Here is a 273,392-nt window from a genome sequence, read left to right on the forward strand (position 1 = left end):
CCAGGCGGCCCTTTCTCCTGTAGCCACGGTGGGGGAGTCGAGGCTACCCAGGGACTGCAGGGAGATGCACCTAGGACCCCGGCTCTGCCCCGAGGCATGGGAGCAGGAGCTGGGAAGCAACGTTGCCAGCCAAAATTTAGGGTCCCTTGTCAAGCCAGAGGGGAGGGACCGCGGACTCCCTACCACCACCTGCCTTTGGCCACCTCAGCAGCCACCTGTTCCCCATTCTCTTCCCCAAGGGCAGTGGCCGCAGTGTCCCAACCAGTCACCCAAACAGCCCAATGCCCCCTCCTCAGGTCTGGATAGAGACCTGCGACCTGAAAAACAAGCCGTCCCCTCCCACCACCTGGCCTTCCAGCATGAATACTGGTCTGTCCTCACCTGAGATAAACACAGTTGGACACCCCCCCCCCCCGCCACTGGGAAATGCACAACGGAAGGACACGGCTGTGGCGAGTCCCACAGGCAGCAGCGGCCAGGACGTCTCTCTGGGAGGAACGCGAGTGTCCAGCTGGCCCCTCTCCTGGAGCGTGAGAGTAACTCCCTGTCCCCTGTCTCTCTGTCTACTCCCAAGGTCACCCACGGTCCAGCCACCCAGAAAGGCCCGGAGACCTCCCCTACAGCTCCACGGGCCCCAGGTATCAGACCCCCACCTCCAGCTCCTCCCAAGGGAATCACCCCCAGCAAGAGGTGGCTTCCGTAGGGCATGGATAAGACACTCGGGGGGGCCCCCTGGGGTTTACAGAGGGACAACCAGCAGGGCCTTGAGGAGAGGTGGCAGAGTGGGGTGGGGTCTGGAGGGTGACGAGACTGCAAGACACAGGGCTCCTGGTCCTCCCTCATCCTGAGCAGGACAAAGTGGCCAGGTGGGAAAGATGGCATGTTGGGGGGATCATGCTCGGACTGGGGGGGATCCCTGGGTGACATCCTGGCTGTCCCAAAGGTGGTTGTAGGCCCAGGCCAGCAGAGGGCAGACCCGGAGCCACGGGCTGGGGCCCTGGGACACAGAAGGCTACAGACTCCAGGGACGGAGGGGGTCACCAGAGCATCTGGGGAGAGGAGAGGGGACTGGGATGTGTGTACAGACACACTGGAGGAAAACCCAGAGATGTGGGTCACAGAGCTGTGGAGGTGAACGGCCACCAGGGTCAGAGGTCAAGGGAGGTCACAGAAGTTACGGCCTGGAATGGGACTCGTGGGCCGCCATAAACCAGACTCTGCCCACTCCTGGACAGAGGCAGGTCCCCTCTGCCGTGAGATCCCTGGCCACGGCCCCCGCCCCAGCCGTCTCCAGGGCGACAGGATGGACACAGTCTTGGTAAGTGCACAAAACTGCATTGTGACCCCAAACTCCCTGAAGCTGGATTGTGTCCCCAGGTTTTACGTATTAGAAACAGCCCCCCTGTGACTGGTAAGAGGGTGGGAAATCCTGTTATGGTGATTGGAAGGTGGAGCCTGGAAAAGGTGATTGGGCTGCAGGACCCTGCAGGAGTGAATGGGTTAAAAACGGGGTCAGGGGCGTGGTTCTGAGCTTTAAAAGAAGAGGAGAGTCTGTCTGTCTCTCTGTGCTCTCTCTGTTTGCACCATCTTGCAATGTGAGACCCCTGGGTCACTGTCGCCACCACCAGATGGACTTTGGACTTCTCAGCCTCAGGAACTAGAAGCAGTAAATTTCATTTTCTTTATAAATCACCCAGTTTTGGGGGCTGGCCCGTGGCTCACTTGGGAGAGCGTGGTGCTGACAACACCAAGCCAAGGTTTAAGACCCCCTTACAGGTCATCTTTAAAAAAAATAAAATAACCCAGTTTCAAGTATTTTGTTATAAGTAACAGAAATGGACTAATACAGACAAGTATCACTGTGGCCGTGGGGGAGGGAGGCCAGGCCCAGGATCTGCAGGGTGGCCTGGGTCTGCCCACGCAGAGCCCTGTGGGTGCGGGGCTCCCTGTGCTCAGCCCAGCTGGGCCCTCAGCCCCAAGGTCCCCTGAGCATCGGGCAGCGCTGCACTCAGTGAGGCCAAAGACAGGTAAACGGCTGGAAGGATTCAGTAAAAGGCAATGTGGGGACCCAGCCTGGGAGGGAGTGGGGGCCCCGGACGTCCTGCTCGAGCCTGCCAGGCCAAAGGGGCAGCACTTTGCCACGTTGGTGGAGGGGCAGGCCACCGGGCTTCCCCTGCTGGGTGGGCAGCTGCCAGGTGGCTATGAGTAGGGTCCTCTAAGGCAGGGGCCTCTCTTGCCTCCACTCCCCCACCTCCTCACAGCCTGGGGTGTGCCCTGTGGGTGGGACAGAACTTTCTGGGAGCCCTGCAGACCCAGAGCCATCTGCCATTGCAGCCGGACTTGGAAGAGGCTCATGTAGGTGGGGACTTGGGAAGGGGTCTGGAAGGGCCCCTGGAAGGGACCGGGTGGCTGCGGGTGGAGCAGCTCTGACAGAGGCTGGCCACGGCAGGCTCACCCTGTCCCCGCAGCTGCCAGGTCTTCCCAGCGTCACCTGTGCAGGCGCAGGCTGGGGCTCTGCTGCCCGGCGGGGGCTCCTGGCTCCAGGCTGCGTGGGGAGGGGCTGAGCCCCGGGAAGGTGGGTGGGTTGCTTAGGTGTCCACTAGTACATATGAGCTGGATGAAGACTGTGGCTGAGGCCACGGCTTCCGTGCCCGGGTGTGGACAGCACCTTCCAGCACTGAGGTCCCTGAGCCGGGCAGAAGGAAACCCTCCTCTCTGCCTGGGGGCTGCAGGGCTGCAGGGGTGAGTCCTTCCTTCCCTTTTCCTGGGCTCAGAACCAAGGCCGGTTGGTCCTCGTCCCCTTCCTGGGTGTGGCCCAAGCCCCCTTCCTCTGCAGGCAGGGGGAGGCGGTGAGGACAGGTGGTTTAGATGCTCTGGGACAGGCAGGTGCTGGACCCTCGGGGCTTCCAGGCCCACAGATGACCAAGGCAGCGGCAGAGACAGCAGGCAGCCCCTGCCTATCTGAGGTCCACCTGGGCCTGCAAGGCCCCTCGGAGCGAGCCTCTGCCCAGGGCGCCCCATGGCAATAGCAGGCTGCAGCGTGCCAGCCACCATGTCCCCCTGCCTGCGGGGAGTGGGACGGAGGGGAGACCACCCCAAGCCCCAGACCTACCTCCAAGGCCTGGGGTGGGATGGGTGCCCCCTCCCCATCCCAGGCCTGGAGGGGTCTCTCCCGGGTCACTCACAGGAAGGTGTGAGCATAGGGTGTGAGGGCTGTGGCCTCCCTCGCCCCTAACCCCCAGGCTCCTCTGGAGGTGTCTCTGGACCCATCACGTTGCCACCTGAGTGGAGCTCCCCAGCCCCTGCCCTGCAGTCCCCAGCCCCTCTCTGGACCTCCCCTGTGCCCCCACCTGTAAGTCAACTCTTCCCTCATCCAGGGGCTTCCACTGGCGCCCAGAATGCACCCACACCTGGACCCTGGCCCCTGCATCCCCGGCCAGGCCTCAGAGTCCATCACCCTCTCCACTGCCTCCCCGCCCAGTCTCTGGGGCCCCCATTGTCCCTCCCAGCCTTGGGGGTAGGTAGGTTCTGACAGGCTCCGGGGACAGTTTGGGAGGCACAGCTTCATGGTCACCTGGTGGCGACAGGCCATGCTGGGCAGCCCCGGAGCTGCACAGGCAGGCAGAGGGTGGCTGGGGAGCCTCAGCGTCAGTGCCCTCAGTGAGGCCCTCCTCCCGTGCCCTCCAAGCCTGTGCTGGCCCAGCCCCGAGTCCTGACCTAGGGGAGCCCAGGCTCCATCTCAGAACCTCCAGCCAGCTGGGGAGAGAGCTTTCCTTAGACTTGCCAGAGGTAGGGAGCTGGGTGGGGCTGGGGGTGCCAGGTAGGGCTGCACCACCCTGGCCGATGCCGTGGCCACAGGCACATCCAGGACACTCAGTCCTGAACGGGGGCTCAGATCCAACAGCCTTGCCCCATCCCAGGCATCCTCAACGTGAGAAAAAAACCTAAGAGATCCACTTTCAGAAATAACTTATCTGAGGGTGTTTTGACTGATTCAAGCCCAACAGTTGTCTAATTGGTCCAGCCCATCCCCCGAGTGTCTCTGACCAGGTAAGTGTCCCCTGGAGATGGCGATCAGTTACCGGCACCCATTGTTTTCTTCATTCCCTGCTGTTTCTCCCTTCAGAGGGCTTAGCTGGGCCTTTTTCAAGGGCTTGTCCTGAGCCCCCAGACAAAGGAATTCCTTGCAAGGGGGTAGTAAATGTCAGCCATCGTGCAGGAAGATTGTGCACCCCGCAGTACGCAGCCAATGAGCAGGGAGGGACTTGTGTCCTAGGGAATAAACTGCTTGCTACAGCCCCTCTCCTGTGCCTGCCCGTCAGACACCGAACCCTGGCGAGGCTGTCATTAAAGTCTCTCTTCTCTGTGCCTCGCGTCTCCATGTCCATCCTTTGGCCTTGGACAGGTGAGGGCACTTCTCCCACCCAAGGACCAAGTTGTCCAGCTGCCTGAAACAGGCAGGGGACCCGGGCCTGTCCAGCCTGGGCTTGTCCACCGGGAAGAGGGGAGGACAGACTCCAGCCTTTGCCCCGGGAACCCAAGGTGCGGAGGCAGAGCCTGGAGCCTGGGTTTTCTTCTGGGGAGATGGGGGCTCCCCATCTGCAGGTGGGCACATCCTGGGGGGCGTGTCTGCACAGTGTCCTCGTCCCTTGTGCACAGTCCCACACGCCCACGCACACCTGTGCACACACACGTGGCTCGTGCCCACCTCCGCCCTGCTCTGCACAGACACCTGTGCGGGCTGCCTGGGTCTGTGATGAGTCTGGGGGCCCATGGGACTGGCAGGGCTGGGCAGGGGCTTCTAGAGCATCCTGGGCTGGTGACAGGGTGGTGCCCTGGGTCCATGTCCCTTAGCCCTTCCTGACCCCCCCCCAGCCCTTTCCCCTGGAGCCGGTGCTGGTCCCTCTCTCCCCTTCCTGCCCCCTCTCCCGAAGCTGCCCACCCGTCCCCGCCTTTGTGTCCCTTCCTTGCCTACTCCTGGGCTCTGCCCCCATCTCTCTCTTCCATCCTCCATCCCAACTCTCTCCCACGGATCAGACTGGTCCCTGCGTCCGGGCACCTGTTGAAGGACGAAGTGGCTCCTGCCCCAGACTGGCAGTGGGGGTGTCAGCTGGGGTCAGGGGCCTCCCTGCTTCCACTGCACCCCCATCCCCTGAAACAAGCCCCCATCCCCAAGTCTGCCGGGACCTGGACTCTGAGCGTCTTCATCTGCAAAGCCAGCACTTGCGGGTGAGGAAGAGGACTCGTCAGCTGGGCAGCGCCACAGACAAGCCACTCCGGCAAGACATTTGTTCCCTGCCATGGAGGGGGCTGGAGCCCAGGATCGAGGTGCCGGAGATGTGGTTTCTGGTGGGGCTCTCTGAGTCGTGCAGAATCTTGGCTGTCCCCCCAGTTAGCCTGCATCATTCACACCTGAATGCCCCCCTCAAACCCTCCCCAACTTCCTCAGGTCCAAGCTGGCCCCTGACCTGCGTCCTGCCCTTAGGGAAGCACGGGTGGCCTGGCTGAGGTCCAGCCGGCCAGAGCTGTCCCCCAGTCACTCAAGGAGGAGGGGCCTCTCAGACGCCACTGAGAGGGCTGGGATCAGCCCCTGACCCTGAAGCCCCCTTGCCAGGACTCAGCCAACACTGCCCACTGCACCCCGGGCTGTGCAGGGCACCCTGCCAGGGCTCCGTCCCCCAAGCACCTGAAGCTTTCTAGGAGGTGGGGACTGAGGCAGGCCCCAGGGTGCAGGCAAGGTGGTTATGTAGGGACCTAGACAAGGCCAGTTGCACTCTCCTGAGTGTGAGGTCTGGGGCTACCCCAGGGCCAGGTGTGATGTGGTGACTTGGGCCCCTGGTGGCAGCGGCAGGGCAAAGCCACACCCCAGCCAACTCATAGGGGCACGAAGGTCTCCATGACCCACAGTGGGCTGCTGTCCCCATTCCGTGTGGGCTTCTCTCGTCCCATAAGGACTCAGACCCCAGGGAAAGGGCGGTTTGTGTGGGCCTCTTGCTCAGCTCGCACAAGGACTGCACGCAGGCAGGCCAGGGCGAGGGTCTCCTAGACTCCCACCGCCCTCTGCCTGACGTCTGCCTGGCAGGCTGGGCCTTTTCCACCCTGGCATCCACCGTGCTGCTGCCCCCAGCTCTCTGCATGGTGCAGGGCTCGGTGCCCCATGCTCGGGGCAGGGTGGGGGTAGGGGCAGACTCAGCTTCTGTCAGCCGAGGGGAAGGTCCCTCCCAGCAGATTTCAGAGAGGATTCCTGCCACCCTGACCAGGGCGAGGCAGAGCCCTTCACGGGGAAGGAGCCAGGACCTGCTCCAATCACCACTGAAGTGTGGTGGCTGCCTGGATGGAAAAACCCAACTCCAGTTAATCCGCACAAACCTGAGAGATGAGATAACTTCCTGCAGCACAAAACAGCTTTCCCCAGCATTCCTCTGACACAGGCCCACGCCTCCGGCAGCGGGGAGACCTTTCAGAAGAAATGCACAAGAGACAGTGTATTGCAGAACAGAGGCCATGTGTGCACGTGTGATGTGCCTGCACACAGAGGTGGAGACAATGTTTGGACCTCCCTGGAAACAGCCAGGGAAACTGCAGCTCCCTAACCCACGGTGGCCGGGCCGAAACACCTCCTCTTCAAGCACCACGGCCCCAGCCCACTCCATCTTCCAGTTTGCCAAGAGGACACCAAGGGGTGACCCCCAGCATAGGCTTCTGGGGAGGAGCCCGGTCGGTCTGGGAGCCCCTGCCTACGCCCCGTCATCCTGGTGTGGCCATGGGGGTGGGAGCAGATCTGCCCTGCGGGGTGGTGGGCCTGCCCTAAGCCACAGGCTGGTTCAGAAAGGTGTGAACTGTGGCCAGGAAGGGTAGAGCAGGGGCTGGGAGGGTGGCCCTGATGACAAGTATCCCTGGGCAGCCTGTCTGGGAGGGGCCCGGGGACCATGGCTTAGCTCTTGGGGGGATGGCCAGATGGCTGGGAATGGCCCAGCTGTGGCTTTGGCTGTGTGTTTTCCTTGCTGGGTACCACCTTCCTGGTTCCCTGGCAAAGCCCCTGGGCAGGTTGAGCTATCCGGGGGCCCGGCCAGGGCACCTCCACCTCATGAGCCTTCTGCAGGCAGGGCTGAGAGCCCACCCAGGACAAAGGAAGGGGCACTATTCATGGGTAGAGAAGGCCCCGCCTGCTCAGAGGGTCCTATAGGGGTCGGTGCCTTGTGGGGGAAGGGTTGCTTTTCCCGGCCAAGGTTGGCCTGGCCTGGGAGCCTCCCCAGCCACTGTCCTCAGAGGTTGTGGCGTGCTAACCCTGCCTCACAGCCCCTCTCCTAGGGTTCCCTGGGGGCTGGGCTGCCTCTCCACACCTCCCCAAACTTTTCTCCCCTTTCCCAGCAGAGGGGTCTCAGACACACAGGAAGCCCTGGAGAGTGGGTGGGCAGAACGGGGACTCCCCCCCACCCGTCACACCTGCATCAGGGTGGCCCCAGGCAGCAAATGTGGTCTTGACCCCTGGACTGTCCTCCGAGGAGACCTGTGTCCTCCTGCTCTGTGTGTGTGTAGGGGCACATGGGTGACTCCTGGGGGAATCGAACAACGGGGCGTAAGTTTCCCATGAGGGGAAACTGGGAAAAGATGCTTCCCCAGGAGAAGAGGCAGCCAGGTGGACCCTGGAGGGAGGGCGGCAGGGGTGGGTAGTGGAAGCTTCTCCAGCGCAGCTGTGCCCCCAGGCCAGGCCCCGTGCTGAGCACGCAGTCCCCGTACCCCCCTTCCTCCTCCTCCAGAAGACGAGCAGAGTCAGCTCTGGGAACTGCAGCGGCTGGTGCTGGTCCAGATGGTGACAGGAGGGGGCTGCTTCTAGGCCGGGGTCACAGGCTGGGCAGGTTCAGGCTCTGGGCCCAATTCCCGTCCCTGCAGGGCCTGAGAGGGGATGGGAGGGGACTGGGCTTTCCACTTGAATCCCTAACAAGCCTGGCTTGTCCCTCCCCTCAGTGCAGCTCCTCCTGGTAGCCTCAGGGTCCTGGCCTGTGTGTCCCCTTCTCCCTGGCAAGCTGAGCCGAGCTGGTCAAGGGGTGTGAAGGGTGATGTTGGGCCGGCAGGCAGGTCCACGTGCGCCATCCGGGGACTTGCAGGAAGCCTTGTCCACCACGTGCCACGCAGCGACAGCCCATCTGCAGTCTCAGTGTCCCCTCTCCACAGGCCGGGCCCTGGAAGGTGGGCTGGCTCGTTCTGGAACATGAATACGGACATGAACGTGGAGCTGGCTCCCAGCCATCTAGATGACAGCTTTCAGCTGCGCTTCCGCCAGGGGACACAGCCCCTGAGTAGGAAAGACGTGCCTCTGCCTGGCAGTTTTGGGCTCTTTATAGCACTGACGGGACAAGCAGAAAAAGGGGATATTCTACCGGCCAGAGTGATCGATCCCAATTACCCAGGGGCACTTGGTGTCTGCTGCAGGAGGCGGGCTCCGCGTGGGAGCAGGGGACACTCGGGTGCCTCTCAGCACTTCCACGCCCATGTGTTGAGGTTAGCGGGAAACTCAGCAGCCAGGAAGGCGAAGGCCTGTGGGGGCTCAGGCCTCGGAGTTAAGGTTTGGGTGGCTGTGCCAGCTGGAAAACCCACCCAGCTGCGCTCAGCTGAAGGCAGGGAGCTGGGGGTGGGAGCCGGACGCACAGCTGCAGGCCGGCTGGCCCGGACCAAGGCAGGCAGGGGGTGGCAGCGGCCCGCGGCAGGCAGGGGGTGGCAGCGGCCCGCGGCAGGCAGGGGGGTGGCAGCGGCCCGCGGCAGGCAGGGGGTGGCAGTGGCCCGTGTGTGGCTCTGCCTCGCCCTCCCCTCCCTTCCTCCCGGGATTATCTTACACACGAGCGGTCAGAGATCTCCCTTTCGATTTCAGCTTTTGGGGACAGAATATTTAGAGGGACTGAACTTGAGATGTGACTATTACGGCCCAGTGAAGGGCACGATGACTCGGGGACGGGGCAGCTCCTCATTTGGGGAAAGGAGCGGAACCTTCCTCACGTGTGCGAGGGACACTGCTCCCCGTTGCCGCGCGTACGCTGGGACCTGGCACGTGTGTTGGACGTGCCTAAGGAGGCTGGGCCGGGGGCGCTGGGCCACCGAGGGGCGCTCTGTGACCTCTGGTTCTACGTCTGTCCTCTGCTGCCTTCAGTGATAAGGGCTAGACCCTGCGTCCTCTTAGCACCTGGTGTGATGCTGGCAGGGGACACTGTTCTTTTAGCAGTTGGCCTGGAGATGTCATCCTTGACTTATTAATGTGCCACATACATTGGCATTTTCATCGTCTCCCGGGCAGTGCATTTCTGTACAACGCATTAGTTCCACTTGTCCCTCTGAGCTTCTGCTGTTTTGTCACGTGCCCTGACTCCGAACAGGCTCCACTCCGGGCCAGCTGCGTGGCGTGGGTCTGTGCGACGGTGGCCTCCAGCCGTCACCCCCTTCCGACTTCAGACCCTCGGTCCGATCCTGTTCTCCTTCTGGCTGAGGAACATCCTTTAGCGTTTTTTATACCAAGTTTGTTGCTGATGAATTCCTTCCAGTTTTATTTGCCTGGAAAGGTTTCATTTGGTCTTTTTTTCTAAAACGTGACGTCTAGTGAGGTGTACTTGGCGCGGGACGAGGCGGGCAGGGTTGAAGCGCACGCTGTGACGCATTCCGACAGTGTAGACACGTGTAGGCACACCCGACCAGCAGGCCAGCGCCCTGGCCCGCACCCAGCTCTGCTGTCACTGCGGAGGGGTCGGCCTGTGCGCTGCTTTGAAAACGGAATCCTGTGCCGTGTAGCCTGTCACATCTGTTCTCGTACACAGACCCGGCCCTCCCGCCCCCGCCGCAGGCTGCTCTGAGGTCAAGGGACAGCAGTGTCCAGCCCCTGCCCAGGCCGCCCCACTGTGGATAAAGGCCTGCACCCCAAAGTGGGGCCTGGGGCCTAGAAAAGAGAGAGCTGGCTCTAACCGAACCCTCTGCCTCCCACCTGCTCAGCCGATCCGCAGCCAGACCCCTGGGGCTAAGCAGAGTGGCCGTCAGCAGAGTGCGCCCGGGGCAGCCGGGCAGCTTTGACAGGCCCCCCACCTACCTGTGCCTCAGTTTCATCATCTGGACCACCCAGGAGCCCACTGGGAGCCAGGAATGGACCTAATGGAGCAATTGTCTCTGGTCACCCCTGGGTCCCCTGTCCTGGGCCACATCCCACCTAACCCAGGTCCCCTGTACTGAGACACATCCCTCCTCACCTGGGTCCCCTGTCCCAGGGGCCACCTCCTGCCCTCACCCGGGTCCCTTGTCCTGGGCCACCTTCACCCGGGTCCCCTGTTCTAGGCCACCTCCTCTTCCCAGCCTGCTCACAACAGAATTTTTGTCATCCAGGCCATGCCCCTGGCCTCTTCAAGGTGAGGGGCTCCCACCCGTGACCTAGCCTGGAGCAGCGGCCTGTTAGGCAGGCCGGGGGTCCCAGTGCCCTGTCTAGGGGCTGATGCCCTCACCTCAAGTGGGTATCCCCTTCCCTCTTGCTCCCAGAACAGCCAGGCAGGGACGCAGCCCCGAAAGGTGGTCATTCCCCACAGCCCAGCGGAGACAAGGCCTCAGGTTCTGGTGTGGCTGCGCCAGGGACCCCGGGACCTGCTCCTTCTTTTATTTAATTGAGACAAAATTTATGTCACCATTTAAAAATGTATACTTCAGTGATTTTTAGTATATTCAGAGTTGTGCAACCCTGAGCACATCCCTTTAAGAACATTCCGTCACCCCAAAAGGGAACCCCTTACCCACCAGCAGTCACTCCCCTCCGCTCTGGACCTCCCTTTCTGGAGCTTTCACGAAAGTGCGACCGTGCAGCACGCAGTCCTCTGTGTCTGGCTTCTCCCGCTGAGCAGGAGGTTTGGGGGGCCACCCGCTCTTAGCGTGTCAGTGCCTCGTTCCCTTTTCTGGCCAAGTAATATTCAATGGTAGACATGGACCACGTGTTCTGATCTGCTCCTCCCAACCCTGTGTTGGGTTGCTCCATTCTCTTGCTGTTTGAATAAAGCTGTTATGAGCGTGGGTGTACAAGGCTTCTCCATGTTTGATCCCACACTGGTGGTCCCCAGAGGCCCACAAGTCCCCAGGACACTTCCCAGCCCCCCAGGCCCACACACTCACAGTAGAGATGTTCCAAAGTCAAACAAAAACAGAGACGGTGTATTTACAGAACAGAGCCTGTGTGGTGCATCTGTGTGTGTGTGTATCTGTGTGTATGTCTGTGCACGCATGTGTGTGCATGTGTCTGTGCATGCATGTGCATGCGTGTGCATGTGTGTACAAGCAGGAGAGTGCAGGCCTGGACAGAGGAAGCGGAGACAAAGTTTCAACCTCCCTCCCTCAGCCTGGCCAGCTGGGCAGCTTCCTCACCTGGAGGGGTGGGGCTGGCCTGTCCCTCCCAGCGGTTCTGCACCTGTCCAGGCCTCTCTGCCTACAGGCTGTCCCCATGGTGGCCTAAGCCCATGTTCCCTCCCTCTCCAGGCTCCCTTGGCCCCTCAGCAGCCCCTCCTGGCCCTGCTGCCTCTGGCCATCCAGACTTATCCCCACCATCAGTGGTCAAGGCCCCAGCAGGCTCAGATACAGACATGGAGTCCCAAAGGGTCCTGAGACCCTGCACCCAGACCTTAGGCCTGGCCAGGCTGTCCCTCGCTGGTGGGGGTGGGGCTGCTCTCCTTTGAACAATCCACCCAGGCGCCATGGAGGGCTTCTCTCCGCAGGCTGGTCAGCTCTGCCACCCTGATGCCCTGCCATGGACATGGCCACAGCCAGGCCAGGCAGGCAACCCTGGGTCAGAGTCCTGCCAGCAGAGGGTGCAGTCCGTGGCCCTACCCATGTCTGTCCCTGCCTGTCCCATACTGGCTGCACTTTCTTCTGCAGGGAGGACCTATTCGAGAGAAAGGGGGCCGAACCTGCTCCGGTGGGGTTGGGGCCCAAGCAGGGCATGACCTCAAGGGGTGGTCTTCCTGACTTTAGGTCAGAGCAAAGGTGGCCCAAGACAGGTGACCCAGGGGTCTTCATGCCTGGACAGGCTCAGGTGAAGCTGACCTGAGCAGCTGGGCACCCAGTGCAACCTCTGTGTCCTGGGCTTGGCTGGACCCCAACTCCTTGGTCCCAGGGTTTCTGGTTGTCAAAGGGCACAAAGGGGCTTCGGGGTCCACTGACTCATCCTGGGACATGCACCTGGCAGCAGCCCTGTCCCCGCTCTCTCTGGGCCCTGTGTGGGATGTTGTGGGGACAAGAGATGATATCCACACATCAGAGCCTGGTGTAGGTGCCAGCCACCATGGGAGCTGCTCAGGGTGATCCAGGGATGGGGGTCAAGAGGGCTGGCTAGGCCAGGACCCACAGGCCTTCGGTGGCAGGGGAAACATGGTCCTGACGGTCTGGAGGGACAGCGGCGTGCTTGGGCTGATCTGGAAGGTGGAGTGGACGGTCACGCAGGGGAAAGCTGTGGCAACACTCTGGTTAGGGGGGCTGGCTGTGCTGACTCTACATGGCTCTCTCTTGACTTTGGACCACGTCAAGCTTGGAGTGGCCTGACCCTCACGCTGAGTCGAGAACCCTGAACCTGCCCTGCCTGGTGCCAGCTCTGCATGGCCCCTCACAACCCTTCCCATCTCCTTCCCGAGGACTCGCATGGGGGGGGGGGGGTTCTCCAGGCAGGAAGGGATGGCACATGGAGGTGGGTGAGGGGAGAAGAGGGCGATCCTGGGCTCCTTCCAGTGCAGGGAAGGCCCCAGGGCTCGTGGCTGGAGAGAGCTGTATCACCCCGGGAAAGAAGGGGCAGGGGGAGGCTGGGGTCGCTGAGCCTGAGACAGAGAGGGCTGCATGGAGGGGCCACCTGACCCCGACGAGGGAGATAGACGTTTCCACAATGCATCTGGGGGAGCCAAATGGGCCCATAGGAACGCAGGGCTGCTCCTGCCAGGGCAATGGAGCAGACAGAGGGCAGTCAGGGCCCTGGATCCAGCCAGGCCTGAAGCCCGCCCTCCCCATGCTCTGCAGTTGTGGGAACTGGGAAGGAAAACAGCCCTGGTCAGCACCTCCTGTCTTCCCTGTCCAGAGGCTGGTGCTGGCCCCACAGCAGTGGCTGGCACAGAGGGGAGGGGATTTCCCCAGGCTTTGCACAGGGATAGCACCAGGATGGTAGAGGGTACAGCCTTGGCCCTGGGGCTTAGCGCCATGTGGTGCTAACCTTGGGCATCTTACTTTCTGCCTGTGTCTGTATGCCCTGTGGGGGAAGGATGCCCTGAGGCTGGCTGCCAAGAGGCCAGCCGGTCTTCCTGAAACTCGGTTTCCCCATCTGTGCAGAGGGACTGAAGAGGACTCCCCTAGCAGGGCTGTGCAGGGTTAAGAGGGAGAAGGTGGCCTGTGACGTCTCACTAACATTGTCAGGGGCAGGGTCAAGCTGAGCCTCTTCAGGCCCCTCCTCTCTTCTCAGCTGTCCTGTACAAGGATCCCATGTAGGGGCCGTTCTCTACCTCAGCCAGACATTAGGTGAGGGCTGCAAGGTGAGCCCTGCCCACAAGGAACACTGGGGGCCAGCAGGAGAGGCAAGGGGGAGAGGGGAGGCCACTGCTCTGGGACCCCTGTGTATAAACCACCTAGTAACTGGCCCACCCCAGGGCAGAGTAGGCCATCCTTGGCACATTCAGGAAGGACCAGCCAACCACAAGTTCCTTTGCCAAAAGGCAGAAGCACTTTCACTGCCAGCCTCCCCAGGGTCACCTCCAGCAAGATGCCAGGACACGACCCAGGACTTTTGACCCCTAGATCTATGTCCTCACCACCACACTGTTCAGAACTTCCCACATACACCCTCAGACCTAACACAACACACTGCCTTTAGCCTGAGCCTCCTCATCCAGGGTACAAGAGCAAAAAAGCTCCTGTATAAAAGAACACCATCCGTCCACCCACCCACCCATCCATACATCCGTCCACACATCCATCTACCCACTCACCCAACCATCTAACCATCCACCCATCCATCCATCCATCCGTCCACCAACCCATCCATCCATCCACCCATCCACACATCCATCTCCCCACCCACCAACCATCTAACCATCCACCCATCCATCCATCCATCCATCCACACATCCATCTACCCACTCACCCAACCATCTAACCATCCACCCATCCATCCATACATCTGTCCACCCACCCATCCATCCATCCACCCATCCACACATCCATCTCCCCACCCACCAACCATCTAACCATCCACCCATCCATCCATACATCCGTCCACCCACCCATCCATCCATCCACCCATCCACACATCCATCTCCCCACCCACCAACCATCTAACCATCCACCCATCCATCCATCCATCTGTCCACCCATCTATCCACCCATCCATCCATCTAACCACCACTCATCCATCCACCCACCCAAGCATTCAGCAGATAGGCGTTCGCAGCCTTCTCTGCGAGGCGCCATCTTGGAATCTGGGACAGAGTGGTGGAGGAAGCCCATCTGGCCTGCCCTTGTGGAGCCTGTGTGTTGGGGAGTCAGACACACAACAGAAAGTCGCACTGTGGCTGCAACAGGCACCACATGAGGTGTCATTTGAGTCTATAATGGGGGCCAATCTCATTGGGGTCATCGGGGGGTCTTCCAGTCTGTCTGCGGTCCCTGGCCCAGCCTCCCATCCCAGAATCTGCTTGGTTCCTGCACAACCTGCCCAGTGAAAGTGTGCGCGGACCATGGTCCATCACCCAGCGGGGTGCGGGGAAGGTCTGCCTTCAGCGGGGTTGCGGACAGGCCCCCACCCAGGGCCGCCTTCCTGAGCGGCAGGCTGTTCCAGGAGGGTGGAGGTTAAGCACCGAGGCGGGTCTCTCTGGCTGCTCCTTGCTCTCCAGTGAGGATGGAGGCCCGGGAGCCAGCTCCATGGCCGCCCTGAGCCGTGACCTGCTCCACCCTGCCTGGAGCATGGTGGGGGCTGAGATGGGCCAGATCTGGGAGGGCAGAGAAGCCGATTGCTGCTGCCGCCAAGCAGGGTGGACGTCACAGCGAAGCTGCCTTGCAGATGTGCACAGTCGGGGGGGGGCAGTGCTCAGGCTGGGGTTGGGCGTCAGGGGCCACGGCCTTGGACCTTCTGCAACTTTGTTTCTGAACAGTCTCCCTACACCTGGTGGGGACAGGTCTGGGGCTGCCTGTCCCCAGCCCCCCAGTCCCCTCATGTTCTGGAGCCCTGGCTAACCCAGCTGAGCTCGCATGTCCAGCCTGGCCAGCCACTCCCTGGACGCCGCAGGCTGAGTGCGTGAGGGTGTGGCCTGGCCCAGCTGCCCCCGTCCAGGCAGCCCTGGAGCTCTGGTGGAGGTGGGGTCCAAGGAGGAGGGACGGAGGGGCCTAGTCCTGGGAACAACCTTGAACATCCCACAGTGATGTGCAAAGACACTCACCCACACTGGGACACACTCACACACACTGACACACATACGCCAGAAAGAACTGGGGCAAGCTGCTGCCTGGGGGTTGGGGGACTGTCACAGGGATGCCCAGAGAAGGAGCTGTCATGGCCCTGTGGGGTCAATGGGCCCTCTTGCCTTGTGTCCATGCCCACCCCAAGGTCACAGTGGTCACACTTCAGGGTCCTGAGCGTTTATTCATGTGGAGAGCAGAGCAGGATGGAGCTAGAGGCAGGAGGCCGGCCCAGCGGAGGCAGGAGCCACTTCGTCCTTCAACAGGCGCCTGGACGCAGGGACCAGTCTGATCCATGGGAGAGAGTTGGGATGGAGGACGGAGGAGAGAGATGGGGGCAGAGCCCAGGAGTAGGCAAGGGAAGGACACAGAGGCGGGGATGGGTGGGCAGTGTTGGGAGAAGGGACAGGAAGGGGAGGGAGGGACCAGCAGTGGCTCCAGGGGAAGGGGCTGGGGGGGTCAGGAAGGGCTAAGGGACATGGACCCAGGGCACCGCCCTGTCACCAGCCCAGGATGCTCTAGAAGCCCCTGCCCAGCCCTGCCAGTCCCATGGGCCCCCAGACTCACCACAGACCCAGGCGCTGTGAACGTGCAGGTGAACGTGCAGGTGTGTGCACACGTGAGCGTGCATGTGTACGTGGGTGCATGCGTGTGAGCTTGCCCATATGTGTGTGCACACAAATGTGTGTGAGTGTGTCATAATGCACATAAGGAACAGAGGAAGCAACTGGAAATGCTCCTGGGGCAGGAGGGCTCCCTCCATGAGGACAGTGAGGTCTGGGACAGAGCCCAGCCCAGAAGCCCCTCGGCAGTTGGGCTGGGGCTCTCTGAGTGGCCAGGATGGGACTCCTGCCCAGGACAGGGGACCCGGGGGTGTGGAGGAGGCGGCCCAGGACAGGGGACCCAAGGGTGCGGAGGAGGTGGCATGTGGCGTGGGGAGAGGGCAGAGACCAAGGAGCCATGAGACCCTCCAGTTCTGGCTCAGGCTTAGCTCCGTGAGGAGGCACTTAGCCAGGACACACGGATCCTGCATCTCAGCTGTGCCCACTCCCCGCCACAGGATGACCTTGGGCTTGTGAGGCCGAGAGGAGGCGCCCACACTCCATCCAGGCCCCAGCCCATCCCCACGTCCCATTGTCCACTGCCCGTGAGCCCTATTACCAGTAAAATCCGGGAAGACGATGTTGTCCTCTGAGAGGCCCTGGGCTCTGCCCAGGCAGACGAACTTGTCCAGCGACCCGGGAGGGAGCTTCCAGTTTCTGCCTGAGGCCAGGAGCACAGAGCAGCTCTCAACACCTGGCCTGGGTGGGTGTGCCAGTAAGCAGCTGCCCCCCACAGTCACCCCAAGTTGGGGCAGGGAGGCGGGGTCTGGCCCCAGGCATAGGGAGCACCGGCCCCCTGCAGGGTCATGCATGAGGCCACCGGGCAAGGCAGGGGCTCACCCAGCAGGCTGACTCTGAGGACGGTCTGGCTGCCCGTGTGTCTGCGGGAGAGCAGCAGCGCATAGCTGGTGTAGTCGCTGTCTACCACCTGGACCTCCTCGCTGTCCACCCCAGTCCCTGAGGGGGCACAGGCGTCAGGTCCTTCCTGGCCAGCCCCCGCCCCCCCCCCCCACATGCATCTCACCCTTGCCCACGGTGAACTGTCCAGGCTGCGCTGCCGGTATCAGCATGTAAGACCAAGTGTTACAGCGCCGGCCCCTGTGGGAGGAGATGGCAGAGGTGGAAGGCTCCGGAAGCTGGCCCGGCCCACCCCAAAGTAGCCCCTAATGAGAATTCAGCCATTCATCTGGGGGGACCCATGCAGGAGCAGCCAGAGCCGTGAGCAGGGCCTGCTCCAGGCCCTGCAGATGAAGACCAGAGCCTTTGCCCCCACCCCAGGCTGGGAGGGGTGGTCCTCAGGCCTAGGCCCCTTCGGGCCACCCTGTGTCCCCCTGGGGGAGCCTCTACCCAGCCCACACCCCAACAATCCTCTTCAGCCTGGAACAGAACCCCAGATCCGCGTAGGTGTGTGGGACAGAAGGCCCTGGGCATTGCTGATCGTGGCAGGAGCTGAGCCAATGGCGCCGGAGAGGTGACAAGGTGCAGGGGCCAGGCAGGGGCGGCCATTGCAGAGCTGGCTCTGTTGCTCACTCACTAGAACTTAGCCCAGTCCCAGGGGATTCTCAGGGTGAATGTACTTTTCGTGAGAAGTGATAAAGGTTGGCGGGAGAGTAGGCTGCCAGGGGCTTCATGATCCAGCGGTATTTGTCCTGGACCCCGTTCCCCACCCAGTTAATAAACCTCCAGCCCCTAGCCGGGCAAGTGAGGTCCCCCAGGAACCTCAGCCCCCCTGGTAAGGGGGTGTAGGTGTGGCTATACCTGTGCAGGTGACTTCTGGAGCACTCGCCGGGCTCAGGGCAGAGGGCTGGGTGCAGCTCCCAGTCCTCTGAGGCTGGGCCGTCTCCCGCCCTGGGCTTCTAGGCACTACCCTGGTCTGTATGACAAAGCCCCCTTGCTTAAATGTCCTACAGATACTTCACGTTACTTGGAACCAAAGAGCCCTAACCAGAGGTTACCCGGCCCTGCCTTCCCCCTCAAGCAGGGCAGACGAGCCAGGAAGGCGGGGCCTACGGAGGGGTGAAAGGGTGAAGAAGCCTTTGCTGGCATCAGTGTTCTCCAAAGGGGGCTGCCCCGTCCTCCACAGGACTCCCTGGGCTGTCCCTCAAGGGCCACTTCTTCCCACCCAGGGAGGGGGCACTTAGTTCAGGCACGCCAATCAGAGCGCCCATCATCCTGGGTGCAGCGATTGGTACAGGAGGAGCACATGACCCAGGAAGAGTCTATCAGAGGCTACTTCCTGGCTGGCCTGGGTGCTCCCCTCTTCTTTGGGAACCTGAGAAGGCTATCAGTGTAGGGCTGCCTGCCACTGTGTCCCCACTGTGAGATGAGGACCTGCCTGAACAGAGATCAGGCTGGACAGGCAGGACTGAGAGGGAGAGGAAGATGGAACTCTGATCACAGTGTTTGAGCTCCTGGATCCAGCTGTACCTGAATTCCATCAGCCTTGACTTCCAGATCTGTGATCCAGTAAATGCCTCCCCTTTATTGTACACACCCTCCCCTTTATTGTACACACCCTCCCCTTTATTGTACACACCCCCCAAGCTGGGTTTGGTCACTGCAGCTAGAGTCGTTAAGCAGCCTGTGCTAGACTTGGCATTAGAGGGAGGACTTCAGGACATGGTACCACAGCCTATGGTGGGCCTGAGCTCGGGACAGCAGGGCAGACCACTCACCGGGTCATGGCGTTGGACACTTCCAAGTGGCCTTTGCTATTTAGCACAAAAGTTGTAATGAAGGGATTCAGCAGTGCCCTGTCCTCCTTCTTGAAGGCGTTGCCTGCCAGGCCGAGGACAAACCACTCCCCCTGGAACTGAAGGGCTGGTGATGGGTAGGGCCAGGACCAGGAGCCCCCTCCCACCCTGCCCTGGGCAGCCCCAAGCCAGGACTCCCTTACTAGGCAGAGGCTCCCTGGCTCAGCCGCACCAATCACGCTGGCTGGAGCCAGAGTCCACCGTGGATCTGGCAGGGACAGGGTGACCCTGGTCAGTGGCCAGTAGGCCTTCCTGAGCCCTGGTTTCCCCACATGTACAGATAGAGTGATTGGTAGGAGATACAGCAGAGAACAGGTGACCTGGGAAGGGCTCTGCCCAAGGTTCTGCCCAGGGGGCTCATCCAGGGGGTCCCTGGGCAGAGCAGGGCTGGCCTCCTTGCATTCAGATCTGGCCAGCTGCCTCCCGCTCCCTCGAAGGCCCCATACCTGGTCTTCATGGAAGCTCTGCATCTGGGGCAGGACTGGCGGGGGGCTCTGGACCTGCAGGACTTTCAGCAGGGTGAGCGACACCCACAGGGCACACCAAGGCCCCATGCCACAGCTCTTGCCCCAAAGGGACAGAGAGGAAAGAAGTGACTATTGCCACAGCCGAGTCAGAGACTCGCCTTTTTATGGACCCGCCTGGCAGGTGCCCCTCCGTAGTGGTGTGTCCCTCTGGCTCCCTCCTCAGGACTGGCAGGAGGAGAGGTGGGTGTGGCAGGAGGGCTCGGGGGAAGAGCTGGGCAGGGGAGGGGTGCGGAGTCTCCCTTCCGAGTGCCCCTGCCCAGCCCCACCCCAACCATCTCCCTGCCACAGAACGTCTTGTCCCAAGCAGGGAGCTTGACCTTTCCCAGTCCCAGTGGGATGGGGCTGGGCTGTGGCCAGGCTTCAGTGTCCTCACCGACAGAGCCCGGGCCTGCAGCCCCCACGCATCAGTGTGACCCAGCTGGCTGTCATGAGAGCGTGGGGTGGAGGCTGGGCCTGCAAAACATGCAGGGCACCAGATGAGGGTGGCTAAGCGGTGTTCCAAAGGGACCCTGTTCCCAGAGGGGAGGACAGGTGGTTGGGAAGGAGCCCCCAGTGTCAGGGGCACCCACACACTGGTAGTGCTCAAAAGAGGGCTGGCGGGGAGGGCATGGGCAGGCCTGGGGTTTCCACCGGCCCTGGTCCCCAGGGACAACAGAGTACCAGCCCCCTCCCTAATTCTTCTTCCTCCCCGCTCCCACGCCTACTGGCAGCTGAAGGGTGTGGGTGCTGGGTCCCATGTTAAGGGGCCGTGGAGGTCGTGGACAGGCAGCTCCAGCTCACCTTGTACCTGACCTGTGAGCTCCTGGCCCTGGGCCACCTCCTGCCCTCACCCTGTCCTGCTCACAAGGAACCTGGGCTCATCCCAGGTGTCCTGGGTCTCAAGTGTCCAGCCCCAGCCTGGCCACTCAGAAGGCCCCGGCTCCGCGGCCGAGGGGCTCCGGGCTGGGCTCGGTCCGGCCTCACCGTGCTCGTGGAGGGACAGCTTGCTGCGCCCACGTCATGAGCACGACCCGACCATCAGGAGCCTGGCCAGGCAGACAAGGTCGCCAATACTCTGCTCGGTCCCCAAGCCTCCCGAAGGGCCCTCCCCGCCCCCACGGACTCCCTGGCCAGCCCCGGCCGCGCACAGCCCGACAGCACAGGCCAGAGAAGCGTGTCCCGCAGGCGCGGGGACCCCGGCGGCAGCGGCTGGTGTGGCTCCTCCTGCCCCCGACGTGATTGGCGGAGGGTAGGCACGTGACCCCCCCCCCCCCGCGCCGCCCAATCAGGGCCCGCACGTGTGAGTCCCGGGCTGGGAGGGAAGCGCAGGGGCCACGTGCGGGAACAGCCGCTGCGAGGACAAGCGCGGCCCGGCGGCCACCTGCGGGCGGTCCTGGAGCTGACGCGGACGGTGCGCGCGGGGCCTGGCACTTGATCCCACGGAGAGGACGCGGTGAGGGGCCGGCGGCGGCGGCCAGGAAGCAGCACGCGGGCCGGCCCCTCCTCGTCCCCCGTGTCCCCGCCGTCCTGTCCCTGCCTTCCCTCCCTGTCCGCCCCCTGCATCGTCCCCACGGCCTTCACATCGTCCTCCCAGAACAGCCGCGACGAAGGCGGACCTGCGCCCGCCGCTTCCCTCCTTCCCAGAAACCCCGCGCCGGCCTCCGCTCGCTCCCCCGCCCCAGGGCTCTGCCCAGCGACGTTGTCGGGCGACGCGCCGCCCCCTGGGGGACGGGAGGGAGGAGTCGCCTTGTGCCACTGGCAGGTGCTGCCACGTGTCCGTGGGCGGGTCCGGGACAGCCCTGTCCCCAAGTCCCGACCCCTGCAGGGCTAGGCCAAGACTGCCAATTAAATGTTAGTTTTTATAAATTTTTAAAGCTATTTTTCTTCTAAGGTATTGAAAGTCACCTATTAGAATTAAAAGGCAAAATACAAATTATAAGAAATATTTTACATAAATGATTCACGTGGAGCTACCATTAGTTTAAACTTAACAAGATCTTATTAGGCGCTTTCGTGAAAATGAAACACAGTCCTGGCGTCCCTGTCCCCTGGTCTCTGTAAGGCCAGCAGGGTGCAGGCCGGCCCAGACCCGCAAGCCAGAGGTTTGGAGGCGAGGCCTGGGCCACTCTGCCGCTAGCTGGCACCTGTGGTCATCTGGGAGGGTCTTTGGTGTCACCAGCATAGGAACGAGTGTTATTCTCCGAGAACAGGGAGGAGTCCCTGAACCTGGCCCCTGCCTGACTCCTCCTGCCCCCGAGTGAGACCTTCCCTGTCTGTTCGGTGGACACGGGGCCAGGTGTGGAGGAGGCTGGGTCTCGGCGGTGTGGCCAGCTCAAGTGCCCAGCCCCAGGTGACACTGTGCCCCTGTGGTCGCTGTTGTTCAGGCCTCTGGGACATGAAGCTGTGTTTGGGGGGGAACAAAATCTCCTGTGCTTTCCTCCCTCCCAGGTCCTGGGAGCCACCCCCCTACACACCTTCCCCCTTCCCACCAGCCATATTTACCTGCCCCCCTGACACTCCAGCTGCCCAGGGACCCCAGGTGGCATGGCAGGTGAGCCACCTGCAGGACATGCCACCCCCTCAAGGGCAGCTGCTGCCTCCTCCTGGTAGCCACCTACCCCAGAGGGTGCCCCTCTGTCCTCCTGGTCTGGACTGGGCCCGCTAGCAAGGTGGGCAAGGCCAGGGGACCAGGGCCTCCTGACTCTGCTCTCCAGGGACCTGACCGTGGTCCCTCTTGCTCTGTGGCCTGCAGCCCACCTGGGGTGTCCTGGGTCCTTCTGCAGCCCAAGGGAAGGAGGCTGGGGGTGGAGGTAGGACCTACTCCAAGGCATCTCCTCCCACTACCCTCACCTCACTGTGGCCGGTCAGTGGCTGAGCCCTGGACTTCGAGCTGCCAGGGGCAGAGACCTGTCCACCCTGTGCCCGCAGGGCCTGGTGCACATAGCCCTTCAGAATTGCTCATCAAAGATAAGACAAACAAAAACTAAAAGTAAAAAAACCCAAACAAACAGAACCAGAAGTGCTCATCATATGAATGCCAAGGGGCCCAGAGCCCAGGGCCAAGCAGTGCCTGAGACAGGAGGAGTTCGGGGGCCAGTTCCAAGCCCGGCTCTGGCTGGACTGAAGCCCAGTTCCCTGACCCTCCAGCCCCAGCCTCCCCCAAATTCTCCTGAAAGGAGGACCACCCCCTTTTTGGTTCCTGAGGAGATGGTGGGGGTGGACGGGTGTGCAGCTAGTCCCCAGGCTGGGCAGTGCGTGCCAGGCTGGCTGGGCCTGTCCTGTGCCCTCAGGTGACTCACCCACACTGCACCAGCAGGCTCGGGGGAGGCTGAAATGGGCAGTGATGGGATAATGGCCTGGGGGAGAGAAGTTGGAGGCCCCCAGACCAGGGTGGCATGCGCTTGGGAGGAGCAGCCCTCCCAGTCACCAGACCTCACTACACAAGCGGAGAGCCCTAGGCCGGAGGGGTCGGGGTGGGAGGGTCTAAAGGTCTCACCTTTGGACCTGGGCCGCTCTGTGCCCAGGGTGGGTGGGTCCAGTGAGGACAAGGAGTCGGGGTCAGGTCTGACATCTAATGAGAGGCATCGCCCCCAGCCCCCAGCCGACTGAGCTCCCGAGTGGAGGGCAGCTTCCGTGGGCCGCGCCCACCAGCGGGGTCTTCTCGGGGGCGTGACTTCCCAGCAACAGGGCTGTTGTGGCCTCACCGCCTCGCCTCTGCAGCACAGAGGACACTCAGCAGGCGCGCCGCCCTGCCTGCTGCCCACGCACCGTCCGGGAAGTGGAGCCGCTCTGCCGTCTCGCAGAAACCTGAAGGCCAGGCAGGGTCAGAGGTGGCAGGGGCGTCAGCCAGGACGGGAAGCGGAGGCTGAGCCGGCGCCACGGGCGGCCGGGACCACTCACTGTACTTGGGGGAGACTAAGACCTGGTCCTCAGTCAGGTTGGCCCCCAGACATGCTGCTCAAACGCACTCGGGACTGAGTCGCTCACAGGGAGTGGATGGGCTGGGGACAGACAGGCTCCTGGGCTCCTGGGCTCCTGGCACCAGGTGGGGGTGAGGGACAAGGCCCACCGGCTGTCTGCCCCCTGCCCCCACACTGGCCTCCCTACAGTGGCTCCTCCCTGGGCCCCTGCTCAGCAGGAGAGTGAGGACAGAGAGAGTGTGTCCATCTGGGCTCGCGCAGCCCCACCCGGATGGCCCCTCGAGTGTGTACAGCCCAAGCTCCTGGCCACCATGCACCATAGAGCTTCACTGACAGCTGCCGTGCTTGCTCCAGGTACAGGATAGCAAAGCCCAGGTAGTCCGTCTCAGTGACAACCACGTGCACAGCCCCTTTGGCGCCTCGGGCTGGAGCAGAGCCATGGCAGCAGCTGCATCAGTCCCCTGCCCCCCGGCCCCCAGCCCTGTGCCTCCATGCTCTGTTGGCCTTGCCTCACCTTGGAGCAGGAAGTGGCCAGGGACCCCCGTGTCTCCATAGAGCTGGCGCACCTCCCAGCAGATCCCATCCTGTGAGATGGAGGATAGGAGGAGGCACAGCAGGTGTGGGGAACCCCAACCTGGGGTTCCCGGTATAGGCCACAGCAGGGGGAGATAAGAGCGCCAGGTCAGGGTTGGAGTTAGAGGACCAGGGGGAGGTTGGGAGGCTGGACAGGGGGCTGTTCTGGGATTCACAGCTTGCAGAAGGTACTGACAGCCATGGCTGCACCCTGGGGAGCCACATGCAGTGCCGTGACCCTGGCCTGGTGGCTCTGCTCCTGCAAGAAGTGGCAAGAGGAGCCCGTGGCCACGAGGAGCCACATCCCTGCAAACTGAGGCAAGCCATGGCAGGGACTCAAGGACACTGAGGGGATGGGGCAGCCTGTGCCCAATGTTGCACAGCTGGGAACTTCCTGGACCCATCTGCCCCCACCTATCCCCCAGCTTCTACATGCTGAGCATCTAAATTGGCCTTGGACGGCCAGCACCTCAGGTGGGGCCCTGGGTGGAGAGAGGGACCGGACCCCACCCACAACCAGGCACACCACCAGCACCAAGGACCATGCCAAAAACATCACCTCCATGTGGGTGGCCACCACAGCCACCACAGTAACCACAGCTGCCAGGAAAGTGGCTAGACATCACAACCACTGTGCAGATGGCCCACCAGCCACTGGAGTGCATTGACACAAGGAGAGTCACCAGCAGAGACCAAAGAAAAGAAGAGGATGTCTCTTTCCACAAAACCCATTCCAGAGTGACAGAAGAAGCATCTGCTCTATGGTAATATCAGGGGACCTGACCACACCTCTCAGCACTGGACAGATCATCTAGGCAACAAGTTAACAGAGTAACCATGATTCTTTCAGAAGGAGAGAAAAGATCTAGAGTTATCAGAGGGAGGGGGAAGAGACTGGACAAGGGGCATAAAGAATAAATACGATTTGTAACAATATATATGCTAATAATATTGATTTGATCAATATATGTCAACATTGAACCCCAAAAATATGTATAATCAATTATGATTCAATAAAAAAAAAAAAAAATAGAAAGAAAAAAATAAAATAAACTGGCCTTGGGCTGGATGGTGCTGATGGGGGACGGGGCCGAGGCGGCCTCTGAACCCTCCGACCCAGGGAGCCAACTGCCAGGAGCAAAGTCAAGAGGAGCGAGGGGCACAGCATGGAGCCTGCGGGGACAGTGGTAGTGGCAGGACGGGGGAGGCGAGGACAGCACTGCCGTGTCCTGCGTCGAGGTCCACTGTCCAGTGCAGAGCGCTGCCCAGGAGGCCCGCGTCCACCGCCGCCCCGGGCCCCCTAAGGTTCCTCATGAGCCGGCCTTGACCTGCACGTCCCTGCAGGGCGCTGGCACCGAGTCCTGTGTACAAAGTCCGAGATGACCTCTGGCTCCTTGTCCACGTCCACTGCACCCTGATTTCCACTGGCTGTCAGCGCTCAGCCCTTTGCGTGTTTATTTCCCTTAAACCGCCAAAGACTGGCCTTATCCCCATATCCAGAGGCACTGGGCTCGTGAAGCCAGTTGTTCAGGAACCAATAGCGGTGACCGGAGATTGGTCTCGAACCCGCGGCCCTAGAGCCTCGCCCGCAGCCCCTCCCACAGGCCCACCTGTCCGGCCACCGCCTCTTCCGGCCGCTAGGGGCGCTGTTCCGGGAGAGCCGAGCACGCGCAGGCGCACGAAGAAGCACTGCCCGGGCCGCCGGGGTCGAGGCGCAGGCGCACGAGCGGTCAACGCGGGCTGCACGACGCTCGGTCATCCCCGGACATCGATGCCTCGGCGCTCCTGGCGTCGGGCCTGGCGGACTCAACCATAGAGACGCGGGGGTGACGGCCGGGGCGGTAGCGCGGAAGCGGGTCCGGGCCGCGCAGCGGGCGGAGGCGGCCGCGGTGAGTGCGCGCGGCCCGGGGGCGTTCCGGCCTCGCCGTCGTCACCGGCCCGGTGCTGCACTGTCCCGCCTTGCCCCGCCCTGTCCCACCGTGTCTGGCCTTAACCGCCCGGTCCGGGCCCGCCCGCACCACTGGGCGAATGAATGAGCCCCCGAGCCCGTCCGGCTGGCCAGGTCCGGGCGGCCCCATCCCCATAAGGCCGTCTGCTGGACGGTGGCCGTGCTCGCCGGCTGCCTGCCCGGCAGGGCTTCCCTAGGGCCACAGGGCAGAGGCAAGGGCCGGCCGCCCTGAGCCTCCTCCCGGAAGGAACTGTCCGGTGTCGACAGGTTGGAAGCCTTGGGGTGGCAAGGTCAGAGACAGGGCAGCTCAGACCTGACTCACCAGCCCCGGCACCCAGATGTCTCCCTGGACCGGTGTGGGGCGTGGCCCAGGCCCTTTAGGGGAGAGGGTGGGTCTGGGGTCCAGAGGGGCTGTCCCCAACTCCACCTCAGGCCGGACCAGGCCCAGAGGTGCTGAGCAGTGCCTGCTGCCCACCCCAGCCAGTCCCTGGGGCTTGCAGGGGCACTCAGGCACATGGGGTTGCTGGAGCATGGCAGTCTGAGGCTCTTCCTGAAGCTGCTGGATCCCTGGTCTGGGGCAGTGCCAGCCCTGCCCTCCGCACACGCTCAGTCCAGTGGAATGCCCAGCAGGGGCGGTTGGTGAGGCTGGAGGAACGCCGGGGCCACCATGGCTCAAGCCCCAGGCCCCGTGTGCCTCTCCTCTGGGCTGGGGGCCAGGGGCACTCATCCTCCCTGGTCAGGCCTGGGCTCAGGGCAGCTGTCGGTGGGTTTTAGGGCCGCCTGGGCAGAATGCCACAATGGACGAAGGGGGCACACCCCTGCTCCCCGACAGCCTTGTCTACCAGATCTTCCTGAGCCTGGGCCCTGCTGATGTGCTGGCTGCTGGGCTGGTGTGCAGACAGTGGCAGGCTGTGTCCCGGGACGAGTTCCTATGGAGGGAGCAATTCTACCGCTACTACCAGGTGGCCCGTGATGTGCCCCGACACCCAGGTCAGTTGCTGTGCGTGGCCCGAAGCCTGCCTGGGCTATCCCCGTGTCATGTTCTGAGCCACGGCACCAGGCCCCTGCTGCCCAGCTCCGCTTAGGTGCCAGCCCAGTTGGGAGCCTGTCTTGTGGCCCTGAGTACCCTCCCTCACACTCACTGAGGACTGTTGGGACATAGCACGGGCCACGCTTCAGTGCAGGGCCTAGAGGGAAGGCCAAAGGGTGGACCTGGTCACTTGGGGGTTGGGAGGCTCAGCCCTTGGCTGAGGCCTAAGCCATGGCAAGCAGGTTGTAGCCATGGGTGGGCTGCAGCCCCAACTCCTAGTGGTCACACTGTCAGTGCTGGCCTTGACTGTGGGAAGGGAGGCTGGGGCCCAGCGGTGATGCTGCCTGCCCGCAGTGGCCACGTCCTGGTACGAGGAGTTCCGACGGCTCTATGACATGGTGCCCTGCGTGGAGGTGCAGACATTGCGGGAGCACACCGACCAGGTCCTGCACCTCAGCTTCTCCCACTCAGGCTACCAGTTTGCTTCCTGCTCCAAGGACTGCACCGTGAAGGTGAGGATGCGGAGGGGTCCGGCATGCCCCACCCCACCCCACCACAGCCCGAGCGGTGGGAAAAGAGGGTCAGACCAGAGGTGGGAGAGGCCCAGTGTCCTTGCATCTAGTGGAGAGGGCCAGGTCAGAAGAGGCACCTCACTGGACCTGGAAGCCTGGCCTGGACCACAGACCTGGGAGATCGGGAGGGCAGCCCTAACCACCAGCGAAGAGGAGAGGAGAGGGTCCTACATGAAGCTTTTTGTTCCAGAGCAGCCCCTGAGCACCAGCGTCCTGGTGTGGGGGTGTGGTGGGTGACAGATAGCTGGAAAGAGTCCCTGACGCAGGGCAGTTTCTGGGCACATGCTCAATGTAGACAGCCAGGAGAGGGGCCAGGACTTCCAGCCTGGGTCCTGGGGTGCCCTGGGTGGGCTGGGCTGAGCTGGCAGAGCCGAGCCTGATGGCTGCATGGTGTACCTGCTGCCCTGCGTGCAGATCTGGAACAACGATCTGACCATCTCGCTGCTGCACAGCGCGGACATGCGGCCCTACAACTGGAGCTACACCCAGTTCTCCCAGTTCAACCAGGATGACTCGCTGCTGTTGGCCTCAGGGGTGTTCCTAGGGCCACACAACTCTTCATCAGGCGAGATTGCTGTCATCAGCCTAGGTGAGCGTGGGTCTCGGGCTGGGCCGTCCCCCCAGCCCCCGGCCAGCAGCCTGCCCAGCCCTGGCCTCCCCCTAGACACCTTCGCTCTGCTGTCCCGTGTGCGCAACAAGCCCTACGACGTGTTCGGCTGCTGGCTCACAGAGACCAGCCTCATCTCGGGGAACCTGCACCGCATCGGAGACATCACCTCCTGCTCAGTGCTGTGGCTCAACAACGCCTTCCAGGTGCGGGCAGGGGTGGAGCAGGGCTCACAGGGGCCGCTGGCTGCCCCTCCATGGGCCTGGTGTCCAGTGGCTCATGCCTCACCCACAGGACGTGGAGTCTGAGAATGTTAACGTGGTGAAGCGGCTCTTCAAGATCCAGAACCTCAACGCCAGCACCATCCGCACAGTGATGGTGGCTGACTGCAGCCGCTTCGACAGCCCTGACCTCCTGCTGGATGCTGGTGACTCAGCCACGTCCCCCTGCCGTGTCTTTGACCTGGGCGGTGACAGTAGTGATGAGGTGGAACCAGCCCCTGCCCGCACAAAGGAGGGCCTGCGGCGCTTGCTAGACAGTGTGCTGGACGGGCGGGCACAGCCCCAGCTGTCTGAGCGTGCGCTGGAGACCCGGGTGGCTGAGCTGCTGGCCCAAGGCCACACCAAGCCCCCGGAGCGCAGTGCCGCCAGTGCCAGGAACAAGTACCTCATCTTTACCACCGGCTGCCTCACCTACTCGCCACACCAGATTGGTAACGGGCAGGGCAGGGCCTGGCTGGTGGGAGGGGACTGGCAACACCTACTACTGGTGCTGCTGGGACCCCTCCTCAGTCCCAGGAACCCTTGGGGGGAGGCCTGGGCAGGGATCCCAGGGGCTGGACAGCAAGCAAGTCCACAGGCAAAATTATTATTTTTTTTAAAAGATGACTGGTAGGGCTGAGCCCGTGGCGCACTCGGTAGAGTGCTGCACTGGGAGCGCGGCGCCGCGGGTTCGGATCCTATATAAGAATGACCAGTGCACTCACTGGCTGAGTGCCGGTCACGAAAAAACGACAAAAAAAAAAAAAAAAAAAGATGACTGGTAAGGGGATCTTAACTCTTGACTTGGTGTTGTCAGCACCACGCTCTCCCAAGTGAGCCACCGGCCATCCCTATATAGGGATCCGAACCCCTGGCCTTGGTGTTATCAGCACCGCACTCTCCCAAGTGAGCCACAGGCTGGCCCTCCACAGGCAAAATTTGAATTGTCCATCTGTTCTTGGAGGTGCTCTTGGTTGCATGGGGGCTGAGAGAAGAGTGTGAAAACACGCAGGGTGGGTCACTGGCCAGCGAGCAGCGGGTAGACCTCTCTGGCTCAGATCTGGTGCCTCACGGACCTTGGGAGCTCTCAGGCGTGGAGGTGCTCTTGGTGTTAGGGGAGCCTGGAGGTGACATCCCTCAGGCTCAGGGCTCTGAGTGGGGGCCCTAACCCTGGCCCTCCCTGCAGGCATCAAGCAGATCCTGCCGCACCAGATGACCACAGCAGGGCCTGTGCTGGGCGAGGGCCGAGGTTCTGACGCCTTCTTTGATGCGTTGGACCATGTCATTGACGTGCATGGACACATCATTGGCATGGGCCTATCGCCTGACAACAGGTGGGCTACTGGCAGTGTCCTGGGAGGGGGGCACGCTCAGGCGGCCATGTACCCAGTGGCATGCCCCTTGTCAGGTACCTGTACGTGAACAGCCGTGCCTGGCCCAGTGGCTCGGTGGTGGCTGACCCCATGCAGCCGCCACCCATCGCGGAGGAGATCGACCTGCTCGTGTTCGACCTCAAGACCATGCGGGAGGTGAAGCGGGCCCTGCGAGCACACCGCGCCTACACGCCCAATGATGAGTGCTTCTTCATCTTCCTCGATGTCAGCAGGGATTTTGTGGCCAGGTGCGGGCTCTGGGTGGGGTGGGGCCTGGGGCTGCAGCAGGTGGCAGTGGCTTCATCCCAGGTGCTGTCCTGCAGTGGGGCCGAGGACCGGCATGGCTACATCTGGGACCGCCACTACAACATCTGCCTGGCCAAGTTGCGGCACGAGGATGTGGTCAACTCGGTAGCCTTCAGCCCTCAGGAGCAGGAGCTCCTGCTGACAGCCAGCGACGATGCCACCATCAAGGCCTGGCGCTCACCGCGCACTGTGCGCATCCTTCAGGCCCCGCGCCTGCGCCCCCGCCCCTTTTCTTGGTTTGCCAGCCAGAGGCGCTGAGGGGCACTGGGTGGACTCAAGACACTAGGGCCCACTGAGGATGCCCCTGAGGTCATGTGGCTCTTTCCTGTGTGGGGAGAAGAGGCACTCACAGCAGTAATGCCTTAGGAAGGGGATGGACTGACCCCAACACGCTCGCACACACACACCTGCTCACACAGCTGTGACACTCAGCACTAGGGTGGCCAGTGCACCACAGACCCTACGTGGGCGGCCCGGCCAGTTTGGGGTGCATAGGACACTGGAGGTTCCTGCTTCTTGCCTGTCCCCAGGCTGGAGGCTCACAGCCTCAAGCTGGCCACAGGCTGGGCCACATGAGATGGTCAGCACCATATGCACCTTTTGTTGGTCCTGCGGGACTGGGTGGTTCCCACCTTTAGTAACTTGGTTTGTGCACCAGTGGCGCTCGGGAGGTGCAGGTCAGCCTGCCGTGGGCCCGAGTGTGCCACATGTCCACTCACCACCTGTTCAGGGCCCTGAATAAACAGCTGGCAACAGCCCATGGTTATCCAGTCTCTGTCTGAAGGGAGGAGGTGACAAGGCACAGCTGGCTGTGATGGCCTGGTGGTATCAACATTTTGGTCACCACCTGACAGGTGCTAGGAGCCTGAGACGGAAGCACTGGTACAAGTCTGTGTCCCCAACTATGATGCCACACTGCCCTGTCCGCCCTCCATGACCTCTGAGGAGACACCTGAGCACGTCTGCGGTGGGTGGGCAGATGTCCAGGGCCTGCTGGGGTGAGGTCTGGGGTGGAAAGGCTGTGTCCAGCTCCCAGTGCCATGGGAGCCCCGAGTGGCATCAGCCCATCCTTGAGGGAGTTCTCTGGCTGCTGGGTGGGGTTGGGGAGAGAAGAGGGAGTTGGGCAGAGCTCTGCAGGGCCCAGGCAGGTGAGGATGGGACTGGGGGCATCAAGGAGTGGCCCCAGCTGGACCCTCACAGGCTTTGCCCTGGCTGTACTGGCAGCTTGCCTGGCCTGCCCTGCTTACCTCTGGGGGTCCCAGGGTAGGGAGAGGGGAGAGTGGAGGTCTGGCAGGGTCAGCTGCCCAACAGGCTGGACTTGCACACTTGGCTGCACAGCAATCTGCTAAACTACCCTTGGCCCCACAAACACCAGCAATCAGCACACTAGAGAAAAAAGACATGGATGAGACTTGAGTAACAAGGTGAAAGACTCTCCAGGCCAGAACCAGCAGGCCAGCACAGGCTGCCCAGGTCCACCTGCTGGGGCAGGACCCTGAGCAAGGATGGAGAGTCGGGGAAACAGGGAACACAGGCTTGGAGGAGCCATTGCAGAGGGGCAAAGGGCCCACAGAAGCCACATGCAACCAAGGGTCCACCAGCATGGGCTGCTCCATCCAGAGGGACAGGGATCCCTGCAGCCACTGGAGTTAAATGATGAAACCACCAGATGTGAGCCAAACAGGAAAAAGGAACGGCAGCAGAGCTGTCTACACAGAATGAGCCTGAACTAAGAATCTGGAGCCCACAGGAAACCTCTTGACAGAAAGGAGACAACAAACTCAACAGATGCAAGCATGCTCTTGAGAAGCTGCAGGAAACCAGGCAACGTGCTGTGAAGGATGGAGGCCCGTCTCCTGCAAAGTCATCAGGAAGCTCACAGCGGCACTGCGAGCTGGAATGGCATGCCATGAGCAAGAGCAGGGAGAGGGAAATCTGTATGTAGAAAGGGAGCCAAGTATCCGCTGTGGACAGTAACAGGTAGAGTGGCTGAGATGAAGTTTCACACATGAGAAATGGTGGCAGTTACGGCTGGTGTGAAGAAAGGGACAGAAGATGGGATGGCGCAGACTGAGCATCGCACAGAGAAAGAAACGAGCAAGTGAATGAAGAGGCAGGAACCCTCAATCCCCATCTACAGGGGCTGGAGTAAAGAGAAAACGGCTGCACTGCTGAATTACAGAAAGACGAAAATCCTCACAAGAAGCGCGCGCAGTCTGGACAAGAAAAGGAACCACACACATCCAGATACATCAGCTGGCAAGGACAGGGAAACCCGATGCCATAGGGAGAGGTGCTGGTGCATGGTGAAGGTGGAGTGGGCGCAGGGCCCTGTCCCCCTGTCCCCCCGTCCCCCCAACAAGACTGCTACAAAACTTGGCACACAGCCCAGAGCAGCCACTGAGAACTCTGGAAAGGGTAGAGAAACAGTGTGTCAGGGGCGACAGCAGGACCCAGTCTCACAGGACCATGGCCAGGGTCCTGTGAACATGGGACCCAGAAAGAGCAGCCTCAGGAGCAGCCAAGGACAGGAAAGGAGACTCCTGAGGCTCAGAGAGTGTGTTAGTGCCCTGTGTGTTCCCTTCTCTCTGCTCTTCTGTCCCCCAGGCAACCCTGGTGGCAATGGGAGTGGTGGCTACGGGAAACTACCTTGCTGTTCAGAGCACGCCCATTACTTTTCTCCCTCTGCCCTCCTGCCGCATGGCCCCCAGACGTGGCCCAGTCTAGGAAGGGCATGACAAGCAAGTGACCAGAGCCCCAAATGTCGGGCTGAAGGAGCACTGGGCAGTCCCAGCAACCAGAACTAGAGGGGGCGCTGGGAAAGCAGCCCATAAAGTGGTTTATAAACACAGGCTCAGCGTAGAGTTGGAGGTGTGAGCTCCAAGAAATTTCAGACTTTTGATCCCATTCTTCTCTTCTGAGCCCTCATCAGAACCACCCTTAACACCCTTTATGCCAGTCTAGGTTTTCTATGGCCTCTTCCTCCAAATTCTCCCAGCCTATACCCATTACCCAGTTCCAAAGCTACTTCCACATTTTCAGGTATTGGTAATAGCAAGTACCCCACTCTTGGTACCAATTTTCTATCTGTAGCATCCTGATACCAAAACCAAATAAAGACAATACAAAAAGACAACTATAGACCAATATCCCTCATGAATATAGATGCAAAGTGCTCAACAAAAATATTACTAAAGCAAGTCCCACAATATATAAAAAGAACAGTACACCACGACCAATCGGGGTTTATTCCAGGAACGCAAGCCTGGTTCACCATTTGGAGATTATTCAATGTCAGCTGCCATATTAACAGTACAGAAAGAAAACAACACGAATGGAACACTCGAGGCAGATCAAGTATTTGACAAAACATCCAGTCATGCTAGAAATCATATAAACTAGCAGAAGGGAACCTGCTCAACCTGATAAAATGTACAGGCAACATCATACTTAATGGTGGAAGAGGACATGTTTTTCCCAAGACGAGGAAAAAGGCAAGAATGCCCACACCTGCCCTCCACCAGTCAGTCTCACACGGAAGTCTCAGCAACAGAGTGAGGCAAGCAGACTGGAGAATAGACTGTCCTACCCACAGATGACATTCTTGTGTGCACATAATATCCCCCAAAATCTACAAAAACAAACAAAACCAACCTCCTAGACCAAGTGAGTTTATCCAGGATATAGCATGTAAAAACAACACATACAAACCAACTGTGTTTCTAAAAACTAGAATTATACAATTGGAAATTAAAATAGAACAACCCCTCTTCCAGCTGCCTGGGGTCCTGAGACGGAACTGAGGGCAGGGCCACCCCACAACCTCACCAGCAAGATCTTAGAATGTACTTGTTAGCCACATGTGTTTCTTTGGGGTGTGTGACATCTGCTCATGTCCTTCACCAAATTTCTGCTTAGATTTTTCTAATTTCTTTTTGAGAGTTATTTTGACATTAAAATAAATAAATAAATAACAACACCTCTAAATAACAGCTCAAAAAAGAAAACACTGAGGCATAACCCGTCCAGAATGCGTACAGGATATGTATGTTGAATACGACAAAATGCCAATGATGAAAGAGATCAAAGACCTCAGCGGAGACATACCACATTCACAGACCGGAAGAGTCAACACAGATGAGTCTCCCTCTACACATTTAATGCAATTCCAGTCTAAATCCCAGCAGGACATTTTGTAGACATATACAAGCTGATTCTAAAATTTATATATACTGCAAAAGAACAAAAATAGCTAAAACAATTTTGAAAAATAAGAATAAAGTCTAAGGAATTACACCACCTGAGTTAATACTTACTATAAAGCATAATAAAACAGTGGTGTTGATAAAGAAATAAATACACAGATCAATGAAACATAATAGATCACACAAAATATGGCAAATTAACTTTTACAAAAGTACAAAAACAATTCAGTTGGAGAAAGGATCTTTCTCCAAAAGTGTAAAACCAAGTCAATGGAGAAAGGAGAGGCCATAAATCTATGCAACAGAATCACTTAAAAAATGGTGCTGGAGGGCCAGCCCGTGGCTCACTTGGGAGAGTGTGGTGCTGACAACACCAAGTCAAGAGTTCAGATCCCCTTACCGGTCATATTTAAAAAAAAAAAAAAAAAAAGAAGAACCTAAACCTAAACTTCATGCAAAAATTAACTCAAAATGGATTGATCATAGATCTAAATGGAAAATAGAAAACAATCAGAACTTCTAGAAGTCATAGGAGAAAGCTGTCATGATCTGGCTGTTAGGCAGAGAGTTCTCAGACAAGACACCAACAGCTGAATCCATGGAAGAAAAAGTTGATAAATAGGACTTCAGCTAAACTTAAAATTTTTTTTCTGAAAAAGACATTGTTAAGAGGATGAAAAGATAAGCTACAGACTGGGAGAAAATATTTGAAAACTACGTATCCAACAAGGAACTTGTATCCTAGAATATATGAATAACTCTCAAAACTCCACAATAAGAAAACATACAAGCCAATTTAAAAATGGGCAAAAGACACAGACATCCCACTAAAGAAGATACTCAACATCGTTAGACACTAGGGAGAAGCAAATTAAAACTAAGACTAGGAATCCCTGTACTGGCCAGCCACACACACAGAACAAAAACCATGACTACATACCACTACCCAGCTATTCCATGGCTACAATTTTAAAATGCTGACCACGCCAAGTATTTCCAAAAGTGGGAACAATCTAAATGTCCATTGACTGATGAATCCAAATTCAACATGTGGTTCTTCCATACAAGGGAGGAGTACTCATTCACAAAAAGGAATTCTGACCCATGCTACAATGGAGATGAACCTTGAAAATATCTGAAAGAAGCCAGACACCTAACACCACATATTATATGATTCTATTTGTAAGAATCTCCAGAATAGGCAAATCCACAGAAACAGAAAGTAGATTTGTCACTGTCAGGGGCTGAGGAAAGGTTTCCTTTGGGAGTGATGAAATTAACAGATCCACAACATAACCAGCGCCACTTTAGACAAGCCCAAGTACAAACTGGCACTGCCCACCCACCCCTCCCCTCGCCCTTCCCTTTACGAGAAGCCTCCTGACTTAAACAGAAGCCCCTTTTGCTTCTGCAAGGACGCAGTTCTCCACCCCAACCCACATTAGCATAATGCCCCTCCTTGATGGTATCCGCCAGCCCTTGGTGCACTATACAAGCTCTACCACCCTCACACCTGGTGCTGTCCCCCATTTTCAGGGCAGCCCCAGGCTGCCTGCCACTCAGCACAGCCCAGCAGATTTTCTCCTTTAATAAAGCTTGAACAGTACCCGGTGTCTTGGCTCACTTCCTTTTATTATGGTGCCAAAACCCAGGAAGGGTTTTGGCCGACGTTGTGGACGATCCCCTCTCTCTTCGGGTGATTGGCCCTCAGCCGCCCTTCCCAGACCTGCTGAAACTGGATGCCTCCAGGACTCTCTACTTTTGCCGTTTCAGACCAATGCATCCAACACCAGCCTCGATTCAGGGTGAGTCAGTGGGTCTGTCCTGCCTCCTTCTACGGTTCCCTCGACTACTCTCTCTATGGCTCAGGTCTCTACGAAGCCCAGGCGTCTGGCCGAGGGAACTCGTCTTGTGCCCCCAGCTACTGGAGGACACTCCTCTAGCCGGTTGGTGGCTTTTCTCTCGAAAAGAAGGTGGGCACCAAAGGGGACACCCTTTGCTGGCACGCTTCTTCTACCAGGACTGACTGCCCTTTCTCACCCTCTACACAGGATCCTCATGATCCAAACCTTCACGCTCTACGCCCTTGGGCTGTCTCCTAGCCAACTTCTTGGCCTCCAGGGTGACATTGAACCTAAACATCCCATCCCGTTTTCTACTGTACTCCATGCTCTACGCCTCTGGGCCGTTCTATGCCTCTGGACCATCTCCTGGCCAATTTCTGAGCCTCCAGGAAGACATTAAAACTCAAACACCTCATTACAATGGATCCCAGTGGCCACAAGATGGCACTCAATTTAGACACTCACCCAAATGGCCAAAGCTGTAGAGATTCCTTGTTCAGGCCTTCTCCTATCTCTGAAAGCCTTCTTCTCTCTGTCAAAACTGTCCTGTTTCTCAAATGCTCCTAGCTCATGCTCAGCCTCAGCCACTCAACCCCTCCCCTTCTCCCCCTTCTCAGGTAACAACCCCGCTTCAGCTCCAGCTTTTTATAACCCTTCCATGAAGTGGCTGGGACAGAAGGAATTGTCTGAGTCCATGTACAAGGAGCAAGTCTGGATGGCGGCTCAGGTACATGCTCAAAATAATAGGCGGCCTGTGGGAGCTGTTGCTGCTCCTTGCATGGACCCAAATTGGAACTACCAGGCTGGCCACAGGGATCGGGATCTCCAGGATAATATGATCACACACCTACTTCATGGCCTCCAAAAGGCTACTCACAAGTCAGTCAATTATGACAAGTTTAGAGAAATCACACAGAGATCCACTGAAAATCCCAGACAATTCCTAACCCACCTCTCTGAGGCTTCACATGAATACACATGTATAGACCCAAACTCCCCTGCAGCCATGGCCCTCTTACACTCTCATTTCATTACCCAATCAGCCCTTGATATTCGAAAAACTATAAAAGAGATCAGGCCAAATACCAGCTCCTGGCTAATGCCATCCAAGGCTCACATACTCCAAAGCTGGCTGCCTCTAGGGGCAAGCCACCTAGGAACTGCTTCAAATGCAGTCAACCAGGCCAGTCAGCATGGGCCTGTTGTAACCCATCCTCACTACAAACGGCCAGGTCACTGGGGGATTGACTGTGCCACTCACCAGAGAGGGAGTGGCCCAGTCCCCAACCTACAGCCTTTGGCTTCACGGCTATCCCTACTGGATTTTCTCGGCTTTGCCCAGGAGGAGGACTAACAATGCCCAGGGCCTGAGGCCCCCACAGAGATCACCATGCTTGAGCCCAGGGTAACTTGCCTCCTAGCAGGTAAGCCGATCTCTTTTGTCATTGATACAGGGGCCATTTACTTTACCCTTCCTGAATATGCAGAACCAACAACCCTGCCCTCTATCACAATAGTAGGGGTCATGGGATCAGAATACCACTCACGGATCACTCAACCCCTTTCCTGCACCCTACATCACATCCAATTCACACACAAATTCTTAATAATGCCTCAATGCCCAGCCCCCTTACTGGGATGGGACATCCTTTTCAAATTCACAGCTACTCTTACCCTAAACACTTTAACTCCAGCTATAATACTCCTGTTACAGGCTGCACCCAGACCTGGCCCCTGAGGCTTCCACCTTCCCCTCCCCCTTGGACAAGGTTAATCCCTGGTATGGGACACTTCTTCTCCCTCCATTTCTACGCACCATTCCCCTACCCTTGTTAAACTGCGAAACCCCTCTTTGTTCCCTGATGTCCCACAGTACCCCCTCGCTAACAAACACCTAATAGGCTTAAAACCCATCATACACAAACTCCTTTCTTCTCATCTCTCACAGCCTACCCATTCGCCTTTTAATACACCCATCCTTCCAGTTATAAAGCCTAATGGCTCATACCATTTAGTACAGGACTAATACTGGCACACACCGTTCCCAACAACTTACTTGGACAGCACTACCTCAGGGGTTTCGGGATAGCCCCCACTTTCCGGCCAGGCCTTAGCTCGAGACTTATCTGAACTTCCCCCACAATCTCTAGCACTTTAATACAATACGTGGATGATCTCCTCCTTTGTAGCCCCTCCTATGAGGATTCACAGGTCCACACTGTTGCCTCCTTAATTTCCTGGCCTCCAGGGGATATCGAATGTCCCCAAGCAAGGCCCAAATTTCTTCTCTTTCAGTTCAAGGGTCTAATTTCTGAACTCCCTACTCCTACCACGAAGGGTGAAATCTTTTCCCTCTTGGGGCTTGCAGGGTATCTTCACCTATGGATCCCTAACTTTGGCATTCTAGCAAAGCCACTTTATGGGGCAGCCAAAGGGGGTCCTGCCATTCCCTTAGATCCCACAAAGCCCATTCATTCTCCCTTCCAGTGATTAAAAGCCACTCTCCTCGCAGCCCCAGCTCTATCTCTCTCAAACCTATCTCATCCTTTTATCCTGTTTGTCACTGAAACCCAAGGATTGGCAGTCAGGGTTCTAGGACAAAAGGCAGGAGATATTTTCTCCCCAGTTACAAACCTCTCTAAACAATTAGATGCCACATCTCAAGAACAGGCCCCAGCTTATGGCCTTGGCAGCAGCCGCTCTTTTAGCATAAGAAAGCTCTAAACTAACTTTTAAACAACAAACAATCAAGACCCTCTAAGCCACAAGGCCATGTCAATTCTCTCCCTTTCCTGCCTACAACTTATCCACCTTACTTTCATTGAAAACTCCCAGTTCTCCTCTAAACCTTGCCCTCCCTTAAAATCCAGCCATTCTCCTCCCAAAATACTCATGACCCTTAGAACACAATCGCACAGAGGCTTCAGACCTCTTTCTCAGTCCCTTTCCACCCATCTCCCTGCATCCCATTATACGGTTCATAGATGGGAGCACAATTTCCATGCCCGCCCCCCCGGCAGGTTATGCCATAGTAAATCTAACACAAACTATCGAGGCTGCACAACTTCCAAAGGAGTTGCAGAGGACACCAAACCTCCAATGACCCCATAGCCCAGGGAAACAAACTGGCAGATCTAACTGCAAAACAGGCTGCCCAATCACCAGGCCCCCACTCTTCCTCTCCTGCTCAGGTCCTTCTCGTGGCTCCTAGACCCTTATCCCAATACGCACCCCAAGAAATACAACACCTCCAACACTTGAGGGCACAGAGAAAGGACAACTGGTATACTCTCTCTGGTCGCTATGTCCTCCCTACTACACAAGCTGAGCAAATCCTTTTAGATTTCCATAATTCAGTTCATATACGCTATGAATCCCTACTACTCCTTCTTCAGCCCTTATATTACTCTCCCCACAAAAAGACATGCTATCTTCTAATCTTAGCAGATACCTTTCCAGGTTGGATTGAGGCTTTTCCCTGCACTTCAGAGGATGCTACAACAGTAACGCATGCTTTCACCTCAGAAATCATCCCTCGTTTTGGCCTCCCCACCAGTCACTCACTCGCCTACGGGCTGCCCCCGCAAGCCCACAGGCCTCAGCCCCCTCGAACTTATGTACGGTAGGCCTTTCACTCTCACAGCTCTCCCTTGCAGCTCATCGCCTTTAGGCCAGTATCTCCCTACTCTTTCGCTCATTAGGGATCTTCTTAGGGAACAGGCCAACCTTCTATTACCTCATCCTTTCCCCACCACCCCCTCAGACTCTAAACTGAGCCCGGGACAGCAAGTGTCCTATTGCCTGCCCCCCAACACGATTTATTACATATTCGTTTGGCTCGTCCCTGACATCACCCTCCAAACAGATGGAGATGGAGGCGGGACTGGGACTAACTTTGGCCCCCCTCTCAGGAAGTGCCCCCCCCAGCTCCCATAGGGCACTAACTGTACCCTTTTAATTGGGGCAGGGGTCCTTCCTGCAACTGGAACTGGCATAGCGGACCCTGCTACTGCCTCTCAATTCTATCAAAAACTCTCAGAAGAACTAAGTATAGACAGCATCTCCCTCCAGTGACAAGTCACCTCACTCGCGACAGTCGCTTTACAGAACCGTCAGGCCCTTGACTTCCTTACAGCCGAGAAGGGAGACACCTGCCTCTTCTTGGGGGAGGAATGTTGTTATTATGTAAATGAGTCCGGGGTGATCCAAAACAACTTAAACCATTTCACTGAACCCTTGGGTACCCTGGCTTATGCCCCTACTAGGACCCCTAACTGTGCCTCATCCTGCTTTTTGGTCCCTCTTTTGGTGTTTGTCTAATCTCCTGCAGGAATGTATGCAGGCTTTCACTAACCAAAAGGTCACCAAATTGCTCCTGCGAGGAGGATATCAGCCCCTCAGAACCAGCGACCCTTCCCTGGAGGAATACAGCCTCCCCACACGAAACCAGTACCCCGCCACCTAACTGTTTTACCCGCCAACATAAATCTTCTATTTTTTTCCATATCTTCGCCCATTTCCAGCAGGAAGTAGCTTCAGAAGAATGAGACCTCCACCCTTTTCCCCTTTTTCCTATACTTAAAAGGCAGGAATAATAGATCTGCAGCATAACCAGCACCATCTTAGACAAGGCCAAGTACAAAATGACGCCGCCCACCCCCTCCCCTCCCCTCCCCCCTTCCCTTTACGAGAAGCCTCCTGACTTAAACAGAAGCCCCTTTGGCTTCTGCAAGGACGCAGTTCTCCACCCCGACCCACATTAGCATCATGCCCCGCCTTGACGGTATCCTCCAGCCCTTGGTGCACTACATAAGCTCTGCCACCCCACACCTAGTGCTGTCCCCTATTTTCAGAGCAGCCCTGGGCTGCCTGCCACTGAGCACAGCCCAGCAGATTTTCTTCCTTTAATAAAGCTTGAATGTTGGGCCAGCCCCGTGGTGCACTCAGGAGAGTGCGGTTCGGATCCTATATAGGGATGGCCGGTGCGCTCACCGCGGTGTGGACGACACCAAGCCAAGGGCTGCGATCCCCTTACAGGACACACACACACACACACACACACACACACACACAGACACACAGAGACACAGACACACACACACACACACACACACACACACACACAGAGACACAGACACACACACACACAGACACACACACAGACACACACACACAGAGACACACACACACACAGACACACACACACACACACACACACACACACACAATTAAGCTTGAACAGTACCTGGCATCTTGGCTCACTTTCTTTCAGAAATGTCCTAACATTTGATGATGATGGTGACTGGGTAAAAACTGGTAACTCAGCGGGCATGAGCAGGACTTGCCATCTCTGTGGGAGATCAGGTTCTCCTACAGAGCGTTCTGTTCCTCCAGAGGACTCAGAAGTGTCTTCACCTGGGGGCCAGTGCCCAGTTCCAAGTGCAGACTCCTGCCCCTTCTTCAGCCTGGAGCCCGACCCTGCACTTGCTGCGCTGGTGGTGGGGGGTAGTCTTGAGCTCTTCCACCAGTTCTCCAGACCTCCTTTCCCCAGGGGATGGGGGTGGGGGGAATAGACAGGGGACCACCCAGCTACACTGGACAGCAAAGAAGGACCTGGAAGGCAGTGCTCTGGCTTGTCTCTGAGCAGACCCACTTTCAGCTCCTAGCTCTCCCCACCAGGATGGGCTCAGAGGGTGACGCTCCTGTTCAGTTACCACACCCTGACCCACCTCCCACTTCCCAAAGGGATTCAAACTCTCTGTCTGCTGCTGCAGTCTTTGTCCCTGTGGGTGAGCACTTTTCCACACCTCTCATTTCACAGCTCCACTTCATTTTAAGGGAAAATAAATTACCTCAATAATCTACCTGCTTTAACCAGCAGTGACCTTAAGAAAAAAAAAAAGCCATGTGTAAACAAATTCCCAAATGTAGAAATCCACTATGTTAAAAACAAAACTTTAAACTATTACAAGAAAACACCACGACAGCATTCTTCAGCCTCAGGGAAGGTTAGGAGTCTTGAGTAGGTCAGGAAGAGCACCATTCATAAAGGACGAGATTATTCAACTGATTGTATCCAAATTTTAAATTTTGGCATTATCAGCAACATTAAAACAGTTCAAAGACACAGCCAAGGACTAGTATCCAGGAATATTAACAACTTTTAACCAGCAGGAAAACAAGACCAACAACCCAGTAGAACAACAGGCAAGTCACACAGGAGAAGTTCCAAACACACAACAAACCTGAAGATCTCCGACCCCCGTGGAGACATCAGGGAAGTTACAATGACACACCATCAGCAGACTGCAGACATCTGGTAGAGGCTGACCACACGAAATGCTGGCAGGGACTACAGGTGATGGGACTTTCTCTTAGTGCTGGTGGAGGCACTGGGGGCAGGCAGCTCCTCTACAGAGCCAAGTTGTCAACAGCTAAAACGGGGGACCTGTGAGCCACCAACTCTCCTCCCAGGTCAACAGGGGACAATTGAGAGTAGATGTGTGCCACTGTTGACAAAAACCAAATCTTGAAGACACAGATCTCAGTGGGAGAAAGACATATTCTCTAGTGGAGTACCACACAGCAGCCAAAATCCACAGCCTGGGTGTACCCCAGCATACTGAGGTTTTAAAAACAGCTTGAGTAAAAAAAATAGCTATCTGCAGATAATTCAGTATATGATTTCTGCACCTTTAAAAAATGCAATACCCTTGTTTGTGGATGCAGAAACATATAGAAACAAAACCTAAAAACCCAGGTAGACTAAGGCCACGGGTAGGATCCCTATATAGGGATGGCTGGCTGCTCACATGGGAGAGCGTGGTGCTGACAACACCAAATCAAGGGTTAAGATCCCCTTACCGGTCACCTTTTAAAACCAAACCAAACCTAGGTGGAACAGGAACAGAATTCATGGCGAGTTGCCCTGGAGAGCTGAGGAGGTGCCGGGCTGGGAAGGAACAGAGTGGGGTGAGCTCCCCTTGCTCCATTCCATGTTAACTAGAGTGCATGTAGACACAAAATGTGGACACTGTCAGCTCTGGTGCTGGAGTCATTATTCCCTGTGCTTCTCTATTGTGTTAACTTTCTAGAATACAGACGTGGACAAGGATGTCAAGGGAAAGTCAAACTTACAACAAACTCTAATAAAGGTGCCAGCAGCCCAGGCAGGCAGCCCATGACTCTGCCCTAAGCAGTTGTGCTCATGCCCAGCCCACACTCAGTCCTGAGGACACACCACCCGGTGACTGGTGAGGGCAGGACCCCTGGTCGCCCCCTGCACAGGGGGCAGCTTGTCCTCATGGCACAGGCTTGCTCTGAGCTCCCAGTGGGCTGGACCCAGGATGGGTAGAGACACAGGGCCCTGTGCTCATGGGAGCCCCTGGCAAGGCCTAAGAGGGCAAGAGCTGGACAGGGAAGAACATTCCAGAGGAAGGAATGCTGGGCATTGCCAAAGCCTGAGAGGGAGAGATGAGAGTGTTTAAGGAAAAGAGGCCCCCAGCTGGCTGGAGAGGCAGGCAAGGGCCAGGCATCCTGTGGGGAGGGGTCCATGGGAGGAGAAGCAGCCAGTAAGTCCCACAGAGGGTCACCACTGCCAAAGCTGAAAGCCACAAGGGCCGGCCCGTGGCTCACTCGGTAGAGTGCGGTGCTGATAACACCAAGGCCACGGGTTCGGATCCTATATAGGGATGGCCGGTTTGCTCACTGGCTGAGCGTGGTGCTGACACCACCAAGCCAAGGGTTGAGATCCCCTTACCGGTCATCTTTAAAAAAACAAACAAACAAACAAAAAAACAAACAAAGCTGAAAACCACAAGCCAAATGGAGCAAAAGAACACCAATCACCACAGAGATATGAACGGTTTAATAACGATTCCTCCTCAGCTTGACGGTGCAGCTGACAAGTCACCCAGTGGAGCTGTACTGTGTGCCCCGCACATCACACCATGTTTGAGGCAGAGACAGCAGGGACCAGCACCCTCTCCTGCCCGCTGACCTGGCCAAACTGGCACAGGCAGGAGCTCTGTCCAGATAAGCACCCAGGGGTCTAAGAACACTCCCTCCTCTCCAGGGACCAGAGGACAGAGCCCAGCTGCACTGGGTTCCTTGCTCGGTGGCTGCCTGGTCGGCCGGCAGTGACCCCTTCTCCTGCAGGAGCCCCCACCTGCTTTCTGCCTGCCACACTGGAGGGATGCAGGGCTGCCCACTGCACTCCTGCTACATGTGTGCTGCTCCAAAGCCCCTTGCTAACACGTGCTCCCCCTGAGAACACACACCCAGGGCCTCTCCCTTCAGTGTACAGAGAAGACTGTGAAGATGGTTCCCACTGGGAAGCACCTAAAGATCCATGGCCAGTCCCACGAGATCCATGGGCTGAGCCATCTCCCAGGCCTTCCATGCAGTCTCTGAAATCTGAGGACTGGCAGCCCCTGTGGTGTGACGGGGAACTTGGCTGTGCCCAAGCACAGACCCGCCTGCCTTTGTGTGTGAGGCCCCGGCCCTGGCCCAGCCCAGTGTGGTGGCTCCTCACAGAGCCAGCTAGAGCCCCGTCAGGTCCACAATGGCCTTGATGAAGATGGCATCGTCGCGCACATAGGAGTTCTTGGCCTCCATCTTGGAGACAGGACAGAACAGAGGGCAGCCGCTTGCGATGTTCATGTCATTCACCGGCCTCTGGAAAGAGGACGAGGTCACGTCAGGTCTGAAGGCATCAATCACGTGCTCCCGGTTGTTCTGGTCAAGCAGCATCAATGTCACCTGGGAGGAGAGCCCAGAGAGAGCACCTGGTCTGTGAGGCATCTGAGTATCCTGCACTGCAGCTCCCGAGAGTCAGACACCTAGAGAGCCCTTGGCAGGTGGCCACACACAGAGCCACCCTATGACCCAGGCCAGAGGGTGAGGCGGGGCTGAGGCCGCATAGCCGGCTGGCCTTGCTCCTACAGTGGCTCCTGTGCACGCAGCCACAGCGTGTGCAGCTCGTCCGGAGGTCTAGGCCTACTGTGGCATTTTCTGTCCCCTGACATCTGGGATCTTAGGCTAAAGCTTAGCATCTTGACTTGTATTGTTTTGTATTTTTTCTTAATACTATTTATTGACAAAGACATTTTCTTGCCAAAGAGATCGTGAAGCATGAACTACCCTCCCGTGAAGAAGAGCACTTTTCAGAGGGAAACCAAGACTGCCTGCCTCTGTGGGGCCGTGGACCTGGCACCACAGCGACAGCTGAGGGTCCCTGGTGCCTCCCTCCCCACCCCCCAATACCCCACCATCCACTGGCTGTGGGGGGCAGGGGCAGGGTGCCCGTCTGTTCTGGCGAATGAAAGGGACCATTATCATTCACCCTAGTCTCTGAATCTTCAATTCTTTAACCAGAAATGGTGTCTGGTTTTCAAAATACAGTGGAGCATCCCTAATCCAAAAATCCAAAATGCTCCAAAATCTGAAACTTTCTGAGCACCAACATGATGCTCAAAGGAAATGCTCACTGGAGTGTTTCTGATTTCAAATTTTCAGATTAGGGGTGCTCAACCAATTAAGTATTTGCAAATATTCCAAAATCTGAAAAAATCCAAAATTTGCAACACTTCTGATCCCAAGCATTTTGGTTAAGGAATATTCAGCCTGTACTAAGCTGCCCTGTAGATAGAGGGCTCTGTGTGTTCTTTCATCTGAAACACGCCCTCTGAGGCAGGGTCTTCAAAGCTGCTGGCCCTGGCGGGTCATGAGCCAGTTGCCCACATCGTGGCCAGCATTCAGAAACCCCGGAGCAGACTAGAACCCTCCAGGGTGCTCCACTCTAGTGCCAAAATACCTTGGGATGGCACGCCTGCTGCAGATGCCTGAATCTAGTGAGCCTCAGCTACCTATCCCAGACAGCCTTGCCACCTGCAGCTGCACTGACCCGAGAGGCTCCCAGGTGCTCCCCCAGAGAAGCCCACAGGGACAGCCTTTCGCACCTTCTGGTTGAAGGGCCACCGCAAGAGGGCGTCGTTCGGGCCTTTCATCACCACAAAGAAGAGAGACAGGTGTGTTCCTCGCCCAGTGCCATCGCCATTCAGGTAGATGCGCAGACACATCTTGTAGCCATACCTGCTCGTGTAGAAGGCTGGGGAGGAGGGGGAGGCGCCAGTGAGCTGACACCTGGGGAGGGCAGGGCAGGGCTCTTCCTACCTGATTGCCCGTCCCCAAGAAACAGAAACATTCAGGCTCTGGGAGCAAAAAGAGAGATTTCCTCTCAAACTATGCAGAGTTAGTTGCTAATGAAAACAAACTTATTAAAAATAATAATAATAAAACAAAACTAGTAATTAGAAACATTTTTTAAGAACCTTAAATGTAACCCCCAAACTGGTGATGCACGCAACAACTATGAACTTGAAGGGCAGGTGAAGTACTGTAGGGGAGCCCCCCACCCCAGCAGCTGGGGCTCTTGGCAAAGCTGCAAGGGGAGTCCATGCCCAGCAGGCACAGAAAGAGGCATCAGCTGCGGTGGAAATCCAGAACAGGCAGAGCTGACATCCCTCAGACCCAACAAGGTGCACAGGAAGGAATGACAGCCAGATGCAGCTGAGGCTGCTATGAGTCACACAACACAACAAAGTGTGCACAGCAAACCTGCAGACAGCAATCCTGGCGGATTTCACTGCATCAACATCAACTTTCATCCTGCCCACTTGTGGGAGTGGAGCCTCCACAGCAGGGCTCTGAGCACTGTGTCTAGAGCCCCCTTCTCATCTTCCCACAGCCTTGCCTAGTACTGGAGCCAAGCTCACCAGCAGCACCAAAGCAGACGTCTTAGACAGAGCCTCTTGCTCCAGCATGGCTCCCACAAAAACCGTCACTGAGGCAGCCTCCACCAATGCTGACCTTTCACCTGCTCTCACTGTGGGAACTCCCAAGAACCCTAATCATAGCAGGTACATTTCAGCTGAACAAAACGTCTGCAAAGGGAAGGACGCCTCCAGGTGAGAAAGGGTGGCGCCAGGCCCTGCAGGCTGCCTGGGGTGTTCCCTCGCATTTAGACCTAAAACAAACTTTCATTTTTATCATTTCAACTCAGAGAAGACAGAGTGTGTGATTTTTGTCCATTTCTGGCCCTTGCTGAAGGCACTGTCAGGATGGGCCACACAGGAAAGTGGCCCCTCCGTGGGAGGCATGGGAGCACTGCAACCCCCGGCACTCAGGGACTTGTACCAGCAGCGCCAAGTTAAATTCAAAGACCAGGAGTCTACAACATCTCAGCCTCACTCCTAAACCTGTGGTTTTAGTATTAGGTTCACCAAGTGAACATGAGAACAGATGGCACGCAACGGCACGTCCTGACCGATGGTGCTGCTAAGTCTGTGAAGCAAGCAACTGAGCAGCAAGACGAGCCTGACCAGGGACAAAGACGACCGCAGGAGCTCAGCAAGGCCATGCAGGAGGGGGACCACCTCTGGAAGCGCTGCAGAAGCAGCTGCAGTGGAGCACTGAAAGGCGAGGTCTGGCCGGGAATCTTTCCCTCGTCCCCTCTCTGGCATTGCCTTCCAGAGGCCCTGTGAGCTGGGGTGAAGAGAAGCCCCCCACAGGTCTCCTGTATGCAGCAGATGCCAAAACGGAACGGCGGAGGGTCAGACTAGCCCAGACCCCGACACCGACACCCTGAGCACCCATCTCCTGCCTAGCACCTGCCCTCCTCCTGTCCTCCACCAGCCTCCCCAGCCCCGCACTTGTCCTCTGCCTGTCCATGGCTGGGTCTCACCACAGTGAAGGGCTGTGTGCCCGGTGACAGGAGTACACTGAGAGCTGGTGCATGCGGGGCAGCCAGCCAGGCACCTAACAACTCCTGCCAGAGGGGGACACACCAGCTGTGCCTCAGCCTCCTGACTCCCCCTCAGAGAATAGTAAACGCTCCTGGTGTTAGCCAGGGACGCACGCAGCCCGGCCCTCGGAGTCCCTTCCATGTGGCCCCAGGTGAGGGGACCCCGGGCACCCAGCAGCACACCTGGGGAGAAGATGGCGGGTGTGCGGCCAGCCACGGCCTCCTGGCGCTTCCTGGCGAAGTCTGAGATCTTCCAGATGAAGACCCCATCATAGGTGGACGCCTCCATCTCGAGGACCTTCTGCTCAAGGGCAGCCACTGCCAGGTCCTTGAGGCCGATGCTCCTCTCCAGCTGCTGCACCTGCCAGGTGCCGAGACCCCTTCCCTCATATGGGAGTGAGGGACCTCCATCCCCATAAGACCCTCCAATTCCACCTGGGGGTTAGGGAGAGGCTGCACATCCACACAGGGCTCTGGGCCAGAAAGTGCACTCAGAAGCCGCACTGGCCGGGCACCTCCCCATCACTGACTCTGCCCTCCCAGCTCAGAGGAGCGGCCCAGCCCTCCCGCCTCCACAACCTCCTGGAGTTGGGTCCCTGAGAGAAATAAAGGAAGCCAAAGCCTAATGTAGAAACCATACTGGGCGGGGTTTGTGGATCAAGTTCTGCGCTGCCCAGCCTCTAAAGCTCCATGGCCCACTGTAACCTGCGGGGCGTGAACATCGCCCCCTACGCCTGCCTGCTGGGCACAGACCTTGTTGCTCAGGGCTTCGATCTTGTCTTGGTCCAACCGGTGCTGCCGGCCACAGGCCTCAGCAGTCATGGCCACCCTCTCCACCTCCCGGTTCAGGACACAGACGATGTTCTCGAAGGTGGCTGTCTTCCTCTCCAGGGTCTCACACCTCTGCAGGATCTCTTCGCTCACCTGGCCCTGTCCTCCTGGGAGGGGCATAGCCTGCAGGACAGAACTCAGCAGCAGAGCCAGGTGTTCCCGCAGCCACTGTGCCTCATGCTCCTGCTGATTCTCGCTCTCCACCTGCGGATATGGGGCAGGGGCTCAGCTGTGACAGGCAAGCCCATGGTGGCAGGGGCCTCGGCTGGACTGAGGGGACCCAGGGCCATGTGAGCACAGAACGCCCAGCACTGCTGGTGGTGGCTCGCGTCCAGGATTTTCCTCCTTCTCATTTACATGACAGCTAAAATGTGTCACTGTCTGAAAGTCAACTACGTTTCAAAAATGTAAACCTTCCTATGTTAACTTACTTGCTTTTATTTAAAATAAAAAGGAAGAAAACACCACTTTAAAAAAGTTGCCCACAGGGGGAGGTGGATCGACAGGGTGGAAGCTGAGCTTCCTCAAACACACCCACTTTGCAACTAAATAGTTTTCAAACTTCCACAACGAAATTTAAAAATGTTAAAGACATTCTCAAAAAAATTAAAAGTAAAAAGGAACAACGTGAACCTAGTTAGAGGCACAACCACCCAGAGAGCAGAGGGGCGCTGGGAAGAGAAGAACTAGACAAGAGGATGCTTCTCGGTCTTTCTTGGGGAGCTGCAGGGACTATGACGTTGTGGCTGAGCCTGGGGCACGTCTGCAAGCGTGGGGGAGACCCAGTAAGGGTCAATGAGGTCAGCACAAACCCTAGGCCTTCATTTGAGTGGGACGCATTGCCGTAAACTCACAATGTACTTTCTTATCTCTGACCACCGAAAAGGCCCATGGCAAGGACCATGGCAGTCGTAGTAAGTGCCCTGGGGCCCCAGCAGTGGTCTCTAAAACCACTTCCTTCAAAGAACTGGGCTCCCTGGGGATGGTGGATGCCACATCTGAGCAGGAAGTGGACCAGAACCACACCACAGAAAGCAGGAGACTGTCCAGCACAGATGGAGAAAAAGGAGGCAACGACTGGCCTTTTCACTGGCATTAGAAAAACAAAAAAGCCAAGCATTTAAGGTTATATATAATCAAGTCACCAAACAGGACCATCACCTTGGGCTGGCCAGTTAGCTCAGTTGGATACAGAGGGATCGTAACACCATGGTCAAAGGTTTGGATCCCCGTACCAATCAGCTACCAAAAAAACCAAACAAAAATAAAAACAAAGCAATAAACAAACATACACAGGGAAAAAAAAAAAGACCACCACCTCGACGGCCAACATTACACATGCTGTGAACTGTCCCTGTCTTCATGTCGCAGGCAGGTCAGACTGGCGGGATGCCCTGTCCCCAGCTGCCCAGGGGAGGGTCTGCACACTCTGCTTGCTTCCCTCCATCTACCACACACCCACCTTGGCCAGGGCTACCTCCAGCCCAGCAACACTCAAGGGGACACAACAGAGTCCTGATCACAAGGCTCCCATTGTGCAAGAAAAGATGGACAAGAAACAGACACGGGCATGTGGTGACAGGTGACAACAGAGCAGGCCAGGGCGGGGGGTCTATGCACGGGAATCTGGCAGTCATGCAGCTCTAGACAGGAGGTGACTGGGGGCAGTGACAGGGCAGAGGTGAGATCAGAGGCCACAAAGAGGACTCTGAATCACCGTCCAGGTGTGAAGACGGGAAGCCACAGAAGGATTTTAAGCAAGAAAGTGTCATGATCTGATTTCCATGTAAACACATCAGAGCAGGCAGCAGTGCACGGGAGAAGCTTATCAGGCACCCGCGGCCTGTGTCCAGGTGAGAGATGAGGGTGACGTGCAGGAGCAGTGACTGGAAGTGGGGGAGGTGTTGGTGGGGAACCAGGATCCATCTAAGGCAGGCAAGGTTCTCTGTCAGATTGGATGTGACGTGTGAGACACAGGCAAGGACCCAAATAACTGTCGGGTGCTGGGGGCTTTGGCTGGCACAACTGGGTCATGGTGGTGTCCTTTTGTGGGCGAGACAGGAGGATGGGGGCACAGGGACAGTGGGCAGACAAGTGGTCAAGGTGTGCCAGTCATGGTAAGTCTGAGACGTCCACTAGACATGCAGGGAGGTTTGAGGCAGCAGGTAGCTACACTCATTTGGGCATTCTCGGAGACAGGTGGTGGTCAAAGCCAGGGGCACTACCAGATTACCAAGAGGACAAGAGTGGACAGAGCTGCCTGGGGACTGGGCCTGGGACACCTGAGGGTGGGAGGAGGGGGTGCTGGGAAGGAGACCGAGGAGAGGCAGTCAGGGAGGCTGGAAGGAAACAGGGAGGAGCAGGGGGTGGAGACTGAGTGAGCAGCACGTTCAGGACGAGGGTACAGCCCACCCAGCGCCTAGCGAGCCTCCACGGCAGACCCTCAGACTCACCATCTCGGGGCAGCCGACGGCATGGAACCTGCAAGGGACCCGGCACTTGCCGCATGTCTTGACGTGGTCCTGAAACTAGAGGGACAGGTCAGGTCACAAGTGCCCCTTCAGCCCTGACCAGACCAGAACTTAGTCGAAGGGTCATCAGCTACACCCAGTGGCCTTTACATTCTCATGCTGAGTGAAACCTGACAACCCATGTCCAAAGTCACATGCACACGCACTCGCCACATGCTCTGCCGTGACTGAGGTGGGCTAGCACCGCAGGATGCCTGTGGACCCAGTTCATGTCTGTGGGGAAGTCTGCCACACAGAATGCAGCCCGCCTGCCGCCTCTTTCACAGTGCACAGGACCTGGGGGGTGGAGGCCCTGGGGTCGATTTCTGGAGTCAAAGCCCAGACAGGAATGAGGAGCCCTGTCCCTGGCTCAAGCCTTGCATGTGTTGTTGCTGGACAACACTGGTGGACCATGGGAGAGGCCCCACTGCACACAGACACTGTGCATACAACTAGGCAGCATATCGAATCAGGAAAGGAAAAGACTAGTGTTTTAACAATGGGTGTGAGGATGAGGAACAGCCGGATGAAGAAAGCTGATTGCAGCCCTTGCCTCTCCACCTCCCAGGCGATGTGGCAAGCGGGCCAGAACACCAGACGCTAGAATGACACCTGCACGTTCCAGAAGGAACCCCAGGATTCCCCCATGCCTGGAGTGGGGAGTGGTCCTAATGGTGACTCAACAGAAAAACTGTGAACAGGGCCCTCCAGAAACGAAGGAAAAAACTGAGAAACATCCTTACATAAAGCAAAACGACAGATGACTTCCGCTGTATCCCTATACATAGAGGGTTCCAAACATTTGGGAAAGGGATGGCCAACAACCCCACTGAGGAATGGGCGGGAGCCAGACAGATGCTCCCCAGCAGGAGAAATGCAAATGAACCTTCGGTAAAATAGAGTCAACCCCATTCACAATTTGAGAAATGCAAATTGAAACTGTCCCAGGCACTACTTCTCATATCCCACTGGCGAAAACCCAAGGTTAACACCCCCTCTGCTGGCAAGTCTGGAGACCCGCACGTCTCCCTGCCGAGGGGTATGGCAGAGCCCAAAGGGGACCCAGTGACACACGTCTCAGGACAAACCTTTTCTGCAGCTTTCACTTTGGTGCCATGCAACTACTTTACAGAATTAAAGGACTTTTTTTAAAAAAAGAGCAATCTTTGAAACTCAAAATTGAAATTTAACAGATGCAGCTTAATGGTCTACTGAAATGGTAGCTTGTCACAGCAAAACTACAAGTGACTTTAAAACACAGCAATTTGGTTGTACAGATTCTAAAAGCAAAAAGAACTAGATAGAAAATTACATCACACAATTAGTTACTACTCATATAGTTAGTGCTAATTTCAGTACTGTTATTATGAAGTTACTGACAGTTGATTATTATCATTACAATAATTAATACTATGAAGAGTCATTCTGCTATAGTAGAATAAAACAAAGTAGCAGGTTAATGTCATCAGGAACTAAGATTTTCTGCAGAAAAGATAAATATAAATACGGAAGTTGGGTAAAAATCCGAAATAGAAATAGTATGAATCCACGATGTATTTCCTCTTACAATAACATAAGGACCCCTGCAGTCGCTAAAGTATTTCCAGATGAAGCACTGGTTCTGGGAGGAAAGGAGGCAAGAAGGGAACAGAACCAGCACCAGCCCCTTGTTGTGGCCAGTTGTCACGGTGCTCTCGCACTCCATCCAGGCCTGGACATCTCCACTACAGAAGGCTCACAAAAAGGGGCCGAGAAACTGCCTGCTGCATGCTGCCATGGGGCGTTCCTGCCAAGGGGAGGGCGGTGCAGGGGCAAAGCACTGCTGGAGAATGAAAGGCGCTCCAGGCGCCACCACACTGCCCCACAGCCAGGGCCACAGAGACCGCAGCTGGGTGTCTGGCTGCCTCGAGTCTCAGTTTCCTCATCTGGCAAATGATTCCCCTAGGGTTCCTTTAAGGGCTGAAGAGGGATCACCCCTAGCAAATGCTAAATAATCTTTCCCTACAGTTATCATCGTCCTCATGAATGGACAGACACGTTATCAAAGACAGGGAACCAGGGAACGGTGGCCATCCACTGGCTTCTTAGCCGGTCCAGTGAGCCCACAGACCAGCATTCAAAGAACCAGCTCCCAACATGCAACATCCCACACCCAGCTCAGCCCTGCATGTGTCTAAAGAAATGGGGGTGAGAAGCCTGACCCAAGCCCCCCAGGCATGCTGAGGTTGGTAGAACGGCTCCCCCAAAAACATGTGGGGGAGGCGGCCTGAGATGATGAGACAGGACCAGAGTGAGGCTGCTCCAAGCAAACTCGCCATAGTGTTGACTCTGGAATTATGTAAATGTTTTACATAATCAAAGAACGAAAGTAAATCAAAAAGAAAAAAATCCCTAAACTTTAACAAAAAACCTGAAGCAAATGAACTAACTGGTATACAGTTAGTGACATAAACACACAGAAAAATTTATTCCAGCTGACCTCAGAACATAGTAGCTAGACCACTCATCTTTGGAAGTACGACATTCTTCCAAAGACAAAAAGAACTTCAAAGAAATCGTAAACTTTATTCAGTGGTCTTATTGTAAATAATATTACTATTTTGATTTTAAGCCTGCAATACGTACAGAATAAAGTAAGTTAACACAGTAATGTTGACAGGAGCCAAGATTCTCAGCATAGAAGAAATACAAATATAAAATTAAAAAAGAAATCCCTGAATGTTACACATAAACTAGAAATATCAGTGTGAACACATCCTTAGCTCTTTCCTCTGAAGAGGACTAGGAGCACCAACAGCCACAGGACACCTGGCACTGAGACCACAGTCCCTAAATATCACTCTCCAACAAGGGGCTGCAGCTCCAGGCCTGGATGGGAATGTCCAGAGGGGCAGGTGGCATCGGCTCTGGCAGCTCCAGAGGTGAGGGGTGTCTGGAAGGCCCCCTCAGGCTGCAGGTGAGGCCCGTAAACACCAAAATAAAGATGTAGTAGATTAAAACACACTCAGCTTTTGGTAGGGGGAGGGCGGGAACAAAGCCCACTGGACACCCCAGGCTGCCTGGGGAACCCGCCTTTCCCTCTGAAAATAGAAAACCACAGGGAAAGAATAAACTTGTGACCTCTCAGTACAAACCATCCCGGGACAACCCAAGAGCCGATGCAGATGAGGGCACGAGGCCAAGGACGCCCATGTGGAGCAGCTCCAGCATGGCCCAGCAGGGACAGCACCGGCAGCTGTGACCAGGCTTAGCCTCACAGCAGTGGGATGTCGAGCTGGTGTCCCGGCCTCCAAAGGTGGTGTAATGTCAGCCGCAGCCCCTCTTCCACATTCCCATCAAAAGACAGAGGTGAACCTCACATCGGGCTTCGAGAGCAAGCTCTAGCCTCCGGGGAAGGTCAAACGATACCCGAGGAAGCGCTCAGCCAAATCCACAGCGTGTGACACTTGACAGACCCTGTACTGGGGAGGAGAGACTCCCTGTCTGTCGGCCTTGCCCATCCCAGGATTCGAGCTGTGACCCTTATTTAAATGGAAACAAACCAAACAGGCCAATGGGCACATGCTTAGAAAGTGCCACACTGCCGCCAGGCACGGACCAACAACTGCAGACGTCAACCTGACCTCTGGCATGTGGGGCACGCACTGTATCCCTTCCTGTGGCTGCAGCCTCTCTGGGTGAGCCACCTTTGCCCTTTCCAGTCCAAGAAGGTCAGAGGGTGAGAAAATATGTTTCCACATTACCTCCCAACCTCCTTTCCCAAAGGTGTCATTGGAGCAGTTAACTCACCCCAGTGCAAGAAGCTACTTTCCTTACAGAATTAGGGATGTGAGGGAACAAGACCCTGTCCCAAGGCATCGATGCTCTATTGCTTTGGCAACAGACCCTCCACCCCAGATCACTTGCTGCAAATACCAAGCTTCAAGGGTAACACCAGCACTTATCCTAAGTGGCATTTGTAGAGCAACGACAACTTGAATGTTTAAGTGGCCTGTCCAAAAGTAAACAATGTATGTTGGAGGTTAAAGAAAAGGGTTCTAGGCTCAGCCACCTGGCCACTGGCATGCTCAGAAGAGTAGCCAACATGCCTGAACACATCATGCTATCTCGTGACCCTGAGACATGGAGGCTTTGGGCCACTGTCCCTTTGGGCACCAGGTCATACCTACCCCACACCATGTGGTATGGGACCCTCACCGCCAGCACTCAGGCCCTGTCCCCGTGGTCCTCAGAGGCATGAGGACACAACCTACCTTTTCCCGAGAGATCTTCTTCTTGCCACAGCCTTCACAAGTCAAGGGGAACTTGGGGCAGACTTCGTGGTGTGCCTTAAAGAGAAGCAGTCAGGAATGTTAGGTGTGGACGCCAACAATGGGCATGGGGCTGTGGGTGAGGAGGGGGTGCCCACAACGCTCAGTGGCCAGCACCCGCGGGGCCACAGAAACGCTCTGGTCACCTTCTGACCCTCCTGAGATGGCACTCAACCCTGGGTGGGATCCCGCAGGAGCTTCAGAGGTGTTTAACCTTTCTTCTTTGTTCTGCTAGCCTCCAGAGCAACACCAGAAAGACAAGGCCATCAGGGATGATTTGAAAAGAGTGCCACCAATTAGCAACCCTGGGAAGACTGTGTCCAGATGAGGATGGAGAACATCCGCTCTAGGTGGGAAGTGCCAGGCAGGCGGGACTTTCTAGCAGATGGACCGGGCTGGCCTCGCATGCGCCCATCGGGCATCCAGGACATCTCCAAGAGACCCCTGATGTGCTGCTGCGGTGGGCCTGAGCCAGGCCTGTCCACTTCATAGTTGTCAGGGAGAGGGGAGAGAGGAACACAGGACCAACCCTGGGCATGAGTCAGCAGAAGAGCAGGTGAGACTGGATGGACAGACACACGGCACAGCACAGAAGGATGTTCACGGGGGACTATAAGAGATGGAGGGGCTCCACAGACATTTCAGTGATGCATGAAGGACCCCATTTCGATCCTGATCCAAATAAATCACCACAGAAAACACTGAGGGGTCCAACCCCGTGGCGCACTCGGGAGAGTGCGGCACTGGGAGCACAGCGACGCTCCCACCGCGGGTTCAGATCCTATATAGGAATGGCCGGTGCGCTCACTGGCTGAGTACCGGTCACGAAAAAGAAAAAAAAAAAAGAAAAAAAAAAAAAGAAAACACTGAGGGACAATGGCGATCACGGACACAGCCAGCAGGTGACGGTGAGCAACGGCTGCTACGGCTCAGATGTGGTGCCACAGCTTGGGCCCTTTAGAGACACATTCTGAGCACCTCTGGGATGAGACGACAGTAAGTGAAGTCTGTTCAGTGGCAGTCAGGGGAGCATAGGCCTGCAGAGTGCCAGGGACCCGAGCATCACATGCCCTTCTCTACCTGGTGTGCCCGTGCTTTTCTGAAATGGAGCGCTTTCTACTGGCTTCATCAAGGACCTCCTACCCTCGTGGCTGCAAAGAAAGGGCTGAGGCCGTGGACACAAGCACAAAGGAGCCAGACCAGCCCTGACCGCGGGCACTGACTCTCCAGCTCAGCACCCTGACCCACACACCTTCATGTCTGCCCAGCAGCAGGGTGCCCGGCAGTGCCGGCAGCTCAGGCTTCTTTCCGGGCACTCGTGCTCTGAGTGGCGCTCCCTCTCACTGAGGCGGACCAGGCCTTTGCACGCAGGGCACTCAGTCAACATGAAGGGGCAGTGTCCTTCGTGGCAACTCTGGCAACAAGAGGAGAAGGTGTCAACAGGGAGCACAGGACACACTGGGCAGCCCCAGCATTGCCCCTTGACACCACAGCACATGCAGGGGTGGCTCCGTATCTGTGCGATGGCCCCTGTGTGCCGTCCTCCCCAACTGTCCTGGAGGCTGGACTCTGTGGCTCTCACAGATCAGAGGGTGGGAGGGAGAGGTTAGTGCATCCTTTTCTCTCCCCTCACAGATGCCAAAGCACACTGTCCCCTCCCTGCCCAGATGAGCCAAGGGGACGCTCTGCTGCAGCTGGTCTCAGATGGTGCCATATCACCCAGGCCCCCCTCCCCCCGCATTCTCCCTGTGAAACCGCTGGGTGCACAGTCCCTGCCCGGGGCTGGAGGGTCCCCACCACACACATCAGCTCCTGATGGGAAAAGCAGGTCATGCACATTCTCTGAAGACCAAAAGCACAGTGTAGTCAGTGCTAGGACGTGATCCTGCCAATCCCGGCCCTGTCGTCATTGCAGGTGGGAAGTGTGGAGAGGCAGAGGAAGCCCACAGGACACAACAGAGGACAGTGCAGAGCAGCCACAGCTGCCTCCAGCACCAGGAACCCTGGGCCTGGTCATCCAGAAAAGGCTTGAGGCACCACAAGCCCAGCCAGGCCAGGGTGTCGGTGCCCAGGCCTGCAGCAGGATGTGCATTTGAAAAGATCTATGCTGTGAGGAATTTGGGCCAAGGAGGCCAGAGCGGGCGGCAAACAGATCACTCAGGAGCCCACTCGCTTGCTCCACACACGGAGAGCTGCCCACAAGCAAGGCAGAGCCATGAACCACGCGGACAAGCACTGTTCCTCACAGCTGACAATCTGGTGGCCGCTGAGGCAGGAAGGCCCCATCCGGTGAACTAGGAGAGACAGGCAGGAGAGACAAGTGGATCTGCGGACCAAAGGAGCGTGCTGCTCACAACAACAGGGAGATGTCAGGAATGAGCCCCAGGCCACGGGACAGGTGAGGTCAGTCCCTGGGGTCTCTGACCAGCCTTGGCAGGGACCAGGGAGGAGCAGCAAGAGAACTGAAGCAAGTCTTTTGAGAGAAGCTTGCTATGAAGAGGAACAGGAAAGGGGAGTGGTGGTCAGAGGAACATGGAGCTGAAGGTGGTTTGTTGGGTTAGTTTTTGTAATTGTGACACACACACACCTTGCCAGCTTAACCATCTCTAAGTGGTCAAGCTACATCAAGCACAGTCCACTGTCTGTGACCATCACCATCATCATCTCCAGAACTTTCTCATCTTCCCCAACTGAAACCCTGTCCCCATCCCCTCCCCCAACCCCTGCACCCACCACTCTACTTCCTGTCTCTGTATCTGACTCCTCTCGGGACCTCGTAGGAATGGAATCCTGCTGTTTGTCTTTCCTTGCCTGGCTGATCTCACTGAGCATAATGTTTAGTTTTGAGATGGGAAATCTAGAGCACATTTTGTGTGCCAACAGACACAGCCCGGAGAAAAGAGACCCCTGACAGGAGCGGAGGAAGACGTACTGCGAGGGGCCGAGGTGGTCCACAGCAGGAGACTGAGAGGCTGACTGCAGCAGCTCCATGAAGATGGGGACAGCAGCTCAGTATCCCCCAATGGCCCTGGGGAAAGGTCACTATGGGTATATGAGGGACCGTCTTTCAAGCTCTGGGAAGGGGGCGGGTCTCTGGACAAGGGAAAGCCGTTGTCTTTAGGGCTCACAGGACACACCCGTTTTCTTGGGGATGGGCTCAGTAGGCATTTGAGCTGCAGTCTAAGCATCAGTGCTCTCCACAGCTGGGACAGCTCAGGGGTCACCAGGAACAACTATGTCAAGCCAAAGGGGCGGGACCTCAGGGCTCCCAGCCAGTGCAGACACATTCTCTCTCTGCATGGTCCAGTGGCTGCGAGAATGCACACCAACATGCTCCCAGGGTCTGTCCACTCAGGAGCAAGTGGGATGCAGAGGGTGAATTCCTGAGTGGCCTTATGGAGACTTAAGAGGTGCTGTCCAAGCGGCATCCACACCTCCCAGATGAGCTCCCTGCCATGCCCCCAACCTCATGCCTGAGCCTAGAGGGGACTCCACTGAGTGGCCAACATGGGGCAGATGAGGTGATTGGGAGCAGCAGCATGCCCGCCAGAAGCAGCACAGGGTTCCCAACAAGACTCCCTGTTGACATCACAGAGGCCTCCCAGATACTGCCATGTGTTCCTGGCATTAAAGGGCAGTATCCCAGGCCAGCCACTCAGGAAGGACCAGGACCTGCAACTGCTGCACAAAGCCTCTTGATGCTGTTGCAGGAGATGGGAGACCCTGCTCCCGACAGTGTGGGCACCCAGGCCGACTTCCATTCAACCTTCCCAGGGAACATTCCCTCTAAACCTTCCACAGTCATGGCAGCCTTTCAAAGGCACCCACACAGGGCACCTGGGCCAGCCCTCCAAGACCTCTCCAACTCTGAGCCTGAGCATAACCTGCTCACGGAACCAACCTCCTGAACCCCGACATCACCTGGGACTCGCTACCCACCAATGGGCAGGCGTCTGCCCCTCGGCCTCACTGAGCATGTCATAAACAATCATCAAACTGAACCATGGAGGAGCCTAAGAAACTATAGCGGTTTATAAAACATAGAAACTAAAGCATAAATAGTTTAATTTAACTAAAAGACTGTTCTTTAAAGTGTAATGAAATACTCACGGGTAAAATGACACGATGCTTTGCATTTGCCTTAAAATAATCCAGAAGAGGAAAAATATGAGGGCAGGAAGTGTAGCTGAAACAAAACCACACATGCATCGCTGCTGCAGGTGGTGGGGCACACAGAGCATCACACTGACCTTAGCTCTCAGCCTACACCACTAGCTGCTCAAACTTGCTGTACATTTGAAATTTCAGTAACAGGGCTGGCCTGTGGCTCACTCGGGAGAGTGTGGTGCTGACAACACCAAGGCCACGGGTTCGGATCCCTATATAGGGATGGCCTGTTAGCTCACTTGGGAGGGCGTGGTGCTGACAACACCAAGACAATGGTTAAGATCCGCTTACCGGTCATCTTTAAAAAAAAAAAAGAAAAAAGAAAGAAATTTCAATAATAAAACCTTTCTCTTGCATTTGTTCTTGAAGTTCCAAGTAGAACCCAGAGTTATGCAGTGGCAGACACATCTGCGCTACTGCCTTATATAACCAGAACAAAGCTCAAGCTTCTCCCCACCCCAGCAGACACTTTTCAGAAAAATCAATATTTATTCAACCAGAATTCGAGCTAAATATTTTAAGCAAATACAGATGCTCCTCAACTCATGATGGGCTTACATCCCAATAAAGCTATCATAGTTGAAAATATCATAAGTCAAAAATGCATTCAATACCTGTAACCTACTGAACATTGTAGCTTAGCCTGGCCTTCCTTAAATATGCTGAGAACTCTTACCTTCACACTTGTGCAAAACCATCTCACACAGAGCCCACTTTAAAGTGCTGAACATCTCATGTAACTGACTGACTACTGTACTAAAAGTGACGAACAGGAAAGTCGTCTGGGTGCTCGAATATGGTTTCTGCTGAATGAACCTTGCTCTCACTCCACCATGAAGTGGGAAAATCCTAAGCTGAACCATCGTAAGTCGGGACAGTCTGTACAGTCGTTGTGCCTCTGAATTTCACTAGAATGTGCAATGAATCCAAGCCCGCATGACTGTTCCTGATCTTTCATTTGCTCATGTGTGCTAACCTGTCTCCTCTCTGGCAAGCCTCCCACCCAGGGGCCCTCCACTAAGCACCTGTGGCTGCCAGTAACATGGATTCAGCTTTACTGTCAGCACTTAGTGGGTGCTCCATAAACATTTTAACTGAACTGGAGCTTTAAACTCATTCAGTTATTAGAAGCAAAGGCATCATTGCAAAGGAAAAACGTATTCAAAGACTAAACAGGATTTTCTCCCGTTTTCCCACACTTTTCAAATAACTCAGACTATCAAGGAAAAAAAGCTTCAGTTCAGTATCAGTTTGCACAGTAACACCCCAACAGGCAGCAAGCTCTGAGCAACCCAGGAGCAAACGGCTGCTGCCTCCTGTGATGAGAGTCAAGGCTACCCTACGCAGAGGTGGCTCCACGTTATGTAGAGGAATTGATCTCTGTCCCCGCCTGTGACATTTACAGCCAGCGAGAGGTCTTATCAACAAAATCAAAGGCCACAGCTGAGCTGTCCCAGAGCAGTCCCACCCCTTCCACATGACCAAACCCGACTCCTCTCAGGGACTTTCCGGAGATCTCAAAGGGTGCAGCCAGGGACTTTCCACCCTGCATGCCTGCAGGGCCGCCTGGCGCCCAAGCCCATGGGCTGGCTGCAGTCTCTGGCCCTCAGCCAGAGGCCCACACAGTCGCCAACCTTGAGTACCACAGGCCTGAAGGCATCAGAGATCCCAAAGGAAACGGTAGCCCAGAGCTGGGGACTGTTATTCCACCTGTCTTCCAGGGGGTCTCTCAGTCCCCTCAAAGAGTAGCCCGGCACTCCCACTCCAAGCCCACATTGCCCCCTGCAACCACCGGGCACCTCCACCCTCCCAGGAAGAGACCCAAGTCATCTCCTCGGGGGGCCAACTCCCCCCCACACCTGGGGCCCCTCCTCTTTAGCAGTGGACAATAACCAGCTGCAGGCCTCTCTGGCTGAGGAGGATGCGGGGTGCACATCACCCGCCAAAGCCACAAGTGCAGCTTGGCCCCAGGAGCCTGGAAAGTTTCACACCGCACAGTCAGAGGTAACCAAGAGGAGGAAAGTATGGCCAGGCACCCAGTGTAGGGAGCAAGAGAAACCCACCAGGAATTCAGGATCCCATTTCCAAACCTGTTAGGCAATTTCCCAGGGTCTGACTCAGAGACCCTGCCAGCCCACTGCCTGGGCAGGGAGGCTTCTCTGTGGGCCTTGGCAGCCCTGTGCTGGGAGCCACCCCATGCAGAAGAAAGCCAGAGTTCTGAGCAAATAGTCCTTTACAGCATCACAACCCAATACTGGTCTGGATGGCACCATGGCACCGCCTGCTTTGAGATCCCAATCTACTGCTCTGTGCCAACCAAACAAGGACCCCCACCCCTCCCAGGCCCCTGGCAACCACCATCCTACTTTCTGTCTGTATGGATTTGACTGCTCTAGGGTCCCCATATAAGTGAAACCACACAGGACCTGTCCACCCGTGTCTGGCTTTTTCCACTTACATAACATCTTCAAGGTTCATCCACGCTGCGGCATGTGTCAGAATTCCCATGCTTTTTAAGGCTGAATAATATTCCATTGTGTGAATGGACCACTCTGTGTTCACCCATCATCCACGGGTGGATGTGAGCTGTTTCTACCTTTGGCTGTCGTGAACAGTGTTGCTGCCATGAGCAAACCTATACAGGTGCCTGTCTGAGACACAGCTTTTTAAAGGGCGTTTATTATGATGTGGAAGAAGACTCTGCGTAACTGGGTGAGCTGCAGCGGCTCAGACTAGTGCTTGCACCTCTCAGCCTCTAAGCTGCAGGTTTAGTTGACATATGCCTAACAGTGACGGGAGGGCCACAGTGAAATCCCAACGCGCCTCCGCAGGACCCCAAGCCCACCTTGCCTGGCACAGAGAGACAAGGCACGATGAATCAGGCGCCAGCCACTGCCTCTGTCACTGGCCAGAGCCCTTCTGTGCCCACTAGCTGTGTGATTTCCAGTGTCAACACAATCTAAAGTAAGAAATCCCTCGCGGCCACATGAGACACAACAGAGGATCCCACCGAACTTGAAAGACACAGTTTCCAATGCAGAACTGATCTGTCCTTCGTGACCGGGAAATGCCGCTGCCGAGGCAAACATACTCGCTCAGGGCTACATGGTGCTAGGTCCTCACACACATGGGCGCCTCCAATCTGCACTGCTACCCCACAATGGCGAGGGTACTGCACCCCCACTGACAAGGAAACTGAGGCACAGAAAGGGTAAGTATCTCCCCCAAGGTCACATAACCCAGACTCCATGGTGCGGGTCTGAGTTTCTAAATGGACATATTCTAAGCAGCAGCTACATCTCCTCCTCCACAGACAATAGACAGGCTTCAGTCACAGTAAGAATAAGGTGCAGGCTCAAGTCATAACTGCTCTGGGCCGACCCTGTGGCGCACTGGGAGAGTGTGGCGCTGGGAGCGCAGCGACGCTCCTGCCACGGGTTCGGATCCCATACAGGAATGGCCGGTGTGCTCACTGGCTGAGTACCGGTCACAAAAAAGACCAAAAAAAAAAAAAAAAAAAAAAAGTCATAACTGCTCTGGGAGAGTGGAATACTGACTGCTGGTGCTTCAGCCACCAAGCCACACGCAGGTTCCAAGGAGCAGCCCATGCCAGCACGGGGGCACCGTCTTTACCTCATATTCTTTCAGGGTCCCCTTCCAGGTACACCCATCATTGGGACAGACGGCCGGCAGGCTCTCCACCTCCCTCCGGGCAGCATTATCTGGGAAAGCCTGGGGAGAGGAACAGCCCTCCAGTTAAACCTCCTCCCAGCCACCCCAGTGCTTGTAAGGTGCAATCGATGATGAGCACGTGGCCATTCATCCAAACCAACACCATGTCACCTTCCTGGGCCGGCCCTAGAAGCAGAGGATGACTCTCTGAGGACTAACTCACCTCTCAACACCAACCTTTCTAAACCCTAAACGTCACCGAGTCTGCTAAGGGGCAATTTCTAGCTTCTGAAATTTCATTCTGCCATCAGTGTTAAAGGAAATTCCAAAACATTTTGTGTTCGCTTTGACATTTTTAGCTTCAAAGCATTTTACTTACCGAACTGCTTTCTAAAATAGAAATGCCTTCTTCATATATCCCCTCGTGCACACAGGCGGCACAATTCTGAGGCCCGGAGCTAGGGGAAAAGGGAAAAAAAAATCCCATTGTGAAACCTCCCGCAAAGAATAAGCAAACACCTTCTGCCTTGGTCTAGAACCACAACCGCACGCCTCAATTTCTTCAAATTCTCTACCTTTAATGAGAACAAGCATATATTAAAGATTTAAAATAGATGGGAAGATTCGAATCCTAAAATGGGTATCTAAGGCTTGAACCTCTGAGGCCAAGTCATCCCTCCCATCTGTGAACAAGGTGCTCTTGCTGAAGAGCTCACCACCCAAAGACAAATGCTCCAACACACAGGGACTTTCCCAGTCTCCCTACAGGACCAGCCTGCAATGGCATGCAGGGAGCCTCGTGCCTCTCAAACCAGACGCTGACCAACCCGTCACCACACAGGGAGGAGGCTCATCTTGATTATCTAGAGCAGCCACAAATGTCACTTTAAACTTTCTAGTACTCATGTTAGAAACAGTGAAAACAGGTGAGATCAATTTTAACAACATATTGTATTTAACCTATATCCAAAGTACTACTTTGACATGTGATCAATACTTTTAAATTACTAATTTTACATTCTTTGCACCAAGCCTCCAAAATCCAGGGAGTATTTATACCTGAAGCACATCTCATCTGGACTGAGTTCGCCAGGAGCCACCAGGCTGGACATGGTAGGGCTAGAGCCAGCACCTCCTCCCTGTCCCCCAATCCCCAGCCCACTGGCCATGCACACCTGAGGATGCTGGTCAGGCAAAAGGAGCAGTACCGGTGGCCACACTGGGCCTGGAAGGGCCTCCGAAGAACGTTCCTGCAGGCAGAGCACAGGTACTTGGCCTCCAGCTTGGTCCCCAGGAGGGTCTTGGAGAAGCCAGGCTGCAGCAGGTCTAGGGAGCCAGGGGGGGTCACGCCAGCTGCAGCCATGAGAGCCGGGACCCCCACGAACTGCGAAGCCCTAAGGAAGAACACAGATGATGTCATGCCTCCATTCCAGAAGACTTGGCAATGGGGATCACCAGCAGGCAGGCGGTGGGGACCCGGGTTACCAACTGACCTGTGGTCAAGAATATGAGAAGCAGAATTTCAGAGCTTTGGGGAGATGTGGAGACAATCTGGTCCAATCTTCTACTACGAACGTGAAAACTACGGCTCAGTGAGCACGACAGCCGCCTGCCAGGCCTCAGCAAGCCCCCACCAGGGTGCCTTACTCAGACCAGCCCCCTCCCAGCATCACCCGCCACACCTGCCTCCCCCACCCCCACATCCTTCTTCCTTTTCTATTAACAGTGGCTCTGCCGCAGCCTGAGGCTTCTCCACCAGGCTCCCACTCTGCTGGCAGGGAGGAGGCCACAGCGGGCCTCCTGGGAGGTGAACTCCAGGCGGCAGTGGGGCACATACCCTGGACCACAGGGCAGGAAGGAGAGGGGCCTGGCATCTAGCGAGATCCCAGGAGGCAGGGAGGCAGCCTCGGATGGACTAGAGGGCATGGGCAGTGTATGTGGGCAGCAGGGAGCAGCCTCCCAAGAGTTCTCTCTCCAGAGCAAAACCTCAGGGTCACATTGCATTTAAACAAGAAATTACCTCTCAGAACCATTCCAACATTTTAATGACAAACGTGAGGGCTGGCCCGTGGCTCAATTGGGAGAGTGTGGTGCTGATAACACCAGGGCCAAGGGTTCAGATCTCTGAATAGGGATGGCCAGTGTGCTCACTTGGGAAAGCGTGGTGCTGACAACACCAAGTCAAGGGTTAAGATCCCCTTACCGGTCATCTTTTAAAAACATTAAAAATAAATAAAATAAAATAAATGACAAACGTGTTTTCTTCCTTTTCTCCAGTAATGACAGCAGACGCTGACTGCTCAGTCCCTGGACACCAGCCCTAAGACGGGCCTTGCTGTCCTGTTCCAGCCTGACCAATGCCACCACACAGGACTGCAAGGGCTGCCCAAATCGCCAGTGTGTCCTGGGTACTGGAAGCCTTGGGTCACTCACATCCTGGCATAAGCAGGACCCCAACCAGCAGTCAGAGCAGTGGTGGGGAGACTGTGGCCACAGTGGAGAGGAGAGGCCCTGACACAGCGGCGTGGGTCACCTGAGAAAGTGGCTGACCTCTCACAGCAGGCCCAACAACTGGCAAGTCTTGGGTTGGCCCAGGAAGCCAAGATGCTGCTGAGGCCCCTCCCTCCTCCCCCCCACCCGCCTCTGCCCCAGATACTCTCCCAGAAAGAGGTCCTGCCCATCTCAGGACCACCTGCTGCTCGCCAAGGATGAGCCAAACCCAGGAGGCTTCCTGAATCTCTCCTTGCCCAGGCACCGGCCCATCCTGCCTGTCCTGTCATCCACACTGCCAGCACCGGACCCGTAGCTTCTCCCTTACATGCAGATGGGACGGGCACTCCTCACAGGGGGCCCCTAGAGCCTTCTGCGCACTCAGAAGAAAGCCCAGCCACAGGTCCCACCTGGCCTTGTCCCCCACCATTCTCACTGTGACCCCTGACCCCACTGCTTTCCTTTGCTTCCTGAACAAACTGAACCTAGGTGCCTCTCCTCTGCCTGGAATGCCTGGTCTCCAGATGTCCCTTCCTGCAAATATTCTTGTGTCTGCCCTACTGTGTGCACACTCAGGTCTGCTCCTGGTCAGCAAGTGACCCAGGCACCAATTTAATAAAGTGCCTGGATAAACACCAACACAGACTTTCAAAACAAATTAGCTGATTATAAAAATGGCTATTTGACTTATAAGCAGTTCCACCATGAAACTCCTTTGAATGCATCTTAATTTTAATGACACATATTTAAAATGATCCACACTACACACCATGCATTAGAGACAGCTGTCACATGCCATCTCTGTCCATTCAACAAATGTTTCTGGACCCCCAAACAGCAGTGTGACTGGTTCCCCCCAGCCCTTGACCACCCTGGGGGTGGGAGAATCCAGGAGTGACAGGCTCCCATCTGGGACAAAGCCCAACAGCCTTCAGAGACTTCCATCCAGTCCTTGAATAGAAGAACTTGATGCCCCAGGACGACCATCCTTAACTGCTTTGGGAAACACCCCAAAGAGCACCCCCCACCACCACCCCGCTCACTGAAACACATTCTTCTCCCTGAGTAGCACTCTGACCCCACAGATCCTTGGGCAGCATCCTCTCAGAAGCAGTACACCGACTCCCAAGCAGTTAAGCTAGGAAAGGAGGATCTTCCAGAAGAGGAAGAGGGTCTCTGCAGGCCAGCAACAGCATCGAGAGGCTGTTCTCACTGCCCCACCTCGGGGCTGACACGTGAGAAAGTGTGACAGGACTGTGTCGCTGTCTTCTACCTGCCATGCAAAGCTAGCATGCACCACACTGTCAATCACTGCCTCTCAACTTGTAATTCCATGAGACCATGCACTCGCATGGCACTTCAGCATTCACAAAGCGTTTTTATAATCTCATTTACTCCTCCAGCCATCCAACAGAGGGATGCTGGAGGTTGGTATGCCCAAGGTCACTTGGTGGCGGCGGCACAGTGGGGGGCCTCTGTCTCTCCCTCTGTCCCTGTCAAAGGACACGCTCCCCTGGCACTGTGGGTGGGCCTGCTCCCACTGGCACAGACTGAACAACGTCCCAAGAGCTCACAGATGCGCTAACGGCGCCCACAGGTGGACCAGGTGGACCGAGGCAGGAGCTGCTCACCCTGCGCTGGCCAGGACCACACCACACCCTCGGCCCATGTTTCTCAACGCTGTGATATGATTCACTAAATACGGGTACATACCTAAAGCAAAAGGTTCACCAAACTGGACTCACTCTTCACGAAAGCCATTCTGAGTTCCCCATTTTCTTTTTTCTGATCAGAAGCTACTAAGTTGACTTCGTGAACCACTAATGGTTTAAAAAGCACTGCTCTAAGCCACTTTAGACAGAGAAATTTTTTACTTTTAAATATCACTAATAAAACCAAAAGCCAAATTCCTCAAGTCAGAACCTTACTTTATGTTTGTTATAAGACGTTAAGTAAAACAGAATATAAAACGTACAGAACTTGATGATTGCGACCATGTTGCAGGCAGACAGGGCAAGAAGTAAGATAGTGAGGATCACTGTGCTAAGGCAGGAGGACTTGGGGGGTCTTCCTCTTTTCTCACCATGTCCTCAAGGAGTTCCCTGTGGTGTCCTTCACATGAGGCTTTCTTCTTTTCATGGTGACATTCTTCCTAAACACTGCAGGGACTTGCTGGAGAAACACTTTTTGGCCTGACTGGAACACACTTTCTGTGGTAGATTAAACTCATTTTATTAATCCATCTATTTTTACTCCTGTCAGACACAAAAGAACCACAAAAATGGTCTTTTTTCCTTTGAATGAAAAAAAAGGGGGAAAGCCACAACGCTCATCAAGGCCTCACCCCTGGTGTTGGTCCTGCCCCAAGGGCGCTGTTCGCTGCTCTCTTGGTGTCACCCTGTCCTGAAGCGGTGGGAACGATGGATCATGATTCCTGTTCTAAACATGAAGGAGCAATCACAGAATCTGAGCAGTTGATCCAGCATCAATGCAAAAGGCTTCTGAGGTCCCATCTGACCCTGACACCCACGCAGCACTCTGGAGTCCCTAATGCTTAAGGGATTCCTTAAACGCTTGATTTAAATCTCATTAATAAATATATTTTAAGAACTGTAATGAAAACCGTCATGAAGACTCAAAAGTGCTATACGAAAACTCAATACAATCAAACCCATCAACCCGTCAAACCCTCTGACACAATACTCCAATTTGTTCAAACTTTAATACAAGACTTCTGCAGGGCCTGGCATCTACCAGACCCTCCTCTGGCTTAGACTTGGGAGCTCTCAGTGGCTTGCTGAAGGCTACTCATCTAAAATCACACAAGGCACCAGAGAAGCAGGAGGGACTCCCTCAATTGACCACCATTGTTACCTGCACCAAACACGTACACAAAGACCAGTGCACGGGACAGATAGCTCGGGCTGCTCCCGTCTTTTATACTTGTGATAAGACATGTGGGCGGTCAGATATCCTCAGTGATTTAACCTGGAAATGGCATGCAGTGCTGGTCCTCTCAGGATTCCAGATCAGTTTTACCTTCAAAATCCCAGCCGTATCAGGTAAGTTGGTTAAAAACAAATACAGTGTCCATTTGCAGTGACTTACCTAAGTGTGCAAGCATTCTCATACAGGCAGTCCTGACCTTAGACTGAACTTTCTCCCAAAAATATGTTCCAGGCATGAATGTACTAACTTCATTCAATAAACTTACATTTTCTTAAAAGGCGCTTCTACCAGATACAGTGTTTACAGAATGATTCCAGTTACACGAGCTCACGGATAGGAAAAGTGGATCTACAGCAATGTGAGTTGGAACAGCAATTACCTCTGGGGTCCAGTGTTGCCTGCAAGGGACATGAGGGGGCCTTCTGGGACGCTGGAAACAGCACAGACAAAAATACATCTAGATGTACACTTAGCACTTGTGCACAAAAACAAAAAATGAAGTTTCTATTCCCAAAGAGCTAAAAAAGATGGTGAAATCCCTCATTATGGTATACCCATACATAGTTCTCCAAAATAATCCAGTCCCATAATATTCAAAATGGCAAACAGAAACCTCAAGAACAGGTTTTGATATTAAAGACCTCTCCCCCGAGAGAATGCGGGACATCTGCTGCCAGCTGCCACGTTGCCCACCTCCCCTTGCCACTCACTCCCTCTTAAGCCCAGCTCCAGCCTGGGTACCACTGTCCTGGGAGAGAGCAGGAGGACCTAGACAAAAGGCAGTAGCCCACAAGAACTCACAGAGACCTTGCTGAGCTGGAGTCACATAGCAGCAGCAATCCAAAGTTCTGAATCTGGTGTGTGAACTCAGTTTAGTGGCACTGGTGAACAGCTCTTGAAAGGGTGAATTGTACTGGGATGAAAATCAAATGCTTCCCACACCATGACACGAAATCAGACACCCGTGCAACCTGGCCGCTGCAGGGGTCGCTTCACCACCCTGCAAACGCATGGATTCAACCCAGGGCCTCACTCTTCCCACAGTCAGACTCCGAGATGCCCCAATTCCTGGAGATTCAAACTCTCCATATTCATGTTTCTACAAATAGCCCACTACTCTGTTTATTCCAAAGAGCTCACTTTGCTGCACCCAGTTCTAAGACACATATACAATAAGCCCATTTAAGTAATATTCAAGAACTTTAATCTGCACGCAGGCATGAGTATGACGCCCCCCCAAGTACTAGGAATCCACTTCAAAATTGTAATTTTACACTTAAGCCCATCTCTTTTTCAGGCCCTAACCCTAACCGTAACATAATACCAAATAAAAGCCTGGTACGTACTTAATCACCTAACAATTATCTATACAAAAATATGGAAAGCAAATGTAGGGCTGGCCGGTTGGCTCAGTGAGTTAAGGCAAGGTGCTGATAACACACGGTCAAGGGTTTGATCCCTGCACCAGCTAGCCGCCAAAAAAAGAAAGAAAAGCAAATGCTGCGGAAGACCTTCCTAATTGCGCACTTGTTAGTTGATATGTAGTCATGCAGTCAATAGTTTCTCTTATTAAAAACCAGGGCTATCAATAGGGAGGGGCCAATTAAATCACAATGCTGTAATTCTGCCCCCTCAAGATCACATGGCTACGTGGCAGGGTCTGTTCTCAGTCCTCATCTCCCGTGACCCAGATGACCACCCCCTCCCTCCAAACCGTCTTCACTGGCTGTCCTGCTCCTTCAGCCCTTCTCCCTGACCTCTGAGATTGGAGTGTCAGGGCTCAGTGCTCTTCTCTACCGACTCTCACCCCCCGGACCCCAACACTTTAAATATCATCCAAACCTGACAACTCCAAATAGAGGGCTCCAGCCCTGGTCGTGCCCTGGACTCCAGACTTGGAGATCTGTCTGCCTCCCGTGAGCTCGACAGGTGTTCGCTCCCCACCTGCAGCCGCCCAGTCCAAGTTCTGGGAGACGTTCTGAGTCCTCTTGTTCTCACACACGCACCTCTAACGCATTAGGAAATCCATGCATGCATGGCTCTACCTAAACATCCAGAATCTGACCACGCTGCTACTGCCAGGCCTAGGCCACCATCCACTGTGACCCAAGTTACTGTAGTGGCCCCCCTACAGCCATCTCAGCCCTCCCAGTCCCCCAACTCTCCTCTCAGCAGCCAGAGGGACCTTAAACACGACTCAGATTGAGTCTCTCCTCCACATAAAATCCCTAATGGCTTCCCAGCTTCTCAGCATAAAAGCCCAAATCCCACAGTGGCCAGCTCAGTCTGCTCCACCCCCAACTCCACCTGTCCTCCCCCACCCCTGGCTGACATGGCTGCAGGCCTGCTTCCACCACACCCCATGGGTCTGGACTGTGTCATCCCCAGACCCCTGCTCCAGTACCACAGCCGCCTAACATGCTGTATGTCCTGCTTTGTTACTTTGGCAATGTCGGCCCGTCAGGAGGCAGAGGGGTCCCGAATGCAGCCAGGACACTACTGTGAGAGCCACGAGCCTTTCCAGAGCGAGAAAAGACCTAGGAAATAGAGTTCTTAGGTTGGATATTCAAGGAATAGTGAGTTGTGTGGTGTGCAAACTCTACTGCAATAAAGGCGTTTAGAAAAGGCAAAACCCCAACTAGTGTGGGTGGGATGGTGCCTCCACCTGAACACAGTCGCACTGACTTGCTGAACACACCACCCTGGCCGGGAAGTCGCGCCACCCCGCACCCCGCCCAGGTGACTTCCAGCTCGTGAGAGGCACCTTCGAGCCGACCACGAGCCCGCGACCCCGCTCGTGCCGAGCCTCTCGGGCCCTCCCTGAGCAGATGCACGGGTCCCCGAGCGCAGGGACGGCCCACGACCCCGTCCTCGCCCTTGCCTCGGGCGGAACGTCCACCGCGGGAACGACCCCGACGAGCGCACGCCAAGCACGTGCAGCCGCTCCCCAGGCCCCGACCCAGCGCCGCAGCACGAGCCCCGCCCGCCCGAGGGGGGCGTTCGCGAACTTTCCTGCGCCGCCCGCTCCGACTGTTTCCGGCTCCGAGAAATCCCCTCAGGCCCGCGGCGGCCCCGCCCCGGCCCCCGCCCCGGCCCCGCTCAGCCCGCTGCGTTCCTGAGCGGCGTTCCCCGGACCCGGCCCAGACCCCCGCCCCGAACCCCAGCCGCGACCCCGCAGCCGCCTCACCCAACGGTCGCCGTGCGCCCGGAACTGAGCGCCCGCCCAGCCGCCCCCGCCGCCGGCCCGCCCCGAGCCCGCCCCGAACCCGCCCGGGAGCGACAGCCTACCGCAGCGCGCAGGGGGCCGCAGCGGGCGCCGATTGGCCGGATCCGTCCCGCCGCGGGCCCGCCCTCCTGACGGACTGACGCGACAGCCTATCGGGAGCGCTCAGGGAGCCGCAGCGGGCGCCAATTGGCCGATGCTGCCGCGACGAGGGTATTTAAGTGTCCCCTGCTTTCTTTTCCTGGCAGAACAGGTCGGGGCGCCGGGGTGGTTGTGTGTACGCGGTCGTGCTGCGGGGTCCGCGCGATGCGGGGGTGCGCGATGCCTGGCTGTGTGCTGTCCCCGCCTGCGTGCCCCGAGACCGCCGAGGCCCTCGCTTCCCGCTCCCGGGCGGGGACCCCTGCTGCGAGCCGGGAATGAGACCCCGAAGCCCAGGCCGGGTTGGGGCTGCCCCTCCAGCTCCCACAGACGGGAGCGTCGCCAGGGCGGGGAGGGCGGAGCCTGCGGGCAGTCCTGGCCAAAGCCGCACGGGCCGGGTCCCCGCTCGGTGGCCTGGCAGGACGGCCGACACCTTCCCGCCCCCGCCTCTATTTGGGTTGCATGTATGAGAAAAAGTACCCCAAACCCGGCACACTTAAAGGGTAATTAAGGGGCATGGGTCCCCTTTTGGAGTGATAGAATATTCTGCAACTAGGCAGTGGTGATTGCTGCCCGACATTGCGGACACAACAAATGCCACTGGGTTGTACACTTTAAAATGGTCTAATGGCGAATTTTATGTTTTGTGAGTTTTACCACCAAACGAAGAATGCACAGTCTCTGGCCTCGACACGTGGGAACGCGGAACAGGCAAGTGGAAACAGGACATGAGGCAGCGGTGGTTTGGGGCAGAAAAGAGGGGCAGCCGTGGGAGGGCTGCGTGTCTGTCCCACTACTCCTACCAAGGGTGCAGCCAGAGGCGAGTCTCGTGTGTCTGCTGAGAGACCAGCAGCTATGACGGATTCCCTCGTGGGCACAGGCTTTGCCAGACTTGCAAGCATCATCTCGTCCCCTTCCGTGAGGTGGGAACTGTTCTCTCCACTTTGCAAAAAAGGAAACAGGTTTGGAGAGGTAAGGTCGTGTGGCACTTGGAACCTCCACCCCAGGGGGTCACCTGAAGCAACCGGAACTGCCCAAGGATGGAACACACTGAGAGAGTGCAGACTCTGAAATTACATCGCATTCGCAGGCCATGCTACATGCATCATTGCTTGGTTCGGAGTCAATTCTCCTACCTGAAACCCACATTCCTGGGATGGACAGCAAAGCCTTCCTGCCTCCGACAGAATTCACGTGGGGACCAGGTTCCCTTCACTTCGTCGAGGCTGAGTTTGCCACCAGCAGCTGTGGAAACATTCCAAGTCACCACCTGCAGGCTCAATGAGGTTTCATTGAGCCTAATAACTAACTGAGCTCTCAGGTGTAAGGAGGTATCTCCACTGGCTGCATCTGGGAAGCCCGAAGCTGTGCAGAGAATCCAGCAGCCCCCTGGGGAGGGAAGGGCTCACCCGCCGCAGAGCACGGGCTTCCTTCTCCAGAAGTGTCCTGCCTCGCTAGTGCAGGATGGTGGCAGTGCAGGGGGCTGGGCTCCGGGCCACCTCAGCCCTGCCCCACGTCCAGAAAAGATTTCCCAAGCAAGACAAACGCCCATATCCCTTGATGGCCAGCACCGACAGGGACTAACAGCACTGCTGCTGGGCCAAGCTCCAAGTCCTCACACCAGTGCTTCTGGGTTGAACACGCCTTACCTCATTTTAGACCTTCCTGCTTTCAGAGGATTTTTGCATGCACACCTTTTTAAAATTTTTGATTCTGTCGACAGGCCTGGGAGGCATGCAGAGTTGAGAAAACAGAGAGAGAGAGGCTCGGAAGTGTGCCCTGAGTGGGAAGTGCCCAGCCCCACCCACCAGCTCTGAAGCAGGTGACACCTCAGTCCCGGGGACTTGCCCCACTCGCTAGTGCAGAAACGAGTGACTCACTTTGTCGGGCAGCTCAGGGGATTCCCACATAGGTTCCTTCCTGCCAAAGAGAAAGCAAAAGTCACCCTGCCAAGGCAGCCACTGAGGGCAGGGGCAGGGGACGTCCCCTCTCAGGAGGGGCCCACAACTTCCTCCCACTTCCTGAGGGCTGGGATCAGGGCAGCTCAGGCCTGGACATGAGGACATGTGGACGCATTTCCTGTCAGCCCCAGGCTCCAAGGCACCAAAGAGACAGCCGCGGTCCTGGGCCTGAGGGTGCTGGTGGCCCTGGAGAGAGCTGTGGACCTGACCAGGCGTCAGACACTGTGGTGGACGCCAGCTGCTCACCGACTGCGCTGGGGGAGGCCCGACGGCTGCCCATGGGCCTGAGGGGCGAGGCTGCCAGGGCCTCCCATTCTGCTGGAAGGCAAGCAGTTTCCCCCCACCTCTGACAGCCTGACACCTGTCACTGCTCTCTCTGCTTTTTCCCTTCTTGTGTTGGTCCTCTGAGCATAGAGCCCTGTGGACAGTTCTGAATACTAGTGACTGCTCAGCTTCCCACAGGTGTGGCTGGTTCCCTTGGAGGCCCACACCTCACATCCATCACTCACTCAGGCCTTGCCAGGACAGGGACTGGCTTGCACACAGGGCCAGCAGGCAGGTAGGTTGACCTTGGCCCCCACTCAGGACCCTGGACGTGGAACACCTTCTGTGTGCCTGGTGCTGTCCCCAGGGGGCAGGTCCCCCTCACAGGGGTCACAGTCCAGTTGCCCACTTGAAGAGCTTGCCCTGAGGTCAGCCCTGTGCTGTGGCTCCTGGAAGAAGCCGATTTTTCGCTCGCTCTGCAGCCATCTGATGAACATTTCCAAAGAGGTCAGCGCCTGCTCCAGGCTGGGATTCCCTGTGCGAGTGACAGTGCCAGTGGGGGTGGAGGACAGGGGAGTGGGCTTCACCTCGGGCCAGCGCACAGCCCACCACAGCCCACGACGGTGCAGGGAGGCGGCAGGTCTGAGGTCCCTCCTCGGCAGCTCCTGGAGGTCTTCCCCCAGGGACACCCCTAATGAAAGGGGAAAGAGGTGGGGTGGTGATGTTAAGTGACTGCCTCCAGAGGCCAGGCGGCGTGGTGGCACAGGAGGAGGGAGGCATCAGCAAAGGCCACTCCTAGAGGGTCAGCCCAGAGCCAGCCCCAGCGGGAAGACCCTTTGGAAGTGGGAGCCCAGCCACATGTGCGGGTTGGTGCGTGGTGCATGAGCAAAGGTGGGAAGAATGGGCTGCCCGCCTGTTGGCATTTCCCGTGGGCCTGGGGAAGGTGTGCAAGAGGGGGTGGCAGGAGAGGAGCAGGGCGCCCCCCACGATGCCCCTCATGCTGTGTAAGCCCTGATGGCGGGACCGCTGCAGAGACATTTGTGTCAAGGGTTTGGGTCCCCGTACCAGCCAGCTGCCAAAAACAAAACAAAAACATTTGTGCTTTAAGGAACACAGGGTCACTTTAGAGGCTCTGGAAAACACCAAGAAGAAAGTACCAAGAAGAAAGATCGCCCCAAATTCCCCCACCTGGAGACAAGCTCTGCCAGCACTCAAGCTTCTGATCTGCTGTAACTTTCCCCCTTTCAGACAGCTTCAGTACACAAATGTCACCCCACACACCAGAGCCACAGCCAACGAAAGCCTCACATGCAGAAAGCTGAGGGGCTGCCCTGGCCTGCCCACCTCCACTTGCTTGGGGCAGCGTGGCCCCAGGGCCTTTGCAGCAGCCAGTCCTTCCCAGGTCTTAGGGTCTCAGCACGAAGAGGGACTCTGTCCTGGTGGCCCTAGCTTGAGTGGGCTTCTCTTCCCCACACCCATTATCCCTAAGAGATGCATCAGAAGCCTTCGTGTGCTGTGAGCCCTTGAGGGCAGCGGCACCTTTGGCCTCACTCAGGGCTCAGTTCCTCGTCCTTGTTGGATGGGTGGAGGCATGGGTGCAGAGCAGGTGACTGGACAGACTTCTGTCCTGGGGACACGTTTGGTAGCCCAAGTGGCAAGTCGGCGCACACCACCTGCTGGCCAGAGCTGGATCTACCGCCAGACTCTCAGGCCTTCGAGAGATGGAAGGCGTGACACACACCCCCCCCCCCCCCCCCGTTCTGCCCACTTCCCCGAACCTCATCTGCACAAACATGCCACTGAAAAAACAGCAGGTAACATAAAATAAATTTTACAGCACCAAAATGAAAAAAGTGATGGACTAAAACTTTTATCCCCTTAACATACTTTTCGAAAAACAAGGGGGGAGAGGTACTTATACCAACATACTGGTTTTTTGCACAAATGAATAATAACATTCTAGGTCAATTTCTGCTTTTGAGTTTTAATGTCTGCAAATTTCATGGCTTTTTCAAAACTGGCCTTTTGCTCACCGTCATGCTCAATAGACAGCACAGCCATGTTTATCCGTCTGTCTTTCCTCAGAGTTGATTAGAGAGCACTTGTTATTAACCTGAATTTTGAAAATTGTCTTTCACTTTAAGCCACTGATACACCATGTTAGGAAGAACCTCAAACACAGGATATGATGTTTGATGGAGACTCTCAAAACCTCCACATAAGAGAACACTCTAGAAATTGCAATTCTGTCCATGTCTTTCTTTCTTTGAGGCTGATCCTAGTGGCCTTCAGACATCTCTGCAGTTGAAAAAAATGTAAATTCAAATGAAAACTCCAAGTGGCCACACAGACTGATGACTGAGACAACTCAAGCACAGGTTAACACAGGAACTGGAGCACAGAGTTCCACCAGGGCTGGAAGTACAAACGGCTCCCAAATTTTAGGAACTTCCTCTAGAAACAAAGTGTGGAGCTGGTCGCCACATAGAATACAATGCCTACTAAACGATGGGTATTTAAAGTGTATAAAGTGAAGCTTACATGAACGTCAAAACTCAGTCACTGCGGCAATTGTTAGCACTTAAGGCAACAAAAGATACTTTCATGGAGAAGTATTTTATCACAGACATTATTTAGGATTCCTAGCACGCAGTAACAATGGAAAGCAAATGAACTTTTAGTGAATTTTGTCTCTTAAAATTTATCCCTTGGGCCTGCCCTCTGGGTTGCAGGATAGGGTGGCACGTTGCACTGGCACCATACAAACCCAAGGGCCCAGGCACCCATGCTGGCAGGGCTGCCTGGAGGGGCTGAACAGTCCAGGTCTGGCCAGAAGTCTGTATAAGGAGCAGCTGGACCCCCAGAGCCCCTCCTCAGCCAGCACAGTAAGGCGACTTTCCCGTGCTTGCTCCTACAGCAGGCAGCAGGTAACGAATCCAGGGGCTCTCCAGCCTCGGGACAGCAGGCTCTGTTCTTCTCCCCTGTGGCTCCCACAAGGCCAGCAGCCAGGCTAAGCAGGAGACAGTGGGTAGGGTACATGTTGCTTTTTAGGACCCTAGAAGAAATGGCTCTGTCCCACCTGATCACCCTGCGGAGGAGCCAACACGAAAATCCTGCCAGGCACACAAGGCTGCCAGCTGCTCCCTTGCCTGCTCTCTGCAATGTGACAGATAGCCAAGGATCACCAAAATACAGGAAGGGACGTTTGCAGGTGCTGGGCAACAGGCAACGTAAAGCTGAGAATCTGAGAGAAGGGAGATGTACTCCCTGGCTGACCTACACCTCTCTGGCTTTCTGCTTGGGAACAACCTCTTTTATTTTATTTTATTTATTTAGTGGCTGGCTGGTACTGGGATCCGAGCCCTTGACCGTGGTGCTGAAAGGTGGCACTCTAACCAACTTAGCCAACCAGCCAGCACAACCTCCTAACCTTGGCACAGAGAGGTGGACACCAAGCTGAGCAAGGTAGCCCTTCTGCACCGAGGAGTCAGAACCAAGAGTTCAGGCAGTGTGAGCAGCTGGAATTGGCAGGACAGGATGGTCAAGAGGAAGAGCTGCACAGAGAGGTCCGGAACTCCCTGTGGGGGTCTCTGTGGGTCCTCAGCTGAGCATCTGACTGCGCACAACAGGGCAGGACTCTGTGAAGTCCAGCACAGAGCAGCTGCTACAGAGCTGAGAGAGATATGAAGATACTAGAGGCTGATAGTGCTGGGAGATGTTGGAATTCCTCCTACCCACAATGAGAGTCACTGTTAACACTCGGGCACTCAGCCGAGTCTACAGAAAAGTCAGGAATAAGGATCAAGCCTTAGGTTATGGCCTACTCTGGATCTACCCTAACAAGGTTTAAACAAAGCCTTAACAGGATCATGGAGAACCATCAGTGAATGAACTGCCTGCCGGAATAAAACTCAAAACTCCACAAAGAAAGACATTTTAATCCAGACTCCATACAATGTGCCTTTCTCTATGTCCGGCATAAATTTACTACATGTGAAAAGCAGCAGGAAAACATGTTCTATAATCAAGGAATAAAGCCATCCATAGAAAGGACCATGAGTTGACCCAGATGGTAGATTTAGAAGACCAGGACTTTAATGCAGCTGTTATAAATATGTTCAAGGACTTAAAATACAACATAGTTGTAATGAATAAACAGATTAGGAATCAGCAGAGAAGTGGGAACTATGGAAATGAAATGGAAATTTTATTATTGAAAAGTATAAAAGATACAATATCTGAAATAAAAACTTCTCTGTTTGGGCTTAATATCATATTGGAGATGGCAGGAAAAAAAAGATCAGTAATCCTGAAGAAAGAGCCATAGAAAGTATCCAATTTGGAGAGAATAAAGATTGAAAAAAGAACTGTGGGACATATCACCCAGAATCACATTGGCGTCCCAGAAGAAGAAAAAAGAGAAAATGGGACAGAAAAAAAAATACACATATAAATACTAGTAAAACTTCCCTAATGTGATGGAAAACTTTATACAAATCACAGAAGATCAGTGAAGCTAAGATAAATACGAAAAAAAGTATACTTGGGCATATCATAAGAAAAGTGAAGACCAAGAGAAGATCTTGAAAGCAGCCAGAGGACATGTCCCATAACCTGCAGGGGATAAGAATCCAAATGGATATGAGAGATAGCTGTCGGAAACAATGAGAAGACGATGGTGTGACACTTATAAAATAGTACGTCCTTATTATCAAGTGTAAAATAGAGACACTTTCAGTTAAATGAAAGATGAAACAATTCATTTACAGCCGATGGTACTACAAAATACTAAAGAAAACTATTCAGGCTGAAGGCAAGTGATGCCACAGAGAAATTCAGACCCACAGACACGAATGAACAGCCATCTCTTTGTTTTTCAGAAAGCTTTGGAATTGTCTTTTTTCTTCTCTATGCATGAAGATAAATGGATAACTCTGGTAGACTGCTTACCTCAAACAGTGTAGACAGAGGATTCATTAAAATGACAGTGGTGTGGCGTCTCTGAAGAGATATGAACTGTTCACTGGACCTCCTACAGCTGGCTCTCCGTGCCAGTAGCTGCGGCTTCACCTGGGAGCACTCTTCTTTGGGTCCTGAATAAACTGGAGGAACCCCAGAGCCAGGAGGGAATGTGCACGGGTGACCCCAGAGAGGGAATGGGTTGGTGGTGGGGGCAACCTCACTAAGACACCTGCCTACATACGTGCCCTGATGGTAGGGAGTGCCAAGGATGGTGCAACAGACACCTTTGTAGCAACAGGCCTGGACTCCTGATCCAGAGCCAGATGGCTGTGCCGATGGATAGCTGCACAGATGACACCAGGTCTAGACGCTGCCTCCCCCAGCCCAAGCCAGTCAGAGCAGGTACACTATGGAGCTGCTCAGCTTCATTTGCAGGATCCTTGCCACGCCTCTGGGAAGAGTCTTCCCAGTGGTTTCATGCAGTCAAGTGTTGATTAAATTCACCAAGTAGGCTATTTTAACTGGAATCTGTTAAGACCTCCACCTTCTTCCAGGCGGACTCCACCATCTCACTCTCCCTGAGATCCAGCCGCACTGGAGTGACTAGGGGAAGCTGAGTTGAGATGCAGTTAGCCAGGATTTATGGGATATTCTTATGCAGTTCAGTCATCTTGCTGGCTGCCCTGGAGCAGAAATATCCTTAGGCTGCTGACTACCCATCGCACAATGCTGGGCACTGGCAGTCAGCAGGGAGTGAAAGACAAACAGGGTTTATATGTTCTGAGCCAGCAATGCGTCTGTGCAAAACTGCAAGCAGAGGACTTAGTTCCCCCAATGCCTGGGTAGAATGAAATTTGTCCCCTCTGAGGAATGTATTCGATAGCACGGCATACACAATTTAATTCTCCATAAATCTTCTCTTTTTGGATGGTGATTGAATTTATCAAAATTCTTAAACAATGAGCTCATCTGTGCAAAGCCCAGTGTCAATGCTAAAAATTAGATACAAATTGGATCAAACACGGAAGAGAAATGTCTAAATTATCTATTTTTCCTATAAGGCAATTCTGCAAAATCGTGATGAGGCAATTAAATAGAATGGAGCCGAAAACAGCAGCAAAAGCATTAAAGAGGTGCATCAGTTAATACATACAATCGTTATTTTTCTGAATTTTGTGATGCTTCTGGAATTTTTTTTTTTTTTTTTTTTTGGCGGCTGGCTGGTATGGGGATCTGAAGGCATTTTTTAAAAATTTATAATTTAGTGACTTTTTTCTCATTACACAAAATTATTGTAAAATGAATAAAATATTACATAATTATTGTAAAATAACTTTATACATTACACAAAATGGGAGGGGGGGCTTCAAAAAGTACATGGAAAGATCTTACTATCTTTTAGTTCTGTTTTTTCACAAACTTTTCGAAATACCCTGGTATAAATTACACAAAAATTCATTTCTGTAACTAACATTGCTTTCCAAGTCTTGCATTCTTTTCTTAAAGAGACCCCCCTCCCCGCGAGCTGCACGTTCCGGGCTCCACACAACCTGCCCCCAGCATCTCCCACGGCATGAGCGCGGCTGCAGAGCAGGAGGGCTGCCAATGCGTGCAGGGTGGCAGCGCGCAGAGGGGCACGGAACCCGCGCGGCCGCACGTCCCTCCTCTCCCGGCACGACACCCGCGCCCTACCCCCGTGGGCGACCCACCCCGTCCCCAAAGGTGCGGCCAGGAGGGCCGCGGGCCCACCGCCTGGGAGGACGCCGGCCCCAGGTGTGCCCAGAGGCCGCGGGGAGCAGGACTCGGCCTCCGTCCTCCCAGGCCCTCCCCTCCCGCGGCCCCTCCCCCCGCGGCCCCCTCAGCCCCGCGCCCCCTCCCCCCACGTGTCCCCCCCCCCCCCCCCGGCGCCACCTCCCCTCCCGCGTCCCCGTCGCCCCGTGCCCCCTCCTCCCCGCGCCTCCTTCAGCCCCACGCCCCCCAGCGGCTGCGGCGACTCTCCCGCGGCCTGGGCCCCGACGTCGCCCTCCGCACGCCGCCCGCCCGCGGCCCCGGCGCTTCCTCAGTCCAGCCGGGCGCGGATTGGCCGCGAGCCGCGGGAAGGGCCCGCCTCCCGAGCCGCCGGCCAATGGGAGCCGGAGGAGGGGCGGAGGCTCAGGGGCCGGAAGCGGGGAGGCGACGAGGGGACGTCGCGTCGTCGCGCCGGGTCTCGAGCAGCTGCAGCGGAGCTGCCGTGCGGACGCCCGCCCCCGCCCGCCCAGCCATGGCCGAGAGCGACTGGGACACCGTGACGGTGCTGCGCAAGAAGGGCCCCACGGCCGCCCAGGCCAAGTCCAAGCAGGTGCCTCGCCCACCAGGAGCCGCCCGCCGAGGGCCCGGGGCGCGGACGGGGATCGTAGGGCAGGGGGCTTGGAGACAGGGAGCGGGGACAGTGCTGGAGGCCAGGAGTCAAGGGACTGGGACGGAGGGGACGGGAGCTTGCGGACAGTGCTGGGAGGCTGGTGGGAGAACAGTGGTCAAGGGACTGGGACGGGCAGCGGGGGGTGCAGGGGGCGCGGACCAGCGCTGAGACGGGGCACAGGTCTGGGGTGGGACCAGGATGGGGGCGAGGGACAGGAGCGGAGTTGGGAGACCGGGACTGGGTTGGGGGCGGAGAACAGGGACTTGGGGCAGGGACAGGTTTTAAGGACCACTGCAAGGACAGGGGTCTGAGACATAGGGCGGGGGCAGGGGGCGGGAATGGGGAAAAGGGTGGGGGACCAGCGCAAGGATGGAGTCGAGGACAGGGTAGGGACCGCGGCGGAGACCAGGGGCGGGGACAGGTGCAAGGACAGGGGTTGCAAAGGGGACCAGGGGCAGTGGAACTGGGGGGGGTGGGGAACCAGAGGCGGGGACAGGGCTTGGGGGCGGGGGATAGAGAAAGGGACAGGGCAGGGACTGAGCGGGCACTAGGGCAGGGACCAGGGCAGAAGGAACGAGGTAGACACGGGGCCAGGAGGCAATCTGGGGATGGGGTTGCTGCTCTCAGAGGGTTTCTCTCAGCTTGGTTGTACTGCTGTTCACCGGTGGGATGCTGCCCAAGGAGCCACCCAGGTGCCTTGAGGGCTGTGGGGGTCCTGTCTCTGGTCTGGGGTGGCCTAGATACCCAGCATGCAGGTGGACCCTGCTTTGCTGATTCACAAGGGTAGAAGGTGGGCATGCTCCCAGTGGTACACGGCTGACCCATCCAAGCCTCGTGTGTGAATCCAATGTAGTGGGGGGGTCAGTGGGAGGTCAGTTCAGGCACCGTCTCTGCCTCATTTCTACCCTCAGGCAGCCTTGGGCCAGAGCCTTGGATACACAATGGGATCAGGCCATGACCAGCTGGGGACAGCATCCATTGATCTGCCCTGGGCTTGTCAGTTGTGGTCAAAACCAAATTCAGTCTCCTTTTCTTTTAAAGGAAACTTGATATCCACAAGCTAGGACTCATGTAAACAATTTTCTAGAAAGCGTCTTTGAACATAACACACTTAGAATGTTCCAAAGTCACTTCTCTGAAGCATTAGAAGCATCATGAAATACATTACATTAATGTTCAGTGACTGTAGATCAGACGGTGTCATTGTTACTGGTAATGTTTCCCAGAAACTTGCAGGTTTCCATGAGATGCATCATGTATGTTTTATTAGGAGCCATATTCAGAGGGAGGCCACACCAGATCAACACTTGGCGTTCCTTCCTGCTGTGGCAGGAGAGTTTAGCAGAGAAGTAAATCATTTTAAATATGATTTCTAAAAAGAATCTATTAGCCTGTCTTTCTTAATAGCAAAAGAAGTGAGCTGTTTCTCTTTTCTCAGTAGCAGTTTATTGTGAGTTACCTGAATATTTGATCATAGAAGATTTTGTATGATGAGTTAGGGTTATTAAACCTAGCATTGCATATCAGTCCTTCAAAACCACTGGCCATTAGCAGTGTGCTAATTGGCTAACAGCAGCCTAAATTGGTGTGTGCCAGACACTGCCAAAGCTAATTTTAATCAAAAAACATTTTCTAATTTTCTAGGCCATCTTAGCAGCTCAGAGACGAGGAGAAGATGTGGAGACTTCCAAGAAATGTAGGTACTCGTGTTTCCACTTGCAAAATGAGGATGTGCTGTTAGGATTTATCTGTAGATGGGGGTGCTGTGGGTAGGCCTCTAGGGACCTATGTCAGAAGCTGGCCCCTGAAGCTGGCTGGAGAACTAGGAGTGCCTGTGATCTGATCAGATAAGCTCTGGCTGGCAGAAGTTCAGCAGGGACTCTTACTGTCTACCCACTTCCCATAACCAAGTGAAAACCCTGGAACTCCATGCTGTTAGGTCTGTGGATTTGGGGCATCCTGGCTGCCTGTGTCACCCTGGGCTCAGAGAGCCTGGTCAGTCCAGTTACCCTTCCAAAATCATTTTTCTTTGGATCGATTCCAAATCCTCTCCTGTGCTCTTGCCTCACACCGACTCAGGGGCTGCTGGCCAGAACAAACAGCATTCGATCACCAAGAACACTGCAAAGCTGGACCGGGAGACTGAGGAGCTGCACCATGACAGGGTGACCCTGGAGGTGGGCAAAGTGATCCAGCAGGGTCGGCAGAGCAAGGGGCTGACCCAGAAGGACCTGGCCACGGTGAGGCTCTGGCGCTTTCGTAGCTCCCATTCTGCGGTTGTGGGTTTGAGGAGGCAGGTAGCCAGCGTTCAGAGCACACCTGGAGGGTGGGCTCCACCTGCCTGGTGACTTTGGGGGCTACAGTTTGCCCTTGCCCCCACCCTCAGGCACCTTGAAGGCCTCTCGGGAAGCCAGGTCAGACCAGCTGTAACTTCTAGCATGAGGCATGGTTGTGTGTGGGGGTGGATCCCAGAGTCTCCAAGAGCTGCTCGGGCTGATGGGGCGTGCCCTTACTGAAGATATGTGTAACGCACGTCTTCTCTGTAGAAAATCAACGAAAAGCCGCAAGTCATCGCAGACTACGAGAGTGGACGGGCCATTCCTAATAACCAGGTTCTGGGCAAAATTGAGAGAGCCATTGGTGAGTGTCCTTCTTGTATTCCTTTGGTTGTGGCTGGGCAGCTGCCCTCTCCTTGGTGGGTGGTGAGGACGGGGTTCTGGGGGCACCCTGTTCTCTGAAACCACAGGAATTCTGCCCAGGAACTTTACTCCTTGAGGCAGCACGTGCTATTGGAGGATGATGGGGACTCTGGAGCCCTCAGAAAATCCCACCAGCGAATAACCTGGGATCCCTCCCTTTGCAGTCCCTTCACCTCTTTGCTGTGGCCAGAGCTCTCCTCTGAGCCTGAGCACAGCGGGGTCAGTGGCCCTCTGTGTTCTCCCTGCTGGGGCGTTGACCACACATCACGTTCTGCTCCCACACTGCCCCTTTGTGGTGTCAGCGTGGTGGCTAGAACATGGCTCTGCAGAGAAAGCCCTAGTTCATCCAGGAAGAGATGTTCATTCTCTGCTTCCTGGGATCGTCAGACTCCCGCTCTTTTTAAAATTGGACCTGAAAACCAGCAGTGTCACTGTGCTGAGAGCCCGTGAGGGGGGTGGTGCCCCTTCTTTCCTAAGGGCAGCCCTGGGAAGATGTCACGGGGGGCAGCTTGAGACAGGGGAGGCAGCTGGTGCTCAGGGTGGACACCTGCTGCCACCTTGGGGTGTCCCTCGGTGCCGCAGAGTGGTAGCACAGCGGGCGGTGGCTGATGGCTTATTTCAGGCCTAAAGCTCCGGGGGAAGGACATTGGAAAGCCCATCGAGAAGGGGCCGAGGGCAAAATGAGCACAAAGCCTCGAAGTCAGTGTGTTCCGGCTGATCTCCCCGGCTGGGTCCCCGACCAGCGGTGCTGCCGTGGGTCTCCTCACGTGGCTAAGCGGAACGTGGGTGTCCAGCCTGCGGGCACCCTTCTCACCCACACCTGCTGTCAAAACACAACAAAAGCTTGCGAACTCCTGGCTTCTCCTGTCTTGTTTTTCTCTCTACTCCCCTCCCTCCCATTCAGGTGTCAGACGCTATCTTCCCCTCCCATGGGCGTCTGCCTGGGGCAGTTCTGAGGACCACCCCCCATGGAGGGTGGGGGGCCAAGGCTGGAAGAGAGGCTGGGTGGCTGCTGTACTGCTCAGCCTCCTCTGCAGCCTTCTGCCTGGCCGCACTCCCTGGACCACAGCTGTGGGGAAATAAGGTGGGTTTTCAGGACAGACACCCCGTAGGTGTCCCCTGGGGGCTTTGGAGGTCAGTCTCTCTGCTCAGAGCTCTTTTCTCCTAGGCCATGTGCTTGGACAGTTAGTGGGCATCAGTCAGCCTCGCGGCACCTGAAGATGCAAGACAGCGTCTAGCCATGTCCAACTGCTGCCCTCCCTGGGACCGAGTCCCTGGGATAGGCCAGAGCCCAGTGGCTGGTGAGGGCGCTGTGCCCCCGACAACAGCTAGGGCTCCTTGGGGCAGGCGAGTGTCCACAAGGTTGGGTGGAGCCTTCCTTTGGGCAAGAAGGGAGCACCTGGCTGCACAGGTGTGGGTATCACTGCCCTCCCCAAGGACAGCTATCCAAAGCCAGGCCTCAGGCCCTGAGTCCCCTGTGCGGAGGGTCAATGCTGTGGGAACCACCTCTGGGTTAGAGGCGACTCTGCTTCCTTAGGACAAGGATGCTCTGTGGGTGCCCGTTTGCGCACACACCTTTGTGGACGACCACACTCCCCCCGACTTGTGAGGCCAAGGGCAGGGCTCAGCTTGCCTTCCTGTGGTCTGCTCAGGAGTGTCCTGGGAAGCCACGTGACCTCAGCATCAGAGCCTGCAGCCCTGGGATTGCTCAAACCTTTATTATGGGTCATGGCCATGGGGATCTTTATCTGAGACAGTGGACATGGGACACTTACCACAGAGAGTGGATACGGGGCCCTGTATTGTGGAGAGTGGACACTGGGATATTTATTATGGACAGAGGACGTGGGGTCCTTAATCATGGAGAGTGGACACAGGAACATTTATGGACAATGGACAAGGGTATGTTTATTGCAGAGTGGACAGGGCACCTTTATCATGGACAGTGGACATGGGGACCTTTATTGGGGACAGTGAATACAGAGACGTTTATTGCAGACAGTGGAGTGGAACAGGGACCTTTATCACAGACAGTGGACACGGCTGGGGTGTGTCCCCCCAGGCCCACTCTGTCACGCAGCTCAGTACGTTTTTGCTCCTCAGTGTGTCCCTGCACCTGTGGATTCATTCCATTCCCATCCTCAGTAGACGCAGAATCACCCGCGAGGCAGGGGCTGGACAAGGCCTGGGGCTGGGGCGCTTGTTCCTGCCCAGCCTGGGGTGACAGCTGCTCCAGGTTCTGCTGGGTTACCTCCATGCCTGCCCCCGCCCTTGTTCTGGGTGGGGCCTGCCTGCTTCTTTCACCGGACACACGTGGGGGAGGGCTGCCCTCAGTCTCTGGCTTCGGAGCTGCATTGAGACGCAAGGAGGTGCCCCAAGCTCGTTCTCACATCTTCTCAGGTCAGGTGTAGGAATCCTGACGAGGCCCACCTACCCACTGGCTGGCGGCATGTGGACACACTGACCTCAGCCTGTGAGCTTGGGTTGCCCCCGCAGGCACGGGGCAAGGACCCCCCAGCCACATGGCGGGCAGAGTCCCTGAACAGGGTGAGGGACACGGAGGCTCAGCGTGTCCTCGAAGACCCCACAGCCTGGCTCAGCCTGGGGGCGGGGGCAGGTGTCCAGTCCCTGGCCAAGGTCGTAGTGCTGGGGTCTGAGTGTTGGGGATGTTCTTGCAAGGATCCAGGACCTTGTCTGGGGTGGTCTATGGGCCGTTGGTGACAGACGCTGGGAGGGTGACGTGATCCTAGGAGGAAGGGAGGGGCTGCATGAGGGAGACTGAAGGGGCAGTGGAGGGTGGGGCCATGCCCTGCAGCAGTCCCGTCACAGCCAAGCACAGAGGCAGGGGCTACTGCCCACCCATCCGCACCGGGGGCTCCTACCGTGTTGAAGAGGACGTTGTCAAAGCTGGGGGCCGCAGCCTCCATCTCTCTCTGGAAGGGGCAGCCCCCCTTTCTGCGCAGCCAGTGCCGTCCCCCGACTCCCAGCAGCACCATGAGCATGAGGAGGAGGACAGTGCCGCCGACCACGGCTGGCACTGACACAGGCATGGCTGTGTCCCCTGTGGGCCGCAGGCACATGAGGCACGGGACGTGAGCCTCCACGTCAGCCCTCCAGTCCTGGTGCCTGGGTCCAGCACCCCATACCCAAGGCTGAGGAGGAAGCCTGGGACCACGCGGTCCCCTCAGCCCCTGCAGGCTCCTAGGGCTTATTCTCTTTAAAAGGGGGAGTCATGCTGACTAGGCTGGGAACCTGGCAGGCAGGTCACAGCTGTGTGCAGACCTTGAGGGTCATGGCCCCAGCTGGACACCCCCCTTCTTCACAAAGCGACAGCAACTAGTGACCACGCAGAGGACAGGCCCGGCTGCAGTCTCTGGGCTGTCCTGGGAGTGGGTGCAGGGGGCACGGAAGCCACAGCCAGGCTGGGCAGGCCTGGGGACAGCTACCATGGGGACTGAGGGCTGACGCAGCTCCCCAGGGACAGCCCAGGTGACAGACCCAAGACCAGTGGGACAGAGAGTGGAGAGGGCACAGGGCCTGGCCTTGGCAGTTCCCCCAGCCTCCTGCATGCAGGGCACTGGCAGCCACGGTCCTGTGCACTGCTGAGCCCACCAGACCCAGGCAAGGGCTGGCCGGCCCGGGCCCTCCTCCCAGCAGCCTCAGCCTGGAGCCCAGTGCTCACCCTGGCCAGGTGTAGGCCGCTGGCAACGCTGCCCAGCCAGATACTCAACGTCGTCCAGGGCAATGGGCCCCAGGGCTGGCTGGCCGCCCAGAGTGGCTTCAAACACGATCTGATGGGGAAAGGAGAGGCCGCATGGGCCGAAGGAGGACGCGCAGGAGAGTCTGGCCGAGGCCCCTGAGGTCTGCTGTCTCCAGGCAGCCCAGCCTCACCTGGAACTCTTCAGTGCTGGCCACCTCCACCTGGACTTCCAGCCACTGGTGCCGCAGACGCCCGCCCTTGCCCCACACGGCCAGCTGGCCCTGCGTGCTGCTCAGGAGCACCCTCAGCTCGCCCTTGTCTGAGAGCAGGGGTGCCAGAGCAGGTCAGGCCTCGGGGTCCCTGGTGGGCCCGTGTGCCTGACCTGGTGCAAGGTGGGGCTGCCCCTGCCCTCCACCCCCCAGCTGTCCAGACCCCTGCCCCCTGCCCCCCTGCTGCCCAGACATCCCGACCCCTGCCCCCCTGCTGCCCAGGCCCCTGCCCCCCTGCTGCCCAGGCACCTGCCCCCCACTGCCTAGGCACCTGCTGGCCCAGCCCGACTCACAGAAGTGCTCAGGAAAGCCCATGTAGTACCAGAAGCAGAGGCAGGAGGCCTGGGTAGCTGGCAGTGGCTCACTGCGCAGCCAGGCCGCCTGGCTCCCAGAGCCCAGAACGCTGGTTTCAAAGAAGGCAAAGTGTCCTGGGAACAAGAGAGGGTGGTAACCTATGGGGGGCAGGCCCAGCTGTGCCATGGGGTAGTGGTGGGAGGCAGTGGCATGTGTGGCTGCAGGGCCCACCTTCCCCAGCTCAGGCCCCCTGGCCTGTGCACACCTGCCTCTGTGCCCAGGGTGTGGTCCACGGGGGGCTGGAGATAGCGGGAGGGCGTGGTGCCAGCGCTCCAGTCCCAGCTGTACCCGCCCAGGCCAGGCCAGGCCAGGTGGCTCCAGCCACACAGGCCAGACTCAAAGTCACAGGAACCTGCAAGGAACCAGTCAGTGGGCAGTGCCTCCCCCTTGGCCCACCCCATGGGCCGCAGGACTCCCACCTGGCTGTGGGCAGGCCCCGTCCTGAAGGAACAGGTCATCCAGTGCCATATAGGAGTGCTCCACGCCGGCCGCCACGGCCTCGAACACCACCTGGAGGGGTGCAGGGCAGGATGGCCTTGAGCCTGGTCCCGGCAGCCCTTGGGAGTGAGGAAGGGCTGCCCCCCGGCCCCGGGCACTCACCCTCCAGGCCCGCTCAGCCTGCACGTCCACGCTGCCCAGGCGCCAGGCAAACCCACCGCTGGCACTGATACTGAACACCTGGTGCCTCCTGCCCTCTTCCACATGGACCTGCAGGGTGCCTGCCACACCAGGACCAGCCCGGGTCAGCTGCAGTGGGGGCAGAAAGCCCGTGTGGCCCCACTTGGCTCCCCAACCTAGACACTGAGCCCAGGCGGCCTTGGCACAGGGACCTGTGCGGGCACAGGGACCTGTGCGGACACAGGCCAAGCCTCCCTGAGCCCCATGGGGACCTCGCCCACAGCCCCTCACCTGGGTTGCTGAGACTCAGGTGGTACCAGAAGGTCAGGCAGGCAGGCTGGGCCAGAGGCCTGTGTTCCTCTGAGGTCAGGGAGGCCACGTGGCCCTGGGGCAGGGCCTGGGGGCTCGTGTCTACCACCATGTAGTACCCTGTGGGTGGCAGCGTCAGTCCACCAGGCCGTGGCCAGCCCTCCCGCCTTTTGGCCCTCCACACCCCGGCAAGCTGCACTACCTTGAGCCGTCTCTGTGGTGTGGTCTGTTTGGGGGCCCCAGGTGGCATGGCCTGAGGCATTGGCCTGGCGCCTCCACAGGCTTTGTCCCCCGGGGGTGAAGCCACAGGTGGAGTCCTCAAAGGAGCAGCGCTTGGGGGCCCAGCAGGGACCAGGCCGCATGGCCAGGTCGTCCAGCGCCATGGTGCCCTGGTAGCCATCCCGGAGGCCCTCGAACAGCAGCTGGGGGCAGAGGGTGTCAGGCAGTGGGGAGCCCTGCCTGCACCCCCCACCTGGGTGCCGGGCCTCACTTGGTACTGAGTGCTGGAGTCCAGCTGGTGGTGGAGGGTGGCCCAAGCCTCGTGCCAGCGGTTGCCATGGGTGCCTGACCGGGACCACAGGTATGTGTCCTCCTCCCCGTCCCGTCTCATGGCCAGGCGCAGAGTCCCTGGAGGGAGGTGGGGTTTGCACAGACCAGCCCCCGACCCTGATCCCTTCCCAGGGCCCCAGTGGGTGCCACAGAGGCTCTGCCCAGCTCCAAAGCTCACTCACCAGTCTGAGGCCCATAGAGGTGGTACCAGAAGCTGAGACACTCCTCAGTGGATGTTGGCACCTGGGGCCTGGTGAGTAGGTGGGCACCGTGGCCCCGGGCAGGGGGGTCCGTGGGGTCCAGCAGCATGAAGTAGCCTCCAGGGGGGACATGGAACTGAGCTGTGGAGATGCTCCCCAGGTCTGGGAGGCCCCCCAGGCCTGAGAGCCCCTCCCAGGTCAGTCTGATAGGCCCTCGGTCTGAGACACCCCCGAGGCCTGAGAGCGCCCCCCCAGGCATGAGAGGCATCCCCTGGGTCTGAGAGCCCCCCTACATCTGGGAGCCCCCTGCCCTACCTTGACCGGTGGTGTGGTCATACCCAGGGCCATGGCTCTTGATCCAGTGCCAGTGGGCATCTGTGATGTGGCCAGTGTGCCAGCCACAGGTGTCCCGCTCAAAGTTACAGGAGACCTCTGGATGGTGGCAAGGGGTCAACACATCCCACCCCACCCTAGCCCTCCTGAGCCCTGAGAACATGGAGGTTCCCAGAGGCGGGGTCCCTCTAGGTGGTCTGAGTGGGACTCCCCAGGGGATGGCAAGTGGGTGGGAGGCACCTCTGTCTTTCTCCGTGGTCAGTGCAGGGCTGCAGTCCCTCAAGGTCACATTGTCCACCCCAGCTCCCTGCTGGCCAGGGCCATCCAAGTCCACCAGACTGATGAACTCCAGCTTCACGGGAGGGGCACAAGGGAGGGGACCATCAGGCCAGAGCCACTTCATGTGACCCCCACCCCAAGCTGCCCTACTCACGTGGAAGGGCCGGCTTCGTGCCCCAAGAAGGACCCTGTCCTCCTTCCAGCCCCCAGCGCTGCTGCTCGGGGCCTGCCAAACCAGCTCCCGGAAGCCGCCCTCCACCACGACCAGCGCCAGGAAGCCTGGTGAGGGGTCACCGTGGGTTGGCCATCTGGGACCTCTCCCCACCTGCAGGGAGCATTGGGGGACTGGGCAGGGACCTTGGGGGGTGCGGTACCTCGGGGGTTACTGTGGAAATAGTAAGCCAGGTGGAGCGCACAGCTGGGGCCGGAGGGGCCCAGGGGGGGCGTGAGGACGCGGGCGTTGGCCCTCCGCTGTCCCCAGGCCCTCTGCAGAGACAGGAAGTGCCCTGGGGGAGAGCAGAGTCACTTAGAGCCCCATCCCTCCAGGACAGCCCCTGTCCCTGGGTGACCCTCCCTAGAGAGGAAGCCGGAGCAGGAAGACCACTCCGCGGATGCAATGTGCAGGCAGCTGACGGCTGCCGGCTGCCCTGGGGGCTCGGGCCTCACCCGCAGCAGCAGCCCTGCTGGTGTCTGCACCAGACCCCCTGCCCTTGTGGGCTGTGAGCTGCCACTGCAACCGCCCCACGCTGGCGTCTTCCCAGCCCCCGGCCACGGCGGACTCGAAGTCTGTGGTGCCTGCAACAGCAGTGGGGCTGAACAGCCCAGGGACCCCAGCCCTGCCCGGGGACCCTGACTTCCCTGACCTCCCACGGTGGGGAGGGGTCGGCAGGGAGGGAGGACCCATCCCCCACCCCGCCCTGCCTGCCCCTTTACCGCACTCCTGCTCGTCCTCGCCCCCCACACACTGCTGCTGGAAGTCACACAGCTGCTGCGGGGGCACACACAGGTCCCCACAGGACAGATGCCCTGACTCGCAATAATCCCGGAGCCACGGGTGGGACGGCTGGGGCTTGGGGAGAGGGGCCCAGGGCCCAGGAGGCAGCGTCTGCAGGGCGGACACCTCTGCAGGGGCACAACTGGGGTCAGACTGGGTTGGGGTGGGGGTTTCCTGGGCAGGGCAGGGCAGGGGCTCGGGCAGGCTTACCTGGGACTGTTTTGCAGTGTTCAGACAGGATGAGGTCGTCCAGGCCCACGATGCCTCCAGGGCCTGTCTGCCCAGCCAGGAGGATCTGAGGGCAGAGGGGACTCAGGGGTGCCCTGGCACCAGGTCCTCCCGGGGGTCTACTCCTTCACACCCTCTGCCCATCCACCCACAGCTTGCACTTCGTGTATCGCTAGACACCTCTCCCACCATCACCTCTAACAAAGTGGCCTGCCCAGCAAGGGCTCCAGACCCTGGGCCCCCGTTCCCTGCTCTCGGCAGGGGCTCCCTGGACCCTGCCCCTCTCAGGTCCCCTGACACTGCTCAGCTGGCCTCACCTGGAAGGGGTGGTCACTCTGGATGTCAACCCGGTCTCGGATCCAGGTGGCCCCCAGCTCCCCATGGCGCCTCCGCAGCAGGACAGGAGCCTGGGGGTCGCCAGGACTCTGGGTCTGCAAGAACAGCTGGAGCAGGCCGGCCTCTGACCCGTGCAGGTAGTGATAGAAGATGAGCTGGAAGGACCGGGAACTGGTCAGGGCAGCCAGGACGGGTGCCTCAGCAGCCAGTACCGGTGTCCCTGAGACCCCCCTCCCTTCTCACTGAGCAGTTGTAGTGGCCTGAGGCTTGGAACTTGGGGCTGGAAAGGACAGCTGGGGTGCCGAGCTCAGCCACGGAGACCAGAAAGAAGCCTGTGGGGAGAGGGGAGGCATGGGCCAGGGTTGCTGGGCTGGGGCGAGGGGGACAGGGTCAAGGCTGGGTCCCCTGTAGGCCTCACCCTGCACGCTGTTCTGGCTGTGGTCACGGCTTGGCCAGCTGGGGTTCTCTCGGCCACCTGCACTGTGGTCCCGGGCCCAGCCCTCTGAGAGGTTCCATGGGCCCAGGTCTGTCTCAAAGTCGGTGGCCATGTAGTGGCCTAGGGAGGCAGGGTGTCAGGGAGTCGGAGCAGGGCCTCTGCAGCCATATGGCCCAGCTCCAGTATGGACGCTGGTTACCCCACCCCGAGATGGACGGACCAAGGCACAGCCTTCCTGGACAAGCCCCCAGTGTTCTTTGAATGAGTCGGGCCCTGCCCAAAGGGCTGGGTCAGGTCTCCTGGTCTCATTTTGCAGCCCCACCCCCGCCCCCAGGCAGCACCCCTCACCGCAGGTGAGCAGGTCCTCGTCTGAGCGGTCCCCGCAGTTGTCCTCCCTGTCGCACAGCTGGTGGGGCTCCACGCAGGCCTTGTTGCTGCAGTGGTGGTGTCCCAGGGGGCAGCTGGCCTGGGGGACTGGGATGGGGGAGGGTTCACCTTTCACCCTGGCCCCAAGTCCCTGGTGGGTGGGGGGCACGCTGAGGGAAAGCAGGGAGGGGCCGGCGAGGGACCGCCGCTAACCCACGGTGCCCTCCCAGGGTGGGACGCATGACCCAGGGCCTTACTGGGCAGCCCACAGTCCCAGAACTCCACGTCATCCAAAGCCACGGCACCCCTGTGGGTGGCATTTCGGGTGGCAGAGAAGGTCACCTGGAGACAGCAGGGGTCTTTAGGACCCAAGTCAGGGCCCAGACCCTCCCCATTACTCCCACCCATCCAGACCACCCCCAGCTCACTCGGAAGTCACCCTGGATGCGGCCAGTGGTCACCACCACCTCCTGCCAGACAGGGCCCCACGGTCCCGAGCTGTGCCACAAGGTCAGTGTCTCCTTGCCGTGGGTCAGCTCCAGCCGCAGGTGAGCCACGTCTGCAGCATTTGGTGTCCTGGGGCAGCTGTGCCCAGCGCCTCCTCCCCAGGCTGCCTGCTGTGCCCTGACCCTCCCAGGCTTTGCGCCCTCCCCTCCCTTCCCCTTCCCAGGCCTTCCCTGGAGCTGCCCCATCCCCCAGGGCGTCCCACCCTTGGTCTTGGGAGCCCAGGGCACGCACCTCCAGAGGCTGCCTGGTACCACAGCCGCAGCGCACAGGTGGGGGCTGCCTCATGCAGGACGGGGGAGCGCAGGACCGCCGTGGACACCTCCTTCCCACGATGGGTTCCTACAGCCATGTACCAGCCTGGCCAGGGGTGAGGGGTCAGGAGACACCATCAGAAAGCAAAGGGGGCGCAGAGGACTGGAAGAGGGGCATGGAGATTCTTCCGTCCTTACCCAGGTCAGTGCCAAGTGTGTGATCTGAGTGAGGCCCAGGACCCTCCAGCGTGGCCCCTGCCCGATCTCGGAGCCAGCTGTAGCCTGAGGTGCTGATATCCCGCCAGCCACAGGGGTCCTCCTCAAAGTCGCAGGTGAAGGGAGTGCCCAGGACAGGCGATGCCCCGTGGTAACCTGGGAGAGCGTGTGGTCAGGTGTCTGCCCCTGAGTGTGGCCCCCGCACACCACCTGGCCCCGGCTCACCACACTGGGCCTCGTCTGAGCAGTCCCTGCAGTCACACACGAAGTTGCACATGGCTTCGCTGGGGCTCCTGCAGTGGTTGGGGACCCAGGCCCAACCTGGGGATCCTGCTGCTGGCAGAGTGACAGCCAGGTAGCCTGGGAGCAGGGTGACTGTTCATCCCACTTTGCCCAGGACTGTCTCGTTTTAGCACTGGAAGTCCCATGTCTAGAAAAACCCCGTAGACCTGGGCAGCCCAGACACTGTGGGTCACCCTACTGTGGGGCTTAGGCCCAGGAGGTTGGGTAGGGAGGGGCCTGGGACCTGCTAAGAATTGCCATTGGAGGCTCCGGTCAGGGCACAGAGCATTCCCAAGTTTTCAGCCGAGAAGAGGCTGGCTGCGTGTCAGGAAGGGGAGAAGGTGTGGATATGCGTGGACCCTCCTTGGGGTCACAGCAGACCACAGTACCCAGCAGGAACTGGAGTGGCTGCTAGGAGGTTGTCTCCCAAGGCTCAGGGCCCCCACAGCCCACACCCAGCCCAAGGGTGGCAGATGAAGGCCTGGGGTAGCCGGGGGAGCCGGGTGGGCACCCACCCAGGCACTGCCTCTTGGCCTTACTTGCTTTGGACCAGCAAGAGAATCTTGCTCCTTGCTGGGCAATCTCCAGCCATGTGGCCCGTCCTGGGTCTCCCCCTTGCAGGCTGCCCAGGGGTGTGCCTCGCACCTTCCTTCCCTGGGGGGGCTCAAGCGTCAGCCCCAGCACCCATCACCACCACCCAGACAGCAGGCTCAGAACCCAGAGCCCCCAGCCCTGCTTCAGGAGTTGGACCAGACGACTCACCCAGGAGCAGGGCCAGGGTGGGCAGGAGGTGCCCCAGCAGATGCATGGCCAAGCCGGAGGGAGTGAGGCCCAGTGACAGTGAAGCTGGGTGGCCTTGTGGGGACTTTGTCTGGTTATCAGCCCGTGGTGGCCCCACAGGCTGACTCTGCTCTAACTGGAGGGGCACTTGACCCCTTCCAGACCGGTGGCCCCTCAGCCCAGCCCCCCCATCGCTGACAGTGCTGAGCATCCAGCTGTAAAAGTGTCGCCAGGAGAGGCCACTGCCCAGTCAGCTCCCACCTGCCAGCTCCTTTAGACCGAAGATCAGGCCCCAGTCATTATGTCCACCTGCCCATCCCTGCCCTGCCCTCCCCAGTAGAGGTTCCCACTGGAATGAGGAGGGGCCAGGCACGCCACCAGCAGAACTCTGCAGCAGCAGCGTGGGGTTAGCAGAGGTGCCTCCAGCCCCAGCCCAAGGCTGGCACAGGAGGTTGAGTCTGAGGAGCTGCAGGAGTCCAGTGTGTGCCTCCCAAGCTTGCGCCTGCATTCTAGGCCTCCAGGGACCAAGCACACCTAAGAACTAGTGCACGGGTTCTCCCTCCTGTCCCGCCTGTAATTCAGGCTGTGGATTCTCATCCCATCACGTATGCATCCCTCAGCAGCTGTCGCAGCAGCCATGTGCAGGGTGGTGCCAGGCCCAGGGTCCCGACGAGCCCAGGAACTTGTGCTCCTCAGGCACAGACCCACGAGGGCAGGGTGGGGGCACTTTGGGGCTGTGGGAAGAGTGTGATATTTGGAGCCAGGCCCTGCCTGCGATTTCCGCTGGGTGACCTCGGAAGCTTGTTTTCTCCCAAGCCTCAGAGTCTGTAAAACTTGGCCACAATTTTTACAGGCTGGACAATCTGCCTCTATTGAGAACCTAGCAAGCTGACAGAGGTTTGCACGACTGCCCACCACGTCCCACTGTGCGTGGGGCTCTCGAGGGCAGGGGCTGAGCTTGCACCCCACCCACCACCCTGCATGGAGGTGGGGCTGGGGCCGGGGCCAAGAGAGTTTGGCAGGGTCCTGGGAAAGGGGCACCCAGCTCCCAGTCAGAAGCCCCAACCTCCTGCTCAGAGTGAACAGGAGCCCTAGGTGGTCAGAGTGTGGTCATAGGACATGACTTGTGAGTCAAATCATGTGTGACCTTGGGTGGCAGACCACACAGGGACACTAAAACACTAAAGAGGCATCTAGAGAGGGCTGGAGAGCAGATTGACAGCAATAGCCGATGTCAGCCTGGTCAGGGCAGGGTGGCCGGTGCCCCTCCCTGCCAGGAATCCTGGGATGGGCCTGGGAAAGGGGGCACTCATGGGTGCCCCTGGCCTCAGCTGGGTGGAGGGACCAGGCACTGACTCCTTGCGCAAGGGCTTGTTGGGCTTCCTCCCAGATGTCCTTGGGAATAGCAGCCACGTGGAGGAGCAATTAGGCCATAAACAGGGGCAGCCTAGGGCCCCTTATCAGACCTGAAGGGCTGAGTGTGTGTGGCACTCCCTGGGCCTCCCCAGGCGGAGGAGGGGCCACCCCTACCCTCCGCCTCCCCCCGCTTCAGTCAGGAGTCTGGAGGGCTCCACCCAGCTGGTGACCCAGGGGCAGTGACACCAAGACAGAGTCCAGGGACGGCAGATGTGGTGAGACTTTTAATTCCTACGGGCCAGGCTGCCTGAGGTTGGCGGTGGCACATTGCTGGGTGCACAAGGGAAATGCTGGCCAGCCCCTCAGGAGGGATCCCAGCAAGGGTGGCAGGCCAGGCCTCAGTAGCCGTCATCGGCCCAGGTGACCTCGTAGTTGGGGTACTTGACCTTGATCTTCTCAGTGGAGACAGAGTGCTGGGCACGACCGTAACCCTGGGCAGAAGAGATGGCTGCTAGTACCACCCGGCCCTTTGTCCACTGTCCTGGCTCTGGGTCTCCAACCAACAGTGACACCAGGAGTGGGCGTGAGCAGGAGACAGGCAGAGCCGGGGGCCCCAGAGTGCAGCTAAATTACCACAGTGGGTCCTTGGTGGACCCTGTGGCCTGAGCCACCAAGGGGGGCCCTGTGAGGCCTGTGTGCATCTGCCAGTGGGGTTTGTGAAGATGGAAGGTGGGGATTCTGGGGCCGGTCCCAGAACTGACTGTCCCAAGGCCTGGGACCCAAAGAGCTCCAGGGTGGTGAGAGCCAGCCAGACCTCTCAGATGGGGTGAGCGCACCCTGTCATGTCTGAGAGCCAAGCAGGGGCTGTGCACCGCCCCTTGGGTCTGGCCTGGGCTTCCTACCCCTGGTGCCATGTGGGAGTGTGGGAAGGCAAGGTACCCTGAGCAGGTCTGCAGCTGAGACTGGGGGACCCCGGAACCTCAGGGTCTAGATGCAGGACGATGGGTGCTCACAGTGCCAGGGCCTGCAGCCGGCTCACCATGGAATAGCCGTACACGTGGATCTTTCTGTCTTGGCTCTGGTGGGAGATGCGCCCGCCACCCAGGCACTCACAGGCATAGCCCTTCTTCTGCATCTCGCCCGACACCTTGTCGTATATGTCCGCTGGGGAGGGGAAGGCGGCCTCAGAATGTGCCCTGGCCGCCCATGGAGGCCGCGGATGACCTCCCAGCCGGGTGGAGGAGTCTGAGGCCCCAGCTCTGAACAGCTTCTTCCCCAGTGGAGAGGAATCCCTTCCAGGCTGAGACAGGGATGAGGGGGAGGAGGGGGAAGCGCCTGGTGCCGGGTACGGGGACCAGGAGAGAGGGATCAGGCCATGGCACCCCCATCCTGCAGAGGATCCCGACTTCTGCAGGGCAGCCAGAGATCAAACTTCGCTGACTCGGCTCTGGCTCCAAAACAAGCAGCAGCTCCTGGTCCGCAGCCTCCCCCGACAGGCCCTGCCCTGAGCCCTTGGCCCCGCCCCGCGCCGACAGCCCCGCCCCCGAGCCCTCGGCCACGCCCCGCGCCCTCGGCCACGCCCACACCGGCAGGCTCCGCCCCGCCCTCACCGTGGTACTCCGCCCACTTGTAGCCGCGCACGATCTCCTTGCTCTCCCCGGCCGTGGCCCCGGAGGTTGGCGCCGAGTGGACTCGAATCAGCACATACTTGAAGACGCCGTCGGAGTCGATGTCCACATCAGGAATCTGAGCAAGGCCCGCCGCCGCCATGTTCTCCGGAGCGCGGCGGCGCTTGCGGTCCCGGCGGCCCTGCCCCCTCCCGGTGCGGGGCTGCGTCGGCGACGCAGGGGGCGGGCTCTGGAGAGCCGCGGCCAATCCGGGGGCGGATCCTGCCCGAGGCCGGAGCTGCCGCCAATGTTGCGGCCGACGCCAGACACGGACTGGCCAATGGAAACCCAGTTCCTGCAGCCTTGGGACCACTCCGGCCACACTTAAAGGGAACGTGGAACCGGGAACGGGTGGTGATTAAACCCAGCCGACGGGAAAGTTTCTTTTCAACGGGGTCGGATGGCAAACACCTTTGGAGGGGGCAGTTAGGCGGCCCGTGAGGCTGGGGCAGGCAAGGACCCAAGGGACGCGCGCCGGCCCAACCCCCTCCCCCACACATGGCCAGAAGGCCGCCCTCCCTCCCCGCCCCCGTGTCACCCGAAGGCCTCCCTCTCTGCCCCCCATGTCACCCGAAGGCCTCCCTCTCTGCCCCCCATGTCACCCGAAGGCCTCCCTCCCCCCTCATGTCACCCGAAGGCCTCCCTCCCGGGTCCCCCGTGTCGTCTGAAGGCTCCCCCCACCTCGCGGCACAAGGAGACAGCAGCGGCTACATTCAAGTTCTACTTTACTCGGTTCGAAAGCGCTCGCCCCCTGGAGATAATTCCGGTCCAGAGGCGTTGGTGGCCGGCCGTCGGGCGTGGGGCGTGGGGCCGCGAAGGCAGGCGGGGCAAGCGGGACGCCATGGCCGGTGCAAACGCCCGGGCCGAGGGGGACGCGCAGGCGGGTGGGGCGAGAGCAGGGTGCGGAGGCGGGGTTCACAATTTCTTCCACTTGATGCTCCTCCCGTGGCTCCGACGGGGCGCTGGGGGTCCAGGAGGACCCTCGCGCAGCGCCTGGCCTCGCCTCTCCTCCCGGTCACTCGGCCCTCCGTGGAACCCCCGGCGCCGACCAGGGCGCACCCCCGGGGAGGGCCGGTACCCCGTGTGCAGTTGAACAGTGTGACTCTAGGGACAGAGCACACCCGCCCTGCGGGGGACCTCCGCTGCGGCCAGCCAGCTCGCTACCGCCTCTGCTCCCACCCACGCGTTCCCCGCCCGGCACGCAACTGGACACCCCCAGTTCTTTGGTCCTTCCTACACCAGCGGGTAGGAGCCCCTTCTTGTAAGGCTTCTGCGGTCCCCTTCCCGCTGGTCAGGGCTCTGCGGGGGCTCCCAGCCTCCCCGTGAGGTTAGGGCCTGCGCTGCCGTTTGCAACCCCGCTCCGCCGGGCACCTGCCCAGAGCCATCCTGCCAGGTGCGGGTGGGCACCCCGACTCTGGCCCGCGCCCCCGCCCACACGCTCGGCCTTCCCTGCCCAGGTTCCCCGCCCCTCTGGCTGGGTGGCTTGCGCCTTGGCCTCAAGTCCTCCGAGGATCTCCCTCGGCTGTTTTCCCCAAACCCGAAACCCGACTGCAGGGCCCAAATCAGGACAGCCAGAGGCGACGGCAGGGCGGGCAGCACTGTCGGTGTGCGGGTTCGGACCAGCGCAAACGCACGGTGCACCGCAGGCCCTGCCCACCGCCTGGCCAGGACGCAGCCCAGACCCCAGGAGGCGGGATCAGGGGTGTACGTAAAGTGACGAGACGAGGCCCCGTGGACGGATGGGGACCATATCTGTGCGGGCGGGATCTGTGCAGCAGCGACTCCTGCGCGTGAAGGCAGAGCCGGGCGGTCCTCAGGCCCACCCCGCCACCCAGCGGGGAGCACCGAGGGCGAGGACCAGCCTTTGCGGGGACCCCGAGGGAGGGAGCAGACCAGGGAGGAGGGAGCCAGGCGGGCCCGGTGGGGACGGGTCGTTGGGTGGGGGGATGGGAGGGGCGGGGCCTACGAAGAATAAACGGAGAGGCGGGCCTAGGAGCGGAGTGCGGGCGGGGCTGGCGGACGCGGAGCACTCGGGCGGGCCGGGCAGGGCCTGAGTGGGCTCGGCGGGACTCGGGCCGGGCTGCGCCTGGGGGCCAGCGCTCACATGATGTCGTCCAGCAGGTTGGCGCTGGCCACCCAGTCGAGCGCGCGCGGCTCGGAGGCGGCCATGATCATGCACATGAAGGGGCGGCCGGTGCGCCGGTCGGTCGGGTAGATGGTGGTGGGCGTGAAGCGCCGGTTGCGCTCGACGAACTCGCAGAGCTGCTCGTACACGTGCGGGAACTCGTGGCGCAGGAAGACGCCGCGCAGGCGCAGCTCGCGCTGGATGTGGATGAAAGCCACTTCGCGCGCGCGCCGGCCCGCCTCGCCGTCCTGGTCCAGGCCCGCCGTGCCGGGCGGCGGCGTCAGGATCAGCGTCTCCATATCGGGCTCGCGGCCGCGCGCCTGAGGCGGCCGCGCCGGGCTGCCGGCCGCCAGCGCCACCTTGGCGAACTTGCGCACGGTGGGTCCCGGGCTGCGCGGCGCGGGCGCGGGCCGGGCGGGGGCGCCCGGGGGCGCGGCGCCGGGGCCTACGGCCACCGACACGCTGAGCAGGAAGCACTCGGCCGGTTCGTAGAGGCGCCCGGCGGCCGCCAGCTCTCGCGCGTAGCTGCCCAGGGGCGCCGCGTGTGTGGCCAGCTCGCGCAGCGACAGGTAGGTAGGCGACAGCAGCAGCCCCTCGAGGCCGAAGCGTAGGAAGTTGTCGGCCGAGCCGGGGCTCGGGAAGCCCAGGAAGAGCACGCCGCGGCCGCGCGACAGGAAGCCCACGCGCGCGATGCGCGAGAAGGCGCGGTGCACCGGGCCGCTGTCGCGGCAGAACTGCAGCACGTGGCGGCACACGCTGCCCACGCGGCCGTACACGCAGCGCGCCTTGTGCGCGTCCCAGTCCTCGCGGCGGCACAGGCGCGAGCAGTAGTAGGTGTAGCAGCTGTGGCACGACTTGAAGTACAGGCAGGCGTTGAACATGGTCTCGGTGCGTCGGCAGCGCGCGTTGGAGCAGGTCATCAGGTCGTCCTCGTCGGCGCTGGGCTCGGGAGACGCGTCGGCCGCCTCCCCCGGGCCCACAGGCTCCTCGGCGCTGGCGGCGGACGCGGGCGGCGAGCGCGGCGGCGCCAGCGCGGGGCCCCTGGGGCCTGCGAGCCTCGAGTCCAGCAGGCGGCGCAGCTGGCGGCCCTCGGCCGGAGGCTCTGGAGCCTGTCCAGCTGGAGGCCGCGAGTCGATGACCAGGTCGGTGATGAGCTCGTCCAGCTGCTCTAGGCTTCGCTGGCGGCCGGAGGTGGGGCCGTCGGGAGCCGCGGGCCGAGTCGGCTGCGGGTGCCCCCTGGGCAGCTCCCAGCCCCTGGCGGCCGGGCGCTCGGTGGCACGCAGGTCGTTGTCGGTGATGGTGATCTCGGGCGTGACGTACCAGTTGCGGCCCAGGCCCTCGCCCGCACGGCCCTTTTCGGACAGCGACGTCTCGGACAAAGACAGCGCCGCGTAGCGCCTGGGCGAGGTGGACAGGTTCACGACGACGGGCGGGCGCCGTTCGGAGGACACGCCCAGCGGCTCCCGCATCTCGCGCCCCAGCAGGTTCTCGTAGCTGCGGCCGCGGCCCAGTGGGTCCTCCCGGCGCGGCCCTGGCGCCAGAATGTTGTCCCAGGAGCGCGAGTAGTGGCGGCTGTCGGTGGCCAGCAGGGGTGGGCTGGTGCCGGTGCCACCGTGCCACGAGGCGAGCAGCGGGCCCGGGTCAGCGGGAGGCGCTACCTGCAGGGTGCGGTAAGGTCGTGGGCCCCAGTCGGCCCAGGCCGAGCTGCCCCGCGGATGCGGGTAAGTCCGAGCCAGGGCATCGCGCTCGCGGTACCGTCCGAAGACCTCTGTGTAGAAGGGGCGGGCGACGGGGTGCGCCCGATGCTCCTCGGGGGTGTAGCGGGGGCCACAGGGCGGGCCGTAGGCTCGGGGGGCTTCGCTGTAGTAGGAGCGAGACGGCGGTTCCTGGATAGGGAAGGTGCGAGCATCTCCTGCATAGTAGCCGCCCCCACGCCTCGGACTGGGCCTGGGCGCCTCCTCGGACGGGTAGGGCCTGGGGCAGTAGCCGTCGAGAGGAGGGCCGGGGCTGGCCGTGAAGCCGCCCGGGTAGCCCTCGGGCTCTTCGGTGTAGAAGAACTGGGTGGGGCCCGGCGGGGCGATGTAGGGCAGACTGCGGCGCTCCGCGTAGTCCCGGGGCCCAGGCAGGGACCCGTCGCAGTACAGCGCCCGGGGGTCCCCACAGTACGAGTCACTGGGGGTGGGCGTGCGCGAGAGCGCCAAGTGGCGTGGCCCGGGCACTGTGAGGCCGTGGAACTGCGGGGCGGCGCGGGCCCAGGGCGCCCCGTCGGAGGGCCCGCCCGGCCGCGCGCCCCGGGCCGCGTGCTGCAGCACCGCCTCGTCCGGCTTGATGTCCAGGCGGCAGCGGACGTGGGGGGCGGGCCCAGCGGGTGGCTCCGGTGGCGCGCAGCGGCTGGCGGCGGCGCACAGGGGCGCGATGCGGCCAGGGCCGCCGCGCTGCGGCTGCAGCTTGATGGGGTGCAGCTCGTTGGCGAGCGCGCGCAGCGGGGCGTACGCGGGCTCCCGGCGCGGCGACGCCTCGGCCTGCGCTGCACGCTGGGCCTCCCGGCCTCGGCGAGGCAGCACAGGGGGTGAGGCGGGCGCGGGCGCCAGGCCCGGGGGCGCGCGGGGCGCGCTCTTGGAGCGGGCGCGGCGCCGGGACTCACCGTCGCGGGGCCGGGCGCGCGGCGCGGCGGGCTCCGCGGGCGGTGGCTCCGGGCGGGCCTCCATGGCCGGCCCGTCCAGCGCCTCCAGGAAGTCGAAGCTGCGGCAGTGGCGCTTGTTGAAAGGCGCGGGCGCAGCAGGCCGGGCCACGGGTCGCTCACATGGCGGGCGCCTGGACGCGGGCCCCGGGGCCGCCACCTTGATGTCCTGGTACACGGTCGACACCAACAGGTCCGGCGGGTCCGTGCGGGTCATCTTAAAAGAGGTCCCCAGGCTGGCGGCTCCAGCTCACTCGGCCTTGCGGGGCTTTTGCCCTGAGGGCAGATGCGGGTCAAGGCGGCCCCTCCGCAGCCCGGGCTCCGCATTGCCCCCCGCCCTCCCCGCTCTGGCCTGGCTTACCTGGGACGCAGCGGGCGGAGTAGCCCTGGCTGCGGGCCTTGGCCGAGGTCGCGGGCGCTTGCTCCATGCTGGCGCCAGATGTACCTGCAGGAGGAACCCCCCCGTTCAGATACCGGGTCCCACCGCCCCCCCAGTCCTCTTCCGGGATGGGGTGGGTGTGCCAGAAAGGCTTAGCCATTGCAATGGTCCCCGCTTTTCTGTTCTGTGCGGGAGCTCCTGCGCCGAAGCTCCTGGCCTCCCCTCCCACCACTAGCCACCGCTGGGCAGGCTTGGGTAGACCCCTTTTCCGGGGCTGGCCAGGCGGTGGGGCAGCAGAGTCGGGGTGTGGTCCTAGGGCTGCGCCCTCTGGTGCCTACAGCTGGAATGATGGCCGACCTTATTGACAGGTGTTGGCATCACAGAACTCATCAGTGACTGCAGCCCCTTCCCAGCGTTCTCTGTTGAGTGGCCCCTCTGACAGTGCACAGCCCAAGGGCGAGTGCCCTTGCCTTACCCAGCTTTGCACAAAGTCCTGACACCTCCCACTCCATCTGCTCACCAGGCCAAGCACAGAACCCCTCCCCAAGCTGTGCAAGGGCCTTGTGCTCAGGACAGTCTGCTGTGCCCAAGCCTGAGTCCCCTCAACTCTTGGTGTGGCCAAGGCCAGAAAAATGCCCCGAAGAGTACGTACCTGGGCCCTAAAACCCTCTTTCCTTTGCAGAAACCTTCTCTGACCCCAGCTATCTTGGAGCGGTTAAAGCCCACCAAGCTTGTTGGTACTGGTGTGACGAGGCCTGGAGAACCACCCCTGCCCCAGCTTTGTGTAATGCACATGGGCACCCCCATCGTGTGCAGCAGCCAGGCCTGTGGGACCACGTGGGGGCTGCGTAAACTGCAAGCTCATGGTGGCTCCTCTTCCCTTGAGCTGTGCACCAGTGCACCAGGCCAGGAGGCTCTCAGTGGTGGCCAGGAGTGGGGTAGGGGGTGTCGCCAGGATGCAAGGTCCGGGAACCTTCCCCCCACTACTTTGCAGGAGAGGGCCCTCCCCGTTCTGGCTCTGGAGGGCTCCATGGAGAAACCAGTGGTCCTTCAGCCCCCACACTGAGGCTGGTCCAGAGTCCACCCCTTGGCCTCAGGCTCACATTCAGATGTGGGCCAGCACCACCTCTGTGGTCTCCAGGGCTTGGGGCCGCCTGGTGTGCTGGGCTCCTGCCTCCTCACACCCAGCACCCAGTTTGGGGTCGTCTGCTCCAGGATAAACTGGGGGAAGGCAGGGAGCTGACCAGGCCCCTCACCTGGCAGGACATCAGGTGGACAGTCTTTTGGGGGTCTGGCCGGGCCAACCCTCTGTGTTCCAGTTGTACAAGGGGCTTCCTGCTGGCAGGGCTGCTTTTCTGGGTCAGAGCCACTAAGTCCAAGTCCCTGTTCCCAACCCAGCCTCACCAGCCCCCTAAGTCTGTCCCTTGCTGGCAGTACCGGCCACCTTCCTGGTCCCTCTTTCATTCTAAGTGCAATGCCAGGCCGGAATTGGAGCCGGATGACAGGGCATGAGGCTCCGCCCCAGGGAGGTGACAGTGGCTGCCACTGTCAGGAGCTGGAGTCGGTGACCCCCCCCTCCCTGTGGGGATGGGGGTGGGATCGGTTCCCTCCAGGGTTCTAGGCCTTCTGGAGCCCACGTGGATGGCTGTGGGACCCTCCCCAACTCGTAGCCCTGTCCTGGCCTGAAGCGGCCCTCCTAGGGACCCTGCCGGTGTCGCCTGGGGGCGGGGAATGCCCATCCTTTTGGGCCGCCTCAAGACGGCCCAGGACCATGACAGCTGCGTGCTGTGCAGCTCGATCCCCCCAACCCCTTACCCGGACGCTGCTCCACTGGCCGATCCCTGGTGGACTGCGCAATCCCTGCGCCGGTTCCGCCGTGTCTCCGGTACCGCTGTGTCCCCGGCACCGGCAGAAGCTTCGAGGCAGCGGCGCCGAGCCGGGCCTGGCTGCTCAGTGCTGCCCCCGATGGTGGTGGAGGGGGACGCACTTAAAGGGGCCGCGCACAGTGGGGGCTGTACAGTGGGGCTGGGACCAGCGTGCCTCCAATTTGGGGGTGTGCAGAGCGCGGTGGTACAAGTCCTTGCAGCATCCCAAAGCACAGGTCTCGAGGTCTAAACGGGGGAGCTGTGCCTAGGAGCAGCCTGACAGTCCCTCCAGCCCCACCTCCAGGACACCTCCTGACCAGCTGGCAGCCTGGTGGGGCCTCGGAGCAGGGCCCTGGAAGAGTCCCAAGCCCTGGCCCGGCTTGCAGAGAGATTGGTCAGAGGGCTCCCGGAATTCATGTCTCCGTTGGACCCAGGCAGGAGCAGATGGGCTATTACTCCCTGCCCCATTGGCCTCTCACTAAGCCCTGTCTGCTTCAGCGCCATAGATGCCAAAGTCTCTGTAGGTACCTGGGGCCAGATGGCCCGCCCACTTCCGTGGGGCCTGCAGCCTCCTGTGTCCCCAGCACGCCATCCCCTCCTGGGCGAGGCCACTCCTGTATCTGGCAGCAGAGGCTGTCATTGCCTTGGGAAGGTCTGCAAGTGGCCCACTTGCAAGCTACAGACTGACACCCTCACTCACTGTCAGCACCTGCCCCAAGACACAGAGCCTCGGAACATTCTAGATTGGTGGAGGGATGGGTCACGGGTACCTCTGGCTCTGAAAGGCAGGACCTGCCCTCATTCTGTGTCCTGTTCAACGCAGGGTGCCTTGAAACAGCAGTGCTGCTGCTCACTGTGATCCTGTTCAACCCACCCCCACGTCAGGGAACCCCACGAAGACGGTGCTGACCTCAGGCTCTAGAGGAATCAGCCTTGTGCCTGATCCACAGCCCCTTGTTAACGGTCACTAGCTGTCCCGCGCCTCCAGGACGCAAAGCTCCCTAGGCACAGGAAACCGAGGAGAGGCTCCCAATTGGCTTGGACATGGCAGGAGCTGCAGCTGCGCGGCCCGCCCACCCGCGGGTCTCCTGGCAACGGCAGCCCTGGTGGGTGGGGCTGCCAGGCGGCAGTGGGGAGGCTGCACTGAGCGCAGGTGCACAGCTGCCCCCACAGGGCTGGAGCTGTGGCCCACCCAGCTTGGACAGCACGTGGCATGTGCAGACCCAGGCCTGGCTGCTGGCCAAACTTGGTGGGAAGTCCCCCTCAGACCACTTCAGGACAGTGTTGTGGGGAGACCGGCAGCTACCACTCTGGGAAAAAGGGCTTTGGCCCCAAGCAGGAAGCTCAGGACTTTCCTGCCAACCCACTGGAGCCATGGAGTAGAGGGAAAAACAGACGCACACAATGGTAAAACAGGAGAGCTTTATGGTCTGAGTGGAGTGTCTGAGAAGAAGAGCCTCCCAGTGCTGGCCTGTGGCGCTCACCTGCACAGAGGCCTCACCTGAGCAGAGGTGCAGCTGTGGCCACACAGCAAGTCTGAAAGACTGCCCCTGGGAAGTGTCTCTCTCCCAGGAGAGGCCTTGAGGCTGCTGTTCCCTTGCCAGCCTCAGCTGGTGCAGGGCCTTGGCTGCCTTGCAGGGGCAGGTGCTCCTGCACCTTCCCTTGAGTCTGCACACCTGTGCTCAGGGCAGCCCCACACTCTGCTCTGGGTGCACAGGGAGGGGTCCACAGGAAGCCTGAGCCTTGCAGTAGTGGCAGAAAATGGAACCCGTCAGCATGCTGTGGCCTGGGTGGGCTCGGGAGGCAAGCAGGAGCAGGTGCTGGGGTGACATCTGAGAAGCCAAGCAGCCCCCTGCCCTGCCTCTGTAAACAGACCCTCTTGGGTCCCTCCTCGGCCTCAGTCACATCCCTGAGAAACACTGGGGACTGGCCATGGCTCTTCCCAGAGATGGGCCTGGTCATCCACCAAGCTGGCTGCAGCCCAGCCATCCCTCCCTGCAGCGCCTGGCCAGGAGCCACTGACCACAAGGCCTGGCCACAGGCCTCTTCCAGCATGGAAGCAAGTACAGAGTAGGCTGGGCCAGGCTGGGCTGTAGAGGGCAAAGGCGATGGCTAGGACGCAGCGGTAGTGTGGTCCCAGCAGGCGCAGGCAGAAGCCTCCCCAGGCAGCGACAGGTATGCCCCTCCCTCCCCCAGGGTGGTCAGCTGCCCTCCCAGGCCTAGAGCTCCTCGTAGTCACCACCCCCGGGGTGGTGGCCACCCAGGGCCCCACCACCCAGGAAGGCCTCCAGCTCGTCCACGGCCTGCCTGTCCTTGCTGTGTGGGGGCTTCCTCCTCCTCCGCTCGTCCCTGCCCTCCTCCTTGTCCTTGGTCTTCTTGTGTCTGCTCTTCTTCTTCGTGGCCTTTTCTTCCTCCTGGGGAGGGTGGAAGGAGGGGGTGTCACAGGGTCACTGTGAGTTCCCAGGACCCACGCTGCCCGAGCCCTGGCCAGCTGGGGGACTGGGCAGCAGTGCCTGTACCTCTCTGTTCTTCTTCTTCTTCTTCCTCTCCTTAGGGGGAGGCTTGCCTTCCTTACCTGCACGGATGGGACAGATACCTCAGCTCCTGCTCCCAGCTACCTTCTGCGCTGCCCAAAGCAGGGCTGGGGCCCCCCAAGGGCTTTGCTGACTGGTGTGGGGACGAGAGGGGTCCTGAGCGAGCAGCAGACTGGGCCCTGCGTGGGCCCAGGACCTGACAAGTACACCTCCTGCAGGAAGTGAGGTGGTGTGGAGTGGGGCCCAGCCCGTGGGGTGCCTCAGGGCAGGGCTTCCAGCAGGAGCACAGCCCACTTCCGCACCACCTCAGGCAAGGGCAGGGCTCTGGCTGGCCTTGGTCATGCACCTCTGCCCTGGATAGGCGACCTGGGGCATCCCAGCTATACACAAATGCACTTCAACCTGGGACAGGCCTGGAGGGAAAGCCCCTCCCTTTCCATTCGTGGCGGATAAGTCCTGGGTGAAGCTGCTGGGCAGGGGCAAAGCTGGGCCTAAGGCTGCTTCTAGGCCGCAGCCCTAGGCTGTCATAGGAACCCACAGCAGAAGGTGGGGAGCCAGGGATGGCCCAAGGCTCATTTGGGAGAGCCTGGTGCTGATGACACCAAGTCAAGGGCTGAAATCCCCTTACCGGTCATCTTTTAAAAAAACAAAACAGGGCCGACCCCGTGGCGCACTCGGGAGAGTGCGGTGCTGGGAGTGCAGCGACGCTCCCACCGCAGGTTCGGATCCTATATAGGAATGGCCGGTGCGCTCACTGGCTGAATACCGGTCACGAAAAAGACAAAAAACAAAACAGAAAAAAAAAAGGTGGGGAGCCAGGGCCAGTGAATGAACCCTGGAGCTGGCCAGGGCCCTGCGCACAGCTGTCCACACGAGGGCAGAGGGCAGGGGGAGTCAGAGCTCTCAGTGAGCTGGCAGCACTGCCCAGGCTGCCAAATGCCTCCTGTGGGGATATTCAGTCAGATGCCCCATCTGCCCACCCCTCCAGTCTGGCCTGGCCCAAAGCCCTGTGATACTCCGAAAGCCTGGGTGTGGTCAGAACAGTCGGCACAGGCAGCCTGAGATCAGTGGCTCCAACTCTCAGGCTACAGGAGACCTCAAGCAGGATGATGGTGCATGGCCCTACTGGTTGGACTGGCCGACTGCCATGCTGCAGAGATCAGGCTTGGTCCCGGACAAAGCCAGGAAGCAGGTGAAGCCACCTGTACTTTGGAGATGCCCACGGTGCACAGCCAGTGGGTGGGGAGAGGCCCCAAGGCCAGCTGTGTTTCCCTAAAGGCAGACTTCTGGGCCACCACAGGCCCACGTCATGCCCCAATTCCTGTGAGGCACCAAAGCACTGGTGACTGACCCTCCTCGCTGCTCTCCTTGGGTCCTGGCTCCTCCAGCCCCAGCCCGAAGAGATCCGAGTTGTTCTTCAGTCTGAAGGAGGGGACAGGGGGCTTAGGGGCTGGAGGCAGCTGGGCAGGGCCAGCGTCCTCATCGGTCACATCAGAGAGGTCTTCTCGCACGGGGAACTCATCCTGGAGAGGGAGCAGCTGGTCCGACCACCATCCCTTTCCCACCCCCATGGGACCCCAGAGGCTGTGAGGCCCCCAAACTCAACCCAGAGACAGACTGACCAGCAAGGCAGAGCGCAGCAGCGTGGGGCAGCTCTCCCACTGGCCCTGGCCCTGTCCCAGCCCTGCTCAAGCTCTACGGCAGACACACAGTGAGCCGCCTCCTGACCATGCTCTGCCTTGAGGGGATGGCCAAGCCGCCTCAGCAGTGTGTCCCTACCGCCCTCCGTTGTGTGTCCGACTCTTCGCTCTCGAAGTCAGGGTCATCCATGACAAAGGACAGCATCTGGGCAGCGATGGGCCCCTCAGGGTCACTGTCTGAGGACGGTGCCTGCTCCTCCTCTCCCACCTTGAATCTGTGAGAAGAGCCCTTGGCGGGAGGCTTGGTGCTGCCAGGCTTCTCAGGACCCGAGTGAGATGGGAGACCACCTGGCCAGGGGGCCACTGAGGCTCTGGCGGGGTGTGGCCTCAGGGCTTTTGTGGAGGACCTTCACAGACAAGGAGAGGGTCAGGGTGCTCCGAGGCTGGGCTGCCCCTCCCCTCATCTTCCGGCCACAGCCCTGGGGACCCCACCCATACCGTTCAGTAGCTGGCTCTGAACACTGCTGGAAAGCCAGGACAGTGACTTCGGGGTGATCTGTTGCTGCCTCTGCTTCCTCCTCACTTGAAAGTGTGATGTTTTTACTGGGGACAGGGCCTGAGGGCAGCAGGGCTCCACCATGGGGCTGATCCTCAAGGTCCACGTCATCTTGGAAACCTGCCACCAGGGGGTTCCCTCCCAGGGCCTCCCCATCGCTGCAAAGGAGAAAGCCAGGCAGTCAGAGGTCATGAGGTTGGGGCATGAACCCCACTCCCCACCCCTTAGCTCTGGGCAGCTCCAGCACCTGACACGCACTGATGGGGGCTGCTCTGCCCCAGTGTGCACACACTAGCAGGGAGACCTCCTTCACGGCTGGTCATGGGGGCTTCTGAATGGGGTGTGGTGCATGAGGTTTGTGGCTCCCTGCTGCCGGTCAGGGGGTGAAGGATGTGGGGACCTTGTGGCTGGTGACTTGGTGGGGGAGGCTGAGCCCAGTGTGGAGGGGTGCTCAGGGGTGCTGGGGCTTTATTTCAGGGTTTGTGCGTCTGGGGGGGGGTGGGGGGGAACTGGGTGTGCTGAGAGCACCCAAGATGGGATTTGCCAGGAGGGAGTTGTCCCAGGGTTTGAGCTCAGGGCTCAGGTGGAGGCAGAGCTGGGGTGGTTTGGCAGACAGGATGTGGTGGGAGGGGGCCAGCAGCCCATGGCTGGAAACCCAGGAGAAGGCCCAGCTGAAGGTTTCAGTGCTGGGACCTGGGGGTGGGATTCAAGGCCTGAGGCTTTTCCTCCTCTTTGCAACCCCTGTGGAGACCACATTTTGTGGCCTGGTGCTCTGCACCTGAACCTCCTGACATCACCCAGAGTGGCCTCACCAATGCCTTCCACATGGAATTAGCCCAGGGATATTCCCAGGCACCCCACCTTCAACAGGCTGTCCTGGGTGGACCTGGCCTCGCTCTTCCTCAATCAGCCCCTCTCAAGGCTCACAAAGTGCCCCAGGCTGTCCTAGGGCAGCTGGATGTCCCGTGGTCAGTCTGAGCAGGCCTTTCCTGAAGTTTGGGGACCAGCCTGAGCCTTTCCCTCGGCTCCAGCCAAGCTCTGCTCTTATTCTCAGCCGACAAATGCTGGTGAGCCGGCAGAGCAGGACATCCCCTCTGCTCACCCAGGGAACGTGGCTGCCCAGGCCTCGAGGCCAGGTGTGAGCCAGGTGGGAGGAGACCGAGTGCTGGCCTCTCAGGGAACCAACCGACCCCAACCTGTACCTGTCACTATCCTGCTGTAAGACCTTGGCTCTGACTTTCTTCTCATCCGTCAAGGTGGCTGTGTCTTCTAGGAAGCTGTGGTCAAGGTTGTCCTCAGGAACAAAGTCCTCGACATTCTGGACTTTTGCTGGGGCTTGTGCAGCTGGGGCTGGCTCTGTGGACAGTAGATGGTTTCTACTCATGTAGCACCAGACCCTAGGCCAGGCCCACTTCCAGGGCTGTGCCCAAAGGACTGGGACTCCAGGGCAGGTGGCATGTGCATCCTGGCTGGAGTCTATCGGCTGCCTCTAGAGGTTGGCCACGGGGTTGTCCTGCCCAGGAGGAAGGGGGGAGCATTCCAGAGGCATGGGAACCGCATCCCAGCCTGTGAGGGCACACGGGGCCAAAGATGCGGGGCTGCTTGCCAGGGAGCTGCTCCACCAGTCCACCTGGAGAGAAGCTTGCTCCTGGGGCCTACCTGGAGGTGAAGGGGCCACGTCAGCAGCAGGCGAGGTCCCAAACAGCCGTGAGATGATGCTGCGTCGTGGGGGTGGGGCCGGGGCCGAGGGGTGTGTGGGGGGAGGCAGGGGCTCTGAGGGGGCTACAGGGGACATGGAGGACGGTGGCAGGGGGCAGGATGAGGGGGTGCTGAGGGGCAGCTGTGGGGGGGGCTGGGGTGTGCTGGGGCTGGAGCTCCCTGTGGACATGGTGCTTGGAGGCACAACTGGTGACTGGGAGCCTGAGGACGGGCTTTGCCCATTAGCCACCAGCGGGGATGCATGGCCGCGGTTTCGAGCCTCCATCATCTCGAGGAAGCTGAAGGGCAGAAGGCCGGGGTGAGAACAGAGAACGTCCTGCAGAGTAGTCACAGGCACCTGGCCTCACCCCTCCGGGAGCCACACGTGCACCCGCTCTGCTCACTGCACCCCCAAAACTCCTGCACTGCACAGCAATGCCCCTCAGCGTGGACAGGGCAAGCCCCCACCTGCCTTCCAAGGGCATTTCCCAGCACATACTGGTGGGAAACAATCACTCCTAACCCATTTCCAATACTGAAAAAGAGTCCTAAGGGTGGGAGGGAATAATAGGCGTAGATATGTACAAATGGTGGGCTTGGGCATCTCGCTCCCTTGCAGACACTTGGGGTCTATTTCTATGTTTGGCTGTCCTGAGGCACAGCCGTCCGGGCTCCAAGCAGAATGTCACCAGATGGCAACAAGAAGACCTTCCTGTGAGGGGAGGTTGGGGAAGAGAATAAAGAGGCTGGGGCCTGGCAGATGCATGCCCACGGTCACTGTGCACTGCTGGCCTGAAGGGCAAGCTCTGCCTACTCCCTGCCCTGCCCTGTGCCACACGTGTCACAGTCTTCCACTTGCAGGTGATAGGACCTGGGTACAAGGAGAGGCCTCCAACTTTCGTAGGAAGAGAGAAGCCCAAACCAGGGGGAGCAGGGCCCAGATGCTGCCCTGGGCTCCACAGGCCTTAGCTGTGGCTTGTAAAACAACATGCTATAGAATACGTATCCCACAGGCCAGGGATGACAGCAATCTCCGGGCCTCTCCTAAGGACAGTTTGAGCCATGTAGCAGGACCTTCCCCTTTTGGGACAGGCTTTCACATGAGAAGGCCTGGGGTTGGGGGAGGGCTGGAATAGAGCTGGCCTCTGGACATCAGAAAGGAGATGTCTGAGCTGGCATCAACCTCACCAGTACATTCGGACTTCCGGGGTGAAAAGGAGGCACAGAGTCAAGGCACTAGGTTCTGGCACAGGACAGGGGTGGAGTCCAGCCTCCGGTCCCCACAGCACAACTCTGGCCCAAGTCCTTGGGCAGGTCCCACCTCCTGAGGAGGGTTGTAGGAACGCTGCTGAGCCCCTGTGGTGCTCCCTTCTGTTCTGGGCAGCAGTGGGCTGCACCATGGGGTGGGCGCTGCAGGAAGGCTCTGCTCAGATGTTCTGAACCACTCTCTGCTACTAAGGACCAGAAGGTTCCAGGTCCTGGCCCATGTACCTCTTTAGCACAAAGAGCCCTCCCTAAACCCCCTATTCTACCCTGGTATCAATCTGGAAAACTGAGCACTAAGCAGGGAAGGCAGCCATGGCCAGAATATATCCCGGCCAGCCAGTCTGGCCAAAGTTTGGGCTGAACACTGGCCTGTTGGCAGTGGCCTATGCAACATGCCTGGTGTGGCTCGTTCTGGATGAGTAGAGTCAGGAAGTTACAGGTGAACAGCAGCCCACAGGCCCATCGCTCACCCACTCGTGAGCTGTGCCCTGTGCAGCCACACCAGCACCGACTGAGCGCTCAGCCATGCGCCCTGCCGGCCAGTTAAAGCCTTGAATTGCCCAGCCCTGCCGTTCTACCTTCAGGAGCATCTGTCCCCACATGCTGGCCGCCCAGAGCCTCCGGAGGAGCCAGGGACCTGCCTCTCAAGGCAAGCTTAGCTCATGTAAAATTGTAATCGACTTGTTCTAGACAAGCGCTTATTTTACTCTAAATATTTTATTATTGCACATTAATAATAAAAAATCCAAATACAGGAACAGGAAGGGCTGCAGGCTGACAGCGTGGGGAACCTTCAGGGCATCTATCTCACAGGGACTGGGAAGAGACTGCTGAGGGGGTGGTTGTTGGCATGAACTCTCTGCCACCTGCCTCTGTTCTCTGAACACAGCCACATTTGTGGCTGAAATGATGCTCACAATGACCAATTTGCCCCAAATGTGTGGCACTCTCCTCTGCTATCTCTCTAGGTACAGACTGGGGCCTGACAACATGGCCATGTCTGCAGACACGAGGACCCATGGATGACCAAGTGCAGTGCCCACCCCTCCACTCTGGGGAGCTGTGGCACAGGCAAGAGGCCCCCAGAGAGGCTCTGTTCCTTGGGCACCAGTCCCCAGACACCTGCCTGCAGGTCTAACCTCCAAGGGCAGGGGGACGGGACCTGAGGCCCACATACATGTCGTAGTTCTGGTCCTCAGTCTCCTGTTGAACCGACAGTTCCTCCAGTGTGGCATCAATGTCCAGCTGGTTGGTCTCCAGCTGCCGCAGCAGCGTCTCCCTCTGCAGGAAAGAAGTGAACAGATGTCCACAGGACATGTCACTGTGGCGAGAACCTCCTCTCCATACTCCCAGTGTCCCACTCAGCCTGTGCTTAATGAGCCAGACAGCAGTTGTGCACAGTGCTCAAGCATTTTGTCAGGACCGTGAGCATGGCTCAGGGCCTGTGACCAGTGTGACACCAGGAGCTCTAGGCTAGGCTTGTTGAGATGAGAGGAGCCCGTGCAACTTCATCCAGGTGGTCAGCACAATGTACAGGCCACCAGTATGGCTTGGCTTGGAGAACAGACGTCATTCATACAAGCAAGCCATTTATGCAACATGCCTGCTGAGGCTAAAAAGCCCTGACGTTCATCTGGAAAACAAAACCTTCCCACCACTTCCTCTAGCACTCCACGTGGGGCACACACCTCCTCTTGGTGGCAGAACTCGGCCCTCAGGTCACATCAGCTACAACTTTTACTTGGGCCTAAATGACTGCAGCCCCCACAGGCACAAGAGCCCCAGGGAAGCCCAGGAAGGCACTGCCAGGCAGAAAGGCTCTGCCACTATGGACTGGGGCAAGCCACGGCCCTGCTGGCCTTAAGACTAATACTGATCTGATGGTGCCTCCAGCCTGTGCTGCTCCTGGCAGACAGTCAACGTGGCTATTTAAGCTTAGATTCAATTTAATAAAACACAGGGACTGGTGAGTTCCAGGGCCACGTGTATGAAGAGCAGCCAGAGGACAGAGCAGGGCCGTGCGTTTCCACACCACAGAGGCTCCACTAGACACAGGCTCGACTACCACATATGGGAACATGGGCCACAGACTTGGCCCCGAGATGCTAGCCAGTGCCCACACTGGGGGTGTGTTAGAGGACAGAGCAAATAAACTACAAGGAAAAAGTATGAGCATGCACAGACTGAAGGAGACTTGGGATCTGCATGTCATGCTTTCATAAAAAGTTAAAAGGATCTATAAGATGTAGAATGACACCAGGATCCAGAGAGAAAAAACGAGCATGCGATGATGGCAGACAAGGGTCCCATTTTTAAAACAAAAACGTGACGAGAAATCTACAGAGCCATGTGAACCAAGTGTGCTGTGTGGGTTCTGATCCTGCTCTGAATACTGACCAAGCATGTGATGACTTAAGAGAACTCCTGTGAGCTCTAAACATATGACAGGAACACTGAGCTAGATCAGAAAGTCCTAACTTTTTTAGAGATGTGTTTCAAGAAGATAAAGAAGGCCTGGGCTGTGCTTGCAGGCCATCCGGGGGCAGGTGGGCTGGGTTCTGACCACCACTGCAGCCTGGGGAGGGCCACCAGATGCGTGACTCTGTCCGCAGCAGAAGGAAAGCTGCAGATGCAGCTGACACCAGGTTCTCCAGCTCAGACACTCTCATCTCAGCTCCCCACAGTGGCTTCGGAAACCAGCAGCAAACCTTTCGTGGAAGGAGCAGTGGAGGGCAGCCGCGAGCTTTTTAGAGTTGACTCAGTGACAAGAGGACACCCTGAGGAAAGGAGAGGCCATCCCCAAGATGCTGACATCTCTGAGAAGTCTGGATGCCCTGGCCTTCCTTCCAACTGAAATGGCCTCACAGCAACTGCAGCCTCTAGGGTACTCACTTCTTTCAAAAGAAGAAAAAGGAAAGAAAGCAAGAAAAGCTGTCTCTGTCCTAGGCAAGTTTGATGTCCTTCTAGAGAAAGAACTGCAGGGGGCCACAGGTCACCAGGCCCAGGCGAGGTGGCTCTGACCTGTTCAACCCTTCTCTCGCCTGCCGGACAACTTCATGCCAGGCTTCCCAGCCACGGCAGGCCAGGCCGTTCAGAGTGGCGCCTCCTCTCCCACCCAGGATACCCTCTCTCCTCTAGCCTGGGCGAGACCTCGAGCCCCTTTCTGGTGGTGGTCCTGGCTCTCTGCCTCAGTGAGTCAGGAACAAGGAAGTGTTTGGACTCCATGCAGGGACTCCAGCTCTGGAAGGCACCAGCATAGTTCAGGGCCAGAGAAACAGACACAGGGTCTATGTGCCCTTAAGTTCCTGGCATGCTAGGGGCTGGACAGCGGCTGTGGCTTCCCAGCACAAGGCCACAGCTGTGCCCCTCCCCAGCAAGCAACACCCCTACAGTGGAACCAGAAGAGTCCCAAGAACTCCTGGTGAAGCCAGCACCTCTCCTGCTGGGTGATGAGGGCCAACCTCCTATGACAAGTCCATAGAGACATCATGTACCCCACATTATGATGGAACAAACCAAGTCAACCTCACCTCCATGGTCTTTTGTCCAAAACACCAAAATGGCCAACCATGAGAAAAACGTCAGACGGACCCAAATGAGGAACAGACAAGAGAGCTGCCAGCTCAGCACGGCCAAGACCACAGTCCAGGGTTTTGGCTCCCACAGGGTCTGAGGGACCCTGGGTAGAGAGGATGTCAGTCTAGGTAATGCCTGGGGTTTTAGCTCAGAGACAGCATTGGTTCCTTGGTTTTGACAAAAGTGTCCTGAAATACGTTAATGCTGGGGGGAATCAAGCAAGGGATACAGGACCCTCTGCACCACCTCTGCACATCTCTGTAAACCTAAAGATTCTTCAGAATTAAAACTTTACTGAGAAAACAAGCACCACCCACTGCAGCCCGCATGGAGAAGACTCACCTGAAGCTGCAGAAACGGAATGTTGAAGAACTTATGAAGGTACTTTAGGCCGAAGCTGTTCTTCATAGAAGATTCAGCATAGCGGAAATAGGAGGAGCCTGGAGGTCTGTTTTCAAAACAGCAGACAGAGAAGGGAAAGACCCTTGGTGGGTGGGGGCTGTGTGGCTCGGCCCCATCCTGTGCCAGAGGACACACTTGGGCCTGAGGCTGTCTGTCCACACAGGCCTCCCTCCTCTAGGAGGCTTTTGAGGAGTCACCCTCTGCAGGTGACCCTCCGCGTGGTCTGAGGACTGGACAGGAACCAGGTGGCTCCCACGATCCTGGCGCCTCACATGCCTTCCACAGCACTGCCATCTGCTGACACCCAAGATTGGTGAGCTCTGTACAGTTGACTGCTCGGAACGTGCCCTCCTGCCCCACAACCCCCAGTGCTGAGGGTCTTGGCCCCTCCCTGCCAAAGCCAGGATCTCACTGCCTCGACGTGGCTCTGGGTATGCCTCGTGCACCTGTCCAGGTTGTCGATGAAGTCATGCACGTCGTCGGGCAGGATGACGCGGTGCTCGCCCATGTCACGGTAGTTCCCCAGCACACACACCGGCACGTGGGTCGGCACTTTGGGAAGCTCCCGCAGGATGTAGTTGAAGGTCCTTTGGAGAGCAGGTGAGAGGCCCACCTTAGCTTCAGCCAAGAGCCCCCCTCCCAGGGGAAGCTGCACATGTGCCAGGGCCAAGGGCAAGGCTGCTCTTCATTTCTAAGAACCTACTCACCCAAGAGCACGTGTTGCTGCCGCAGTTTACTTCTTTAAATTTATTTATTTGTAAGTATTATTTATTTTTTACATTCTAAGATATTGCAGAGTAGTTGCGGGGGAAGGGGAGAAGAGAAGGAGGAGCAGAGCAGGATGGGAGGAAGAGAGAGGGGGCGTGGTGGAGGCCTGTGGCACCCCCTTCCCTCTGGGAGGGGACACCAGGGGGCTTCCAGGTGCTGTTCAGCTGGTCGGTGATGCTGGGCTGGATGCAGACACTGAGGGGGCATGGCTAAAGCCCTTGGCCCCCCACCACCCGGCTTGGGAGCCCAGGCACTTCCTTTTACACAGTTTAAAGAAAGTACAGCAAGCCCCTGTGAGTGCCTCCCCCAGCCTGCAGCTCCCTGCCTGCCTCTCCAGCCGGCTCGCTCCTCCTCTGCACCCCAAACAGGGGCCCCTGCTTTTCCTTGGAGTGCCACGTGTCCACATCCCCACAAAACCGTTTCTGGCCCCACCTGTCTCCAACCTCATCCTGCATGCAGCACTGTGTGGCTTGTCTCTCTGGGCCCCACTCTGGGGACACGGCTGTGGACACCATTGCTGGGGTGTCCCTGATGCTGACAGACAAGCACATTATCTTTGGGGTTCTGATCTTCAGCAAACAATGCCACCACAAAGGTTCTGCACTGTCTGCCGCATGGGTGGGCAAGTGTCTCCAGAATCTGTGCCTCCTGTGGAATCACCCACTGCTGGGCCTCACAGGTGTCCAAAACTGTTCTCCATACGGCTTGCAAAGAAATAACTGGTGGTCTGAGTGCAACAAAACACCCCAATCAATCAAGAGAAAGTCAACCCAAATTTGTGATAAATACCTGTATTGGGTTCCTAACTTGATTTTATTTCTCTTATTTACACACAGTCACTTACGCTAACAAAGGCCCAGCATATCTTCAGCCTCCCACGCAGGCCGTAGCCTCCCTGTCCTACAACGAGCCATGAGGTGCCCATGCAGCATTTGAAGGCGCTGACCAAGCCAGTGGCATTTTCTGTCCTTTGCATCTGGCACCAGCACTAGGGGGCTCTGGAGCAAGTGCCTGTCACCCCTGCCCAGGCACTACCTGGGCCAACCAACGGTGCTTGGGGCCCCAGCACCAGTGCAGCACCAGGACCACCCACTACAGGCTCTCACTGGTCCAGATGAGCATCCACGCCACCTCCTCCCCGGCCAGCCCCAGCCCCACGCTGACTCATGTCTCCCACCTCTCCTACCCACTCTGCACACCGTGGCCCAAGCAACTGTCCACACGCACACTGGCCACAGCTCACCCCAGCTGCCTGGTCCCCACTGGCCCTCGGGGTGCTCCCTATCCCACACTCCTGTGGTGGGCAGGGGTGGAGGCGCTGTGGAGTGCACCTAGCAAAGGCTACAGGATACTCCGATGGAGCTGACATGCCACTCAGGCTCTAAACCTGATTCCACCTGGGAAAAGCCACTTCCTGCTCACCTGGCTAACAGACCACTGCTGCCTGAGCAGAAGATGCTCGCCCACCTGTCCTGTACCCGAGGGCAGTGGAGGGCAGCTCCCATGTGAACGTGCCTGTGACAAGTATGACCCACTAGGTTGGTGCTCAGAGACTTGGGCATGGGTGCCACCTGCTCTGGGCAAGGCTCTCCTGCCATCTGTGGCCAACGTGCTGCTGCAGCCACCCAGAGGCCTCTCCTGTGTGCTAGCAGCCAGTCTTCGTCAGGTGGTGCTGCAGGTATGTAGCTCCCTGAGGGCTGGGAGGGCTGGGGTGGAGCCATGAGCGTCGTGCAAAGGCTGGTGAAGGCCACTGCAGTGCGAAGGCCATGGCAGCCCAGACCACAGGCAACTGGGAGCTGCAGGGGCAGGTTCTTCAGGCCTGAGAGGCTGATGTGCGCTGAGTGCAAGTTCTCACCCCAGGTTTGGTGCACAAACCTGTGGAGGCCAAGGTGTCCGAGCATGACATGAAAATGTTCTCAAAGAAGCGTGCTCCTCAGGCGCATGCAGCAACGTCCCGACACTGAAAGAAACCATGTGCGCGTGCAACACCGGGAGGAGCCCCTGGCTGGAGTTCACCTAGTGCTAACAGCACAGTCTCGATGATGGCAGTTTTTTTTCTCTGCATTTTCCAGTTTTCCTACAATGAACACGGATTAAACGTGCAATAATAATAAAATTTCAAAAGCAGAGTAAAATGGCAGGGACTACCCCACAGGCCATTTCTAAAATGAGCTGCTGTAGGTCCTCCCTTCAGCATTTCCAAGTTTGACTTTCAGTGGCATGTGGAGCTGGCCAGGCTGCTGTGAGGCATCCCCGTCTCCAGCTGACTGATGGAAGGGCTTCACGGGGACCTGCCTTCCTCCTGTGAACCACTGAGCACCGTGTCTTCCCGGGTAGATGACCGCTCACATGTTCCGCCATAATGGGAGGCTGGAGGAACTAAGTGGGTCCCACGTGACTCTGCAGAGAGGACTCTGGAAGCTCCTGCCCAACTCCCCGGGCGCTGCCAGTGCACCTTCTCCCTCGGTCCACTTGGCTCTTCCTCCTTCCACTCTGATGAGTCTGAACTGTGAGTCTTCCCTAGCGAGTCATGGAGGTGGGGGTCTTGGGGAGCCCCCAACACAAGTGGCCACTTGATTCTGCCAAATTTTAGACAGTGTCTTCAGGAAGGACTGGGGGGCTGTGGAGAGTGCGTGCCTCACCCCGGACTGCCTCGTGCCACTGGCCTGAGCTGCCCTGCCCATTCCGCCCTCTGTGCACAGATGGGAACACGGCACAGATGCCCCAGACACCTGTGGCTCAGCTGCCCCGCAGCCCCACCAGGCACTCTGCACCAGCAGAGGATCACCCACGTGGTCATGTGGTACAAGGGCCGGCTCACGCTTACCACTGCTTGGTGATGTCAAACATCATGACCACCCCGCTGCAGTTCTTGTAGACATCCAGGAACTCGGCGTCCAGGGCCATTTCAGATTCTGCCTGGGGACAGGAGGTAACAGGTATAAGACTGTGTCCTGGGGCAGGCGCCACCATGCAGACTCCCAGTCACCTGGAAAAGGCCAAATAGGACTTTATTTGATAATATAACAGAGCTATTTTCATCTGGAAAAAATATGCTGAAGAGATTGCCCTGCTGCATAAGCACGATTTTCTGGTGTACAGTGGAATGCTGGCCTCAAGGGCCCAGTGGTAAACACCGAGACTGCCTGTGGAAAGCCGCCTGCCCTGGGGTCCCACTGACACAAGCAGTGCTGCCCCACGGCGCCCGGATGTGCCAAGCTGCCACTCAGAGACAGAGAACAAGTGCTGCGGCTGCCAGTGCCCTTGGTAAAGCACGCCTTCCAGGACGTTCTTGAGCACATGAACAGTGGCTGCCATGTGGGGGCCAAGTCAGGAGACCATGCCAAGTGGCGGTCACTGAGCCTGCCCTCCCTAAAAGAAGAGGAGGAAGATGCTCTGCAGAAAGAATGAGAAGACAGAACAGAGGCTTCTCTCAACAGGAAGGAGGGTTGGTGTGACCACAGGAACAGGTGACTGATGGTCTGCCCTGACTGCCAGGGAGGGAGCCAGAGGCCCCTGAGGGCTGCACACGCCCATGGGTATCAGGGCACTAGTCCCAAGGGGAGTCGTATGTTTTGGGGGGCTGAGGCCACTGTGTCAGGGATATATAATTTAAGTTCACTTAAACACCTCTCTGGTCACTCAAACTCAAATTAGGGGTCAGTGTGGCATGACACCTGTCAAGCAAAGCAAAGGCATGCAGCGCAGGCAAGCTGCCACCCCAGCCCGACCACGGGCAGTGTGGGGTCCCGTGAGCAGCGGATGCCATTGGTGGCCACAGTGCCTAGCATAACCAGGGTGCTCAGGGACAGGCAGGCAGAAAGGTCTGAGCACCCGGGCGCCTGCTCACCCCCACTGGGGCACGCATCCCAAGGCAGACGTTGCTTACCTCCTGAGGGTCGTTCTCCACCTTCAAGCCATCACCTCGCTTTTTGCATTTTCCTTATTAAAAGAAAAACAAAAATTATGGGGTGCAATCCCCGGGCCCAAGGACTGCTAAAGGAGGAACCTTCCCCTATGTCCACTCTGCCCCCATGTCAAGTCACTGCCACACTCCAGCTGCCCCCCTCAACTTTAGGAGAAAGACAGAAACAGGCTGTTGGGCCGCTGGACAGCTGGACAGAGCTGCAAGGTGCCAGGCCTGACAGAGCCTGGACTGCAAGGTGCAAGGCAAGGCCCTGTGGGGCTCAGTGGGCTGCTGGTCGGGTCAGGTGATGAGATGGCCCGCAGCCCTGCAGCCCTGAGCTCAGTGGATTTGCTGCCAAAGGATGGGGCCCTTCCCAATGGCCTGGCCCCTCATGGCCCCCAGACCTGTGTGCAGGGCAGGAAGGGTACAGGGGACACGGTTGGAGGTGAGGGACCTCCCCACTGGGGCAGAGCCTGGTAGAGATGAGAGCAGGCACTCCTGAGAGTTCTTTTTTGACACCCCAGGACTTCAACCAACCACCCCTGGCTGGGAAGAGAGACCCAAGGGTGGCATGCTGGCGCCTGGGGCCAAGGCCAGCCTGGCCTGAGTGTCTGCCTTTGAGTGACCCAGGCTCTCCTGATCAGTGCTGGGGATGACCCAGTGGGGCTGGAGCCCTGGGAAAGGCCCCAGGCCCAGCTCTGGAGCTAACACAGGCTCTGGGGGCTCCTAAGAAACAAAGAACTTGGGTGCCATTACCCTTCCTGTCCCTTCATCTCTGGGATATTTAACCAAGGAGACAGGACTGCCCACCACTTGAGAATTCAGGGATCCCCAGACTCAGAGTAATGGACAGGGACAAAAGACAAAGCCCCTGAGAACAAACCAGATTTGTTTACTTAAAACACCAACCTCCATCTCATCCCACCTCTCGTGAACTTCCCACCACTGTGAGGCCCCATCTGGTGCGATACCCCACTCTGACAAGGTGCAGTGTGATCCCTGCCATGCTGGGCCTGGACACACAGGCGTAAGCACACTGACCAGCGGGTGGGGACTGCTCCTGCCCCCCCCCCCAGGATGCTGCTGTGTGGCCCTAGCCCAACCGACACTTTCTCAGTGAGTTGAAGGGTGGGGAGGCCACAGGACATCAGGCTGCCCACCTCACTTCCGGAAGCTTCTCAATGCATAGTTTGTGAACTCTACCTTCATGACCTCTGGAAAGGACAGACCTGAGCCTGACGGCCTCAAGAACTCACCCGCCAGTGCCCGAGACCGCTCGCCATGACTGCACTCATAGCTGAGCGCCATCTGCTGCTGTGGCCAGCACTTGGACCCTGTCCACTGGGTGACCAGTCGGGGGGAGACAGGAGGTGCCTTTCCACTCAAAGGGATTTCCCCCAACATGAGCAAAGCAATGCCAGGCTGCAGGACACCGGTGCTTGCAGGAACTGGGACCTCTCCCTCCTGGGGTCCTGCCTGCCCATTCCTCTCCCAGTCCCAATTGTGAGCTGCAGCCCAGGTTTTGGCCGAGTGAGCTCTCCTGAGTGTGAGGCTGCACACCCTGCCCCCTGCGTCTGGGAAACCTGCCTGGCCCCTCACTGGACACAGTGCACAGCCTAACACAGGAAGGAAGGAGAGTACTCTGGGGGGCTCCCTGGGCCAGAGCAGGGGTAGCCTCAGCACCCACAGTCCCTCACCTGAGTTAAGGGCAGAGTATACGCCCAGAAAGGGTCCCTTCATTCAGGAGACCACACACACTGCAGCCCCAAATGCTGACCCCATGCTGGGAAATCTGCCTACAGGAAACCTGTGTCCCACTCCACGGAAGTGCGGACCTGGGGAGCTGAGACTGAAGAAAGGGCCAGGAAACTCCTGCAATTCCAAGGTCCCCCAGCCCCCAACAAAGGTAGGTGCGTTTAGGGGAAGCACCGAGCCTAGGTCGGGTGTGGACAGTGCAGCTGAGCCCGAGTACCTGGTGGCCGCGGTGGTTGCGACTACGTCCCCTGGTTGGGACGGTGAATGGGTCACAGCCGGCATGTGTACACGCACCACTTGGCAGAGAGGTTGGCGCAGGCCTGATGGGATGGGCTCAGCATAGCATGGCGAGGAGCTGCTAGGCTCAGCGTCCCTGCAGACCCGCTGTGAGCGCCAGCCTCAGCCGCCCAACCCACTCCCAAATAAACACAGGCACAGGGAAGGGGACATGCACATTCTGAACCAGAAACCACAAGCCTACGGAAGACACAACTCCTTTCCAATGAAACCTTGTGACCAGAGGACACGTGCAGCTACAGCCATGCCTGCAAGGCCAGGGGCTAAGTGGAGAGGTGAGAGGTCATGTCTGTGAGGTCAGAGGCCGTGCCTGTGAAGTCAGACCTTGCTCACAACACACACACGCGCGCACGCGCACACATACACATACACACACACACCCCTGGCACCAGGGGGGATGAGCTCTCACCCAGAGGACCACAGAGGAGGAGCTTGTGACCTGACACAAGAAGACAGAAATGAGATCAGATGCTGCTGTGAGAGCAAACGGGGAACCTGCAGCCATCCTCCCATGGTCCCCGAGGCTTGGGTAGAGAGTCCCTGACAAGAACCAAGCTTGGTGAGCCAACAGCTGGATGGGTACCTCCACCCAGTGGGACCACATGCTGCAGAGGAAAGGAGCTAGGTCCTGGGCTTTGGAAGCCGTGCCACGGTGGTGCAAAAGGAGGGGCTCCTGAAACAGCCCCACGCAGTCCTGGGGTTCAAAGTGCACCCTGCCATGCCACTGCGCCACATCTGCCCCCGGGTGCTCAGCAGTGCAGGGATTAAACAGATGCTTAAAGCAGCAACAACAGGTCCACTGTGTGCATCCATCCCTGTCACTAGATGCGGGACCCAAAGCCCAAATGTGAGCAGTTAGCAGCAAACCCAACCCTCCTGCACCCCATGGTGCCTCACAGGGTCACACATGGGATAAGCATGTTAAAATGGAGCAGATCCTAAGTCTGACAAGTGGCCAGAGATCAGAGCAGTCAGGACCCTGTGTCGTAATGCACAAGGACATGCAGATGAGAGGTGGGTGTAGTGGAAGAAAGTAAAGCATTAGGAAAAAGCCACTTACAATAAAAAGATACACCTTACCTTTGTCAACCACATCCCAGACTTCAACTTTGACAATGTCATCAGTGGCTAAAATAGGGAGAAAAAAATCCTAAGATTATTACCCAATATGAACTTCGGGTTTCACAAAGGTGGGCTTACAGGGCCATGCTGGTTTCTCCCTCCCCCAGGGAACCGGTCCCTACCCGGGGCCTTTGCATGTGGCCCTGCCCGGGACACTCCCTCCCACAGGTTGGCCTGGCCTCTCCTCAGGCCTCTTGCTCAAATGTTGCCTCTCAGCAAGGCCAGCAGCAGATTGCAAGCATGGCCCCATCCATCCTCGGCACACCTTCCCTGCTGGGCCCATGTCTACTTCCCACCCATCAGCTCTCCAAGGGCAGTGCCACTTCCTTCTGATTCTACTCCTTCACCCAGTGACCAGCCTCCAATCCGTTTTGAGGAAAGTGGCATCAAGTAACAACTGCTTGGGGCCGGCCTGTGGCTCACTCGGGAGAGTGCGGTGCTGAAAACAACAAGGCCACGGGTTCGGATCCTATATAGGGATGGCCGGTTTGCTCACATGAGAGAGTGTGGTGCTGACACCAAGTCAAGGGTTAAGATCCCCTTACCAGTCATCTTTAAAAAATAAATAAATAAATAAAAAATAACCACTGCTTAGGTGGTGGGTGCTAGAACTCTCCTGTGGGGCACTTGGAGCTGGCCTAGGACAGGCCCCCATGGGCCCCACCCCACGTCCACGATGTCTGAGCCGGGCCTATTCCGAGGCTTTCTTTGGAACTGCTGGTCTTGCGCCCAGCTGCCTCATAAGAAAGAAACCATCTTCCTGAGTCCCTGTGGCCGCCTTGCCCCTCCTCAGCAGCAATTCTCGACTCCAGGGTGTGCCAAGAGCTGAGGCGGCTGACAAGGATGGTGGGGAACCACACCCACCTGAGGACCCCACGGGGACGGGGAGTTCTGGAGGGGAGAAGCATGCCCCAGCCCCACAAACTACCATGCCCTGCCTGCAGGCCACCAGCACCCAATGCCCCCAAATGCAAGTGGTGCTGTGGGCAGCAGAGCTCCTCTGGGTTGGCCCCACAGGCTCTGGGTCCTCGCCAGCCCAGCATGACCCTCCCAGGCCCCTCAGGGGAGCCAGTAGCCTCCAGAGACTGCACGGTTGTCCCAGGATATTAACTTGTCATTAAGTGGGAGTCAGAAGGCACCTTTTCAAAAGGCCCCCACGTGTCCCACTGTTAACCCACTTGATTTGTTTTTCCAATGAAAAGGAGAAACATTTAAAATAGATCAAACAAACCAAAAAAACCAAACTGCCCCAGCCCACTCCACCCAATGGAGAGCTGGCAGATGAGAACCCTTTCCCATCCAGTGAGCCAATCTTGCAAACAAACCACATCCCACAATTCTTTCAGTGACACAAACTTCATATTGCTTTTAAGTAAAAAGCTGGGCTTAAAGGACTGGAGGGCTTCTTTCTGGTGGTGCAGCAAACAGCAGGCTGGCCCAGGGCACAGGCCTGCAGCCAAGAAGCAGTGTCAGTGTCCATCGCAGGGGTGTCTTTTACCACGGTTAACATGGGCTGAGTCCTCTCTGACTCACTTGCAGCTACGGCTATTCCTGTGCCTGAATCTCCAATATGACAGGGAATCTCATCAATTCAAATCCCAGACAGCAGGATGATTCAAGAGTGGCTTTAATGTGTGTCCTCAAAATAGCTCCATCTGAGTTCACCTGGTGATGCCCCCACGCGCAGCTTCCTCACCCACAGACACAAGGCTGGGGGGGCCTGCCCACACTCACTCTTGTAGTTCCAGTGGATGCTGGTGACCTGGATCTCCTGCGTGGGGATGTACTCCTCCACAAACTTCTTGCCCTGCAGCCGGTGCCACAGCGCAGTCTTGCCTGTGTTCCTGTCTCCGCGGATCACAATCTTCACTGAGGAAGACAGACAAATCAGGCAATACAAGCCAAGTCAAAGTCATAATTGAAAAAATAACTTCAAAGAGACAGAGACAATCCCACTGCAATGTGTTTTTTTTTTTTTTTGCATGAGTCAGGCCCCGGGTGATGGGCATGGAAGGGAAGGGCTGGACAAGTGGGCACCACCACCGCTGGCTTCCCAGGACACACATGCTGGTCGTGCTTGGGACAGCTTCTCGCAGGTCAGGGGATGCCTGGCTGCAAACGGAGCACCAGAAGTGGCCAGGGCACAGCAGTTGAGAACCCAAGAGGTGCTTCCTCCTGGTCGATGAAGGCCACATGTGCGTAAGGCTCTTTACTTGGAAGACAATGGTCTCTACCTGGGCTGTATGCCCCCCAGGGACTGTTCGGTCTGGGTGGGGCTGCACAGGGCGCCCCAGGAATCCAAGGAGCAGGCCTGAGGGTGCCTCACACTTGCTTCTTTCTCAGTTCCCTGATGGCCTTGTCTGACTGTGGCAACACCAAACTCCTCCCCTGCCCCAAGTTCTCGTTCGGCTCAGCTGCGGCTGCCCTTCAGGGGGCTCCCTCCTTGCCCACCCCCACTGCTACCTCAAGGCAACTGTCCTGACACGCTCTCACTTCTCCCACAAAACTACTCACCAAGCTCATCTCCTCACTGCACTCCATGTTCCCTCAACACCCCAACTTTAGCCATCTGAAAGTGTTCGTTTCTCTCAAATGATCTCAGGGCTGCGCCTCCTCTGCCCTCTGGATTATGGCAACACAAGGAGCTGTTACTCCCAAGGTCACGGGCAGACTAGCCCTGATTTCAACCAGAGGCCAGACGGGAACTCAGGAGAAAAGTCAAGACACTTTCGCAGGGTCAGCACAGTTCTGAAGAACATCCTGGGCCCCCAACTTGAACCTGAGCTGACAGCATGTGCCAGCAATACCTGTGGGCTGGTGTGGGGGAACCATGCACCCACAGTAAGGCCCCCACAGGAGACGAGAGAGGCTCTCGTCCCTCTTTCCCTTTCAGTGAGGTAAACAGAGAGCCTGCCTGCAGCCCGACCTTCCCCGGGCTCCAGGCTCCCAATATCCCCGTGAGGCATCCGCCAGGCCTGAGAAGGAAGTCTGTGTGTTGGTCCCCACATCCTCCTGTGAGCAGGCTGCAGATGTGCCCACACAGAAGGCACTTTTCTTTCCTTTGGTCATAAGGACATTAAGGACATGACAAGGAGACAGTAACAGCCCTCTGGAGCTGTGGGGCAGTGGGAGGGTCAGAGGTAGGGATTGTTGGAGCATCTCCACCATGTGTAGCCAAGAGGCAGGAACCCAAGGGCATGCCCAGTGGTTCCAGGCTCATGTGGGTTGCCAGAGGGCCACTGATCCTTCTGACAAACAGCGAGCACTTTTCCAGGGACTGCAGTAAGCTGCGCACCTACAAACATCTCATTGGAACCTCAAAACAAACAGGCTACGTCCTTCCGCAGCTCAGAGACCTTAAGCAACTGACCTAGAGTGGCACAGCAGGAACGAGGAGCTGTAGCTCTGCTAACAGAACCAAGCCTTCCACATCCATCCTGACTCTCTGGGGGCACACACTTCAGGACAACCACAGGGTCTTCCTTCCCCCATACCATTCTTTCCATTTTCTGTTATTTTAATACAACTTTTATTTTGTTTTCTTAGGTACTATGTAATTATCTGGTCTTTCCATTTCTTGTTTTGTATTCACACGAATGAGACCTTTCGTGTCTAGGGCGCTTCTGTTTAGACTTTCCACTCTACCCACTTACTTTTCCTTCCTGCATTTCACAGCTGCCTTGAAGGATCACTTTCCGTCTTCCTGAAGTACCCTCTTTTATGGGGATCCGCTAGTTATAAACTATTGATCTGAAAACATCTGCATTCCTGAAAGCCCTAATTCAGACAAAGTTCTTCACAGCTCTACATGGACTTACTCCGGCGGCTCTGCAGAGCTGCCCTCCCCTGAGACCACCCCATCCACCGCCTGCCCCGCTGCCTCCTGTGGTCACGTCTCCACGTCTGCGGTGCAGCTCTCGTGCTGCCACTTCTTCGTAGCCCGCCTGTAGCATCACCTGTCTGTGTCCCTCTGAAGATGAGAGCCCTCCTTCGCTCCTGCGCCTGTCCACACACGCCTGCACCTCCCTATTCCCCAGTGTATTTATCTTCCTCATGCAATTTCTTATTCCCCCGGAAGTAATGTCATATTTTTTTGCTATGCCGAGTTTTCTGTGTATTTATCATTGATTCAGTCCCAACCCCGTGCAGACTGACGAAATCTCCTCTGAAATTGAGAAGTGTGTTTCTCAACCCGTCTCCTCTCTTCTGGAGCTTTCTGGCCTGCTGGGACTGGGTGCACAGCCGTGACCCCACAGTCTCTGCGTCTTTCTCTAAAGCTGGATCTATACCGTGGTTTCTCTTCCTGACTTTGTTCTATCACTCAGTTGAGCAAATCCTTCAGGAGCTCCCTGAAAAGAGAACTGAGGTAAAAATGTTGAGACCTTGTATATCTGAAAATGTCCTTATGTGAGCCTCACGCCTGCTTGAGGATCTGGCTAGACTTGAATTCCAGGTTGGAAACTCTGAAGCAACTGGCCAAGCCCTGCTGTTAGGCAGCTGGTGTTGTTTCCTGGTCCCTGGTGTCCCCTGAGTGTGCCCTTCCTCACTCTCTCCGTTCTGAAACTTCACCATGAGCTACCTCGGTGGGGGCTATTTCTATCCACTGTGCTAGGTGCCCCGTGAGTCCTTTCAACCTAAAAATTGTTCTCTTGAATTCCAAAAATATTTTAAACAGACTTTACTCTTTTTAGAGCAGTTTTAAGTTCACAGCAAAACTGAGTGGAAGGTACAAAGATTTCTCCCATCTGCCCTGTCCCCAGACACGCACAGCCCTGCTGTCCACATCTCCCACCAGATGCAGTCCATTTGTTACAGTCCATGAAGCTCTGTTGCTACACCATTATCACCCACAGTCCACAGCTTACACTGGGGCTCACTCTTGGTGTCGTACACTTTACAGGTTTGGTCAAATGTACAATGATGTGTATCTGCTAGTACCATATAGAATAGTTTCACTGCCATAAAATTCCATTTTGTCTATTCAACCTTCCCCCCAGTCTTCATAGTTTTGCCTTTTCCAGAATGCCATATAGCTGGAGTCACATGGTCCTCTTCAAATTGGCTCTTTCACTTAGGAACGTGCACTTAAGCTTCCTCCATGTCTTCACAGCCCGTTTCTTTTTAGCGCTGAATCATATTCCACTGTCTGGATGCACCAGTTTACCTGTCCATTCACCTACCCAAGGACATCTTGGCTGCCTTTTTTCTTGAATTTTCATTGATGTTTTTCTTTTTCCTATGTTCTCTCCTCTTTGTAATTTCTATTATTTGGATATTGGACCCCTCAGAGTGACCGTCTAATTTTTTCCCACATTACCACCTGTCATTTTGCTCTACTTTCTGAGATTTTCCCTTAATTTTATCTTCTAAACCTTCCCTTGAATTTATTTTTGTTTTTGTTTTCTTAATTCTTAAGAACCTTCTTTGCCCTTAAATGTCACTTGCCACAGACTCACACTCTTAAATCATGGTCACAATTTCTTTTCTTAGCTTTTGAGAGGCAGGTTCCTTTTCAGGTCTCCTTGGTCATTCTGCGCATCCTCTAGACTTCGGCTCACATTCAAACCTCTTCCATTTCTTTAAAGTATCACTCGCTCTGACTTTGTGAATGGTGATTCTGAAAATCTGAAGTCTTAATAGGTCAGACTCTGATATTTGTGCAGTCTGCTGGCTCCCTCTCACGATGTTTTGTCTCCTATGTTTTCTGATTTTTTTTACTGGCAGCTCGTTTCTTAGAACCTTACCTGTGGGACCTCTCGGGGGCTGGATTGAAGTTGAACTCATCAGAAAGTGTCTGATGTGCCTGCTAGCTGCCTGGCACACCATCAGCCAAGGACACCTTAAGAAAATTTACTCAATGTTTTCTGGACTCACACAGATGATTCTGAGGGCAAATCCATGTTGAGGCCAACTTGTGCTTATAAATACTAGGGGATAGTTTCCCCCTCCACCCAGCACCATTTTAGACAGGGATCTCCTATTAGAGGGCCATCTCCAGTGTTCCACTCCCCACCACCAAAAAAAAGCCACCAGAAGTGAAGCACAAACCTTCCAGGGCTTGGCAAGTGTCCTCAGGGAAAAAGACAGCTGCAGAGCTTGATTCCCTCCCCACATCCAACTTCCACAGTTTCTGAAAATAGTGGAATGAACAGCTAGCTGTACACCCTTCACCCAAGCTCAAGAACTGGGTAACACATTAACCTTTTCCTACATATTTTATTTGAACATTTTTAGTTGTTTTTAGGGGCAGGGCTGTTCAGGTTATCAACTTCATCATACTGCAGAAACAGAAGCTGGGTGCTATTGTAAAAGCTATCTTTAGTCTAGTGTTCAGTTTCTTACACGTGAAAGCACCCAATATGAAAAAACGCACATACGTGATTTTATCCCTAAAGAAGGGAAAACCTCTCCCTTCCCCCCATACTTTTTATTTATTTTCCTTATCTTGTGCTGGGATCCCACGTGTCAATGAAAGGCTCAGTGAAAGTGGGTGGTCCTTGTCTTTTAAAATCTGGAGATTTTAAAAGGAATGCTTCTTATATTTCACTATTACATGGATTTGGTAGATACCCTTTGACAAGTGAAAAAAAAAAAGTTCCCTTCTATTCCTAGTTTGGTAAGAAGTGTTTGTTTTCTTTTTTCTTTTTGTAAATCATGAATGGCTGCTGATTTTTATCAAGTTTTTCCTGTACCTATTGAGAGTATAAGTGTTTTTTCTCCTTTAACCCACTGGTAAATCATTCCTGTTAAATAATCCTTGCATTTCTGGGGCAATCCTACTTGGTCCCAATATAATAATTTTTTTTTTTTTTTTTTTTAAAGATGACTGGTAAGGGGATCTTAACCTTTGACTTGGTGTTGTCAGCACCACGCTCTCCCAAGTGAGCCAACTGGCCATCCCTATATAGGGATCCGAACCCGTGGCCTTGGTGTTATCAGCATTACACTCTCCCACGGGTTGGCCCTCCAATATAATAATTTGTTGTTGTTATTTTAATAGTTTTCTAGACTTGATTTCCTAATCTTTTATTAGACTTTACATCTGTGTTCACAGATGAGAATGGACAGTTACTTTCTTTTGCAGTGTTCTTGTCTGTTCTTCTATCAGTGTTTTCACACCTCAGAAGTGAGCTGAGCAGCTTTCCCTGCCCCGCTGCATTATCTGTACTCGCTTGATGCCCCGTTCTCTGCACGACTGTTGCATCTATTCCAATCCTGTATTTCTCATGGAGTCAGCTGTAGTAAGTCACTGTCTAGGACACTGTCCATTCTAAGTTTTCAATTTTTTTTTTGAGTTTTCAATTTACTGGCATAAAGTTATTTGTAACATTTTAATATTTTAAAACTTTGCATCTGCGGATCTGTACTCTTTACGAATCCTAATACTTGTGTTCTGTTTTTTACTAATATTCCCAGAGACCCGTTTACTCTGTCAATTACTTATGTTCACACACATCCCCGTATGTTTTGTCGAAATGCCTTAGTTGACTCTTTTTTAAACCGTCTGTTTTTGCTGTTTTGTTATTTTCTTCCACCTTCTTAGGGTGCATTCTGTTGTTCTTTTTCTAGGTTTTTAAACTGTATTTTGAGGTCAGTCACTCTCACAAGTTATGTGGGCATTCATTACCACTGAATTATAGATACTTCTCAATTCCCATATGATTTCTTTTCTGAGCCATAAATTATTTAGAAATGTTTTTAAGTTTCAAACAAAAAGTTGTTTGTCACTTTTTTGTTATTTATATTCAATTTTCATCATTGTAGTCACAGAATGTTGTCTTTATGACATATATTCTCAGGTGTTTATTTAGACTGCTAATTTTTATGAATGTTCTTGGTTTGAGGGGGTTAGGTACTTTTATGAGTCTGCAGTAACCTTCTCATTCCTACCCATTCTTTTTTTACCTTGAAGTGTGGTTTGTGTGACATCACTATAGTGGCGGCAGACAAGACGATAGCTAGAGCAGCTTCGTTATGGTGGAGGAAGTGTCCGAGTGTCTTGCTTCCAACTAACGTTCAGCCTTTCTATGCCATCATGTTTGGGATATGGCTCTTACACATCACATAGCCAAATTAAAGAAAATAAATAAACAAAATCTCACATGCTCTCTTTAAACTGGTGATTTTTGCTTGTTTACATTCACTGTGATTGCTGATATAAGCAGAATTATTTCTACCACTTCATTTCATAGTTTTTAGTTACTACCCCAGCCCTTGCTCACCCCCCTCCCTTTTCTGCCTTTTATTAAGTTGGACAAGGTTTTTAAATTCTTCTTTTTCCTGGTATTTATTTGGAAGATTTGCAATCTACTTCTTTTCTTTCAATAACTTATAAATTTTTAACATTAAAATTTGCTGTAATAAAGTTAAATTTCTTTATATCCCCCTTAAATATTATGAGTTTTGAATGCCTTAATTCTGATGAGCTCCACCATGAGTTATGTGTTAATTTCCAGTATTTTAGTTTCTTTTACATGCCCTATATAAATCATTACCGTCCATGATTAACACAGCCAGTGCTTATTTTTTTTTGTGTGTGTGTGTGTGTGTATATATATATATATGTATATACACACACACACACACACACACACACACACATATATATATTTTTTGGACCGGTAAGGGAATCGCAACCCTTGGCTGAGTATCGTCCATACCACGCTCAGCCAGTGAGCACACCAGCCACCCCTATATAGGATCCGAACCAGCGGCCTCGGTGCTATCAGCACCGTACTCTCCCAAGTGAGCCATGGGGGCAACCTGATATATTTTATTTTTTAAAAAGATGACCGGTAAGGGGATCTTAACCCCTGACTTGGTGTTGTCAGCACCACGCTCTCCCAAGTGAGCGAATCGGCCATCCCTATATAGGGATCCGAACCCGTGGCCTTGGTGTTATCAGCACCACACTCTCCCAAGTGAGCCACAGGCCGGCCCTAGCCAGAGCCAGTGCTTACTCAGATTTCACCACACATCTGCCAGTTCTTTTGCTTACCTTTGCTTTTTTAATCCTCTCCTTTGGAGCTCAATTTCCATCTGTCTAATACTAATATCCTGCAGTATTTATTTCTATAACAATCTGTGCACAGTGAACCATCAAACTTGGACTGAAAATAGGTTTAATCACACTTGCTCTTGTGTAACTGCTCAGTCAGGCGCTTCCAGGCTGACAGCAGCTCCCCTGCAGGCCCGTGACGTGGCTGCAAGCTGTGTCATTGCTTCACTGCTTGCTCTTCGGAAGGCAGTCTTTTCACTCTGGCTGCATCTAAGAGTTTTTTCTTTTTGATTGTGATGTCCTGAAAATTTCTAATGATGTGTCCAGTTGTGGATGTTTTGTGCACTTGGACTTGGACTTCTTGGAGTTTCATGTATTTGGAAAACTTTCAGTCTTCTTTCTTCAGTGCTGCCTCTCTCCATTCCTGCTATGCTTTCCTTTTGAAACCTGTTCAGACATGTGCTGGAATCTGCTCAATCTCTGTGCCACAAACTCTCCTCCAGGTACTGACTCTCTTCAGTTATTGTGCTGCTTCACTTGTCAACTATTTAAATTTTAATGACCTTGTTTTTAATTTCTAGAAATTCTCTTTGGTTCTTTTTCAAATACAACTTGTCTGTTCATGGAATCGTGATAGTCTCAGAGCTGCTTCCTCCTTTTACAGCTTTATCTGTTTTAAAGCACATTTGTTTTCTATTCTCTTTCAGATTTTGAAAATGAAAAGTCTTTCCCTTTTTTAAAATTAAAATTAAAAATTTACTCCTTTTAAAAGTTAATTAGAAGAAAACCTGTAATATGAGAATAAGTAAAATAATCTGGTTTCATCATCTAAAAAAAATAATTAGCCTCTACTTTTAAATTAAAAAGTCAAATCAATCTCAGAACCTTGGATGTTGGCTGAAATAAGCTGAGTGAGTGATTTGCCTGGAAAACCTTTAAGATTCATACAAGAGATGAGAAGCCCTTCGCTTAAGAAGCACGTGGTAAGCCGGCTGTTTTGCTAACCAGGTTAACTCTGTTCTAAGCGTTTTCCTTTAGAAGATACAATGCAGAAAACACATGGCTCCATTAGAAGACAACTTTTTTCACCCCGATTCAACTTTAATTCACTCACATTCACACACATTTCCTATGAAATACAGAATCATTCTCCTGTATTTTCAAACCAAGAAAAGTGTCTGATTTATCTCAGATGTACAACGGCTTAGATCCTGTGCCCTTGCTGGCTTGCCTGCCCCGGCACCCTGTCCTCATTAGCAGGCAGTATCAGTCAAGTCCCCTTGCACTCCCACCACTCAGAGCCCTGGAAAGGTTTCCCATTTGCTAAGAGCAAAAGCTGATGTCCCTACGATGGCCTGGAAAGCTCCCCCCTTCATTCTGTGGTCTCCTGTGCCTCTTTCTGGACTTCAGTACACTCAGATGAACACACTCACCAAAGGGTCTCTGCCCCAGACTCCCTCTGCCCAGAAGGCTCCTGACCTTTGTAAGTACCTTCCCCCCAGCAGCCTTCCTCCCACTCTGATCCTCCGCGTAAAGTTGCAATCCCACCCTCCCCGGTGGCACTTCTGACCCTCTTACCATGCTCCATTTGCGATCCATAGCCCTCAACCCTCAAACAAACCTTATAGTTTACTTATTTATTATGTTTATTGCTTACTGTGTCTTCCACTCCCACTAGGATGTAAGCTTCACCAGAGCAGATAATGTTGTCTGTTTTTTTCACTGAACACTCAATAAATATTTGCTAAATGAATGACTGCTAGAGAAGGAAAACACAAAGGGAAACACAGCATATCACTGCCAGCAAAGGTTCAGAAATCTGCAAATCAGCCCTACTGGGGCAGGTCAAATAATATGCTAAACAGAGCTATTAATTACCTAAAGGAAAAGCTGTTTTATCCGAAAATGAATTTTTCAAAACGTTTCTTAACCGAGGAAGTGTTTAGCTCCCATTTTTAAATTCTCACACTTAGATCTACTTGGAAAGGACTCTGGCTGTCCCAATGTCCTGAGCAAGGCCCAATACTAAGAGTTCCATAACAGTGGTCTTTCTCAGTCAAGAGGCTGCCCCGTAATTAAAACTTCTGCACCAAATACAGCTGAATAAATTGTGTGTAACTGAAATAGAAAGGAATAGACCAACTCTGGTAACACCCTTTCTTCCAGTTTATATACAAATATCTATCAAATTGAGAATGTAGTCCAATGCCTCATACAGATTTTGATTCTAAATCTGATGAGTATGCTGGAACTCTATGTATGTATGACGCGAGTCACTTCTCATCTGAGCAAATTTAAAAGAAAACGACTTACCTGTCCTGGGAGGATAACATTCTATAAGAGAACTCAGACACTTGGAAGTTGTCAAGTGTTAATGGCAACTCTTCCCTATAAAAATCCTGAACCTATAATTATCACATTGCTGGTTTGTTCCCCTAAGTAAGATATTTGGGAAAATAAATACTAGAAACTTTGTACTCTACTAACACATAGAATCAAAAAGTTTCAAAATAGCACAGCATTTAACTGAAGAGACAACATCCCTCTAAAAGGCAATTTAGGCACAAATCCACCCTTCTCTCAGTCTCACCAACTTTCACTCTGTTCTAGGAGATCGTGATCTGTCTCTCAACTACTGAAGGTTGGATTTCTCCTCTGGAACAACTCCACTGCCTGTTTTAGTCCCCACCACCCAGGACCACTCAGCGGGTGTGCCCATTAAGGAGCTTTTCAGATGGGCAACAGCTTCCAAGTTCTAATTTCCAAGGTCCTAGAGCTTAGTTTAAAATAAAACTGTAAGTACTAAAATTAAATAAGGGATCCAAACGTAGACGCTAAAGATTTGCGTGTGTGTTTTGTCTTAGCACTGTCTTCTCTGAATGTGACAAAAATACATACAAAATTTCAAGTACAACACATCTAAAACGAGCTCGCTTTTAAACCTTTAAAGTCTTTCTAACCAGTTTCTTAATATCCTACATCACCATCTAAACATCACGGAGACTGAAAGGCTCCTCTTAAAGTGAGCAAAGGGGGGGAGGGGTGTCCTAAAATCTAGGAGCAACATAAGGAAATGGTAGGGAAGGAAACAATGTCACAGCAGGGAACAACATAAAAGCCTTTAAATACGGCTAGGAAAGAGCCTGCAAAGTGGAAAGACTCAAAAGAGGTCAAGGTGGCAGCCGGTGGCTAGCAGCTGAGCGATCTGCATAATTTATAACCGGAACGGAGCCGTCCCGGGCGCCCAGCGTCTGAGAGTGCCGCCGCCTTCCTGCGGTCACAAGTCGGCCTGTGCCTTCTGGGGCGCCTCTAAACGTGGCCCTTGCAAATCCTTCATTAAAAGGCAAAAACCCAAAAGAAGCGACAACGTGTGGCGTAGCTGACATCCTGCCTCCAAGCGGAGGACGAAGTGAAAGGAGAAAATCCCCACGGCCCCAGCCGCCCGGCCGCCGAGTCCCGCCGGGCAGCAGACGGGCGGCCGGGCGCTCGGAGCCCCGCGGCACGCCGCCCTCCGCCCGGCCTCGGCCCACTCACTGTTGTACTGCACCCCTTTGGCGAAGCGCCTCTGCAGCGCCTGGTTCATGGACTGCAGCCCGGCGGGGATGCTCTTGTCCCGGCCCGGGGCCTGCTCCGACCCCACCAGCTTCTTGAGGGCGGAAAACATCTTCCCGCTCGGACGGCCGAGCCCGGGCGCGGCCGGCGAGCTCAGCGGCGGCGGCGGCGCGGCGCACCTCGCACCATGTCCCGGCGGCCGGCTCCCCGAGGCCGGGGTCCCGGCGGCGGAGCGCGGCCTCGGGCGGCAGCTCGGGACCTCAGCCGCGTCAGCTCCTCTCCGGCCTCCGGCGCGGCCGCACTCCGCCCGCCAGCGCCGCCATCTTGACGCCGGCCGGCGGGGCGCGGGCAGCGCGCGGCTACGGGGCGCCGCGAGGGCCACGCGACGGCGCGCGCGCAGCCCGAGGCCCGGCCGGCTGGACCCGCGACGCTGCCGACCCTTCGGCCGCAGAGCTCTGCATCCACACCCAACACCCGCTTTCCGCACAACCTCCCACGCTCATTTCCTCTTTGACTCGCTCGCCCCAGAGCCCCAGCAGTCCTGGAAAAACGTTTATTTGTGTAACAAAGAGGGGCGGGGGCGGGGGGCTACTTCTTCTTCCTGGCCGCCCTGAGCTTCCCTTCCATCAGCCGCTGGGCCTGCTTCTTGATCTCGGCCCGCGAAGGGACGTAGCTGTGGTCCACGTCAGCGAACTGGAAGGTTTCTGGACGGGTGCGGGGGCAGTGGCTCGCAACCCCCCAACCCCGTGCTCGCTGCGACCTCGGGTCCCTGCTCCCCTGTGAGGCGGCCTCTCATCACAGCCCCAATGGCACTCACTACAGTTTCCTGTTTTCCGTGTTCTCGGAACTCTGGCATGTGTGTGTCCCCACTGACGGGGGTAGCAACTGCCCCTTCCGGGGCTAGCCCATCAGACAGAGCCGAGGGCTCCAGGAGCAGCCTCCATGGACACGCCGGCCTGTCCAGAGCCATGCCCCAGCCACCTCCTTGACCCCAGCAAAACAGGATTAACCCTGCCCTAGAGCACACCAGGGCCAGGTACTCCGCCACTAGGGGCACCCCCTATTCCCCAAAGCCCACGAAATTATTCAAACTAGCCCATCCTAAGCTTTTTGCCCTGGCCTGCCTTGCCTCTCTGGCAGAAACCCCAACAAAGGCTCTGGCCTAGGCCTTCCCTGCCTGGCCCTGTCTGGCATGGCATGCCCTCTCTCCTCTCTGGAAAATTAGGGAATGAATTCTTCCTTCCTTCAATGGCTTTAGGCTCTCCATGTCATCACGAAGTCACCTCCATCAATTAAAATCCTGCAGGTACAACTGATGCACTCTTTCAGTCCCTGTGGCCCCCACAGTCCTTCCAGGGTGTCAGACAGGAGCAAGCACCATCCCCAACCTCTGCCTGTGCAGCTCAGACCCGAGCCTGGTTCCAGCCATCAGCCCTGCACCCCCCTCCCCAGTCCAGGAGCTGTACCTATCATGTCCTCCTCCAGGTCCTCAAAGCTGATCCTGGTGTTGTGCTGCTCCTTCAGAGTCGAGGACTCCAGGGCGTCACTCACCTTCGTGTGGACCTGCAGGGCACAGCCCCCCTTCAGCTCTGCTGGCACCGAGGGCTGTCAGCTCTAAGGGAACACGGGCTGTGTAGGCACCTCCCGGCCCAGGACTACCTCCTCAGTCCTGGACATTGCCTGCACTCTGTCGGCCAAGCACATGAGCTTCCCCTCACAGTATGCCAGCTTGCTGTACAGATCAGTGGTGTCGGAAGGTGCCACTTCTTTCTGTAGGCCAGGAGGAGGGTCTCATCTCCTCTCTGGCTCCAGCCAGGGACGCTCTGTGTGAACATCTCCTCCCCACTCCACTGGTACCTGGGCCCTGGGCAAGGAGACGCCGATCAGCCGGATGTAGAGGTTGTCGATGCCCGTCTGGATGGTCAGCAGCAGCTGCTGGCTCTTGGTCATGTTGGTGTAGGCCAGCTGCAGCCTTTCTTCTTCCTCTTTCAGCATGTCCTTTATCTTCTCCTCAATGGACGGAAAGCTGTGGAGGACAGCGGGGAGCTCAGCAGGAGGTGGCTCAGATTGAGGGCCCACGGAGGGCGAGGAGGTCAGGTCCAGAGTCAGATGCTGTGTCAAGTGCAGGGGCTAAGGAGCTCAGATGTGGGTAGGTGGCATCGCCGGCTCATCTGCAGAGCGCACACAGACTGGTTTGCAATGAATATGCTCCCAGCTGTTCATGGGAGCCCCAGTGGGATGGTCCAGCAGTCTTGGAAGACCCCGGGTACCTGATGGAGCTGGGCCTCTGGTGGAACTTGAGCATTGCGTCCTCAAGTTCCAGCTTCTTCATCAGGGCCTCCAGCTGCACCCGCCTCTCCTCACAGTCCTCCATCTGCAGCTCCAAGTTCTTCTCGGTGTTCCTCTGGGCCAGGAACTGGCCGGTGATGTCCTGGCCAGTCCAGGGGAGAGAGGAGCAGGTTGGGCCAGGAAGGCGGGGCTCCATATCACTGCTTTCTTCTGGACCCCTGTGAGTGGCCAGTGTTGGCTCTCTGCACTCAGGGCTCAGTAACGAAGGTGACCACACTGGGGACTTGGGAGGAGCCAGCCACGGGGTGACAGGGTGAGGCGCTCTGTGTGTGGCACTGCGTGCAACCTCCAGGACAGGCCCTCATGCCCTGGGTACCAAGGAGCATTACCCAGAGGTGAGAGCACCGCACAGCAGACTTGACCTTCTCCACAAAAGCAGTCACATCTGTCTGGTATTCAATATCGGTTCTGGAGGTCTCTTTTTTCCTCACTGAGCAGAGCAGAGGATGCAAGGATGGCAATGGAGTTTTGTGCAAGGCCATCGGGGAGGCCACCCAAGGAGCTGGGTGCCCTTCAGCATCACCTAGGCCCGGCCCTTCAGAGATGCCCAGGGCAGCCTCAGTGCAACAGGTGAGGAGCGGTGGGGGTGTCTAGGGGACTCATCTTTTCTGAGGAGTCACTTGGTGACCAGGCCCTGGAGTGCTGGGGGCCTCTCTGCAGCCACATTTGGCTATGGGCTCTCAGCCTCTGCAGGGGTAGCCGGGGAGAGGCAGGGACTCGTTGGTGAGTGAATGTAGTGAATGTAGTTTACACCTGGCCTCACAGTGACCTGACTGGGTGGCCTAGGGCCGGCCTTGGAGACCCTGGCTGGGACAGGCAGGCAGCTGAGCACTTACCTCTCATGATTTCCGAGCCCATCAGATTGGTGGGGAAGTCCAAGTCCGTGTGGCCCTGATGGGAGGAGGAGGAGGAGGGGGTGAGGAGCACCCTCTGCAGGGAGTGGGCCTGAGAGGCGGCCCCGAGCGGAGTGTCCACCCAGCTCTCCCCGTGCTCCGTGGGGTGGCGGAGGGGCAGCGCCCGCCGTCCCGGCCTGGACTCACCCGGCGGTACTTCTCGCTGGTCTCCTTGGTGCGGATCCTGTCGATGAGCTTCTTCTGCTGGTTGAGCCGATTCTCCCGCGCCCTGCGCTCCTCGATGAAGGTCGCCTCCCCTTGCCTCATGTTCCTCTGGGGACACAGGGAGGTGCACGGGGGGCGGGGGTGGGTGTCTCACCAAGGCCATAGTGCTAACACCAGTGGTTGGTTTTCAGTCCTCATCATACTAGGTTTTGGAACAGCATTCACCACCCCTCCTGCTGCCCACTGCCTCCTGTGATGCCCCTTTGCGTCTCGGCTCAGGACCCCCAGCCCACACATGCTCATGGGTTTCTCTCTCCAGCCCAGGCACGCCACTGTCCTCCAGGCCCTGCCTGCAACTGCCTCTTGCCAGTTCCACTTAGAACTCACTAAAGTGGACTCAACATGTCTAAAAACAAACTCATCCTCTTCCCCCAAACCTGGTCTCTCCCAGCATGTCCTGCTTTTGGTGGCTAAAACCATCCTCCATCTCCCCTCGCCATTCCCTTCCTTGAAGCCCACTGGGTTACCTCTTAAAGGCTTCTCAGCTCCCACTTCCACTTCCAGCCACCCACACTCCACCTCTGGCCTGCCCAAGTGACCAGCATTTCTGCCCTGGCACCTTCTAGTCCCTGCAGCCGGGGTGTGCCCTTTTTGAAGCACCGATCTGATTGTCTCCCCATCACTTCCTCCCAGGGCTCCAGGTTAGGTGCTCGGGCCCCAGCGGGCTCCACTGCCTCCCCTGGCTCACGGGACTGTCCCCTGTGCACCCGTGCTCCCTGGCCCCAGGGCTTCGCCTTTGCTGTCCCTCCTCCTCTCAAGCTCCCGCCACCCTGACCTTTGCTAGTTCATTCCTGCAGAGCCCAGCTCAAGGACCACCTCCTTGGAAAGCCATCCTAGACCTTCCTAAGCAGGTCAGTGCCCCAGACAGGCCCCAAGAGCCCCACGCTCTCTCTGCTGTGCTGGCCCAGCGGCTATGTGACCCTTCTTCATGGGCTACTGGATGAGCAGCTCCCTCTCACACTGCCCACTTCAGGAGGAGGGGCACACGCGCTCCAGCCCCTGCTGCATCCCCACAGCCAGGCAGGGGCCTTGGCACAGACTGGGAGAATGGGTGACACCCACTGTGGCCAGGCCAGTTCTCTCCCCCACAGCTTCTGTGCCCAATTGGAGCCCCTCTGTCCAGTGGGTAAGCAGAGCAGGCAGGCAGAGCTGGTCGCTGGATTCCTCCAGGGATTGCAGGCAATGTGGGCAGGGGGTGTCCCCATGGATCCTGGGCCAGACAAGTCCAAGACAGCTAGCCCTGGAGAGCCCCCAGCCCTTGGACCTGCCCTCACCTTGACCTCATCTGTAATCATCATGGCGTCTTGGGACATGACTGTCATATCTGACAGCTCTGAGCAGTAGTCAGACACGAGGTTCTGCAGCTTGTCCAACTCTGTGGGATATCCTTCCAGCACCTGCATTGAAAGGGCAAAGCAGGTGGGCACGGGAGCCATGGGCTCAGATGCTGTCCCTGCTCCATGCCAGCTTCCCTGATGCCTCCCCAGTTCTCTTGAGGCCCCTACACAGAATGGACCATGCCTGCTTCCCACCCTTCAACCCCAGACCGTGTGAGCCCTGAGGACAGTGATGGGGTCTAGTCTGTGGCCTCAGCCCCCAGCCAGTCACAGAACAGGTGAAAGGAAGTGTTTCAGGAGGGGCAGATAGTGTCGGCCTGGTGGGTTCTCTTCCACTGCCCAGGGCCCGACAGCTCCGAGACACTTTCAAAGAGGTTGTGATGAAATATTCCACTGCAGCAAAGGATGGCTCTGAAACCCAGGGAGGTCCTCTGCTTGGGAGCAGCTCTGGACTGAAGTGAATTAGAGGGGCTTGAAACATGGGTTTGGGGTCAGAGTCAGGGCTTAAAGCCAAGGCCACTCACTCCGACCAGCTCGCCGTGTGACCTTGGGAAAGTTACTTAACCTCTCTGAGTGTTCCCATTTGTAAAAAGGTGATAATGGCTCTTTCAGAATGCTGCTATCAGGATCATTTGAGAACGTAAAATGAAATATTTAGCATAGGGCAAGGGGCATAAATGTCCAAAACAGTCTGGGTGTTAGTCTTTTGTTGCTAATAACTATAAATATAGAATCTTTGCCACTTTTTCAAAAATGTGCATGACCATGGAAAAATTTTTTTAAGTGTGTATGTTCTAAAAAGATGAAGGTACTAATTACCAGGGGGACATTTAGCACCCAGGTGAAGGAGGGGCTGGACTTCACCCACATGGAGGAGGGGTGTGGGGAGAGGTGAGGACAGGGGTGGGCCCAGGAAGAAAAGGTGGGCATGGCCTCCCAGGTGAGTCTCCAGGAGAAGGGGCCTGAGGGACTGACAGGGGGATGGAGCTGAGAGCCGCCTGGTACCAGGAGCATGGGCAGGAGCCAGGGGATGGGGGACCAGCAGGGAAGAGCTGCAGTGCGCCACCCACCCACCATCCCTCATTCTCCCAACACACTGCCCTCCAGGGCTCCCCTTCGCCCAGTCTTAAGGTAAGGGTGTTTGGGGGGCTTCCCCTGCCCACCTTTCTGGGCTTTCGGCTCCCACGGCTCTTCTCTGTCCCTGCCCCAGCCACCAAGCTGCTGCTCTCAGCACCCTGGCCTCCACCCTGGAGCCCCTGCTGTCCTCCTCCCCATCTGCCATCCTGCTTTGTGGGAGGCCAAGGGACAGTGCTGAGCTTCCCCTGAAAGGGGTCTTGCTTCACATCAGACTCCTGGCCCCCCAGGGCTTCCTGGGGCCAGGATCTGCTGCTGCTTCCTGGCCTTGGCCACCGAGAGCAGGGTGGGCTGGCTCGGGTGGGCTGGCTTGGTTGGGCGGTGGGCCTGGCAGCCCCTCAAAAGTGCCAGAGGCTGCCTGCCCTGTAGCATGTTAGCAGACTTTCTGTGGGCCTCCGATACTCAGAGGCCCAAGCAATGAAAAAAGATGGGAAAAATACAAACAATACTAAACCATTTAATACATGCAAGAAAGTCCAAAGAATTCTGATACACCCCACACCATGCTTTTTTGGAACAGCAAAATCAAGTTCTTAAAAGAATATTTTTCACATGCTATTATATTACATATTACTACAGTAATTATAGTGATATGTAAATTTATTACATATTGCTGATTAGCTGGTGCCCAAGGCCGGCCTCCGTCTTCCTGCCAGGTGAGCCCACCTGCAGGAGAGCTGCGGGCCTGAGGGGCGGCCCTGCCCCAGGAGGCTCCCGTCCCACCGAGATCCCGCCGGGATGGCTCCCTGGGGCGGGGGTGCGGCCGCGGTCGAGGGGCTCACTTTCTTCAGGTAATCCAGCAGGTCCACGTACAGCAGGTGGATTTTCTGGCTCGTGGTGATCTTGACCGTCGTCTTTTCGATGCTGTTCTCCAGCTGGCGGATCATCTGGGGCAGGCCGAAGGCATGATGCGAGCGCGTGCGGACGCCGCCGGGCTCCGGGCTTTCTTCCCGGGGCGTCGCGCTCGCCCGGCCCCGCCCCGCCCCCCTCCCCGCGGCGCCACCTGCCGCTGCCGCAGCTGCTCCTTGGTGGCGTCGGGCAGGCTCCGCAGGCGGGCCAGCTCCAGCTGCAGGCTCTCCAGCCGCTGCCCGCGCCGCCGCGCCACGTGGGCCAGCGCGTTGTGCGCGTTCACGCGGTCGAACACGTGCTTGCGCAGCTTCTCCCGCGCCGCCTGCCCGGGGAGGGCACGGCCCGCGCGTGGGTGCGCGAGGCGGCGCCGCGGGGCCCGCCGGCGGCCGGGCGGGCCGAGGGACTCGTGGCAACCCGCAGGGCCCCCGGCGTTGGGCACGTGCTCTGCCCTCGCCCGGCGCCGTGGCGCCGTCTAGCGGGGGTGCACGGGCGGGGGGGGGACTGGGGCGGGTCCCGAGGGCCGGGGCGGGGCGCGGGATGCGGCCGGCGCCGGGGGCCTGGCCCGTGCCCCGCCTGCCTCGTTACCTCCACAGTGCTGCGGCAGTGCGCCAGCCGCATGGGCGCGTCCTCCCCGCAGGCCCTGGAGATGGTCCACTGGTCGTACTGCGGAGCAGCGGCGGCGGCTGAGTTGGGGCCGAGCCGCTTGGCGCACCCCAGCCGCCCGCCCCTCCAGGCATTCTCCCCAGGGTCGCTTCTACCCTGTACTAGCGCGACAGCAAGAGCTCTGCTTCTGGGGCCCCTGGGAGCAGAGCGCGCGGGACCCCATTCGGGCCCTCCCAGCTCGGATGTGCTGGGAGGTACGGAGAGGGGGGCCCAGGTCCTCCCTAGATGGCCAGAGAGCCCGAGGGGGCCCTGCCGCTGATCCGAGTCCTCGAGGGTCGGGGGGGGGGGCACCTGCCGGCAGGGCTGCTGGAATGACGGAGCCCAGAGTACAAGTCCTAGCCGAGTCCCTGCCCAGATGTCCCCTAGCTCCAGAAAGATTGGGGTCAGAGCGGGGATGGCGGGAGGAGGCAGGGTGTGTGTGTGTGTGTGTTCAGCTCGTGACAGCTCCCATCCCCACCCCCAGCTCGTGCACCTTCTTGGCCAAAGCCCAGTCCTGGGCCCCGCGGCGGATGTTGCTGCGCAGGAGGGCCAGCGTCACCTTGTTCTGGGTCGTTTTCTCTTTCACCCCTTGCATCTGGAGCGACCGACATTGCTCTGTGGGCATGTGGAGGGAACAGGGTGTCCAGGATGTGGGCTGAGGGCCTGGCTGGAATCCCTGGGCCAGAAGGGGTACCTGAGGATGCTGCCTCCACAACCATGCTCCAGCCTCCCACCCTGCCCTGGGGGTCCCCGGCTTCACTGCTTGGCAGTGCTTATCTGAAGGGCTCTCAGTGGACGGTGTGCTGGGCTGTGAGAAGGATGAAGATGGGGCCAGGGATGGGGGTGTCCCCTGGTCCCTTGCAGATCTGTAGACCACAAAAGCAGATGGGTCCCTTCCTGTCCCCTCTGGCTTTGGAGCCTTGTTGCTCTCATGTTCTGGAACCTCCTGAGCTCCAGGTGGGCCACGATGGCTGGTCACTTGTGTGGAGCTCACCCTGGAGCTGAGTGATGGTCTTCAGCTCCTGGACCTGCTCCTCCATGTCTGCCTCGCTGTGCCTCCTCATGGTGGCCCTCAGGGTCCCCTGGAGGCCTGTGCACCTCCCACCCTCCCTGTGCTCTGCCTGCTCAACAGAATCTGTTCAGATTGCCCCCAGAATCTTGGCCCATTGTGATGGGGCCACGGTTCTCAATGCCCAGGGAACCCTGGAATTCCAGGACCCCCCACCCCACCCTCTGCCCTGAGTCAGCCCAGGCTCTCCTCTGGACACTTGCCCTAACTGAAATGGGTCTTTTGGTGGCTGCTGTCTGCTCAGGAGCTCCGTTGGAGTTGAGGAGCCTCTTTCTTGATGTGTGTGTGTGTGTGTATGTGTGAGATTTGTGATGGTATGGCACAGTGTCCCACGCCTGCACCCCTGCATCCTCCCTGTTCCCTCCCATGTCCCTAGGCCATCCTCCGCAAAGCAGCTGGACTGAGCCTCCTGAAACTATTCCGACTGTTACTGCCTTACAGGATTTCTATTATCCCACCTGCCCCAAGTTCAAACTTCATGCCCAGGTGACCAGGCTCATGAGACCCCCCGCCTCACCCCTCACTGCCCCATTCTTTTTTTTTTTTGTCTTTTTGTGACCGGTAAGGGGATCGCAACCCTTGGCTTGGCGTCGCCCGCACAGCACTCAACCAGTGAGCACACTGGCCATTCCTATATAGGATCCGAACCCTAAGCGCTGTACTCTCCCGAGTGTGCCACGAGGCTGGCCCATGCCCCATTTCTTCTGACTTCTCTTCCTGACCTTCGCTGTGTTCTGCCTCCACTTCCCTGTGGGAACTCCTGGGTTTTGGTTCAGAAGTCACTTACTCCAGGAGGGCTCAGTTCCCAGTCTCTGCACCTCTGCACCCTTCCCTAGAGTGGTGTGCCCAGAGCACCAAACAGCCTGGGACTCCACGGTGTGCACACGAGATGGGTTTGTCTTTCCCAACCTTGCCTTATTAGTCAGCTAGTGCTGCTGTAACAAAGTACTACAGACTGGGCAGCTTAAGCAACAGAAATTTATTATCTCCCAGTTCTGGAGGCTGGGAGTACAAGACCAGGGTGTCAGTGGGGTTGATTTCTCCTGAGGCCTTCTTCCTTGGCTTGCAGACCCTGTCTTCTCCGTGTGTTCTCATGGTCATCCCTCTGTGCCTGTGTCCTAATCTCTTTTTATAAGGACACCAGTCACATTGGATTAGGGCCCACTCTAATGACCTCATTTTACATTAATTACTTCTGTAAAGACCATTTCTCCAACTACAGTGACCTGCTGAGGTCCTGGAGGTTAGGGCTTCAGCACATGAATGTAGGGGGCACCATTCAGCCCATGACAATGGCCTTCGCCCATGTGCTATTTTAGCTCTGTGACCTCTCACACAAATCCCTCACCTTTCTGGTCACTTTCTGTTTTTAAAAAGCCAGTCCAGTCTAGTTCAAAACTCCAAGTACACTCCCTGCCCTCCCAGCCCAGGCCTTACCCTCAAGGGGCTGCCAGGACTGTGGTCCCCTATCCTCCCTCTTGTTCTTGGGCCCAGCTTGGTGTCTGGCTGAGGCAGAGCCTACCTGCTGTCCCCAATATTGGCTCTGCCTTCTTCCTCAGACATACAACTCCTGACTTTTAGCGGGGCCTGTGGCTGCCCTCCCGAGCATCCTTGCACCAGGTGCACCACGTGACTTTGGCCAACAGAGTGTAAGCACAGTGGTCGATGAACTGCCCTCCTCCCTGCTTTCTCCTTCCTGTTATGTGGGATGAGGACGTAATGGACGGAGCTGGTGCAGCTGCTCAGAACCATGAGGTTTTGGGGGTTTGGGGATGGAGGCAATTACAGCAGGCAACAAACTGAAAAGGTCTAGGTCCCTGATTCCATGTCAACCCTGGGTCACCCACTTAGACTTTTATACGAAAGGAAAATAAAACTCGAGCTTGCTTAAGCCTAAGCCACTGTTACCTTGGGTTTCCTGTCACTTTACCTTCCTACCAACTTTGAGTGCATGTTAGGTACTCAGTAACGTTCTTTTGGATGACTGGTAGGCCGAGAGGCGCAGGGGCCACGCTGGGGCTGGAGCGGCATAGACCCATGCTGTGGGCCTTCAGCATTACTGGGAAGCCACTGTAAAGAACGTTGGGTTTGCCACGGTTTTGTACAGTCTCTACCTCTTCCTCTGGTTGGGGCTGGGTGATGTGGGCACTCTTGCCCACTCGGGAGCTTTCCTTCCATGTGGACAGAACTCCAGCGGGCTAGCTCTGCCAGCTCACGCGTCCCAGGAGTGACTCCATCTGATTGGTGGGTTTGGAATGATGGGCAGGTGCGTGTGGCCCACACGCCTCTCCCGTGTCTCCGGGAGCCTGCTCTAACTGCCTGTGCACCTTTTGCTTGGCCCCTCCATGCGGGGTTGTACAGATGCAAAACCTCATATGAGAGGCCTTGGAAATCTAACATGGCCTACAGGGCCAGTGGGGATGTCTAGTTCTGGGATTCAGCGTTAGGAACTACTCTTATACATCCTCCAATATCAGGTGTATGGGCATAAAAGTGACATTTGATCTCTCATCTTATCCCTTTGACTTGCTTCCCAATTCTCTTAGAACTCAGGTGGGTAAGAGGATGAGCCGTTTATTAGCCCCACACCCCCAGTACCAGCCATCACCTTGGACTTCTTGTGGAGAGGGAGGGGCCAGAAAGGGACACCAGAGGACCAGAAAGAATGCACAAATCCCTTCCACCATGCGCCCAGGCTGCTGCCCCAGAACACGTGTGTGCAACGGGACACATCCCTCTCTGGTTCACAGTGCCGACCATGTTTCTTGCTGCCCGGGGGAGAGCCACCACCCCAGGGAGAGCCCTTTCTGATCTGACCTGCCAGGCAGGTCCCAGGTAGATCCCAGGTTTGGGCAGCAGCAGTCTGCACAGGTTTGTTGGGCCTGGCCATGGATGCGTGCAGGGGACAGGGTTGGGGCACCCTAGGGTGCGGGGAGGTACTGTGTGTCGTAGGGAGGGCCAGCCTAGGGTTGAGGGCACTGCAGGCTGTGTTCCAGGACTCCCATGCCCCAGGTCCTCTGCATCTCAGTGGAGCTCTCCTAGCTGTGTGGATCTGCATGAGGCAAAAGGAAGCACCTAGAACCACATCCGTCATTGCTCAGGGTCCCTGCACCCATTTTATTGTAGTAAACACTGAGTCCCATAACAGGACAGCAGGCAGTGGAGGCCAGAGAGGATCAATGATCTTGGTGTTGGATGCAGGGTCTCTCAATCTGGCCACCCTTCTGGGGATGCCCATGTGGCTGCAAGGGCCCTGCCCACTTTCCTCACTCTGCATTCTTCCCTGCTGTCTCAGGGGCACTCCAACTCCTCCTGGGTCTTCCTCCTGTGCATGAAGCTCTCTGAGGTCTGTCTGCTGCATCCACTCCCAGCTCCAGCCCCTCCAGGACTCACATGCTGAAGAAGCAGGGACCAGAGGAGGAGGCCCTGTCTAGCCTATCACTTGGGGCCTCCGGGCTTGCCTGCCTAAAAACTCTGGGCACTGGAGCCGTGGCTTCCAATCCTTGCTGTCCCAGGGCCCTCTCACCTGTGCCCGTGTCTTTGGGGAGCCGTCCTGTCTCCAGGAAGAGCCAGAGGTTGCTGCATTTCTGCGACTCCACTCTTGTCACTCCATAGCTTGCCACAGAGCCTACGACTGAGGAGCAGGAGGGTAGTGGGCTGGGGGCTGCAGCTTCTGCACTTCTCAGGGAAAGGGAACCTGGGCACAGGCTCCTTCCTGGCAGATGTGGTGGGTGAGCTTGGGCAGGGCTCCCACTGAGAACTGGTGCTCCATTCCAGAAGCAGCGATGCTAAAACCACAGCCCCCACCTCCCTATTGGAAACCCCGCTGAGGAGCCAGAGTCATCTCTGGCAATTTGGGTGCATTTCAGGGGCCCAGGTACAGACACTGGAGTACCCACCCACCGCCACCAGCAGGCTCCACTGCAAAGGGTATCGAAACTTCCTCTGAATGAACATCTGCAGACCGAAGGTCGCACCGGTGCCTGCCAAGAGCCGAGGTCCCGATCAGTCGGCGCAGGCCGTACTGGCCAGGGGACCACCCGGGAGCGGCCTGCATGCGCGTAGCACCGCCAGGCCCCCAGCATCTGCGGCGCCACCTGCTGGGGAGTCGCGGTGAGACAGGAGGGCGAGTTCTCTCCACGCCCAGGACACCTGGCCTACCTGTGACAAAGGTGAAAACGCCCTTCATGAAGGCGTTCGACTGGCACGCGGCATACTCCCCGAGTCCCTGGGGATAAGGTTGAAGGCTCAGTTCCCCCTTCCTCTTCCTTCGCTGCTCCTCCTGCCCCTCCTCTGCGCACACCCTGGTCGTGGGGGAGTGAGACTCCGGGGGCGCGGACACATCCCACCTCCCCCTATGCCCGGCCAGGATGCCCTGATTCCCATAAGCAAGAGGGTCCCCTCCCCTCCGCCCCTCTTCCCTGACGAAGGTACCCCTACCCAGCCCCCGCTCAGGTCAGCTTCCGAGGTCTGGGGCCCGCGTCCCAGGCCGGCCTTCTCACCGGGTGCTTGGCGGCCACGGCGTCGTCCACCCGCGACAGGCCCAGGGTCACCATGACTGGTCCGGCTCCGGGAGCGGTCTGCGCAGAAGCGGGGGGAGAGGCGTGTCCTTGGCTGGGGGCGTGGCCTGGTCGGGGGCGGAGCCGGGGCGGGCCTGCGCAGAAGCGAGCGGAGGGGCGTGGCCTGGTCGGGGGCGGGGGCGGAGCCGGGGCGGGCCTGCGCAGGAGCGAGCGGGGGGGCGTGGCCTTGCCGGGGCTCTGTGACCTTGGGCGCCGGCGCGGGCCAGCCGGGCGGGCGTGGGGCGGGGACTCCTAGAGCTCTGTTTGTTGCTGACGAAAAAACGGACCCAGGACAGAGATCAGAACAGAAGCAGGGAGCGGGATGGAGAGGGTGCAGGGGGCGCGTGGGGGACCCCGGAAGCCTCGCAGCGGGGAGACTGTAGACGGGTCCGGCAGAGGAGTTGGGGGCGAATGGACCGTGAGAGGGAGAGAAACCACAGGGACCTCTCCGGAGGCTGGAGGGGGCCGTGGGAGGCAGCGAGGCGGTGCCTCTGGTGGGCAGGATGCTAGCGCGCAGGTTGGGGGCCCGGCTTCTACCTTGTCCATGAAGTTGGAGGCAGACGTGTGCTGAGCGTGACAGTGAGGATCAGGAGAGAGAAGTGGGCACTGAGTTGCGGGGAATGTGGTAGGTTTGTCTGGCCTTGCTGGGAGCCCCCTGGAGAGATCTGGCCCCAGACTAGAAGTCAGGGCAGGGAGCGGTTGAGAGGCTTTCTCCTGCCGTGCTCACCTGCATGGGGTGGGCTCAGAGACGGTGTACGGCCAGGTGTAAGCAGGGCTGGGGCTTGCCGGGCGAGGCTGCACGAGGGAGAGGTGCAGGGGTTGGTTCTGACGCATTTCACCAACTACCGGGGGAGGGAGGACAAGGTCAAGGGTCAGTGGCTCGGAGGCCCCCAGCAGGGTGGATTATTGTTGGAGTGGTGATGGTAGAGAAGTGATTTGGAGAGAAAGGTGGAGTGGGGGACAGAGCAGGAGCCTGAACAGTGACACTTCAGAGGTGGGCACAGGTGGATGTGACTGCAGGAGTGGGTGGCGGGGGCAGCAGAGGAGCAGCCCTTGGTGCTGAGGGAGTGGATGGAGGGACTGGGAGGCCAGGGTTTGGATGGGACGTTGTGGGGGGAGGAGGAGGGTTCACATGTAGCCATGGAGGAACTAGGCCAGAGCAGGTGAGCAGCCATCCCAGGAGGGTGAAGGGAGGCAGGGGAAGGCTGGGGGGCGCGGAGGGAGGATTGGGCGCAGAGTTTGAGGACCCCTTGAGTCTGCTTGGGCCACTGTAACGAAGTACTACGCACCAAGCAGCTTAAACATCATTGTCTCAGTTCCAGAGGCTGGGAACCCCAGTCCAGGGCATTAGCTGGTTCCTTCTGAGGCCTCTGTGCCTCTGTCCCTAGTTTGTACATGGCGACCTCTCCCGGTGTCCTGGCATGTTCTTCTCTCCGTACCCATCTGTTCTGTCCAGCGGAGCCTGCAGTTGGAGTTGCCCCAAAAGTGGTGGCAGGGGAATTCCTGCAATGGACTGCCCCAAACCATCCCAAGACAGGGCAGGTTGGGATTCCAAAGAAAGAAGTACTGACCGCCAGGGCAACCAATCCAGAGCACGTGTGTATTGGGGCATTCACTGGCTGGTGCCTCAGTGTCCTCAGGCGTGCAGTGCCAAAAGGCATGCTCCACCAGGCCACATCTGCAGTGAGGGGTCGGGCTGCGGAGTGTAGATGAGGAAGGCTTAAGGAGTTTGGCCCAGGGCGGGGGCTAGTTTTCACATGTTTAGCAACATGTTTGATGTTTTAGTGTGTTGGACAACAACCTAAGCAACTTTTTCAGTGCCTGGGGAGGCTCAAGGCCCTGCGAGGGGCCAAGCCTGTGGCGGGAACACGCAGCTGGCTGTGTCTTAGAGCGGTCAAGGCACTCTGTGTTTCTCAGTCAAGACAGGAAGAAAGTGGGAGGAGCTGGGGACCCCACATGATCTGTGTCCTAATATGCTCTGCTGATAAGGACATCGGTCTATTGGAGGAAGGCCCACAACACCCCATTTTACCTTAATGACTGCGTTAAAGGCCATGTCTCCAAATACATCATATTCTGAGGCCTGGGGTCGGGGCTTCAACATATGAATTTGGGGGGACACCATTCAGCCTATAGCAAGGACAGAGGGGAGCTGACAGAAGAGAGACCCTGGTTCCAGAGGGTGGTGAGGCAGGTGGTGGGTGGGCAAGGCTGTGTGGGCTGTGGACAGCGGGTGGAATGGGGAACTGTGTGTGTGTGTGGGGGGTGCGGAAGAAGGGAAATGAGGCTGGGACTGGCCAGGCCTCCTGCAGGAAAGTGGCCAGCCATTAAAGTCACTGATAAGAATATTGAATGCATGGCCCAGTTGGCACACAGGCCTGGGCATGGACATGGGTCCAGAGCAGATTCCCTGAGCCACTCTCAGTCTTGCATGGCCTGTGGGAGCTCACCGGGCCCCACAGTGGAGCTCAATGCTGCCTCCTGACGGAGGATGGGAGCCGGTGGCCGGCTTCCCTAGCAGAGGGCAGCCTCTGCCATGGGCCTGCTGAGGCCCTGGCCCTGCACTAAACAGCATGTAGCTCGGGGCAGGTGTCTCCTGCCTCTGACCTTGTCCTCATCAGTCCAATGGGAATCTTGGTAGCACTGTGGGCTCAGGGTTGTCACAGTCACTGACTGTGACTGCGCATGCGCTCTGGGGGTGCAGCATGGCTGAGACTGTACATTTGAGCATGCTTACATGACTCAGATGCATGCACTACCGCGCCTCCAGCCCCAGGCCCGGCTGAGGCTCAGGGTTCTGCTCAGTCCAGGTGGGAAACTGAGGCCCTTGGGCTCACCTCTCAAGAAACAAGCCTGGCAAGGGGAGCTCTGTGGACAGCGGGGTGCTGAAGGAGCTGCAGTCCTGGTGGAGAACCGAGGTGCCCCCCCCCCGTCTCCCAACCCCAGCCCACAGTGGAGGGAACCCCAGGTTTAGCCAGTCGGAAGTCACTAAGACCTTCTGTGGACTCTCCGGTGATTCCTCCCCAGCCCCACAAGCCCCAGAACACTGAGCTAAGAATTATTAACACCTAACTTTGATAGACTACTTCCCCCTTTTAAAATCCCGGGTAGTTAAAAATGCTTTCTTTTTTTTAGAAAAGGGTTGATTGTTGCTTGTTTGTGAAGGTACGGCACACTTCATCTGAGAACCGGATAACTGCAGACACTCCTGAGAGTAGAATGCACCCCAAGCCCCCCAGTGTGGGCGCTGGCCTGGACAATCCCGGTGTGGGGGGCGCAGGGTACAGCCCCCTCCCAGCTTCTGCTCCTTCCCAGGGCTCCTGGCCTTGCGGTGACAGGTGCTGCCTGCAGCAGCAAGAGTGGAGGGGCCAGGCCTTGTGCAGACCTGGATCCTTGCCCAGCCCTCCGCCAGCCTCCCGTCCCACCCAGCCCCTGCCCACCCCACCCCATTTGTCTGTTGCCCCACTCCCTCTCTTCACTCCTGGTCTGTCCGGGGTGGCCCCGAACTCTGTGGGCCAGGGGTCATGTCCCCAGCCCTGAGGGGAAGGGGCCTTGGGAGGCTCTAAACTGCCCCCCTCCTGCAGGAACCAGGCGGTCTTGGGTGTGAGTCCCGGGGAGTGGTCTCCTAGGACAACCCCCAGATTCGCCCACGTGGATGAGGAAGGACAAGTTGCCTATTCACTGCTGGTGGCCTGCCCTGTGCCCTGCATGCATGAAAGGACTTTCAGGTCCCCGGCTCCCTCCAGAAGGGCCCTGGAGGCCTGGTCCTCTCCTTCCCTAGATGGGTGTCACCCATCCTCAGGTCCTGGGCCCTCTCAGGCCAACAGGTGTCATACAGGAGCCCATGGTGCTACCTTTACCTCCCCCACTGGCCCCAGAAGTCAAGGTGGTCTTGGTGACCTGGGACTAGGCTTACTGGCTGGCTGGGATGCCTGTGGCCCTCCTGCCCTTTCCATGTGCCCCCAGCCTTGGCCGCCTGCAGGCCTCCCAGGGAGGTTCTGGGGTGTCACACTTTGCTTCTCTAACCTTTATTAACACCGAGTAAGCAGTGGTCCTGGCACACTGGGGCATGTGCTGGACAGTGCCCAGGAGGGCGTGCGGGGGTGGGGGGCACACTGCAGAGAGCAGTGGCCCCGGGGCAGGTGTCAGCCCCTCGAGGCCACGTCCATCTGTGTCCTCACCTGACCTGGGCACAGCTCAGGTGTGTGCTGGCTGGGTGCTGGGCCAGCCACCTGGCCCCTCTTAGCCTAGGCTGGCCGGATCTTCATCTCAGTGACCTTGTAGGAGTAATTGTGGCCCCGGCCAGACTTCCAGTTGATGCCATCAGCATAGCTCGAGTGGGTGCCGGGCAGGTAGCGCCCGTTGAGGTTGGACTGGTGGCAATCAGAGTACCACCAGGCCCCCTTGAACACAGATGCACAGTTAGTCAGGCTATGCTTGTCATTGTCCTGGTCGTGGGTTGTGAACGACATGTTCCTGTGGCTCCCCAAGGAGTCTCCTGAGGAAGACCCATACCTGTCAGCTCCCAAGGGCCTAGGCAGAACCCCAGCCTGGGCCAGCAGCTCGCAGGACCCCTTCCCTATCCCAGGCAAGGGCCTCAAGCTTTCCCTGGGATCTACCTGCAGTGCCCCCAAGAAACTGCCCCAGGGACAGCTTGAATTTCTCCTGTTCTCCAGACACTTGGAATGAGCTGTACTTGGCATAAGAGTCTTCACCTTCAAAATCCTGCAGGTCGACCCGGAGCTCCTGATTCCCTGGTTGCGCAGTTGAAAGGAGGGGAAGGAGAGGGGTAAGGAACAGGCCCCATGGTGGCAAGGTCTGGGTGGGTGGGTAACCCCATCTCCCCTGGCAGGAAGCCTGGTACCAGGCCCAGGGTGCCACCCTCCACCTCCAGCCGTGAGCAGGTGCAGGTAGTCATTGCCCAACCAGAACTCGGTCCCCAGGTTGCCAAAGCCTCTCTTATAGGATTCCCAGTTCCGGAAGAAATCCACAGAGCCATCCACACGTCGCTGGAAAACCTGTGGAGCGGCAGGTCAGCCCGAGGGCGTGAGTCTGGGGTCCTGGGGTCCAGGCCCTGTCTCCTCTCTCCCCCAACGTGCAAGGACAGGTACTGGATGGGGGAGAGGTGCTGAGGAAGAGGCAGGTGGCACAGGTGAGTGCGAAGGGAGGAGGGCCCCGCCAGATGTTCGAGGTGCTGGTCCTGACCCCCAGGGTCCTACCACCCACTGCTCCCCCCATAGGGTCGATATTCCAGTCCTCAGATGCCCAGGTTCTCCTGCTCGGAGGCACCATGTTGTCTCTGGCCATCTGCTGTCTCACTGCTTTCCCGTCTCTGGCACTCCTGTGCGAGCGAGCTCCACGTGCGCCCGTGTCCCAGGCTCCCTACTCACGGTCCAGCCCCCGCCGTCCACCTCCATGTCACAGAGCACGGTAAGCTGCCGGCAGTCGGGGAGGTGGATGGTGTACCAGCCGGTCAGGAAGCCCCCCCGGGCCAGCACGTCCTTGCAGCTCCGGGGCCCTGTGTGGCCGGGAAGGGGGCAGGAGTTTGCCTGTACCTGGGGGTGTGCTCCAGTGACAGGCACCCAGCCCAGGGAGGGTCCCCACACGGCTCCCAGCCCCACCCTCCAGCGGGTGGTGTGTGTGGGGGGGAGGGGTGCTGGGAGGCCACTCACCTCTCTGGCACAGTGCATCTCCCAGCTCCTTTGCCCCTGGGCAGGAGACAAAGGTGCCTTTCTCTTGGTCCGTCCCCACCCCTCCACAGATGCCCGACTCCCCAGCACCCCTGTGCCTGCACCCCTGAGGCCCAGCCCTCCCAGACCATCCTGGCCCCTGCCTGCTCCAGGCTCCGTTGGGGGTCCCTGGCTACCCTCTGGGCTTTGTCCCTTCTGTGACCCTGTCCAGAGTCAGGACCTGGTCAATGTGCTGGCCCATGCAGGCTGGGTTGTTCGACCCCCAAGGGTGGGCTGGTGGGTGGGTGGCAGTGAGTCCTCCTTCTGGGGTCGCTTGGGCCCTGGGTCCCTTCTACCCTCCTCCTGTTACTAGCCCGCCCCCACAGGGCTCCCCGGGACCCGCCACTGCAAGGTAATGAGCATGTGAAGCTTTCCAGGAGACTCCGGTCCGGGAATGTTCTCACCCAGTGAGGCTGCAGCCCCCGGGGCGCCTTTCTCCCCTGGAGAGAGACAGGGTGTTGGCCTGGTCCCTGGAGCTGTAGCCCCTGCCCCTGCCCTCTGTCCTGCACCCCTGCACCACTGGACCTCCTCTCTGGGCTGTGAACCCCTCAGCACTGTGACATACACAGTGAGCCCCTCGCCCCCTCAAGGATTGTTCCTCTGGAAGCTCTGGGATGGTGCTGCTGGGGGTCCCTGCCACACGGACCAGATGGGGGTTCCGGACACCACCTCCCTTCTCTGTGCTCAAGGCTGCCATTGGAGCCATTGAGACCGCAATCTAAGATCTCTCCACCTGGAGCTCACCCTCCCGGCCCCTCCCAGGCTGGCCTTGGCCACTAGGCTTACCTCTGACCCCAGGGGGGCCTCTAGCTCCTGGCTCTCCTGTGGGTAGAAGGGGCGACTCACACAGTGCTGGCCCTACTGGAAGAGGTGGGGGCCTGCTCCACGATGGGGGCACCCAGCCTTTCCCCCCTGCAGGCTGCGTGGGTGTGTGCACGTGTGGGAGTGTGGAGGCGCGCTGGGGGGGAGTCGCGTGCACCTCGCCTACTGGGAAGCCGGTGGAGGGACGGAACTGGCCAGAGCCTGGGTGAGGGAGGGTTTGGGGGGACGGGTGTAGCTGGCTCTGCTTCTCTGCATCCTGCCCTGGCCCAGGCAGACCAGCAGACAGACTGGCCTGGACACGCCTCTTACCTTTGCTCCCAGCCGGCCCCATCTTCCCCGGGCTGCCCTGAGGGCCTCGCTCCCCTGCAAACACAAAGACCTGACTGGACCCCATTCCCTGGGTGGGGTCAGGGAGGGTTGGCCAGGGGAAGTGGTGAAGGCACCACTCAGTCCTGGAGCTGGGCACCCACCTCTCCCGGCGGGGGTGCCGGGCTCGCCTTTGGGCCCCGGTGGGCCAGGAAAGCCAGGGCAACTTTGGATGACGGCCACCTTGTCCTGGGCCCCCAGACCCACAATCTTCATATCTGCACACATGGGAGGGTGGGCTACAGAGCAGCGCCAAAGAGCACAGCCCCCACTCCTGCACCCCCTCCACCCACCACTCCAGGGAGGCATCCTGCACCAGCCCACTCCCTGGAAGGTCTTCCCAGGACCGGCTCCACTTGCCTGTCTCACGGCCTGCCTGCCACGTGTGCACGCTGGAGGCGTGTGTGTGCGCGCGCTCACGTGCACATATATGCGTATGCGTGAGCCACCATGTCTGAGCAGGCCCCTCTTACCTGGACAGGTGCCTCCCTCCTGGCCCAGGGTCTGGGAGGGGCAGAGGCAGAGGAGGGGCAAGAGGGTCCACAGGGCAGTCCACCCCATTTCTCTGGGCGCCCACACACTGGTTCCAGAGCTGGGTCCTCCGAGTGTCACCCTGCTTGCTAATGAGGTGAGAGGTGGCCCGGCCCTGGGGCTTGGCTCCCCTTCCTTGTGCTCAGCTTTTCTCCACGGAAAGGGAACCCCAGTCCAGAGCAGGCACAGCACTTCCTCTACCCCAACCCGCTGCAGGCCCATCTGCAGCAGATGGCGCGAACCCCTCCCCCCCACCCCCATGCCGGGTGCTTCCAGGAAGCACATACAGTTGCATGTGTGCTCAGGGCGATGCTGGCCTGAGTTGGCACTGAGGGCTTGAGCACGAGGACACCCCCCTCCTCTTCCTCCTCCTTCTCACAGTCATTCTTAGTCGGGGCAATTGCTCCAACAAACCTGGAGGCCCAACAATGAGAGGACCCCCAAAGACCAGCCCAGAGGTCCAGGGTGGGATGGCAGGCCACCAGAGCTAACTCAAAGCCCAGGAAACAAGGTCCTGGTGTTGGTGGCCACTCCTGTGCCCCTTGAGAGCCAGGCTCTGTGCTAGGTTTTCTCGGAGCCCCCCATCTGGGCGCACAGCAGACGTGGCCTACACCCAGGTCTAGAGAGAGAAGCAAGGCATGGGTGCCTGGTGCTGGCAGTGGGGAGCAGGGACTGGATGCCCCAGGCCCGCAGAGGACGCGTTCTGACCACCTGCACTCTGCAGCTGTGCAGCCGCACAACGCCGGACAGAACGGAGCTGTCTGGCTGGGGCTGAGGGCGGCAGGTGTTGGGGACAGCGTCCAGGGCGCAGGTGCTGACAAGGACCCATGTAGCAGGAGGCGGGGGGACTTGGCCCTGGTGTGGATCCCAGGTGGGGTCGCGGCTGTTCTGGGTGCAGCTAGGGTGCTCGGCCTCCAGCCAGCAGAGCCCTTATTCCAGCTGGCTCCCCTGCTCCAACTCCCAGGCACTCCTGGGGGCTTCCTGGTGGGGGCCCTAGCCTCCTAGCCTGCCAGCCTGCCCTCTGATGGCCTTAGGGCAGCTGTTGTGGCCAAGCTCCTCTTGGAGTCCCTTGCTCTGGTCTGGTGGCCGTCACCCAGGTCTGTGTCCCACAGATGAGGGGAGGCTGTTGGCTGAACAGCCCAAGAGGGAGCTGGGGGAGGGTCAGAGCCCCAGCATCTTCAGCCACGTGCTCACCCCCGAGACTGCACGGGGCTGAGGCCAGGGCTCCGGGTCGGTCGGGCTGGGCCTTCTGAGGCCCCTCACTAGGTGCGTGACTTCTGGAAATGCGGTTGCCTCTCTGAGCCTTACTCGCTTGTCTGTGAGAGGAAGTAACAGAAAAAACTGTGCCTGTGCCCACCATGCCAGTACCTGCTGTGCCTGTGCCCACTGCCCAGTGCCCATGGCACCTATGCCCATCACACCTTCACCCCCCACCCCAGTGCCTGCTGCACCTATGCTGGTGCCCACCACCCATCTGCCAGGCTGACCCAGAGCCCAGGCAGAGCTCCTCGCCACCAGCACTGTCACTTACACAAAAAAGAGGTGCTACTTTTTTTCGAGAGCTGGACACGCCATGGTAGATGAGTGGGGAAATGCGTGATAGCACTAAAGTTTGTTCCTGCAATCACAGAGACAGGTAAGGGGCCCCTGAAGCCCCAGCTCTCCTGGTGGCCCGCAGTGGGTGAGCCACGTCCGGCATTGGAGTAGCAGGGTGGACAATGTGGGGTCTAGGCACGTGGAGTACATGTTGTGGAGGATATTGACTAAGAAGTTAATGAGATAGAAATAAAACACTTGTATTTCGCAGGACCAAAGTCCTTAACATAGAAGGCCAAAGCCTGTGGTTTTGAGGACCAAAGTCCTTAGTTTAGGGGGGCCAAAGCCCAACCCTTTAGGAGAACACATAGAAATGCTAAGATTGAAAAATAACAGAACTTTCACAGGACCAAAGTCTTTGATGTAGATGAGAATAGAAGCACAGCGAAAAGTGATTGTTCTGGGGGCAGTTGCCCTCAGTTCAGCTAAACCTAAATGATGGGAAAGCATGTGAGTTAAAACCTTCAAGGACATTCTGCTCGATTCGTCAGCACCTGGGGGACAGACACTGCACGTCTTGCACTAAGCTGTTTCTTTGAGTTTCTCAGAGAGTTACGCACTTTGGTGATTAGCTCATTGTTTCTCTTTGTACGTCACATTGCACATCGCTTAGTTTTATGACTCCTTTTTGTTTTTGTTTTTTTAAAAAAGATGACCGGTCAGGGGATCTTAACCCTCGACTTGGTGTCGTCAGCACCACGCTCTCCCAAGTGAGCCACAGGCCGGCCCCTTATGATTCCGTTTGATGGTAAATTGCTTGAACGATTTTAAACTATACCTGCTGTCATGAAGACTGTCACATAGATGCTTTGTTAATGTTTGCATTATGATTGATTAACCAGCTGTGTTTCTCCTGTAACTTTCTTGTCTTTACAATAAGAACTGAAGCAAAACCTGACTCGGGGCTGTGCCTGGGCTCTCCTCTCTTGAAGGAGTCTCCTCGGTGCAGTCCCTTAGGGCTTCTCACTGCTCTAAATACACGGGCTCTGCGTCATCTGCATTTCCGTCACTCTGTGAGAGGTGACATACTGTGGTCTTTCCATGTGGACATGACTGTTTCTGCTCCTGTCTACTGGCAGGGCTGGAAAGAATGCATTTGCCAAGTCAGCGCCACACCGGACACCACATGCCCAGGGCCACGTTCACCTGCTCCAGCAGGGCACTGCATGCAGCTCAGCACGGCCAGGGGTGCGGCTTGGCGCTGTGAAAGGCAGACTCAGTGGCTGGGTCTCCAGGGCTCCTCAGTCTCCAGCACTATCTGGCGTCAGCAGAGGCTGGGCTGGGGAATCAAGTGGGGCTGGGACGGGGACCACATTTGTGTTCTGCCACCTCTGCCCTGAGATGTGATTGTGAGCCCCCATCTATGATGGGGCTGGGGCGGGGGCAGGGCGCTTTCCCTCCACAACAGCTCTAACTCCAGGGCCAAGCCCCAGTGCAGCGTCGGGTGTGTTTTTTCTACCCAGACATTCAGAAACTGGGGAAATGACCGCCAGGTGGGTCTGAGGATGCAGGGGACCTGCCACGAGTCAGACATTGGCCAGACCCCTGTTAATCCCCTTCTAATGGGGCCACGATGATGCTCTGGGTCTCTGGGTATCGATATCAACTTGGACCCTGGGTCCAGCCATCCTGGAAATGCTCAGGTGTCCCCTTCCTTTCCCCGTGCACGCTCATCTGGTGCGCGGCCAGGGCCCCCATGGGAAGCACTGCTGTGAACTTTCTCCCTCTGTGTCCAAGGTCCTGCCTCCTGGGGCCTCTTCTCCAAGCAGTTGGTTCCTGGTCCAAGCACTGGCTCAGCTCCAGAGACCAGACATGGGTAGTGACTTCCTGACCAAGTGACAGCCTGACTAAGATGCTGTTGCAGGGCAGTGGCCCACCCACAGATCAAAATCATCCAGTGGGAATTCCAGTCTCACTCAGAATATCCAGTTGGACCCACTTCTTCGAGCCAGCCCCCAAACCCCATTTGAGCACCCACTTTTGTGGAGTGTTCCTGGTATGGATGGTCACACGGGCTCCCCAGGAGCAGGCTCTGAGACTGAGTTTAGTGTGTGGAGTGTTTATTAGGGAGCGGCCTCGGGACAGAGACTAGTGGGCAGGAGGGCGTGGAAACAGGGTGGACAGAGCTGTAGGGTGGACTGACAGCAGCTGTGGTCAGCCCTGCGGGGAGCCTGAAAGCTAGAATATACCCTTGAGTGTCCACAGGGGGCTGAGCTGGCCAGGCCTTTCTGCCCGGGGTGACTGGAAGTGGCTACCTGGGGCAGTGTGACCTTGGACCAGGCGGCTCTCTGTAGCTGAGATGGCGGCTGAGGGGCTGAGTGTGGAAGACCGTCTGCTGGCCACACTCCCAGCCTCTGGGGCCACAAGCCCTTCACTGAAAGGGCACCAGGGCGGGTGTCACAGTGTCTACCGAGCAAGCTGAGTTTGCAGAAGTGGTCACCCCAACCCAGCCATCTGCCCTGCAGTAGCATCTTGGTCAGGCGTCACCCGAGAAGGGAGAAATCAGGGGCCCAGGCACTGTAGGGGGAGGGGCTGGCCGAGAGGGGGGCCCTGGAAGGCTGGGGCTCTGGGAAGGCAGAGCTGAGGGTGGCAGGTCCCCCGACCCCTGGAGCCTGCTCCACACCAGCAGCACTGGGGTGGGGGTGGGGGGAGGAGACGCTGGGATTGAGGGTTGGCCCTGCTCCGTGGAGCCCAGGGAGGGGCTGCCAGTCTCCCAAGGCTACTGCTCAGAAAACCTCGCAGGCCAGTTGTCACCCGGATCCCTGCCTGCCTCAGCCCCTACGCCTTCACCTGCCCCCTCCCCTCTGCCTCCTGACACCTCCGGGCACTGCCCGTGGAAGTCCGTGCCCCGCCAGTGTCCAGAACAAGCAGCCACACCTCTTTATCTGACCTTGATTCTCCTGTGTCCAAATTGTAGCACTTGGGTCTGATCAGGGGACACACTTACAGGGGAAACTGGATACAAAGAATTATTGACTAGCATAAAAAGTAACCACAAGGAAGATCGTGGAGGCACCAAAAAGATCAGTGGTTGCCAGGGGCAGGGGGACGAGGCGTGTGTAGGGGGCACAGACCCACAGAACGGCTGCGCCTCCAGAGACCTTCCTGAACGAGGTGGTCTCCGGGTGATGACGATGGGTGGGTGCAGGTTCATCAGTTGCGACAAATGCACTGCTCTGGTGGGGGATGTTGATAGTGGGGGACGCCAGGTGTGGGTGAGGGCAGGGCGTGTACAGGAAATCTCTGTATTTTCTGCTGTTTTGCTGTGAATCTAAAACTGCTCTAAAAAAAAAAGTAAAGTCTATTTAAAAAATAAATAACAACAGAATATAAAGTTTCCTAGGGCTAGGGGAGAGAAACCGAGAAGGGTAAATCCACCCACACTGGGTTCGGACCCCACAGGGGCTGGGGGAGCAGCTGGGCATGGGGAGGGCAGAGAGTTGGTGGCCTGTGGCCAGAGCTGGTGTGCAGTGGCCAGCCCACAGGAAACAACCCCCAGAGCCAGATGTGCAGGAGTGGGTGGTGTCCCTGCCACGAGGGCCAGTGACATCAAGGACAAACTTGGGGGCCTTTGGGGGGTGACCGAGGGGGGGAATCAGGGAGGCCTGGAGCACGTGAGGTCCATGCCAGGGCTGCAGGAGGTGGTCACCAGGCCAGGCCCGGCTGCGAGGCCACCGAGGGACGGCGTGTCCCGGGTGCGTGGGGCAGAGCTCCACCCGTCCCCACCCACCCGCTGTCCACCAGGCTGCAGGCAGAAGCCGCAGGGAGCCCCTCCTCCTGCCACGGCCCTCCGGCGCCCTCTGGTGGGAATGCTCAACACCGCACTCGGGTTGGCTCCCTGACGGGTGCTGGGCATTTGAGGGCATTTTAGCAAACCCCATGACAGTTTGACAAGGAAGATGTTTTATAAATAAATTGTTTTTTCTGTAAAAGATGACCGGTAAGGGGATCCTAACCCTTGACTTTGGTGTTGTCAGCACCACGCTCTCCCAGTGAGCCACGGGCTGGCCCCCTATAAATAAAAATTTTAATCTGGAAAACATTTTCCAGAGTTACCTCTTTGAAGCCAACTTAATTCCTCGATCAGTTTTTTATTCTGTGTGGTTAAACCATTTTCAATGTTTTCCTTTTAAAAAATTTTACTGGGGGCTGGCCCGTGGCTCACTCGGGAGAGTGTGGTGCTGATGACACTAAGGCCACGGGTTCGGATCCCATATAGGGATGGCCGGTTTGCTCACTTGGGAGGGCGTGGTGCTGACAACACCAAGTCAAGGGTTAAGACCTCCTTACTGGTCATCTCTTTTTAAAAAATAAATAAAATAAAAATAAATAAAAAGAAATTTTTACTGAAAACATCTAAGTCAGGAGAAATTCCTTCCCGTTTAAGTTTTCTGTGGCGATCACTTTCCTGCCCACATGATGTTGGCTGATTATAATATCGCCACGGTGTCTTTTTCTGCAGCTGATGACTCTAGCAAGTGTAGTTTTCCTGGGTTGAATTTTACAGACTCAAAATTTGTCACGATTTTATTCTGTCAGCTTTTAGTCATAACATGCATTTCCTTCTGCCTTTTTGTTGTTGATTTTATTTTGACTATGTATTTATCGAAATTCATGACTGTTATGGTTATCTATCGATGCTTAACAAACCACCCCGAAACTAGCAGCATAAAACAACCATTTTTATTACACCTGTGGATTCTGTGGGTCAGGACTGTGGTAAGACACAGAGGGACAGCTCTTGTCTCCTCCTTGATGTCTGGGGCCTCCGCTCACACGACTCACACAGCTGGAGCTGGGTGACGTGCTTCCCTGATGGCTTCTTTGCACCCATGCCTAGTGGCCAGGCTGAGATGCCCGAAAGCCATTGTTATGGTCTGAATTGTGTCCACCCCCCACCAAGTTCACGTGTCCTAACCCCTGACGCAACTGTACTTGGAGACAGGGACTTTCAGGAGGTAACAGAGGTCACAAGGGTGGGCCCTGATCTGGTGTTCTTATGACAAGAGGAAGACACACCAGGGATGTGGGCGCACAGGGGAAGGGCCACCTGCAAGCTAAAGAGAGGCCTCACCAGAAACCAGCCCTGCTGACACCTTGATCATGGACTTCCAGCTCTAGCTCACACAGACAGGCTCAGCTGGAGCTGAGACTGAGAGCCCAAGTGGCCTCTCAAGCACAGTGGCTTGGAGATGGTTGGACTTCCTACACGGCAGCTCAGGCTTCGAAAGAAAGGGGTCCCCAGCACCAGACAGAAGTGGCAAGACCCTTTACAACCCAGCCTTGGAAGTCTGCCCCACTGTGTGGTTGAAGCAGTCACAGGACAATGTGGGAGAGGGGACGCAGAACCCCCTCTTGAAGGGAGGAACATCAGAGAGTGTCCGCCATGCTTTACACTGCCACAGATGTGACATGGCCAGAGGGTTTAGTTTATGTCTGCTTCTTACTAATCCATGAGAAAATGACAAGCAGTGCTGTGAGGGGAGGAAGTAGCCGGGCAGAGGGGTGGGGCAGGGGCAGAGGGGGCCGGGGCGCCCTTCTGGGGAGGCTGGAGCTGGGCCCCGTGGATGCGTCGCCTTTGTGGCTAGTGCAGTGCTAGGCCTTGTCGGTAGAGGGTGCCAGGGTCGCTGGAGGACGAAGGGCCAAGGTTCCTCACTTGGGGATGGGGGTGGGGGCAGGTTCCTCTGGCTCCTGTGTCGTGGCAGTCTTTGGGGGTCCATCCCTGGCCCTCCAGTGAGTTTCTCCTGCAATCGAAGGGGTGGTACCACCATGGGACTTGGTGGCACTGAAAGGATGAGTCGACACCAGTTGACGATCCACCGGAGAGGGCTCGTTTATTAGGCGGCACACACACATATATATAGGGCTCCTAGGGAAGGCTGATTGGCTTAAAATACAATCCCTACTTAGAGGGCAACCAGCGCCATGATGGGGTGCGGCCGAGAAGGGCTTATGTGATCGGGGTGTGATCCCTTGGGGCATTTGGGTTCTTACATTCCTCCCTTTTTCTTGTTTTAGGAAAGGGGACGTTGAAGACATCGAGCTACTTCCTGCTGAACTGGGGTGTTGTGGGGGGGGCAAAGGGAGGAAGGTACATAAATACCCATTATGAAACCCCAAAGGAGGGTGGAGAAACAAGTAATTTCAAAAGGGGAAAAGTCCATAAACGTTCCTTGAAGCCACAAGTTGAACATGCACCGGTTCCATTGTTCGTAGCTGGAGACTGGAGGGAGCAGCCAGGCGTGGGTGGCGAGGGCGTGTAGGACGCGTTCCCTCTGTAAGGTGGTGTCTCTTCAGCATCGGCTGAGGCGCTCACGAGATGAGGCGGGGGGTTCATCGGTACCTAGAAGCTGGTAGTTTCTAAGCAAAAGCTGGTTAAAGGCCTGATTAGAGATTTTTCCCACTTGGGTTTGAAGAAACCTAATGATGCAGGGCAAGAAAAGGCAGGTTATGAGGATAATGATTAGAGGTCCCCAAATGGGCCAAATCCAAGTTAGGACAGGGCTTAAGATAAAAGAAGAAAAGGGGTTAGAACTGGATGTGGTTCGTAGGCTGGAAGCCAAGTCGGTGAGTTTGATGATGTTTGTTTCTACTAGACCGGATTCATTGATATAATAACAGCATTTTCCCCCAAGGAAGATGCAAGTACCTCCTTTTTCTGCAGTGAGGAGGTCTAGTGCTCTGAGGTTTTGGAGGGTGACCTGAGCTAAAGAGGTGATCTGTCTCTGTAGAGAGGAAAGAGATTCGGCAGTGGAAGTCAGAGTCCCTTCAAGTTTAGCATTGATGTCTTTGACCGCCCATAAACTGTGCCCTAAGGCTCCTCCCGACAGGCCGGCTCCGACTGCTGATGTTAGGGAAATAACGACCATGATCGGGAGGAAGGCGGCCCTTTTTTGCCTTGAGGGGGGATGAAGAAGATGGAACAGTTCTGAACTGGTGTACAGAGTGAGTTGAGGGACGATGGTGACAAGAAGGCATGGGGCAGTAAGATTAGGCAGGATGGAGGTAGAGAGGGTTCCATTGCACCAGAAGAAAGTGCCTGGTGGGGCGACGGTGTGGTTATAAATGGTTGAGGGGAAGCATTTAAGGGGACGGCCGCCAGGAGCGGTAGCATGAGAGAAAACAATTTCCGGGAGAGAGAGTGCAAAGGATGACAGGACATGGGCCTTCCCACTTAGGGGTTAGGGGGGTTTTGGGTTCCAGGGAAGTGTAGAATACTAATTGGCCTGGGCTGAGTGAAAGGTTATTTTTGGAAAGTGACGGATCTGGAAGTAGCCAGTCCTGGTACTTCCATAGCTCCGTGCGAAGGTGGGAGAGCAAGGGTAAGGCCATGGCGGGTGGTATGGGTCCTTCAGTCGCTGTGATCCCCGGGGGTAGGAGGGGCCTACCATACATGACTTCAAAAGGGGAAAGATTGGAGTGCCTTTTTGGGAGAGCTCTGGCCTTGAGTAGAGCGAGAGGTAGAAGATGGACCCAATCAAGGTGTAATTCCAGAGACAATTTAGTTAGTATGTCCTTTAAGGTTCTGTTGGTTCTCTCTACCTTTCCGGATGCCTGAGGTCGGTAAGGGCAATGTAGGTGCCAGGGGAGAGAGAGTGACTGGGAGAGTTTCTGTATTACCTGGGCGGTAAATTCAGGTCCATTGTCAGATTGAATGGAAAATCGACTTGCCAGTCGGCCGCGGGTGTGAGACCTCTGGCCTGGTGGGAGGGGTATGGCCCAGGTTTGAGAGGGGTGTTAGGATTGGTATGCTGGCAGATTGTGCATGAGGAGGAAATTTTTTGCAAGAGGGCTTTGTCAGATGGGGTGACTGAGAAGAAGGCTTGTAAAAACTGGGATAAAGCTTGGGGGCTAGAGTGAAACAGGTCATGGAGCAAGCGAAAGAGAGAGGACTTATCATCATTAGGCGGTTGAGGCTGAGAGGGTGTCTGTGAACCTTGGGAGCCGTATGGAAGAATGGGAAGTTGGTTTTGTGTCTGTGGGTGCATTGCCGCAGTGCGTGCGGCGAGGTCAGCCTTACAATTCCCGCGAGTGATTGGGGAATCGTCCCTCTGGTGGGCTCTGCAATGAATGACTCCTAATTCACAAGGTAAATGGGATGCCTCAATTAATGTGGAGATTAAAGCTGACATATTTGGAGTCAGTGTATAAGTTAAGAGTTCTTCCTTCAGCTAGAACGCAGGCTCGCGTGGCGGCGATAAGTTCGGCCTGATGGTTGGTAGTACCCCTGGGTAAAGGTTGGGCTTCTATAACCGAATCAAGGGAGACTATGGCATAACCTGCATAATGAGTGTTCCCTTCCTTGAATGAGGACCCATCCGTGAACCATGCGAGATCAGCGTGAGACAGGGGCCCGTCAGTGATGGAAGAGCAGTAAGGTATGAAATTGTGAAGGCTTTCTACGCAGTTGTGCAAAGGGGTGTTGGGGGAATCTGGTATAGGCAGTAGGGGAGCTGGGTTTAGGGGTGGGCAGGTATTGAAGGATAGGGCAGGATTTTCCAGAAATGAGGATAGGAGGGTTAGGATTCTGGAAGGTGGGAGGGATTGGAGAGCCTTATAGATAAGGAGCTCTTTAAGGTGATGTGGTGAGAGAATGGTGAGAGGTGCCCCAAATGTTAATTTGGATGCCTCCTTATGCAGTAACTGCCCCGCTGCCAGGGCTCTTAAACAGGGTGCCCAGCCTTGTATAGTGGGGTCTAATTGTTTTGATAGGTATGCTACGGGGGCAAAGGAGGGGCCATAATTCTGTCCTAGAATGCCCAGAGCTTGTCCCGTATTTTCATGAACATAGAGGAAAAAGGGTTTAGTTAGATCAGGGAGATGAAGTGCAGGGGCTGTTAGAAGGGCCTATCGAAGAACCGAGAAATGAGTAGAGGTCGCTGGGACCTTGGAGAGAAGAGTGTATGGATTTGATACAAGGGGGGTGAATGGGAATGACAGCAGCGTTAACAAGGCGGAGATCTTGGACGAGACGAAAGGCGCCATTAGGTTTTTTTACAGCGAGTATGGGAGTATTGAAAGGGGAGCAAGTGGGACGGAGATACCCCTTTTTTAATAGGTCCTGAATGACGGGGCTTAACCCGAGGAGGGCTGTTGTGGTTAATGGATACTGAGCCTGACAAATATATTTGGAGGGGTCTTTTAGTTTTATGTGTACAGGGGAACACTGGGCTAGAGCGGGGCTGGCAGTGTCCCAAACTGTGGGGTTAACAGGGTGTGTTAGCATGTGTAAGGACTTCTTTGGAGGGGTGGAATTAGTAGGATCTTGGGCTTGAACTAGCGCTAGGAGGAAGGAAACGGGGGAAGAGGAAGAGGACAGGGGCAAGGTAATGGAGACTTGAAGCCGTGATAGAATGTCCCGACCCAACAAGGGGATGGGGCATTGTGGCATGACTAGAAAGGAATGGGAGAAAACGGATTGAGTGCCTTGAAGGCAGCAGGTTAAAAGAGGGGTTTTTTGGGGAAAGATTTGTTCACCTCCTACTCCGACTATAGGAGAGCTGCTGGAGGTGGTGGGGCCTTTATATTCCCTTAAGACCGAAAAGGTGGCTCCAGTGTCCAGGAGGAAAGATATTGGGTGGCCGTCCACAACCATGGATACCCTGGGCTCTTGCTTTGTTATAGAGATGGTCGGGAAGGGCCCAAGGCTCCGTCGGTCCTCCTCAGCGAGGCCCACCATAGGTGGTGTCCACGGTTCAGGGGACTGTGGGGCAGCTGGTCCCTCACCCCTTCGGGCAAGGGGGCAATCAGATCCCCAATGTCCCTTCTTTTTGCATTTTGGACAAGGGCTGGTGGGGGGCCTGGGGGTGGGGCAAGCCTTTGCCCAATGCCCTTCCTTTCTACATTTAAAGCAGGCTCCAGGTGGAGGTTTAGAGGTGGCAGCTGTGGGAGGGCGCCCAGGGGGTTTGATAAGCCGGGCCAACATCTGGAAGTTGGCGTGGTCGGCCTTTTGTTTTCGACGTTCTTTTTCCTCCCGATTATGAAAAACCTTGAAGGCCACTGACAGGATTTCGGTCTGAGGGGTTGCAGGACCCTGCTCTAATTTTTTAAGTTTAGTTTTAATGTCGGGGTAGGATTGGGCCAGGAAATAGGTCATAAGGACATGCCGGCCGTCTTCTGAGTTGGGGTCTAAGTTAGTGTATTGTTGAAAGGCCTGAGTTAATCTATTGAGGAACTTGGAGGGAGTTTCCTCCTTTTTTTGGACAATTTCTTGAATTTTTTGGAAATTGACGACCTTGCGAGCCGATTTTTTGAGGCCAATTATTAAGCAAGAGGCAAAACGGTCTCGAGCCTGGATTCCCTGGGCTGTGTTATAATCCCAATTAGGTTCCTGTTCTGGGACTGCTTGGGGGCCTGGCGGGTGATCTGGATTGGTACGATGGGTGTCAGTGGCATGGGTTTGGGCTGTATCCCAGACCCTGCGGCGTTCCTCGGGGAGGAGGGTACTGGCTAGGAGCATGAAGATGTCATGATGTGTGAGGCTGTAGGCCTGCAGGATCCATTGGAATTCTTTAATGTAGGTGGTAGGGTCTGTAGAGAAAGAGCCTAGTCTTTTTTCTGATTCTGTAAGGTCAGCTAGGGAAAAGGGAATATGGACCCTAACTACTCCTTCAGCCCCAGCTACCTCACGTAGTGGGGCGATTGTTAAAGGGGTGGGGGAGGTCCTCGGGAATGGGTGAAAGGGGGGCTTAGTGGGTCAGGAGTAGGGGAGGGTAAAGATGGTGGAGTGGATGGCGCTGGAGGTGCAGAAGGTGACGCGGATGACGGGGGAGGAGGAGCGGACGCCGGAGGCACTGGGGGAGGAGGAGGTCGGTAGGGTGGGGGTTCATCACAGGAGGAGCAGAGGGCGGGGTTCTGAGCCAAGAGGCAAAAAGCCTCGATGTAGGGGTTCTCCCTCCATTTTTTTAGGCGCTGGCAGTAGCTAAAGAGGTCACGTAGGATGTTAGGATCTAGTGTGCCCTCAGGGGGCCATGCGTTTTGATTATCTAAAGGATAATAAGGCCAATCTTGTGTGCAGAATTTGGTGAGGAGTTTGGGCTCAATATCCGGCCTGAGGGAAAGGTTGGTGAGGTGTTTCAGAAGGCATTGAAGTGGAGAGTCCCCTAGGGAGGAGGAGGAAGCGCCCATTCTGGTCTCTTAATGGGAATTTAGACAGAAATCGGACAGAGATTAGTGATAAGACAGATCCTTCGGCCGGTTGGGAAAGGCGGGATCCTAGAGGGCGTCCCCAGTAGGCCACGTCAGTCCCGGCAGGTTCAGGTACGAACCAGGAGGAGAGAAGGGAGGTGTGGGTCGTCACTCAGACCTCCACTTCTCTAGGGCAAAAGCCTGGTGCCTGAAGGAACCAAGCGCCAGGATTTTCTGGTCGGGTCCCGGACCCGGGAAGTGGAGAGAAGAGAGTGGTGGACAGGAGGGTGAAGGAGAGAACAGAATGGGGCTTTTAACCTCCAAAAATGAAAGTAAAAGTTTACCGGGGCTTTGGAACCTGTTATAGTTTGGGAATTTATGGTGATCGTGAAGACCGTGGTGGGGTGGGGTATGGGCGTTAGGGGCCTGTGGTAGCCTGAAAAAGGGCTGGTGCCCTTTAGGAAAGGGGGCTTACCTAATGATGAGCCGGTGGTGAGTGGAAGGAGCCAGCGCCGAAAAGAATGGACGAGGGTGGACCGTCAATGGTGCGCGGTGGAAGGGAGGCCGGTCCTGGCGGGACGGAGTTCCCAAGGGGCGGCCCGGAAAGTGTTGCCACTGCGATCCGAAAAGTGTCGCCGCTCGAGAGAAACTGCGTCCCGGGTTTCGGCACCAAATGAAAGGATGAGTTGACACCAGCTGACGATCCACCGGAGAGGGCTCATTTATTAGGCAGCACACACACATATATATAGGGCTTCTAGGGAAGGCTGATTGGCTTAAAATACAATTCCTACTTAGAGGGCAACCAGAGCCATGATGGGGTGTGGCCGAGAAGGACTTATGTGATCAGGGTGTGATCCCCTGGGGCATCTGGGTTCTTACACTATGGGCCTGGACTGGGGATGACAGGTCCACCCCGCAGGAAGGGAGGTCTCCGCGGCATGCTGTGGTGCTGCTGGGGTGGGAGAGAGGCCTGGGCAGCCAGGCAAACTTCACCTCACCCACCGAGGCCAGCCTCAGGCCGGCAGGGAAGGGTGCCTGAGCGTGGCGCAAGGACCAGGGCCTGCTCCTGCCCCTGAGGGCTCCTCCTCGGCCGGGCCCCCAGGCGAAGGGAGCTTGGGGGACTCCAGTCCCTACCTCCTGGACCGTTCCTTCAGCCTCTGCTTCTGTGGGTCAGGGTGGGGAGCCCACCCCTCCACGAAGCTTCCAGGCGCGCTGCTTTCGTGGCAGAGCTTTGTCCCCGCCCCCTCCCCCGCGTCCACCTGGGGCTGGACGGGTGGCCCTCCCTCCAAGAGAGGAGGGGGTGTCCCCTCCACAGCCATGTGGACTGTGGCCACGAGGGCATCTGTGTCCACCGAGTGTGTGCCGGAGAGGGGACGGGGGAGTGGGGGAGGGGGAGGGGAGGGGAGTGGGGGAGGGGACGGGGTTGGGGAGGGGCTGGGAGTGGGGGAGGGGACGGGGAGTGGGGGAGGGGCGGGGAATGGGAGTGGGGGAGGGGCGGGGAGTGGGGGAGGGGCGGGGAGTGGGGGAGGGGCCGGGGCGAGGACACGGAGCAAGGGGCCCCTCTCCTCTGTCAGTCCCCGTGGACGTCCCGGCGGCCTGCGCCCCGAGCCTGCCCGCTGGGCCCCCGAGCTGCGCACGAGCCCGGCCCTGCCGCGGATGCTGCACGTGGAACATGCACAGAAAGGCCGCATCCACCCTTCCGTGTGCGGCCGTGCAAGTGCCTGCAGATGCACGCGGTCACGGAGCCACCACGGCGGGACCTGAGGGCGCAGCAGCCGCCGCGCCCCGAGGACTCCTCGCGCCGCTCCCGGGCACTTTCCTGTCGCTGTGGTTCCGCCTGTTCTGGAACGTGCAAGAAAAGGCGTCGTGCAGGCTCCGGGTCGCCCCGGGTCGCCGGGTCCATCCACTGCGGGCCGGCGGATGGGCGTCTGGTGACGAGGGAGGAGCACTGGGGACAGTCGTGCGCAGACCCGGCGTGGACGTGAGTTTTCGTCTCTCGTGGTGACACCTGCGAGCCCCATTGTCCAATCAGAGGGCGAGTGAATGTTCCCCTTAGAGGGCACGGCGACCTGTTTTCCAGGGGGCACCGGTCTGTTGTCCCCAGAGTGCGTGTCAGCACTTGGGATTGGCAGTGTCTATTTCTAAGATTTTAGCCGTTCGTTAGCGGCTCCCGTCGCCTCTGCCTGGGGACTCGGTGCCGAGCAGCGTTTCGTGTGCTTGTTTTCTGCCTGGATCTCCTCCTTGGTGAAATGTCTTTTCAAATCTTTTCCTGTTTTTTAAAAAATTGGGTCGCTTGGGTTTTTCTGGGTTTTGATTGTTGTTTTAATTATGGAGTCTTGGGAGTTCTTCGTAGATTCTGCATTTCAATCCTTTATCAGATGTGCCTTTTGTAAATATTTTCCTGGGAAGGCTTTTACTGCATTCTGTCCAGTGACTCTGGCACAGCTGGGCAGGGCCCTGGCTGAGAACTGGCACCTCCTGAAACACAGCTACTTGTGCAGTGTCCCTGGGTGCTCTGTGGGGACCCAGAGAGGTCACCTGGAGAGGCCTTCCTGGCTGCAGCCTCCACCCTGGCGTCATTCCCACCCTCACGCTTACGCAATCACTGATAAGGTGGCATCTGGTACCATAATCCACCCTAAGTGCCGGCCCAGCCCCATCCTGTCCCAGGCGTGCTTGCTGGAGGTCAAGCTGATGCTGCATGGGGGGCAGTGGAGGTCTGGATCGAGGGGCACCCAGGCCTCTCTTGCTGCTGTGCTGTCCCAGGCTCTGCCCCTGAACGAGGTCCAGAGGCCTGGCCAGTGGTGCCCCACCCCGAGCTGGGGATGAAAGGGAAGGAGGACCACTGGGTGACCCAGACCCTACATGGGGGCCCACTGGCAGCACCCCAGGGCTCTGGCTCCCCAGCCCCTGCCGGGCTGGAGGGTGGACAGAAGTGCTTGGGATATGAGTCCCGTGAGCCATGGCAAGGCCTCCGTGTGGCCAGGCAGCTGGCCAGGCTGGGCACCTGTGGCTGGTGACATGCCTGGCAGGTTTGAGGAACAAATCCTCAGCTCAAGTGCATCAGGCGAGAGCCTGGCTGTCTGGAACCCTCCAGGTAATGACCCCTGGAGCCGGTGGGGACACGTGAGTGATTGTGCCAAACAATGGACAAAGGGGCCTGGAGTTTCCAGAGCCAAGTACCTTCCGCTCCCAGCCTGCGCCTCCTGTGAGCCCAGTGCTGAGCTGGGCTATAAAGCCGGGGCCGCTGGGGCTTGGGGCTGAAGGGCCGGCATGGGGATGAAGTCAGCCCTGCTGAGCATCGTCCTGGCACTGCTCTGGGTGTCCTTGGCTCAGGCCGAGGTCCTGGTGCAGCCTAACTTTGATGCCAAAAAGGTACCGGGGGCTGTGTGTGTGCTGTGGGCGGGGGCGCGCACTGAGCCCCTGCTGGAAACAGTGTTGGTGGCGATAGTGGCAGCAGCCGCCTGTCACTCTGTGCCTGGTCCCGGCGAATGCTTTAGATCAGTCCCGGTGAATGCTTGGTCAACTGCACTTAATCCTGAAGCCACCCCGCATATGGGGTAGTTACTGGGCCCGCTTCACAGGTGGGACAGCCAAGACTCACAGCGGGGCTGGGCCCTGCTGAGGGAGGGGCGTAGCAGGGCTGAGACCCAAGGTGTGGACACACCAGAGACCCCTGGCTGTGTGACTTCAGGCCAGTCCCTGTTACTCTGGGCCTTCTGGCTTGTCCCCCTGGGTCCCTGGGCAAGGAGGGTCCAGCTGCCCGCTGTCCTGCCCTGCCGTCACTGAGGTGCCCTGCAGTTCTCAGGCCTCTGGTACGTGGTCTCCATGGTGTCCGACTGCAAGGTCTTCCAGGAGAAGAGAGACCATCTGTTGATGTTCACCAGTGCGGTCCAGGCCACCACAGAGGGCGACCTCAGCGTCCACTTGGAGTTCCCACAGTGAGCCGCCAGGGCTGGGGGGCTACCGGGGGATGCCGAGGGCAGCCAGGGTAGAGAGTGACAGCTGTCTGTGCAGCCCCAGGGCGGATGGCTGTAACCAGGTGGATGCCCAGTACCTGAAGGTGGGCTCGGAGGGGCACTTCAGAGTCCCAGGTAGGTCCTCCTCCACCTGCTGGAACTGGTTCTCCAGAGGTGACATGGGAGGGTTTTTCCACTCAGATGTCCCCAGCTGTCCATCACCGTCTCCAGCCCCTCCCCCATGGCCCCTCCCCCTGTGCCCTCCTCCCCTGCCCCCGCTAGCTCACAGCCCAGCAGCAGGAGCGGGCACGGGTAGGGGGTCAGTGCCTGTGCCCTGTGTCCTTCCCCACGGCTGTATGGCCGCGTCCTCCACAGCCTTGGGCTACCTGGACGTGCGCGTTGTGGACACGGACTACAGCTCCTTCGCCGTGGTCTACATCTACAAGGAGCTGGAGGGGGCCCTCAGCACCATGGTGCAGCTCTATAGTGAGTGGCCTGGCCCGGAGGGTCAGCCCCAGCCCTCCCACCCCCCTCTTGACCCTGCCCACCTGGCTCCCTTTTAGACCCAGTGCTTGGGCCCCACCCACCCCACTATCTCCCCCTGGTCTCGCCCCTTCTGGACTTGCCCCCTTCCCCTGCCCTGATGTTGTCACACACTCCCAAGTCTGGACCTGGTAAGACCAGGTAGGGGTGGGGGTGAGGTTGGCAAGACCCCACAGCACTTTGGATAGGGAGGGGGTGGCTGGAGGAGTCCCTAAGGGCCAGGTACACAGGCCAAAGAACAGGCCCCTCACTGGCCTGCTGAGGGTGGGGACCCGCCCTGGGGACCCGCCCTTCCCTGCTCTGCCTTGCCGCCTGAGACCTTGGACTGGGCTGGTTTTCTCCTTTAACTTCTGGGGGCTCCCCAAGGTGGAGAGAATGGGAAGGCTGGAGGATGGCCTTGGGAGCTGCAGGGGAAGGTGCTTCTGGGGAGTGGGGCCCGGAGAGCATGTCCCCGAACAGTCAAGCCAGCCAGCCTCCAGGACGCCCTGTGCGAATTAGGAAAGGGGGCCCCTCTGGACTGCTTTTGTCCCACTGACCCTTCAGCCAGGCAGGCCCTTTTGAGCAGTGCCCAACCTGCCCGACCTATGGTGGCGACCTCACTGTCAGCCCTTAGAGAAAGGCAGTGAGGCCTCCCCTCCCCGCTTGCTCTACCCCAGCCCTGGGAGCCGCTGGTTCACAGGGACCCCTGCTCTGCCCCAGGCCGGACCCAGGATGCGAGCCCCCAGGCCGTGAGGGCCTTCCAGGACTTCTACCCGACTGTGGGGCTCCCTGAAGACATGGTGGTCATGCTGCCCAAATCAGGTGCCCCTGGCCTAGCCCCACCCTGCCCGTCCGCACCTAGCCCGCCCTTCCCTGAGCCCGGGGAATGTGTCCCCCGCGGGTGGTCTTCTCCTCTAGAGGAGGGCTGGCAGCCTCTCCAGACACCCCTGCGTCACAGTCCCCGCCTTCTCCCCAACACAGACTAAGGGAGAGGTTTCGGGCGATGCAGGGAGGGTGGTCTTCCCACTCTATAGGGGATGGGGGTCTGTCCTGTGTCCTGGCCTGACCGTCTTCCTTCCCACAGACGCGTGCTCCTCCGAGGGCAAGGAGGCACCCTGACGCCTCTGGAGTCCCGGCCGGGCCCTGCCCAGGTGAGAGTCGGCGACTCCTCCCTTGGCTTCTGCAGGCCCCGCGGGGGCTGCCCCCGCCGCCCGTGCCCCTTCCTCTCACCGCCGCCCGTGCCCCTTCCTCTCACCGCCGCCCGTGCCCCTTCCTCTCACCGCCCCCGTGCCCCTTCCTCTCACCGCCCCCCGTGCCCCTTCCTCTCACCGCCCCCGTGCCCCTTCCTCTCACCGCCGCCCGTGCCCCTTCCTCTCACCGCCCCCGTGCCCCTTCCTCTCACCGCCCCCCGTGCCCCTTCCTCTCACCGCCGCCCGTGCCCCTTCCTCTCACCGCCCCCCGTGCCCCTTCCTCTCACCGCCCCCGTGCCCCTTCCTCTCACCGCCCCCGTGCCCCTTCCTCTCACCGCCCCCGTGCCCCTTCCTCTCACCGCCCCCGTGCCCCTTCCTCTCACCGCCGCCCGTGCCCCTTCCTCTCACCGCCCCCCGTGCCCCTTCCTCTCACCGCCCCCCGTGCCCCTTCCTCTCACCGCCGCCCGTGCCCCTTCCTCTCACCGCCCCCGTGCCCCTTCCTCTCACCGCCCCCCGTGCCCCTTCCTCTCACCGCCCCCCGTGCCCCTTCCTCTCACCGCCGCCCGTGCCCCTTCCTCTCACCGCCCCCGTGCCCCTTCCTCTCACCGCCGCCCGTGCCCCTTCCTCTCACCGCCCCCGCCTGCGCGTGTGGCTGACCCCCTCCTGCCTGGCGACTCCCTTGCCTCAGGCCTCAGTTTGGATGTCACCTCTCCCGGGAAGCCTTCCCTGATTTTCTAGGGCTGCCATAAAAAGTACCACAAACTGGGTGGCTTAAAACAACAGAGAGTTGTTCTCTCCCAGTTCTGGAGGCCAGAAGTCTGAAGTCCGAAATCCAGGTGTCGGCGGGGTTGGTTTTCTCCGGGGGCCCTGAGGGACAATCCTTCCCATGCCCCCACCTCTGCGGGAGACCAAACCAGACACTGGGAAATCGCTGGGTCCCTGACCCCAGTTCATCGCCAACAATTTGGACACCTACATAAAACCAAAACTAATAGATAAGAATGACAGTCACCCAGGGTCAGGTGGGGACCCTGTGGCCTTTCCTGGCGTGGTGGAGGGCGTGTTCCTGGGGTCTGCATGGTGGGGGACGTTCCTTCCCCCCTTTTTGATTCTCCTGCTGCTGGTATTTCATGCGCCTTTGTTCTTTTTGGGCGAGCTCCGGTGGGCTCACGGCCTCCCTCTCTCCCTGGTTGTTTGCCCCTCGTGCGCTGGGGATGTTTGGGTCAAGCACTGGAGTCTCCTGTCACACACATGGTAGTTTTGGAAATGTGAGGTGGTGGTGGTGGGTGCTGGGAATCAATGCCAAATCGCCCTCCAGAAGGTTCTACAAGCAGAAAGTGTGAGCCCCATCTTCCTGCCTGTGCCCCCAATTATCTTGAAGAAGTAACTTGTGGGGTAAAGTGCCCCATCGGGACCGCCTCTTGGGTGACTGTGGCGTGGCTTTTCTCATGGTTTAGCATTGTTCCCGGGCTTTTTTGTCACTCTGGTCCCCTCGCCAAGGGCGGGGCAGAGGCTGCGGCTCGCTGCCACTAAGTGAGGGACTCGGAAGTGTGGCTGGATCCCCAGGACCCCGAGGGAAGGCAGGGGCAGCAATGGGACCGTGGCTGCCTCTAGCCTGGGGCCCCCCGGGGAGCAGTGGAGGGTGTGTGTTTGTTTCCACGTATGCAGAAGCTTTGGTGGCAGAATTAGCTCTCTCTGGCCTTGCGGGTGATGGCCTTGGGTGGGGGGGTGCCCGACTTGGGGAGGGCAGCAAGGGCATTTTTCCAGTGAGTGGGTGGATGGAGTAGCTGTGCCTTTGCCGTGCAGGGTGACCTCGGAGCAGCAGGCCTTGCCACCCCAGGAGTCGAGACCCACAGCCCTCGGGAGACCACTTCTGGCTGCCCTGCTCCTCCCATCATGCCCTGTCCCTCTGCCCCCTGGGATGTCTCTTTGGGCCCCTCCTTCTGCCCAATAAACAGATTCTCCAGGCTCACGGCTCCTCACCTCTTTGGAGATGCCCTCAGGGAGACAGAGTGGGCCCTGCCTTGAGCCCAGTACTCCCAGGGAGACTGAGGCAGGGAGGTAGGTGTGAGGGGGACTCTGGCTCAGGAGGCAGCTCTAGGTTCACAGCGCTATGGGGAAACTGAGGTGCCCTGTGAAGATTGGCCCTGGCCGCTGGGCCCCTGTTGCAGGAGCTGGAGGCAGAGCAGCAACAGGGCTGAGAAGTTTGGGTTTTGCCTCCCACCATGGTGTGATCCTGGGCACAACATTTGAACCTCTGGGAGCCCTGGAAACAGGTCACGGTCATAGCCAGCACACTCCCAGCCAGCTGGCCAGCCAGGTGCTCCACGGCAGGTCCCCAGACACGTGTAGCAAACCTGTTGTGCTCCTGTTTTGAAGACTAAGAAGCTGGGGCACAGAGAGGTTGGGTGACTTATCCAGGGTCACCAGCCGGGGGCCAGGCTCCAGGGCCTGGTTTCCACACTGCCCCTTGACAGGATGGGGGGTTGTGAGGGGCCCTCCTTGGGGGTCCGTCCGTCCCCGTCGTCGTTCTTGTCCCTGGCACTGTACCCAGGTCCTCCTGATAGGAGCGTTGGGTGCCCGGGCTAAGTCTGGCACGCACTTCAAAGGGCCGGCTGTGGGAGAGCAGGAAGGCGTCGCAGGTTCTGGTTCATCAGTCTCCAGCACCCACGGCCTTCGCAGGGCAGGAGCCGGGAGCAATTAGCCCTGAGGAGCGTCTGCCCACGTCCTGCCCCTGGTCACTCGGGCGCACTGGGAGCCCCCACTCCCTGTGCTCTCTCTCCTGCCTGGCCTTGTCTGTCTCTGGAGCCACCCTGGGGGCCGCGGCTCATCGGCTGGGGGCTGAGATCTGCCTGGCCCTCAGCCTGCCTGCAGCTCACCCCTTCAGCTGCTGCTCTTTGGGGGTCCCTCTCGTCTCCGGTGTGCTGCCTGGCTCTGGGCCAACTGTCCTAACTTGTCCCCTACTCCTGCCTGACAGCCCGTCCAGGATACAATGTGGCCCGGGTCCACCTGGTGACCAGGACCTCCCTTTTAGCTGGCCCAGCCTTGAGCCATTCCTGATGGGCTTTTCTGGGTCTGCAAGTGGGGAGGCTGACTGCCCCCCGCCCCCTGGACCAGGGACACTAATGTGGACAGGGGTTGCTGTGGTGCTTCGGGCTCCCTCGGACCCCTCCAGGCCCTGGGAGCTGTAGCTCTGGACCCCATGTGGTGCCAGCCCTCGAGCCTGCCTGGCCCCTGCCCCGGGGGGAGGGCTTCTCGGCCAGGTGCTCTGCGCCGCCCTTGGCCTCTTTTTCCCTTTATTTGGAGGGAACAGGAGGAAGTGGAAATGGGAAGGTAGAAGGTGGATTTTGTTTATTCTTTTAGCTCATTTCCAGAGGGCGAGAGTTTTTTTTTTGAAAAATGTGTGTCACAAATAAAGCTGCTTTTGAAAATAAAAATTGTCTGACTTAAACATCTCTGTGGCCTGGGGGATGCTCGCCTGGTAAATTCAAGGATCACGAGGCTGGCGAGGGGTTGCTGGACGTGGTCGGAAGGTGTCAGTCCCTGGAGTGCAGGGCGTGGCTGGAGGCGAGGGCCAGGCAGGACATGTCAGGCATGAGGTCCCACAGGGCCCCGTCTTGGGCACAACACTCTGCTGTCGATGTCTTGAAATTCATCATCGTTACAGACGGAGAAACTGAGGTAAAGCATGCTATGCCTGGAAGCCTGACTCCCTCTCGGCCTCCCTCCCCTCCCCCCACCATCATCTGCAGTGACTGTAAAAGGCACAGGCCCCAAGGAAAAGGGACCCAAGCAAAGACACAGTGTCCCCTCTTGTGCCAGGCCCCACGAGTCACATGGCTGGGGCTGGGGGTGGGCTGTAAAATACATTGTTGGGGGGGGTCTGGGCACAGACTGGGAAGAGGTGAGACTGTGTGTTCAGTGGCTGTAGAAAGAAGGCAGGACAGGCCCCACCAGGCCTGTACAGTGTTTGCTCCCTTGTCCCCAGACCAACCAGAGAGAGCCCGAAAAACCTACTAGTGTCCCATGAGCAGGTGGGTCAGCAGAGCCCCAGATGGTATGGGTGGTGCCTCCGGCTCTCACGCCCCCAGACGAGCCCACTGCAGTGTCCCCTGTTGTCCACATGCCAGGAAAGTGGCTGGTGTGGCTGCTATCAGGTCCAGGCCGACCCTCCTGCGGCTGTGGGTGTCACTGAGACCGGAAGTCACTTGTGCAGAGACGCTGAAGTCTGAGCTGTTGCAGCCAAGTTGCCTGATGACATTCTCTGGGTGACCACACACACCTGCTCGCTCGCTCTGCAGATATAAACCCAGGAGCTGCGGTGCAGAGGCGCCGTGAGCCCAGACCTGCCATGGCGGCCAGGCTGCTGAGTGCCATGCTGGGCATCCTCGGGGTGCTCCGGGTGCAGGTGGACACGTTCATGGTGGACCTAGACCGGCAGAAGGTGGCTTTTCCTTCTCAGCTTGAAGGCAAACACCAGGGCGTTGGAGGGGGGCAGGCAGGGAGGAGCCCAGACAGTGTCCAGCAGGTCCCCAATCCTTGTCCCTCCACCCCCAGGGCAGCTACCCAGGGGCACCAGCACCCCCCCAGCTCAGCTCCCAGGAGGACAGGCTGCTAAGGGGTCCCTGAGCTCAGGCCTCTCCTCTCCCTGGGTCTGAGGGCATCCTGAGGGTCTCCCGCAGGCAGCCCTGTGTCCTCAGCCAGGCCAGCTGGTTCTCCGGGGTTTTCCAGGGTCAGGGGTGCAATGTGGCCCTCTCCTGCTCCCTGGGTCAGTGGGGATCCTCCTACATCCCCTGGCCCTCACACTCTGGGAACCAGAGAGGACTTTCCTGATGTGCAGAGCTCGGCTGGAGGCTCTAGTTCCCTTCCAGATGCTTCTTTGCTGGCGATCTTTCTCCTCAGAGTCTGTGTAGGCTGTGGGGCAGGCTCAGAGATAAGTAACAGATGTTGTAAAAAGTGGTCAGTTTCCAAAAACTTCAGGTGAAGTCCTGGGTTCTGGGTGGATGCTGGAGGCAGGAGGTCCCTCCTACAGTGCGGTCGGCAGAATCATGCACCTTCCGCGGGTCAAGGGTTCCAGCTGCCAATGGGTCCTGAGCCGTGTTTCCTGGTGCTGTCACATTCCGCACTGGCTCTCCAGTCCCTCTCTCCCATGCCTGTCCCTCACCCCCCATATCTTGTCCCCAAGGATGGTCAGGGCCTGCTTGTGCTGCCTGCATGCCCTGCCAGGAAGCCACAGAGGCCCGTTCCCCTGGGGGACTGGGATCCGGCCCATGGCAGCTCTGTGGGGAGGGGCTTGCCCCATCTGATGGCCTGAAGGGAACCCTGGAAGGATGACGCTTCTGGGGACAAGCTGCTTCACCACCAAGTCTTCCAGCCATCGGCCGACCTCTCGGAGCCCACCAGCTCCCTGTGCAGTGGTCCATGCAATGCCCCCGGAGCCCAGGAACAGGTGTCCTAGTCTGCTTGCTCAGAGCCGGGGACAGCTCTGGCTCTTTTCTCTAGATTGCAGGATTCTGGCGGGAAGTCGGTGTGGCCTCTGACCAAAACCTGGTGCTGAAGGCCCCCAAGAGGGTGGAGGGTTTGTTCCTCACCCCAAGCGGGAGCAACCTGACTGTCAAGGTCGCGTATAACAAGTGAGAGGCTCAGGGACCCTGCTGGGCCATGACCAGGGCGGCCTGTGGGAAGGAAGGCATGAGTGGCTGGGGTTGCACTTGTGGGGTTTGGCCTGTATGCTGTCCCTTCTGTGGACCAGCCCTCCCAGTGCCCGCCTGCTGGGACCACCACTCCCAGAGAAAGGCAGACCCCCAGGCTCCTGGTTCTACATTTTCTCCCAAACATAAGCGTAGTTTCTATGCAGCCCCGTGAATTTATAAAAAAGGAAAACAGGCCCAGGGGCAGGTGGCTCGCTGGAGGTGCCCAAGCCCCTAAGGGAGAGGCCAGCGCAGCCCCTGCACGGTCGCCCTCCTGGTGTTGCTCCAGGCTCCGGCATGCTCTAGCACGCTGCCACAGCCCTTCCTGAAGACGTGGCCCTGGGAACGTGCTCAGCAGATGGAACGCGGCCGGCATTTTCCTAATGGGCAATTTGCTGCTTCCAGCTCAGGAAGCTGCGAGACAGAAAGTATGGTCGGCTCAGAAATAGATGTTGCAGGCAAATTCACTTTTCCTGGTAAGCACCACCGCCCTGTCGCTGCAGTTACAGCACTGCCTGCGCACCAGCTCCACGGCATCCCCACTCCCCCAACAGCACTTGACCTTGCTGTTCCCATGTGTTCCCTGCTCTCTTCACGCCCAGACACTCTTATTCTCCAACCAACATGCTGGGTCGTCTTTCAAGGGCTGCTCTAGTGTCCCCCCACCCAGGCATCATGGGAGGGTCTGGGTGCTGAGCAGCAACAGGACGGACTTAGACCCTGCAGACCCCAGGCTCCGAGGTCCGCTGTGCAGGGGGTACCTGCGTCTGCAGAAAGTCTTCCCCAACCCCTCTGCTGGCTCCCAAAGGCCACAGGGAGATCCGCGTGCTGGACACGGACTATGAGCGCTATGCCATCCTGAAGGTGTCCCTGCTTTGGCAAGGCAGGGACTTCCACGTGTTCAAGTATTTCAGTAAGCTTGGTCCGGGTGGGGGCTCTGCCCTGCTGCTGCCCTCCCTGGGACTTCCCGCCCAGCCCCACTGTGCCTCCACAGCTCGGAGCCTTGAGGACGAGGATGAGCCTGGCTTCTGGAGGTTCCGAGAGTTGACAGCAGACACGGGCCTTTACCTGGTGGCCCGGCAGGGTGAGTCCAGGGGACTTGGGGGGGACGCTGGACTGGGGGCCCTTTGGGGGCATCTGATGCTGGCTTGCCAGCACCTCACTCTGCCTGTCCCGCAGGGAGGTGTGCCAAGCTCCTGAAGGAGGTGAGCCTGCGCCCCTCAGTCTGTCCTGAAGCCCTTGGGCCCCTGGGCTCAGTCCTTGGCCTGAGAGCCCCAGCTAGCTCTAGATCCTGGCCCCAGGGTGGGACGGGGCCCATGCGTCCCCTTCTCTGAGCCGGACGCCCAACAGCACTGATGAGTGACTCTGAAGATGCACCAGTTTTGTGGTTTGGAAAGAGCTGGAGCCTCTAGGGTGGTGATCGAGGCAGCCAAGTGGGGACCCTAGAAGGCTGGGGACATGGAAAACAGAGCTGAGTGGGGGAGGGGACGGTGGCCTCTTGTCCCCATCTTTCCCATCCAGCAGGGGGTACAGGCTGGCAGCTGGCTCTTCTCCTTCAGGTCCTGCCCGGGGTCTGGGTGGGGGGTGCAGGCCCTGTGGGTACCATCTGGGACTCCCTGTGTCTGGCACAGTGCTAACCCCTCACCTGCACGATCTCACTTTGTCTCAGCCCAGCCCCTAGAGGTTGGGACTGTTACCCCACTTTACAGATAGAAAAACTGAGGCTCACAGAACCAGGTGCTTTGCCCAAATCCAGGCAGCATGGGGTCCTGACCACTGCCCCCCGGAGCCTCCGCAGGCCGCGCAGGTCCCTGAGCCCCTGCCCTTCTGTGTGGCAGGAGCTGATTTAGAGGAGTTCCTCCGCACAGGCCGTGGTGCTTGGAGCCCCCTGCCTGCCCTGGTCTCTCCCGAGGGGCAGCCTGCACCTGCTCCGAATAAACTTCGATGCCAAACCCGCTGCCCAAGTGTCTTTCCCAGGTGGATGGGGCCCAGAGGTGACGGGGGGTGATGGGGGACCCATCTGCCCTGGGTGGAACAACAGCAGTGTGTTTTCCATGCCTATTCTACAAATGACTCCCTGTTGTCCCATTGTCCTGTGACCATGGGCTGGAGAGTGTGGACAGCATGGCATCCACCCGTCCCAGACCTCCGCCCCAAGTCCTCGAGGAGGCTGAGCCGTGGGGACCCAGAGGGCCAGGCCACTCCCTCTCTGTTTCCTGTGGTGCCTGGAGACAAGGTGGCTCACAAGGAGGACAGCAGCCCCTGCCCTCCCGTCCCCCAAGGGTCCCACCCTGCCCTGCCTATTCAGAACCTGATGGCCAGGCTGTTGCAGGTGGGGGCCCTGCAGCGTTGCCCTCCCTCTGCCACAGTCTCCATCCAGCTCCCGAGAGTGGAGAGGACAGGCTGGGAGCGCGTGGGCAGCTGCACCAGGCGCCATGCAGTGACGCCGACGCTCAGCATGAAGGACCCCTGGCACTTGGGATAGTGCTGGGGTCTCCACCCTCCAGTTACAGAACATAAAACTGTGTTTGGACCTGGCCAGGGTTGGGTGTGGAGGGTCCTGGGTGCTGGGAATCGCAGCTCCCATTCATGTCCCACCCTCCTCAGCACAGACCTCCTAGGGAGGCCCCCATTGGACAGATGGGTAAACTGAGGCTCAGAGAGGACGAGGCATTTGCTTCTGAGTGACAAAACTGGGGTCCACACCCAGGTCCACCTGTCCTGAGGCCAGTGCCCAGCGCCTCGCACTGTGGCCTGGAGATGGCCCAGACGTGGGCCTGGTGTCCTGGGGTGGGTGGGACTTGCCAGGGCTAGACAGGGCTGGGTATATAATTTGCAAGAGCCAGTGTGGAATGGAAATGGTCCTTTGTTCAAAAAGCAGCGATAACGCTTTTTCCTCTCTCCCATGTGTACCCACAGGCGGGGGGATTCGCTGAGTGCAGACCCTCACAGATGCCGCAGTCCTGCCCAAGGCTCAGCTCGTGGGCACACCCCAACCCCAGCCCTCCCTGTGCCCAGGCCCCCAACAGAGGCAGAGGGAGTGGGGTGGGCTCTGAGCTCCCGAGCGCAGTTCATTGTCCCTTCAGACTTCACTTAGAAACAGTTCTGAGATAAAAATGATTAATTTCAGGACAGCTCAGGGTGCCCAGGGAGGGCGGGAGACCCGGCCTGTCAGTCTAGGGCTGCCAAGAAGGGAGGAGCACAGATCCTCCTCACAGGCCCCAGCAGTAGCCTCCTGCATCCAGGCCAGCCGTGCCCTGTGCTCCCCAGGTCTGCCCAGCAGGTCTGGCTCTGGTGCCTCTGCCGTGAGGACAGAGGGAATCGATCCACCAGCTGATCAGATGGGCTGTGCAGACCCAACCGCACGGTGTCTGCTTTGTGTTCCTTCCTGGCTCCCCACACCGCACCTCGTCCCAGCGTGAGCACAGCCTGCCTGTGGGTGCTGGGAAGCTCCCACCTCCCCCGTCTTGTGCCCTGTGGGGTCAGGACCTTGACTGTGGCTGGAGGGAAGGGGTCGAGGACATCTGATCACAGGGGCTGCCGGCCCTTGCTGGGTGAGCTTGGGCAGGGGTCTTGCACGTCTGAGCCGAGCTCTAGCCTGTGAGGTGAGGTGGTCTCCGTGCCACAGGAGCAGTTCTGTTGGTTAAGAGTGACATTGCCAGGGAGGCGGGGCTGGCAGCAGCTCAGAAGCCACTGGAGGACGCGTTCATCGGTCATTTGCTGACCAATGTGGCTTCTTCAAAGGACTCGGTAGGTCAGTTGGTGGGACCAGAGGCGTCAGGACTTCCTGGCTCACCCCTTGCTGCTCTCAGCCCCTGGAGGGTAGGTGCACAGACTCAGCTGCGTGGGCACTGCTGTCCCGGGCCCTGGGACTGTGAGCTGCTCCAGATGGCAGATCTCATGTCCTCACTGGCCCTCTGGTGCACCGCACCTGCGCCTGGGGCAGGCTGGGGGACATGGGGGACCTGGACTGTCTTAACTGGGACCTGTGCTCCACCCATGCCTAGCTGGACAGTGAATGAGTGAATGAATAATGAGTGGACATCCAGCAACAAGATCAGCTGCAACTGGAGATGGCTCCACGAGGCCCCACCATCTGGCAGGTGGGCGAGCTGCCCGGCTGGTGTACGATGTGCAGCCAACTTGTCTAATGAGGGCCAGGCTGTGCCCCTTCCAGGTGCCCACGGGGAAGGACATAAAGTCCAGGGCCGCTGCCAGAGGCTGTTGGCTGCCGTGCTGTGGGAGTTGGTCCCAGGCGCCCGCCAGCCTGTGCACATGGAGGGCAAAATTCTCGTCGCCCTGATGGGGATGTGTGTGGGGCTGGTGGCCAGCAGTCAGGATGCTGCGTTGAAGGATTTTGACATGGTCAAGGTAGCCGTACGTCCCGGCGGAGCTGAGGGCTCCCGCTGTGGGGGCCGCGCCTGCCCAGTGCATGCCGGGGAGGCCCTTCACCAGCGCCACGCGTGGGACACCCTCCACTTTGCAACTTTCCAGACTGGTGTCCCCTCTCAGTGTGGGGGGGGCTGTCCCAGAGAGCCCCCCAGGGCCCCTGATCCTGGACACGGGTGCGCCTGGGCAGCCTCCCTCCTGCTCTTGTACCCCAGCTCTCAGGCCTCTGGTACGAGATCGCCGTCGCCTCCAAGCTGGGTTTGTACAGCTCAGCCCACAGGACGGAGAAGATGCGGGCCGTGCTTGTCGAGCTGGAAGGGAGCCACCTGGCCCTGACCACTGCTTACTATGAGTGAGTTGGGACCCGGCCTGTCCGGGGTCAGCGGCCCTGTGCTGGGAGGACCAGGAGGTTGCCCTCTGCCGTGCCCTCTGCTCACTTGAGGGGTCCTCCCACCCCACATGTCTGTCCCAGTCAGCATCGGCCTGTACGTGAGCTGGTGCTGCAGAGATGGGCACACTTCACTGACGGAGCAGGGCCCGCGGCCCTTTCCTGTTTGTCCCCTCCCTGAGGGCGGCCTCCTGCCTGGGCTGGGCACTGGGGATGGGGCAAGGGTCCGGCTGTCTGGGATCGGGGGCTCATGCCTTGCTGGGGGCTCCCTGCCCCTGGGCTGTCCTTTCTCTAGTGAGGACCACTGTGTGAAAGAGAAGGATGGAGTCCTGCAGGGGGACACCCCAGGGAAGTTCAAGGTCTTGAAAACGGCTGGTAAGGGTGCTGCTGGGCCGGAGCAGGTGGGGAGGCAGCCCCTGCTCTGGGACATGCCCCGTCCCACTCACCATGGTCCTGGGGGGGTGGCCCAAACCCGGCCTCAGCCACTGGGATCTCTGCCAGGGCTTGACAGCTCCTCCTGGAAATCTCAGAAAACCTTTTTTTGGTGTCTTTTTGTCCTGGTCAGTGGGGTTCCCTGTCCCCTCAGGGAGGTCCCTTCAGAGAATCCAGAGGCCCATTCTGACCCATCCGTGCGTGTGCGTGTGCGTGTGCGTGCGTGTGCGCAGGTGCCGGGGGGAGGGTGCTCTGGAGCTGAGTCAGTTTGGCTCATCTGACAGGAAACAAAGAGGTTCTCGTTGTGGCCACGGACTACCGGACCCACGCTGTCATGGACATCTCCTTCCACAAGGACGGGGAGGCGCACAGGGTCCTGAAGCTGTACAGTAAGCCCACGCCGCGCCGGGGGGCGTCATGCTGCTCCATCTGTGCTGTGGCGACCTCCAGCTCTAAGACGGGGACAGAAGAGAGCCCAGGGGGATGTGGCAGGGAGGGGGCCGTCTCCTGCCTCTGTCCTGTGGGACCCCTGCTCCCCCAGCTACCCCCCACGTTCGCCCACAGGCCGGAGCCTGGATCACAACGAGGATGCCCTGAAGAAGTTCAAGAACATGGCCCGGGAGCGCGGTTTCACCAAAGCAGACGTGCACCTGCTTCAGCACGACCGTGAGTGGCTCCCGCCCCGGGTCAGGGCCTCCTGGAGGTGGACACAGGGCAGACCCGGCCCTGCCCGGCCCCCGCCCCGAGTCTCACCACTTTGCTTCCATCCACAGTGACCTGCGTGCAGCTGTTGCAACCGGTGAGTCCCGACCCCTCTTCCTGAGTCTGGGGCTGCCCTGGGCACCTGCTGGGGAGGCGGTTCTATCCACTCTGTCCTGTCATCACACTGGAAAAGAGCTAGGCCCAGCGGCGTCTGGGGTCCGTGGCAGCTGTGAGGAGCTGCTGTGAGGGGCTGCCCAGTGTCCAGTGGATCCAATTGTTCTCTCTGGGCCAGTTCCTTCTCTGGCCACAGCAGCTGGGCTGGGGGCCCTGCGGGGTGTCAGATGACAGCCCACTGGCACCTCACTCTGCCTGTCCCACAGGGAGGTGTGCCAAGCTCCTGAAGGAGGTGAGCCTGACCCCCTCGGTCTGTCCTGAAGCACCTGGGCCCCTGGGCTAAGTCTCTGGCCCTAACTGGAGCCCCAGCTAGCTCTAGATCCTGGCCCCCGGGCAGGAGGGGACCCCTGCACCTGCTCTTCTGAGCAGGACCCAACAACACTGATGGATGACTCTGGAGAGGCACCAGTTTTGTGGTTTAGAAAGTGCTGGAGCCTCCAGGGTGGTGATCCAGGCAGCCAGGCAGGGACCTAGGAGTCTGGGGACATGGAAGACAGAGCTGAGTGGGGGAGGGGACGGTGGCTTCTTGTCCCCATCTTTCCCATCCAGCAGGGGGGTGCGGGCCACCAGCTGGCTCTGCTCCTTCAGGTCCTGCCTGGGGTCTGGGTGGGGGGTGCAGGCCCTGTGGGTACCATCTGGGACTCCCTGTGTCTGGCACAGTGCTAACCCCTCACCTGCACGATCTCACTTTGTCTCAGCCCAGCCCCTAGAGGTCGGGACTGTTACCCCACTTTACAGATAGAAAAACTGAGGCTCATAGAACAGGGTGCTTTGCCTAAATCCAGGCAGCATGGGGCCCTGACCACTGCCCCCCGGATCCTCCGCAGGCCACCCAGGGCCCTGAGCCTCTGCCCTTCTATGTGGCAGGAGCTGATTAAGAGGAGTTCCTCTCCACAGGCCATGGTGCTCGGAGCCCCCTGCCTGCTCTGGTGTCTCCCGAAGGGTCGCCTACACCTGCTCCAAATAAACTTTGATAAACCCTCTGCCTGTGTATCTTTCCTGAGTGGATAGGACCCAGGGATGACAGGCGGGGGTGATGGGGGCTCACAAAGGTGAGACTGGGGGACATCAGCATTGAATCCAAGTCCCCAGTTACTGCTTGGTGGAGCCCTCCCCAGTCACAGAAGAGAGAGGTCATTTCACATGGTCTGGGCGTCTGCGTTCACTCGGGTGTCTGAGCTTGACGAGCTGCCTGATGCCAAACCCAACAAGGGGGCTCTGGTGGAGGCATGTGGGCTGCACTTTCCTGAAGACCCCACTCCTTCTCTGCAGGCTTTTTCTGGGGGGGTGGAGTCGAGGTGACAGGTGAGGTGGCAGGGGAGCAAGCAGTGCATTTTTCATTACTCCTTTACAGAGGACGTGGCTCACATGCAGGACAGTGGCCCTGCAGCCCCGCCCCTCCAAGGGTCCTGCCCAGCCCCGCCCTGTTCAGACCCTGGCTGTCCAGGCTGTCCCGGGTGCGTGGACCCCACAGCATCGTCCTCTCTCTGCCACCATGTCCATTTGTCTCTTGAAGGCCCGAGACATCTCCTGGCCAGGCCCCTGTGAGCAGAGACAAGAAGAGGCTGTGGTCTCCGCACGTCTCTCAAAGAAAAGGCAGCCACACCCCACTCCTGCCTACATTCTCCCATGGCTCCCTACTGCCCAGAGCTCAAATCCGATAGCCATTATGTCCAAAGCCTTTCTGGATGTGGCTGCTCTCCAGCCCTCTGTCTGTCCCCTTCCCATCCACCCCTGATCCTCCGCCCAGCTGCCCTCAGTGTCTGGATCCCCATCCTGGGCTTTCTCACCCCGTCACCTGCACTGTCACCATCTAATTGTGGGGACCAGCCCAGCCAGCGTGGGGAGTCCTCCCTGACCCTCAGGCTTCCACTGGGACACCAGAGAGGCCCTGCTAGGAGTAGAGACCACACTCCACTTGCTTAAATCCTGAACCAAGCCCCCAAAGAGCCACAGGAAAGATGTTTAAGAGGCTACATTGTGACATGTTCAGGCTGTGTGAAGACAACTCAATCATTCACAGATGCGTCCAGCCAAAGCTTGCAACGAGTTAAGGAGCTCAGCCTGTAATTGGCTTTCCTTTAGAATGCTGTCTTAGACTGCTCCACTGCCATAACAAAGTGTCACTAACCGGGTGGCTCAAACAACAAAAATTTATTTTCTCACAATTCTAGAGGCTAAGGTGCTGGAAAATTCAGTTTCTGGCGAGGGCTCACTTCCTGGTGTGTAGGTGGAAGCCTCCTCGCTGTGTCCTCCCATGGGCAGAGTGTGCTGGTGTCTCTTTCTCTTCTTAAAAGGACAACAGCCACATTGAATAGGGCCACACCCCTTTGACCTCACTTCACCTTCACAGCCTCCTAAGGGTCCTATCTCCAAATGCAGTCACATCGCAGGTTAGGGCTTAAACATATGAATTTTGGGAGGACACAGTTCAGTCCATAACAAAAGTCGGCACCATTCAAGGGTGACAACAGGATGCAGATGCTCAACAATGTATCATCAACAAAGTCCCACACAAGTCACTAGATGTGCAAAGAAACAGAAAAATATGACCTATGGAAAAAACAAGGCATTAATAAAAACTGATTCCGAGGAGACCCACAGTTGGCTGTAGAAGAGAAGGGTCTGAAGCAGCCATTATAAGTACGTTAAAATCCATCTAAGAATTGATTAATGACACGATGGAATTAAAGGGTTGGTTGATGGATGAATGGAGAAATCAGACAGGGAAACTCATCTGAGAAATGGAAACTATAGAAAAGTACGAAATGGAGATTCGCCCCCGGGGCTCTGATGACATCCTTACGCAGAGAGGATATTTCTGCTGTCACCGGAACCTGGGAATGAATAAGCAGAAACAGTATCAAGTGTTCACATCACGCGACGGCACAGGGGGCCCCCGAAACCTCTCGGCTGGAGCTCACTGTGTCGGGACAGTCTCAAGGGGTCATTTATTTGGGGGGCTGTCTTTGTCAGTTGCATATGTCAGTGTCATGCTTGTGCCTCACACGGGTCATCCAGACACGGTTCTTCATTTTCTATGCTCTTAATAATTTTTGTAGCAGTGAGATTATCTGGCCTACAAAATTTGGCAGAACCGCTCAATAAAACTATCCTTATGGGGTAGTTCCTGGCCAGCTTTATTTGTCCTATATGGAAATTGGTCTATTTAAGCTTTTTTTTCTCTAAGAGAGTTCACTTTTGTAAATTGATTTTTCCTGTAAATGTATCCATTTCATTTTGGGCTTCAGAATTATTTGCATAGAGGTCAGCAAAGTGCTTTCTATTAGTCATTTTTTCCCTCTGCCCCCAAAGTTATTTTCCTTCCTCTTGTCATTTCTCACTCTGTGTGTTTACGGTCTCCCTTGTTTCTTATTCAAGCTGGCAACCGCTTCGTCTTCTCTGCTAATATTTCAAAGAGTCAGGCTGTGATTCGTCAGCTGCATCTGCTGTTTTCTGTCCTGTCGTTTCTGCTTTTGTCACTGCTACCTTCTTACTCATCCCCTTTGTTACTTAATTGCTCCTTTTTTAGCCTTTTGAGTTGGGAATCTAATGCGTTTATTTTTATTCTTTCGTTTTTAAAGGCACAAATGTTTAAGGTATGACTTTTCCTCTGGTCACTGTTCTACATAGTGTTTCTAGTATATTTATTTTAATGACATTCTATAATTTAAGTCTGTATTTTTCTTTTCATCCAAGGGCATTTTTTAAATAGCAAGCTTAAAAATATTCCAGTTTTATTGGCTTGTGATCAGAGAAGGTTGTTGGTCACAATTCTATGTTAAGACGCTTCCTGATGCTTTCTTTGTGGCCTAATAAATGATCGATTTTGTGCATGTTTTGCTCTGTATTAGTGAGATGCAAAATTATATGTCACTTTATGAGATCTATGCCCTGTGTTTTCTAGGGCTGCTGTGTCCGTGTGTCTGGCGGTGTGTGCAGGTCTCCTGCAGCTGCTGTGTCTCTGTCCTTGACTTGCTCTGTGTTTTGCTCTCGGGAAGTCTGATGCCAGCCTGTGTTCGTCACCCTCAAATTAATTGGATCATTTTGCCTGGAGACCCTGAGGAGTTTGTCTTTATCCTTAAAGTCCAATAGTTTGTTTCTTTCCTGACACAATCCACTCATCGAATTTTTTTCCTACTTTTGTTCATTTCTTCTCAGTTTCTTTATTCCTCATTCCAGATTTTCTTCTAATACCCTCGAACACTTGTCTTCCTACATTTAATTCAGTTTAGAGTGTCATTACAGTTTTCTTCCGTTTTGTTTTTTGTTGGGACATTTTCATCAGCCAAAATGTTTTTAACTCTTATTTTGTTTCTTAGTAGCTAAGGATAGGTAAAGACTACGTTGGCCTATTCATTTCAGGAACGGGATGGTTTATAAGATTCCTAATTCATGTGCATCCACTACTGAGCGTATTGAATTTTCTTTCGTGGGCAGCATTTTTTTTTTTTCTGATAGTTGTGTGTGGGTGTCAGTCTGCTTGGGCTACTGTGACAAATATCACAGACGGGGCAGCTTAAACATCAGACACTTCTCACAGTTCTGGAGGCTGGAAGTGCACGATCAAGGTCCTGGCTGGTTTGGTTCCTTTCTTCCCGGCGCACCGATGGCCGCCTTCCTGCTGTGTGCATGGTGGCGACTGGGGAGGGGAGAGACAGATCTGTGTCCCTTCTACGGGGGCACTAATCTCATCACGAGGGCTCCTCCTAACACCATCACATTGGGATTAGGGCCCCAACATATGAATTTCGGGGGGACACAAACATTCAGTCCATAACAGGGTGGCGTGTCGAAGGTTTGGTTCTCTTCTGTCTTGGGGGATCCTACATCTCCCTCCTGCACATTCTAACCTTGGCTGCCCGGGATCCAGGGGGGCCCTCGCCTCTGTGGGCTCTTCTCTCCCAGAAGCAGGGCACCCCCGCCGGAAGCCCCACCCTCTCTATGGCCCTCTCCAGAAGGCGGTGTTCGATCAGGACTTTTTTTCAGTAGCTTTTCAGTTAGAGCAGGTTTTCCTTTCCTGTGGGTTATTTAAGCTCAATGTTGGGCCTTCTTGTCCCATCTTCTCTCTTTGGTACAGGTTTTGGGGCCCTCCACAGCTCTCCATGAGGTCTTGAGAGATCTCTCAATTTGGGAGGACTGTGCGGAGGTTCAGGGTTAGTGACCTGCCATGACCGTGGGCTGTGTGGCATTCTTTACCTGCTCCACTTTTCATGGCTGCCAGCTGCCCCTGCACATTCTCAGGTGTGGCTCTCATCTCTTTAAGCAAAGCACTGTCAGCCGATTCTGCGGCCGACCTCTTGTGATGCCCACGTCGGAGGTGTCGTGAGTCTGCTCCCACTCTCTGGTTTTTCTGCTGATTTTCACTCATGTTGTCTCCTCAAGCGTTCTGGCTGAAAATGTATTTAACAAAAAATGACAGGACTGATTTGAAGATGAGAATGGGAGTTTGGGGAAGGTCGTCTTCCTAGGAGAAACCTAACTTTCTTCTGTGGGGCATCTGGGAGGCTAGCAGTTAGGGACCGTCCTCATGATACAAGGTCGAGGCTGGACATTTTCCTGAGCCCCTGAGGTGGCCGAAAGCTGAGCTGCAAGTATGAGCGGGGGCTGGTGACTTTGGCTCACCTCACCTGTAGGGTTGGCCTCCCGAGGAGTCCCTTTCCTGGGAAGCCCTGGGAGGACGATGGCTTCCCCTCCCCTCCACCTTCCAAATCGTGCCTGCCCTTATGTTGACAGAAATCCTGGAAGCCACCGAGCAAAGTGCTGTGGGAGATGCAGTTGGAAGGTCCCCGATGACACGGCGGGAGGTGACGACCGTCGTGCAAACCGAGGCTTGCTGGTGCCGAGTCTGCAGCACCCTGGTGCAAAGCACGCCTCAGGCACCTGTTACAAAATAGGACCAGCGAGGAAGCGGGCCGAGAAGACACGGCCGGCCGACTCGGACAGTTTTGTCCCGGCACAGAAGGGGCCGTGCAGTGACTGCAGCCCACCCCTCCGGAAAATCACCACGGTGCTGGCTACGGCGATTTTCTTCTTTCGTTGCCCTCCCATGTCCCCTTTGTTCTCAGAACACTGGCGCTGGGGCTCAGAGTCGAGGCTCCGGCCACGCTGCGGCCACTGTCCAGAGCGCTGGTTGATGGGCACGAGCTGCTCCGTGGGACTCTGGCCCGAGTCGGCCCCGCCGTGGGCCCGCCGTGTCCGTGAACCCCTTCGTAGTTATTTTCTAGTTCGTTGTTTAGTGGAACATGCCGGCACGTCCTCTGGCTCTTGACTATGCAGCGAGTGATCTGGGGACTATTTCTTTCCCTTCGTTCCATTTGGCAAGGACCCCAGGAGCAGTGTGCTTCCCCTGCACACAGACTGTAGTACCCCTTGTTGTCTCCTGCAGGGCTGGCTAAACTTTTTGGCTGAGCACCTCAGAGAGACCCTGGACCTCTGGGGAGGAGGCATTGGCTGTCTGGGGAGAGTCTGAAGGGCACGTGGTGTTGGGAAAAGGGCAGACTGGACTGGGCTGGAAGGAAGAGGCGTTGCTGGGAGCTGCTCACAGGGACGGCAATGGACAGGAGGCCTGGGAGGCAGTGGCTGGCGGGGCACGAGGGAGGTTTGCAGAGCCCTGGCTGAAGAGCACAACAGAGAAGGGGGCGTTTGGGGCTGAGGCACCTTAATGCTATAACTGCGAGAACGGGATATGGCCAGACCGTCTATAGAGATAGGACTCTGGTTCACAGCCTGCAGCGGCCAGCCCAGGATAATCCAGAAGGCTGTCGGTAGCCCTATGGCAATCGGCCCCACACGCCCGGTGCTTGGCCAGTAGCTGGCAGCTCCCCTACTCTTTGTCCCCTCTCCCCACTTAGGACTAACCAGAGAAAGCCAAACACCTCCCCTGATGGGTCCCAGAGGCCACTCTGCTCTGGAGGCCGCCCAGCCCTGTGGAGCTTCCCACATGTAGTGGCTGGCTCCGGCCACGGTGGCTTCTGTCACCAGCCCTGGCCCTTCTCATGGGGGTCTTTGTTTGTGCCCATACCTGCCCACCCCGGCAGTGGCGTGCTGTTCTGCGGCTGCTCTGAGAACCGGCCTCTCAGACCCGTCCTACAAAGGCTCTGTGGTTTCCACCTTCCTTCTGGGCTCTGGCTGGTCATGGTCACTCCTGCAGGAAGCTGGTGGGTGGGCAACATGGTGGGTGGGCAGGTGGGTGGGTGCGGGCTAGAGCCCTGAGCGCTCAGCAAACCCTGCTGTGAGCACGGGACCCAGAGGGTCAGGGCAGCAGACCCTCCTGCCACCTCCCCTGGGCTTTGGGACTCAGATAGACTCTGCCGAGCACCTCTGTCCTCTGCTCCTAGGCAGGGGCTTTGGGTGACCCAGGGATGGGAAGTCCGGGCCATGGAGAGCTCTCCAGGGACTTTGGGGGCGTGCAGATGGGCCTCAGGCAAGGCCAGAGCTGGCCAGAGAGCCGTTTGGCCGGTTGGCGGAGCGGGGGTGGGGGCGGAAGGAACAGGGTGGTCTGGGCAGGTGCTGGCTGCGTGTGGGCGCAGGAGGCCAAGGCCGGCGGAGCAGAAGGGTGGGTGGGCCAGGAGGGGTGGGAGCCTTTTTAAATAGGTTTTTGGGGACATTCTGTATTTTTAATGATTGAAGCGGAAGATAGCCAAAACCACAGCTTCTGCAGACCCACTTGTTCTTGCCCAGCTGTCCCTCCCTCGGACTTGACCTTGGCCTCCCACCAGGCCCGGAGTGAAGAGCAGGGTCTCCTGCCTTCCCAGATTCAGCCAGGGAGAGTGTCGGATACAGGGAGACCAGGTTTAGGGTGTTCATTCTGGAAGCTTCCGTGTGGAAGGAAGTGTGGGGAGAAGAGGGGAGCAGCACAGAACGGTTTGCTCAGAAGGGGCTCTGCACACACTCTCCGGGCACCTCCCGATTCTCCAGTGGGTCTGGGCTGGGCACAGAGGCCCCCTGCATAATGCCCCTCTTGGGTCATTTGTCCGCTTTGCAAGAAGAGCAGCCAGGGTGGTGTCCCAGCGGCCAGTGGCCGCCCACACCGAGCATCCAGAGCCCTATAAAGTGGTTTCTAGGGCTGGCCGTGGCGTGGTGTGGCGTGTGGACCTCGGGGAGGATGAGGGGCCTGCTGCTGACCGCTCTTCTGGCTTTGGTCCCAGAGCCCAGGGCCCAGGCGGTGTGGCTGGGAAGACTGGATCCTAAGCAGGTGGCAGTCCTCCTGTGGGGTGGGGCAGGCTGGTTCTGGGGGTCTGGTCCCTCCTTTGAGGCCACGCAGCTTCTGGATCACCCCTGTAGTGCCAGCCCAGAGGGGCCTGGATGGCAGGGGACAAGCTGGGCTACATGGGGATCCCTGGCGGTCCCAGACGAAGAGGGCCGGGACAGGTGGGCTGGCCTCACCTGCTGTCCCCATGCAGCTGCTCGGGCACTGGTATGTCCTCGCTGTGGCCTCCCGGGAGAGGGGCTTTGCCGTGGAGAAGGACGTGAAGAACGTCGAGGGGGTCGTGGTGACACTCACTCCAGAAAACAACCTGAAAGTGCTGACCTCTCGGCACGGGTGAGTGAGCGCTGCTCTGTGTCCACGGGGTCCCGCTCAGCCTCCTCCGCAGGCGAGTCCGCCGGGCTCAGGCACCGTGGCCCTGGGGCTCCCCTCCGTTTCCCCGCTGGGCTCTGCTCTGAGCCCCCGCCTCTGCCGGCCTCTCACATCTGCATCGCTGGACTCGGGGCCTGGCCAGCCGCTGGTGGGACCCACGGCTTTGACACTGCGGCTGGCACAGCCCCTGACCACCCTGCCCGATGCCTCCCCATCCTTGGTCAGCTTGGACGAGGCTGACCCGGCTCCAGTCAGAGTGAGTGAAACCTCTTCTTTGTGCCAAACCAACTTGGTTCTTTCATAAAATAAAGCCCCCAAAGAATGTGGTCCCCGAGGCCATTTAGTCTTGGTCAATAGAGTGGTGGGCGGGCGGGAGTGGGCATGGTGGGGCGGCCCCCCTGGGGAGGTGTCAGTGTTGGCACCAGCAACCCTTCATGGAGGGGGCCGGTGGGCACTCACCTCCTGGCAGAGGCTCGCAGGGGGCCTGAACCACTGGACCAGACACAGGGCCCAGAGAGAACCTTCTCCCTCCTGCCCCCCGTGCGCCTTCAGGAGACCTGGCCACGGGACGCGCAAGGACAGAGCAGGTCTGGGCTAAGGTGGCGGCTTCCACGTGGCTTCTGTGAACACAGGGTCACACGTGTATGGTGTTAGCCCAAAAGCAGGCAGGGCTCACACTCGGATCAGCTCATACGAGAGGCAAGTAGCCTCTTGTATCCTGTTTACTTGGTGTGAATTTTACTTATTGACCTTTGCATAGGAAATACACCAGCGTGGTTGAAAAATCAGAGTCCCCAAGAGCATATACCTCTCACCGTTCGTCCCATCCCTTCTCCGCCAGCCGGCGCCCCTCCCGCAGGTAGAGACGGTGATCAGTAGTGTTTCAGGACCACACAGCACCCATGTCCTTGTTACCACCATGGTCTGTCACCTGACAGTGCACACCGCTGCAAACCGTTCTGCATGTCCACAGCGTCTCCACGCTCTTTTTAAACATTTTTAATTTCATTCTTATTTGCTTTTTTTCCCTAAAATTTAAATATTGTGGTAAAATGCACCTGACACAAAACTTACCATTTTAACCATTTTTACGTGCACAGTTCAGCACCATTAAGCACGTTCACACTGTCGCACAAGCATCTGCACCGTCCATCCCCAGAACTACTTCATCTTCCCAAACTGAACCTGTCTCCATGAAGCACCAGCTCCCCCAGCCCCTGGCACCCACCACCCTACTTTCTGTCTCTATGAATTTGATGACTGGCTATTTCACTTATCAAAATGTCCTCAAGGCTCATCCAGGCTGTAGCGTGGGTCAGAATTTCCTTCCTGCTTAAGGCTGAACAATATTCCACTGTGTGGATGGACCACACTGTGTTCAGCCAACATCTGTGGATGGACACTGGGCTGCTTCCACCTCTTAGCTGTCGTGAGTAGTGCTGCTGTGAATGTGGGGCACAAACGTGTCTTCCAGACCCTGCTTTCAGTTCTTCTGGATGCAGACTCAGGAGCGGAATTGCCGGGTCACAGGGCAAGTGTATGCCTGACTTTTGGAGCCGCTGTGCGTTCCTTTCCATAGCCGTGCAGTACTTTACCGTGTGCACTACCCTTCTCTTCTTAACCAGTGCTCTGCAGATGGACGCTTAGGTGCTCTCCAGTCTTTTGCAGTTAGAGACACACTGTAGGGAATGAACCTTGGTAAGTTCGTCTGGGGGAGGGTGTCCACTTGAAGGATTAATCCCTAGAAGTGGACTTGGGGGTCGAGGTTAAGGTGTACGCATCTGTAATTCTGGCACAGGCTGCTCCATGTCACCGCAGACGTGACGTCCAACATGGCTTACTCAGTGATCTTTGCCAATAATGGGCCCTCGGATTGGTTTTGACGTGCCTTTCTCTAGTCACAAGAGTGGCGGGACATCTTGGTGTACGTTGATGAGTCTTTGTGCCTCCCTTCCGATGAACTGTGTTCGTATCTTTAGCATTTTTCTCCTGAGTGTGTTTCTTACTGATTGTAGAAACCCTTAAATAGTAGAAAAGTCAGCCACTTGTCTGTGATAAAAATTAGTTGCAAGTATGTTTCCCGGTTTGTCTACGTGACCAGGCGACTGCCCAGCGTCGTTCACTGAAGCGTCCGTCCTTCCTGGGTTGACCCGAGGTGCCACCTGTGCCAGGCACTGAGCTCCTGTGTACACTCGCTTTATTTCTGGGCTTTCTCTTCTGTTTCCTCAGCATGTCTATTTAGTGGCCAAAACTTCAATGTTTTAATTACCGTAGCTTTACAGTAGGCCCCATCATCTACCTCACTGGTGATTCTTGCTGGTTATTCTTCCTTCTAGAAAGTCCCTAGTTGTTCTTGCGGTTCTCCCCGTGGGAGCTTTAGCGTCACGGATTTTGTTTACAGAGACCACGCGCATGTTTTGGGGCATGCTCGTTTTACGGGCTGACAGCTCAGGGAACACTGGCCCTGTGGGTGTTGCGTCTCCACACGAGACCACAGGCGTCCTGCTGGCCGTCCAAGTCCCCTCTGTGCCTCAGCAGCAGCTCGGCTCTGTCCCTGCAGCACTGGCCTCGCAGGTCTCTTGGGAGGTGAAAGGAGATGCTTACCCCTCCTGGGGACCCCCGTGCCAGCCTGGCTGTCCAGACGGGCTCAGACCGGCCGAGAGCAGGGTCCGCTAACTGGGGGCATCGGGAGGAAGACGGAGCTCCCCCTGCAGCCTTGCCCGTCTCCGGCCGCGTCTGGACTGCCCAACGCTTGTTTCCTCCCACGGGGCCCAGGTCTTGACCCTGAGCTGGTGATGGGCCCGTTTCTTTTCCAGCCTGGAGGGTTGCAACCAGAACATTGTGCAGCTGCTGAGACAGAATTCCGGATGGGTATTTGAGAATCCCTGTGAGTATGATGGCCACTGGCTGCATCCGGGCTGTTCCTGGACCGTCATGGAGGCCGGCCCCTGTGGCGTCCCCAGGACCCCTGCCGGCAGGGCCAGTGCCAGTGGGGAGGGGGCCCGACTCCACTCCAGACACTCTGTGTAGCTCTTCTCCAGGAAGTTAAAGGATCTGATTTTGTCAGAGATTTGATGCAAAGAGAAGCCTCTGGGCAGAGGATCGGACCTTGCCCCTCTATGCTCAGACACCACTGTGGCCCACCTTAGGTCCCCAGGCCCCCACAGGTGCAGAGGGCGGGGGCCTGACCAGTGCCATCTGCCCCCCTGGTGTAGGGTTGGGCAAGTCTGACCCAGTCGCTCCTCAGTCACTCACTGAGGATGAGCTAAGACAGGCGCTCGTCCATCCATCTGTCCATCAACTACTGAGAGCTGCTTCCTGACGGTGTCAGGTGGGGGCCAAGGACCAGGGCACAGAGCTTGGGAGCCTGGGTCTGCTGAGAGGCACCTCTCCTGAGGTCTAACAGGCTCTGGCCCTGAGTTGGCCCCTCCATCCCCATGGCTGACACCGGCTCAGCTGCTTCCAGACGGGCCCAGCCCCACCCACCGGGAAGGTGTGTTTTTTCCCTAGCTCTGGGCGTGCTGGAGTACCGGGTGCTGGGCACTGACTTCAAAGACTACGCCATCATCTTCACCCAGCTAGAGTTTGGGGACGAGGCCTTCAACACTGTGGAGCTGTACAGTGAGTGTGCTGCAAGCGAGGGCTCACAGGGACCCCTGGCCCCCCAGACCCAGGTGCTCTGGGACCCCAGCCCTGAATGGGGGAAACACAGGGGCCAAACTCCCACCACCTGGAGGCTCGCTGTGCTGGGGGCATCCTGAGGGCAGGCAGCCCCTCCCTCATCCACCTCAGGCCCCTCCCAGGCCCCTCCCTGACTCTCAGTGGCTGTCCCCCAGCAGGTCGGACAGAGATGGCCAGCCAGGAGGCCCTGCGGCTCTTTACCAAGTGGAGCAAGGGCCTGGGCTTCCTGTCCCAGCAGCAGGCCCAGCTGCAGAAGGACCGTGAGTGTCCGCTGGAGCGGCTGCAGTGGGGGCTCAAGGCCAGTTCTGATGCCCACGGGTATGGTGGGCGGCATAGACTGCGGGGCCATTTCCTGGCTTCTGCCAGCGTCGGCCACGCTCCTGGCCTGGGGGAGTCTGGCAGGGCCGGGGGAGGGGTCTCCAAGCAGTCGCCCACTCCTGTCCAAAGTCAGCATCCAGGACAGCCCCACCTCAGGTGAGGCTGCACGCAGGGAACAGTAGGGCCTGGGCGCTGGGGTGGCCACAACTGTCCTCACGGTGGTATTGCCTCCCCTCCAGTCACCTGTGCACGCAAGATCCTCCAGGTATGCCGCCGTCTCGGGTATCACCCTGGGTGCCCTGTGGTGTGGGAGGAGCCTGGGGACCTGGGAACCATCCTAGCCCCAGGGGGCGGGAGGACACCTTGCCCAAGCCTGTAGGTTGGTGGCTTTGCTGCCGTGAAGGAGGCTGAGGGTGTGGGGAGCATGGTGACGCCTCCCTGGTGGGTGTCGTTCTGCACATGCTCACCTCGGTTTTCAGTGAATGCTGCAGCCCCCGGCAGGGATGGAGCCCACGGTGTCCTGGTGGAGGCCAGCCTGAGGCACTGGGCATTGGGATGCTATTCCCAGGGCACTCACTCCAGATCAGAATAAAGTGATTCCACATGCAAACCCACCTGATGGCTCATGACTGGGCCAGGCAGTGCCCTATGTGGGGACAGGCAGAGGAGGGGGGACTGGGGAAACGGCACCAAGGACCACACCTCAGAGCCATAGAGCCAGCTCTGCACAGCAGCACGCGTGCACCTGCACCCCACTCCAGAGTCCTCTGGGTCTGAGGACCCTGAACTCAGGCCCTGGCTCGGACATGGGGGCTGATCTGGGGACAGCTGCTCGGACATGGGGGCTGATCAGGACCCAAAATGGCCCCAGCTAGTTGGAGGCTGATCTGCCTGGGTTGGAGCAGGATTCCACGGGGCAGGTGCTGGATGAGGACACTGGCACTAGTGGTCACCAGGACCCATGGCTGGGGCGCTACAGATTGTGATGGGGTGGCAGCCAGTGCTGGTCCCAGTCTCTGACCCTCCAAGCTCTGCTCTCTTGGGGCTGGAGCTCTGGCTGTGGCTGGGGCAGGGGGCCACGGACCCCAGAGGTCCTGAGCCTGTGGTTCTTCCAGTGATCTGCCAGGTGTGTGTGGGGGGTGCTGCCCAAAGTCCTGGAAGAAGTGCAGCTGTAGGGGCAGCTGGGCTGGAAGTGGAGTGGGGGCCGCCCTTCACTCATGCTGAGATGGGTGAGGTGCACACAAGGCTCCTCCTTCCTCCAGGCTGGACACACACGTGAGCACGAGCACACGCGTGCCCCCACCCACTTGTGTGCACACGCACGCACATGCTCATGAGCACGTGTGTGCACCCACCCACATGCATGCCCATATGTGCACACATGCACAGGCACACACGTGTCCAGCCTGGCCCATCTGTCCGTACCAGCTCAGGTGCTGTGATGCTGAGGCCTGGAGAAAGTGGCTGGTGTCTGAGCCCCGGGGTCACTGTGGTCGGGCCCTCCACATCACATTTGCCCCGAGAAGTGCAGTCCAGAGTCACCCCACAATTTGCCTCTCACCTGGGAGTCTAGGACAAGAGGCTCCAGCCGCCCACTGCCCGGTGAGATGGCTCTGGAGCTGTCACAGCACACAGGGGGTGCAGGGTGGCCCCAGGCCAGGCCAGCAAGGGACCTGAGTGTGGCCCCCGGGAACCCGATGGTCTCGTCTCCAGAGGCCTCCCAGACAGGTGGTGCCCACCAAGGCTGCCAGGTGGCTGAGTGCCCAGGGCCCAGCATCTGTGCCAGGGATGGGGGCAGAGCCCAAAGCTGCACCTGCCCCCCTTCCGCCCCTCCCTCCCCCCCAGCCCAGGCTGGCTGGAGGCTCGTGCTCAGGGGAGGGTCAGACGCCCTCAGGGGGCCAGGCGGAGATTTAAGCACAGGCTCTGTTGGGCGGAGAGAGTTAGGTGAGGATGAGGCCGGGGCTGCTGCTGCTAGTTCTGCCACTGGTCCTGGCCGTGGGGTCCCAGCCACAGAGGCAGGACCCCAAGGAGTCCCACACCCTAAACTGGAACAAGGTGAGCAACGGGCCCACTGGTCCCCGAGCTGGGCGCCAGGGCCACAGAAGGCCGGGCTGTGGGGCAGGGCAACTGGAGCATGTGCCCTGCACAGTCTCCAAGCAGACATGCAGAGGCAAGCGTGGTACCGAGGCCAGCAGGAGTCAGGGCGCCGGGTTCTGCTGGGCCAGGGGGGCTGCCCCCCATCTCTCCCACCACAGCCCCCAGCACTAGAGGCAAAGGGGGCTGGGGGGCCCCGAGGAGGGGTCAGGGCAGGGGGCCGAGGGAGCCGGAGATGCTGAGACGGCAGAAGGGGTGGAGCAAGCTCTGGACAGAGGGGAGCCTGGCTGTCAGAAGTGGCACTTAAAAGTCTTAGCAGTGCCCGGGGTCAGGGGTCTGCAGCAGGAAGTGCCAGTGGGCCAGGGCACAGGGTGCAGCTGGAAGTAAGGGGCTGAGCCATCCATTGTCCCCTACTTGGGAAGGAGCCAGGGCCTCCATGGTCAGACGGGGGAGCTCCGATGGCCCCTGACCAGCTGGGCATCTGCCTCTCCTCGGCCTGGCTTGGGCTGCTGGGGCTGAGGCAGGGGCTGTGCCAGCTTGTAGGCATGGGACTTGGGCTGGGCCTTGGGAAAGGGTCACTTATGGGTCAGTTCTCTGGCTGGGAGCCAGGGGGGTGGGCGGGCAGCACCCAGGTTGTCAACTCCCACAGCTGTCCTCCCCCTGGTCCCTCTGCAGTTTTCAGGGTTCTGGTACATTCTGGCCATTGCCACTAACACCCAGGGATTCCTGCCAACCAGAGAAAAAAGGAAGCTGGGGGCGTCTGTAATGACATTGAACGGAGTGGGCCGGCTGAAGGTAGTCATCGCCTTTAGCCGGTGAGCGGACGTGGGCAGTGGTCCCAGCACACCCTTTGCAGATGTGGCAGGGGTCGTCTCCCCTTCATGAAGGCAGGAGACCCCAGGGAAAGGAGTCGGGGAGGAGGCCAGGGTGGTCGGTCAGTCTGGAAGTTCCACAAGGATTTTCCTCCATCACGTCCTCTCCCTCAAATTCGAAGGACTGGTTTTGGGAGAAGCCACCAGCAGTCTGCGGGCACTCGGCAGGAGTGGGTGTTTGGGGCGTTTCCCCCCGAGCTGTGGGACGGGCTCTGGTCCAAGCCGGGAAATTCCGTAGCAACAGGGCCCGCTGCCAAAGCCGCGGCCTCGCCCCAGCCCAGGTCCCGCCTGCGTGGAGGGCGGTGCAGGCGGGACCACGCGGTCTTCCCGGGCGGGGCTGGGCTCCCCGGCCTGAGCCCTGGTCCGCCTCGTCCCCAGGCCCCGGGGGTGCCAGTCCCAGGAGGTGGTCCTGCGGAAGGACAAGAAGAAGGCCGTGTTCAGGAACCCCCGTGCGTGCGATGCGGCCGAGGAACTGGATAAGGCGCCCCGGCCCCTTGGCAGCCCCTTGGCCCCTGAGGGCACGTGGCGGGCGGGATGGACACCCTGACACAGGCGCTCAGGCTGGCGTTGGTCCCAGAGCTGACGTGCCATGTGCTGCGGGGCCCACCTGGCGGGTGGGGTCCGGGGAGACACTGGGTCCCCTGCAGACTCCCGCCCTGCGCTGGGGCTCGGGGCCTCGGGTGCCAGGCCCGGGGCTGCGGGTGGGCTCGGGCGCGCCAGGCGGGTGCCAGCGGGCGGCTCCGGGCCTGTTTTCCAGTGCGAGGGGTGAAGGCCTTCCACGTGCTGTCCACCGACTACAGCTCCGGCCTGGTCTACCTCCGCCTGGGGCGGGCCGGCCGCAGCCGCCGGAGCCTGCTGCTCTTCAGTGCGTGTGCCCGGCGGGGACGGCGGGTGGTGAGGTGCGGGGCGGCGGAAGTCGCGACCACAGCGGCAGGGCGCAGAGGTGGCCACCGCAGGGACGAGCGGGGCGGCCACTGCGGGGAGGTCAGGAAGGGAGAGACTGCGGGGTGGGGCCACCCAGGGGGACGCGGATGCGGGCTCCACAGGTGGCAGCGTGGCGGGCAGATGCCACAGGGACAGGAGGTGTGGGAGGGGGTGCCGGGCAGGGTCTGCCTGGATGGGGCGTGGGGTAAGCGGCAGGAGCCCCTTCCCAGGCTCGGGGAACGAGGCGGGCGCGCTCAGGAGCGCAGCGGCCGGGGCTTCCGAGTGACCCCCCGCGGCGACCCTGCCTCTGAGCCTCTGAGCCTTGGAACGGGAGTGGGGGGTGGCGAGAGACTCTTCCCGGGCCCCCCATCGCCGTCCTTCCCTGGTGGGACCCCTTGATTCCCGGTCCACAAGCTCAGAGGACGGGCGCAGCTGGCAGAGGCCGGCGCTGGAGTCCGACGCTGTGGCTCTGACCCACCGCCAGGCAGGCAGAACGTGTCGACCTTCCAGAGTCTGAGGGAATTTGTGGACACGTGTGAAACTCTGGAGCTGAGCAAGGACCTCATCATTCTCCCCAAAGATGGTAAACCATGACCTCTGAGTGGTCGCTGTCCCGGCCCCGCCTGCCCATCCTGTTAGACAGCTGACGAGTGTGGCGGAAGGGGACAGGACAGACCTGAGGCCACCTCAAAGGTTCCCTGCATGTGCGTCCCCACCCTGGTGGGCATTGCTCCCAGAATGCAAATGCTCCACCCCACTAGGTGACACCATGGCTGTGGCTGCAGGACTGGGGGCTGTGTGGCCCTGTCCTCCACGGTGCCCAGGACGAGCACACCCACAACCAGGGAGCCCCCTGCAAGCGCATCTAAGGTGGCCCCCAGAGCGGCCAGCCCTCTCAGGCCTCCGTCCTCTCGCGCAGCTTCCTGTGCACACACCATTCTGCCCTGAGAGCCAGCGTCCTCGCAGACCCCAGGAGCATTGTCCCAGATGCCAGGTCTTCACAATCAATGGGCTTGTTGAGAGGCGTTTGGTGACCCCAGCGCATGGACAGTGTGAAACTCAGGCGGCCAGCCCAGGAGGGGTCCCGTACAATGGCAGAGGGGCGGGGGAAGGAGGGTGCGTGCTGCCCGGGCAGGGAGATGCTGCACCAGGCCCCTCCCCTGTGTCCTCCCAAGGACACTGCAGGATGCTGCCGTGACTTGTCTGCTGTGAAATAGACCACAGGCCCGTCCACCACAGTCCTTGCCGTGTACCTTCTCTTCACGCCACCACCCTCTGTGTTCCTAGACTTCGTGCACTTTCTTGGGAAGCCATTCACTTGTCCACCCAATGTCACGCACCCACTATGTGTCAGGCACTGCACTCGCAGGGGTGGAGCAGAGAGCAAAAGGCAGCAGGTGCGGTTCTGGGACTGATGCCCTGTTGGGAGAGGCAGACACACACAGCATGACCTGCCTGACATACAATTGCACACCCCGAGAGAGACATCCAGGGAGGACAGCAGGAGCCAACAGCAGCAGCCTGACCCTTCCATTGGGGGAAGAGGGGTCGGGGAGGGCTTCCTGCAGGAAGGGCCGTTCAAGCTGAGACGTGCGGGTGGTGGGAGTGAAGTAAGTCGTGGTGGAGCTGGGGAGCAGGGCATCCCCGGGAGAGGAAATAACTTTGGAAAGACCCCGAGTGAGAGGAAGTTGGCTTCTCCAGGAGGTCAGGGGCGTCAGTGTCGGAGGAGCGTTTAAGGCTGGGGCAGAGCTAGGCAGGGGGCCCAGGGAGCGGGCGCACCAGACCACGCAGCGCCGCAGAGGTGACTGGCTGGAAAAGGCAGGTGAGACCGAGGGTGGGTCAGGCGTAGGAAAGGGGGTGCCAGAGAAGACCAGGTTTGGGGGAATGACATAAGCTTGAGTTTAGTGTCTCCAGGACGTCCACATGGCAATATCATGCAGGGTGCTGCAGTTCAAAGGAAAGGTCGAAGTGGGAGATAAAAATTTTGGAGTCATGGGTATATATTTGATATTGGAATCACGTCCCACTACGGCATCAGAACCTTGTCACCAAAACCAGGTGTCGAAGTCACTCTTCGGCAGCCCTTCCTTAAGCCCAGCTCTTTGAGGACAGTCCTCCTGCCCTGTAGGCCCATGGCACTGAAGAGTCGAGTTCTCTGGCCTCCCTCCGGATCAGCGTGCCAGGGCTGCCATAACAGAACACTACGGACTGGGCAGCTGAACAAGAGACATTTATCCTCTCTCAGCTCTGGCGGCTGCAAGTCTCAGATCGAGGTGTCGGCAGTAGGGATTTCTCCTGGGCGCGCAGACGGCACCTCCTCCCGTGTCTTCCCACGGCCTTCCGTCTGTGTGGGCGTCCCTGCTGTCTCCTCCCGTGTCCTCCCATGGCCTTCCCTCTGTGTGAGCGTCCCTGCTGTCCCATCCAGTGTCCTCCCACGGCCTTCCGTCTGTGTGAGCGTCCCTGCTGTCCCATCCAGTGTCCTCCCACGGCCTTCCCTCTGTGTGAGAGTCCCTGCTGTCCCATCCAGTGTCCTCCCACGGCCTTCCCTCTGTGTGAGCGTCCCTGCTGTCTCTTCCCGTGTCCTCCCACGGCCTTCCCTCTGTGTGGGCGTCCCTGCTGTCCCATCCAGTGTCCTCCCACGGCCTTCCCTCTGTGTGGGCGTCCCTGCTGTCCCATCCAGTGTCCTCCCACGGCCTTCCGTCTGTGTGAGCGTCCCCGCTGTCTCTTGTTCAGTTCATGACACCTCCCCACACCACACGCACCCAACTTACAATGGCGGGACAGGCATCCACTGATCACCGTTGACGTTCCTGTTGAGAAGGGGAGATATTGGGAGCCACAGGGGAGGGAATGGCCCACAGCCATCCTGAAGTGCAGGCAGACAAATGTCGGAAGCTCCTTGGTTAGCTCTCAGCCCGGGGAATCATTCCTCAAGGCTCTGGGCTCCTGGCCCCTCTCTCTGAGCCGGTCTTTCTCTCCAGGAACAACGGCGTGTGTTTTCAGTTGAATATTTTTGTTGGGTGGTTTCTTGCCAGTAGAATTGTTGGGGTCCAATGGCCTATTTTCATTTTGTGCTGTTTCTGTCTCTTTTAGTCCCAGCTGGTGATGCTTCTGTATGTATAATTCCTTTAAAACCTTTGTGGGTTTCCCATCAATTTTCTTAGTGTTCACTGTGTTAGTCAAAAGTCACACCACAAACCTCTAGGAGGTAAGCCCTTCTCTACCTTAGGGTTCTGCAGAGGCAGTTGGGGGCCGATGCCCTCGAGCACCCTGGAACCCTTATCGTCCGATGGAGGGGGTCTCTGAAGCACATCCTCGGTTTCTTTGGGGGGCCTTTCGTCTGGCTGGACAGGCCCCACCCTCGGCTTTTCTGATTGTCACAAAAGGTCTTACAGTTACACTCATGGCTTTATCTCTGGACCTTCCCCTGGGTTTCATCTTTCCTGTGCCTTAATCTTGTTGTCATTTGAAATCTGGAGAAGCTAAACATTTCCATAACAATCACGTCCCAGCTCCTTTTTTCTCTAACAGTCGTTCTTTAGTTTATCTCCCTCCTGTCGCATTTTACTACAAGCAGCGGAAGGAACCAGGCGGCACTTTCAACACTCAGCTGGAAATCTGCTCAGACACATCACCCTGCTCGCTGGTCAAGTTTTCTACCTTTTTCTTAACTGCAGGCAGCAGTATGGCTGAACTTTCTGCCACCACACGACACACTTCCCCTTTCCCCAGTTTTTAATAACACTGATCTCACTTTCCCAAGAGTCCTCACCTGCAGCCTTATCAAAGCGCATGAAGTTCCTAGCGACGATTTTTCAAAGACTCTCCAGACTTTTACCAACATGCTCCTCAAAGTGCGCTGCTTGGGTGCATAGCCGCTCCTGCGTTTTAGGTTTTTATTTGTGGGAGCAGTTCACTTTAAAACCACCACGGTGGACATTTAAGCAGATGGTTTGATGAACTTTGACACACGGAACCACCACCAAAATCAAGACAAGAAACCTTTTCCATCATCTGGGAAGTTCTGGGGAGCTCCTTTTAGTTATCCCACCCACACCAACCCGAGGAGCCGCCGATCTGCTCACTGTTATTGTAAGTCATTTCCCTTTTCTAGGGTTTTCTACAGACGGGATCGTGCAGTGTACACTCTGCTTCTGAGAGGGGGTCTGGCTGCTTTTGAGATCCATCCGTGCTGTGTGTATCAACAGTTTATTCCTTTTTATCGCTGGGTGTTCTTCATCCGGGTGGCAGACAGACTGGATTTTAGGTTGTTTTGTTTTGTTTTCTGGTACTCCCTTAAACACTTTGAGATTTGTTCTAAGACACAATTAAAGTACCTGGAAAGTTCCATCCTGTCAAGTGTCCCTTCAAAGCCTCGCCGGGCAGGATGGGGCAGCCGCAGTTTGGGGTCAGGCGAGGTCGTCCCGATTAGTCAGCGGGTGTCCTCTGCACAGGAGGTTCCTCACCCCGGCTGCTGTGAGTTCTGAGGATCGCTCTCCTTTCTGGACTGTTCTGCGAATGCTTAGATTCACATTAAACATTTTCAGCAGGAATGTCACTGATCAATGATTTTGTGTCCTTTTCAATGCAACCTATAAGTAGGCACATGATTTCAGGATGGAATTCCAGGATTTAAATGTGGTGGGGACCTGACCGCCTCTTCCAGGGGTCCAGGCCAAGGCAGTCATGGGAAAGTGAGGCTGGGGGCTCAGTCCCTTCCTCCACCATCTCTGGTCCTCAATGCCTGATGGACAAGGGCCAGCATGAGCAGAGTCACAGCCTGCTGGCCAGGCTCAGCGACCTGGGTGTGAGCCTCCAAACAGCCCATCTCATCAGGGCTGAAGGGACGGCCCTGTCCTGGGGGCCTCAGGCTCTGTCCCGCCCTGGGCGGGTAGGACCCAGGAAGCTGCCATCTCCACAACTCAATCCTGCCAGAGGAAGGAGGAGGAGAAAGAGGAAGGGGAGAATACTCCGGGTGGAAAGAGGGGGCCGTGTGAGGGTCCTACCGGGCAGGGAGCGAGGGACACCAGACAGGGTTAGATGTCTGCACACGTCACACAGGATGGTCCATTCTCTGGGTCCCACGACCTTTGTGGGGTGCCTCCCCCTGCAGCATGCTAGGCAATGGGGCCAAGGTTGTTCATGGTGACATAGGTGCCAGCTGCCACCCTCTGCAGTTCCCCGTGTGGCTTATCAAGCACTGTCTCTGTCTGATCCACTCTGACTCTTGTACTGCCCCGTGGGCGAGGCTCACTTCATGGCCCTGGATTGAGCCTCAGAGACACGGCAGCCTTGGCTGCTTCTTGGACAACTCCTCATTGCACGGTTCTCCCTGGAGCGCATGTGCCTGGTGCTAGGAAGATGAGACCACGAATCCACGTGAGCCCACAGGTGTGCGTGCTACAGGTGAGCCCACAGGTGAGCCACAGGTGAAGCATGGACTGAACTGTGACCCCCACCCAGTTCCCATGTTGAAGCCCTAACCCCCAGTGTGATGGTATTGGAGGTGATTGTGGTTAGATGAGGTCATGGGGGCGGTCCTCATGGTGGGTGGGATTACTGCCCTTATAAAAAGAGACCCCAGAGCTCCCCTTCCCCACATGTGTGGGCACGGGGAAGGTGTTGTCTGCAGTCTAGGAGGAGGCCCTCACCAGAACCTGACTGGGCTGACCCTGATCTGGGACGTTCAGCCTTCGGGGCTGTGAGGAATAAAAGTGTTGTTTAAGCCCCCCAGTCTACGGTACTTGTTATGGCTGCCCAAGCCGACTGAGACTAACACAGGGGAGTCACAGGTGAGCCACAGGTGAGCCCGTGCATGGGTCACAGGCTTCCAGCCTTGCCGTGGGGCCCAGGTCTCCTGAGGAGGGAATGGTCTTGGGCATCCTGTTCCCATTTGGCCGCTCTGAGTGTGGGGAGGAAGAAAGCTCTTCCTGTCCAGAAGGCAGAGGCCTCAGGCTGCACCAGCTGCTCACTCACAGGGGCAGGTGTTCTGAAGGAGGTGGCTCTAATGGCCCTGGCTGGGCATCGGTGACAAGCTCGGTCCATGTGTCTAGAGGCTCAGGGTCTTTCTCTGTTACACTTCTCACTGTGTAATGGAGATGAGAAAAAGGATTACTCTAAGCACCATGAATGTGATGAGAAGTCCGAAGGGACCGCACCTCAGCAACTCCTCTGCTAGGAGGAGAAAACGGGTGCAGCCAGATTCACAGTGAGCTTCTGTTTTTTATTGTAAAGACCAGCAAGTTTCACAAGAAAACTGAGTTGATTCAATCATTACAAAAGGACACAAAGCCATGGGCAGTGGGACAAAAGTTATCTATGGCTAAGTATAGCTTAAACAATGGAAACTGGTAACCAGTAAAGTTAACAATGTGACATTCCAAGGTACAATTTGTGAAAAGCTAAGTTGGTCAAACTGTGCTCATTATCTGAAGTATAACCTCTCCTTAAACAAAAGTTACATTCTTGTGATAAAATCTAAGTGTAATTATCTCTAAAGTTTCCATCAACAGACAGCATGCCCCTAGCAAGCATCTTTTCATATCTTTCCCTTCAGCAATTCTTAAAAATCTCTTAACAGGATCGGTATGACAACCACCTGTTAGCTCTAAAGTCATTAAAGTATACAATCCCATACCTAAGCAGTGATTAGAGTTGATTAGATGGGCTTTTGCCCTCTGGCTATAGGTCGTTGCCTCCTACCTGAGGGCTTTTGCCCCATACAAGTATTTACCTAAAAACCCTTTTCTAAAATCAAATGAGAATCAAGATTTCTAACCCTCCACATTTCTCTACTTTGCAGATCCCATGTCTCCCACCCAGGGGTCTGCCTGCCCCTCTGAGTGAAAAGGCAGGGAGCCCCTCTCAGCCTCTGGGTTTCCCACAGAGCCTGGGCTGCTTACTGCAGGGAAGTTTCCTGAAATCGCCTCTAGTGGCTGAGTCATCTGGCGCTGAGGGAATGGCTCTTCCCACAGGGCAGGGGCAGGTTTCGATGGCTTCATTTTCCAAGAGCAGCTCTAAAGGTGGTGGCCACAGGCAGCTTGCTGATGTGAGTGTGGGGGCACACATATGCACACATGCAGACCTATATGAACACCTCCCACAGGCTCAGACACATGGGTACATGCATGCAAGTACACATACATGCATACAAATACACATGCATACACATGCATGGCATGCAATTCACACACATGTGCACACATGTGCACACATGGAATCCACACGCACATGTGCACATACCCATGCATAACCATGCATGCATATGCAAACACACATGCACACAAATACACAGGTATGCACACCCCCACACTGCAATCCACACCTACACACATGTGCATATACATACATGCACATATGCACACACATGCATACAATGCAATCCACATGCACACACACACACATAGCCATGCACACATGTGCGAACACATGTGCACACAGTACACCCATGCATCTATATGCATGCACCCAGTGCACAGTGCATACACACATGCATGCACACATGCACACACGTTCATGCACACATACACACCCCTCCTCACGCCATCTCCGCATCAAACTAGAACCCACCTGGCCAGCAGCAGAGAAGGTGTCTGCATCCTGGCAGATGAAGGAGGGGGCTGGCCAGGCTCCTGGACCCCTGACCTCCCAGTGAGGGCTGGTTGCCTGAGGGTCTTGTGCAGCTCTGCGTTTGAACTACAGCAGTCACTCAGCTGGACCCCAGAGGTCCAGGTTGGGGGTGAGGGGCAGCAGGGAGGAGCCGGGTGCATATCCAGTGCAGGCTTGCATGGGACAGCCACAAGTTTGGTCGGAGTCTTCAAGTCTTAGAAGATTCCTCATGGGGTCGGGCACCAGGGGGGCCACAGGAAGGGTGTTTAAAGACCTGGGATCACCAATTTGGGCTGAAAGCTCCATGTGAGTGGGGAGTTTTTCTTCTTTTCATTAAACAAAAACCCTAAGAGTTTCAGAAAGCTGGAGATGACTCATGGCAGAAGAAATCTCTTAGACCATCTGAACGGAGGACAAAGCACACCCATCATGGGAGGGTCCTGGGGCTGCCCTGACAAATGCCACACACCGGGGAGCTTAAAACAAGATACACTTATTCTCTCATGGTTGTAGAGACTCACAGTCTGAAATCCAGGTGTGGGCAGGGCTGCGCTCCCTCCAAGGGCTCTAGGGGAGGGTCCTTCCTTCCTCTTCCAGCTTCTGGTGGTACCGGCAGTCCGTGGTGTTCCTAGGCTTGGGGCTGCATCTCTCCAGCCTCTGCCTCCATTTCCCCGACGCTTTCTTCCCCATGTGTCTCTGTGTCCGAATTTCCCTCCTCTCCTAAGGACACCATCGCTGGATTGGGGCCCACCCTAATCCTGCATGGCCTCATTTTAACTGAACACATCTACAATGACCCTATTTCCACATAAGGTCACATGCACAGGTTCAGGTGAGCGAGAAATTCAACCCCGTAGACCCCTTCCTTCTGTCTTCCCATCGCGGAGGCAAAACTCCACCAGCACTCCTGGCCCTCTCCTCCTTCCCCGATGGGGCAGGACCCCTCACACGGCCCAGAATCCCTGGGGTGCCCACCTTGAGATGCTCTCTGACCTCAGCCACACTCTCCAGGGGTCCCCGTGGGACTCTGCTGTGTATTTTGTAGGTGAACTTACCTCCTGGCCTCTGCAATGTAACCTGGAGCAGGGGACATGACCTTTCCACCCTTCTGAAAGCCCACTGCTTATCTTTGGCCCTTCATGAGGATGTCTTAATCTTGGACTTCCTTGGACAGGAGACCTTAGATTTTCTCCAACAGTGTCTTCCAGTCTGCAGGGCAGATCTGCCCAGGCCTCAATCTCAAGGGTGGTCACGTGGCTCCTTCAGACCCCTCCTCATCTGCACCAGCCAACGGAGTAATCCGAGAGCTTCCAAGCCCTGGGACCCTCGCTCCGAGCCAGCACCCCAGGGCTGTGCTGGGTGGGAGGACTTGTGGGGAAGACGCAAACGCTCGGTGGGAATGACTTGTAAAACTGCGGTCAGTCATGCAGCCAGAGCGGGGATGGGCAGGGAAGCCCTATGCGTTTAAGACTTGCCAACTTATCCAACGTGGTGACTGTGGAGTGTTCTGGGACCACAGGCTGTCTGACTCCATCGTTTTCGGTTTGGTTTTTGTGGTTTTTTTTCAATGGTAACTGTTATGGTTTGCATGTGTCCCCTCCAAAATTCGGGTGCTGCCAATGTGATAGTGTTAAGAGGTGGGGCTGTTATGGGCGATCGGGCCATGAGGGCCTGTCCCTTGCAAGGGGGATCAAGGCCCCCAGGCAAGAGTCTCCTCGGCGTTCTGCTGGCCGTGCGAGGACACACGTGTGTCTCTTTCTGCCCTTCTGCCTTCTGCCAGGCGAGGATGCAGCCAGAAGCCCCTCGCCAGACCCCAGACACCGATGCCTTCACTGTGGGCTTGCTGGCCTCCAGTGCTGCCTGTTACCCAGTCTCAGGTATTTTGTGGTAGCAGCACAAACAGACTAAGACAGTAAGTAATCCCTTAATTTTTTTATTGTAGTAAAATGCACAGAACATAACATTTCCCATTTTAACCATTTCTAAGTGTACATTCAGGGGCATTAAGACATTCCCACTGTCGTTCAGCCGTCACCACCGTCCGTCTCCAGAACTTTTCATCTTCCCAGACTGAAACTCTGTCCCCGTGAAACACCAGCTCCCCAGCCCCTGCACCCACTGCTCTACTTCCTGTCTCGGTGATTTGACTCCTCTGGGGACCTCATAGAAGTAGAATCATGTAAGGTTTGTCTTTTTGCAGACACCATCATTTTAAATGGCTGCACGTGCTCCCAACACCAGGGACAGCAGATGCCCCTGCTGATGAGGGCGTGTTCCATGTGGGGCTCTTAGTGACAGGCAGTGGTGACCGCCTGCGCACGAGCTCTCTGTATAGGTCATTGGGAAGCTCCTCCCCCAGGTGCTGGGGGCTCAGGTCCCAGCCTGCGGGGCCCAGTCATTTCATGGGCCACAGTCTGTTCCAGGGGCCTGAGCATGCTGGTTCTGGGCAGATGCTGGGACAGGGCTGTGGTGGGCTCTGCATGCATCCAGGCCAGGCCATGGGCTAGCACAGGATGACAGGCTTGGATTAAAGGTGACTCCTGGATCCTGCTGGGTTCTGGGCAGGCCAGGCGTGTGGGCTGTGAACCCATCAGCCTCCTGCACAACCAGGTCAAGAGGAGTAGAACGCAGAGAGCCCAGAGGGGTGGGCTGGCCTGGAGCCCACCAAGCCCCATTGTCTTTAAACCCCAGCTTTTTGGGGGGCAGGGAAATGTTCTGGCGATACCTGACACAGAATTCCAGTGTATCAAACACAAGCTAGAGCTGCCCAGGACGAGGCCGGGAGAGGCCAAGACTCCTCACCCCCACACAGCAGGAGCCACCCGGGGCCTGAGGGGCACAGCTTGACCAGCACCAGAGGACACCACTGCCCCTTTCCATGCAGGGAAAACCATGTTTTTTCAAGGAACCCTGCAAATCCATGAAGAACGAACACACGACGGAGAGGCCATGGGCACCAGGGCTGAGACCTGGGCTCCATTGTTAAGGGCCAGCTCCTGCTGCTGGCCACCCCCAGGTGCCATGGGCCAGGGGCCAAGATCAATGTCTGGGTCTAAACTGACCTTTATGGACATGTCTGTTTGGTACCTAGCAGAACGCTGGCCCTTGCTCAGACAGAATCTTTTCCCTAAGGTAAGGAACGAGTGGCCCATGTGCCAGCCTAGGGGGCCTGTATCCACCGGGCAGAGGTCCCTCTGCTTGGGGAAGCTCCACATATGCTCCCCACACCCTTGGAGAGTAGAGGTCTGGGGAGTCAGCAGCCCCCTGTCATCCAGGGTTCCCAGACTTACTCCACCATGGCCCCTAATTCCTGGGATCCCAGAGGTAGGTGCCTGCAGGAAACATGGGTCTGGCAAGGTGGACTGGGAGGGGGTAGAACCCAGGGCTCCCAGCCATTTTGGTGGCTGACCAGGGTGGGGACCCTCAGCCAGTCCTCTGGGAGGACCATGTCTAGTTTGAGTGTGTGGCTCTGTGTGCCCACCCCACGCAGTGACTCTGGGATGCAGCTGGTCCTGGACCCCAGGGATGGGAAGGGTCACAGTGCAGGCAGTGGGGATAGGGGACATGGGATCCAGCTGCAACCAGAGCATTGGGACGGGGTGCGTGCACGTGCTGTCACGGTTTTGAGCAGGCCCTGTGTGTGTGCTCAGCATGGATACAAGGCCAGGCTGCCCTGTGCAGTCTCCCATGTCCTCCAGAGAAGGAAGGTTCATGCGCACCCCTGAGCATGTTCCTGCCACACTCAGCTGGGGGAGAGGCCGGCCACATGCACGCTGAGATTCACAGTCCACCCCTCCTAGGACAACCAGGAAACTGAGGCAGGAGAGTGGCAGGGACTTGCCAGGGCCCACAAGGTGGGCAGAGTCCAGAGAAAAGAGGGTTCCTGCCTCCTAAGGCAGGCTCAACTCTCCCATGGGGATTTTTTAGGAACAACAGCCCCTGTTATCCTGGGGATCCCTGCCCACCCCCTCCTTGTGGGGCCCTTTCCTGTCTGGATTCCTATACTCAGGCAGGCACAAATGCACACTCAGCCTCACACATACACACACTCACACACACAGCCCAGGAGGGAGTCAGAGAAAGACGGGACACTGGGCAGGTGATGAGGGAAAGAAGGAAGAGGTTGGAGGAGCTCTGCCTGAGGCCCACAGCATGGGAGCGGAGACATGCCAGGCTGATGGCCAGGGGGTCCCCAAGACTCCCAGGGTCTGCCTGAGCCTGGGCCATCCCCAGGGCAGCCTCGAGGAGACAGATTGTGAGGTCCTGTGTGCACTGATTTGGTCACCTGGATGTAGGATGAGAGCCCCTTTGTGTAGAGGGGGACATGTGAGAGGAAGCCTCAGATTCCTGCTGTGTAAGTTGGGGTGCACGAACATGGTGACCCAAAGGTCCCTTAGGCTAACAGAAGTATCAGTTGGCCTTGGTTCTCCATGGATGGCCCACTGCCCTCCAGGCCCTCGGGAAATGCTTTCTCCTCTCTGGGGATCCTCCTGAGCAGAGAGCAGCCTGGGGTTGGAGGAGTGAGGACCTGGGGAGGGGCAGAGCGTGGCAGAGTCCTGGCTGCTTGTCTGGGGTCCAGGGACAAGACCGTCCTTGTTGGAGCCTCGGGGTCCTCATTTGGAAGTGGGGCTGGGGTCATTGCCCTGGCTGGGGTGAGGAGGCCTGGTGAGGGGACTGGACACTCCAGGGCCAGCAGAGGGAATGAGGGGAGCGCGTGAGGCTTCTGAGGTTCCTTGCATTACTCCTGGAGCCTGCAGGTCCTGCTCCTCTGCCCTGCTGGGGCCCGAGAGAAGTGCTACGTTAGCAACACCCAAACAAAGGTGTGTTTTGTTTCTGGGTTTCCTGCCTGGGGCTGCAGTGCTATCACTGGCCACCAGGGGACGGCAGTGCCCACTGTGCTCAATGGAGCAACTGGAGCCCGGAGGAGCTTCCCGGGGTCATTCTGGGGGTTCCCTCACCTCCCACCCAACGTGCGCCTCCCATTACCAGCATCCCACGGTGTGAGCTGCTCCGTCGGGAGGCGGCTGAGAGATCCTCTCATGTTCCATCCAGCAACTGTGCTGAGCGCTCACCCCGGGCAGGGCGTGTTGGGCCTGGGTGCAGCTCTGAAAGTGACCACGGGGCCCTGCCCTCCAGGAGCTCTGCAGGGAGGCGGACAAGAGCAGGGGAGCAAACACGGGGGGAAGGAAAGAGCAGGAGCCACAGCGACACTAAAGCCGGTGCTGCGAGGGCCCGGGCCCCTGGGTGGGGTCGGGGAGGTCTCACTGAGGTGACACTTCTGCTGTGACAGAAGGACAGGAGGGAGCAGTCTGGGAGCAGCATGCAGGGAAGGCTCAGCAGTGCAGAGACACGGAGGCAGAAGTGAGTTTGCCCAGAGAGGAGGATACAAAGGAGGCCAGAGTGGCTGCAGAGCTGGGGAGGGGACGAGGGGAAGCAGGACCGGGGCTGGAGGCTGCACTGGTACCCACCGCTGCGTGACAACATGGCCCTAACTCACAGCTCACAGCCGCAGACGTTACTGTCTCACAGGCTGTGTGGACGCAGATCCAGGCAGGGTCGGTGGGGGCCTCTGTCCCGGGTGTCTCAGGAGGCTGGGGCTGGGGTTCCACGAGGCTCTGCTGGGCAGGACCTGCCTCTGAGCTCATTCGGCTGTTACTGGCTCCTGCAGTTTGGACAGAGGGTCTCAGTTCTTTTCTTTCTTTCTTTCTTTCTTTTCTCTAACTGGCGGCCGGTCCAGGGATCCGAACCCTGACCTTGGCTCACTTCTTTTCTGCCTGTTGGCCGGGACTCTGTTGATTCCTCACCGCTGGGGCCTGTCCGTAGCGCAGCTCGTACTATCTGAGCTTGCTTCCCTAGAGTGAGGGACGAGAGAGAGACAGAGAGACAGAGAGACAGAGACAGAGACAGAGACAGAGACAGAGACAGAGAGACAGAGAGACAGAGAATGCAGGAGGGACAGAGCCAGACAGTAGCCACAGACTTCTCATAACTCAATCTCAGAAGTGACAACTCATCGGTTTTGCCGGATTCTTTTCCTTAGAGGCCAGACACTGAGTCCCGTCCACTTTTGAGGGGAGGGGATTACACAGCCACTTGGGTCCAGGAGGTGGAGATCGCTGCCCCCACACAGGCAGAGAGGAGGCGCTTGGGCCCCCTCTAAATATCACAAGAAGCCACTGCAAGGTTTGGGCCACAGGGGACGATTTCTGAGTTTGGGTTAATTTCAACTTCCCGTGCTGCAGACTAGGAAATGAGGCCACGAGGGGAAGTGACTCCCCAGATCACACTGTGGAACCAGGTTGTTCTTGTGCCATCTGCTGTGGTTCTCCCATTGCTGAGTGTGTGCATTAGCTACGTGTGGCCCCAGCTTCTGGGGTCACAGGTGATACAGGTACTTATAGGTCTCTACACCTGATGACATCCCTGGGAAGCAGGTGCTAGAACAGTCCCCAAAGCAGATGTGGAGCCTGCGGTGGCCTGAGGGGCACAGTGACCCATCCAGGGTCACACAGCTGGGAAGGAGGAGCCAGGTCTGAGCCCAGCTCTGTCTCCTCAAGGCTCGGGCACTGGCCACACCCAGGCCTGGCCAGGGGCCAGGGCGGTTGTGCTGGTGCAACTGTGTGCGGTTAGCACGTGGCGGGGGAGGGGCGCAGTCAGCTCCAGCAGAACTCGGAACCTGGTTGCCAGGCACCCACAGTCCAGACACAGCCCCCTACCCAGCTCACTTGGCCGGAGTCACTGGAGAGAGACACATGCTTTCCTGTTGTGTCCCGATGTACCAAGGCTCAGGCCTCAGGAAACCCCAGAGTGGGAGCCTGTGCCAACGCCTCAGGCGCTGGGTCAGCCCTCACCTCCGAAGCTGGTGGCCTTTCGCCCAGAGGAACCCAAAGGTAACACGGGGCAGCCAGGCCAAGCCACTGCCAGCCTCTGGCTGGTGACAAGGGTGACCCACTCCACTGTCCCGATCCCAGGGGTCCGGGCCTCCTCCCTTCCTCCACCACCACGTCCGGCCCCAGCCTGCCCAGGTGCAAGGTCACTTCTCACACACCTGTAGGAACATCCAGGAACACACCGTGTGCTGTCCCTGTCCTCACTTGCCGTTCTGGTGACAGGGACTCTGCATTTTGCTACTGATTATGTGTGAGCTGCTCCTTTTTTTCCCACCCAGGGTGAGAATGAGTTGGGCCCGACCCTGGATGACACCTGCAGGGTGGGGACCGTCACGGCAGGCACCCTGGAGAAGCTAGTGAATCAGCTGATGCCTGCCCTACAGAGTGGGGACCCCTTCTTTGTCCCCGCCTTCCTCTGCACCTACAGGAGGTTCGCCACCACCCGGCAGGTGCCGGACCTGCTGTTCAAGAGGTGAGCGTCCCCCCCGCAGTACAGTGGGGACTCGGCCACCCACTGCTGTGGTCCTGGGAATGCCACTTCACATCTCTGAGCCTTGGTTTGCTCATGTGAGGATGGGGGGTGCACAGAGGACCCACTCTTAGAGCCGTTGTAAGGACAGTGGAGTGAGCCGTGGAAAGAGCCGTGGGATGTGCTGCCCCGGATGCTGCTGCTTCTTACTCCTGATTTTCTGTCCCCATGGAGAAGCTCTCTGCCTCCAGCGTCCCTCACACGTGGCCTTGGGCAAAGTGGTTTCCTGTTTATACCAGAGGTTCCAGGTTCCATCCTGGGGGTTCCTTCCTGGCTGTAGCCAGAGCAGGGACCCCTGGGGGCTGGCTGAGGGGCCCAAGGCCCACTCAGAGATCTGGGAAGGAGCTGGTTGGGGCTCATTCATTCAACAGAACTAGAGCTTGTACCAGCTACAGAGCTAAAGCCAACTCCTGCACCAGCTCCTGCGTCAGCTCAGGAGAGCCAGCTTCAGCTGCAACTCCAGTGCTGGTTCCAGAGTCAGCAGCTCCATCACCAGCTCTAGCACCAAATCCAGACATTGGGCAGCTTTAGCCTCAACCTCTGTGCCAGCTCCAGTAGAGCTCCAGCATCAGCTCTCAAGCTAGGACCAGCTCCAAATCATTAGTGCCAGCACAACTCCAGAACTGAAACCAGCTGCAGCACCAGCTCTACAACCAAGTCCAGAAAATAGAGGCAGCTCTGTCACCAAATCCTGTGCCAGCTTCAGCCACCAGCCACAGCTCTAGGGCCAGCTCTAGAGCTAGAATCAGGTGTAAAACCAATTCCAGGGTTCAAGCCAGTTCCACGTCTAGACCTAAAATTGGTGCCAGGTTCAGAGGAAGAGCCAGCTCCAGCACCAGCTCTAGCACCACCTCCAGAGCGATAATAAAGCTACAGCCGATTCACAAACTAGATCCAGCATCAGAACCAGAGTGAGAGGCAGCTCCAGAGTTACAGCCATCTCAGGCACCAGCTCCTGCTCCCGTTCCACAGCTACATTTGGCTCTAGCACCCACTCCAGAGCTACAGCCAGCACCAGCTCCACAGCCAGAGCCAGCTCCAGCACCAGCTCTAGCACCAGCAGCAGAGCTAGAACCATGTGAGCACCAGGCAGGGCCACGCGGGGAGGAGCATCCAGAGGCTGGTGTTGGAGGAAGAGCAAAGAGGAGCCTCAGACCACTCCTCCAGTGGACTGCAGCTGGGAGGATTTCCCGGGGTCTTGGGCTGGGGCTTCTCTGAGAAGCAATGGGTGTTTTCTGTCTTTAGAAAGGCATGTGGAGAGACAGTCATGTTGAGAAGCTTTTCTCCCATTGCAGCTCTCTCACCGGCTCCAGCTAGTGTCAGGTCTAAAACCAGCACGGGAGCTAGAGCCAGCTCCCACGCCAGCTCCCGCGCCAGCCCCTCCCTGGCCTTCCTGCTTGTGTCTGCAGCGAATGGGCTGGGTCAGGAGAAGCCTCGCCTCCTGGTGGCCTCACCGCAGAGCAGTTCATGCCGATGGATGCGTTGCCTGGCTCAGCTCAGCAGGGCAGGGCAAGGGTGGGCCTTCGTCTGGCATCTGCAGCCCATACCTGCCATTCCCTGGTCCAGAGTCTTTGTCCGTGACCAAATCCCAGCTCTACCATCGCAAACCATGGGATTCGGGCAAGTTTCTTAACTCCAAGGCCAGGATTCCCCTGAGGCAATGGAGACCAGACACCCCCACCCCACACTGCCAACAGGGAGTGACTGCGAAGACTCCAGAAGACAGGACAGACAGAGGCTTGGTGGGACCTGACCGTGGACGCCAGAGCGGTGCTCACTGAGGAGCACCCAGGCCCACGGGCCACCCCTGTGTGCCCAGGACGCTTCGGCAGCCTCAGGACTCGTTAAGCACCTGATGTGCACCCGAGTCCACGGCAGACACCTGGACAAGGCCCCCTATTGGGCAGCAGAGCCGGGTGCACCCCCCATCGTGTCCCCAGACAGGGCTCAGTCACAGAGCACCCCGTGGGAGTCCCTTAGCCAAGACGAACCCCCGACGGCTCACGGGAAGCATCCGCGCTAATGAATTCACGGCGGGTCTCTCCTGACCCGCCTCAGAGGCTTCCACGTGCAAGGGTTAGCAACGCGTCACAGCCAGTGGGAGGGCGCCGCCGTGGGCCGGCGGGGGCGGGGAGCCCCAGGGGGCGTCCGGGAGGGCGGCAACGCAAGACGCGCGCCCGGGGCTCGTGCGCACCCACCGCCGAGTGCCTCCGTGGCCCGTCCGCTCAGCCCCCGGGGCAGGGCCCGCTGGGGTCTGCACCGCGCGGTCCCACCGACGGCGGGGCCGGGGAGGGGGCGGCGCGGGCTGGGCCCACCAGGAGGCGCTGCGGCGGCGGCGCGCGCGGGGAGGCACGGACTGGCCCTCGTGGGCCGCCGTACGCGCTATAAAAGGCGCGGCGCGTCCCTGGGCGTCCTCTCCGGCGGCGGCGGCGGCGGGCGAGCTGCGTGTGCGTGTGCGTGGCTCTCTGGACCTCGACCTTCCGCCCTCCTGACTCCCCCGCAAACCCCTGGCTGCAGATGGAGCGCGGCCCGGCTGGGTTGGGGGCCCCGCTCTGTGGACCACGGGATGGGGAGCGGGCCCCCGCGGTGCGGCCGAGGGAAGGGAGCCGTCCCAGCCCGGGAGGTCCGGTGAGACGGCGGTGGTCCGATGGGGCCTGGGCGTTACGGAAAGGCAGCCCCCCAGGTCGTCCCCGGCCGCGTTGCGTTGGGACTCCGAGGGGACGAGCCTTCGGCAGCTGCTGCCTAAGGCTGAGGCTCTTAGCAAGTCCCTTCGTGTTTCTGGGCAATGTTTTTAACTGACTGCCATTTGCTGGGCTCCTTCCAAAAGTGAGCGTGAACCTGCTGCGTACGGAAGGGCCCTCCTGGCGGGGCAGCCGCTGGGCCGCGTGGCGGTGGTGCCGGCGGCGGACTGCAGCAGCCAGTGTCGCGCTGTATTTCAGTGCCCTGCACTGTGACCTGAACTTCCACACACCCCAAATGAAGGCGCGGGGAGGGGAGACAGTGACGTGGGTTGGATTTTTCTGGAATGGCCCTTGCAGCCAAGAGCTTACTGGCTGTGGGGACCCATCTTTTGTCTGTCTCCCTGGAGACCGGATGCGGCAAAGTACAGCCTTTGTGCAGTGCCGGCATTTGTATGAAATGCGGGTTGCTTTCTTCTAGGGGGTTTGTCCGCTGGAGCCTGAGCACCTGTAAGGGGATGCTGGAGTCTTGGGTAAGTTGAAACAGACTCCCCCAGGTATGACTTGTTTGCAAAATCAGCTCCTTCCAGTGACATCCCAAGTGACTGGGGACCCGTCACCCCTCCATCCCCTCGTAGTGAGCCTCCTCCAGGAGAATAAAAGCTTGAGTGATTTCACCTTCAACACGTGCTGCCCCTAGAGGCGTTGCAGGTGTGGCTGCTGTGTCACACTTGTGTCATTAGGTGGCAGAGAGAAGCGAGGCTACGTCTACGCTCAGCGTTCTGATCTGTGAACGTCTGAATGATTAGTAGTCTGACACCTGACAGTGCTCTAGTGTGGCAGTGTGTGTTTGCCGACAGCCTGAAGCCTGTCGTGTAAAACTTCAGTGCTTTCGTGGCTGGAGTGGTCTGACGGCCCTGCATTGTCACAGCAGGAGGAGGTAAGTTTGTTAGGTCAGTGTGTGGAAAAATCATAAAATGCAATAACCTTTAAAAGCCGGTTCTAGGAAACAAGCGTGTTACTTATGTCTTGCACAGGGTGAAAAGATCTGTTAAGGTGTTAGGCAGTATTCGTGGGTACCTACCCTGCCCTTTATTCAAACACACTTTATGGATTGTGTAGCCAGAAACTTTCTGGAAGTAGAGTTGCAGGATTTAGGTGACAGGGACAGCTGCACAATCCCAGGGCATCCTGTGTTTTCCTGCGCGTCACCTTCTTGCTCCTTCTCTTGCTTTGGGGATCTGTCTGCCCTTACTAGTAACTCTGGGAGAGGGTGGTCAGGCAGGTGCAGATGTCTCTAGAGAGGACCTTCTTGGCCGCCCCAGGATGGTCTGGGTGCCAGGACAAGCAGCCTAAGAACTTCATCCTTACTTTGGGCTGCAGTTGGGGGCGTGAAAGGTGACTGTGGAGCAGGGGCCCCTTAGCGGTAGCACCTTCATTTCTTGGTTTGAGAATGAGCACTAGGAAGCGTGAAGTGTCACGTTGGGTGCTGGCTCGCCCTGCACACTTCATCAAGGGCTCGGGTTCCTGTTGTTCAGTTCTGTCAATAGTATAGTAGCCAACTTAACGGCACTCTTGATCCCGTGCCAAGCATTCTTGTTTAATACAGGAAGGAAGGTGACTGTCAAGCGGAGAAGACCCAGCGTGAGCGTTGGCCAGAACGCGCGGCCCTTGCAGCCTCAGCTCAGGTCAAGGTAAGAGGTGCGTCCCTGTGGGGAGGCACTTGTCCTCCCCGCCTGCCCTGGCTGCTGGCTGGGTGTGAGTGGCTGCCCTGCCGATGCTGTCCTGGACTGCCAGCCAGCACCACGGACACAGCCACTCTGCTGTGCCTGTGACATCGGGGCAGAGAGGAAGTGGCTCTGTCTACGCTCAGTGTTCTGAGGCCGGCGAGCACTAAGCATGTCTGCAGCCTCACATGTCTCAGGCCCTCACCGAGGCAGGGGTGGTGGTTTTGCTTTGGTCTGTGCACTTGAGTGGCAGCGTGTGCGCTGGGCTTGCTTTCTGGCTTGGCCAGGAACCTGGGTGAGGCACTGCTGTTGGGTGCTCAGTGTCTCTACCTTGTAGAACAGGGCTTGTCGCGAGGACTGTGCGACGTGAGTGTATGAAGCACTTGGCATGTGGTGAGCTTTGGGTTCAGTGGGGTTAGCCAGGGAGGGTCTCCTTCCCAGGGTGAGGATCCTGTAGGTGTGTCTGCGGGAAGACCGGACCGCCGCAGTGGTGTAAACCACCTGTCCCGTCCAGCTCTGTTACTCTGAGGGGTGGGGGGTCAGCCGCCTTGCCCAGGACAACCTGTGCATGAAGACCCTTGAGACATGCAGAACGAGGAGTGGAGTGACACCAACCACACTGCTGCTTTGTCCTGTGGGTCAATGTGGCCATGTGGACTGGTGGTTCTCAGCCAGGGGTGACTTCCGCACCCCTCCCAGGTGCATGGCAGTATCTGAAGGTACTTTGTCTTCATAAAATTGGGAATGGGGCATGCTCCAGTCATTGGTGGGTGGAGGCCAAGGACACCGCTGCAGGTGTTTCAGTGCGCAGGCCAGCGCCACAACAGAACTGTGCTGGGAAAAAGAAACATAACTTTCAATTTAAATATCAGTTTTGGCAAGACCCAATGGTTTGCTCCACCAATCTTGTTCCTTTTTCAGATGCAGAGGCCGGGAAGGATGTGGGCCTAGCTCTGTGCCGTGCAGCCAGTCGGATGAAGTGCGGATGCCTGGGACCTGGCATCACACATGTGGCTGCTGCTGCCATCTCAGGTGCACCGAGCGCCTGGTGTGTGTGCAGCCTCAGCTCCAAGGCCCACCCACAGCCTGGGCCTCTAGCCAGGCACCAGTCTGTGCTGCAGCTAGGGACAGTCCTTCCCCAACGATGGAAGGACTCCGTGAGCTCTTGGCAGCTGGGTTATCGTGATTCTTAGGTGGTTCTGCTACTGTATTCTGATGGTAAATATGTTTTGGCAGTTTTTCCCTGCCAGAGATCCTAAACTATACTTTTTACTGTATTTGGATTATCTTGGTTTGGGTTTTTTCTCCCAATAATGGGAAAAAGGTTATTTTAAAATATTGGATGAAGTTTAAGAATTAGCACTAAAAATACGCATGTGACAGCTGACGTTCTGGAATTGCAGCTGGAACTGCAGTTGAAGTTTTAACAAAAGGTGTCAAAGTGAATTGAAAGATCTATTCAGTGCACTTTTCTTCAAGGACATTTCTTGTGTTGGCAAAACTTGGGAATAAACTGAATGCTCAGTAAACTGAGTAGGCTGTGTCTTGACTTCAGCTTTATTCTCAGTGTGCTGGGTCCGTGGGGGAAGGGGGTGCCCACTGCTGGGACCCTCCCCTGGCCTGGGCTTCCCAGGGCAGCAGGGGTCGTGGGGAGACTGGTGCTGCAGCACTGGCTGCTCCTAGATGATGAGAACCAGCTTTGGGCTGCTGGTTTGTGCAGCAGGCATTCTAGGACAAAATTTAGCTTTTACACATGTGTAAGTCTGTGTTTTGCCACTTGCTACTAGAACACCCTTTTCCTTGGTCCTTCGGTGATCTTTATTGGAAACCGTGCTGTAACGCAGGGGTGCTTTAGAACCCAAAGATGAGGAAGAGTCAACTTCCGGGACCCTTGTGTCCTGGTTGGTTGCCCTGACACAACACAGCTTCAGAAGTTCGAGGAGAGGTCAGGCAAGGGCTCTGGGACAGACCCCACCTCTGACCACCTGAGGGCTGTCTCCCCACAAATGCAGGGCGTAGTGGGCATCAACCCGAGGACTGCCTCAGCCCAAATGCCCGGGCTGCAGGGGCAGGCGGCGGTCCGCAGTGTGGTGAGGAAGCCACGTGCAGCATCAGTGGGCGCTCAGGAGTAGCACTCCAGACACTGCAAACTACATAAAAGCTATTTATTTACATCATGTTCAAAACCCACCTGGGCCCGGGTGGGCCCCTCGGCCAGCCCTCCATGGTTGGGCTCCAGGAACTCTCCCCCTCCTGCCTTTCCTGTTTCAGCCCAGAGGGTCCCACCTGTCTGCAACTTGTTGAACCCAGAGAGTCCTGAACGCTGGGGGTGGGACTTTGCAGTGGGGTCACCTCGAGGGACAGGAGGGTGACAGCTGCTGCCCTGGGCTGCTGGAACCTCGGCCCCCACCCCAGTTCCTGGTGTCCAGGAGGGAGCGGAGGGAGGGCTGGGGGGGCCATCAGGAGTACTTGGTGTTGGAGATCTCTTTCCAGAGCAGGGTCTTGAGGTGGCTGAGCACCAGTGAGTGGTGCGCCTCCACCTGGCTGGCCAGCCCGCTCAGCGTGCTGCAGGTGCGCAGCTGCTGGCCCAGCTCCTCGCGGAGAGCGCCAGGGGCGCCAGGCAGCAGGTAGTCCCGCAGCAGCTCGCACACCTTGGCCAGGTTGGGGCGGATGAGGTCACCCTTGCACTGCCGTATGAGCCTGTCGCACGGGGCCCTGCAGTCGTGCCCATAGGTGCAGTCAGCACTGTTCTCGCAGTGGCGGCCCTGCAGGAAGCGGCGCACGGCAGCCTCAGGCGCCACCTGCTGCAGGTCCGCCATCTTGAAGTCATAGGTGGCCGTGTAGCCCACGTTGGCCAGTGTGGTCTCACACATGTAGAAGGTCCCATAAGAGCCGTGAAAGAGTTCCTCCACGAACTCCAGCAAGCCAATGGCGATCTTGGCCCGCCAGGGCCACGCGGGCCCAAACCACTGCTGGAGGGCCCTGTGGAAGGCGGGGGGCAGCAGCGGGCGCAGGAGGGGTGGCAGCACGGCCCCTGGCCAGGAGCTATGGGGGGCGCCTTCGGTGAGGTAGAGGTCCCCGCAGTAGCCCAGGAGCCTGGAAGCATGCTCCTTCTCCCGCAGGGACAGCAGCAGCAGGAACTCATTGCGCTGCAGCAGGGCCCACACGGACTTGGCCTCCGCCAGGGACACCCTGCCATCTTTGTTGAAGTCAGCCATATACAGGACCTGGCCAACCAGAGCCGGCAGGGAAGGCAGGTCTCCCAGGTTTGCCTGGCATTTAGGACCAAAGGAAAAAGCCCAAGTCATTTTGGAGCCATAGGAGCATGACCTCACGGTGAATTGCTCAGTTGGCAGAATGCCAGGCCTTGACCTGGTCATCCTGGACCCTTGGGATGCCAATGTGCCTGGCAGGGCTGGCTGTGGGCACAGTGAAGCTGCCAGGTTGGGGGATCCCAGCCTTCAGCTGCACGGATGGAGGGGACAACCAGGGATGGGAGGCCCTGCTGCACTCCTCACCTTCCCTAGCCTCTGCTCGGGCCTGTGCTCCTACTGCCAGCCTCTGCCTGTCCAGCCTCCCCACCTCCCGGGAGCCTGGAGGGTGCACACCTGGGTGCAGAGAAGCCACAGAGCTCTGGGGATTAGAATCAGAGCAGAGGCGGCTGGTGCTGGCTGGTGCCTGGGGGGATGGATCACTCCGTCCCTGAGTCTCTACCTCCTGGCCTGTCCTCGGCTCCTGCCACACTGGGTCTGCAAGGTCCTTGGCTCTGAGCACCGTCCCCCTACTTCAGTGCCTTGGCTGTGCCAGCACAGGCCCCCATCCACCCTGGAGAGACCCCTTCCCGGCCTGCCTCCTGCCCAGAGTTGGGGGATGGAAGGTCTGCCCCAGGGTCCACTCAGGCCTGTCCACACCTCTGCGCCGGGGACCACAACTGCTGCCCTGCGTGCACATCCCTGGGCGCGGACTCCGCATGACAGCAGACAGACCCCACCCCGCCCCCCGGGGAGCAGCCTGACCTTGAGGAAGCTGAAGGTCATCTCCCGGAACTCCTTAATCGAGGTGCCCCTGGTGGGCTTGTCAAACAGCACCAGCTCCCGTCGGGGGCCCAAATCTGACCGGGCCTTGGAGTTCAGGGCCCCCTCGATGCCACACTTAATAGTCACCGCCTTGTCCTGCCAGAGCCCGCTGTACACCTGGATGGGGCCACAGGGATCCTCGTGCAGAAGTCCCCTCCCAGCGCATGGGCAGCATCAGCCCCAGGCCCTGCCCTGCCGCGGGCATACCTGCTGACCCGGGGCCGTCGAGAGGCAGGCTCCCCACTCCACCCTGTGCCGCTCGCACAGGTCCTGGCAGATGGAGCCCGAAATGATGCCCTTGCGGTACTGGTCACACTGAGGAGAGAGGTGCCAGGGTGGGGCCCAGGGGGCGCGGGCTCCAAGTCACACCCGCTCAACCCCCACTGAGGCCCTCTCATGGACCCGAGGCCCAGCCCCCACCCACTCCTCCAGGGACCCCTGCAGGGGGGGACCAACAGGGAAGCAAGGTGGCCACCAGGGTGGGCATTTGGGGCTGAAGCCCCCATCGCATCTGCCAGTCTGCCCCAGCACCCGCCATGCCCTGGTTCTTAGCCACAGCCCTTTTCTTGATTAGAAGCCCCCATACTATGGGAACTGGTACCCAGCAGCCTCCGGCCCATACCAGTCCCTGAGCCACACTGGTGGGCCCAGCAGCCCAGATGACAGTGGCCTTCCGCTCACTGCAGCCTCTCCCAGAGGCAGCACCCAGCCCTGGCACATGCAGTTGGTGGCTGTAGCATGGGCCAGTCTGCTGCCAGCAGCAACCCTGCCAAGCCACCTGTCTCCCCGCCCCCGTCCTGGCTCCCACAGGGGAATGCTGCCACCAAGGCTGCAGCCTGGGCATTTGCAGTAGCACGTCACACCCAAACGAGCAGTGGCTAGAGACGAGCGCCCAGAGGCCCTGCTCCTGCCCCGCGGTGGTGCTCTCCTGGTGTTTCCTCTGAATGGGCCAATGGGGCATTTGCTCAGAACTTAATGTGGCCCCCGAGAAAGGCATGCTGTGAACGCCCCGTCCAGCCCTTCATTTCCGTCAGGGCAGGTTGCTCTGGTGCTGGAACCCCAACTCACTGGGGGCTCCCAGGACAGCTCCTGAGGCCGAGCTTCTTGTCAGCACGGCGTGCCCTGCGGCTTCTGCTTCTCCCTGGCTGGGGTCTCTCTCCGCCATAGCCCAGCCCTTCCCGGTGGGCGGAAGCAGGAGAGCAGGCCCTGATGCCGCCCAGGACAGGACTCGCTGCCACCAATAGCCCTCAGGGCGTCCCCACATACAGAGGCTGCGGTGAGGGGCGATGGAGCCCGCCTGCTGCTCCCCCAGCTCCGCCTGTCTGTGCAATGGGGAAATTACTCTCAGCCCCTTAAGGCGCCGGGAGGGTGGGGGGTTGGGGACATGCTCACAGACTTATCAAGACTGTCACCGTTGGCTCAGAAAACAGTGCCCTGGGGCCCTCAGTTACTCCCAGCCCCATCCCTCCTGCCAGGCCTGCTCCAGGCCACCTCATTAGCCAGATGCACAGGGAGACACTTCAGTGGTAATTAAATCAGGCTCAGGGACTAGCTGCCACCCCCTCCTTGGCACCCACCCCCAGCTCTAGACAGAGCCTCGCCATTCCTTGAATCCCGGGGTTCTGGGCCCCAGCCCCAGCAGGAAGGCAGGGAGCCGGAAAGTGACTTGGGCACTTCCCTCTGGGGGAGCACTGGGGTGAATTCCTGCATGTGCATCACTGGTTACCATGGAGCCCGGGCCCCGTAGGAGCCAGGCTTGGAGGAAGGAGTGGGAGGGGTGTGCAGAACACCCTGCCATCCGAGGTGGGGAGGGGGCCTCAGGGCCTCCCAGACACTGAGGAGGGGGATGAAAAGGAGGTTGAGCCAACCAGAGGTCGCAGACCCAGCCACGTGAACTGTGGAGGAGGCGTCTGTCCCGTGGTGGCGTGAAAACTACGGCTCTTCATCAAGATAGACAAGGGAAACAGAAAAACCATGCGCGCGCCCATTCCTCCACCCTGCAGGCAGGCGCTTCACCACCGGGGCCTGCTCTGACCCCCCACAAGTCAACACTAGTTACGGGACTTCTGCTCCAAGCCCTGAACCCCGCAGAACTGCAGGGTTTGCGGGGCGGAGCGGAGCAGGAGCCACAGGAGGCTGCTCTGCTTCTGGGGACACAGGAGCCTGCTGGCCACAGGGCCCGCAGCCAGGCTTTGGGCCACGGCTCCAGTCAGGGACAGCGGTTGGAAGAGGCAGATGGGACCCTGCCCCCACTGTCCTGGGACACCTTCCCTGCACTTCAGCAGCGCTGGGGTGGGGGCGTCCACAGGAGCTGAGGCGGGCAGCGTGGTCAGCCTTCCTCAGGGCTCCTGCGGCCATCACATTTCCGGGGCAAGTCCCCTCACCACCAGCCTGCTTCCCCATCTGCAGAATGCGCCATGGGGGGATTCAGTGTGCAGCTCCTGGCCGCTGAGAGCCCTGCTAGCACCAGAGACTGTGTGACCCCTGCCACTGCCCCTCCCCCTCCTCACTGTGTGGCCTTGGACAAGCTTCAGAAACTTCTCTGAGATACCTAATGGCCCCATGAGATACCTAATGGCCCCAGGCGGGGCAGTTGTGGAGGGAGCCTCATCTGGAAAGGAGATGTCCCCACAACCCCCAAAGACAGGCTTCAGGAGAGCTGGCTTTGGCAGTGACCTCTGGGAAGGGTCTGGGCAGCCCAGAGAAACCCCCGCTGGGCAGAAGAGCCAGGGCAGCAGGAAAATGGCAGCCGCATCTGCGGCCCCCGCTCTTGTTCGACACCCCCGGAGTTTCTGCTGCTGCTGCAGGGCCGGTGCCTCCTCGCCTGCCTCCCAGGCCTGTCCCTGGTGGAGTGCTGGCATTGGAACCATTGTCATTGGCCTCTCTAGGCCTCCCACCCTCCCAGTCAGGCCAGGCAGGGAGTGGGGGGGGTTCCAGGTGTCCATGGGGGGTCTGCCCGGCTCCAGGCGAGTCTGGGGTTTGCCAGGAAAATGGAACAGGCATGACCTCTCCCCGCAGCCTGGCACAGGCATGGAGAGAAGCAGGGCGTCGCCTGGGTGAGCACACGTGTGTGCACATGCTGGCTCCCGTGCACGCTCACGCAGGCTAGCTCACACGCTCATCCTCACCCGCCGTCTCCCAGGGGAGAAGGCTCTAGAAGACCAGCGCTGCAGCCTCCTTTGGTGGACCCTGGCCCCAGGAAGCGCCCTCAAGGCCACCGAGGCATGCACATGGGGCTCCTCCAGGCTGGGGCAATGAGAACACCCACCCGTTCCAGTCTCCTTGCTAAAATATCCTCCCTCTCAAACATCTCTGGGGCCGGCCCTGTCCATCCATCCCCAGCCACCCGCTGGGTCAGGCCACTCACGCTCCCCTGGGCACCTGTGGCAGCCTCCCTGGACCTCCCCATGCCCTGTTCCTCCCCTTGACCCCCGACCCTCCACACCAGCCAGAGGAGCTTTGCAGCCTTGTGCCAAATCTGTAAGCGGCCCATGGGCCTGGTGCCCCAATACCTTAGCCAAAAAGGGGGCCCTACCAAGGCCCCCTGCCCGAGGCAACACTTACGATGACCACCTGGCAGACATGGCCGCGGCAGAGCTCTGAGTGGGACGAGTAACGCAGGTAGGCCATCCAGCTGCCTGCACAGACGCCCAGCCACACCAGGAGGACGCACTTGACCCTGAGGCCTGGGAGCCGACCCTGTGGGGGAGGGAGCTGCTTGAGGGAGAGCCACAAGGCCCTGTCACATGGCCCCCATTACAGGGGAGCTTTGACCCCATCTCACAGAGGAGGGGCATCGGGACCCACCGGCGCTGTCAGGGCCTGGCCTGCCTCCAGCTTCCAGAGCCACCCCCAGTTCAGTGGCCCCCTCCTGACCCCTCTCCTCCAAGCAGGCACACTAGGGTCTGAAGCCAGCTGGGCGCTCCCCACTGCGCCCTGGACTTTTAAATTTCATGGGCAGGTAAAAACAAACTCCAAAATGATGGAACATAGGGTGGCCAACTCTTTACTGTGCTGAATAAAGACGCTTTTCCTGCTTTTTTCCCTCCTGTCTCACCCTGGCTTCCTGACATTTTCACCTCTGCACAGGTCGGCAGTGCCCTCTCCCCCTGCAGCACCACCCTCATCTGTGCCACCCACTGCGGATCAGTAGAAAGTTCCAGCTGGACCAGGGCCAGCAGGGAGAACTGGGTTTGAAGGCTGCTGGTCTAGAGGACAGGGCTCCAAGGCCCCAACTCAGCCACATCCCGGGAGCCCATAAGAGACGCAGGCGTGTACACCCCTGTCCACAGCAGCGCCGCTCACAACAGCTGGAGCTGGGAGCCGCCCATGGGTCCGTGGACGGCTGGATGAATAGACACAGCGTGTTCTGGCCGTGCCGCGGAGTGCCACTCAGCCCAAAGAGGGAAGGGAGCTCTGACAGACGCCACAACACGGATGGACCTTGAGGACGTCATGCTAAGTGAAACAAGCCAGTCACAAAAGGACAAGTTCTGTAGGATTCCACTTCTACGAGGTCCCTCGAGCAGTCAAATCCATAGAGACAGAAGGTAGAGGGGTGGGTGCCAGGGGCTGGGGTGCTGTGTTTCACGGGGACAGAGTTTCAGTTTGGGAAGATGAAAAGTTCTGGAGATGGACGGTGGTGACGGTTGCACAACAGTGCGAATGTCCCTGAATGTGCACTTAAAAATGGCTAAAATGGTAAATTTCATGTTATGTTTATTTTACCACAATTAAAAAAGAAAAGCAACAGCCCTGGCCACACGGCCTGGGGCCCTGCCCAGGTGTCTGGGGTGAGCCTGGTGACTGTGTTTTGATGGAGGTTTTGGGTCACTGTTGTTGTCTGCCTTGATTTCCCCAGCTGGCAAGTGGAATCATGGCCTGTGAAGGTTCCAGATACCCTGGCTTGGGTGCTGGGGGCACTGTCTCCCTCCAGCATATCAAGCCAGGTTTCCAAGGGTGAGAGCTGGGTGCCACCTCCCTTCCCCACCCTGGCAAATCGCAGGCTGAGGGCTGCTGTCCAGGAACGGCCAGCAGAGGGGACTTCATTATCGGGTGGCTTGTTCCATGCAGGGTCTTGGACGTCCTTGACCCACAGCTGAGGGAAAAGGGATAGGCTCCAGAGGACGAGGCCCCACTGCTGGCACCAAACACCCCATGTCCACTAGCTGCCCGGGAGAGGCTGCCAACCAGGGCCTAGCCAGAGACCCCTCCTGGGACCTCCTGGCCACATGCCACACCAGCCATGTGGCCGAGCAGCAGTCAGAAGCCGTGGGCTCCATTGCTGCTCGGTCCTGGTCAGCACGGGGGCTGCGGCAGGAGCCCCTTCCATGAAATGGGGCCAGTGGTTCCTCACCGAGGGAGGACAAGACCCAGCCAGGGCAGCTGGGGTCATTTTTATGGTTCTCCCAGGAGAGGTGGAACCCCCTTGTGCTTCCCTGGCACCTACCCACTGAGCGGCCACCCCCAGGAGGGGCTGCAGTGGGAGGACCCCCTGGAGCTCGCCTGGGGGCCCTGGGGGCCCTCGGGCCAAGGGAAGGCACTCCGGCCCACTGGTCCTGGCACACTGCATCTGTTTCCGTCAGATTTGTCCAAAACAAAAAACAGGAAAGCAGAGAGGGGGGTCGGGGAGATAGAGGGGGTGTTGTTTTGGCAGGTCAGGGTTGGAAGTCTTCAGGCTAAGGCAGACATGCCCAGAGGCAGTGCCGAGTGGGAGGTTTTCACACGGGCTGGGGGTCCTGCGGGCACAGCCAGAGGAGGGCAGGCTGTAGCCTGTGCTGGACCCAGGGGATGACTAGGGTTGGAAAAAATGACCCAGATTTAGGGGCCTGCCTGCTGGGGCCCAGTCCAGGCACTGCTCATCCCCAGCCAGACCCTCAGGCTCCCGGCCTCAGAAAGGGTTGTTCCTCTCCAGTGACCCCGTTCCTACCTGGCTCATGCTGCGTGATTCCCCCATGTCTTTACCTTACTCAGGCACCTCCCTAGGAGTGGTCCCTGACCCCGCTGCGGGTCCCAGGGAGAAGGTGGGTCTCACTCCTCAGTGGATCTCCAGCAGCTGCTCTCCGGGGCTCCCAGAGGTGGGGGGCAGACTGGCAAGGCCTGGGTCTGGAGGACACCCACCCCCCCAGACCTGGGCTGGGCTGTGAAAGGGCAGGAGGGGGCCAGCTCCTGGAGGAGCCACTTGGAGGGTGGGGAGGGTTGCTCAGGGGACAGGAAGAGCACAACAATGCCTTGACCATGGGTTGGACGCCCCTCACCACCAACCCAGAAGGGTGCTTCAAGGCTGGGAAACCGAGGCTCAAAATGAATGCCCGCACTACTAGGGGCAGGGCTGGCCTCAGACGAGGGCTCTCCCTCTGAGCCAGCCCCGCTGGGAGCCGGCCAAAACCCACCCATCCTGCCATTCCAGGGTCCAGCTCAGAGGGCCAACGCCCAAGGTCTGGGCCCCAGCAGCCTGGTCAAGGCCTTTCCCTCAGGGCTGGGGGCCGGTGCACACCCCACCTCCTGGTGTAGGGGGTGGTCCTCAGACCCCTCAGCTCCCACCTTGCCCAGGGCTGGGCTGGGACCACCACACAGCCCGAGGTAGGCAGAATGTCAGGGTGCAGAGGGTCTCAATGCAACCTGTAAGTTTCCAGGCTCCCCACCCTTTTCCTGTTAGGGGAGCTGAGGCCAGGCCTTGAGCCAAGGGCAAGACCCTGGGAGGGATCCTCCTGCCCTGGGCCCAGGACCGCCCAGGGAGGCCGGGGAGGTATGGGCAGGTCTGACCAGGGCTGGCTCCTTTCTGCAGGTGGCTGGAGGCCTGGAGGGCCTGGGGGATCATCCCAGTCAGGGGGTGGGGCCCAGATGATGTGAGGCTGATGGAGGCCTGTCTGGGATCTCCTCAAAGCAGAAGGTGGAGGGTTCCCAGCAGCAGATGGGAGCCAGGCCCCTGGAGGGGGCGGACACTTGGTCAAGGTCACTAGGGGTTCTGTGCACGGTCTCTGGGCTCTGGCTGGCTAAGGGCATGACCCAGGGGGGAGGTTACGTCCTTCCTAGGGCGTTGCTATGTGTCCCAAGTTTTCTACAGCAGGAAAACGAGCCTTATTTCCCAGGTAGAGAAAGGAGAAAAGGGCTCTTGCGTGGTTTCTGGGCCTGGGGGAGCAGAGTCGAGCCTGCGGAGGGCGGGGGCCAGGGCTGCCAGCAGCAGCATCCGCGGCGTCCGGACCCTCCCCTCACCCACCGACGTCCCTCCCCGGAACCCCAGTGCTCTCTACGCGCCCCCAGCCACCCGGGGCTGGACACCGCCCGCGGCCCGAGAGGCAGGCGGGGGCCCGCGCGCGCCTACCTGCAGGCCCTTGGGGAAGGGGCGGAGGAGCGCCAGGGGCGCCAGGCGCCGCAGCCGCCGCATGGTGGGCGCCGGCCCGGCTGCGCGCCCCGCGGCGCGGCTCGGCCTCAGCCCCGGCCCGGCCCGGCCCGCAGCGGCCGCCGCCGCCTCGCCATGCGGCCGCGCGCCCGGCCCCGCGCGAAGGCGAGAGCGCGCGCCTCTGACGGCCGACGGCGGCGCGGGGCGGGGGCGCGCGGGGGCGGGGCGCGGGCCGGGGAGGGGGCGCGCCGCGCGGGCACGGGCCGCTCGTTGTGCCGGGGACGGCCGCGCGCGCGGCCACGGCGCCTCCCGACCGCGCGGTCCTGCCGGTGCTGGCGACGTTGGCGGAGTGGCGGTCGCGCAGCCGCCGCCGCTGTCGGGACGCCGAGGGACCCCACCCCGGGAAACGACCTGCCCAGCCGACAGGGTCTGTCCCTGGCCCGGCGTCTCTCTTCTGGGGCCGCAGGGGACGCGGGGGCCGCACTGCAGCCTCCGGAGAGCGCCCGCCCGCGCCTCGCGCCCCCCGCCTCCCGCGCCCCCGACCTGCACCCTGCGCCCCACGTGCCCCGTCCCCGGCGGCCCCCGCCGCGCCCCGCGCCCCCCCGCGTCCTCCACGCCTCGCGCCCCCGCCTCCCGCGCCCCCGACCTGCACCCTGCGCCCCACGTGCCCCGTCCCCGGCGGCCCCCGCCGCGCCCCGCGTCCCCCGCGTCCTCCACGCCTCGCGCCCCCGCCTCCCGCGCCCCCGACCTGCACCCTGCGCCCCACGTGCCCCGTCCCCGGCGGCCCCCGCCGCGCCCCCCGCCCCCCGCGTCCTCCACGCCTCGCGCCCCCGCCTCCCGCGCCCCCGACCTGCACCCTGCGCCCCACGTGCCCCGTCCCCGGCGGCCCCCGCCGCGCCCCCCGCGTCCCCCGCGTCCTCCACGCCTCGCGCCCCCGCCTCCCGCGCCCCCGACCTGCACCCTGCGCCCCACGTGCCCCGTCCCCGGCGGCCCCCGCCCCGCCCCGCCCCGCGCGCCGGTTTTGAATTTCGGCCGATCCCGGGACCGCGCTGTGCCATCGTGGGGTCACCCGCGCTTCCGCAGGGAGTAAAGAGGTTTCGCGTGCGTGCTGGTCCCGCACCTGTTTTCTTTGGCAAAGTGTTCACGTGTTTGGTCCGTGTTCTGTTTTGTGTTCGGAGCGTGGCCGCACAGGGGATTGTTGTCCATTTTAAAAAATTGCGTTGTCCGCTCGTTGTTGACTCTCGAGGCCCCTCGGTGTGTTCTGGCGCCCGGCCGCCGTCTCTCAGTCTGTGTCACCCGCAGGGATGTCTCCCAGTCTGCGGCTGCGTTTTCTTTCTCTTTACAGTGACCTTCGAAGAGCAGAAGCTTTTATTTTGATGAGGTCCAGTTTATCCATTTTTTCCTTTTATGGGTCTGCTTTTAGTGTGTGTCACATCTGAGAAATCTTTGCCTAACCCAAGGTCACAAAGTTTTTTTCTATGTTTCCTACTAGAAGTTTTATAATATTAGGTTTTACACTCAAGTCGACGCGAGGTCTGGACCAGGGTGGTGTTTGGGTGTTTGGTTTTGTGCTTTTGGCCTTTTGTTTTCCGTTTTGGCTGACTGGCACAGGGACCGCACCCCAGACCTTGGTTACAGCACCACGCTCTAACCTACTGACCTAACCACCGGCTGGGATTTCTTTGTTGGGTTTATTGCATATGTGCATCCAGTTGTTCCAGCACCATCTGGGAAAAGATGAACCTTTCTCCACTGAATTGCATAGGACGGTGTTAGACTGAGAGACGTGGCCAGATGACGTTTGAGGACAAGATCCTGGCACCAGGTAGAGAAAAGAGGGGTGGGGCCCGTGCAGGGGTGCTGCAGGGGTACAGGCCAGAGGCTCGGGTGGACAGGGCCAGGGGCAGCGTAAGGATGGGGAGAAGGGGCCAGTGGGAGAAAGTCACAGGTGGACCTTCCAAGTGTCTGTAGCCCGGGCATGGAGGAGGGACCACCGTGTCCAGGGTGATCCTTCCTCTCCCCTGGAAGCCAGGTACTGCCCTCTAGAGAGGGGCTCAGAGCTCCAGAAGGGCAGAGCAGGATGAGGGTGGGAGATGGAGCGCAAGTAGCAGGCCCACAGTCAGCCTGCAGACAGGGTGCACTTGTCCAGGGTCCCGCAGCTGTGAAGGGGTGGCCTGGCCCCCTCCTGCAGGAGGGCTGTCACCAGGGGTGGGGAGGAGCCAGGGCAGGGCAGGGGCAGAGCCAGAGCCCCCAGCCCTCAAGGCCCTGGTGGTCGGCACAGCCCTGCGGCTCTGGGAACTCAGCTGGAGGGTGCCAAAGCCTACACCTTCCATCTGTTGAGTTGGGGAGACTGCGGCCAAGAAAGGTCTGGCGGAGGTTCTCTCAGGGAAGGCTCCCTGGAGGTGGCGGCACAGGAGGATGGGTGGTCCACATGTCAGGATATGGGGAAGGGGAGGGGTGGGGTAAATAGAGGCCTGAAGTTGGGCCATGTGCCAATGCCACTTGTCCCCAGGAGCCACTGAGAGGTAAGGTGGGCCAGCCAGAGACACTTAGGTGCCACCTGCCCACCCAGAGACTGCTTCACTCCCACTGTGGCCCAGTACCCACGGTCAGTCCAGGGGACACTGCCAGCTGCCCGGGGCCAGGCCCTGGAATCTTACCTCTTTCCCCCGCCCCCACCCCGAAGGCCACAGCAGTTGTCAACACCTGTGGGCAGGGCCCGGCCAGCCCTGTGAGGACAGGGAGGAAGCACTTCATCCCCCAAGGCATTCCGCAGGCAGAGCCGCCACCCCCATTCATGGGACAGGGGAGACTGTGGCTTCAGGCAATGACACAGCGGGGCCCACTCCAGAGGCTGGACCGTGGGCTCCTGCCGAGCCGTGGAGGCTGCGGGCCTCTTCAGAGAGGTGTTTCTCCTCGCTCTGGAGGAGTAGCTCGCCTTGGGGGAGAACCCCAACCCAGCAGGATGTGGTGGGGGCCCAGAGGCCACCTGTGACTTCTGTGACTGAGGGCTCCTGCCTGGGCCAGCCCATGGTGTGGCTAGCAGGCGACAGAGCCCTTGTTTGCCTCCTGCATCTCCACACTTGGTTCTGCCCCAGGGAAGGGGCCTCTCGTCCTGATGGGAGATGCCGAGGGGACAGCCCGACAGTCAGCGAAAAGAACGTAACAAGTCTCATCAAGAGGGGCGCTGCCCAGGGCCACTAGACAGGCCTTCAGTTCTGTCACTGAGCTGAGCACTGTGCCCACTCTAGGCTCCGTGTAGCTGGACTGAGGTTGAACATCAGTAGCAGCCCAGTGGACGTCATGAGACTCCAGCTGAGTGAACCCCAAGTGAACAGCCCAGCCATTTAGGGGCCCCGGTGAACTGAGGACCCTGTAGGGCCATGCGTGTCACTTCAGGAGGTGGAGTGGGGCATATGGTTTCCCCCAAAGCGGGAGCTGCCATGCTTCCTGTGAAGCCGAGATGTCTCCGGGGCCAACACACTGTACTTAATACAAAGTTTCTATGTTATATGTTGTTTAGTTCTGAATATAAAGTTTCGCGTTTGAGAAGGGAAGCTCTGGGGCCCCTCCTACCTTGTCAGTCATGAAGTCTGAGTTGAAACCCCCCGTGGGAATAGCGGGGAGAGGCGCGGGCGCCGCGGGGCAGGCGATGGGTGTTCACGAGCCAGTTGTGAGCTAACGTGCGTTTTGAGAGAAGGGGGTGCACCTGGTAGCCGTGTCAGGGAATCAGTGAATCAAAACCCCGCAGGGTGCGTCTAGGTGGAGGCTACTTCCCTTTGCCAAAGTTTCCAAACAAAAGCATCAGTCGCAGACTCATTCAAAGGGGTCGCTAGGGTTACAGTGGCCCCAGTGCAGTAGGCAGCTGCCAGCGCAGCCTGTTGGCTCGGGCCCTGCTCTAAGGATGCTGATCTGTGGGTTAGCTCATTTAAGGGACCAAATACAGTGCCCAAGTGAGGCACTTACTGTCTCCTATACCCAAAGAGTCCAATAAAGTGCTGGGCCTTCTTGTTTGGGTGGGAAGGGGCAGCAGAGACAGTGTTTTTTTCTTGAATACCTGAAGTACTGAGTGTTGCGGATTCACCTACATCATCCCAAGAAACTTGGTGCGCAGGACGCTGGATTCTGTTGGGGTTTATGATCTACGTCTTCTGGCAGGGAGGTGTGAGAGCTGTCTGCTTGTTGACACTGAGGCTTCTGCCCTGCCATGCCGCAGGACATCTTCTGTATAATGACATCCGTGGACATCAGAGGGTCCTGACCTGCCCCCTGGCGGCCAATGGTGGGGGCGTATGTGCCCCCTGGGGAAACACTCCTCTAAGTGTACGGGATACCTTTTTGTGCCAATAATATTAGTCCATTTCTGTTGCTTATAACAAAATACCTGGGACTGAGTGACTTACAAGAAAACAAAATTTATTGCTTACGGTTTCAGAAGCTGGAAAGTCCAAAGTCCAGGGAGCACATCTGGTGAGGGTGTCTTGGTGGTGGCTTTACAGCAATGCGGGGGTCTCACATGGCAGAAAACGGTGGAGCAGAGGGAGAGAGAGAACTTCTCTCACGTGCTCTTCTTTGAAAGCCCTCAGAACCACGCCCAGACCACCATTATTAACCGGTTCACTAGGCAGGTCCTCAGAACCTCTTCAAGGCCCCACCTTTCAATTACCAGAATAGGATTTCCCACCCTGTTTACAGTGTCACGGTGGGGACTAAGCTTCTAATATATGGACTTTGGGGACACAATTCAATCAGTCCACAGCACCAGTGCAGGCTGGTCTCACTCCTCCAGTGCCATCGGCTCCTGTGACAGGCTGGGTGACAGTCACAGTGTCTGGGACAGCCCGGGCTACGGCAGCAACGACTGACTGACTTCAGTTGGTGATGCTCCCTCACAAGCTGCCGGCTCCTCTCGGCACTGCCCGCTGGCCTGTCCGGGCTGCTGTGCTGCTGCCTGCCGCCCGTCGTCCAGCTGCGCTTTCGCCTCCCCTCCCGGGACACCGCGCGGCTTCTGTCGGGCCGCCCTGGAAGTGGGTTGCATAATGATTTACGCGTCCCCGTGGCACGTCTCTCCACGCAGTTCTTGCCGGTAGGCAGAATCTCTCTGGCACTTATGGGAAGGGAAAGTGCAAGGATAAAACACAGTTCCTACTCTACAGGTCACACGCAGAAGCGTCACACACAGTGCCCTGAATTGGCCCCAAAGGCCACACCCGCGAGGTCACATTTGCTTCTGTTCCCCATTGGGGACCTTGCACAAACCCCATTAGCTGAAACCGGAGGCCTTTTCCTCCCCAGGTCCAGACAGGAGACAGACTGGGGCACCCCTATCCAACAGAGCCCTAAAAGTTGCGCCCTTGCCCGCCTCCGAAATCCCCCACATACTCGGGTGGTCTCGTGGCCTCGGAGACCTCTAATCCCACAGAGCTGGGCGAGGCGGGGCCTCTTCGACGGGGCGGGGCCTCCTCGACGGGGCGGGGCCTCCTCGACGGGGCGGGGCCAGGCCGGGGCCGCCTGTGATTGGCCGAGGCTCGGCTGTGTGTTACAAAATATCCTACTGAGTCAGGTTGCGGTTTGTTACAGAGACAGCCTGGGGCTGAGGGCCTCCTGCTTATTTCTTGGAACATCCGCTGCACCATTATCAAGGTAGAATCTCTTAAATTCTCACCCGGTTTCAAAATCTGTGCCAGGGTAGTTTTCCAGAGTACTGGGGCTGACCACAAACTTTATCTCGATTTCTTTGGGTCCCGTTCCTCATCCTCTGGTAGGTCACTGCTACGGTCTCAATGTTAGTGTCCCCCCAGAATTAACACGTTGAAACCTAACCCCCAAGGTGATGGTGTCAGGAAGTGGGACCATTGGGAGGTGGTGAGGTCATGAGAGCAGAGCCCTCGTGATGGGATTAGTGCCCTCCTAAGGGGCTGAAGAGGGCAGAGTTCCCCCTTCCACCACGTGGGGACACAGGGAGAAGATGCCATGACATGAGCCAGGAAAGGAGTCCTCAGCAGACACCTGATCTGATGGCACCTTGATCTTGGACTTCCCAGCCTGCAGAACTGTGAGAAATAAATTTCTGTTGTATATAAGATCCCTGGTTTATGGTATTTTGTGACAGCAACCCAAACAGACTAAGACAGTCACCTTCACCTTCATCAGCATTGTCTCGTTTCCCCTGAGTTTGTCTCAAGGAAATCTCCTGAAATGGGCCACAGCTCCCTTACAGCGGTAGGACCCACTGCAAAAACTTCTAAGACTTTTACTGTCGTCTCAGAGTGGTCTTAACGTTAGCAAGACAGGTCAGGGAGAGGCTGAGCCAGGAGACTGTTCCTTAACAAGCATCACGTGCTCACCCTGCACCTCAAGTGAACCAAAGTTCTAATGATTTTCCTACTTTGTGCCCATAGTGAGAGTGGATTTCTCTTAGTTCACGTGAAGTAGGTGCACACCTCTGTAACTGCTGGCTGTCTGAGCGGGCGCTGTTTGGCAATCATGTCCTACCCCAGGACAGTCTAAGATGGCAGCGGAAGGCCCAAAATGGCTGCGGAAAAGTTTCCAGGCCCCTAGAACAGCACATTTTCCAAGAACAAAGACTCCGCCTTCTTCCTCACCGCCACATCCCCTTGCTGCGCACGTGAATTTCTCCACCTATAGAAAAATCCCAGCTCAGCTTAAACCTCGCTCACTGCCCTCCCCTCCCTCCCTAGCCAATAAGAACAGTCCAGCTCAGCTTAAAGGGGTATAAAGGGCCCACCCGACTCTCCCTGCTGCTGCTCGCACGTCCGAGACAGCAGCCGACCTGTCCATCTTGCCTGCTTAATACATCGTGGTTGAGCCTTTGTCTCCTGGGGTGTTTCTCGTTCTGCGTTTGGGCCAGGTTTTTCCTTTCAGGTGCAATATTCTGCTTACCACGACAAATCTTGGTACTGTTGAAGTGAGCAGGACTGAAGCTATGTTGGGACCTAAAACTGCATGGGCTATAGGCAAATTTTATTTTATTTATTTTTTAAAATTTATTATTATTATATTTTTTAGTATAAGATCCCACCGGTAAGGGGATCTCAACCCTTGACTTGATGTTGTCAGCACCACGCTCTCCCAAGTGAGCGAACCGGCCATCCCTATATAGGGATCTGAGCCCATGGCCTTGGTGTTGTCAGCACCGCGCTCTCCCAAGTGAGCCACGAGCCAGCCCAATAGGCAAATTTTAAAAGGACACAGTTTTTTTCTTGGCATGCATTTCTCTGAGTTCTGTCTTTTTCCATGGTTATTTGATTTTTTTTTTTTTTTTTTTTTTTTTTTTTGTCGTTTTTTCGTGACCGGCACTCAGCCAGTGAGTGCACCGGTCAGTCCTATATAGGATCCGAACCCGCGGCGGGAGCGTCGCCGCGCTCCCAGCGCAGCACTCTACCAAGTGCGCCATGGGCTCGGCCCCTATTTGATATTTTGATCCTTTGTTATGGGGCAAGATGACATTATTTACATAAATGTAAAGTTGTTTTCCAGTCTGCCTGAAGCTGCTACTTGCCCCAAGACGTTTACTACCCAGACAGGACCTCAAACCAGATGGAGCCTTGGTGAGAATTTGCACCCGGCCCTGTGCATGTCCCCCTCCATCCTGCTTTCCATTTCCCCTGTTCCATTCCCTCAAACCCCTATTTTAAACATCCCCTCTTAAAAAACCCCTTGGTAAATCTTTTTTTTTTTTTTTTTTTGGTGGCTGGCCTGATCTGAACTTGTGGCCTTGGTGTTAATAAGGCTGTGCTCTAACCACCTGAGCTACCCCTCACTAAATCTGAGTCTGGGAGGTGGCTTTCGTCTGGCCATTCTTCAGGTTTGCTGGAGAAATGGGTTAGCCCGACATCTCTCCTCTAGTCACTGGTGCTGCTGAATAAAAGCTGACTTCCATTTTCACCAACATTTGACTTTTGAGTGATTTGTTCTTGAAAGGGGGTGGGCAGCCAGACCTGTGCCTGGTAGCAAATTTTGGTGAGCCGAGTCAGGAGCTGAATGCCCTGGGGTATTAGTACTAGTTACTACACTGGGCAGACCTGAGTTCCACCACGAGACTGGGGAGGAAGTACCTGTACCCAGAAAGCTGTTCCCTATTAGCAACAACCAGGGCATCATTCTGGCCGCTGTTTTGAACCTGCTTCACAGTACTCAACCTGCACCCGCCTTCCCCCGTCCGCCTCCTCAGCAGGCCCTTTACTGACTGATGGACCATGCAATCAGGTCTACATGTTTGCTACTTATTCTCATGTACTTCCCTCAAATCCCATTAATTGGCCTATGAGGCCATTGTCTCTTTCATTTCAGAAATTCATGTCTCTGCTAATATCCTGTCCCAAACTCTCAAGAACTCTAAAAGGTCTGAGATTTTACCTAACTTGCAAACTAACAAGTTAGTCTGCCAGTTTTATGGTTACTGGTAGAATACATGAGGCTCCAGCATCAGAAACAGAGGACAGTTCATTACTTGCAGCAATAGCTGTAATCACAGAGTATCAGGTTTTTTTTGTTTTTTGTTTTTGTTTTTTGGCCAGTTTCCTGAGCTCCATTTCCTTAGAGGGCCAAGAGACACCTGCACACACGATGGGTGTGTTACAGGAGAGGAACCTTGAGTTTCAGGAAGCCAAGTCTTTATAATGGCCAGTTATGCCTGCTCTATCGGGCTTTAAAAACTAACGCCACCTTAAGTGACATTACAAGCGGCACCATTATGGGCCCACAAGGGCGTATTAACGTGGCAGCCTAAGACGGCGCCGGGAGAAAACAGGGTGGGAGGGTGGGGATGTCTGCGGGAACCTTGCCTTAGCCCTTATTGGCCAAATACGTGCTTCCGCGCTCAAGGTTGCAATAGCTAGCCATTGAGACAGGATGCATGCTCTCTTGACCTTTAGGCTGATAAGATTATGTAAAAAACCTCCCTTCCCCATTTGCCTTTAAAAGCAAGTGCTTGTGTGATAATAAACAGAACTGCTCGACAGAACCCCTGCTGCGTCTGAGTGTCCTTTAACCCGGGCTGGTTGAACCGGGCTGGTTGGGGCCGGCGGTGTGTTCACCTCTCTTTATGGCTCTCTTCCCCTGTCTCCTTCCAAAGGGGACAGGAGGGAAAGGGGAATCCCGGGCCGTTCGCTCGCCTACTGAAAGGAACGAGGATAGGGCTGTTCAGGTTGGCCGGCGGACCCGACACTGCTCGTTGTTCCAGAAGGAACCACTGTCTTTATTATACTGGTGCCTGTCCTTTGCTTCACTGTCTTTCTCTCTTTCAAGGACGTTTGCTGTCCAGAGATCCTTTAAAAGACAGAAACAAAGTGCAGTAATGTGGAGAAACATGAGACACCCATGTAGCCAGCTTGTTATATCTGTGTTGTTGGCACTTGCCACCCACTAAACTAATGCCCAGTCATTTTTATTTTGTTACAGAAGTGCCTCACTTTTGCTGCAAAATTGTGGGACAAAGATCCGAAAGTAAAAGTGGTTTAATCAGGAGAGAAGTGTGTTTTATCTTTCATGTAGCACTCTGAGTGCAGGCACTGCAAGGCTGATATGGAGACCCCGCATGGTTAGGGACTTAAACTGCTGCCTTGTGTAGCTGGCATCCTCCAAAGTTCAGAATGGCTGCTTCATGGGCCGGCCTGTGGCTCACTCAGGAGAGTGCGGTGCTGACAACACCAAGGCCACGGGTTCGGATTCTATATAGGGATGGCCGGTTTGCTCACTGGGTGAGCGTGGTGCTGACAACACCAAGTCAAGGGTTGAGATCCCCTTACCGGTCATCTTTTTAAAAATAAAATAAAATAAAAAATTTTTTAAAATGGCTGCTCCAGCTCCAGCCATCACCTCTACACTCCAGCAAGAAGGAAGAGCAGAGGGAAAATGAAGAGCATGCCCTTACCTGTCGAGGATGGGATTGGAGGGGAAGATGGCAGACTAAAGGAGCCCAGGGCGTGCTCCTTCCACAGAAGACCAGAACAGGCCACCACTAGCCACCGCCGCACCCACCGGCAACAGTGTCAGGCCCCAGGACTATCGCCCGCTTTCCCGCAGCTTCATTCCACTCCTCCCACCACTGCTGCTGCAGTGTAACTCCTGCTGCTGCCATTGCCTGTAGCCATCCATGCCACCACTGGGGCACCAGTCATGTGCAGGACCCACTGCCACCACCATGCATTGACACAAGGAGGGTCACAAGTGGAGCCGCCAGAAGGGGGTAAGCTAGCACAGACCTGTGTCCCAGTGGCCCAACCCACAGGGGGAATTACACTGTTCCTTCAATTGTGTATCTGGTGGTAGGAGCTACATGAACAGTGCATACAACTGCCTTGACCTGGGGAGAGACCCATGCACAGATCCCAAATAGTGCAGAAACTCAGGATAGCCAAGTAGAGCACAGAAGAAAATTCTGAGCTACCACCAACTCGTCCCCCAACTGGGTGAAGCAAGGACCAGGAGGAGCCTCTGCCCATAGGAAAGAGGAAAGAAATCCCATCCAGGGTCACTCATTCAAGCTGAGGAGCTCAGTGTACACCAGTGCACCCATCAGTGTCACAGAACCCTAGCTGAGGTGCCAAAAAGCCCACCGAGGGTCACCCACCCAAGCCAAAGAGTGGCAAGGCTCCCAGGCACTTCTCCCAAGAACTCAAGATCTTTCCCACACCCTCAATGACCCAAAACAGTGTCACTAACTACAGCAAGGAATCACTAAGTGCCCCAGTGCATAGGCTATGGAGGCACTCACATGCGACTCCAACACTGAATATGGCCAAAGCACCCACATGGAGACTAAACTGCATCTATCTAGAACCAATACTAAAGCACCCTGCTCCATGGTCAATATAAAACACCTCTACAGGAGGGAGTCTCCTCAAAGCCCACTCCAGAATAATAGAAGGAGCAACTGCTCTACCAGATGACTAGACATCAAGGAAGAAATATGAAAAAAACAAGAAAATGTGACACCACTAGAGGAATACAATAATTCTCAAGTACTAGACCCCATAGAGCAGAAAGCCCTTGAAATGACTAAAAATGAATTTTTTCCTTTTCTTTTTTTTGGGGAGTGTGTGGCTGGCTGGTATGGGGATCCTAACTCTTGACACTGGTGTTACAACACCATGTTCTAACCAGCTGAGCTAACCAGCCATCCTTGAAAAGGCATTCTGAGCAATGATCTTAAGGAAATTTGATGAGATACAAGAAGACTCAGACAATACAATGAAATAAGAAAAACTATTGAGGATATGAAGGAGGAAATTTATAATGAGATAAATACCTTTAAAAAGAATGTAGCAAAACTTCTGGAACTGAAGGATTCATTAGACAAAATAAAAAGCACAGCTAAGAGCTTAAGCATCAGGCTAGAGCAAAGAGAAGTAAGAATTTCTGGTTTCAAAGACAGTCTTTTTGAAATAACCCAGGCAGACAAGAAAGAAAAAACTGCAACAAACAAACAAACAACAACAACAACAAAACAAAACAAAACAAAAAAACCGCAAAAAAAAAAAGAAGAAAGAAGAAAGTCTACAAGAGCTATCAGACAACCTTAAGCACACAAACATCTAAATCATGGGTGTTCTGGAAAGGGAGGAAAAAGGAAAAGGCATTGAAAACATATTTAATGAAATAACAGCAGAAAACTTCCCAGATATTGAGAGGGACATGGACCTTCAGATCCAGGAAGCTCAAATATCCCCAAACAGATTCAATACAAAAAGATCCTCTCTGAGACACCTTATGGTCAAACTGGCAAGACTCAAAGACAAAGGGAAAATCCTAAAAACAGCAAGAGAAAAGCATCAAATCACCTATAGACTAACAGCAGACTTCTCAACAAAAACTCCACAGGCCAGAAGAGAATAGGATTATATATTTAAAGTACTAAAAGAAAAAACTTCCAGCCAAGAATATTATACCCAGCAAGGCTATCCTTCAGAAATGAAGGAGAAATATTGTACTTCCCAGACAAACAAAAACTGTGGGAGTTCACCACCACACGACCATGCCTGCAAGAAATCTTCCAGGGAATCCTGCATCTGGAATCCAAAAAATGATAATCACTATCATGAATACACCAGAAAGAACAAAATCCACTAGGAGAACAAAAATGCAAATGAGAAAGAGAAAGAAACTTTATCTTACCACCTCAAAAAAAAAAAAAAACCAAGAGACACAGAAGACAATAAAAGAGAAAGAAAGGAACAAAAGATATTTAAAACATAAAATCAATAAAATGCCAGGAGTAAGGGCCGAGCCCGTGGCGCACTCGGTAGAGTGCTGCGCTGGGAGCGCGGCGACGCTCCCGCCGCGGGTTCGGATCCTATATAGGAATGACTGGTGCACTCACTGGCTGAGTGCCGGTCACAAAAAAACGACAAAAAAAAAAATAAAATAAAAATAAAATAAAATAAAATGCCAGGAGTAAGACAATACCTTTCAACAACATCCCTAAATGTAAATGGATTAAATTCTCCACTCAAAAGACCCAGACTGAGTGTTTGGATTAAAAAGCTTGACCCAACTGTAGGCTGTTTCCAAGAGACTAACTGCACCTATAAAGACACACAGACTAATAATTAAGGGTTGGAAAAAGATATGCCACACAAACAGAAACCAATAACAAGCAGGAGTAGCTGTTCTTATATCAGATAAAAAAGACTTTAAACCAAAACCTCCCAAAAGAGACAAAGAAGGCCATTATATAATGACAAAGGGATCTATCCAGCAAGAGGATATAACAGTCATAAATATATACACACCCAACATTGGAGCACCCTGATATATAAAGCAAACACTATTAGACCTAAAAGTGAGAGAGATACTCCAATACAGTAATAGTGGGAGACCTAAACACAGTCTCTCAACTTTGGATAGATCATCTACGTAAAAAATCAACAGAGAAACACAGGATCTAAGTTTCACATTAGACCAGTTGGATCTGGCAGATATCTGCAGAACATTTCATCCAACAACTACAGAATTTACATTCTTTTCATTAGCACACAGATATTCTCTAGATAGACCATATATTAGGTCCCAAATCAAGTCTCAACAAATTTTTTAAAATTGAAATCATTTCAAGTATCTTTTCAGACCACAACAGATTAAAACTAGAAATCAATAACAAGTAAAACTCTGGAAGCTACACAAATACATGGAAATTAAACAATATGATCCTGAATGACCCATGGGTCTAAGAGGAAATTATAGAGGAAATCAAAAAATGTATTGAGAGGGAGACAGGAGCTGGGGAGAAAAAAATGTGTTGTAACTAATGAAAATAAAAACACATCATCCCCAAACCTGTGTAATACAGCAAAAGCAGTCCTAAGAGGAAAGTTTATTGCAATAAACACATCAGAAGAATAGAAAGTTTCCAAATATATAACCTAACAGTACACCTTAAAGAACTAGAAAAACAACCACGCCAGCACCTCAGTGCTCACCCGGAGACTCAAGTCATGAAGGGGACTGAACCCCCCTACCACAACCAGGCACACTGTGCCAGTGCCTTGGGGCCCACCCAGGGACCTGAGGCATTGAGAAGAGGACTGGACTCCACTCCCACATCCAGGCACACCATGCCAGCACCTCAGGGCCTGTCCAGGGACCCAAGATATGGAGCCAGGGACCAGACCCCCCTGCCCACAACCAGGCACACAGCCAGAAACTCATGGCCCTGCCCAGGGACCCGAGGCATTGATAAAGGGACTGGACTCCACTCCCACAACCAGACACACCAAGCCAGCACCTTAGGGACCCAAGTCATGGAGAAGGGGACCAGACCCCCCCCTCCCACAACCAGGCACACTGTGCCAGAGTCTTGAGGCCTGCCTGGTGACCTGAGGTATGGAGCCGGGGAACAGACCACCTTCCCACAACCAGGCACACCATGCTAGTGCCTCGGGGCCCACCCAGGGACCTGAGGTATGGAGAAGGGGACTGGACTCCCTTCCCACTACCAGGCACACCACACCAGTGCCTTGTGGCCTGCCCGGTGACCTGAGGCATGGAGCCAGGGACGAGAACCCTCACCCACAACCAGGCATACTGCCAGTGCCTTGTCGCCCTGCCTGGGGGCCCAGGGCTTGGATCCGGGGACTGGACCACACTCCCACACCAGGCACACCATGCCAGCACCTTGGGGCCCACCTAGGGACCCGAGGCATGGATAAGGGGACCAGACTCCACTCCCACATCCAGGCACACCACACCAATGCCTTGGGGCCCACCCAAGGACCTGAGGTGTGCGGCCGGGGACCAGACACACCCCCCAACCAGGAACAGTGCCAGTGCCAAGGAGCATGTCAAAAACATCACCTCCATGTGGGTGGCTCACCACAGCCACCACAACAACCATGGCTGCTGCAAAGGCAGCTAGATGCCACAACCAACTTGCAGATGGTCCGCCAGCCACTGGAGTGCATTCACACAAGGAGAGTCACCAGCAGAGATAAAGAAAAGAATAGGATGTCTCTCTCCACAAAGCCCATTCCAGAGTGACAGAAGAAACATCTCTTCTATGATAATATTGGGGGACCTGATCATACCCTCAGCATTGGACAGATCATCTAGGAAACAAATCAACAGAGTAACCATTACTCTTTCAGAAGGAGAGAAGAAATCTAGGGCAATTAAAGGGGGGAGGAGGAGGGAGAAGGGGATGGGGATAGATTGGACAAGAGGCATAAAGAATGATTATGATTTGTAACAATATATATGCTAGTAATATCGATTTGATCAACATATCTCAATGTTGAATTCCCAAAATATGTATAATCAGTTTTGATTCAATAGAAAATTAAACAACCAGTAAAAAACAACAAACAAACAAACAAACAAACAAAAAACTAGAAAAACAAGAGTAATCCAATCCCAAAATTAACAGACAGAAAGCAATAATTAAGATCAGAGCAGAACTAAATGAAAGAGACATAAAAAATGATACAAAAGATCAATGAAACGAAAAGTTGGGGGTTTTGAGAACGTAAACAAAATAGACAAATCGTTAGCTAGGCTAACTAAAAAAAGAAGAGAGAATACCCAAATAACAAAAATCAGGAATGAAAAAGGAGACATTACAACTGACATCACAGAAATACAAAGAATCATTAGAGACTAATATAAACAACCATACACCAACAAATTTGAATACCTGGAGGAAATGGATATATTTCTGGGCACACACAAACTATCAAGATTGAACCAAGAAGGAATAGAAAATCTGAACAGACCAATAATAAGCAACAAGATTGAAGCAATAATCAGCAGCCTCCCAACAACAAAAAAAATCCCAGGACTTGGTGGCTTTACTGCGGAATTCTACCAAACCTTTAAAGAGGAGTTAATACCAATTCTCTTCAAACTATTCCAAAAAATTGAAACAGATGCCACTCTCCCAAACTCATTCTATGAGGCCAGCATCACCTTGATACCAAAACCAGACAGAGATACAACAAAAAAAGAAAAGTGAAGGCTGATATCTCTGATGAACATAGGATGCAAAAATCCTCAACAAAATATTAGCAAACAGAATGCAGCAGCACAGCAAAAAATTATACCCCATGATCAAGTGGGATTCATTGCAGGGATGCAAGGATGGTTCAACATATGCAAGTCAGCAAATGTGATCCATCACATCAACAAAACCAAGGACAAAAACCATATGATTATCTTAACAGATGCAGAAAAAGCATTTGACAAAATTCAGCATTGCTTCATGATAAAGACTCTCAGCAAATTAGGTACAGAAGAAAAATATCTCACAATAAAACCCACCACCAACATCATCCCGAATGGGGAAAAGCTTTGATCTCTAATGATTCTTTGTATTTCTGTGGTGTCAGTTGTAATGTCTCCTTTTTCATTTCTGATTTTTGTTATTTGGGTATTCTCTCTTCTTTTTTTAATTAGCCTAGCTAATGATTTGTCTATTTTGTTTACATTCTCAAAAACCCCAACTTTTTGTTTCATTGATATTTTGTATCATTTTTTAAGTCTCTCTTTCATTTAGTTCTGCTCTGATCTTAAGAACAGGAACAAGACAAGGATGCCCACTCTCACCAATGCTATTTAATGTATTATTGGAAGTACTAGACAGAGCAATCAGGTGAGAGAAAGAAATGAAGGGCATCCAGATTGGAAAAGATGAAGTCAAACTTTCTCTATTTGCAGAGGACATGGTCCTATACATAGAAAATCCTAATGACTGTACCAAAAATCTCTTAGAGCTGATATACAATTTCAGTAAAGTTTCAGGATACAAAATCAACACAAAAAAATCAGTAGTGTTTTTATACACCAACAATGAACTAGCAGAAAAAGAAATACAGAAAGCAAACATGTTTACAATAGTCCTCCCCAAAATAAAATATCTGGGAATCAATTTAACCAAGAAGGTGAAAGGTCTCTACAACAAGAACTACAAATCACTGTTGAAAGAATTAAAGAGGACACAGAAAGATGGAAAGATATTCCGTGCTCATGGATTGGAAGAATTAACACTGTGAAAATGTCCATACTACCCAAAGTTATCTACGGAGTCAATGTAATCCCCATCAAAATACCAATGACATTCTCCACAGAAATAGAAAAGACAATCCGAACATTCATATGAACAACAAAAGACCTGAAAAGCCAAAGCAATCCTGAGCAAAAAAAATAAAGCCAGAGGCATAACACTATCTGACTTCAAATCATATTACAAAGCTATAGTAACCAAATCAGCGTGGTACTGGCATAAAAACAGATACTCGGACCAATGGAACAAAATAGAGAACACAGAAATCAACTCCCAGACTTACAGCGAACTGATCTTCAACAGAGACACCAAGAACATACATTGAGGAAAGGACTGCCTCTTCAATAAATGGCCCTGGGAAAACTAGACCCATACCTCTCACCATATACCAAAATCAATGCATAATGGATTAAAGACTTCAATATAAGACCTGAAACTATAAAACTCCTAAAAGAAAGCATAGGGGAAACATTTTGAGATGTATTACCAGGCAATGACTTTATGAATAAGCCCCGAAAGCGCAGGCGACAAAAGAAAAAAATAAGCAAATGGGATTATATCAAACGAAAAATCTTCTGGACAGCAAAGGAAACAATTAATGGAGGAAAAAGACAACCTACAGAATGGAAAAAATACTTGCAAACTATGGCTCAACAAGATATTAATATCCAGAATATATAAGGAACTCAAACAACTTTAAAAACAAAACAAACAGGGCCAACCCCGTGGCGCACTCGGGTGAGTGTGGTGTTGGGAGCACAGCGACGCTCCCGCTGCGGGTTCAGATCCTATATAGGAATGGCCGGTGCACTCAGAACTGGCTGAGCGCAGTGCAGACGACACTGAGCCAACGGTTGCGATCCCCTTACCAGTCACGAAAAAGAAAAAAATAAAAATAAAAATAAAAAAACCCCAAGTAACCTGATTAAAAAATGGGCACAGGAACTGAATAGACATTTCTCAAAAGAGATATACAAACGGCCAACAGACACATCAAACAATGTTCAGAATCACTAAGCATCAGGTAAATGCAAATCAAAGCCACTTTGAGATATCATCTCACACCAGTTAGACTGGCTGGTATGAAAAAGACAGAAAAACAAATGCTGGTGAGGATGCAGGGAAAGGGGGACCCTCCTACACTGTTGGTGGGACTGTGAATTAGTGCCGCTGTTATGGAGAATGGTATGGAGGTTCCTCAGACAACTGCAGATAGAGCTGCCATATGATCCAGCGATGCCACTACTGGGTGTACACCCAAAGGAATGGAAGTAATCATGTCAAAGGGACACCTGTGCTCCCATGTTTATCACAGCTCTGTTTACAAGAGCCAAGCTATGGAACCAACTTAGGTGTCCATCAACAGACAACTGTGTAAGGAACGTGTGGTATATGTGCACGATGGAATACTACTCAGCCAAAAAGGAGAATGAAATTCTGCCCATTTGCAGCAACATGAATGAACTTGGAGAAAATTATGTTAAGTGAAATAAGCAAGGCATAGAAAGAGAAATACTGCATGTCCTCATTTATAAGTGGGAGCAAAAAAATGAATTTTAAAAAGAGAAAGAAAGATACAACAATCACAATAATATGTTGCCTTTCAAAAGGAGAGAACAGAACTGAGGCCACAAGAGGTGGGAAAGGGGGAGGGGGAGGGATTGGGGAGAAATTGGTAAAGAGCCACAAAGAACGATTACACTGTGTAATGATGAATATACTAATTATCCTGATTTGATCAACACGCATTGTACATAGGTATGGATATTCAACTCTGCACCTCACAAATATGTACAATCAATCATGTTTCAATTAAAAAAAAAAAAAGATGGAACTGGAAATCATCCCTTCTTCTGCTCACATCCCATTGGCCAAAAGCTTAGTCCCATGACCTCTCTTGCTGCAAGGAGGGCTGGGAGATGTAGTCTTCCCCGGGTAGCCACATGTCCAGCTAAAATGCCAGAGTTCTGCTAACCCTCTGTCCTGGGCACAGATACGTCACAGGAAAAATGGAGAAATGGAGACTTAGGCCCTGGGCAGATTGCCCTTCTAGACACAGCACCCTGGGCTGGCTGGTTAGTTCACTGGGTTGGTGATAGATCCACAACAGAACCAGCGCCACTTCAGACAAGGCCAAGTCCAAAATGACGCCGCCCACCCCCTCCCCTCCCCTCCCCCCTTCCCTTTACGAGAAGCCTCCTGACTTAAACAGAAGCCCCTTTGGCTTCTGCAAGGACGCAGTTCTCCACCCCGACCCACATTAGCATCATGCCCCGCCTTGACGGTATCGGCCAGCCCTTGGTGCACTACATAAGCTCTGCCACCCCACACCTGGTGCTGTCCCCTATTTTCAGGGCAGCCCCGGACTGCCTGCCACTCAGCACAGCCCAGCAGATTTTCTTCCTTTAATAAAGTTTGAACGGTACCTGGCGTCTCGGCTCACTTTCTTTCAGCTGGGGCTTGGCACTGATAACAAAAAGTCCAGATTTCGATCCCTGTACTGACCAGCTGCCAACTAAATAAAAATAAATAAATAAATAAATAAATAAAAAGTTGAATACAACTGGTGTACTATTAAAAAAGACACAGCACCCCCATCGCACTGCCCCAGGGCCAGAGGACCTTCAGTGCAAGGTCGGGGGTCACACAGTTACCCTCAGACAGGTGTTCTGAGAGGTGTGGAGAACAAGGACATCACCAGGCCTGGAGAAGGCGATGTCCTCTTGTTGAGACCCAAAGGACGGGCGATTGGACAGGGAAGGCATGGAGTTCCAGACAGAGGCAACAGTGTGTGCCGAGACCCAGAGACGGTGGATGTGGCCAGATGGAACCTCAAGTGTCACCGTGGGGTGGGGGCCTGAGAGGGGAGCAGGGTCCTGGGGGCCCACTGAGGATGTGGACTTGAACTTCAGTGGGAGGGCCCAGTTTCACTACACACAGTTACACAGAGCAGCCCGGCGAGGTCTGCAGTTCAGGGAGCCCACTCTGGCTGGGGCGTAGAGGTTGGAGCAAAGGGGTGGGCTTCCAGGGTTGCAGGGGAGAAGAAAATCTGGGCTGTCAGGGGACCCAGGGCCATTTGTCAGCATGGGTGTGAGGATCCTAGGGGTGCAGGCAAGGGAAGATTGGAGGCTCTCAGGGGGTCCAGAGCCACCTCTCCAGATGTGGGTGGGAGGGGTGAAAGGTCAGGAGGCCCAAGAAGACCTTCTTAGTAAGGGGTGGGGGGGTTGTGTGGGGAACGACATCTGAGAGTGGGAGGGAGCCTCAGTGGTAGGGGGGCTGGGAGCGGAATGGCAGTCAGGGTGCTGCCGGGGGGCTCAGGGCCACCTCCCCAGGCATAGGGCTGTCTCTCTCTGGCCAGGCAATGGGACTTATTGAGCCCCCCAGACGGTGGTCCCAGCCCACAGTGGGCACCTGACCGCCTACACCCTGGCTGCCTCGTTTGCTCGATCTTCTCTGGCTAGCAAGTCCGAGGGCAGCCCTGGAGCTCCTGCAGGTGGGTCTGACATAAGGTGGGGGTGGGCAGGCCTGGCCCAGGAGGCTGTGCCCAATCCTGCTGTTGGCGGTGAAGTGACAGAGCTTGGGAGCCAGAGGAGCAGTGGGAGGTGCCTGAACTTGGGGGGCGGGTGGGGGCGGGGTTGCAGAGGCTTAAAACAACACGCGTTTCTCAGCTCACAGCTCTGCTCGGGGTCGTGCAAGCCGAAATCGAGGTATGGCAGGGCTGTGTTCCTTCCTGGAGGTGCAGGACGAATCTGCTTCCCAGGCACAGAGCTCAGAGCCACACCCTGCAGGCCCGAGGGCCCTGCTTGTGGCGGGCTGTCTGCGGGCGCGTCGCACGCCCTGCTCTCTGCTTCCTTTTCTCCGTCCCCGAAGCCAGCACAGTGGGTCCTTCTCATGCACTGACCTTCCTTCTGCCTCATCTCTGCTTCCCGCTGGAGAAATCAGCAAGGCTCACATGACTGGACCGGGTAATCCGGGACAATCTCCCCATCTCAGAGTCAACACCTTAGTCACCTCTGCGTAGTCCTGTTTCTCGTGTACGGGAGCATGTTCACAGGTCCCGGAGTTAGGGGACCTCTGGCCCAGGTCTGGGATCAAGCCCGCAGCTTGTCCAGAAGCAGCTTTGGGCCCCGAGCTCTGCTCAGCCCTCACCGTTCCACCCTGTCCCGCTGCCACCTTCCCAGCCGGCCTCCCCTCCCCGGGCCTGCATGCGAGCTTTGACCATCAAGGCAGCGTCACATCCCCGGAACAGCTTGGGTTGCCCTGCTCGTACCTGGATTTCAAACCTCCAGCCTCCAGAACTGTGGGAGAACAAGCCCTGCTGTTTTAAACCACCCAGTTTGTCATAACTTGACACAGCAGTCACAGGAAACTCTGACGTCAGCTAGCCCCTGGCCCTGGTCACGTTGGGTGGAAGGACTCTGCTTCACAGAGGTTCACAGAGGTTCTTCATTTGCAAATACGTCCATGAAGCAGAAGCGAATGTGCACTAAAGCCAGAACTGGGCAGGCCATGGCTGAGCCTGCCGCCCCCTCTGCTATGGGGACAGCCCAAGGCCACACCTGGTCGGGCCACAAGTGCTCGCCCGACCCAGGACAGCCGATCAATGTGGGGAGAGTGGGGTGGGGACACCAGCCATCCTTGATGCAGCCAGGCCCAAAGGAGATGAGCAGGACTGAGCTGGGGACTCCCAGGGACGAGGAACACGAGGAGTCCTGAACGCATGACCAGGGTGCACTTCACTCAAGGACGGCCCCACCGCAGCAGTCAGCCCCATTCATACCCTCAACCGGCAGTCCTCACGTGGTCGTCACCTGCCCAAAGGTGGAGGTAGGAAGTCCTGGGGCTGCTGACCTGATGGAGGTCGTGGGGGAGCAGGAGTGGGACAGGGTGACCCCCCAGAAGCTGTGTGCCTGTCCTCGGGCAAGCCTCTCAGCCAGCAGGTAGACCAGCGTCCTGCAACTTCTCGAGGCTTAAGCTACACTCGACAGCTCCCCATGCCACCGGCCGGGGGACACTGCTGCCCAGTGGGGCTGGTGTTGTCCACCCCTGTGTCCTCTTGCCTTCTTAGTGACTTAAAAACCAAGACCATGGGGGTAACAACAGGGCCTGCCTGTCAGGGGCCTGCCTCTCAAGGGGATGAACTGCAACTGGGGGATGCTGGACGTGCATAAGTGTGGAGGGTACCAACGTTTATAAAGCAAATGTATGTTACAGGGCCTAACTTTTTAGAATTGCACATAGAAATGTTAAGCTTGGGAAAGACAGAACACTTTCCCCAGGCTAAAGTCTCTGTTGTAGATAAAGAATTGTAACACAGCAAAACTGCTGGCTCCAAGGGCAGATGTCCTTGGTGCAGCTAAACCTAATGACTGTTGCCATGACGAATATCTCACTGTTCTTTTTGTAACCACCTACGTTCCTTTTTGTAACTTTCTTGCCTGGAGAATAAAAACGGAGAGAGAACCTGATTTGGGGCTATTCCTGGGATCTTTCTGCTCTTGAAAGAATTATTCCTGGGGGTAACTGTTTTGGGGCCTCTCACTGCTCAGAGGAAATGGGCTTTGAGTAATCCTTGCATCTCTGTCACCCTGGGGGAGAGGTGACACATAAGCCCGTGGCAAAGGGAGGCCAGTCTTTGCTTGGTGTCCCCTTGGCTGCAGCCACCTCTGCCCCCACCCCTGCCCCATCACCTCCTCCCTGGGCCTGGCTTACAACAGAAATTTGTGCTCTCCCAGTTCAGGAGGCCAGAGTCAGAAATCAGAGTGTCAGCCGGACCTTGTTCCCTCTGGAGGCTCCGGGTGTCCCTGGGCTTGTGGACGCATCACTCCAATCTCTGCTTCCCTCTTCAAGGGGCCTCTTCTGTCCTCTCCCCTTCTCTGCTCTTCCAAGGACATTTGTCACTGGACTTAGGGCCCACCCTAATCCAGGATGCTCTCATCTCAAGACCCTTACCTTAAGTATCTCTGTGAAGATCCTTTTTCCAAATAAAGTCACTTTCACCGGCTCCAAGTGGACGTATCTTTTGGGAGGAACCATTCAACCGACTACAGTGACAATCAAGTTGCAAAGCTGTATGTGTGGTGCGACACCGTGGCTGTTATTGAAACGTGAGCACGTTGGCACAAGTGCATGTACACACCCATGGGGTGTCTTTGGCCATTGTCCAGTACTGCTGGCCTGGGTGTCATCAGCACCACGCTCTGACCAAGTGAGCGACTGGTCAGCCCTTGTCCCTGCTTTAGAAAGAGACCGGTTAACATGGGCCAGTTTGGAGATGGGCTCGTGGGGCTCGGGTTCAGAGCACTAATGTACGTGTGTAGTATTGTACTTTTAAATGACCGAGTGTTGCTTTTATTATTGAAAAGGAGTCCCTGGGAGGAAAGGAGGGCCCGGCCCCGCTCAGGTTACTCCCGGCGTCTCCAGCCACCCCCGCTGTCCCTCTTTCTCAGAGTTGGACTGGGGGGACCCCACCTCCTGATAAGTCACATTCAGACCCTCACCTGCTGCGACCGACCCAACACTCAGAGGGTGTAAGGAAGAAAAGCAGGCGACTGAGAGGAGCCGCTCGGAAAGAAGCACCCAGAGCTGTCTTCCAACAGCGGCGACTTTGGGATGTTAAAGAACAATTACTCAATGACACTTGTTAAAGCACGATAAGGAAGACTTTACTCAGGACTATCGAGATCGGTGCAGGGACCACGGCAGCGGGGTCTGGCAGCGGGGCAGAGAGATCGGGCTCAATCTGAACGCAGCCTGTGCGAGTGGGGGTCTAAAGCCAAGGAGCGGGTGGGGTCCACGGATGCAAATCACCAGGAGGAAACGCCAGGGGTGAGGGGGATTCTGGCTAAACCCTGGGACAGGATTCCTGCTGACAAGCCAGGGTGCTCAGACATCCCCTGGGGGGTGAGCATCAGATATGGAGGGCGGGGGGTTCTTGCTGAAACCTGGATTTTGCAAGAACGTGCCTAGGAGAAGGTCCAGGAGCCTCAATAAAGTTTGGCCGAGTAAGAAATCTTTGTCAGGTGTGACATGGGATGGTTTGGCAAACTTTTGTGTGTCTCTGTGAATTTTAATCATTTTCCAGGATTTTTTTCAGGTGTGTGTGTGTCAACATTAATGTGTCCATTTCATGTTGACCCGATGGCACCTGCCCTTGCTATCTGTAGAGGTAAAAGGGGGAACACTCTTGTTATGGTCTGAACTTTGTCTTCTCCCTGCCCAGTTTGTATGTGGAAGCCTTAATCCCCAGTGGGATGGTATTTGGACATGGGATCTTTGGGGGTTATTAGGTCTAGGGGAGGTCGTGAGAGTGGGTGCTGTTTTTTGTGTTTTTTTTTTTAAAGATGACCGGTAAGGGGATCTTAACCCTTGACTTGGTGTTGTGAGCACCACGCTCAGCCAGTGAGCGAACCGGCCGTCCGTGTATGGGATCCGAACCTGTGGCCTTGGTGTTATCAGCACCACACGAGAGTGGGTGCTGTTGGAAGAAGAGATGCTGGAGATCTCTCTCTCTCCCTCTCTCTCTCACTCTGTCTCTCTCTCTCTGTCCCTTTCTCTCTCTGTGAGCACACAGCAGAAGTCACAACTCGGAGCCAGCAGTGGCCTCACCAGAGCCCAGCCCTGCTCCATGCGACCTCAGACTTCCAGCAGCAGAACTGTGAGCAATACACGTCTGCTGTGTGGGCTGCCCACCAGCGTTTTGTCACAGCAGCTGAGCAGGCGTGAGCACGGTCCTTCAGGCTGTGAAGGCTAAGACTGGTGTCAGGGCTGGTGCCTCAACGGTCCCCTGCAGCTGTTCAAAATGAGGGTGGGGCTGGCCGGTTGGCTCAGCCGGTTAGAGCACAGCCTTGTTACACGAAGGTCACGGGTTCAGATCCCCGTGCTGGCGAGCCCTCTCCCCGCCAAAATGAGCTGTGTTGGAAAGATGCTCATGGTAAACTTGAAAGTAGCACATTGCAAGGCAGGGTCTGTGCTCTGGTCTCATTGAACATTCTCTTGCTCTGCTTGGGTCGTAGGAAAAGGGGGCGCTGCTCTCGCGGAACATGAGGTGGACATAAGCCACTGTGACACGTGTCGGTGACGACTGTAACTTTAAGAACCACCGTGGCTCCTCTTGCAGTTGAAGCACATCAGAAAGTGGGAGGACGGAGAGCAGGGTGGCGGGAGAGGACCGAGCGCAGGGAGACAGGCTGGGACCTCAGACAGCATCCTTGAAAACAGTCCCTGTCACTGTTATTTCCTTCCTTAGAACAGAGGCTGTGAACATTCATTGTAAAAACACAAGTGTCATCCACAGATGAAGGGACAAGCAGACTGAGGTCCACCCACACAATGGAGTTTATTTATTTATTTATTTTATTTTATTTTTTTAAAGATGACCGGTAAGGGGATCTCAACCCTTGGCTTGGTGTTGTCAGCACCGCGCTCAGCCAGTGAGCGAACCGGCCATCCCTATATGGGATCCGAACCCGTGGCCTTGGTGTTATCAGCACCGCACTCTCCCGAGTGAGCACGGGCCGGCCCTCTGATTTACTTATTTTTAACAACCATGCTTGAACCGTTCATGAAAATTCTGAGACACTGAACAGACGAGCCACCATCTCAAGCTGTTGGCCTGTGAACCTTTTCACAACACCAAAGTCAGGCAGTCACCGGCTAAAGTCAGATACATGGGTGGTTTGCTGATCTGAAGACACACCTACGGCCTGGCCGGTTAGCCCTGCTGGTCAGGGCACAGCCTTCTAACACCAAAGTCACCAGCCCGGGTCCCCATAGCTGGCAGCCACCAGAAGAGAAAACAGAAAGAAACGGAAGACGCAGCTGTTTCCATCAACCCCAAACAGAAAACCAGCCTCACTCGAGAGTTTCCCCAAGTCACATGAACTAAAAAGCATGTGTTAGGTCATTCCCCCTATTTCTTAAAATAAAATATTTAATTTAGGTACATATTTTTTCAGCCAGTTAATTAGAGCTCTCTCACATATTTCAGTAGAGAACTATCACAGGCATCACACACGTGGACTATGGACACACAGGAAGAGCTGATCTTATAGCCGTAAGATTCTTAACAGTTTTTAAAATAGTCTCCCCACGTTTTTGTCTTTTTATTATATTGGAAGCTGGCTGGTGTGGGCATCCGAACCCGGTGACCTTAGTGTCATAAAGCTGTGCTCTAACCAACTGAGCTACCTGGCTGACCCCTCCCCACTGTAGACCATCAGGTCTTCAATCGCCATTTCATTACCCCAAGAAATCGCTGCCCAGGAAACTGAATTCCAAAGGGCTGACAGGTGAAGCAAGGAGACAATGTGCCCAAAGGAAGAAACGCAGAAGTAGGTGCCCAGCTAAGTCACTCACTCGCTCACTCACTCACTCACTCATTCACTCACTCACTCACTCACTCACTCACTCACTCACTCACTCACTCACTCACTCATTCAATCATTCACTCATTCACTCACTCACTCACTCATTCACTCACTCATTCACTCACTCATTCACTCATTCACTCACTCATTCACTCACTCACTCACTCATTCACTCACTCACTCACTCACTCACTCATTCACTCACTCACTCATTCACTCACTCATTCACTCATTCACTCACTCACTCATTCACTCACTCACTCACTCACTCACTCACTCACTCACTCATTCACTCACTCATTCACTCATTCACTCACTCATTCACTCACTCACTCACTCACTCACTCATTCACTCACTCACTCATTCACTCACTCATTCACTCATTCACTCACTCACTCATTCACTCACTCACTCACTCACTCACTCACTCACTCACTCACTCACTCATTCAATCATTCACTCATTCACTCACTCACTCACTCATTCACTCACTCATTCACTCATTCACTCACTCATTCACTCACTCACTCACTCACTCACTCATTCACTCACTCACTCATTCACTCACTCATTCACTCATTCACTCACTCACTCATTCACTCACTCATTCACTCACTCACTCACTCACTCACTCATTCACTCACTCACTCACTCACTCACTCATTCACTCACTCATTCACTCACTCACTCACTCATTCACTCACTCACTCACTCACTCATTCACTCACTCACTCATTCACTCACTCATTCACTCACTCATTCACTCACTCACTCACTCACTCACTCATTCAGTCACTCACTCTCTCATTCACTCACTCACTCACTCACTCACTCACTCCCTTACTCATTCACTCTCCATTCATTCACTTGCTCAGTCATTTACTCACTCACACCAGTGGCAAGGTGCTTGCAGGGGCTTGGTGGGTGAGCAGAGCCCTGACCAGAGGGTCTGGAAGCTGAGAGCTCTGGATTTCCCCCTTAAGGGAGGAGAACCACAGGATGGGAGGAAATCTATGGGGAGGAGGTGGGGGAAGACAGGGGCCCTGCAAAGAGTGGGCTGGCCTGGTTCTCTCCAGGCCTTCTGGGGCCCCTGGAGGTCTTGGGCTCCTGGGATATGGAGGGCATGCAGCAGCTGCCTACTGGCCCGGCCACCCTCCTCAGGGACAGATGGCTCCAGCCATCCAAGTCCCAGCACCCACTCCAGGACAGCCAGGGGCATCTTCTGCACATGGGGAGTTAAGATGAGTTTCTCTGCTGGTTCCTCAGGTCCTGGAAGTGTGCTCAAAGCCTTAGTTTTATCTTTTCCTAGAGAGGCAGGCAGGGGGTATCTTCAGGGGCAAGTAGAGAGACAGAACCAGCTTGGACTTGTGGGGGGGTGTGCCACCTCTTCAAGAGTCAGGAGTCTGGAGCTGCAAGAGTGCCCTGGGCAGCAAGCAGGAACTGAATTCCTCGTTGCTTTTGAAATTCGGGTCAGTTAGTCACTAAGAAGACGCTGGTAACCTGGCCCGCAGGTTTTGGGAATGGAAGAGGCACCAACACCTGCACACCTGCCCTGGCACTGCCCGAGCTCACAGGGCACAGCCACAGATGGGCAGAGAAGAGGGGCGTCTGAGCTGGGGAGTCCAGGGGGGCATGTGGAGGAAGGGGCTCCGGAGCTGAGTCCTAGAGGACTCAGGTGTGAGGCATTTCAGTTGGGGGGGCTAGCAAAGAGGCCTGCGTCAGCAGCCCGGATCTCTCTCTGTCTCTGTCTCCCTGTCTCTGTTTCCCTGTCTCTGTCTGCCTCCCCCCTACCCTGTCTACTGATGCTGTCCCAGGCCCAGCTGGAGGAGTGACCCTGGGCCTCTCTCCTCTGGCCTCCCCACCAGCTCCGAGCCCCAGGGCTGCTCAGGCTGCCCACAGGGTGGCAGCAGTCCTTGGCCACTGGGTGGGGCCATTCTCTATTAAATGACAATATTTTTAAAAATGTGGACTTGTGGCTTGCATGCAGATAGCAAGTGAACACTTGTCAGAGACGTTCTCTGTGTGTGAGATGCGGGAGCTGGGCAGGTGTTACAGCCTGTTCCCAGAAGTCAAGGGACCCTGTGTTCACTTACGTACCGCTGGACAAGCACCAACAGCCCGAGGGAAGACGCCCCTGGGCAAAAGAGGAACCTGAATCCTTTCTGCTGATTCCGACCTTAAATGTCCATCACCCAAGCCCCACCCTCAGCAATACTAGCGGGATTCAGGGATGTCCAAGCCAGCCACCCTCGTGGGTGCTGACAGCGACCTCATTACAACTGGCGAGCTGCTGTGAGCCTGGACCCCTGCTTCCCAAGGAGGAAGGGGCACCCCATGTGGCACTGCTGGGGGATCAAACCAGACCATGGTTGTTGTTGGGTTTTTTTGGCAGCCAGCCGTAATTTTTTTTTATTGTGGTAAAACACTTAACTTGAAACTTACCATCTTTAAGTGCACAGGTCAGTGGCACTAAGCACATTCACGCTGTTGTGCAGCTGCCACCACCACCCATCTCCAGAAGTTTTTCATCTTCCCAAACTGAAACTCTGTTCCCAATAAACACGAAGCCCCCGTCCCCCTCCCCCAGCCCCAGGCACCCACCACTCTGCTTGTCCCTATGGATTTGACTCCTCTAGGGACGTCACATCAGCGGAGTCACACAGTATTTGTCCTTCTTGTGTGGCTTATTTCCCTCAGCATCATGTCCTCAAGGTTCATGCACGTTGCAGCGTGTCAGAATTTCCTTCTTTTTCAAGGCCGAATGACATTCCCTCGTGTGGACGGACCACACTGTGTCTGTCCATCCTCCATTCACGGACACTTGGGTTCTTCCACCTTCTGGCTGCCGTGAACCCACGTGCAAATTCACGTGCAGCCCCTGATTTCAGTCTCGGACTGAGTTTTTGCAGAGCCATTCTGACAAACTGTCACACTTGAAGACGCTGCTGCCCAGAATTTGTCTTGGAGGGACACTCACAGCATGGGCCGCGGGGCCCCCACCAGGGTGGCAGCTGCACCCTCAGCGGGGCAGCTGGTTAAATCCCAGCAGCGTGGCGCAGGATGCAGCTGGTGCCAGATGGCCTGACTCCAGAGACACTCAGGGCACATCGTTGCGTCAAAAAAGCCAGTGGTGGAGACCAGGTGTCACGGTCCTGTTTTATAAAAGGGAAGCCGTACACGTATGTGTGTGCATGCACCAACCTGCAAGGTTTGTTGGTGCGGTCAGGAGGGCGTGTTGCCAGCCCTGGTGAGGGACTCAGCGCAGCTCTCTGCGGGGGGCTGGAGTCCCCAAGAAGAGCATCTCCTGTGAATGTCCCTGCAGGACAGACTCTGGGCAGAAAGCATCCCTGGGAGATGGAGCAGGATGGGCAGAGAGAGGGAAGATCTCACCCAGAGCTCACAGCCACATCACCTCTGTGAGGACAGAGATGGGTCATTACCCAGGAACCAGCTCCAGGATGCACGGGGGCCTCGCCCAGGAGGCTCCCCTGGGCTCCACGAACTCTGGAGGGAGGCTCTTCCCACAGAGGTCCCCCTGTGGGACTGGTTCCTGGCACACCACGCTCTGGCTAGGCTGACGCTGGGCACCTGCCAGGCCTCCTCATGGTCTGTCTTTCCAGCTGGGCCACATTTTCCCGGGTCTGCCTGGCTTCCGCCCACTTAGCAGATGGTGTGAAACTGTCCACCCCCCACGCTGCCCCACAGGCCTGCAAGCAGGCCCTCCCTGGACAGGGCTCTGCGGGACGCTTGGAGGAGCCGATGGGCCCAGGGCCGGGCTCTGCTCTGGCGAGGTCCGTGTGCACCCTGGTAAGCTGTGGCCAGGTCTTAATCTATGAAGGTGACTGAGCAACAACAGGACAATTAGATGTCATTGAAAGAAGATTTCAACACTCACAGTCCCCCCTAAATGAGAGGCACAGTGACCATGCAGGGCCACACGAAGCTGGTCCCACACAGGGGTCAGGAGGCAGAGAGAGGCACTGGGACTGTGGCTTTAGGACCGAGGTGGTGGGCAGTGACGGGTGGGGACATCCCCTGTCAGGTACTATGAGGAAACTGGGAGTGCAGGGCCATGGCTGGGGGATGTGACACGAAGCTGGCTCGCAGGGAAGGCGCCTTGTAACCCATCTCGGTTGTGAGTGTGGCCCTGTGATTCGGCAGACTGATGGGAGTTAGGAATCACGGATGTCCGACAGCAACACAGAATCCAAAAACATGCTTGACACACCTCAAGCGGCCTGACGGGCCCAGACCCCTGGGCTGAACAGCAGCGTGGCCCTCCCCTCCGGAACTGGGGCTGCTCCCCACCGACCCGGTGGCATTATTCCAAGCTGAACCTGGAGAGCCAGGGCACCTGAGAGCCAGGGACAGTGCCAGGTGCAGCCAAGCTCCACAGGTTTCACCTAGAGGACAGGTCATCCCTCCCCAGGACTCTGGCCCTTAGAGGCACTTCTGGGCAGGTGGGGGCTGCCCCTTTCCTCCTCCTGGTGTTCAGGGCCTGGGCAGAGGCTAGCAGATCTGTGGGGCAGTCTCACACCACCATCTGCAGGACGCCCCACGGCCCCCACTTTCCAGGGAAGCCCAACCGAGCAGTGTCCAGACCGGGGTGACCAGGAGAAGCTCCCTGTCCTCCAGGACACTCCTGGCCATAGAGGCTGCACAACCTGTTGGGCCACCCACACGAGGTCATCAGTCACTGCAGGGCAGGTGCAGTGTGGTGGGTTCCTCCCCACGGGACCTCACTGCAGGGCCCACTTGTCCCCAGGGCCCAGCAGCTTAGCCCCAGGGCTCACAAGATTTTTAGGGCCCACAGAAGTGTTTTCATTGCTTTTTAAAAGATCAGAAAAAAGAAGTGAACTTTTAGGATTGAGGGTTATATCTGCCTTTGTATCAACGCAGTCATGAATAAAATTTTCAGTGTGTTTTTACGGAGAAAGGGGCCCACGAAGTCCAAGGCCCCAAGGCCTCACCAGCTCCACGGCAGCTCCGTGCTGCCTGCGGGACCTGGCAGCAGAGCAGCTAGAGATGTGGGATAGAGACAGCGAAGAGATGTTCCTGAGGAAGGAGGGAAGAGAGAAAGAAAGGAGAGAGAGGAGGAAGGAAGGGATGGAGGGAGGGAGGGAGATCAATTCCCAAAGGCTAGAAACTAGCATGAGGGGTCTGCTGCCCAGAGCTTCCACAGCCGACTGGCGCTGGCAGCCTCCGGGGCCAGCCCTGGGAAAGCAGCTCCCCTGCTGCCCTCTGTGTGGACTGAGGATGGACACAGCCGCTTGCTGGCTGCTCTGAGTCCCACGCAGGGCGGGCTGACTGCACAGGGCTGCAGAGCTCCGAGAAGGAAATCATGCTCACACAGGCAGAAGGCGGAGGAGCAAGGCTCCTGCAGAGTCCCCCGTGCCCAAATCCGGTGCACCCCAAACACTTGGAGGTACCTGTGCATCCTTGTCCATCCAGGCAGAGCCACTGGGCACTGCAGCCCACCCCTCCAGGCACCCACAAGGGTAGGCACCAATGAGAGCCCAGTCCCCCTCGCAGCTGGGGGCAGCCCCAGTGCCGAGGACACACCCTGCGGATGGGCCTGCCCACCCTGCTCCTGCATGGTGCCTGGGAGCTTTGGGGCGTTCCTCAGATTCCTGGGGTAGAGACAGGGTGCCAGTGGCTATGGGACTCAGCAGGATTATGCTGGAAGGTTGTCCGTGGAGGGCTTTAATGACCATTGCGGGCGCCAGCCCCTGGCCTCCCTCCGTCCCTCCTGGGCCTGTCCGCTAGGGGGCAGTACTGGCCTTTGCGAAGGCCTGACCAGACAATCCAGGGGCGGGCGTTGGGGGGCTTGGTCCTAGTCTGGGGAAGGGGCTGCTGGATAAAATACAGGACACCTGGTTAGATTTGAATCTCAGATAAACAAGTAACTTTTTTTAGTATATGTACGTCTCAAATATTGCACGGAACCTATTCACACTAAAAAGTTATTCCTTGGGGCCGGCCTGTGGCTCACTCGGGAGAGTGTGGTGCTAACACCAAGGCCACAGGTTGGGATCCTATATAGGGATGGCCGGTGTGCTCACTGGGTGAGCGTGGTGCTGACAACACCAAGTCAAAGGTTAAGATCCCCTTACCGGTCATCTTTGAAAAAAATAAATAAATAAAAAATAAATAAATAAAGTTATTCCTTGTGTATCTGAGATTCAAATCTAACACGGAGTCCTTGGCTTTACTGGCTGAATCTGGCAACCCTGCCCGGGACAGCAAGGGTAAGCTGCAGCCCAGCGGAAGGCACCTCCCAGAAGCCTGGGGTGGGGCTGCAGCTCTAGTTCTGATCCCATTAGCAGTGACTCTGGTGTTTGGATGGGTCACCAGGAGGCCACGCCTGCCCTAGACTGTGACTTGGGTGCAGCGTGCTGGCTGGGCTGAGCCCGGACTTTGCTTCCCAGCTTTTGCCCGGAGGCAGGAGGGCCTGGCCCACCCGCCTTAACTCAGGACTCCGTGTCAGAGCCTTTGGGTAGTGAAGGGCGTGGTAGGTCTCAAAGCCAGATAACCCGGTCTGCTCGCTCTGGAAGGGATGGCTGCAGCTTTAGGCAGTGTTGTTGGCCTCTGGACTTGTGCCATGTGAAAGTGAGCCGAGAGCCGGTACCGATCAAGCTTTATTAAAGGAAAAGAATCTGCCGAGCTGTGCCCAAAGTGGGGGGCAGCCCAGGGCTGCCCTCAAAATGGAGGACAGCACCAGGCGTGGGGGTGGCAGAGCTTATGTAGTGCGCCAAGGGCTGGCTGATACCATCAAGGAGGGGCGTGATGCTAATGTGGAAACTATGCGACCAGGGTGGAGAACTGCACCCTTGCAGAAGCAAAAGGGTTTCTGTTGAAGTCAGGAGGCTTCTCCTAAAGGGAAGGAGGGAGGGGCTTGGTGCTGGAGTGGAAGACAAGGCCGGCGGCTATTTTGTGCTTATTGTGTGCACAATGGTGCCGGTCACGTCCAAGATCCATCACCGTGCACACTCTGCACAGCTGAGCCGGGTGGTCCCTCTTCACCCGGGGCCCACCAGGCTTCCTCTGGCCTGTGTGTTCCCCTGGACTTGCCTTGGTTACATTTAAGTCTCGAATCCACCTGGAATTTAATCGGGTTTGTGACACGAGGCAGGGACTCTGAGTCACGTTTCCACCCCGGGGGCTGCTACTTGCTGTAGTGCAGATAGAACGACCAGCCCTCTCATTTGAGTGAGTGCCTGTGCACGCACAGGGGCAGAGGCGGGAGCTCAGGCACCCCCAGCCCCCTGACACGGGTGTCAGCAGGAAGAAGCAGATGGGGGGACGGGGGCACCCGCGGCCCGTGTGCAGCGAGCTGCGCCCAGCCTCTCATGGCTGCTGCCTCACCGCGTCTGGACATCACAGGCCGTCCCTGCACTGCTGCGCTGCTTTGGCATTCCTGCCGCTGGCTTCTTCCACATGACCTCCACAGCCCGTAGGCCTGTCTGTCTCTGTGGCCCTCGGCTCACTCGGTGGTTCCGGCCCTCCGATTGTCCCCTGACCTTCCGTTTGCTGGCAGGCTCCACACGTCCACACGCTCCTAGGGAATTGTAAGGGAAGATTCCCTCATTCATTCAACAAAGACCTGTGGCACCTGCTATGGCCCAGGGAGCAGATGGCAGCACAGAGGGACCATGGGGAGGGACTGCAGGGAGGCAGCGAGGTGTGGGCACAGGAGGCTGCCTGCCTCTGCCCAAGGGGCCCAGGGCCTGGCAGACCCTGGGGACGCTGGCACCTCCCCTGCCCCACACAGGCAGCACAGGCTGCCACAGCCAGGCCTGGCTGGCTTGGAGAAGGACATGGACACCAGTTCCCCCCAGTCTCTTCTGGGCTCCCTGGAAACCCTGTGTGGACAGCCCGGGTCACGCTGGGGAGTGTGGCCCTGGGACTGAGAAAGATGCTCGGGTGCCTGGGCAGGAGAGCTGACCGCAGAGCCGCCTGCCCTATGGTGACGTCTTACCAAAGGACACTGTGGCTGCATCTGCTGACTGCATTTCGCTGAGTCCCAGGACAGCCCTGCTAGAGGTCTGCTGGACAGAGGAGGAGACGGCCTGCAGAGGGGAAGGGGCCGGGGTCACCAGCCAGCCACGGCGGGCAGGATTCTGGTCTAGGTCTTTGACCACGAAGCTGGACTCCCAACCTCCTGCCGTTCACCTCCTCTTGCCGAGAGGATCTCCCTGTTGAAAGGGGAGAAGTCGCTCCCTAAATTGGGGGAGTCTGAGTCCGCAGACGGGGTTGCTAAGGTACGTGGCTGGCGCTGCAGAGGCTCTCCCTGACCACATTACAGCGGGGCTCGGGCAGAGGTGACAGACATCCCGGCCAGACCACAAAGAGGCTGGGCTCTGATCCTGCTGGCGGGTCGGTGGGGAAACAGCCGCGGTCTTCAGGGGAGGGTGAGGGGAGGCAGCCGCCTGCCTCGTCGACCAGGGCAGCCTCCAGAGCTGCAGCCAGAGCAGCTCCTCCAAACCTGCTGTGCAGTCGGGAGGCCCAGAGTGTGAGCCAGAGCCCGGGCCAGGGCAGGTGCCCCGTGGAGAGGGCTGCCCCGCCTCCCCCTGCTCTTGCCTCCCTCCCCTGCACAAGTGAGTGCCCGGCCTGGCACCTCCTGGCCCCGAGGCGGCCCCTCAGCAGGGCGGCAGCTGGCCGGCCTGGGAAGCAGCCAGTGCGGTGACTGGGCCAGGGACGCCAGCTGGGCCAGGGGTCAGGCAGCCAGAGGACACACTCTCCAAAGGGCCTGGCGTCTTCTGTCACGTTGGAGGCCTCACAAGCCTCCTGCCATTTAATCATCACAACACCCAAGGCCATATCATCATCTGCTCTGTACAGATAAGAAACTGATGCCCAGAGAGAGAGGGCTGGCCAAAGGTTACCCAGTGACATGGGGAAAGGCTGGGCTGCCTAGCTCTGACCCTGGGCTCCTCACCCTTGCATCGAACCACTCTGCCAGCTAGAGACCCTAGGGACATCCCTTGCAATTCTGGGCCTCCGTTTTCCTGTCTGAGTTCGGGGGTTGGGTGCATGAGCAGCTTTCTGCCACCGAGCCCCTCTCTTGGCTCCAACTCCCTGCTGCTGACATGTGTCAGCTTGGCAATCCAAGTGTGTCGCTTAGATGCACGGGTATGGGCATGAGAGGCTGTGCGTGGGGGCAGGTGCGGGCTGCTGCTCCTGGGGCCTCGGCCTCTGACTCCTCTCGGGGTGTCTCTTCTCTCCTGTCTAACAGAGTTCCCCCACCCCTCTGCCATTCTCTATGTCCACCTCTGCTCTCTGTCTCCCAGCCTGGAAATCCTCTCGGGAGAGGGATCATTTGAGGTGTTGCCTGGTCCCTCACTCTCCGCCCCAGCCTGTGACCCAGGAGCTCCAGACGGCACATCTGCATGTCATCTCCCGTTGGCCCCTGAGTCTGGAGCACACGTCCCCAGGCTTCATGTGCCCTGGCCAGTGCCCCTCGGAGTCCTCGGAGTGCGACAGCACTGCTTTCACCCCCCTTCCTTCCTCCCTAGGGAGTCTGTGGACCGGCCCCCTGCAGCAGAGGCCCGGGAATCTGGCCCAGAGGCCTGGGAATCTGGCCCAGAGGCCTCACCTCATCTATTTTTAAGCACAAGCACATGAAAGATTCACAGGCTGCTTTATTTATAGGTGGCAGCAGGGAAAGTATCTGTGCCCTTGTGGCTCACCCACCCAGAGGTCTGCAAACATTCAGGCCCAGGCAAGCCCCGACCTGGAACCCCAGAGCCCCAGGGTGGCCCAGCTAGACTCAGCCAGACTTGGTAGACCCCTGGCTCCTGCGTGCAGGACTGAGTTCTCAGTGCCGCCCTCCCTTCCTCCCATCCTGGAGAGGCCTGGCTCTGATCTCTAACCCGGAAGGAGGCCAGCCCCATGGGGATGCCCACCCAGAGGGAGCGGGGCTCATGGGGGCATCTCCTTGGTGCCCCCACCCAGCCGTGCCCTGGGCTGTTCCCTCGGCCACACCACCCCTCCCTGGCTTTAGACCTGGTGCTTCTTCCTCCTGGGCAGGTTTGAAGGGAGAGGCAGAGCCAGCCTCCAGTGGCACGTGGCAACTGCATCCTGTCAGCCACGCTAGGAGAGGCCAGCGTCCCCATTTTATAGATGAGAAAGCCGAGGCTCAGGCGTGTTGAGTAACTTGGAGTCTAAAGCCAGATGCACTGGACTTCAAAGCCTGGGCACCCCACCTGCCCCTCCCACAGCAAGGGTCCCACGGGTGGCTTTATCTCTGCTTCCTGGAAGTGGAGAGCCTGGGCCTGTTGTGAGGCTGCTGCACGGAAAAGGAGCCAGAACACCCCACTGAGAATTTAAAAGGGGGGTTTTATTGGCCGGCTGGCAACAGTTCCTCCAAGAAAGCCTTGGAAGGAAGCAGCCCTGAGTTTAAGATTAAGGGGTCTTTTAAAGGCACGTAGTCACACAGGCAAAAAATCATAGAGTCACACACTTACAGTTATCATATAGTCACACACAGACACACATGCCCTCCTGCCGTGAGGAGGGGTTTCGGGAGGCCTAGCAGAAGCGGATAACAGAAGCTGAAAGAAGCCAGTTAATCGCTCAGGGACGGCAAAAACTTCCACAGGGCGGTTTCCTCCTTAGGTTGTCTAGACACATCCGGATACAGCTCTTGGTGTTACTAGTCAGGCACAGCATAGGTGGGAAACAGCAAAGGCAGGCAGAACTTAACATTTTTCTAAGTACAGGACAATTTTTAACCTTCCATTTTCACCACAGGTGTTGGGGGGCTTTCAGACAAGAACACTTTTCAAACAGTAAAAATGGCATAAGCTAAATCAATCTCCCACATCACAGGCCCTTCCCTCCAGACCCCCACCCCACCCAAGAGAAACAGGAAGACAGCAGGGCCCACTGGCTCCTGGCAGAGAAGCCTCTGCTGCCCCGCCCACCTGCCCCACCCACAGTGTGCCCTGTGCCACCGTCTTTCTCGAGCCAGTGGTTTCTCCACCTCCCTCGGGCTGCAGGCTCCCGTGGGCCTCTGCAGATGGTGCCAGTTCAGCCTCAGCTGTGTCGCTTGGTGTCACATGCCATTGGGCGGGGTCCTAGCAAATGTCCAGGAGGGCTCTGGCTGTCACTGGGCTGGGGTGGGATAGCCACCCGGCTGCCGACTCTGCAATGAGCCCACCCACCCAGTGCCCCAGCCTACGCCTGCAGGTGCTTGGGCGCACTCTGTGGGTCAGACAGGCCATCCCCTCACAACCACACCAGCCTTTCCTTCCTTCACATTCTTGGGATGAACCAGGGCAGAACCCACACCAGCCCCTACTTAGTTGATGTATTAGTCCATTTTTGTTGCTTATAACAAAATACCTGAAACTGGGTAATTTATAGAGAAAAATGAAATCTATTGCTTACAATTTTTTGAGGCTGGGAAGTCCAAAGTCCATCTGGTGGTGGCAACAGTGACCCAGGGGTCTCACACTGCAAGATGGTGGAAGCAGAAAGAGCAGAGAGAGCAAAAGGCAGACTCTCCTCTTCTTTTAAAGCCCTCAGAACCACGCCCCCGACCACCATTTTTAATCCATTCACTACTGCAGGGTCCTACAGTCCAATCACCTCTTCAAGGCTCCACCTTTCAATCATAATAGGATCTCCCACCCTCTTAACAGTCACAGTGAGGGCTAAGTTTCTAATACATAAAACTTGGGGTACACAATTCAAGCTTCAGGGAGTTTGGGGGGGACATAATTCAATCCACTACATTCCACCCCTGGCCCCCAAAACTCATGTCCTTTTCACATGCAAATGCATTTATTCCACCCCCAAAGTCTTAACTCGCGTCAACTCAAGAGTCTAAAGTTCAAAGTCCCATCTGTGAAATCAATACAAGTTATCTACTTCCAAGATACAGTGGTGGGAAAAACCTAGGGTACATATTCCATTTCAAAAAAGAGAAATAGGCCAAAAGAGAGGGGTAACAGGTCCCAAACAAGTGTGAAACCCAGCAAGGCAGGCATTAAATCTTAAAGGTGGTGAATCTTGTAACTTAACTCCATGTTCAACGTCCTCT

General features: G+C 57.2%; 15 protein-coding genes, 2 long non-coding RNA genes and 2 other non-coding genes across 31 annotated transcripts; 10 read left to right on the forward strand and 9 right to left on the reverse strand.

The window, feature by feature from the left end:
* Positions 1–25,522: 25,522 nt before the first annotated feature.
* FBXW5 (F-box and WD repeat domain containing 5) lies at positions 25,523–30,646 on the forward strand. Of its 3 annotated transcripts, none has more exons than XM_063081987.1 (9): positions 25,523–26,030; positions 26,515–26,730; positions 27,125–27,282; positions 27,757–27,931; positions 28,007–28,155; positions 28,244–28,661; positions 29,396–29,543; positions 29,618–29,830; positions 29,906–30,646. In XM_063081987.1, exons 2-9 carry the CDS (start codon positions 26,538–26,540, stop codon positions 30,144–30,146), a joined length of 1,695 nt encoding a protein of 564 aa, XP_062938057.1. In that variant the 5' UTR covers positions 25,523–26,030; positions 26,515–26,537; the 3' UTR covers positions 30,147–30,646. The 3 variants fall into 3 exon arrangements, with proteins under 3 accessions (XP_062938057.1, XP_062938059.1, XP_062938058.1); XM_063081989.1 differs by having other exon boundaries at positions 28,244–28,376; XM_063081988.1 differs by having other exon boundaries at positions 25,523–25,681.
* A 13,143-nt stretch (positions 30,647–43,789) lies between these two features.
* Positions 43,790–71,908, reverse strand: TRAF2 (TNF receptor associated factor 2). Of its 4 annotated transcripts, none has more exons than XM_063081914.1 (12): positions 67,804–67,930; positions 64,724–64,794; positions 64,406–64,624; positions 63,610–63,688; positions 63,192–63,290; positions 56,644–56,805; positions 55,335–55,409; positions 51,025–51,099; positions 48,494–48,775; positions 47,924–48,101; positions 45,897–46,045; positions 43,790–44,697 (listed from the first exon to the last, which is right to left on the reverse strand). In XM_063081914.1, exons 3-12 carry the CDS (start codon positions 64,591–64,593, stop codon positions 44,479–44,481), a joined length of 1,506 nt encoding a protein of 501 aa, XP_062937984.1. In that variant the 5' UTR covers positions 64,594–64,624; positions 64,724–64,794; positions 67,804–67,930; the 3' UTR covers positions 43,790–44,478. The 4 variants fall into 4 exon arrangements, with proteins under 4 accessions (XP_062937984.1, XP_062937985.1, XP_062937982.1 ...); XM_063081915.1 differs by having other exon boundaries at positions 64,439–64,624; positions 64,724–64,797; XM_063081912.1 differs by having other exon boundaries at positions 64,724–64,797.
* Positions 71,909–81,387: 9,479 nt separating this feature from the next.
* On the forward strand, positions 81,388–85,172 carry EDF1 (endothelial differentiation related factor 1). The gene is made up of 5 exons (XM_063082331.1): positions 81,388–81,555; positions 83,260–83,311; positions 83,695–83,855; positions 84,162–84,255; positions 84,937–85,172. The coding sequence occupies exons 1-5, from the start codon at positions 81,478–81,480 to the stop codon at positions 84,996–84,998; spliced, it is 447 nt and encodes a 148-aa protein (XP_062938401.1). The 5' UTR covers positions 81,388–81,477; the 3' UTR covers positions 84,999–85,172.
* A 1,048-nt stretch (positions 85,173–86,220) lies between these two features.
* MAMDC4 (MAM domain containing 4) lies at positions 86,221–95,349 on the reverse strand. Its single transcript, XM_063082557.1, has 29 exons — positions 95,304–95,349; positions 94,485–94,619; positions 94,242–94,415; positions 94,024–94,149; positions 93,714–93,844; positions 93,543–93,627; positions 93,268–93,393; positions 92,902–93,039; positions 92,727–92,815; positions 92,465–92,638; positions 92,130–92,214; positions 91,859–92,047; positions 91,592–91,720; positions 91,300–91,431; positions 91,080–91,204; positions 90,887–90,998; positions 90,629–90,745; positions 90,296–90,430; positions 90,055–90,191; positions 89,767–89,986; positions 89,547–89,684; positions 89,238–89,356; positions 89,057–89,147; positions 88,843–88,989; positions 88,577–88,711; positions 88,206–88,333; positions 87,997–88,105; positions 87,197–87,375; positions 86,221–87,060 (listed from the first exon to the last, which is right to left on the reverse strand). Exons 1-29 carry the CDS (start codon positions 95,347–95,349, stop codon positions 87,019–87,021), a joined length of 3,693 nt encoding a protein of 1,230 aa, XP_062938627.1. The 3' UTR covers positions 86,221–87,018.
* A 1,599-nt stretch (positions 95,350–96,948) lies between these two features.
* Positions 96,949–98,518, reverse strand: PHPT1 (phosphohistidine phosphatase 1). Its single transcript, XM_063082359.1, has 3 exons — positions 98,288–98,518; positions 97,717–97,841; positions 96,949–97,168 (listed from the first exon to the last, which is right to left on the reverse strand). The coding sequence occupies exons 1-3, from the start codon at positions 98,445–98,447 to the stop codon at positions 97,076–97,078; spliced, it is 378 nt and encodes a 125-aa protein (XP_062938429.1). The 5' UTR covers positions 98,448–98,518; the 3' UTR covers positions 96,949–97,075.
* Positions 98,519–98,602: 84 nt separating this feature from the next.
* AJM1 (apical junction component 1 homolog) lies at positions 98,603–105,473 on the reverse strand. The gene is made up of 4 exons (XM_063082358.1): positions 105,344–105,473; positions 103,511–103,594; positions 99,026–103,425; positions 98,603–98,755 (listed from the first exon to the last, which is right to left on the reverse strand). Exon 3 carries the CDS (start codon positions 103,364–103,366, stop codon positions 100,445–100,447), a length of 2,922 nt encoding a protein of 973 aa, XP_062938428.1. The 5' UTR covers positions 103,367–103,425; positions 103,511–103,594; positions 105,344–105,473; the 3' UTR covers positions 98,603–98,755; positions 99,026–100,444.
* A 1,328-nt stretch (positions 105,474–106,801) lies between these two features.
* On the reverse strand, positions 106,802–137,790 carry RABL6 (RAB, member RAS oncogene family like 6). 3 transcript variants are annotated; one of them, XM_063081876.1, is made up of 16 exons: positions 137,447–137,790; positions 126,649–126,783; positions 124,873–124,920; positions 124,202–124,231; positions 121,723–121,775; positions 120,661–120,752; positions 117,512–117,652; positions 117,006–117,111; positions 114,265–114,368; positions 111,783–112,120; positions 111,326–111,479; positions 110,066–110,281; positions 109,707–109,974; positions 109,279–109,450; positions 107,913–107,968; positions 106,802–107,807 (listed from the first exon to the last, which is right to left on the reverse strand). In XM_063081876.1, the coding sequence occupies exons 1-16, from the start codon at positions 137,574–137,576 to the stop codon at positions 107,613–107,615; spliced, it is 2,238 nt and encodes a 745-aa protein (XP_062937946.1). In that variant the 5' UTR covers positions 137,577–137,790; the 3' UTR covers positions 106,802–107,612. The 3 variants fall into 3 exon arrangements, 2 of the variants coding, with proteins under 2 accessions (XP_062937946.1, XP_062937947.1); XR_010022146.1 differs by having other exon boundaries at positions 107,773–107,807; positions 109,279–109,349; XM_063081877.1 differs by lacking the exon at positions 124,202–124,231.
* Positions 134,117–136,722, forward strand: LOC134366259 (uncharacterized). The gene is made up of 3 exons (XR_010022257.1): positions 134,117–134,415; positions 134,620–134,895; positions 136,523–136,722. It is a non-coding gene; the product is annotated as an uncharacterized LOC134366259 (long non-coding RNA).
* A 262-nt stretch (positions 137,791–138,052) lies between the features above and the next one.
* On the reverse strand, positions 138,053–145,957 carry CCDC183 (coiled-coil domain containing 183). The gene is made up of 14 exons (XM_063082666.1): positions 145,888–145,957; positions 145,387–145,508; positions 144,837–144,914; positions 144,406–144,573; positions 144,185–144,289; positions 142,206–142,328; positions 140,854–140,979; positions 140,650–140,704; positions 140,143–140,243; positions 139,735–139,895; positions 139,322–139,490; positions 139,124–139,234; positions 138,931–139,027; positions 138,053–138,168 (listed from the first exon to the last, which is right to left on the reverse strand). Exons 1-14 carry the CDS (start codon positions 145,955–145,957, stop codon positions 138,053–138,055), a joined length of 1,602 nt encoding a protein of 533 aa, XP_062938736.1.
* A 2,563-nt stretch (positions 145,958–148,520) lies between these two features.
* TMEM141 (transmembrane protein 141) lies at positions 148,521–150,529 on the reverse strand. Of its 4 annotated transcripts, none has more exons than XM_063082393.1 (5): positions 150,465–150,528; positions 150,124–150,190; positions 149,862–149,945; positions 149,489–149,596; positions 148,521–149,014 (listed from the first exon to the last, which is right to left on the reverse strand). In XM_063082393.1, exons 1-5 carry the CDS (start codon positions 150,516–150,518, stop codon positions 149,001–149,003), a joined length of 327 nt encoding a protein of 108 aa, XP_062938463.1. In that variant the 5' UTR covers positions 150,519–150,528; the 3' UTR covers positions 148,521–149,000. The 4 variants fall into 4 exon arrangements, with proteins under 4 accessions (XP_062938463.1, XP_062938462.1, XP_062938461.1 ...); XM_063082392.1 differs by lacking the exons at positions 148,521–149,014; positions 150,124–150,190 and adding exons at positions 149,064–149,287; positions 150,060–150,123 and having other exon boundaries at positions 150,465–150,529; XM_063082391.1 differs by lacking the exon at positions 148,521–149,014 and adding an exon at positions 149,064–149,287.
* Positions 150,530–154,768: 4,239 nt separating this feature from the next.
* On the reverse strand, positions 154,769–157,999 carry LOC134366139 (ficolin-1-like). Its single transcript, XM_063082558.1, has 10 exons — positions 157,912–157,999; positions 157,543–157,656; positions 157,382–157,435; positions 157,037–157,072; positions 156,655–156,690; positions 156,194–156,229; positions 155,912–156,039; positions 155,410–155,539; positions 155,141–155,275; positions 154,769–155,019 (listed from the first exon to the last, which is right to left on the reverse strand). The coding sequence occupies exons 1-10, from the start codon at positions 157,997–157,999 to the stop codon at positions 154,769–154,771; spliced, it is 1,008 nt and encodes a 335-aa protein (XP_062938628.1).
* A 15,975-nt stretch (positions 158,000–173,974) lies between these two features.
* Positions 173,975–178,219, forward strand: LCN15 (lipocalin 15). Its single transcript, XM_063081513.1, has 7 exons — positions 173,975–174,070; positions 174,497–174,636; positions 174,719–174,789; positions 175,030–175,140; positions 175,897–175,998; positions 176,261–176,327; positions 178,173–178,219. Exons 1-6 carry the CDS (start codon positions 173,975–173,977, stop codon positions 176,293–176,295), a joined length of 555 nt encoding a protein of 184 aa, XP_062937583.1. The 3' UTR covers positions 176,296–176,327; positions 178,173–178,219.
* A 2,498-nt stretch (positions 178,220–180,717) lies between these two features.
* LCN8 (lipocalin 8) lies at positions 180,718–184,541 on the forward strand. The gene is made up of 8 exons (XM_063082559.1): positions 180,718–180,810; positions 181,869–181,999; positions 182,462–182,532; positions 182,865–182,969; positions 183,051–183,140; positions 183,236–183,261; positions 183,738–183,930; positions 184,201–184,541. The coding sequence occupies exons 1-8, from the start codon at positions 180,718–180,720 to the stop codon at positions 184,539–184,541; spliced, it is 1,050 nt and encodes a 349-aa protein (XP_062938629.1).
* Positions 184,542–196,248: 11,707 nt separating this feature from the next.
* LCN6 (lipocalin 6) lies at positions 196,249–202,635 on the forward strand. The gene is made up of 7 exons (XM_063082560.1): positions 196,249–196,338; positions 196,547–196,686; positions 199,539–199,609; positions 200,233–200,343; positions 200,562–200,663; positions 200,961–200,986; positions 202,567–202,635. The coding sequence occupies exons 1-7, from the start codon at positions 196,249–196,251 to the stop codon at positions 202,633–202,635; spliced, it is 609 nt and encodes a 202-aa protein (XP_062938630.1).
* Positions 202,636–202,671: 36 nt separating this feature from the next.
* Positions 202,672–205,606, forward strand: LCN10 (lipocalin 10). Its single transcript, XM_063082667.1, has 6 exons — positions 202,672–202,776; positions 203,491–203,630; positions 204,066–204,138; positions 204,408–204,552; positions 205,096–205,194; positions 205,531–205,606. The coding sequence occupies exons 1-6, from the start codon at positions 202,672–202,674 to the stop codon at positions 205,557–205,559; spliced, it is 591 nt and encodes a 196-aa protein (XP_062938737.1). The 3' UTR covers positions 205,560–205,606.
* Positions 205,607–222,047: 16,441 nt separating this feature from the next.
* LOC134366015 (uncharacterized) lies at positions 222,048–225,560 on the forward strand. 3 transcript variants are annotated; one of them, XR_010022230.1, is made up of 4 exons: positions 222,048–222,091; positions 222,798–222,849; positions 223,926–224,010; positions 224,965–225,560. It is a non-coding gene; the product is annotated as an uncharacterized LOC134366015 (long non-coding RNA). The 3 variants fall into 3 exon arrangements; XR_010022229.1 differs by lacking the exon at positions 222,048–222,091 and adding an exon at positions 222,104–222,266; XR_010022231.1 differs by lacking the exon at positions 222,048–222,091 and adding an exon at positions 222,104–222,261.
* LOC134366270 (small nucleolar RNA SNORA17) lies at positions 223,006–223,137 on the forward strand. The gene has a single exon (XR_010022261.1). It is a non-coding gene; the product is annotated as a small nucleolar RNA SNORA17 (small nucleolar RNA).
* Positions 224,096–224,235, forward strand: LOC134366265 (small nucleolar RNA SNORA43). The gene has a single exon (XR_010022258.1). It is a non-coding gene; the product is annotated as a small nucleolar RNA SNORA43 (small nucleolar RNA).
* An 838-nt stretch (positions 225,561–226,398) lies between the features above and the next one.
* On the reverse strand, positions 226,399–235,506 carry DIPK1B (divergent protein kinase domain 1B). The gene is made up of 5 exons (XM_063082603.1): positions 235,444–235,506; positions 231,684–231,818; positions 228,327–228,434; positions 228,060–228,236; positions 226,399–227,315 (listed from the first exon to the last, which is right to left on the reverse strand). Exons 1-5 carry the CDS (start codon positions 235,504–235,506, stop codon positions 226,503–226,505), a joined length of 1,296 nt encoding a protein of 431 aa, XP_062938673.1. The 3' UTR covers positions 226,399–226,502.
* Positions 235,507–273,392: the final 37,886 nt, after the last annotated feature.

This window comes from Cynocephalus volans, chromosome 17 (genome assembly GCF_027409185.1).
Source record: "Cynocephalus volans isolate mCynVol1 chromosome 17, mCynVol1.pri, whole genome shotgun sequence".
Taxonomy (NCBI): domain Eukaryota; kingdom Metazoa; phylum Chordata; class Mammalia; order Dermoptera; family Cynocephalidae; genus Cynocephalus; species Cynocephalus volans.

Coding starts and splice junctions, on each gene's coding strand:
- FBXW5 (XM_063081987.1), top strand. CDS start 26,538: ATGGACGAAGGGGGCACACCCCTGCTCCCCGACAGCCTTGTCTACCAG. Junction 26,731..27,124: donor TGATGTGCCCCGACACCCAG/GTCAGTTGCTGT, acceptor GCCTGCCCGCAG/TGGCCACGTCCTGGTACGAG. Junction 28,662..29,395: donor CTACTCGCCACACCAGATTG/GTAACGGGCAGG, acceptor CCCTCCCTGCAG/GCATCAAGCAGATCCTGCCG.
- TRAF2 (XM_063081913.1), bottom strand. CDS start 64,593: ATGGCTGCAGCTGGCGTGACCCCCCCTGGCTCCCTAGACCTGCTGCAG. Junction 63,291..63,609: donor CTATTTTAGAAAGCAGTTCG/GTAAGTAAAATG, acceptor TCCTCTCCCCAG/GCTTTCCCAGATAATGCTGC. Junction 48,776..51,024: donor CCGTCGGCTGCCCCGAGATG/GTGAGTCTGAGG, acceptor CCATATCCGCAG/GTGGAGAGCGAGAATCAGCA.
- EDF1 (XM_063082331.1), top strand. CDS start 81,478: ATGGCCGAGAGCGACTGGGACACCGTGACGGTGCTGCGCAAGAAGGGC. Junction 83,312..83,694: donor TGTGGAGACTTCCAAGAAAT/GTAGGTACTCGT, acceptor ACACCGACTCAG/GGGCTGCTGGCCAGAACAAA. Junction 84,256..84,936: donor CAAAATTGAGAGAGCCATTG/GTGAGTGTCCTT, acceptor GGCTTATTTCAG/GCCTAAAGCTCCGGGGGAAG.
- MAMDC4 (XM_063082557.1), bottom strand. CDS start 95,349: ATGCATCTGCTGGGGCACCTCCTGCCCACCCTGGCCCTGCTCCTGG. Junction 92,215..92,464: donor AGAGTGACCACCCCTTCCAG/GTGAGGCCAGCT, acceptor CTCTGCCCTCAG/ATCCTCCTGGCTGGGCAGAC. Junction 88,990..89,056: donor CGGGGCCTGCCCACAGCCAG/GTGGGAGTCCTG, acceptor GGTTCCTTGCAG/GTTCCTGTGACTTTGAGTCT.
- PHPT1 (XM_063082359.1), bottom strand. CDS start 98,447: ATGGCGGCGGCGGGCCTTGCTCAGATTCCTGATGTGGACATCGACTCC. Junction 97,842..98,287: donor CAAGTGGGCGGAGTACCACG/GTGAGGGCGGGG, acceptor TCCCCTCCCCAG/CGGACATATACGACAAGGTG. Junction 97,169..97,716: donor ACGTGTACGGCTATTCCATG/GTGAGCCGGCTG, acceptor TCTTCTGCCCAG/GGTTACGGTCGTGCCCAGCA.
- AJM1 (XM_063082358.1), bottom strand. CDS start 103,366: ATGACCCGCACGGACCCGCCGGACCTGTTGGTGTCGACCGTGTACCAG.
- RABL6 (XM_063081876.1), bottom strand. CDS start 137,576: ATGTTTTCCGCCCTCAAGAAGCTGGTGGGGTCGGAGCAGGCCCCGGGC. Junction 121,776..124,201: donor CCTCCTCTGTGGTCCTCTGG/GTGAGAGCTCAT, acceptor TCTTTTAATAAG/GAAAATGCAAAAAGCGAGGT. Junction 110,282..111,325: donor TTACAGCAGGATAGTGACAG/GTACAGGTTGGG, acceptor TCTCCTTTGCAG/CGATGGGGAGGCCCTGGGAG.
- CCDC183 (XM_063082666.1), bottom strand. CDS start 145,957: ATGAGGAGGCACAGCGAGGCAGACATGGAGGAGCAGGTCCAGGAGCTG. Junction 144,290..144,405: donor AGCAGCTGCGGCAGCGGCAG/GTGGCGCCGCGG, acceptor GGCCTGCCCCAG/ATGATCCGCCAGCTGGAGAA. Junction 138,169..138,930: donor CCTGGAGGAGGACATGATAG/GTACAGCTCCTG, acceptor GCACCCGTCCAG/AAACCTTCCAGTTCGCTGAC.
- TMEM141 (XM_063082391.1), bottom strand. CDS start 150,518: ATGGTGACCCTGGGCCTGTCGCGGGTGGACGACGCCGTGGCCGCCAAG. Junction 150,191..150,464: donor CCGTGGCCGCCAAGCACCCG/GTGAGAAGGCCG, acceptor CCTTATCCCCAG/GGACTCGGGGAGTATGCCGC. Junction 149,946..150,123: donor CGTTTTCACCTTTGTCACAG/GTAGGCCAGGTG, acceptor GGCTCTTGGCAG/GCACCGGTGCGACCTTCGGT.
- LOC134366139 (XM_063082558.1), bottom strand. CDS start 157,999: ATGGGGTGGACTGCCCTGTGGACCCTCTTGCCCCTCCTCTGCCTCTGC. Junction 156,040..156,193: donor AGATGCACTGTGCCAGAGAG/GTGAGTGGCCTC, acceptor CCGGCCACACAG/GGCCCCGGAGCTGCAAGGAC. Junction 155,276..155,409: donor GCACCTGCTCACGGCTGGAG/GTGGAGGGTGGC, acceptor CTGCGCAACCAG/GGAATCAGGAGCTCCGGGTC.
- LCN15 (XM_063081513.1), top strand. CDS start 173,975: ATGAAGTCAGCCCTGCTGAGCATCGTCCTGGCACTGCTCTGGGTGTCC. Junction 174,071..174,496: donor CTAACTTTGATGCCAAAAAG/GTACCGGGGGCT, acceptor GGTGCCCTGCAG/TTCTCAGGCCTCTGGTACGT. Junction 174,637..174,718: donor GTCCACTTGGAGTTCCCACA/GTGAGCCGCCAG, acceptor GTGCAGCCCCAG/GGCGGATGGCTGTAACCAGG.
- LCN8 (XM_063082559.1), top strand. CDS start 180,718: ATGGCGGCCAGGCTGCTGAGTGCCATGCTGGGCATCCTCGGGGTGCTC. Junction 180,811..181,868: donor TGGACCTAGACCGGCAGAAG/GTGGCTTTTCCT, acceptor TCTTTTCTCTAG/ATTGCAGGATTCTGGCGGGA. Junction 183,931..184,200: donor GTTCCTCCGCACAGGCCGTG/GTGCTTGGAGCC, acceptor CACCCGTCCCAG/ACCTCCGCCCCAAGTCCTCG.
- LCN6 (XM_063082560.1), top strand. CDS start 196,249: ATGAGGGGCCTGCTGCTGACCGCTCTTCTGGCTTTGGTCCCAGAGCCC. Junction 200,344..200,561: donor CAACACTGTGGAGCTGTACA/GTGAGTGTGCTG, acceptor GTCCCCCAGCAG/GTCGGACAGAGATGGCCAGC. Junction 200,664..200,960: donor GGCCCAGCTGCAGAAGGACC/GTGAGTGTCCGC, acceptor CCTCCCCTCCAG/TCACCTGTGCACGCAAGATC.
- LCN10 (XM_063082667.1), top strand. CDS start 202,672: ATGAGGCCGGGGCTGCTGCTGCTAGTTCTGCCACTGGTCCTGGCCGTG. Junction 202,777..203,490: donor ACACCCTAAACTGGAACAAG/GTGAGCAACGGG, acceptor GTCCCTCTGCAG/TTTTCAGGGTTCTGGTACAT. Junction 203,631..204,065: donor GTAGTCATCGCCTTTAGCCG/GTGAGCGGACGT, acceptor CCTCGTCCCCAG/GCCCCGGGGGTGCCAGTCCC.
- DIPK1B (XM_063082603.1), bottom strand. CDS start 235,506: ATGCGGCGGCTGCGGCGCCTGGCGCCCCTGGCGCTCCTCCGCCCCTTC. Junction 228,435..231,683: donor ATGTCTGCCAGGTGGTCATC/GTAAGTGTTGCC, acceptor CTCTCTCCTCAG/TGTGACCAGTACCGCAAGGG. Junction 227,316..228,059: donor TGACCTTCAGCTTCCTCAAG/GTCAGGCTGCTC, acceptor CCTAAATGCCAG/GCAAACCTGGGAGACCTGCC.